The sequence below is a fragment of the Sciurus vulgaris genome, assembly GCF_902686455.1.
Source record: "Sciurus vulgaris genome assembly, chromosome: 6".
In the NCBI taxonomy this organism is placed as follows: domain Eukaryota; kingdom Metazoa; phylum Chordata; class Mammalia; order Rodentia; family Sciuridae; genus Sciurus; species Sciurus vulgaris.
The window spans coordinates 110493467-110781824 of NC_136466.1; the positions used below are offsets into that span (position 1 = coordinate 110493467).

The following is a 288358-nucleotide window of genomic DNA, read 5'->3' on the forward strand; positions in this document are numbered from 1 at the left end:
ATATAGTTTGTCTATATTATTCATATTGAATGTATTAACAGATAATGGTGCAAAAACATTCTTTCCAAGAGAAGAGTGTGTCACGCAGAACTGCAATTTAAATCCTTCCTTGGTAGTACTTCAATATACAACTTTGCTTATCGAATTATTTTTGCAAATACTACAAGGGGGTAAAACTCTTGCTAGTAGGATCGTTATTGAAGTGCAGACATTGGAATCTGTAAGAAAACTCTGGTCTTTGAATAGTTAAGGACCTGGGATAATCTAGAAGAAAAAGCAGATCAATAGTGAGCTGTGTTGCTAACAATATTACCTAGTATTAATACATTGCAATGGCATTGTATATCAACTTAATGCATTTCATACTGTATTAAATATGGCAATGCTTCTAACGCCTCTTTAAAATTATATTTCACATGAAAGTTTCATTTACCAGTACACTTTCCAGGTGACTTGTGACTAATATTTTCAGACTTACATAGATGTTTCCCCCATTGGCAATACATATATGTAGATAACTCCTTATGCCTAATTATTATACATATTTTAAGGTATACATTTAAATTACAGCAACTATGTATTGTGGTTTGTATCCCAGAATGTATTGTGTTTAAATAAAAAGATGCATAACAGCTGAATGTATGCATGGTTTTGAGGGAAGTTAAAATGGTGGATTTTTTTTCACCTCTTTTGTGTTTTAAAACCAAGCCAAATCTATTTGCCAAGCATTGTATCACTAATTAGAAAACCAGTAGTTTTTCTTTTTGTTTTCCATAGAATCCCTTCATGCTGTTGTGGCTTGGTATTATACAGAATTAGCTTTTGCAGGTCTAATTATCTTTCTAAAAGCGTACTATAACATGGTTAGCCTATAAGGCAGTGTTGGTCCCCTTTTAATGTCAGTTTCATAAAGGGGTTCCAAGGTATACTTTTCTCATATTACTTGGTTGTTGTTTTCCTCTGGATATATATAACCAAATTGAACTTGGTTGATTTATGGAAATAATTAGACAATACTGTGTAATTAATTTTACTCAATAGATTATCATCTTGTGAGAAGAGATGTTTAAATGTGGTAAATGATTTCACTTCATACTATAAAACAGTTTTACAATTAATATACATGTTAATATTGGGTGCAATAATTTAGTAGTGTTAGCTTTAGTTAAATAACTGGATCTTTCTGCTGACAACTTAGGTTGTATGAGTTATGCTTAAAAGCTTTAAATCTGATGTTTCCTGTACCTGCCACACTATATGTTAGAATGTGTCCTTCAAACATATCCTCCTGCAACTTCTCAAACTGTACTAAATTGATATTTCTTGAAGTCTAACTCTGTGCTAACAGATCTTCATTTTAAATAGAATACGGTTTTAATTTTTGATAAGCTGCTGAATTTTAAAGAGAGTTTTTTGGGGCCACCAAATATTTTGGATCATGCAGAGAATATATATTGTACTGTAGTAATTTTGTATTTACATTTGTATGATGTGACATAATAGATGTGAATGTTAATCACTGCTTGACTATGTTAATAAAGTTGTTTAACTATAGATGTTGCACTCTTGATTTTTAATGAGAGGAAATGTGATCCCCATCCACCACCCTACCCCCATTTTGGGTCCTGATAGGTCTTGTGGGGGTTTCTTTTTTTGTTAAAGCTTTTTGTTTTCCCTAGTTTACACATTAGCACACTCTTGTTGTCTAACATTTTTTTAACTTAGTATATTGTGTAGCAAGAAGCCTATTTCCCTACATTTGGACTTAACTCCTATTATTGATAAATTTTCTAAACAGTTGATTTCCTGTTTAGAGGGTAGGGGGATTCTCCTCTACAAAAAGGGTATTAAAAGTGAAGTTGTAAACTTAAAACTGATATGATAGATTGCATGAATGTGTATGAATGTATGACCTATTAAAGCTATTATCTTTCAGAATATTAAGGCTTGTAATTTTGGAAATTAATGTTTATAAAACTAGTGATTTCCTCTTCAGATTGTAATATTTTAATATAGTTGCATGTTACTAATTAAAATTAAATGCATTAATACATGTAAGGGAATATGTATACATAACTATATTTGAGATTTGGAACATTTTAGAACAGGAAAGGGGCCTAAAAGGCCAGTCAGTGTAGCCCAAGGACTTTTAAGAGACACATGCAACTTGGGTTTCTTAACCTTTGTTACCTGCAAATAAAAATATTCCATATGCCACAGTTGTGTTGAAAGAAAGCAAATTGTAATCTGTATGTTGTTATAAAGTATCTTTAAGAAAGAATTTAAGATCTCAGAATTCAGAACTTAGGTCATGGGAAAAGTTGTGGGCATAATCAGTTCAAGATTCTAGTTTGCTGCTACACTTTTAAATTGTGCCTTAAGCCAAAAATCTTTCCTTTCATAAATTTTAGCATTTTAGTGAAATTAAAGTATTGTCAGTTTTATGCAAATGATTTTTCTTCTCAGTTAAGTGACTAAACCATATTAATGAGTAAGTAGAGCTGGCTTGTTTTTGACATTTTTGTCTCTCAGTGGGACTTTTGACAGATATTTATGTTTTGTAATGGCTGCATAATCTAACTCCCAACAGTTTGCATTTCATGTGATTTTTATGAATGACTGGGGAAAGTGGCAGTTGGAAATACACAACTCTGAGTTTGGCTTTTCTCTGTACCATGCACTTTTTTTTGTTTTTTAAACTCTGTACTATGGAAATTACTGAAACTTATTGTCATTTTATAGTCTTTAATCTGAGTCTTGTGTTAATTTGATGGAAAAATTTAAGAACCTCCTGAAACATCTCCCAAGTGTTTATTTTGACAGTTTGCAAATTACAGTTTGAAAATTTAACATAATTTCTAATCCACTGACAATAATAAACAGAATACCAAGAACCTTTAGGGTTTTGTGCCCAGTCATTAATGTAACTCATTTCTGTGCTTGTTAAAGCAATCATACTGGGACAATTTATATTGATTTTTCAAAGAACATCATTTAACAAGTATTTAAGAATGACAGGTGAACAATTTTAAATGATTTTAATATTTATCAGTGATGTAATTCACATAAAAATAGTGAATTTATGCATTTTTAGTCAGTGTTGTATTCAAGCATAGCTGAGCAATTAACACAAATATCTTACTATTATTGAGCTTTCAGAAGTTTCTAATTATTCATTCTTTGAATAAAGTTGTGGTGAGTGGGATTATCAGGTCCAAAGGAGTATCATCCACAGCAGCAACTTGAAAGGGTGCTTTTGTGCTGTAAGTTGTGGCTGTTTTTTTTTTTTGTTTGTTTGTTTGTTTGATATCTTGTACCTCGGATTGAACCCAGGAGCACACAACCACTGAACCAATCCCCAGCCTGTTTTGTGTTTTATTTAGAGACAGGGTCCCACTAAGGTGCTTTAGGGCCTCACTAAATTGCTGAGGCTGACTGAACTTAGAATCCTCCCAAGCCACTGGAATTACTGGGGCCACCATGCCTCACTAAGTTGTGACTTAATAACATGGTTTTCTACCTTTAGGAAATTTCATATGAAGTTGATATGTTTTCATATCACGTTTCCCTGGTCATACAGCTTATTTTAGGGAGACAGATGTGATATAAGTTATGATGGTAGTTAATGCTTGGTTAGAGCAGGAGATGGAAGGTGTGAGGGCGACATTTGAGCAAAAACCTGGAGTGAGCCTATCAGTGTCTAGGAGAGTATATTTCAGGTAAAGGGTGCAGACAAACATATTTGATAGGTATTGCAGGTAAGAAGGATATAGCTGGAGTGCCTACAGCAAGGGAGAAGAGTGATAAATTAGATCTAAGAGGTATCTGAAAATCAAATGATAGTGGTCAGCTTTCTGTTTGAAGTAAAGGGCCATGGTAGGGATTTGGGGTAGAAAAGTGATATCACTGATGGAAAATAAACTCTAGCCCAAGGGCAGAAACAGACCACTTAGTGTTGTTACGATAAGCGGAGTTGCTGATAAATTGGGGTAGAAATGAAGAAGGTCAGATACTGGATGATATTTTGAGTAATCAAGATTTGTCAACATAACTAGATAAAGTTGTAGAGCAAGAATCCTGGGTGGTTTCTTGAGACCATTGTCCCGATGAGCAACTACAAGGATGAAATTGCCATTGATTGGGATAGAAAAGATTGTAGCATTTGTTTTGAGACGTGTGAGCTATAGAGTAGGGTAGGCATTGGAGTTCAAGGGAGATAACTTATCTGAAGATGGAAACCTGGAGGGGTGTGTATAAATTTCAAACCACAAATATATCAGGATGGAAGTGGGCAGAGTGAAAAGTGGCAGGGACTAAACCTGAAACATTACAATATATTTAAGTCTAAGAATTGAGTAAGAACAACCAGAGGAGCATGGTATTCTCTGGGCATAAATCAAGTAAGAGGACAATTTACATTTAACAATATGGAGGTCTGTGGGCATATTTTTAACTAACTATAGAAAAATCAGAATAACTTGCCTTCTTCCTCCAAGAGTTTCTATACCTAATCTACAGTTCTTTAAATCGATGGAAAAAAGTGGATTGTTTGACATTTGCAGGGTTTGTGTTAGTATCCTGTGCTGTATACAAGAGTTCTAGATGGCTCAAAGAATCAAGTGTATATTAAACCTTAAGTTTCTTTTAAAAAATATAATCTTAGTGTGGGGTAAACTTTCAGGGTATAACAAAAGTCTTGACAAAATGTTTATTTAAAAATTAGAGTGTCTAAAACTTAGGAGACAACTTGGCAGCCCCTTTCCCAGAAGAGGGTCAGTTGCCTCAAGCTGTAAAGCACCATAAATCAAGACAACCCAATAGAGAAATAAGCAAAGTTCACAGAAGACTGAATTGTAAATTTTGAAGATATTCAATTCTGAGAAGCTGAGGCACAGGGTCTTCAAGGAAACCTTGCAAGACCCTGTCTCAAAATAGAAAATAAAAAGGATTGGGGTTTTAAATAAGTAGTAGAGTGCTTGCCTAGCATGCTTCAGGCTCCTGGGTTCAATCATAGGATCACAGTTTTTTTTCTTTTTAATATTTAATTTTTTAATTTCAGTAAATTGAAATTTGGCTGCAATTAGATCACATAAATATTGACAAAAGGTGAGAAAGTCTGGGTGATATTCTCATCTAGGGACTACAGAAATAGGCATCCATTGCTAGTGGGAGTAAATTATCAAAACTATATACAAACTTGGAATTAGTTTAACAGGGATATGTTCTGGGGAATTCATCTTATAAGCACTAGTATGTTTATACAAACCTATTGTTCCTAGGCTACCAATCTGTACAGTGTGGTACTATACTGAATACTGTAGGCATTTGTAACACAATAGTGTGTATTTAAACAGAAGAAGCATAGTAAAAATAGGCAATACAGACTTAACAACTCCATATCCGTAATGGGATAACAAATCAATATATGGTCCATTATTGACTGAAGTAAAAGTATGCAGCCTTGACTATATCCTTTGACCTATAAGTTATTTCTTAAGTACCTAATCTGCATGATAGCAAATAAATGAAAGGGTACTAGATATCTTCACATTCACTAAGCATAGTGGCACAAGTCTCATAATCCCAATGACTCAGGAGGCCGAGGTGGGATGATCACATATTCAAGGCCAGCCTCAGCAAATCAGTGAGACCCTGTCTCAAAAAATAAAAAGGACTAGGAATATAACTCAGGTAGAATGCCTCTGTGTTCCATTTGCAGTACTGCAAAGGAAAAAAAAAATTTTTTTTTAAATTCAGGTGGCATGATTTGTTAAGAATGATAGAGCAAGAACTTAAAATGCAAATAACAGTAGTACTGCTTTGAAACCAGTTTGCCATTGACAAAGTTGTATATGCCAAGACAGTTATTCTCCCTCTAGGTGTGTATATAGGTACCTTAGAATAATTCCATATGCATGCCAGGAAACAATCTTCATATCAGCATTGAAGCAAAAGAAACTAAATATCCATTAGAATGGATAAATTTCAACAAAAATAGTGCTGAGCAAAAGAAGCCAGTCTGTAGAATACTTGAAGGCATAAAATTCAAAAATGTTGACCAAATTATACTGTTATATTGTGTGCATGTACAAATATCTAAAAATATGTACCAATAAAAGTGGGAAAATATTTAAAAGGAATGCCTACTTCATAAACACATGTATATTTCACACATAACTTTATAGAACCAGAGAAGATATTTGATAACCATGTATTGGCATATTGACCACCACTTTTTTTTTTTTTTTTTTTTGGCAAGTTCATTCTTTGTAATAAAATCTCTCCTGAAAAGAAAGGCCTATTCATAGTAGGACTTATGTGTACAAAGTGTTAAAATCATTCTATCGAGTATACTTGGAAACTAAAGAACCTAAGTGCTTTTATCATTAAACTTGGGTAATATTTCTACAAGGACAAATAACACACTTCTTTCTGTATTCACCTTTTTGGTGTCTTTACTAATAAACTTCCTCAAGAACTTTTACTTTTTCACTTTGAAGGCCCATTTTCTTAAATAGAAAAGTATCTCATTTGCTGTCTTCTGAACACTTCTGTATCACAACTAAAAAAATTAGCACTTAAAGGCCAGCTCTATGTGAAAAAGAAAGAATTGATAGTTACTAATTTAGGCCTTTTCTTCCAGGGATGTTGGAATTGTACAAGAAATTGTTTATACTTTGTCAATTGCAGGCATGCACATTTTAAGGTTCTTAAAATGTTTTTTAATTTTCTTAAGATCTCTTAGGACTCTGTACCCAATAATGTATAAGTCAAAATATTTCCACTAGAGGGGGCCATTTACCTAAATTAAATTAACTCAATATAATATTTTGTAGGAACATAAAATGTATGCATATAATAAGCAAATTTCTACCTCTTCAGCTCATTTACTCAACATGCCTTTTTTTTTTTTGGTACTGGGGATTGAACCCAGGGCACTCAACCACCGAGCCACATCACCAGCTCTTTCTTAGGGCCTCGCTGCTGAGGCTGGATTTGAACTAATGAAACGCCGCCTCAGCCTTCAGAGCTGCTAGGATTATAAGTGTGTGCCACCATGCCGAGCTACAACATGTCGTTTTAAATGAAAATTAAATGACCTTGAAATTTTTTTCTTCAGAGCAGTTTTTGAATTTCAGTGCCTTCCTCCCATTGATATGCAAAAAAATTTCAAGATGTTGCCTTAAGTCCAAGTACAGAATTTATGATCTAAGCAGTACACCTCAAACTTTCTTCTAAGACTTGTGTTAAATGCATATCCTGATGCATTTAAGTCTGGATGAGACCTGAAATCGTGCATTTCTAACAGCCTTCCAGATTTTTGCTTCTTATTTATGAACCTCACTTTGTGTTAGCAAGGACCCAGAGAATTCTTGGGAACTGAAGTTCCCTATGACTATAAACAGTTAACATGTAAACTGCATTTGAGGGCAGAGGCTTTATTCTTTTTCTTTCTCTCTCAAGTATCTGCAGTGTCCTGAATAATTCCTAAAACAATAAATGCTCAGTAAATACTTGTTGGATGAATGAAAGAACAGTGTCAAAGTGCTTTGTATGAGATAATTTAATCTTCCTGACAGTCTCTAAGGTAAGTTCTACTCACTCTGTTTCACAAAAAAGCAAACAACTCACATGTTGCGAAACCAGGATTAGAATCCAAATAGTTTAACTTGTCACTGTGGCTCTAGAACTGGGCTTTACAAAAATACTGTATTGTCACTCAAATAACTTCTCACCCAACAAAGATATCAAGACTCAGACTGATAAAGGCAATTATTGTCCAAAGGTCTTATATTTATGATCTTTTATGCTTGTTAGATTGCTCTGCCACAACAGTGGTTGTCAATGCACACTGTCAGCTTGGAGAGCTCCTCTCCACTGACCACTCACAGACAAGATGGGAGATGTTAAAGCCTACTCTGTTTCTGAAGGAACAAGGTGCCACAGGTCCTTACCCCATTCATTATCATTAAGTCTTGTAGATTCATCAACCAAAGGAATGAATGGTCATGACCCCAAATTAGAGATTGATCAATAAAGACAGGAGCTCCTGGAGTGTTCCTGGGCAAGCAGCCAAAAGGAGACATTTAATTTCAGGTCTGCTGGATCATGTTTCAGTTTTGTGGCTTCCTGCTGGGAATTGCCATCCCAGTTACATTATCCTATTGTTTTTAAAGTTTTGATTTTTTTTTCTTACTTTGTTACTTTTTCTAATCTTCTAAGGTCACTATTTGATCTTATTTGGTAAAATAAGGAGATAACTACTTGAATTTTGTCCACCTACCAGAAATAAATACATAATATAAATATGTATTTAAATGTTTTATTAAAAAAGTTCATTTACTATTTGACTAATCCATTTCCTAGCTACAACAAATTCTATTTATGTGCTTTGTGGTTGAAAGTTGCATTAAGGGCTAGGCTGAATACACTTAGCAGCATGTGGAGGTACCTGGGTTCAAGACACACACACACAAAGGGAAAATTTCCATAGCTTTTGCACTTAACATTGAATTACCTTCAGGTATTATATAGGACTCTAGGCTCAGCTTGTATATCTTCCACCCCAGTCCTAGAATTAGCTCTTTCTCTAAGGAACCCTGTTTCCTTTCATTGAAGAAGGACCTTTAGAATTCAAGATATGAGAATTGTGTCTGTTAACAGCTACTGCCACTGTTCTACATTCTCTCAGTAAATAGGGCAAGAAAATAAATGTATGATTATGTATACTAACCCTTGCATACTCACATACCCATGTTTATTTCTATATTACTATAAAAAATAAGCATATCTCCATGTCGATATCTTAAATTCTAATCCATTCTAATCTCTCCTCCACCACTGTCACCTTGCTTATTTATAACATTTCTCTGGAAGTAATAAAACCCGGTTTCAGTTATCTTCAGTATATGTACTTATTTACTCAACCCCAATAAACATGTAGTTTCAGAATTACTCAAACCACTGTGAGAAACAAATTAGCCAACTAATCCCATAGTTTTTTTTTTTTTTTAATATATCTGGTTTTTAGTTGTCAATGGACTTTTATCTTATTTATTTATATGCAGTGCTGAGAATGGAACCCAGTGCCTCACCTCACACATGCTAGGCAAGTGCTCTGCCACTGAGCTACAACCCAGCCTCTAGATCCATACAGGATTCAGCCACAACACCACTTCCAAAGTCACTCAAGTCAGCTATTTTCATCACTCCCTTCAATGAGGTTATAACAACATGTGCCATATGGTAGATTTGTGGACCCATGGGGTCTACTGAGATGTATATTAAAATCTCTCCCAATGGGGCTGGGTGTGTCACTCAGTTGATAGAGCACTTGTCCAGTATGTGCAAAGCCCTGTACTTCATCCCCAGCACCACAAAAAAGAAACTGAAACTTTCATTATGATTGTGGATTTTCCTATTTCCGTTTGTAATTCTGCCAGTATTTGTATTATATGCTTCAAAGATGTGTTTAGGTATCTATGAATTAGGAATCACAATTTCCCAGGGATTTGAATTTATAATTATAGTAAATTAATAATTTAAAAAACTATAAAAAATTAATAGTGCATGCCTGTAAGCCCAACTACTCGGCTGAAGCAAGAGGATCCTAAGTTTGAGGCTGGCCTGGACAACTTAGTGAGACTCTGTCTCAATAAAAAATAAAAAAGAGGTCGGGTGAAGTGATGCATGCCTATAATCCCAGCTCAGGAGGCTGAAGCAGGAAGATCACGAGTTCAAAGCCAGCCTCAGCAACTTAGACCCTAAGCAACTCATTGAGACCCTGTCTCTAAATAAAATATAAAAAGGCCTGGAAATGTGGCTCAGTGGTTACACGCCCCTGGGTTCAATCCCTGGTACCAAAAATAAAATAAAAAAGGGTTGATAGTGTGGTTTAGTGGTACAGTGTCCCTAAGTTCAATCTCCAGTTCCACAATATATTAATAAATAAATAAATTTATCAGTGTATACTAGTTCATATATATTTATATATATATATACATATATAGATTTTTTTTTTTTTTTGCAGTGCTGTGGTTAGAACCCAGAGTTTCACATATGCTAGGCAAGCACCCTACCACAGAATTATACCCCAGTCCTTTCCATTCTTTTTCTACCTTTCCTTATCTTTTGTCACTTAAAATAGCAATTTAAAAAGTATATATAGATTAACTTTTTAAATTCAGCCTGACAATTTTTTTTCAGTGCTGGGAATTGCATCTAGGACCTTCTTTGCACATACTAGGCAAGCACTCTGCACTACAATAACCTCACACCCTGCCTCCAATTTTTGTTTTTTTGACTAGAAGAGTTCTTAATCCTTCTACACTTATTATAATTACTGTTACATATGAATTTATCTCTGCTTTCTCTCTGTCCCACAGTATTCTTTTTTCTTTTTTTCTTCCTCTTTGATTTTTTTGATTGATTAAACTTTTATCTTCTTTAACCACATTTTTCTATGATTTTGCAAGTTATATATTTATTTATTTTATGTTAACCTCAGCTATTTTATCATGACCTAACCAGTCACTCAGTAATGCCTAAAATTAATATATTTTCCTTTTTTGAAATAATTGAAGGATCTTAGAAAATTCTAACTCTGATCACTGTCTCTACTTATGTGCCATGATTAGGGTTTTGTCTTTTGCTTTTTGTTTTCAGTAATGGGGATCGAACCCAGGGCTTTGCACATGCTAGGCAGGAGCTCTACCACTGAGCTACATTCCTAGCATAGTTTTCTTTTTTAAAATCCATAAATTACGTATTATTTTTATTTTTGTATATTTAACTTTTATATTTATTCATATTTTATCTTTCTACTTTTTCTTATATCTCAAATCATCAGAATCTTCAGAATTTCTTTTAGTAAAAATCTGTAGTAAATTCTGATTTGTTTGAAATTTTTAAAATTTTGCTTTCTTTCTTTAAAGATATTTTCACTGGGTATATAATTATAGGTTGACATTCATTTCCTTATAATATACTGAATATATTATTCCAGTCCCTTTAGCCTTAAATTATTGTTGAAAAGTCAGTCTTTAATTACTTTGGGGACAGGAAGACTACCTGCTTTTATTTTGGTTTTTAAGATCTTTTTGTGTCTTTGATACAGTTTCACCATGCTGGATCTGAATGTGACAATATTTTTAATTTATCCTGGATAGGAGACATTGGACTTGCTAGGTCTTAAGATTAATGTCTATTGATAATTTTTACTTGTTCTCTTTTAAAATGTTGAATCTTCTTTTGTCTCCTCTAGAACACCATTAAATGTTGTTATACTTCACTATCATCTGTCTTTTAATATCTTTTAAATATTTTTTCTTTCTCATTATCTTCAAATATTTGCCTTCCAATTTACTAATTTTTCATACTGCTTAATACTTCGTTTAATTATTGAAATAAAAATTTTAGTTTATGCTTTTTTAAATCTGGTCATTTCATATAGACTCATTCTTTGCCCATTATTTTCAATCTCTTTTTCCAAACATAATCAACATAATTGTTTATAATCTGTCCGATAATTTCAGTGTCTACAGTCTTTATGTCTGATTCTGTTATCTCTTACTTATGGTGCCTGATTTCCTTGTGTCTTTTGAGATTTTTAATTTTGATGATCTCATGTTCCTTGGAGCTTTATTTGTGGAAATTATTGAGGCATGGGTTAAAATTATTGTCATTCAGAGTGAATTTATATACATTTGCCTCTGCTGCTTATTTGGCCTACAAAGTAACTCAGGGCCACTTTGAATATATTCTCTGCCTGAGGTTTGGTAGGTTTTTCATTTGTTGTTGTTTTAGCTTGAATACAGGCTATAAACTCACATAAGTTTTTTTTTTGTTTGTTTGTTTGTTTTTTTGCGGTACTGGGGATCAAACTCAGGGCCTTGGGCTTGCAAGGCAAGCACTCTACCAGCTGAGCTATCTCCCCAGCCCAGTGCTAGTTTATAATTATGCATTTTTAACAGAGATCCCTTCCCCATCCGATGTGAAGGTTAAAATTAGCAAGTTTTCTTGCTGTCCCCTTCTGTGCTGAAGGTTTTTTTCGTGCTTATCCTTACCTTAATAATATTGCCTTTAGAGATCCAACTTATGATAAAGGTAATGTTGCAAAATTTGATAAACCGATGTGTGATAACTCAGAAAAAAATTGTTAGATCCCTATTTTATACCTTAATATAGAATATGTTCCAAATAAAGATTTGAAGGAAAAAAAATGAAATCAGGGAGGATTATAAACATACTCTTTATATTCTTTCCTCTCTCCTGGAGTAACTCAACAATTTGATGAAAGTTGTGATGAAAATTTAATGATTACCAGAGCCCTCAGGAAAAGTCCCACCTATGAGATGAAGTTTTTTTTGTTTTTTTTAATTTTAGAGTGACAAGCAGAGCAGATCATATTCAACAACAATCCTTTATTTTCTTCATAATCTACTATTCAGGCAGAGCTTGAACTACAAGTATATCTCCGTTGAAGTGGCTGGTCTGGGACCTGGAGAATCTACTTTCAAGATGTCTCATTCTTAGGACCAAGAACTTTGGGGTAGCTTTAGGCTGAGAACTCAGCTGGGAAGATGAGCCTTGGACTTCTGTTTCTGTATGTATGGATTTCTTCATGAGCTACAGGTTTCTTCACAGCATGATGGTTGAATTTCAAGATCAAGTGTCCTGAGAACCACATGGAGATTGGGTTGCTTTTTATGACCTCACCTCGAATGCCACCTCGCTTTAATTCCACTGTAAGTCACATTGTTATCCAGCATCAAGGGGAAGAAACATGAATCCCACCTCTGGGAATAGTATCAACCCTGTAAGAAGAGTATGTGGAATGAGAGTGCCTTTGCCATTTAGGGAAAACACATTTCTGTCAAAAGGTAATAAGCTGGCTAAAAATCTGCCTCTTAAAATGTGGCATGGGACAAAGTTTGCTGACTCCACTCATGAGCCTGCAAACCTGGGAAGGACCTAGGGAACTGCAGCTCCCTGGTTGTTTCACAGTGAATTGGAAGCTTTCCATTAGATGGCAAGCCACTGCGTACCCACCCACATGTCTACCTGGAAGTGACCACCATTACTGACTTATTAGAATTATCATAAAACTTCTTGGCTTTCAATCCTGCCTCAACCATTTATTGACTAGAGATCCTTAAATGTCTGTTTCTGTTATCTGTAATTGAGGACGATAATGATCCTAACATTGGAGGATTGTCCCAAATAGTAAATGAGATAACTCATGTAAAAGCATAATATGGTGACTGCCAGAGAGTTAGCTTAAAGGGAATTTACCCCAGGAATAGACACTCTATTCTGTGCCAGGTTTTCAGAGTCAAGTAAAAGTGACGCCTGACCAGAGAAATCCTTTCAAGTGTTGGGGTCCAAGTAGCATCTACTGGAGTTGTGTGGTAGAGAACACCTTCTTAACTACCTTCTTAATGAATCTGGCAAGTCCCCTCATTTGACATGTGAGAAGGGAAAATGCTCACATGGATGGATTCTTTTGCTGCTGACTGCTTAAGGAAGACACCTGCATCCCTGTGTCCCTAGCTGTTCTTCAGCCCAGGCCTGCTCCTCTCTGGCCAGGGTGCATGGCTCCCCTGGAGAGGCAAATGACCTCAATCAGATACTCAGGTTTCCTCAGAAGCACCTCAGCAGTCAGCAGCCCTTATTTAAACCATCATTCAGGATAATGAGCTTACAGGAAAACCACTGGTCATGGGAGGAGAATTGACCTCTGACACATAAGAGGAAGTGACTTTTGATGAAAACAAGTTAAGGCATGAAATAGAAGGACTTCCGCTTTCCCTTCCTACTCCAAATTCCATTGAAATTGCAAAGAAATTTAAAAAAACAAAAAGATTCAATACAGCACAGGAAAAACCCCAAAGGGTACTTTTATCAAAGTAACAATATAATCAAGAATTTTTTTAAAGAACACAAAACATGAGAAACAATTGACAGGACAGTCTTGCAGGGCAGAAACCTAGAACCATTAAAGAGAACAGGACCTCAGTTAACCAAAGAGATAAATAACTCAGTCATTCACTCACTTAAGATGCCACCAGCTCCTGGAATCAGTCCTAGAGAAGTGAGTTTCACTGAGTACAGACAAAATTCCATGGTAGTTTTCTAAAATAGTTATCACAGGAGCTCCTAAATGAGCAGTATGCTGAAAGAAGCCAGGCTTTTAGAAATCTATTGTTCACATCTATTGTTCCCCACACCCACATTCAATGATATTTTGCTAACTCAAAATTGGCTAGGGTAGGAAATTTTTCATGCATAGAAATTTAGAAATGTTGCAAATTAGGACTTGCCCCCTCCATCCCAGAGCTGGTTGTTAAACATTTACCAGCATACCACAGCTCCAGAGTAAGCTAAGGTTAAAGAAAAAGGACAATGCCCTGGAGGGTCAGGGAAACCATGCTAAGAAGGGAAATTACCTACATGGTCTGCCTATTCCTTCCTAACCCCATGAGGCAGAGTCCTGTAATCCAAGCTTGCACTCATGGCCAGATAAACAGTTTCATTCAAAGTGAGGAAATGCACCTACAAATAGGGACAAAAACCCATAACTCAATATTTTGGGGAAACCAGGAGCATGAAATTGAACACCATATCCAATGACTAGAACTAGCCCACTCTAAAACAGCCAATGAAAACAAATAAAAACTTTAAATTAGACATAGTCAATATCCTCAGAGCTACTTGAAAGTATGTCACATCCAAATAAGAGTCAGATACAGATGAAACACAATCAGATTCTATGGACATTTAAAAATATGTTTGCTAAATCCAATAGTAGGGCTGGACATGCAATTAATGAGTTGGAAAACTGAGCTGAGAGAGTCTTCCAAAATGATATTGAGAGAAAGAAGAGAGGGAGAAGAAAATTGTTCTACAGGTATGGAATTCAAAAATAATAAAAAGGAATGAAATTATCAAAGACATAAGAAAAGAGCATTTCCCAGAACAAAAGAAGGACTTAGATTAAAAAGTTATTTTAAATACCCAGCAGAATATCTTCCAAAGGTATTCAGGTAAAAAGTTAGGTCCTTTCTGCCTCTCCTTTAAGAAACTACTCAAAAGTATCAAGAATAATGAAAATCAGTAATGCCAACTCCTCCTCTGGTGAAACTAGAAGACATTGAACCTGAACTAGGCAGAAGGACTGACCAAAGTAGCAAGGGTCACAGATTTAAGGAGGCATAGAGTCCAGGACTGGAGGTGTGAGAAAAAGCCAGCAGAGCCCATGACTCCAAACTAAGATGAAAAATCAAGACTTCCCCGCACCCTTTTTTTTTTTTTTTTTTTTCTTGCAATAATAGTAGTAGGGACTTTTTTGGACAGTGGGTACTGAGAAAAAGCTGAGGAAGTAGATTTGAGCAAGACATATCATACACTATTCATATTTTTTTAGGAAGTAAACTACCATTAAGGAGAGAGAGGAGGAGAAAGACTGTATTTTGATATCCCTTTGGTGCTGGCCTCATGAGGCTGCAGTGATGGAAAAACTAAAACTGATTCATACACATAAAACCCTGTGTTAGGAGAATTTCTGCTGACCATGAATACAATCTTGGACTCTCACATAAAACTCCAGAAAACAGATAAGGATTTGCCTACTTAAGGTTAACTGAAAATAAAACAAAGCAAAGGAACTATAAAAAGAGGAAATACATGGTTGGTTGGGGGCAGGGCAACTCAAACCCTAGCAAAGCAAAAGGCAGATGAAGCAGTCTCACTATGCAGCAGATAAAAATTGAGGACAAATTGTCATGAATTAACTTTTTAAAACTTATCTCTATAAAATCCAACTTCATAAAACAAGAGCATGAAGCATAAATATAAGAGCACAGGGAAAATGAAAGAGGAGACAGCAGGGCTCAGGGAGAAGTGGAAAGAAAATATAAACTTGCAGAGGTGAACATGATGTGGGAAACGGCACAGAGGAAAGTACACATTGCCAAAAACACAGTGAGGTAAAAAAAGAACAGGATTGTAAAATATGAAAACTTTACAAATTACAAAGGATTAAAGAGAAAAATAATTATGAAAGGCAAGGAAAGGAATATGTTTATGTGCATGATTGATGTTTTTCAGCATAAACACTGAGATGTTTATGCTGAACATATGATGTTATGTTTTTCAGCATAAATACTGAGATATTTAAGATAGTCAAGTGACTGTTTAAAAATAAAAGAATATTCCAGAAGTAAAAGACATATCAACTGATTGAAGAGACACAATTTGTCATTAGCAAAATTTCCCTGCCAGAAACCAAAATCTGTTCTCTCCTTCATCTGAAGAGTTGGACAAATGATTAGAGTCCTTGAATCTGTGTGGAGAAGAGTTTTTAGTCTTATATCTAGAATACTTGCTATAGACTGCTACCTTAGGGAGAAATAAACTTTTGATAGTACCATTTCTTTTGGGGGTTCTACATTATAGTTTTGTCTATCCTACATTACACAGGATCACAGAAAAATATGCATGTGGAATAACTATAACAAGATATAAAAAATTTATATATATACACACACACACACAAAGACATATGTAATAAACATAGATTGTATGTATAAATGTTTAGGTACAGTTGTAAAATGTTTACATCCATGTATACATACAAAGATTTCTTTTTTTTTTCTTTCTTTTTTTTTGTACCAGGGATTGAACCCAGGGGAACTTAACCACTGAGCCACATCCCCAGCCCTTTTTTGTATTGTATTTAGAGAGAGGGTCGCACTGAGTTGTTTAGGACCTCGCTAAATTGGGGAGGCTGGATTCAAATTTGCCATCCTACTGTCTCAGCCACCTGATCCACCTGGATTACAGGCATGTGCCACCGTGCCCGGCCAGATTTTTTTTTTTATGCAAATGATAATGTATTATGCATTTTGTTCTACCCCTTGTTTCTACATACGGTATTTATGTATCTTGAATCCAGTGATGCGCTGATAATATTTAACAACCAGCCATCTTGTCTTCCACATAGAAGCTACACTGCTTTGCTAAAAACGCTCTGATAACTTCCCATCACTCTTGGGAGAACGCCTGAACTGTTCTGCAAGGTCCTATGTGATCTGACTCTGACTCTATTCTTTTACCTTATTTTCTACAGCTCTAATAATTCTGCTGAAGTCATAACACCCTCATTGTTTCTCTTTGCATAAACTTTTCCTTTTGCCTGGTAGTTTCTTCTTCCAGACACAAGATCCTCTTTCCTTCACTTAATTCTCCTTCTTAGATATCTAAGTCTACATTGAATATTCTCTCTGAAATAGCACCCCCACACCATTTTCTGTTCTCAATAATATTAATAGTTTATAATTATCGTATTTACTATAAAACAGGCACTGTGCTTAATGCTTTATTTTACTTCATTCAGTCCTTATATCCCTTTGAAGTAGATACTATTATTCTCACTTTATAGAGATATGCAAATTGAATCACACAAGTGGTTAAGTAACTTCCCTAAGGTCACAGAGCTCTTAAGTGACAGAGCCAGAATAAAAATGCAGGCAGTTTATTCCAGAGCCATATTCTTTTTGGTCCCTCATCTGCTATTTAAAAAAGAAAAATTATTTTTCTTATTTCTTATTATCTTGTACTGTTGGAGATTGAACCCAGGGCCTCTTGCATGCTAGGCAAGCAATCTACCACTGAGCTATACCCTCAATCCTAAATTAATTTTTAAATACTTTTATTTATTTTATTTTATTTGTTATGTGGTGCTGAGGATTGAACTCAGTGCCTCACAAGTGGTAGGCAAGCACTCTACCACTGAGCTGTAACCCCAGCCCCTAAATTAATTTTTAATTGACAAAAATGTGTATATTTATTGTGAACAACATGCCAGTTTGAAATGTGTATACATTATGGGATGGCTAAATTGGGCTAATTAACATATGTATTACCTCACATACTTGCATCTTTTTTTGAGGCAGGTACTGGGGATTGAACTCAGGGGCACTCAGCCACTTAGCCATATCCCCAGCCCTACTGTGTATTTTATTTAGAGACAGGGCTCTCTGAGTTGCTTAGTGCCTCACCATTGCTGAGGCTGGCTATGAACTCACAATCCTCCTACCTCAGCCTCCCAAGCGTCTGGGATTACAGGCGTCCCCCACCATGCCTGGCCCTGTATCATTTTTTTAGGTGTGATGAGAGCACTTAAAGTCTACTCTTAGTCATTTTCTTTCTTTCCTTCTTCTTTTGTTGCGTGTCTGTCTCACACTCTTTAGTAGCTGGGATTACAGGTGTGCATCATCTCACCCAGCTCTCTTAGGGATTTTAGAATATGCCATACATTGTTATTGACTGAAGCCCCTGATTGTACAATATATCTCTTATTTTCATAAGCTATTTTCAAACATGATGTTATTCTGCCCTTTACGTTTTAATATAGCATGTATCACACTCCTGTTTCAACTCACTCATTATTCATTATACTATATATCTACTTGTTTATTTTCGCTTATTTCTACTGGCCGTAAGATGTCTGAGAGCAGGATTTGTCTATTATCTTTACTGCTGTATATCACACATCTAAAGCACTGCCGACACACAGTAAGGGCTTAAAGAGTTTGTTGAATGAATGAATGGGCAGCTAGACAAATAGAAGTATAAATATTGCCCCCCCAATATGAAAGTCCATGTATCAGCTGAAAAGTAAGAGATGATGTATTTTTAAGAGTAAAAAAAGAAGAGTAAATGTTCACTCTTCCCCATATACATCCACCAATACAAATACATAAGCCTGCAAGGGAGAAACAAAACAAAACAAAAAAGAAATTACAAAGAACAATATTTTTGCATAAAAACAGGTTTTTTTGTGATAAGATATAAACTACTCAATCTAAAGGATGTATCTATCAGTGAATATGGAGGAGAATAGCAGTATAAGAAAGATTATACAGAGAGCAATGGTTTGGTAACTTTCTTATTTTGGAGAACATAATTTGAAGACAGCTTTGAATAAAGAAGTGATTTTTAGCAGGCATGTGGGAGGTGGGGAAGAAAAAAATAACATACATTTTCTGGACCTCAGTGAGAAAAAAATATAACTAGCTGTTGACAGTTTGTTCTTGAAACACTATAAAGAAAATTAAAGGCAGATGCCTTCCAATGGCATTTTAAGACTAGAAGCAAAAATGTTTTTTCCTTACCTGTTTTTGTATGTGCACAGGTGCTGGAGAATCAAATGCAGGGCCTCCCAGGTGTTGGGCAGGTGCTCTGCCACTGAGTCACACCCCCAGTCCTTATTTCCTTACCTTTGAATCTAACCACATTGACTCAGAGTAATTCTTTCCGCAGATAGTTAATCGGAATTGAGAACTTATTCTTAAGGATTTTGATAGAGGACATTACAGCCTTGTTTACAGGCTGACTTGGTTTTCTGTTTCTTTCAACCAATCAAAAGGGACTGGTTTTTAATACAACGACCAGATGTCCTGTTTAGGGTGGTTCAACTCTAGATTTTTACTCAAATTCGAGTTTTGAAGAATTATATGTATGTTTCAGGTCAGACGGAAAAGAAAAGGCTTTTTAAACAGTAGACTACAAATTAAATTCCTTAAAAATTTTATGGAGTTTTTATTAGCATCCATATCCATGTACAGCACCTGAACTAAGGAGGGTGTCCCAAAGGAAGAGGTCTCAGCTGGGATGAGTGGTGCACACCCCAATTCCAGTGACTCAGGAGAATGAAGGAGGAGGATCCCAAGTTCAAGGTCAGGCTCAGCAAATTGAGACTCTGCCTTAAAAAAGAAAAAAGAATCTCTTCATGAAAAGAATGTGGAAACTGTGGAATAGCAGACCCATCAGTTTAAAACAAAACGACAAAAAAGAACAACCCCATAAATTAAAGGTCTGGTAGATGAGTAAAACTTCCATCCTGGACTCTTTCTCCTCTTATGACCTGTTTTGTTGCTCGAGGCCTTCCTTCTATCACACTTTGCTCATATCTCTCTTGTACTACTGAATCAGCAGCAGTTTCTCACATACTTGTTATATGACCTTGGGCAACTTGTTTAATCTCTTGAAGCATATTTTCTCATCTGGAAAACTGGAACAATAGTAGTGACTCACAGGGTCAATGTGAGGATTTAGTAAGATACTACATGAAGGAGGCTTTTAATATGCAAAACGAAAATGCCACACAGGTAAGATTCTTATTTTTTTCTGACTAATTGATCAAGACCCTATTAGACTTATTACCCACCTAGAAATCTAGAAACACCTTCTTAAGGTTTCACTTTTACTCTGGATTCCCATGTTCTTTCCTTTCCCCAAGAACATTTCTACAATCATCTCCCATCTCTTGGGCTCATCCCCTCTGCCACCCAAGCTTACCTTATTACTGTCCTGTCTTCTTGCTTCTCCTTCTCTTCCTTATTCCCTTCAACCCCTGCCTATTCAGCTCCCTGTCACAGCAGAGCTGCTCTTTTTTAAAATATATTTTTAGTTGTAAGTGGACACAATACCTTTATTTTATTTATTTATTTGTTATGTGGTGCTGAGGATTGAACCCAGTGCCTCACATGTGCTAGCCAAGTGCTCTGCCACTGAGCCAAAACTCCAGTCCCACAGCAGAGCTTCTTGAGGGAGTTGTCTACACTTGCCTGTCTACTTCCTCTTCTTTCTTCAATTCACTTCAATCAGATCTATTCTTCCACCACTTCAAAAAATCAATACCTGCCAGGGCTACCTCTATCTAGCTAAGTCTGATGGTCATTTCTCAATATTTGTCATCTGCTGTCCACTTAAAACGTTCTCTACTCAAGGCTTCCATATTCTTTTCCTTTACATTAATTTCCTTTGCTGACTCATACTTCTGGCCTCTAAATGCAGGGATGCCCCAATTCTTTTCCCTCAGTTCCAGAGCCTCTGTCTTTCTCTTCCTCCTTCCTCGGCTTTATCCTTGTCCCCCTCCCTCACCACCCTTCTTCTTTTCTCTTTGGCACTTGGGGATCTAACCCAGGGCCTTGTGCAAGTTAGGCTCATGGTCTACCACCAAGCTACACTGCAGCCTCCTTTCTTTTTATGTGATTTCATTAAAGTCTTATCTGATATTCGCTGATGGATCTTCAGTTTATGCTTTGAATGCAACCTCTGCCCTGAGCTCCAGAATCATATATTCAATTGCTTATTAGACATTTCCACTTGAATTCCAATAGGCCCTTCAAATGTAATGAGTTTAAAACAGAACGCTGGAGTTTTCTTCTGTTTCTCCAAACCAGCTCCTCTCCATATCCTTTCTATGTATGTGGCACCATTTTACACCTCACTGCTCAGGCACAACTCCTAAAACCATCCCTGATTTCTTTCTCCCCTTCATACCCTGTGTCTGATTGTAATGAGACAAGGAAATAATAGGAATTGTTATAGTTGTGTGTTATGTAGTAATAATAAGCTGTATTTGGTATTTGCCTGGACTTGTAAAACTAAAATGAAGGCGCCTGGTGACAAACTTGCTGTGTGGCAGGATGACACTCCTGAACAATGCCGATATGAACCTTTATCTATGATTTGAGTGGTGGCTCCTAGTATAGTCGTGTTCTGGTCTTTTTCAATGAAGACCAGAGCATGACTGGTCTGAAAATCACTACTTAAACCCCTGGACTTTTGGAGCAAACTGTCAGCAGCACCATGACCAGAGGACCCACATCGCTCTGTCTCTTGACTGCCCTGGCTGCTGTTCACTCCATCTCTGATTGATGATGGACCGTTGTCATCGAGGCCAGACGACTGATCACCTCTCCCGCAGTGATGACTGTCACCCAGCCTCTGGCTTATCAGACACCCAAGGACATCCAAAGACATCCAAGGAGCTGAGAGAGGCTACAGCTGAGAAGAATCCCCTCAGTCTTGCTGACTGACTTCTTGGCTTAGAGACGTTGCATTGAGTAAGTCCATGGGGATTGGACTCTAGGTGAACAAGGGAGTGAATCTTCAATGTATTTGTGACTTGCTATTATTAGGAATGTCAAGTTGAGTGTGCATTGCATGAATAAAATCCACTTATTGGAACCAAAGTTGATTCCTCTCTTACTGCTCGCGACACCGATCCATTAATGAGCTGTTGGATTTAGAATCTAAATAGATCTAGAGCCTAATCACTTTGGTCACTTTCACTGTTGTCACCTAGTCTCTGCCATCATCTTCTCTTGCCAGGAGTATTCAATCCTGCCCCTCCCCTCTCCAGGGAGAGGGTACTCCAGGGCCTCTCACATGCTAACCAAGTGCTCTATAGGCTTTTAGGTGCCCTCCCAATTATTGTCCCACTATAATCACTTTTCACAGAGCAGTCAATGTTGATCTTTTAAAAACCCAAATCAGATGATATCATTCTACTGCTTTAAAATCCTGTATTGGCTTCCTTAACTCTACCTCCCTTTCTGACCTCATCTTAGACCCTTTGTTTGGTCACTGCACTCTAGCTACACTGATCTCCTTTCCAAGTACTTGAGCAAATGAACTTTACTGAGTTTATTGTTGATCTTTACCATGGTCTTCTCTGCAGATCTTTGCATGACTGTTTCCTTTAGCATATCCAGGTCTGTTCAAATGCCACTTACTCAGAGAGGACTTTTTGACCTCTCTAGATGAAGAAGATGCCCCCTCTCCCTACTGCAATCTACCTTAATTATACTTCCTAGCATATATCTCTATCTAAAAAGGTCTTATTTATCTCCTTGTGGTCTATCTTCTCACAATAAGTGCCAGGAGAACAGCAAAATTACTTGCCTTGTTCACCACTGTAACTCCAGTTACAATCTAGAAGAGGGCCTACTTCATAATAGGTGATAATAAATGTTAAATAAATATATACATGAGGCCAGTGGTACATTCTGTTACTGCTGAAATCTGGTGCTACAAAGTGGGCAGAAGGTGCTCATCTACTGAAATCTTGATGTTATCTGTTTTATAACAAAATAAATGAGGCTGAATATTTTATTTATTTATTTATTTATTTATTTATTTATTTATTTATTTTTGCAATATTGGGAATTGAACCTAGGGGCACTCTACCACTGAACTACATCCCAAATCTTTTTATTTTTTATTTTAAGATGGGGTCTTACTAAGTTGCTGAGGCTGTCCTCAAACTTGAGATCAGATCTTTCTGCCTCAGCCTCCCCAGTCACTGGGATTACAGGCGTGTGCCACTATGCCTGGTTTGTCTGGATACTTTATAAAGAAGAAAGGTTTATTTAGCTCATAGCTCTGGAGGTCAAGAGCATGACACAGGCATCTGCTTGGCTCTTTTGAGGGCCTCCTGGTAGATGGCATCACAATGGCAAGTACACATGTGAGAGTGTAAGCAGAGTATGAGGAAGAGGGATTCATGGGAGGTGCCAGACCCCCTTATAACAATCCATTTGTGCAGAAATAATCCGGTTCCATGAGCCCTTCATTATCAATTCCAAGGATGGTGCTCCCACAACCCAATTACTTCCACTAGGCCCCAACTCTTTAAGGTTCCACTACCTGAACACCTTCATGCTGGAAACCAAGTTTCCAGCACATAAACTTCTGGGGGACTAACATAGTAACTGGTGACTCAGATCCCCACCCAGTCCTCATGTATCTTCGAAGATGACCAAGCATACTTCCTCCATTCTTAGCTTAGTGTGCCTCTTGTTTGAGTTTTTATGGTACAATTCCTTCTACTCTGTTCTTCTACTTTATACAAGCAGTCTTCTCCTAGGGAAGCCGCCTGCTTCCAAGAGAACTGTTTCAGAAATTGCTATGGACTCCACTATTCCATGAACGCTCAAATCCCTGTGCTGAAGGAGGACACTCCCAGTGAATCTAGGGCAGTTTTCTTATGAAAGAAAAAAAGAAAAAGAGAGAAAAAAGAAGAAAGGAAGAAAGGAAGGAAGGAAGGAAGAGAGAAGAACAAATCGAATTTCTTTGAGGTTACCCTTCTGGAACAGTGATTCATTAACTTATTCATTTAACTAATGTTCATTCATTGCCAAGTACGTGCCAGGCAATTTTTCATGCACATTATTGTTATAATGGTCATTATTTCCATCATGTGCATCATGAGTCTTTATTAGATTGTGAATTTCTTAAAATTATAAAATCTTTTTATTTTAATAAGTGCTCAATAAATATTTCCGACTAAATATATGAGTTAACAAAAAGATATTAAAGACAATTAGACCCAATTATATATATGTTAAAACAAAAAGAACAAGGATTGCTCTTTAAATTGTACAATGTTGTTATATCAAAATAAATTTTAAATGTTTAATAATTGTTGTAATCTCACCACCTAAACATATACATTTTTTATTTTTTCATATTTCCTTTTTGTCTGTTTACGGGCACATTTTTACATTTTATAATGTTAATGTTTTCCATGTCATTGTCTGCCTTTCCACTTAACATTAATGACAAACATTTATGCTTTTATTACTTTTTGACTCTGTAATTTAGTACATTCTCTTTTCTTGTTTTTGATGCCCCATTGTGTTCCTTGTGGTCACTAGCAGTGTAACACCCTTGAACAACCTGTCAAATGTTTTTGTGCTTCTTCCACAACTGCCAGTTAAGGGAACCCCTGGGAAAGTACAAAACATTCTGGCAGAAGGGATGGTGCCATATCAGGAAGTGGCCTGTCAAGGTCAGATGTACTTAGGAGAGAAGAAAGGTGTGCTGGCCAGCTGCTCTGAACTGAGAAGGTTGTACACAGGGATAGGTTTAGCTCTATTTTGAGTTCAATTAACATGTTTCTTCTACCTCTTGGTCCTCATAGTGGCCTGCCTGGCTACCATCTGCTAGGATTTTGCTTTCAATGTGCTGCTATTGAATGGAGAAACAAGAGAATTCCAAACTTCTGAGATCTACAGCCTTTTAGTGAAGCTCAGCTATTTTGCCACTTGTTACCATCGAGCACAAGATGAGTATAGAGAAGAACTCCTGCACCTGACATAGGATTCTGCCAATAGAAGGAATCAGTAGGAAACAGAGGTTTACAGGAGACCATTTCTGTCACTTTCATTCTGGGGACAAGTAGAAGTACATTTGCAAAATTATTTTGAAAACAAACAGGAAAATGTGTTTTACTTTGTAGTCAACTCTTCTGAAATGGAACTAGTTTTCAATACAGTTTTGAGGAAATGACCCTTGGCACTAAATGTTGATTAATGTGCTTTGAGCTGTGAACCCAGTCTTGGAAAGGGGAGCTCATATTAAGGAGTGGAAAGGTAAAAGTGCTTTGGGTGCCTTGCCTAAGAGATTGAGCCCTTAAATCTTGGAGGCAAGTCATATTTTATAAATCAAAGAATTTAGATTTAGGATATTTTGTGTGAATTTTCCCTCTTCTATGTACTACCATTTATCAGGTTATTATTTTTTAACTTTTTGTATTTTCTTAGTTGTAGATGAACACAATACCTTTATTTTATTTATTTATTTTGTATGGTGCTGAGGATTGAACCCAGTATCTTATGTGTGCCAGGCAAATGCTATACCACTGAGTCACAAATCCAGGCCCCTCAGATTATGTTTTAACAGTGCAAGAATGCTTTGGACTATATGTACATGCTTGGGTCAGAGTTTGAATATTTTAAAATTTTATTTTATTTTCATTATTAAAAACACTCTGTCCTTTAAGAAGCATGCTCAAGTTCAAAATAATTCTTTTGAAAATATTTAAATATTTTGAAAATATTTAAAATAATATGGGAAAATTAAACTAAGTAGGACTTAAATAATGATATTTTCTATAAGCTCTAAGGCCTAGCATGTATTAAAGAGCATGAGTAAAAGAATGGAGTTACTGCATATCCAAGGACTCATCCACCTTGACATTTCTGATAAGCTTAATCACTCATTCATTCACTGAACACTTACTGACTATGAGGTGACAGGTATTACGGGCAGTGAGCTGTACACTGTTGTTATCTATGTCACTTTTTAATAATTTGAAAATGTATTTGGATAAGCAAGAACTAAATGTGTGTGGCACAAACACTTTAAGGCATGTGAGTGTTGCTCTTTCAGAGTCTTATCTATGCTCTGCCAGAGTATCTGTTCATCCCTGGAAACCTCACTTGAGAGGACAGAAGGTGACTGATACCCACATTCTTCCTATACTACATCATCTTATCTGAAACATAGTCACCTTAATCACTGTTTATGAAGTTCCACAACTTAAATATGGCATAATTACAACACATAATGTTTTGGCCCTAAAGGACCTTACGAATACTTGAAATACACAGAATATTTATCTTCTGTAAATGTCAGAGTAAGATGTAAGAGTACAAATAGATCCAGTGTAGCATATACAAATATTGTGAATACTATGCTAGTCAGTGTTTTAATCACAAATTGAAACACCAAGAGAGAGAAAATCCATGCTTGACACTACTGGAAACAGTATTTTGTTATGCAAGAATCTACTGTACTCAAGCTGAGAGGAGAGATTTAACAAGTTAACTTCTCTCTTACCCAAGTACTCCTGCTTAAATTCTGCTTGAAGTTCAAAGCAGTCTATCTCTAATGTGGATAGCCATACTACCCACATATTTTCACTTCATTTGGAGTTCACCTTTTGTTTTGAAAATATATGGCAAGAGATAAAGATCTGAATATTCTTGGTTATGGGAGAAGGAATTTATTGTTATGAGTGAGTGTAAGACATCAGTTCATAAGTGACAGAAGAACCCATGTGATTTTTAGAATAAATTTTGTGTATGTCTCAGAGAGAGAGAGAGAGAGAGAGAGAGAGACACGGCGGGGCCGGGTTGCTTATGAGATCCTTGAAAGCATTGCATTGGGTCCAGGATTGGTTCTTTTTAGTTACACATGACAGTAGAATCCATTTTGACAAAATTATAAAAGCATTGAATGTATCTTGTTTTAATTCAGTTCCCAGTACCTCTCCTTCTTCTTCCCTCCCCCTAGCCTTTCCCTTTATTGATCTCTCTGCCATTGACCCATAATTATATTTTTTAAATTAATTTCTTATGGATGTACAGATGGTGAGATTCACTGTGGTGTATTCATATATGTACATAGGAAAGTTATGTCAGATTCATTTCACTGTCTTTCCTTTTTCTATCCCCCTCCCTTCCCTTATTCCCCTTTGTCTACTACACTGAAGTTCTTTTCTTCTCCTGTTTTAGTGGAGGTTAACTTCCACATATCAGAAAAAACATTCAACTTGTTTTTTTTTTTTTTGGATTGACTTATTTCACTTAGCATAATAGTCTCCAAATCCATCCATTTACTTATAAAGTCAGTCATTTTTCTTTAAAAATTAAAATAATTGTTGATAGATCTTTATTTATTTAAATGTAGTGCTGAGGATTAAACTCAGGGCTACACATATGCTAAGCAAGTTCTCTACCACTGAGCTACAACCCCAACCCCAGAGTCATTTTTCTTTATGGTTGAGTAATATTCCATTATGTGTATATACACCATTTTCTTTATCCACTCATCTGTTGAAGGGCATCTAGGTTGGCTCTATAGCTTAGCTATTGTGAATTGTAATGCTATAAACATTCATGTGGCTGCATCACTGTAGTATGCTGATTTTAAATCCTTTGGATACGTGCCAAGGAGTGGGATAACTGGGTCAAATGGTGGTTCTAATCCTAGATTAAAACACACACACACATTTTGGTTGTAGATGGACACAATTCCTTTATTTATGAAGATGGAACCCAGTGCCCCTCACATGCTTGGCAAGCTCTCTACCACTGAGCCATAGCCCCAACCCCATTCCTAGATTTTTGGGGAATCTCCATACTGTTTTCCTGAGTGGTTGCACCAATTTGCAGTCCCACCAACACTGTATGAGAGTACTTTTTCCCCACACCTCGCCAACATTTATTGTTATTTGTATTCTTGATAGTTGCCATTCTGACTGAGAGATGAAATCTCAGTGTACTTTTAATTTGAATTTCTCTGATTGCTAGAGATGTTGAACCTTTTTTTCATATATATGCTGACCATTTACATTTCCTCTTTTGAGAAGGGTCTGTTCAGTTCCTTTGCCCATTTATTGACTATCTTTTTTGGTGTTAAGTTTCTTGTATAGCTTTTGAGAAATTCCCAGTTATAATTGCATTGGCTGCATAAGTAATTGGGTTTATTTTATTTTTTTTGGTGTTTTTTTTTTTTTTTTTTTTTTTTTTTTTTTTGCATATTCTGGATATTAATGCCCTGAGGAGCAGGTGGCAAAGATTTTCTCCCATTTTGTAGGCTCTCTCTTTATCCTCTTGATTGTTTCCTTTGCTGTGAAGAAGCTTTTGCATATGATGCCATCCGATTTGTCGACTTTGATTTTGTACTTTGGGATTCTTGTTAAGGAAGTTAGTTCCTGAGCTTATATGTTGGAGTGTTGGGTTTCCATTTTCTTCTAGCAGATGCAGGGTTTCTGGTCTTTGATCCTAGGTCTTTGATCCACTTTGAGTTTTGTGCAGGGTTAGAGATAGGGTTAAATTTCATTCTACTACATATGGATTTCCAGTTTTCCCAGCACCATTTGTTAGAGGTTCTCCTCATGTATGTTTTTGGTAACTTTGTCAAGTATGAGATACCGTATTTATGTGAGTCTGTCTGTGTCTTCTATTCCATTAGTTTTCATGCCTGTTTTAGTGCCAAGATCATCCTGTTTTTGTTACTATAGTTATGTATTATAATTTAAGTTCTGGTATTGTGATACCTCCTGCTTCACTTTTCTCAATAAGGACTGCTTTGACTCAAATAGCCAATCTTGTTTCATTTATACTCTTTTTCATTCTCATTCCCATGAATTACTCCTGATTAAATCCTAGATGCCTTATCAGTACATATTTATTTCTAGAAGATATCCTTAAAAAGATATAAACACAGTACCATTATCAAATAAAACAAGTATTTCATTTTCATCCATATGAAAGCATTGCATGGTTTTAACTTTTATTGCATGGATAAAAATAATGTCTCATAAGGAAAGTTACATTGTAATGTCCATTACGTTTGAAACCAAAGATCTGGGAAGGTATGAGGTATATTGTTGTTAAAGCTACACTAAATCTATTTGTGGGGCTTGGCCTCAAGAACTGCACGCAGATTCTGGACCTAGCTAACCTGGTGACAGTGAACTTGAGACTTCCACAAGTTTTTTTTTTTTTGCTTTTTGTTTTTAACTTTGGAAAGAAAGGTGTGGTAAGGGGATTTAGTTCCTGTATTAGGATAAGGCATGTCAGAACTTGTTTCTTTTTCCAAAATGTACAAGTTGCCAAGAGAACCATGGACTTTATGAACACGTTCTAGAAGAGACTTGTTTTTGACCGCCTGGGTTGGGGAAACTCGCTTGTTTCGGTCACGTTCCTACCCTGGGCAGGCGGTTCCGGCTGGCTGGCTCCGGGCGGGCTAGAGGTCAGCGGCTCCGGCCTTGGTGCTGAGTCTCGCGCAGCTCCAAGGCGCTCCGGCGACACTGGGCGTTTCCTCCCTTTCCGGCCTCAAATAGTTTTGTTTTGGTTTTTAGCTCCCTGTCAAGGAAAGGCACCCTGTTGACCAAAGGTTTCCCAGTCTCCTCCGGGTGGCCAGCCGCCAAGTTTCCTCCGTCCCAGCTGGCCCAGACTTTGCTCTGTTCGAGATCCTCGAAGGCCAGGGAAGCGAGCCTGGCGGGGAGGAAGGGGCAGGGTCCTTTTCTTCGCTCCGTCCCCGGACCAGAGCCCATCGCACCGCAAACGGCGCGGGCAGTCTCCGGGTGACTCCTCAAGGACCCGGTTCTTCACCATTCCCAAAGGAATAATCAGTGAACCTGGCCCAGCCGGACGGTGCAGAGGGCGACCCAAACACGGGCACCGTCCGCGGCGCATGCGCCCTCCGAGGCCGAGGCGTCTAAGAGTTCGCCCGCAGCGGCGGCCGCTAGGTGGCGCATGCGCCTTGGAGGGTGCGGGCCGATCTCTGGGAAGAAGGCGGTGGCGGCGGCGAAAGGCGGGGGCGCCGTGGGGGCCGGGTCCGTGTTTACACAGCGGCGGGCGGGTGCGGACGCGGACGCGGAACCCAGCGCGGCGGCGGCACGATGGTCATGGCGCATTTTGTCGAGAATTTTTGGGTAAGCGCGGGATGTTGGAAACAAGTGTGGGTTTCGGAGTCCGAGCTTTCGGCGCCCGACCTCGGCCTGCGTGCGCTTCGGGCGGCGGCGGCGGCGGCGGCGGCGGCTTCTCCGGCAGGGCGAGCGTCCTCGGACCGCAGCCTCTCAGGTCCTGCCTCACTGAGGTCCGGCGGGCGACTGGTCGCCGACCGGTCGGGGTTGCCGGGCTCGCAGCCCTCCTGGGAGCGGGGACTGTCAGCGAGGCCCGAGACCCGCGGCGGGGACACCGAGGGACCGCCCGCCGGCGGGGCCGGGACAAAGCGCCGGATGGGGCGGGAGACGGGAGCCGGCCCCACCGGAGGCTCCGGACGTCGGCGCGCTCTGCTCGGGGCGTGAGCGGCGCTCGGACGCGGAGGACGGGCCCGGCACGGAGCCTGGCGCTGCGAGCCAGGGAGCGCCGGGGCTCGTTGTCTTCCCGCGCCGCAGGCCCGCGTCTTAGCGCGTCAGCCCCCCACCTTCTCCACACGCAAGCCAATGCGGGGCTGGACTGGATCAACACTTCCTCTCGGCCTCGCAGCTCTGCTAGGCTCGTGGGTCTGCGCCCGGGACTTTGCCTCAAGGCCTGCTCACAAAGCGCACGAAAGTTGATTTAATGTAACTGAACTCCCTGGGCTTAAATGCATGGAGATCTCCCTTAGTCCTCTTTCTCCCCTTCCTCATTCTTTCCACGTATCTCAACTTGGTATTAGTTTCTTCTTTGAGAGAATGACTTCTCAATCTCCCCGTGGAGTGTTTTTTTGCATTTATTGTTTATTGTAATGGGAAGAAAGTACACAGTTCAGGCATGTACAGGAACGAAACATGTTTACTCAGGTATTTTGGGTGAATCTCATTTTTATATCCTGACAGTTCCAAGTACTTTAATTCTATTTTGGCTAAGGTAGAAATGTTTGAAGGAGTAATTTCTCAGCTTGTAAGGAGGGTATATTAAATTTTTAATTCTAGGTGTTTCAAGCATAGATATGCTTCGTAATAAAAACAGATAGTTACTTGTCTTGAATGTTCCTTCTTTCCCACAAACTGAATGTATACTAGATATTATTTATTAGATACTACTAGATATTTACTAGATACTATATTTATAATATTTATATATAAATAATGATATATATTTATACTATTTACTAGATATTATTTATTATTATTACTATGTATTTTGATACAATTCACATTCCAAACGGTACACCCACTTAAAGTATACAGTTCAAGTTCAAGGGTTTTTCATATTTTCATAGTGTAATGCAGACCATCACTACAATTAATTTTAGAACAATTTTATCAGAAGCAATCCTTTACCCATTAGCATTCACCTCCCATTTCCCCCATGTCTCTGTTCTAGGCAAATAATCTGCTCTTTGCCTCTCTAGGTTTGTTTGTTCTGCACCTATCATATAAATGGGACCATTGTGACTGGCTTCTTTCATAATGTTTTGAAGGTTCTTCCATAAATAGTGTGTATTAGTGCTTAATTTTTTTATGACCAGATAATATTACATTTCACATTTTACTCATCCACTTATCAGTGATGGACATGTGGTTTGCACTTTGGTTATTATGAATAATGCTATGAACACTGTTGTGCACGTTTTTGTGTGAACATATGTTTTCATTTCTTTTGGGAATGGAATTGCTGGGTCATATGGTAACTCTATATTTAACATTTCAGGGGACTGCCAAACTTTTCCAAACTGGCTGCAGCATGTTACAATCCCACCAGCAATGTCTCAGGATTCCAGTTTTTCACTTTGTCATCCACACTTATTATCTTTTTAATTTTAATGTTATAATGGGGAGATGTGAAATAGCATCTCATTGTGGTTTTGATTTGCATTTTTATATGGCTAATGATGTTAAGCGTATTTTTGTTTGCTTATTTCCATTTTTGTGTTTTCTTTGGAGAATTGTTTAAATCCATTAGCGTTTTAAAATTGTCATTTTATTACTGGGTTGTATGAATTCTTTTTATATTCTGGATACACATTTCCTATTAGATATATGATTTGGAACTATTTTTTTACCATTCTGTGGACTATCTTAATAACAGCCTTTGGAGCACATAGTTTTTAATTTTGATGAAATCTTGGTAAGTTCTGATTTATTTACTTTTCTGTCACCTGTGCTTTGTTGTTGTATCTAAGAAGCCTTTGCCCAACTGAAACTTTACTCCTGGATTTTCTTTGGAAGCATTTTATAGTTTTAGGTCATTTATTTAGGTTTGTGATTCATTGGAGTTAATTTTTGTGTGTGGTGCAAGGGTACAATTTAAGTGTTTGCATTTGTTGAGGTCTTTTTTTTCTATTAAATTGCTATGGCACTCTTATCAAACATCACTTGACTATAGATGTATGGGCTTATTTTCCGATTTTTAATTTTATTACATTTTTTATCCTTATGCCAGCCACTACTATGGTATTTTGATTACTATAGCTTAGTGTAATAAGTTTGGGATCAGGAGTGAGAGTATTCTGGGTTTTTTGTTTTGTTTTGTTTTTTCCTTTTTAAGATTATTTTGTCTATTCTAAGTCCCTTGCATTTCTATATGAATTTTAGGACTAGCCTGTCAATTTTAAACATGTTGTTTTACAGTGACAATTTAGGATTACCATTTTTTTTTTTTTTCCCTATGTGTTTGTTTGTTTTCTAAGTCAAAGTCAAATTCATTACTCAGGATCTTTGGAGGTCCTGATCTTGGAGGTCTGGACATTTTAGGCATGTTTCTAAGAAATATGTGTGGGAGAGAGACATGGAGAGAAAGACAGACAGACATAGACAGCTATCAAGGCTGTTTTTCCTGGCCTTTGTAGGTGAAGCACATAACCTCCTCACTGAAATATTTATGGTTTACTGTGTAGGAAAAGACAGGGCAAATTCCCCCAGCCCACCCCACCTTTTTTTGCAGTGCTGGGGATTAACTAGGACCTCATGCATGCTAAGCAAGCATGCTATCACTGAGCTAAATCCCCAACCTGAGAAATGGGGATTTTTTTTTTTTTTTTTGTATCAGGGATTGAAACCAGGAGCACTTAATCCCTGAGACATATCTCCAGCCCTTTTAATTTTTTTTATTTTGAGACAGGATCTTGCTAAGTTGTTTAGGGCCTTGCTAGTTGCTGAGACTGGCTTTGAACTTGTGATCGTCCTGTCCCAGCCTCCTGAGTTGCTGGATTACAAGTGTGGGCCACTATACCTGGCCTCGAAACACTTTTCTAAATATACAGTTGTTTAAAAATTGATGTTCTTTTGAATGTTTTGCATATTTTTGATGCATTAATGTTTTTTAAGTTTGCTAACATAATTTCAAATCGTGTTTTAGCATTTTAAACACGTTTCCTATTAATTAAGTTTTGTGGCTTGTTTAAAAATATTTTTTCCATGCTGAAAATTGAACCCAGGGCCTCATGCATGCTAGGCAAGCACTCTACCACTCTATACTCCAGCCCAGTTTGTAGCTATTTTCTGAATATTTTTGTAATATTTTTGGTGTTCCCTGTTTGACCCTATTAATAGAGGAATGTGAATATCTGAAATCTAGAGAGAAACCTAAATTTAATTTGTGTTTTAGTCTTTGTCTATGTTTCCACTGTTGAGCACAAATAGTAAAATAGACTGCATTTTATTTTATTTCCCATTGGGGCTGGAAGCTCAAAATTGAAGCATGAAGAGCTCTAGAGGAATCTAAATGAACTAGGAAAGTCTAGGAACTAACTAAATAACCACTTCTGGGAATTTGATAGTTGTCTGTTTAAAACAGCTTAAAAATTTACATAGTTCAGGGTCATTTATGAAATAATTCCTTAAAATTGAGAATTTACTATATTAATTTCACTCCCCCATGTTTAAAGTGACATTAAATTTTTTATCAATTAAAAAAGAATTGTTGATGTGTAGTAAGGGAAACCTTTGAAGTTTTAGGTTTCTAATCAGACAACCTATTAATTGTCTTCCCCCTACATATATAGAGGCAACCTTTTTGTTGTCGAATTCTGTTAGAGGAAATTTTGAATCATTGAAATTAACTTCAAGTTTGTTGGACAGTTGCAGTTTCTTCCTTATTCTTTATATTTTTTTCTGAACTAGAATTGTTGCTAAATTAAAAATTCCTTTACTTAATACCAGACTTTGAAGAAAAAAATGTATTCAAAACTTCCTACTCACCAGGTGTTTTGTTGCTGATAAGTCAGTTGCCACAAAGTTTAGTGCTATTGATAATCAAGCTGAAAATGTTTCTCTTCTATTAAATTGGACAGCAAAAATACTTTTGATACCAGAAATCCACACCATTGCCTTGAATATGTAAAAACAGTTGTTAAGCCTTAAAAGATTATGTGTAAACTTTAAAGGGGTATTAACCAACGTTACAGTTAAGTAACTGTATGCAGTGCCTTTCTCAAAGAATTGAATACTAGTTTACAGTATTCTTGAGATTATATCAGTATTGTACTAGAGTAATTAAAATGACTTAATGCTTTTTATATAAAACTAGATTAGTTCAGTAAAAGCATTAAAGGAATGAATTTCATAGCTAATCATTAAGGGAAAATATAGGCACAATATGCTTGAGTTGAATACTGTATAAGCTTCATTTTACAAAGTAATTTAGTCTATATATGAGGCATTTACACAGATACTAAATATTCTTTAGTAAATGTCATATTGTAGCAAACTGATGGTTTTTTTTTTTTTTTTTTTTTTTCTTTTGCAGTACTGGGGATCGAACTCAGGGCCTTCTGCTTGGGAGGCAAGCACTCTACCAGCTGAGCTATCTCCCCAGCCCAAACTGATGTTTTTAGTTAGGTGACTTTTTCTAGTTAGCAAAAATTAACATTTATCTCAGGTATTTTTATTATGAAATTTTCCTTATTTCCCTTACTGTTTAACCAGTGTAGAAGTCTCATTTCGTTTGTTTCTTACTGCATGGATATTGACTTACATTAAGTTAAATTGGAGTGCTTGGATATAGATATCCAAAATTTATTCTGTCATTAGAAGCTGGGAGGATTAAAATGGTTTTGAAAAATCTGGAATTGCTATTAATAGGACTTTGAAATCCAAAACATATATATTAAAAAAATTTTGTTTTTTTTGTTTTTTTTTGTTTTTGGGTTCTAAGGATTGAACTCAGGGGCACTTAACCACTGAGCCACATCCCCAGCCCTTTATTGTATTTTTTATTTAGAGACAGGGTCTCACTGAGTTGCTCAGGGCCTTGCTAAGTTGCTGAGACTGGCTTTGAACTCAACAGTCCTCCCGCCTCAACCTCCCAAGCCACTGGGATCACCCTGTGCAAAACATTATATTTTTGCTTGATTATCTAGTCTGAATTTAGTATCTTAAATGAGAGATTGACACACATGTTCTTTGGGGTCATTTATGCATATGAAAAATTTAAAATATATATCTTTAGAAAATTAGTAGAGATGATGAGAGGAACCCAGAATATAGATAGTCTATTTTTTTTTTTTTTTATAGATAGTCTTTTTATTATTTAAGATTCCCAAATATTGTAGTTTGGGATATCTGCTTAGGATGCTATCCCATCAGATGATATACTAAAACTAAACACAAATGCACATATGTATATGTATTTACTTTATACAGTTTTACAGATTTGTAAACCATTTTACATGGTTAATTTTCAAAAGGTGTAAAAGGAATTTTATAGTAAAAAATCTCCTACTATCTAGATCTTCCAAAAGGAAGTCACTGTTGCCAAATTTTTAGTAACTTTCCAGAGATAATCAGTGTATATAGAAGCAAATAACATTCACTAAAAAAAATGAAACAAGTATTATTGTATAACTATTAGCTTGTTAGCCAGTCCCAAATAATTTTCACTGCAACACGCTATGAAAATGCAGACCATAGATTCATCTAATTTGGTTCCATTAGACTTGACAAGTAGACATTCTAAAATCACAGAATTTTAGATTGCACTAAATTTTACTGTGAGATCCTTAGGGGAGGTTTGTTTGTTTTGTATTTTTGCCTAAATTTTTGAAGAAATTTAAAGTGAAAAATCAATAGTGGAGTTTGGGTTGTGATTCAGTGGTAGAGTGCTTGCCTAGCATGTGTGAGGTCCTGGGTTCCATCCTCAGCACCACATAAAAATAAAACAAAGGTATTGTGTCCACCTATGACTAAAACAAAATGTTTAAAAAAATCAATAGTGAGTCTGTATAAGTTCAATTCAGAGGAATGGTTTTTGAACATTGATATTGGAAAGGATAAAAATTTGATATTTTTTCTAGCCCTACCCATTAAGTCCTAAATACTCTAACCCTTTCAGAACTACTTAAATTATTTAGGCAAAGGATGGGAAAACAATTATGCTTTGAATTATCCTGCACATTTGATTAATATAAGGTATTTGAAAATAGGGAGATACTCGTGGGAATATCTCTTAAAATTATCCATCCTGATATCATAATTCTAGAACAGTTTACAGAAGCCACCCTTAGAAATCCAAATGGAAATATGGTGCTGTAGGGACTTATAAAGGAAAGAGGATAAGTTTGGCTTTCAGTTTTCTAAGTGAGGAAGAATTAAAGGATATTAGAGTTGGAAGAATTTTAGTATTAGTCTTGTCCACAAAGGTAGCATAAATTGATCAGATGTGGCAGATACAAAAAGACCAGCGTAATAGCTGCTGAGACTTATTGGGAAAGGTGCTAGAGGATGTTGCTAGAATGGCCAGATTAGCAAAAATGGAATTGGGAAGTGATTAGTGAACTGTGTGTTGAAATTGAGAAGATATTTGTGCTTCCTCATGGAATTGAAGGAATAAAAGTATGGAAGCTATGGAAAGAATGTTTGCTTGATTTTAGGGAAAAGAGGGAATGTATAACATAATTAAAGCAAGTTGGTGGTGATGGGTTTTAAAACCAAGGAATGTGAGTTTTTAGTTGGTTGAAACAATATGCTTAAGTACAATTTTCTTTTAATTACAATTGTTGCTATCTGACAGGTAAAACACAGAAGAGTACACAATAAGAATTACCTGTACCTCTCCCTTTAACTTTTAATTATCTTTAGAAATGGAAAAATCAAGATCATTTGTACTATATAATTCTGTATCTTTGTACATCTTTAAGAAAATATTTTTAGATGTAGATGGATGGATATAATATCTGTATTTTTATGTGATGCAGAGAATTGAACCCAGTGTCTCACATGTGCTAGGCAAGCCCTCTACCACCCAGCCACAATCTCAGCCCTGTGTCTTGATACTTTTAAATAATACTACCTTTTTCTCATATGATTAGTTATTGAAAAAATTTTCAGTGATTGTATAGGTTGCCATGAAATGGATAAGCTGTTATATTTTTGATCCCCACTTTGGATACTTAGATTCTGCCCATTTTTTCCCACTCATGAATTATACGGACTAGAGAGTTAAGTACTGTTGTGAACAAGATTCTTGCTTAAGAAAGTACCCTTCTGTTTCCTGGAAGAGTAAAGAGTTGAGAAAGCTGAAATTAAACTTTTTTTTCATTTTGAAAGTAATGATAAGTAGTTTCTAGATTATTACAGAAAATTCAGAATTAAAATTTTAAAAATGATCTCACTACTGCTTGCTTCTGCTGTTTTTACTGAACCCCATATGTATCTACTTAGATAGCTTTAAGGATTTAACTAAATGGAAAGAGATGAGTTATAATTTAAAAAGATTAGGGAGGAGTATCCGAGGGGTGATAAAAACCCCTTTTTAAAATGAAATGTTTTTAAAATGTAATGATTTTTTTCCCTTTGGTCAACCAACAAATGTGAGTCACTTTTGTACCTTCAGCAAATAGTTCTGACTGCTGAAAATTGCTCATTCTACTTATTTTAATTACTATTTTCTGCTTTAGCAATATCTTGCCAGTGACTCTAAAGAATACTTTTAAAGATCCTGACTGAAAATTTCAGTATATAAACAAAATGTTGATTAGAAGGTTATAACTTGTGATGTCCTGTTTACTTACAGAAGAACTGCTTTCATATATTTTAACCTCCTCTTACTAATTTTCAAGGCAAAAATGGCATGGGAGGACTGTCATTGCAGATTTGTTGAATTCCCATCAAAATGATCTTTTTTTTTTTTTTGCGGTACTGGGGATCGAACTCAGGGCCTTGTGCTTGCAAGGCAAGCACTCTACCAGCTGAGCTATCTCCCCAGCCCTCAAAATGACCTTTAAAGGTTCTTCACTAGAAGGGCTAGTCTAAGAAAAAAGAATCTTTAGAAATAGTTAAATGTTACATAATGTTTTCCAGACAACACTGGATAAAGTGACAACATGTATTAGCCCATTAAGTCCCAAGTTTTCATTTCTGTGAATATTCCAACAAAATTGACATAGGTATGTTAAAATAGGTTGGACATCATGATCTGAAGCTCATATGTCCTTTATTATCATTAAAAATTAAAAATGCAGATTGTTCTATAAATAGAACACTAGGACAATTTAGTATATTTTATACATGTAAGCCATCCTATAATTAGGACATTGGGTGAATATGATACCTGAGATGCTGGGACAAAATTGATGTTATATTTTGTAGTGACTTGTTCATAGTTATCTAATAAATAGAGCTAAAGTAACAGGGAAATGTAGACAGGGCAGGAAGTGATGATATTTAGTTATTTATTTTTGAGGTGATTTGGACATAAGGATGGTTTAGGCATGTCATTGATACTTTACAGGAAGCACTTATTAACCCTTCTCTCACCCCTCTTAAAGGTGTGAGAAAAATTTAAAAATTTAAAATGTTTTAAAAATTAAAAAGGATATTCAGTGAAGCCATCATTTGAATTCATTATGCAGTTTCCAATCTATCTTCTGCCTGTTTTCCAATTCTTATTCTCATGAAGAGTGAAGAATATCCAGGTTTTTATTTTTAGTGTTTAACTTATTGTTGCCCTTAAAAAGTTTGTTGAAGAAGTTTCAAAATCATTTTTTTCTTAAAGAATAAGTATGCTAGATTATTATATGTATTTATTTTAAAGTATAAAGTTGTCAAATTAAATAAAAAATACCTTTGGGTTTTAAGAAATAGGCCTAATGACTTATTTAAACGTTTTAAATTAGAAATTTCAAGGTTGCCTTACTTGTGACCTCTGTATTAGACTAGAAAAAACTTAAACATTTTTAATAAATTAACGACTTAAAACTTTTTAAGCAAAATTTTGATTTGATAATTTAAGTGCAAAACAATATGATAACATATATCATTTCATATGAAAAGTAACATCTTGCCTATATGTGTGCAAAAAGGAATCTGGACTGATATACATCAAACTGCTAACTGAAATCATCTTAATTAATTAGAGAAGGAAGAGGAAACAATAGGTACCAAGTAATTTATTCTTTTAAAGGTCTTGCATGATTCTGAACTTATAATCTTCCAAGGATGCGAAAACAACAACTACTACTACTACTATTTTTTTTTTTTCAAGTTAGGAATCATTTACAGAGATTTTTGATTGTTCGGTGCTGGAGATTGTGAACCTAGGACCTTGCACATGTAGGCAAGTTCTGTAGCACTGAGCTTCAGTCCCAGCCTGGTTTGCAAAGATTTTTAATACTCTTTTGGTGGTATTAGAACAAGCTTTGATTTACTTCAAGTCATAGCTAGTGGACATTAAATGAGAGTACTACTTCTGTAAAATGTTTTGAGATAAAAGATCCTAAGTGCAAACCTTCATTGAACCAGCAATGGTATTGATCGTGTTTTTGTCAGTTAATAATAAAATTGCTCTGTAAGAATTTTTTGATTAAGAAGGGTAAGCTGAACTCTTCCAGAGTTTTGTTAGATACTTAACACAGGACCTAGGAAGGGAAATGTATAAAAAGCATTTACTTAACTTCTTAAAAACAATTTTATTGATATATATTTTTATATGCCTTGTAATTCACTCATTGAATGTGTGCAATTCGAACTGGGGGTTGGAGCTCAGTGGTAGAGCATTGCCTAGCATGTGCAAGGTCCTGGGTTTGATCCCCAGCAACATGATATAGAATTCAGTTCATTGTTTTTTGGTAATATTCACTGATATGTGCAACCATCATCAAACACAATTTTAGAACATTTCCATCACTTTAAGGAGAAACCTCTATCTTGCCTCTCATCCCCTACCTTACCTTTCTGCCTTCAAGCAATTCATTCATTTACTTTCTGTTTTTGTAGATTTCCCTATACTGGACTTGAAAATGTAGTAGTATGTGGTTTTTTGAGACCTGTATCTTTCACTTAGCATAATGTTTTCAATGTTCATCAGTGTTGTAGAATGTACCAAAAAAGGGGGAGGCCTCTTTTTTATTTTTTATTTTTTGGTACCAGAGATTGGTACTAGGGGCACTTAACCATTGAGCCACATCCTCAACCCTTTTATCTTTTATTTTTATTTAAAAAATTTTTTTGAGACAGTGTCTTACTAAGTTGCTTAGGGCCTTGCTAATTTGCTGAGGCTGGCCTTGACCTTGTGATCTACATCCTCAGTCTCCTAAATTGCTGGGATTACAGGCATGCACCACCACTCAGCCTACTTTGTTCCTTATTATGACCCAATAAAACTCCATCGTATGGGTATATCACTTTGTTTTTATCTACTCATCAGTTGATGGACATTTGAGTTATTTCCACCTTTTGTCTATTGTGAATAATACTACTGTGAACATTCAGGTGCAGATTTCTTTGTGGACATGTATTTGCTTAATTCACAAGAACTGATCAAATTAATGAATAAGTCAGCTAAAAATAAGCCTGATGAGCACTGATGTACGTACCTACTCTTAAAAATTTAGCCACTTGGGTATGGGTTTCTTTTGGGGGTGGAAAACAAAATGTTATAAAATTAATTGTGAAACTTGTGTATTTAATATGCTGTCATCTTTTTATCTAGGCTTTAAGGTAAGTTTTGACATGGTGACAGTAAAACCTAGGTTTTTTGTCAAACACCTCAACTTTGAAGTGTTTTAATAAAAGGATATATGTATGCAAATATGTTTATCCTATATGGAGATGTGTGTGCGTGTAGCTGTATATGTCTATATAAAATATATTCATTTGAAATATTTAAATTATTAGTGTGTTTCAAAGAAAATGTTCACGATCAATAAATATCTGTGTTAATAAGTTTGTGAAATTGTATTAGAGAAAATGGTGCCTAGCAGTCTCACTGCATTTTTTGACCTTTGTATTAATGAATTTCCAAATAGAAGAAATAACAGATGGATTTATAACTAGGCAAGTTGTTTATGTTTAGTCATTAGTGCCTCTGACGGAGGTTCCTTGTGCATCATGGTATTAGGATGAGTATTCTTTCCAAGTTAAGAATCGAGGGATGGGTTGTGGCTCAGTGGTAGAGTGCTTGGCTAGCATGTGTGAGGCACTGGGTTTGATCCTCAGTACCATGTAAAGATAAATAAATAAAGTTCTAAAAAAATCCCTGGGGGTGTGGGGGAACAACTGAGGAGTAGAGTAGCTAGTACTGTTTCCTAAGGTATATTACTGTTGTTATACTAATTTTACTATGTTGTTTGCTAAATTTACTAGATTTTACTATATTATTTGTATCAAGTAAATGATCCTCATTCCTTCTACTGGGAATTCCTGGGTAATATGCTGTTTGGATATCTGGATTTCCCAAATAAATAACTTACTCCTTCAAGGGCTTCTTAAATCAGAATACAGATTCTGAAGGTAATTTAATCCTTTTGTGTTAGGTTTCTATGGTCCTGAGGATTGATGCCCTGGGCTTTTGAATGCTAGATAGTTGACCTACCACTGAGCTATATAACCTCAGCCCTACATTTTCTTGATTTTTGTATATAGTATTGTGAATGCTCAGTATCTTGTTACCTTGCTAAATAGATGGCCTTTGAGTTCGTCTTTAAAAAAATTTTTTTTTTTTTAGTCTTTCCGCTGTGAGCCTGGTAAATACTTATTTTAATAGTTTGTGTGCTTGTTTGTAATAGCTCTTCACTTCCAATTCTTTTCCAGTTTGCCCTTTAATTTTTCTAATGTGATGCTAGGGATCAAATCTAGGGCCTTCCACATCCTAGACAGGCACTTTAAAAAAAATTTTGTTTTTTAGTTGTCGATGAACCTTTATATTATTTATTTATATGCGGTGCTAAGAATCGAACCCAGTGCCTCACACATGCTAGGCAAGCGCTCTGCCACTACCCCTAGATGGGCACTCTTGTACTGAGCTGTAACTCTTCCCCATACTTTAAATATTTATTATGTACATTAGGAACTCAGGTACCCTAATTTGTTAAAATTATGTGCAAATGAGAGCCTTGGGGCATGAGAGCCTCAGACTTGGGTTTTATATTTTAGTGTTTTTGTCTTTTCAAGGTTCACAGCTCTGTTACAGAAGTCAGTGTAACTACAGATATGTGTAGTTTCTGTGTTATATTCAAGTAATGGAATTTTTTGGAGGATTCAGATCCTTCTTTTTTTTGTCTGTAATTTTATTTATAAATGTGCATGATGATATTTTTGCTAAAAAGCAGTGGTTACCTCTTACCTTTGGCTGGAATAAATTTGCTTGAAAACCCCAGCATAAATAAAAAACTAAAATTAGATAACAAATTTTTTCTTTATATTAAGCATGAAAAGTTGCAGAAACCCGATGGAAATGTTTGGATTCATAAGAGACTATGGTTTCTGTTATAGCTCAGTGCTAAAAGTGCTTGCCTAGCATGTGTGAGGCACTGGGTTTGATCCTCAGTACCACATAAAAATAAATAAAATACAGAAACTGTGTCCATCTACAACTAAAAAAAGGTATCAATGGGCAATATAAATTTAAAAAGACACTATGGTTTTATTTTTGTAATGATAAGTAGATGTGGCTGTTCAAAATGCTAAGGATATTGTTTATATTATCTTATTACAAATGCCACATTTTCATTTTTTGTTGTTGTTATGGCAGTCACTTGTATGCTGACAAGCTGATGGGTTTATTAGATATCACTTCAACATAACTGGAAGTTCCTATGTTTCTTGTTTTGGTGAACTGTTGAAAAATTGTATTCCAGAGTGTTTAACACTTGCTTTATGGTATTGCTTTTATTTCCAACAAATTCACTTCTACATTATTTTCACTCAAGAAAAATAAAACTGCCAATCTGTAAAGAGATTTGTTTAGCTTATAAATGGTCGTTTATTTCACAGATTAAATTGACATTTCTAATGTTTTCTTTGTTGTGATTTACTAATTTAGGATTTATAGGATTAGCAATAAAGATTTTCTAGAATAGTGTAGTGATCTGAACTATTACTCTGATTAGTTGAAGACTAAGCAGATAACCTATTTCTTATCTTTTCTTAAAATTTATTCTTTCCAAGCTCTCTCAAGTTAAGTTTACTAAAGGATTTAGAATAGGAATTATAAAGTGTTTTCTGGTGTCTAATGCTTATTTGATGAATAAATACTATGGCATCTTGACTCAGAGGTCAAGATTTAGTTATTTTAAAGCACAAACTCTGATTTAGAGTTTCTTAGTATGTTTCAAAAGAATCGAAGTGGGATTTCAAGTTTTAAAAAGTCTGCTAATCTTTTCTAAGGCTGCATTAAAATTTCAGACTTACATTCATTAGTTATGCCATTATGGGTGATTATGGGGTATAAGCAGATGTGTGTACATGTGTATATCTGTATATATAATAAATTACATTTATTAAAGCATGTAGAATTGCATTCATAACAGTTTAAAATCATACTGTGAATAATAGTGGTTAGATTAAGGAAAAACAACTTACCAGATCATAAGATTTGTATACTAAGATAAGCATAATATAGGGTCATTGTATTCTCTAGTCATTTTTATTTACCTCTTTCTCTTTTTGTTAAACTAAATATCTAAACTAAATATCAAATATCTTTTGAATTTTAGGGAGAAAAAAATAGTGGCTTTGATGTTCTCTACCATAATATGAAACATGGACAGATATCAACAAAAGAACTAGCAGATTTTGTAAGAGAAAGGTATGTCTTTTTTTTTTTTTTTTTTTTCGGTGCTGGGGATGGAACCCAGGGCCTTGTGCTTGCAAGGCAGGTATGTATTTTTGATAAGTAATTTGTTCAACAATTATCAATTTGAATTTTAGAATATAAGTAATTGAACAAAATTTGGTTGGATTTAGGATAATCAAAGGATACTTTTAAAGTATGTACTGTAACTCTGTGTGTGTGTATTATATTTATTTGTTTCTTGCTGTACAGGGAATTGAACTCAGGCATTTTTCTCCTTAGCTACATCCACCCCTTTGTTTTATTTTATTTTTAACTTTTAGACTGGGTCTTCCTCAGTTGTTGAGGCTGGCCTCAAACTTGTAATCCTCCTGTGTACCTGGGATTATAGGTGTGCACCACCTAGCCCACCTATAATTATATTTTAGAGTAGAGAGAGAGTGTGTGTGTGTGTGTGTGTGTGTGTGTGTGTGTGTGTGTGTGTTTTAATCATCTACATACCTGAGGACTGTATAATAGTTTGGAGTGGCATTGCTAAATACTTGGTTTACAAATTACTGCTTAACAATATTATTACGCATTTTTCATCGGATATGTTAGCAAAAGCGATGCAATAAAAGATCGAGAAACATTTTAGGATAAATTATTGTCATTAAACATGCTAAAATAATTTGAAATACTTAAGTTTTCTGAACTCATAGGTTTTAATTTATTTTTTTGGCAATGAAGATTGAACCTAGGGATGCTTTACCATTGAGCTACATCCCCAGTCCTTTTTATTTTGAGACAGGGTGTCTTAAGTTGCTGAGGGTTTGATAAGTGACTGAGGCTGCCCTTGAACTTTTGATCCTCCTGCCTCATCCTCCTGAAAGTCACTGGAATTACAGGCATGTACCACTGTACCCAGCCCTAGGTTTGTTTTGTACCAGGGTTGAACCTAGGGATGCTTAACCACTAAGCCACGTTCCCAGCCCTTCTTATTTTTCATTTTGAGATAGTGTCTTGCTAAATCGCTTAGGGTCTTACTAAATTGCTGAGGCTGGCTTTGAACTTGATCCTCCTGCCTCAGCCTCCAAGGCCACTGGGATTGCAGGTGTGTGCCACTGCACCTGGCCATAGGTTTTAAATCATGTGTTAATAATAACTTGTATTAAAAAGTTGTAACTATATATATATATATATTTAAATCCTGTAATGTATAAATTGATTGCTTTTAAGAATATATAAATCAATTTAAAAACTATTAAAAGTCAATATAATTTGATTGTTTTAAAATCAAACAGTACCCAAAGCTACTGTATTCCTTTGAACTATTTTGTGGCTAGCCCTGCTTGGTAATACTTTATATGGATATATTTAAAATCTTCCTTGTTAACAGGAATTATTTGCCTTTAAACACAGTGCTCCATTTGTACATTTATTTTTTTCAAAAAAAATTTTTCCAGTGTCTGCTGTGTGTCAGGTACGTTTCTGTATTCTGGGGATATAGTGGTAAAAGATACAGGTTTTGTCCTAATGGAATTTACTGATTTTCAGGAATTAGGAAATGAGAGATTTCACCTGAGACCAAAATTTCTCTTTTTTTCACCTTTCTCCTGGAGTAGAGAGGGAGTCCGAAAGCTTTTAGTACTCTGTATAAAGCTGTCGAGTCCCTGGATTCCACATCATCATTGGCAGGAGTAAAGGAGAGGCCCCAGAACTGTGCATCTCCTAGCCTTCCCTAGTCTTTCTCTTTTCCCTGAACACTCCTCACTGTTATCACTAAATATCTTGAGATCATCAGGACACGTAGCATCCCTTTGAACTCTGTTTATGTCAGTCATAAGATCTCCAGGACTCTTGAGTCATCCTTTTGCCCAGAGTCTGAACCCTTTCTTATTATGTGGACAGTGAGACAACCCCTTCTCTCCCTTCCCTATTTTTTTTTTTTTTTTTCTTCCTGGCATTTATAACTATCTGGCATAAGTAATATTTTACCTGTCTCTCTTTGACTAGAATATAAGCCCCATAATGGTGGGAAGTTTTTGTCTGTTTTCTTTATCTCTAACACTTTATTTTGCAGTACAGATGATTGAACCTGGGGCACTCTGCCACTGAGCTGCATTCCTAACCCTTTTTATTTTTTTTTGTTGTGAGTAGGGTCTCTTTAAGTTGCTCAGGCTGGCCTCAAACTTGTTCTCTTCCTGCATCAGCTTCCCCAGTAGCTGGAATTACAGATGTGTGTCACCACACCTATCTCCTGCACTTTTGATGGTGCTTGGCACTGAATAGCCCCTCAGTAAAAATACTTAGAAGAAATGAATCTGCAACTTCACTTTCTGATCCAAACCATCAATATTTTTGCCTAAATTCTAGCAGAAGCTGCTAACTGGTTTTTCTGTATTCATTCTTGTTCTCCTATAACTTATTCTCTGCACTGTAGTCGTTTTTTGTTTGTTTTACTCCAGATCAGTTTGTTACCTCTCCTGTTTAAACGATTTCAAGGGTTTGTCAAGGTAAGCCTGAATTGACTGACCTCAAACTACCTTTCAAGCCTTGTTCATAAGACTCTTCCTTATTCTTTCCATTCCAGAGATATTGGTCATTTTATTGACAGGCCAGTCCTCTAATCTAGGATTTGTATATGCTTATTCTTCTCTTAGTTAATGCTGTTTGTCCCTTAGAGCTTAGTAATGGTGGTCATTTCTCCAGGGATGCCCTTCCTGATCTCTCTGATGAGGTAAAAAACACTTACTATAATCTCTCTTTATGTCATATGTCTGTAACATTTACACATTTTTATAATTAGTTATTTTGTTTCTGTATTTTCCTTTGAAACAGTATTCTGCTGTGTCCCAGTGCCTAAAAGAGAGCCTATCTTAAATAAATCATATTTTTGGAAGGAGTGAATGGGAAAGAAAGGAAGAAAGGATAAACATATAAACATGTAATATGTTCTCATTTAACTGTGAAAACTCTTAGATCTCATTTTACAGATGAGAAAATTGGGGTCCTGAAAGATTAAATAACTTACTAAGTTAGTCATTCAGATTTTCCTCCCCTTCCTTCCTGTCTTTTCTCTGGTAATTTGAAGTTTTGTTATGATTACTGATTTAGGACTTATAAAATTTAAGAGCAATAAAGACTTCCTAGAATTGTGTAGTGATTTGACTGTTATTCCCACATAGCCTGTTTCATCTCTTTTCCTTAAAATTTTTTCCCTTTTCTATCAAGTTTACTGAAAGAATTATTTTTCTGATAATTTATATACAGATTCTTCTAGATTTTCTTTGTATACAATCATGTGTGAATGAAACTTTATTTCTTCTTTTCCAGTTGTTCCTTTTATTTATTTTTTTATTGCACTGGTTAATAACAGTATATTTCTGATAGAAATGGTCATGTTGAGCTTCCTTGTCTTGTTTCCAGTCTTACATTACACCCTTAAATATGTTCTGTTTATTCTAGTTTTGTCCAACTGTTTTTGGAAATTATGGCATTTATCTTTTATATACTATTTTACAAAGTTTTAAAAAAAATATAAATGGGTTTTTAATTTGACCAAATACTATTCTTGCATGTAGTAAGATGATATGATTTTCCTTTTTCTCCCCATTAACCCTTTCTCCTGTATCCCCCCTACTTCTGAATTACATTGAGTTTGAATATTAAGCCAATTTTCCATTTTGGTTATAAAACCAACCTGGTGGATCCTTTTTATATATATATATATATATATTTTTTTTTTTTTTTTTTTTGGGTGCTGGGGATTGAACCCAGTGCCTTGTGCTTAAAGGCAAGCACTCTACCAACTGAGCTATCTCCCTAGCCTCCCTTTTTATATGTTGATGCATCAGTTTGCTACCATTTTATTGAGAATGTTTGCATTTATGTTTGTGAGATTGACCTGAATATTTCTCTAAATGTTCTTGTTAGGTTTTGGTATAAAGGTTTGGAGAATATACCTTATTTTTGTATTCTCTGAAAAAATTTATGAAAGATATTTTTCCCTTTCTGTTTTCTAGAATTTACTGATAAATGCATCTGGGCTTGAAATTGCCTTTATGGGAAGGTTTAAAATTATATACTCAAATTTCTTTAATAGTCATAGGACTATTCAGATTTTTCAGTTCTGTGGAATGTTTTATTTTTCTACAAGACTTTTCATTTCATCCAAAGTTGCAAGTTTATTGTCAGAATGTTATTCTTAATATCCTTTATGAACTTTCTTAAAGTCCAAGGATTTATACTGATACCCCACTTTACATTCCTGAAATTGGTTATTTCTGATTTCTCTTTTTCATGAACAGTCTAAGTGGCATTTATTGGTTTTAATAGTTTTTACAAAGAACCATCTATTGGTTTTGTTGATCCTCTCTTTTGTGTGTTTTCTGATTCATTAACTTCTGTTCCTTACCTTCTTTGACTGCTTTTCTTTTCAACTTACTGTTTTTCTAACTTTCTGATGTAAATGCTCAACTTAACAATCTTGTTAAGTTCTTGTTTCTTTTTAAAACTTTTTATTAAAAGATTATTTTCGTAGTTGTGTAAGGACAGAATACCTTTATTTTGTTTCTTTTTATGCAGTGCTAAGGATTGAACCCAGTGCTTCACACATGCTAGGCAAGTGTTTCTACCACTGAGTTACAGCCCTAGCCCTCTGGTTTCTTTTAGATATAGTCACTTTCATCTGTATATCTCTCTCAGACATCACTTTGGCTGCATCCTGCCAGTTTTTTTTTTTTTATTTTATTTTTTATTGTAAACAAATGGGATACATGGTATTTCTCTGTTTGTACATGGCGCAAAGGCATACCATTTGTGTAAACATAAATTTACATAGAGTAATGTTGTTTGATTCATTCTGTTATTTTTTCCCTTCGCCCCACCCTTCCACCCCTCTTTACCCTCTATACAGTAGTTCCTTCCTCCATACTTGCCCCCCTCCCTAACCCTAACTCTAACCCTAACACTAACCCTTCCCTTCCCGCCATTATGTGTCATCCTCCACTTATTAGCGATATCATTCGTCCTTTGGCTTTTTGAGATTGGCTTATCTCACTTAGCATGATATTCTCCAATTTCATCCATTTGCCTGCAAATGCCATAATTTTATCATTCTTTATGGCTGAGTAATATTCCATTGTATATATATACCACAGTTTCTTTATCCACTCATCAATTGAAGGGCATCTAGGTTGGTTCCACAGTCTTTCTATTGTGAATTGAGCAGCTATGAACATTGATGTGGCTGTATCTCTGTAGTATGCTGATTTTAAGTCCTTTGGGTATAGGCCAAGGAGTGGGATAGCTGGGTTAAATGGAGGGTCCATTCCGAGTTTTCTAAGGAATCTCCACACTGCTTTCCAGAGTGGCTGCACTAATTTGCAGTCCCACCAGCAATGTATGAGTGTACCTTTCTCCCCACATCCTCGCCAACACCTGTTGTTGCTCGTATTCTTGATAATCGCCATTCTAATTGGGGTGAGATGGAATCTTAGGGTGGTTTTGATTTGCATTTCTCTTATTACTAGAGATGTTGAACATTTTTCCATATGTTTGTTGATTGCCTGTAGATCTTCTTCTGTGAAGTGTCTATTCATTTCCTTAGCCCATTTGTCGACTGGATTATTTGAATTCTTGGAGTAGAGTTTTTTGAGTTCTTTATAGATTCTGGAGATTAGCGCTCTATCTGAAGTATGATTGGCAAAGATATTCTCCCACTCTGTAGGCTCTTTCTTCGCATTGCTGATAGTTTCCTTTGCTGAGAGAAAGCTTTTTAGTTTGAATCTATCCCAGTGGTTGATTCTAGCTTTTATTTCTTGTGCTATGGTAGTCCTGTTAAGGAAGTCTGATCCTAGACCAACCAAGGTGAAGATTTGGACCTACTTTTTCTTCTATAATCTGCAGGGTCTCTGGTCTGATTCCGAGGTCCTTAATCCATTTTGAGTTTAGTTTCGTGCATGGTGAGAGATATGGGTTTAGTTTCATTCTGTTGCATATGGATTTCCAATTCTCCCAGCACCATTTGTTGAAGAGGCTATCTTTTCTCCATTGCATATTTTTGGCACCTTTGTCTAGTATGAGAAAATTGTATTTCTTTGGGTTTGTGTCCGTGTCCTCTATTCTGTACCATTGATCTACCTTTCTATTTTGGTACCAGTACCATGCCGTTTTTGTTACTATTGCTTTGTAGTAGAGTTGAAGATCTGGTATTGCGATGCCCCCTGTTTCACTCTTCCTGCTAAGGATTGCTTTAGCTATTCTGGGTTTCTTATTCTTCCAGATGAATTTTATAATTGATTGCTCTATTTCTGTAAGGTACGTCATTGGGATTTTAATTGGAATTGCATTGAATTTGTATAGCACTTTTGGTAGTATGGCCATTTTGACAATATTAATTCTTCCTATCCAAGAACATGGAAGATCTTTCCATCTTCTAAGGTGTTCTTTAATTTCTTTCTTTAGTGTTGTATAGTTCTCATTGTAGAGGTCTTTCACCTCTTTTGTGAGATTGATTCCCAAGTATTTTATTTTTTTCGAGGCTATTGTGAATGGGGTAGTTTTCCTAATTTCTCTTTCTGAAGACTCATCACTTATGTATAAAAATGCATTGGATTTATGGGCATTGATCTTGTAACCTGCTACTTTACTGAGTTCACTTATGAGTTCTAAGAGTTTTCTGGTGGAATTTCCAGGTTCCTCTAAATATATAATCATGTCATCAGCGAACAGGGATAGTTTGAGTTCTTCTTTTCCAATTCGTATCCCTTTAATTTCTTTGGTTTGTCTAATTGCTCTGGCCAGAGTCTCAAGAACGATGTTGAATAGAAGTGGTGAAAGAGGGCATCCCTGCCTTGTTCCACTTTTTAGGGGGAATGCTTTCAGTTTTTCACCATTTAGAATGATATTAGCCATGGGCTTAGCATAAATGGCCTTTACAATGTTAAGGAATGTTCCCACTACCCCAGTTTTCTCTAGTGTTTTGAGCATGAAGGGGTGCTGTATTTTATCAAATGCTTTTTCTGCATCTATTGAAATAATCATGTGATTCTTGACTTTAAGTCTATTAATATGGTGAATTACGTTTATTGATTTCCTGATGTTGAACCAACCTTGCATCCCTGGGATGAAGCCCACTTGATCATGGTGCACTATCTTTTTAATATGTTTTTGTATGCGATTTGCTAAAATTTTGTTGAGAATTTTTGCATCGATGTTCATTAAGGATATTGGTCTGAAATTTTCTTTCCTTGATGAGTCTCTGTCTGGTTTAGGTATCAGTGTGATATTGGCTTCATAGAATGAGTTTGGGAGGGTTCCCTCCTCTTCTATTTTATGGAATACTTTGAGAAGTATTGGAATGAGCTCTTCTTTAAAGGTTTTGTAGAACTCGGCTGAGAACCCATCTGGTCCCGGACTTTTCTTTGTTGGTAGGCTTTTGATGACTTCTTCTATTTCAGTACTTGAAATTGGTCTATTTAAATTGTTTATGTCCTCCTCGTTCAGTTTAGGCAATTCATATGTCTCTAGAAACCTGTTGATGTCTTCGAAATTTTCTATTTTGTTGGAGTATAGATTTTCAAAATAGTTTCTAATTATGTTTTGTATTTCAATCCTGTCTGTTGTGATATTTCCTTGTTCATTCCGAATTTTAGTGATTTGGGTTTTCTCTCGTCTTCTCTTTGTTAGTGTGGCTAAAGGTTTATCAATTTTGTTTATTTTTTCGAAGAACCAACTATTTATTTTGTCAATTTTTTGTATTGTTTCTTTTGTTTCAATTTCATTGATTTCAGCTCTGAGTTTAACTATTTCCTGTCTTCTACTACTTTTGGTGCTGTTCTGTTCTTCTTTTTCTAGGGCTTTGAGCTGTAGTGTTAGGTTGTTTATTTGTTGAGTTTTACTTCTTTTATTAAATGCGCTCCATGAAATAAATTTCCCTCTAAGTACTGCTTTCATAGTGTCCCAGAGATTTTGATATGATGTTTCTTTGTTCTCATTTACCTCAGAATTTTTTAATTTCCTTCCTAATATCTTCTGTTATCCATTCATCATATAATAGCATATTGTTTAATCTCCAGATGTTGGAATAGTTTCTGTGTTTTACTCTTTCATTTATTTCTAACTTCAATCCATTATGATCTGATAGAATACATGGTAGTGCCTCTATCTTCTTGTATTTGCCAACATTAGCTTTGTGGCATAATATATGGTCTATTTTAGAGAAGGATCCATGTGCTGCTGAGAAGAAAGTGTATTCGCTCTTGGTTGGATGGTATATTCTATAAATGTCCGTTAAGTCTAAATTATTGATTGTGTTATTGAGATCTATGGTTTCTTTGTTCAATTTTTGTCTGGAAGATCTGTCCAGTGGTGAGAGAGGTGTGTTAAAATCACCTAGTATTATTGTGTTATGGTCTATTTGGTTTCTGAAATTGAGAAGGATTTGTTTGACATACATGGATGAGCCACTGTTTGGGGCATAGATGTTTATGATTGTTATATCTTGCTGATTTATGCTTCCCTTAAGCAGTATGAAATGACCTTCTTTATCCCTTCTGACTAACTTTGGCTTGAAGTCCACATTATCGGAAATGAGGATGGATACTCCAGCTTTTTTGCTGAGTCCATGCGCATGGTATGTTTTTCCCCATCCTTCCACCTTTAGTCTATGGGTATCTTTTTCTATGAGGTGAGTCTCTTGCAGGCAACATATTGTTGGATCTTTCTTTTTAATCCAGTCTGCCAGTCTATGTCTTTTGATTGATGAATTCAGGCCATTAACATTCAGGGTTATTATAGAGATATGATTTGGTTTCCCGGTCATTTGGTTCATTTTTTAAATTTTATTTATTTATTTGTTTGACACAACTTGTTTCCTCCTTTATTTGACAATTCCTTTAGGATAATTCCTCCCTTTGCTGATTTGCTTCTTTGTTTTTCATCTCTTCCTCATGGAATATTTTGCTGAGAATGTTCTGTAATGCTGGCTTTCTTTTTGTAAATTCTTTTAGCTTTTGTTTATCATGGAAGGATTTTATTTCATCGTCAAATTTGAAGGTAAGTTTTGCTGGGTATAAGATTCTTGGTTGGCATCCATTTTCTTTCAGGGCTTGAAAAATGTTGTTCCAGGCCCTTCTAGCTTTTAGGGTCTGGATTGAAAAATCTGCTGATATGCGTATTGGTTTCCCCCTGAATGTAATTTGGTTCTTTTCTCTCACAGCCTTTAAAATTCTGTCTTTATTTTGTATGTTCGGTATTTTCATTATAATGTGCCTTGGTGTGAGTCTGTTGTAATTTTGTATATTTGGAGTCCTATAAGCCTCTTATAGGACTTGATTTTCCATTTCATTCTTCAGATTTGGGAAATTTTCTGATATTATTTCATTGAATAGGTTGTTCATTCCTTTGGCTTGTTTCTCTAGGCCTTCCTCAATCCCAATAATTCTTAAATTTGGCCTTTTCATGATATCCCATAGTTCTTGTAGATTCTGTTCATGATTTCTTACCATCTTCTCTGTTTGTTCAACTTTGTTTTCAAGGTTAAATATTTTGTCTTCAATGTCTGAGGTTCTGTCTTCCAGGTGTTCTATCCTATTGGATATGCTTTCTATGGAGTTCTTAATTTGGTTTACTGTTTCCTTCATGTCAAGGATTTCTGTTTGTTTTTTTTTCAATATCTCTAACTCTTTATTGAAATGATCTTTTGCTTCCTGTATTTGCTCTTTTAACTGTCGATTGGTGTGATCATTCAATGCTTGCATTTGCTCTTTCATCGTTTGCTTCTCTTATCTTTTTAATTATGTACATTCTGAACTCCTTTTCTGTCATTTCTTCTGCCATGCTGTCATTGGGTTTTATTGATGTAACATCTAGATTTGTTTGCAGCATTTTCTTCCCTTGTTTTCTCATATTGTTCAGGTATCAGTGGACCGCTGAGATATTGCAGATTTCCTCTATTGACTTACAATGTCCCTGAAGATTTCTATATATATCCCCCCTTGGCCTTCAGTAGGCTGAAGTCTTGGAGGAAGTTGATAATGCGGTGCTCCACAAGGAAGCTGCCTCTCTAGGAGTGGTGGCCTTCAGGTGGGGTATAATCCCTGCTAGTGGGCAGAGGTGCCTCCACTTGTTGACCAATGGTCATCCAAAGGGGACCTAGGCTGCGGGCTGAGGCAAGGCCTGTTTGGGCCTGAGTCTCTAGTTTTACCGTCCTTGTGGGGAAACCTCACCCGGCAGGGAAGACTCACCCGGTGGGGAGGTCTCGCTGGTCCGTACCCTCCTAGAGGTTCCCCTCAATTTACAGCTACCGCCTGGGCTGGGCTGCCTTCCTCTGCAAATTTCCCAGGGGCCCGGCCCTACCTCCTGGGCCTGGGAGCCTCACCCTTCGCAGATGAATCTCCTTAGGCTGCCCCTCCTCAGAGAATCTGCCCGCAGGCCTGGAACCTTCGCTCCGCCCTAAGCCTGTCTCTATGCGGCTCTTCCACCCAGAAGCCTCCTAGATCCTGGGACCCTGCTCTGCACCTAATCGCCTGGCTATGCGGCCCCTCCTCTCAGCAGCCACCTGGGGCCCCGTACATTCGCTCTGAGACCTAGAGACCCGCCACATGCCTCTTCCTCGAGACAGCCGCCCAGTATTCTGGTGTGGTCACTAGGAGTCCAAGAAACTCACTGCGTGCCTCCACCTCCCACCAGCCACCCGTAGCCCTGGGCAATCAATCACTCCGAGTCGAAGACTCCCTCCCCGTTCCTCCTCCTTCTCCCGATAACCCCCCGAGTGTTCAGGAGCGGTCGCTCTGAGTGGCTCTGAATCCACGTGACCCGCAGCACGGGTCCTCTGAGCAACCGCCCGGAGCTCTGGTGCGGCCACTCAAGACGAAGCGTCCCACCACGCTTCTCCTCCAGGCAGCCCCCCTGTGTTGAGGAGCGGTCACTTTAAGTCCAAACAACTCACCACTCGCCTTCTCCTCTGAGCAGCCGCCTGGAGCGCTAATGCAGTCACTGCGATGCCAAACGACCCGCCGCGCTCCTCCTCCTCCTCCTCCTACTCCTCTGGGCAGGCCCCGGGGTTCAGAAGTGGTCTGAGTCCAAACAGCTCGCCACGCAGCCCCTCCTCCCTCCTCTGGCAACCGTCTGTAGCTCTGGTGTAATCACTCTGAATCCAAGCGACTGCGCTCCTCTTCCTCCTCCTCGTCCTCAGGGCCAGCCCCGGTGTTCAGAAGTAGTCGTTCTGAGTCCAAACAGCTCGCCGCGCAGCTTCTCCTCTCCTGCCAGTTTTGAGAAACCAGATTTTGATTATTTAGTTTAATTATGTTTTGAATTTAATGGGTTTTTTTTTTTTTTTTTTTTTTTTTTTTTTTTTTTTTTTTTGCTCCCTCTCGGGTTATTTAGAAGTGTATTTCTTAATTTGCAAATATGTGTTGATTTTTAAAAGTGTATTTTTGTTATTGATTTCAAACTTAATTGTATTGTGGGCAAAAAAAATACTTTTTGTAATTTTATTGTGTTGAAATTCTGTTGATACTTGGTTTATAACCTAGAAGAGAGTCAGTTTTGGTAAATACTCTGGGTGTACCTGAAAAAACAATATTTTTTCATTTGTAAGATACAGGTTTCTATATGTATTAATTAGGACAGGTTTGTTAATTCTCTTTAATATATCCTTATGTTTTTTTTTTTTGTTCTGCTTGCTTTCAATTACTAAGAGTTTTATTGAAAATCTCTCATTTTTATTGTGGTTTTCTTAATATATGTATGTATGTAGTTCTGTTAATTTTTGCCTTATGTATTAGTAGGTGTGTACAAATTTAGAGCTATTATATTTTCCAGGTGAGTTGAACTTTTTGTCATTATGAAGTGGTCCTTTTATAACTTGAACAATTTGTTTTTTGCCTTGAAGTCTACTTTTCATCATACCCGCAGCTCTAACAATAGCATTAGCTATAGTTGTGTCCCTGTGGTTTAGATGTGTTTCTCTTATTTTTAAAGCAATTTTAAAAGTCCATCTTTTAATTTGGAGCATTTAGTTCATTTGTGTGGTGTATAATGCTGATATACTTAGGTTCAAATCTGGTATCTCGGAAGTTTTCAAACTTGTTTTAAAAAGGTTAAATAAATATTTTCAGCGTTATGGTCCATCTGGTCTCTGTGGTACTATTTACCTCTGATGTTTTACACAAAAGCAGCCATAGCTAACAAATAAATGCACGTGGCTATGTTCCAGTCAAACTTTATATACAGAAGCGATGAACTAAATTTAGGCAATCCCTGCATTATTTTAGCATTTATTTTCAATTTGTTTTTCCTGTTTTATATTTTTTCCTTCTTCTTGCCTTCTTTTAACCTATTGAAATTATTTTTTTCCTATTTATTAACATATATCCACTGTAATATTTTCTTAGTGATTATCCTTGATATTATAGCATAACTTCCTTGAACTGTTAATGTCTAGTGACAGTGGCAATTGGTAGTTTTACTATTTTTCTGAAAATGCATACACCTTACAACACTGCCACTTCCTAACTTGTATGCCTTATATAATTTGTGCATTTGTTTAACTTTTTGTGTTGGAAGTAAAAACTTTTCTGTTTTTTCAAAAACTTTTTACTATGGAACTTTTTTTTCTGTACTGGAGATTTACATGCCCTTTTTTAAATTTTTTTTAGAGCTTTATAATTATGCACAGTAGTTGGGTTCATCCTGACAAAATCATATATGCATGGAATTTGATTTCAGTTCATGGAATTTTATTTTAGCTCACTTAGCATTATGTTCTCCATTTCTGTCCATTAACCAACATATGCCATCATTTCATTCTATTTTTTATATGGTTTAGTAGAACTCTATTGTGTATATATACCAAAATTTCTTAATCCATTCATCTATTGATGGACACCAGAGTTAATTCCACAGTTTAGCTGTTGTATATTGTGCTGCTGTAAATATTGATGTGCTATATCACTACAATTTGGATAAAACCAAAAGAAGTAAAATCTTGATGACTGCTGTTCTTAACAGGATTAAGATGGAATCTCAGTGTAGTTTTGATTTGCATTTTCCTGATTGCCTTGGATATTGACCATTTTTTCATATATTTGTTGGTAATTTACATCTCTTCTTCTTTGTTTTTTAGAGCAGGAGATTGAACTCAGAGGAACTTGACTACTAGGCACATCCCCAGCCCTACTTTGTATTTTATTAAGAGGCAGGGTCTCATTGAGTTGCTTGGTGCCTTGCTTTTGCTAAGGCAAGCTTTGAACTTGAGATCCTCTTGCCTCAGCCTCCTAGGCTGCTGAGAATACAGGTGTAGGCCCCTGTGCCTGGCTTATATCTCTTCTTTTGAGAAAAGTCTGTTTGGTTCGTTGGTCCATTTATTAATTAGGTTTTTGTTTTGTTTTGTTTTGCTGTTAATCTTTCTGAGTTGTCTGTGTATTCTGGATATTAATCCCCATCAGAGGAGTAGCTGACAAAGATTTTCCCCCATTCTGTGTGCTCTCTTGTCACACTCATGATTTCCTTTGCTGTGCAGAAGCTTTTTAATTTGAAGGCATCCCACTTACTGATTCTTGGTTTTATTTCTTGAGCTTCAGGGGTCTTGTTAAGGAAGTCGCTGCCTGTGCCAATATGCCGGAGTGTTGATCCTGTTTTCGTCTATCAGTTGCAAAGTTTGTGGTCTAATTCGAAGGTCTTTGATCCGCTTTGATTTGACTTACATGCAGGGTGTTTGGGATCTAGTTCCATTCTACATGTGAATATCCAGTTTTCCCAGTACCATTTGCTGAAACAGACTACCTTTTCTCCAACATAGACTCTTGGCACCTTTGTCAAGTATCAGATGACTGCAACTCTGTGGGTTCCTCTCTGCGTATTCTATTCTTTTTTTTTCTTTTCTGGGTACTGGGGGTTGGACTCAGGGGCAGCCGACAACTGAGCCACATCCTCAGCCCTATTTTGTATTTTATTTAGAGACAGGGTCTCACTGAGTTGCTTAGCACCTCACTTTTGCTGAAGCTGGCTTTGAACTCTAAATCCTCCTGCCTCAGCCTCCCGAGCTGCTCGGATTACAGGTGTGCGTCACCGTGCCCAGCTGTGTATTCTGTTCTATTTCATTGGTCTTCATGCCTTTTTTGGTGCCAATACCATGCTCCTTTTATAATTTGAAACCAGGTGGTGTGAAGACTCCAGCATCGCTGTTCTAGCTCAGGAGTGCTTTGACTTTTCTGGGTCTTTTACTCTTCCAAATCAATGTTTGGACCGTTTTTTCTGGTTCCGTGAGAATGTAATCAGTATTTTGATGGGGATTGCACTGAATCTCCATAACCCTTTTGATAATACGGCCATTTTGACAATATTAATTCTGCCTATCGAAGAACGTGGGAGATCTTTCCATCTTCTAAGGTGTTCTTCAGTTTCTTTCTTCAGTGTTCTCTAGTTTTCATTTTAGAGGTCTTTCGCTTTCTTGGTTAGATTTACTCCCAAGTATTTATTTTGGTAGGGGGAGGGTACTGTGAACAGGATAGTTTTCCTGATGGCCTCCTCAGCAGATTCACTACTGGAGTATAGGAAAGCTTTTGATTTATGAATATTTATTTTTTTATCCTACAACCTTGATGAATTCATCATCTCTAGAAGTATTCTGTGGAGTTTTTTGTCTTCTAGATATAGAATTGTGTCATCGGCAAATAGATTATTTGACGACTTCTTTTCCTGTTTGTATCACTTCAATTTCCTTCTCTTGCCTGACTGCCCTGACTAGAGTTTCTAAAACTATATTGAACAGGAGTGGTGAGAGTGGGCATCCTGGTTTGTTCCTGGTTGTAGAGGAAATGCTTTCAATGTATCTGTGATGTTGGCTTTGGGTTTGTCGTATGTAGCCTTATGATGGTGAGGTAAGTTCTTTCCATCCCTAGCTTTTCCACTGTTTTTTAACATGAATGGGTGCTGGATTTTATCAAAGGTCTTTTCTGACTCTGTTGAGATGACCATGTGATTCTTGGCCTTAATTCTGTTTAAGTGGTGAATTACATTTATTGGTTTGTGTACGTTGAACCAACCTTGCTTCCCTGGAATGAAACCAACTTGATCATGGTATGTCATCTTGATGTGATTTTGAGTGCGGTTTGCTAGTATTTTATTAAGGATTTTCTGCATCAGTGTTCATCAGGAACACTAGTCTGTACTTTCCTTGATGCGTATTTGTGTGGTTTTGGCATGATGGTTATACTGGCTTCATAGAATGTATTTGGAAGCATTCCCTCCCTTTCTGTTTAATGGAATAATTTGAGAAAGAATGGTGTTAGATTTGTAAAGGTCTTACGGAGCTTACTGAGAATCCATCTGGTCCTGGGCTTTTCTTTGTTTTTTGGAAGACTTTGAATTGCTGCTTCAATTTCATTGCTTGGTACTGGTCTGCTTAGGTTTTCTACATCTCCCTGTTCTGTTGGGGTAGGTCTTATGTGTCTAGAAATTTGTCAGTGTCTTCCAGATTTTCCATTTTACTGGAGTGTTAAATTTTCAAAATGGTTTCTAATGATCTCTGGATTTCAGAAGTATCCCTGGTGACATCTCTTTTTCATCTCTAATTTTGCTGATTTTGGTCTTCTCCCTCTTTCTTCTGGCTAAGAGTTTATCAATCTTGCTATCTTTTCAAAGAACCAATTCTGTTGCCCAGATCTTTTGTAATACTTTTTGTTCTCAGTTTCATTCATTTTGGTTTCGATCTTAATTATTTCCTGTCTTCTCATTTTGGATTAGTTTGTTTTGCCTTTTCTAGGACCTTAAGGTATAGTATTAGATTATTTATTTGGGATTTTTGTTTTTTTAAATATAGGCACTTGATGCTATAAACTTTCCTCCTAGAACTGCTTTATACTGTCCTAGAGAACTTTATATGTTGTACCTCTGTTCTCACCTGTTTCTAAGAATTTATTTTTTTCAAGGTACACTCATACATTACCGGTGGGGTTGCCAATTGGTGCGGCCACTCTGGAAAGCAGTGTGGTGATTCCTTAGATAACTTGAAATGGAACCACCATTTGACCCAGCTATCCCACTTCTCAGTTTATACCCAAAGGACCTAAAATCAGCATACTACAGTGACGCAGCCACAGCAGTGTTTATAGCAGCTCAATACACAATAGCTAGATTGTGGAACCAACCTGGAAGCGCCTTCAATAGATGAATGGATAAAGAAACTGTGGCACATATACACAATGGAATATTACTCAGTCATAAAGAAGAATAAAATTATGGCATTTGCAGGTAAATGGATGGAGCTGGAGAATGTCATGCTAAGGGAGATAAGCCAATCCCAAAAAACCAAAGGCCAAATGTTTTCTCTGATAAGTGGATGTTGATACATAACAGGGGAGCGGTGGGTAAGGGAAGAATGGAAATGAAGGGAGGGGAGGGGGCAGGGGGTAGGAAAGATTGTGGAATGAGACAAACATCATTAACCTATGTACGTGTATGATTACACAAATGGTGTGACTCTACATCGGGTACAACCAGAGAAATAAAACACTGAGCTCCATTTGTGTACAATGAATCAAAATGGAGTCTGCTGTCATGTATAACTAAATGCAACAAATAATACAAAAATAAAAATAAAAATAGGAAAGGAAAAAAAAAAGAATTCATTGTTTTCTGCTTTCATTTATGATTCACTCCTCATTTAAAAGAATAATGTTCAATCGCCATGTGTTTATGTGGTGTCTATAATTTTTATTCCTGTTGATTTCTAATTTCATTCTATTATGATCTTATAAGAGGCATAGGATTATACCAGTTTTTTTTCTAGTTGCTAAGACTTATGTTGTGACTTTGTGTATGGTATATTGTGGAAAGGTTCCATGAGCTGCTGAGAAAAAAGTGAATTTGGCTGTTTTGAGGTGATTTAGTAGATGCTTGTTAGGTCCATTTTCTTTGCAGTACTATTTAAATTGGAAATATTTTTATTGATTTTTATGTTGGATGAACTGATGGCAAAAGGGGCCCCTTACCACTGAACTACAATATCCAGCCCTTTTTATTTGTTATTTTGAGACAGAGGCATTTTGCTGAGGCCTCTGTTTTGCTGAGGCTGATCTTGTTTTTGTGATCCTTCTGCTTCAGCCTCCTGAGTCACTGGGATTATTGGTGTGTTCCTTTAGCGCCCAGCATGCCAGTCTTGTTTAAGGTGGTTTCCTGGACTTATTTATCTAACAAAATTAATGATAATTTAAAAAATTTCCAGTGTTTGTTTTAGTTAAATTTTTTAAATCATGTAATTTGTTATTTAGGTTTTATGGTCCATTCACACCCAAAAATGCTATTTTTATTATTCTCATATAGTTATTAGTTAAGTTTGTTAAAATTATTTTTCTCTAAATTGGATAATTTTTCTTTTGTGTTAAAACATTTTTAAAAATATTGTTGATGTGGATTTGCTGATGATTATTCTCATTTTTTGTTAGTGTAATATCTTTAATTTATCATCATTTAAAAATGCTTTTAGCATATACAGAACTTGTACAGAAGTTTTTAATATAAGGAACTTTCATGTAGCATTTACCTAGCTTCAGTATGGCTGATCTTGTTATCAAATCATGGCTATTCTTTTCCATCTGCTCCATATCATTATTACTAAATTTTTACTAATTTTTTAAATTCAATATCAGATTCAGAAATGTAACGTTTCATCCATTTGTATTTCAGGTGTATCTGTAGAAGATAAAGCCTTAAAAAACATAAGTATAAAATGTTATCCTATCTAAAATCTATTAATTCCTTAATATTACTCAATATACAGTGAATGCTCAGTTTTCCTCAGTTGCCGTGAATATACACACATGCTTTTGTACATATACACACACATATGCACATATGTAACTGATTTCTTATAATCAGGATCCTAGCAAGATATCTACATTATGCCTGGTTGTTGTTTTTTTGGTTTGTTTCTTTTTTCTTTTTGAGCCTCTTAATTTCTTTTTGTTGTTGTTGTTAAAGAAATAGTTTGTTCTATCTGTCTAGCATCTCACATCTGGTAATATGCTAATTTGTGTATCCATGGTTTTACTTAACATTTTTCTTTATCTGTATATTTCCTATAAATTATTAATTTATTTTTTGAAGTATTTTTATTTGTTGATGGACACAATGCCTTTATTTTATTCACTCATTTTTATGTGGTGCTGAGGATTGAACCCAGTGCCTCATACATGTTAGGCAAGCACTCTACCACGGAGCTACAACCCCAGCCCCTTCTATAAATTATTTACACCTGTCATCTTGAACAAATTCCACTTAGCATTCTGAGGTGAATACATAATAGGTGGTGTGAATACTCTATCAGAGATACATAATATCCAATTATATCTGTTTTGTGATGTTAATGATTATTGATGATCATCACCTAGATCTGTTATTTCCTTAGGAATTTACGTACATTTATATTTTTGCTGGGTATAAAATTCTAATGGGAAGATTCCTTTTTAAAAAATTCTTTGAAAAGCATTTCATTATGTGCTATGAAATGTTAGCAGTTTAGCTATTGCTCCTTTGAAAGTGACATTTGTTGGTTGATAGCGTTTGACTGATTTTAGGTTTTTTTTTTTAGTCTTTGGTTTTCAGCAGTTTTACTATGATATGACTAAGTGTTGATTTTTTTTTTCCCCCCTCTTCATTCTTTTGTGGTGCAGGGGATTGAACCTAGGACCTTGTGCATGCTCAGTGCTCTCTGCCATTGAGCCATATCTCCAACCCTCTAAATTTGTTTTTATTTATACTTCTAAGGTTTGTTGTGCTCCTTGGATCTGTGGTCTGGTAACTTTTGTCAGTTTTGGAATATTCTCCATCATTATTTCTTCCAATATTTTTTCTGACCTATTTTTTGTCTCTTTATTCATAAGTTAGACTCTCTTGTTTGATTAACATCTCTTTTGCCTCTTCTTTTGTCTTTGAGCTTTAATCTGGGATACATTCTTCTTGTCTTAGTTTAGGTCTTATTACAGTGTATCAAATATGCTATAAAATCCCATCCTTTGAGATATTAATTTTTGTTATTTTGTATTTCAGAATTTCAGTATGAGTTTTTTTTTTCCTAATTTGGCATGCATTCTTCTAGTCCTTTTAAATTATTTTCAGTTTTCTACTGAGATTCCTAATCTATTTTATGTATATTCTTGAATATAATTCATGTACTCAAAGTTTAAACTTCTTTCTTTACATTTGGAGTCCTGCTGATTTGTTTTTGCTGTTTTTTTATTTGTTTGTGTTGTCTTGTTTCCTTATGTGCTTAGTGGTTTTATGAATGTATATATGATGTCTATACAAAATCCAGCCTTGGAGTTTGAAAAGATGGTTTGTGATTCCCATTAGTGCTTGTCTAAACTTCTGATTCATTCTTACTTGAAAAGTATTACATTTTGGAGCTCAACTTTATGAAATGTGATTTCCCATACTTCCTACCATATTCTTTATAGAGTTTGTCTTCCTTGCCCATGAGAGTGTGGAAACTTTTTTTTCCACCTCTTAGCTTTTCAGCTACTTCTTCTAGATGCTCCTAATTATAAAGATGCCCCAGATTCCTGACTCACTTCTTTTCTTTTTTTTTCCTGGTGCTGGGGATGGAACCCAGGGCGCTGTGCTTGCAAGGCAAGCACTTTACCAACTGAGCTATCTCCCCAGCCCTCTGACTCACTTCTTGGGATCTTTTTTTCTTAGATTTTGACCTGCTGATTCATAACTTTAATTGTTTCTCTGTGCTTTTAAATCACCATTCCCCGCTTATATGAATTTGTAATTTGCCTCAGTAGGAAATTTTAGTATCATACTCACATTACTGTTATTTGAAATTTAAATGTTTTTTCTTGCTGTTAAACAACAATTGAGATACTGATATTTCTTTCTGTATGATTTTAGGTTATCAAGGTACTGCTTTTATAATATAGCATTATTTGAACAATACCAAAAAGTTTAAAAGAAAATAAAAAAATCATAATGCTGTTAGAGGCAGTTACTTTTACTATTTCTTTTTTATTTAGCTGTTTTGGGTTGGGGCTGAGTTTGGGAAGAATTTGGAAATGAGCTAAGTTTGAATATTCTGATTTTGTAGTGATTTAGTTATCGAAGTATAACTAGAGTTGGGGCCTTTATATGTTTGGTGCAAGAGCAGTGCAGATCTGGTTCGACAGGGTGGAAAATTGAACCTGTCAAATGAGAAGACAGAATGTTCCACTATTAAGGGTTGCACATGTTGAGAAGTACCAGGGTAATTATGGGAAAGGTAAAACTGTAACATTCATTGATTATTTATCTGTAGGATAATTTGTTTTTTTAACCATATTTAATGGATTTAATTGTTTTTTAAGCCTCAATACTGATGTGCAAAATAATAGTTAAATAAAACACCATTTTCTACTATGAAATACCTATATTTTAGACTTAATCACAAAATAAGTCCCAAAATTCAAGACCTCAGACTTTTGTATTTAGTTTTGTGCAAATGACTGCCATTAGTGTCTTGTTCTGTTAAATATGCATCACAGTTTTGAATAATAACAAAATCAAAATTGTTAAGTACATTGAGGAACTATTAAATACAAATGACTTATCACAGGAATTAGTTTACAGAGAGAGAGAGAATATAAGAAGCAACGCACTTCCTATTCAAATAACGATTGGTACTATGTAAGTTATTTTAGTTCTGTCCCAACCTTTTAAAGTAGATGTGTACAAAAGGCATATAGGCCAGAAATTCAGAATTGCATACTATTAATTTTTTTACATATAATTTGAAGTATCTTTTTGTTTCTGCATTTTTAATTGTATTTCAGTAACTGCTATGTTTTTGGTCACTAAATAAGAGATATTATAATATGGAAATTTGATTCAACAGAGCTACAATAGAAGAGGCATATTCCAGGTCAATGACAAAACTAGCAAAATCTGCAAGCAATTATTCACAACTTGGGTGAGTTAATTTCTTCCTCTTTTTAAGTGTTCACTTAAGCAAAGTTCTTAAGAACATTAAGTTTCTACTGAGGATCTAGTAGTGCAGAAATATAGTGATATATTGTGATATATTGTTATATATCATTTAACAATGGTAATACATTCTGAGAAATGCGTGTTAGGCAATTTTGCGTTGTGCAGACAGCATAGAGTACTTACACAAACTAAAACAGCTACAATATCATGAAGTGATATAAGTGTATGGGATTACTGATGTATATTGGGTATATCACTGAAATGTCAGTATATGTCTATGATTGTATTATGTACTTACTTAAAATGTCTCTTATGAGTATGTTCTTGACTTGCTAGAAAATAAAATAAAGTTGCTGACTCAGTTAACACAAAGACATTTGACACTTTTTTTCCTACGCAGTCATTCGGTAGCATAAGTTTGAGATGATAAATGTTACTACATGTAAAGTATTCTGGTTTTCTATAAGTTAAATTCTGTTGTAATATAACAGTGGTCTTTAAAACTCACTTAACATGAACTATCTTATTAGTAGATTAAAATCCATTAAGATATCTTCTATTATTTTAAATGCCATCATTAAATCTTTCTTTAAAAAAATTGTATTGAAGAAATATATTCCTTGAAATAAAAAATAATAATAATATATTTAAAATGAAAATGTACTCATAGGCATAATCACCTGAATCATAACAGCACAGGAAGGAATGATTAATTTTATATAATTATTTAAAAATTGAGGAAAGGTTGTATTTTAACTAAGATGTTGAAATAGTCTAACAAGATTTTTTCAGTGATTATCAGTAAAAGATTCTTCCATTGCTGCAGTTCTGATAAATCTGCGAATCTCCTAAAATTTCATGCACACTTATGTATAGGTATTATTTTATATTTTCATTTAAGAAGGGTCTATATAAATGATCAGATTCACAAATAATTCTGTGATTAAAAATGATTAAGAATGAGTATTTTATTTAAGTATTCTGGAGTATGGTTGAATGAATTTGAACAAAAGGCTTTCTGCTTTGTGTTTCCGGCAAAGTAGTTTGAATCTCTGTTCACTCTCAGTGTAGTGGCACTGTTCATTTGGTAAGGGGTTACAGTGTACATAGCTAAGATGGACCTCCCGCAGTCCTGTGCAGAGTGGCTGAGAAGTCTGGTAAACTGCAGCCTTTTTCACCTCAAAAAATAGAGACTGGTGGTTGTAACTATTTTTTATTTGATTTTTTTTCTTCCTTTTTGTCCTCATTCTTCCATCCTTCTCCTTCCTTTGCTTTGACTTCTTTCTTCCTTTTTTTCCATTTCTCTTCTCACTTTTTCCTCCCCAGGACTGGGAATTGAACTCAGTGAGTACTGAGCAGATTTCAAGCCCTTTTTATTTATTTTGAGACAATCTCATTATGTTGCCCATCCTGGCTTGAAAACTTGTAATCCTCCTGCCTTTTCTTCCCCAATACTTGGGGCTACGGGCTACACAGGCCTTCTCACTTTTCTGACACTGTGCTATTTGTAGAGGCTGCATGCTGATAAATTTCTCCTAAGACATAATTTTTTCTTTACTAACTACAGTAGAGGGCCAAAAAGAAACTGGAATAACAAAAGATAGCTTTAGCTAGTGGACCTTAGCTTTATAATAGAAAATACCATCCTAGCCCAGAGGCTAGGGCGGCTGAGGCAGGAAGATCATGAGTTCAAAGCCAGCCTCAGCAACTTAGTAAGACCATGAGCAACTTTAGTGATACCCTGTCTCAAAGTAAAAAATAAGGGTTGGGGATGTGACTTAGTGGTTAAGCACCCCTGAAATCCCCAGTAACTGCCCTCCACCAAAAAAGAAAAACTACCCTGTTTTTAGTTTTTAGGTGAGTGGTGGAAGAAACAAGATTGACTTCAGCTGTTAACTGACAAAAAAGTTAGTGACATTTGTCTTTGGAATGTGTGCTTTTCATAAATTATAAGTTAGTTGTTTTCTTGTGTGTGCTAGTGTCATCCCTCAATATCATAAAGATTTAAATATTGATGTTTCTGTTGTTTTTGCCTCTTTGGTAAGAAGTCAAATTTTGTCTCTGTGTTTGGTTGCATTTCAACATTTTGAATTCTAAATTTTATTTGCTAGTGCTTCTTAATGTACAAAGTGGTGTGCATTACTTGACCAGAAAAAAGTTGTGTATATCAAACTTATAACTATTTAATACTGCTTGAAATTCCTTAAAAAACCTGTTTTTCAGGACTCTTATGCTTAATCCCTTTCAGTGTAAAGAATCCTTTGGTAAAATTAAGGGACACTTTGGTTTACTTGCTTTGTGAAACCTAGACTAGTGTGTATCAGGTTTACATAAAGTAAAAGTTCAGGTTTGTGCTTTAGTGAGTAGATACTTTTCAGGTTCCTTTTTCCCTTGAAATTTTCTATCTAACCACTTACCAGAATTAGTGCTGATTAGATTTTAAGGTAAAATGATTTCTAATCTGAACAATTTATTTTAAAGATTTTAATTAACCTCTCCAAACTTCTTAATTATTGTATGCAATGATTGTTGTGAGTTAACTTTTCTGCAAATTACAAAATGTAGTATTTGGCACAGAGTACACATTAGAATAAGAAGTGCATTGTCTGCCTTCTTACTGTGGTGATCATTATTATTTGTTTTTTGTAGAGACTAAAGCAAGTATGTGAGCAAAGCCTAAATTATCTTTAGATCATTCATTCTCCACTGATGAAATTGATTTAAACTAACCATTGACATCTGAAGTACTACCCAAGCTATGACAATGTAGCAGTTTTGGGACATACTTGAGTCTGCTGAATGTTTTAGATCCTTAATATTGGAAAATATGCCTCGAATTCTATACTCTGTAATAGAAAGCAGATTCTATTAATGTATTTTTGAAGTATACAGATAGGTAAAATTATAATGACCAAAGTTTTCAGATAACTGGTCTGAAAAATTCTTATACAAAAAAAAATCCCATATAAAAATTTGACTTTTCTAGGTTTAAACTCAAAGACTATTACTGTATGTTTTAAAATTTTTTTCTGGCTTTGCTGGGAATTGAACCTTGGTCTTCACACATGCTAGCAAATGCTTCACTGCCGAGCTATGTTCCCACACCCAGAGAAACTTTATATTTTGATGAAGCATCTTCAATAGTTTTAGACTGAAGTCTGAGAGTAGAATTGATTTTTTTTTTTTTTTTTTTTTTCCGGTACTGGGGATTGAACTCAGGGCCTTGTGCTTGCGAGGCAAGCACTCTACCAGCTGAGCTATTCCCCCAGCCCTAGAATTGATTTTTAACAACAGTGATTGAAAGACTTCTGGTACAAGTCTAAATAACCAAATCAACTTAGAAAATAATATGAACATAATGAAATAAGGGGGGAATGTAAAGACCCGTGGCCTGAAAATCATCCATTTCTGTTTACCTGTGACCCCAAAATATTTCCAATAATTACCAAGGATTAAAAAATCAAGAACAGTTTGTCAGTCATATCATCGTTATTTATATTATCTTTTTGCCGAATATAGCATTAGTGTTTCCATTGGCTCCATCTTAGAATCTTCGTCCTTTTAGTAAATTATTCCCATGCTTTTCCTTTTCCTTAGAACATTTGCACCAGTGTGGGATGTGTTCAAAACATCTACAGAGAAATTAGCAAATTGTCATTTGGATCTTGTTAGAAAATTACAGGAATTAATAAAAGAAGTTCAGAAGTATGGAGAAGAGCAAGTAAAATCTCATAAGAAGGTATCTTTTTTTCTTATTAAAGGATTGCTTGGTCAGATATTGAATGCTTTATAGCCCAGTCATTTTGATGAATCATTTATACCAAACAGACTAAAGAAGAAGTTGCAGGAACTCTGGAAGCTGTCCAAACCATTCAGAACATAACTCAGGCTCTCCAGAAATCCAAGGAAAATTATAATGCCAAGTGTGTAGAACAGGAGCGTCTGAAAAAGGAAGGAGCTACACAAAGAGAAATAGAAAAGGTAATTACTATAAAGATAATACTTGTATGGTTTCAGAGTACTGTGACATACAAGACTACATCTAATCTTCAGGCATTCAAGAGTGATCTCCTTTTAAAGATAAACACACCACATCTTATAGAGTTTGTAATTTGTAGAAGTAAATTTGTTACATCTGTTGTCTATGATAAATAGATTGACATACAAAAAAGAGAATGATTTTTTTTATTTTGCTGATAAATTTGCAAGGTATTTTTATTTGCTTTTACTCTTTATTTGGATGCTAGGAATTTAAACCCAGGGCCTGGGCTCATGGTAGGCAAGTGGTCTACCACTGAGCTGTGCCCCTAGCCCTTGCAGAAAATTTTTATAGTAAGATAATTGATGAAATATTGCTTGGTATGAAATTTAATAGGTAAAAAAGATTTTTTATATATAATATTTTGGTTTATTTAGAAAAATTTAGATACTTGAGGATTATCTTTAAATATAGGTTATGAGTGATTCATTGTTGATTTTGAGCACATTTATGTACCATTATGATAAAACACAACCCTTTCCCTCATTCATGTTTTTAAAATTTTTTTCTCTTTTTCTTTTTCTTTTCTTTTTTTTTTTTTTTGTGGTGCTAGGGATCAAACCCAGGGTCTTGTGTTTGCAAGGCAAGCACTCTACCAACTGATCTATCTCCCCAGCCCTTCTCTTTTTAAATAGTTTAACCATTCACTTATTTGATGTAGCATATTTCACTTAGTGATAAATCATAGTGAGTGATAATTTTGAAAACTTTGTGAAATATTTGAAATATCCAGTAAAAAAGGAAAACCAAATTATACCTGTAGTACAATTATGACTATAGAAGTGTATATGCATGGACACTAACTGGAAGAAAAAAATCAAAACAGTTGATAGAATTTGGAATAGTATATTTCCTTTAATGTTAGTATAATAAATGAAATTTGGGAGGGGAGAAATAAAGCCACAGTAAGCTAATGATTTGAAAACCCTGTGTTCCAGATACAGTGATTTTGAATAAAATAGAAAAAGAGAAAGCACAATAACAGTGTCTCAGATGAAGAATATTATCTCTGTGGACCAGAAATCCAAAGTGGCGTATAAATATTGATTATGTAAACTTGTTGAATTTGAAGTCCTAAGTTAGGCAGTGAACTATTCCTGTGTGATAAAGGAAACCAAATGTTCCCTTATTGAAATGAGAACTTGGCTTGGGGCTTGAAGCTATAGGTGGGGTGGGGGGGGGAGAAGATTGATTAGGGCTAAAACCTTGTGGGAGGTAGTGGGTAGAGACTTGAGGCATAGACACTAATCCTGATCTGAAATCAAGCCAGTGAACCAATTCATGACTGTTTTGGCCATTATCACCAAAATTCTCATAAAGAAATAATTAAAAACTACCTTTATAAGACTGATACTAATTTGGATCTTTGGAGGATTGGCAGGAGATAACCTAAAAATTTCTAGATGGGGATGGGCGAGTGTAAAGGATAAAGCATAACACAATTCAACATTCTATTCTGTGTAGCTGTTCAACAGTTCTGATGGAGGGCAAGAGAGAGAAGAGCAGAAAACAAAACTTCCCATTTGGAATGAGTGAGCATCAAAATCTAGAGTACATCTAAAAAATTCTCATAGACAACCAGTGAATTTAGTCATTGGAATAAAAAACTCACCACAGGTGAAATTTAAATTTATAAAACATGAGAAAAATGTTTATGTTAAAACAGGTGAAGAAATTTTATGTGTGGCAAAGATTATGCAAAGAAATATAAACATACATTAAAGTAGATTAAGGAATTAAAAGGCATAATGAATCAGTCTAGATAGAAAAAACAGCTAATTAAAAAACTTGGAAATGAAAAATATAGATACTTAAAGTTTTAAAAAGCAAGTTTGGAAGATAGTACAGGTTGAATATCACTTATCTAAAATGTTGGGACTAGAAGTGTTTTGGATTTTTTCAGATTTTGGAACACAGACACACACACACATATATATATATGTATATATATATAAAATGACATTTTATATGATATATCTATACTCAATATATTTTAGGAATAGGACATTAAGTCAAAACATAAAATTAGTTTATTTTATATATAGCTTTATTCATTTAACTGAAGGTAATTACATTATTTTTGAAAATTTTTACATAAAGTCTTGTGTAGAATTTTGCATTTGTGTTATCATTTCATGGCCCCAAAGGTTTGGATTTTGGGGTTAAGGATGACTTTCAACCTGTGCTAAGAGACCTCATCTTGAGTATAGTGCAGCAAAATAAAGTTACCAACTTTCATTTACTATGAATTTCAGAAGGAAAAAAATGGAGGGGAATGGTGGGCAAGTAATATTTTGAGGAATTAATAGCTAAGAATTTTTCAGAAATGAAGAAATTCAAGAATTCTCAAGTTGGAAACATTATTGTAGAAATTAAGTAGGTTAAATAAATTCACCAGAGGAAAAGAGAATATTAAAAATTAGGCATTTTAAAAAACACATCTTAAATCAAAATGCATCTAATTTGATGACTCATATCATATTGGTAGTTGATAATATATGTATAGTTATCATTGATAATGTGGCATTTATGATATAAGTTTCATTGCTTGGGCAAACTTGGTTGCATAATTGTACAGAGTAGCAGTTTGATAGCATATTTAACAGATCATTTAAAGACCATTTAAGGAAGAAATAGTTTTGATGGTAACTTGAAAATCTTTTGTTACCACCAAGTGCTTAGAAGAAAATCTGGATATAATATTGGAGCACTTTAAATAATGGTGTGTCATTAATGCTCTTGATGACATTGAGGATATTATTATGTTTGAAAAAATAGACCTTATTGGTCTCTAAATTAGAAAGTAATTGAAAAGGGTCAGAATCTGAATATGAGTATAATTTAGGAGTACTATCTATTCATTTTGTTTTCCTTTTTTTTTTAATCATTTAAGAGTGGTGTCACTGGTAATTTAAAATAAAAATGATTCACTAAATCTAAAAGAGCTCTTTCAACAAATGCAAAGTAAAAATTCTAAATCATAAGAAAGCACTGTTTCATAGCTTAGTTGACAACATCTTTTTATTTTAGTGCTATGCAAGATAATGGTGTGCCTTACAATTAATTATACCAGATTTAGTAGTAGTCAAGTATGTCGTTAAGTATAACTACTAAAAGAATTACCAGTGTAATTTAAATTTTCTACATCAGCAAAAGAGGAAGGTATTTTAAATTTATATTAATTTAAAAGAAAGCAAGAAATGAGAGAAAAACTGGTAAAACTCAGTAAGTTGAAAAAAAGAAATCCAAACATATCAATAATCACAATATATAAGAATGGATTAGACTTCTCTAATAATAGATTATTAAATTGAAATATTTGGTAATAGAGTGTTTAATATAATGGGACATCACATGGTAGTTCATATAAATGAACTAAATGGGGTAGAATAATAGCTCAGAGATTTAAAATATTATTGCAAAAACAGTTGGAGGAAGAACAACAAATGGAATCTTTATTCTAGGTGATTGGTTCTTGGGGTCTCCTACACTAAAGGAATTAGCTAGAATGACATATATACCTGAATAAATCTAAAAAGCATAATATTGAATAAGAAAAAGTTTCAGCAGAATATATAGAATTTTATGTCTTTTACGTAACCTTTAATTCTCTGAAAAACATACTGTATATCTATATATAAGTAAATACTTATTAGGGACCTTAGGGAAATAGTAAACACTAAGCAAATGATGGAAATTACCATTGAGAAAGGAGGGAGGGAAATGGACCTGTGAAGAAAATGGGACTTTTATTGTCTATATGATATTTAATTAAAAAAAAAAAAAAAGGATAGGAGCAAATATGAGGCAGAGTACAATTCAAAGTAAAATAATTACTTTAAAAATGCAAGCTATAGGAGCAATTTACTTATAGTACATATGTAATTATTGGCATACAATTTACTTATAGTACATATGTAACTATTGGTAACAATTCATTAATGAAGATGTCTGTAGTCTAAATTAGTTGAAATTTTCCAGAGGGCAAAGATGCTGCTGGGTTAAATACTGCCATCTATTCTTTTTTTTGTGAAACTCAGTGGACTTAACATATCACCTACTGTGAAGTGACCATTTGAAAAGTATATGGGGGGGCTGGGGAGATAGCTCAGTCGGTAGAGTGCTTGCCTTGTAAGCACAAAGGCCCTGGGTTTGATCCCCAGCACCCCCCCCCAAAAAAAAAAAAAAAAAAAAGTATATGGTAAAGAAATTATACTTAAGTGATTCTAAGTCTTTTGATACAAAGATGAAAAAGTTTAATATAAGGTGATGACTTAGGTGAAATAAAATAATTTATTTTCTTTCTACATACTGAGCAACACCATAGCATATGGTTGCATCCAAGGGTTATGAGTTGGTGGCTAAAATCTAGCCAGTGCTTCACTTGCTTTTAGTGATGGACAGCTCAGAGGAATGAATGCTTTTTTTGTAATTGGTCTGCTCAGAGGTGGCATCTTTGCTTATAATGCTAGATATATTAGTCATTCTGATTTATTATATGTTCTGATATAGGTGTAAGTAAATATTTTTGGCCTATAGTACACTTTATTAACATGATGTATTTTTAAATACATAGATCTTTGAACTATTTTTTCTTTGCATAAATATTATGGCTGTTACCACATAGTTTGCTTTTATCCTCATTCACACAACCTTATTTTTATAAAAAAACCATTTAGTAGGCATGCATATTTGTGGACTGTGACCAAGAACTTATATGCATATATTTGTTTCACAGAATTTTACTATAAAATTAATAGGCACTTAAACAGAGACATTTTTGATAGTATAGCAGTAAATTTATAATGTTAAGGAAATGAATAAAATGGAGGTTTTATTGCCCATAGATAATTAGAGCAAATCTGTTACTTATGAGAAGAAACATAGCTATTGCTTTTAAGCATGGCTTCCTCATTTAAGAACAGATGTTTCAGGGCTGGGGGGTGTAACTCAGTCATAGAGCACTTGCCTACCATGTATAACATCCTGGGTTCAATCTTTACCAAAAAATAAAACCAAAAAAACCAACTCCCAAAGTCCAACTTCCCTTTTAATAATGACTTTACAAAAGTGGTTATGTTTGTTACTACCAGGGCATGCAGTTTTTGTAGTTCTACTGTAAAAATTTATAGTAGTATTAAGGATATATGCTATTTTAGAAGTTGTTTTGACTTACTCATTCAGTATTATTACTATGTAACTGTTTCCTATGAAAGATGGTTTTTGCTTTCAAAAATATAATAATTACAATTATATTCTAAAATTGCATCTGTATCCTTTTACATGATAGTTTTCTATAAATTTAGTTTTGTCATTCTTAAAACATCTTGGACATCAACAAAGTATTTTGTAAATACTATTCTTTTATCACTAAGTGCCTTTTTTGTTCCAAGATGCTTCTTTAAAGTTCGTATGTAACTTTTAAGATTTTGACATACTGGGCTTACCTTTGAAGAGCTAAATGTAATATAAAAAATGTTAAACCTTAAAAACAGTGACTTCTTTCTTCATGCTTCCAAATAAGAGAAATGAAATTTTAGTTTCCTGATATCAGAGGGTATGTTGAGTTCAAAAGACTTCTCTCTTTACAGTTTTGAGTTAGATTCAGCTCTTAACCTTTGAGATAAAGATGATTATGCTCAGAATTAGCGAATGTTTGTATGCCGAATTGAATGATTAACCAAGATTTGTGATAGAAGGGAATACTGTTGGAGGAAAAAAATGAAAATTTTCTGGTGTAAAAATTTTAAATTAATATTTTTATGCATTTTAACTCAGTATAGACTTGAGTAGCAAACATCTTTAGAATTCTAGATACTTTTTGAGTATAGGAAAGAAAATGATGCTTTGGAGTCTTCCTTTCATGTCTTAAATTCCTATGTAATGTGATAAGTAATATGAAATAATTATTTATATTGTAGAAATGAAGGTCTTCTATAAGGAGTAATATTCCTCCAGGCAGTCATCTTTATTTCTATTAGATTATGCATTCCTGTCTTTGAGAAACCATCATTGTATTGAGTGTTTTAACACAGCAAATATGTTTACGTGGAAATTGATCATTATAGAAAATATAAATTTTTCTGATAATTCATACAATAAAAGTTTATTTTAGCTATAAGTTTAGACTAAATTCTTGCCTTTTAAAATGATTTATTTAGATATTTTCTGGCTTACTATTGAATTATGAGGTGATAATTTGCATTTAATAATAAATAATTGTTTTGGTTCCTAGCCTGTTATCATGCTAGATGCCATGAATATTATTATAGGCTAAATCTCTGTTATCCTTTTCCTGCTTCAAGAAATGTCCTATGTGTTAGAGAGCCAGGATATATTATTAAGTAGTGTAGAATAAGAGGTTAGTGAGGAGACAGTATCTTATTTTGTTTAAAACCCATAAAAAGAAAATCTGTAAAAAGGAAAGATGATAATAAGAAAGATTCCTTGAAATAAGTTACTTTAAAAAGTTTTGACAGGGTCCTTGTTAATTTTTAATATTTTTCATTTTTATGAATTTCCTTTAAATTGCAGATATCTCTAGGAGTGATCACATCTTTATCAAGAGGTGGTAGTTATTAAGCAGTAATTTAATATACAGCAAAAAAAAAATTGGTGTCAGGATGACGAACAAATGTAAAAGGGACTTATCAGTGAGGCTGTATCACTTTTGCTAGGCTGGGTCACTGAAAATCCATTTCATGACTGTGGGTTGTTGATTGCTTATGTACAAACTGAAAATTAGGTAGTTGGAAGAACATATTAAAGTCCATTTGCAAAAGAAGAATTCAAAAGGAGACCTATATAACCATGCCATTAGAATTGTTTCTGAAATAAATTCTAGCAAACACCGTTATCTGGGTTCCCTGGGAGGGTACATAGTAAATTCTAAATAGCCATTTTATCTAACTGTTGTGTTTGAACAGGATCAGGATATTAGAGATAATATAGTAACAGTGGTATAAAATAATGTCAAATGGCCAGACAACGGGAAAATTATATATATATATATTTCTTTATAATATATGTAGAAACAAAGTAGAAAATTGTTACAGGTTTTAGTCACTTTCTCTAGGGACAGACAATGCAGTACAAGTCATATAAATCTTTATATAACAGGAAAACTTAATGTGTATTCTTGATGACATTTTTTGTTAGAAGCCATAAAAATAGAGGAGACCATTTATTTTTATAAATTCGACTCTATGCCAAGCTCTATCATAAGCATTTTATTCACTTACATTTCATCACTACCTTATATTTTAAAAATAGGTGATATTTTTCCTGTTTTAGGAACAAGAAAACTATGTAAAGCTCAAAGACATGATCAAATGGGTAGTTAGTGGTGGAGCCAAAATTCGAATTTAGTTCTTCTGGCTCCGAGAGCAATTTTATTTACACTGCATGGTAAAGTGATATCCTATATTCTTTATGAAGGTAGGAAACCATTTAACATGAATGCTTAATATAATATATAGTAAGACAGTACAAAGTTGCTATTTGAGAGTAGAACCCCATGTATCTGAGTCAAACCTCAGGGTAAACCCCATTTTTTATTTCTAACTCTTGTTCCTAGACTCCTGGTCACAGCTGGGGAAAATTACATTATTGGTTATGCACTGGCTGTACACAGATTTCGTTTCTAGCTTTTCTCTTTACCATTACATTGAATCATCTAGTTGTACTACCTGTTGTGTCCTCTACACCATAGTTTGAAATTTTTTTTTTCATTCTCATTTAGCTCCCAAGCCTTACCCTGCTGTTTCTCACTCATTGCAGATCATCTGTTACCTCATCAAGAAAAGGATGATCTTTGTATCTTGGAATTCTATAACTTGTCTATCTTTGATCTTTTTTTGAACTCTTATTTATTCCAGTCACTCACCCCAATCTTCCTATGTCCAAATTGATCAGTCATTTGAGAATAGTAAAGTTTCTTGATAGCTATGTGTATGCCTCACTCTATAGGATGCCAGAAATTCCCCTGAATGTCTGCTTTCTCAGGATATATCTTGGCTTCTGGGACTTTATTACTCTCTACCAATTTTTAACTGTTTATATGTAGGCTTTCTTTCTTTTATGGAGTACTCGTGAAAAATATATCCTATATAACTTACTGTGGTATTCCTCACTTCCTAATATGTTGCATATTTTTAATTGAATAAATAACTGATAAAACTGTATCTGTAATATTGCAGTAACTTTTTTTTTAAAGATAGAAATCTTGAAAAAATAGGCAAAGATTAAAAACAACTTCATAGATTTGCTGGAGCATAATGAAAACTGAGACACATAAAAAAAAACCCCAGTCTTCTTAGCTTTTGAGCTAGGTTTTATAGACTTTAATCAGACATTAAATGGAATATACGTATGTTGTAGGGGAGAAAGGAAGACTCACTGGTATTGAAAGTAGTGTCAGGCAACATTCTGATGGTATTGTAATGTTTTTGTACATCCTTATAGAAAGTTTCTTTCTTTGACTAGTAACACTCTACCATTATAATATGGGGTTATACGGTCTTATTCTGTTATAAAATGAGAGTATTTTAATTTTTTAAAGTATATTTCATCAGACACATAGGAGAGTGCGTCAGTGTTTAATTCCTGAGTTATTCTATGACCACAACAAAAACAGAATGATTAAGGCAGGCTTGACCACAGGTAGGAAAATTAGCTATTTGTCCTTTGGAACTTTAAAATATATTTTAATTTGTTATTTCAAATTAACATATTAGGAAAGAAAAATGATCAACAATTAAAAATATTTTTGTTTTGTTACAGGCAGCTGTTAAATCTAAGAAAGCTACAGATACTTATAAACTCTATGTGGAAAAATATGCATTAGCAAAAGCTGATTTTGAACAGAAAATGACAGAAACAGCCCAGGTTGGTATTTTTAAGGCTTTAAATTGAAAACAGGATACTTGGTATTTGTGTGTACTAATTAATAGAATTTTTCTGCCATATAATTTCTTAGTACTAGAAATTTTAAAATGTGTAGGGTTCTGATAATAGTATTTTAAAAATTTGCATCATGTTTGGAAAATGAGATGGAGAACCAAGATGTAATACTGATAATGTCATAAAATTATTCAGATAGTTCAGAAGAGGCCGTTTAAAGATAATTGGGAAAAATAAAGGTATTGGTAGATGATGAAGACAATGACTTGTATGTGGATTTTAAGATTTACTTAAGAATAAAACTGGAAAGACTCAGTATTGAGGATATAGCAGGAAGCAAAATATTGAAAAAGTCCTCTTCTATAGAATTTATATTTTAGTGGAGGAAAAAGACAATAAAATGTCTGTCTTCCATAATCTTGAGATAAATCATATTCAGTTTAGTGTTCTTGGAGCCGTAAAGGCCAAGTTTAAGGTGGGTGCCTTTTATGAGTCCTACCTAACATTTCTACTTCCAATCTTGTCTTTTTGTTTTATTTTCTTCATTATTACCTATCACCATCTAAGATACCATGAATTTCACTTCTGTCAGTCAGGTCAGATTAGGTATGCTAAGATGACAGAGAAACCCACAAATCCCAGTAGTTTACAATATCAGGGGTTTATTTCTTTATCATGTAACATGTTCATCATGGTGGATTGTAGCTCTGATACTGAGGCTAGTAGTTAGAACCTCTTTGCAGAATGGTTTAGTCATATCTGAGGACTACAAACAGAGAAGCACACTGGCTTGGTTTTTTTTTCAGCATCATTTGCGACTGAACCCAGCGATGCTCTGCCACTGAGCTATGTCCCAAGCACTTGTTATTTTTATTTTGAAATAGGATCTTAAGTTAATGAGGCTGACCTCAGTCTTGCAGTTCTCCTGCATCAGCCTCCCATGTCTCTGGGATTATAGGCACATACCACCTTGCCTGGCTGTTTTGTATTGTCTGTGCCCCCACTAAAATGTAAGTTTTCTAAGAGCAGGAATTGACTTATTTTTTATATTGTTATATCCTCAATATTTAAAATAGTTCCCAACTCATGGTAGGTATTCATTAAGTATGAAAGGACTTTGTAAATCTGTTATTTTGAACTCTAATTCTTTGTCTTCTAAGTAGAAGTGCATGACTCACATCTCAGAAACCAAAAGACTTGCATGTAGGCATCCCTCTTTACCATTTTGTGGGCACTGTCCTAAATGTTGGATGTATGCACTGTATAAATAACTCTTTGCTTTAGATGAAGTTTCTAGTATACAGGATGGAGGCAAATGTTAAATACGAATTTAAGATGATAAATAATTGTGAATGTTACAAGTGAAAGACTAGGCTTCCATGAGATTGAATAATAGAAATGCCCTAATTTTGGGAGGGGTGGGGGGAAGGGGAAAAAAAAATAACAGAATGAATCAAACAACATTACTGTATGTGGATTTATGATTACACAAATGGTATGCCTTTGCGCCATGTACAAACAGAGAGGCAACATGTATCCCATTTGTTTACAATAAAATAAAAAAAAAAATAAATTAAAAAAAAAAATTCAAAAAAAAAAAAAAAAAAAGAAATGCCCTAATTTGGGTTAGAAAGTCAGGAAAAACCTTTTTGGAGAAGTGACATTTAAAATAGACTTGAGGAAAGAGTAGGAGACTAATATTTCAAGAGTGTTTCAGGCTTTGGGACCATGTATACGAGGGCCCATGGGTAAAGAAATAATGTGTTCTAGAAAGTAAAAAATTCATACTAAATCTGAGGAGATGATGGAGAGAAATGAGGTTGAAGACTGGATTGTAGTTAGGGTTTAAATTTTCTTATAAGAGCCCCTGGAAACCTCCTAAGGGTTTTAGGAGAGAATGTGATATACATGTATGTGTGTATTTTATGGGGAGGTACTGGGGATTGAACTTAAGGGCACTCCATCACTGAGCCACATCCTCAGCCCTGTTTTGTATTTTATTCAGAGACAGTGTCTCACTGAGTTGCTTAGCACCGTGCTGTTGCTGAGACTGGCTTTGAACTCATGAGACTCCTACCTTAGCCACCTGAGCCACTATCTGATCTATATTTTAAAAGATAATTCCGTCAGTTTTGTGAGAATTGTAGTACCACCAAAGGAGAATTAGGAGTCCAGTGCAGAAGGCAGTATATATAATATGTGAGAAGGATGATGATTAGAGTAGTGGTCTTGGAGGAGAAGAGAAGTGAATATCTTGAAAGCGGCAGGGCTGGGGTAAGTAGAGAAATTTAGAGGAAGATAAGATCACTTTCAAATTTTGGCTTGCAAGTCTCTGTGGATAGAGAGGATTAGGAAAGACTATATGAAGTACTGTTAGTTTGATGGTGGAGAGATCAGATGTTTGGTTTGAACAGATGTTAATTTTGAGATGCCTGTGAGATACTGAGCTGGAGACAATAAGGAGACAGTTTTGAAAGGGCAAAATAATCTGAGCTAGATGTACTATCCACAGTCATTTGTCCACAATTCTGAATCCCCAAAGCTCTGAGGAGAAACAGTTTTTTTTTTTTTTTTTTCCTGTAACTTATATGGCGGCAAAGCGTGACCTGAACCAATGTGAAGCTGTTTATAATCTATTTATCTTATCTAGACCAAATATACGTATATTTTCCTTTAGAAATATAAACATGTTTGACAGACAAATGCTACTTGAAATCCCTCCCGATGGTGGTAGTCTAAAATATGAGGTATTTTTAATAATGCATTCATTTTCATTTTTTAAAAATCCAAAATATTAGAATGCTAAACCACATCTGGTGCTGAAGGTTTTGAACAAAGGATTATGAGCCCGTGTAAAGCAGTATTGTCAGTACACAAAGCCATGATTAGTTCAAGAAAGTTCATTTATTTATACTCAACACTTGGCTAGCCTCATTTCCTATTGCTGAATTGCTCTGAGTTTAGTAGTCACTAATTGTAAGAAATTGTGGTAGTTAGCAGTATCTCTTACCTTCCAAATACCAAAATTTTAAAATTGCATTTCAGTTGGGCTTTGAATTCCTATATGGATTCATGCCTCAAAATATTTCTAGGTCTGGGGATATAGCTCAGTTGGTAGAGTGCTTACCTTGCAAGCACAAGGCCCTGGGTTCAATCCCCAGCACCGCAAAAAAAAAAAAAAAAATCTAAATAATTAATTAAGAAACTACATTAGTATAGTGTGATGGTTTAAAAGGGAATGAAGATAAAAGAGGGAGAAGAATCCACCTCAGCAGACATGCAAGTTCAAGACGTCTGAAAACATGAAGAAACAGGCAAACAACAAACAAGTCTTCTGCCAGAATTTATAATCCCCCAACAAAGGAATCCATAAGATATGAAAATGGATGAAATTCTAGAGAGAACTGTAACAAACTGATTATTAAAATGGTCAGTGAGCTAAACGAAGCTCTAAGGAATGAATCAAGAGGGGAAATAACAGAAGGTGAAAGACTATGTTAGTAAGGTAATTGAGTTCATTTCCAGAACTCCTGGAAATGAAAGACATGATAAATCAAATTAAAAGTTATTTTGAACATATCACCAGCTGATTAGATTACATAGAAAATACAACTTCAGACCTTGAAGATAGAACTACTTCTTGAAGACAGACTTTGAAGACAGGGCATGTGAACTTGAATACTCATGCAATTAAAAAAAAAAATGAACCATGATTAGAATATACAAGAATTCTGGGATAACATCAGAAGAGCGAACTTGAGAATCACTGGGATAGAAGAAAATGTAGAGATACAGGCTAAATAATAGCAGAAAGGCAGAGCTACCTGGCGAGACTTCCACACTGGGGAGGTAGGCCCAGAGAGCTGGGTCCAGCGCAGAGCCGCTGGGTGAGACTTCCCTGCCGGGGAGGAAGGACCAGAGAGCCGGGCCCAGTGTAGAGCCAACGGGCGAGACGTCTGAGCTGGGGAGGAAGACCCAGAGACGTAGGCCAAGACCAGCCAGGCCTCAGCCCGTAGTCTAGTGCCCCTGCGGTTGACCATCTGTCAACACATGGAGGTGCCTCTGCCCACTAGCAGGGAATATACCCCACATGGAGGCCACCATCCCAGGAGGGGCAACATCCTTTTTGAGTCACTGCATTATCAAATTCCTCCAAGACTTCAGGCTACTGAAGACTAGGAGGTGAGTTATTGGAAACCTGCAGGGACACTATAAGTCTATAGGGGGGAAACGACAGTACTTCAGATTTGTACTCTAGAGGGGAAGATACCTGAGCAATATGAGAAAACAAGGGAAGAAAGTGTTCAAACAAACCTAGATGTTACATCAACAAAATCCATTGACAGGATGGCAGAAGAAATGTCTGAAAGGGAGTTTAGAATGTATATAATTAAAATGATCAGAGAAGCAAATGATGAGATAAGAGAGCAAATCCAGGCATTGACTGTTGCACCAATCAACAGTTAAAAGAGCAAACGCAGGAAGCAAAGGATCATTTCAATAAAGAGAGAGAGATTCTGAAAACCAAGCAAATTCTTGAAATGAAGAAAACAATAAACCAAATTAAAAACTCCATAGAAAGCATAACCAATATGATAGAACACCTGGAAAACAGAACCTCAGACATTGAAGACAAACTAATCTTGAAAACAAAGTTGACCAAACAGAGAAGGTGGTAAGAAATCATGAACAGAATCTCCAAGCATTATGGGATATCATGAAAAGATCAAATTAAGAATTACTGGGATTGAGGAGGGCACAGAGAAACAAACCAAAGGAATGAACAATCTATTCAATGAAATAATATCAGAAAATCTGAAGACTGAAATGGAAAATCAAATACAAGAGGCTTACAGGACACCAAATGTACAAAATTGCAACAGACCCACACCAAGGCACATTATAATGAAAATACCTAACATACAAAATAAAGATAGAATTTTAAAGGCTATGAGAGAAAAAAATCAGATTATATTCAGGGGGAAATCAATACAGATATCAGCAGATTTCTCAACCCAGACCCTAAAAACTAGAAGGGCCTGGAACAGCATTTTTCAAGCTCTGAAAGAAAATGAATGCCTACCAAGAATCTTATATCAGCAAAACTTACCTTCAGATTTGACGATGAAATAAAATCCTTCCATGATAAACAAAAACTTAAAGAATTTACAAATAGAAAGCCAGCACTACAGAACATTCTCGGCAAAATATTCCATGAGGAAGAAATGAAAATGATGTAAGTCAGCAAAGGGAGGAACTACTCTAAAGGAATAACCAAATAAAGGAGAAACCAAGTCATGTTAAAAATCAAAAATAATCCAAAATGACCGGGAATACAAATAATATCTCAATAATAACCCTGAATGTTAATGGCCTAAACTCAGCAATCAAAAGACACAGACTGGCAGATTAGATTAAAAAGTAAGACCCTATAATATGCTGCCTTCAAGGGACTCATCTCATAGAAAAAATACCCATAGACTAAAGGTGAAAGAATGGGGAAAAACATACCATGCACTTGGACTCAGTAAAAAAGCCGGAGTATCCATCCTCATATCAGATAAAGTGGATTTCAAGCCAAAGATAGTCCGAAGGGATAAAAAGGACATTTCATACTGCTTAAGGGAAGCATAAATCCGCAAGACATAATAATCATAAATATTTATGCCCCTAACAATGACTCATCCGTGTACGTCAAACAAATCGTTCTCAATTCCAGGAACCAGATAGACGACAACACAATAATACTAGGTGACTTTAACTCACTTCTCTTACCACTGGACAGATCTTCCAAACAAAAATTGAACAAAGAAACCATAGATCTCAATAACAAAATTGATAATTTAGACTTAACATATATAGAATATTCCATCCATTAAAGAGCAAGTACACTTTCTTTTCAGCAGCACATGGATCCTTCTCTAAAATAGACCATGTGTTATGCCACAAAGCTACTCTTAGCAAATACAAAAAGATAGAGATACTCCCTTGTATTCTATCAGATCATAATGGAATGAAATTAGAAATCAATGACAGAATAAAAAACTACTCCAACACCTGGAGATTAAATAATACGCTATTGAATGATGCATGGATAACAGAAGTCATCGGGGGGAAATAAAAAAATTCTTAGAGGTAAATGAGAACAAAGATACAAATATCAAAATCTCTGGGACACTATAAAAGCAGTACTAAGAGGAAAGTTCATTTCATGGAGTGTATTCAATAAAAGAAGAAAATTTCAACAAATAAATAACCTGACACTACAGCTCAAAGCCCTAGAAAAAGAAGAACAGATCAATACCAAAAATAGTAGAAGACAGGAAATAGTTAAAATCAGAGCTGAAATCAATGAAATTGAAACAAAAGAAACAATCAAAAAACTTGACAAAATAAAAAGTTGGTTCTTTGAAAAAATAAAATTGATAGTAAACCCTTAGCCACACTAACAAAGAGAAGGAGAGAGAAAACTCAAATTACTAAAATTTGGGATAAAAAAGGAAATATCACAACAGACACAATTGAAATACAAAACATAATTAGAAGCTATTTTGAAAATCTATACTTCAACAAAACAGAAGATCTTGAAGACATCAGCAGGTTTCTAGAGACATGTGATCCACCCAAACTGAATCAGGGGGACATGCACAATTTAAATAGATCAATTTCAAGCAATGAAATAAAAGTCATCATCAAAAGCCTATCAACAAAGAAAAGCCTGGGACCAGATGGATTCTCAGCCGAGTTCTGGAAGACCTTCAAAGAAGAGCTCATTCCAGTACTCCTCAAAGTATTCCATGAAATAGAAGAGGAGGGAATCCTTCCAAACTCATTCTATGAAGCTAATATCACCCTAATATTACCAAAACCAGACAGAGACACATTGAGGAAAGAAAATTTCAGACCAATATCCCTAATGAACATAGATGCAAAAATTCTTAACAAAATTTTAGCAAATCACATACAAAAACATATTGAAAAGATAGTACACCATGAACAAGTGGATTTTATCCCAGGGATGCAAGGTTGGTTCAACATCTGAAAATCAATAAATGTAACTCACCATATCAACAGACTTAAAGTTAAGAATCTCATGATTATTTCAATAGATGCAGAAAAAGCATCTGATAAAATACAGCACCCTGTTGTGCTCAAAACACTAGAAAAAATAGGGATAGTAGGAACATTCATCAACATTGTAAAGACTGTTGATGCTAAGCCCATGGCCAACATCATTTTAAATGGAGAAAAACTGAAAGCATTCCCCCTAAAACTGGAACAAGGCAGGAATGCCCTCTTTCACCACTTCTATTCAACATCATCCTTGAAACTCTAGCCAGAGCAATTGGACAGATCAAAGAAATTAAAGGGATGTGAATACGAAAAGAAGAACTCAAATCATCCCTATTTGCTGAAGACATAATTCTATATTTACAAGAGCCAAAAAATTCCACCAGAAAACTCTAGAACTCATAAATGAATTCAGTGAAGTAGCAGGATATAAAATCAATGCTCATAAATCTAATGTATTTATATTTATAAGTGATGAATACTCTGAAAGAGAATTTAGGAAAACTACCCCATTCACAATAGCCTCAAAAAAAAAAAAAATACTTGGGAATCAATCTAACAAAAGAGGTGAAAGACCTCTACAATGAGAACTACAGAAAACTAAAGAAAGAAACTTAAGAAAACCTTAGAAGATGGAAAGATCTCCTATGTTCTTGGATAGGCAGAATTAATATTGTCAAAATGGCCATACTACCAGAAGTGCTATACAAATTCAGTGCAATTCCAATTAAAATCCCAATGACATTCCTCATAGAAATAGAGCAATCATGAAATTCATTTGGAATAATAAGAGACCCAGAATAGCTAAAGCAATCCTTAGCAGGAAGAGTGAAGTAGGGGGTATAACAATACCAGGACCTCAACTATACTACAGAGCAATAGTAACAAAAACGGCATGGTATTGGCACCAAAATAGACAGGTAGATCAATGGTACAGAATAGAGGACATGGACACAAACCCAAATAAATACAGTTTTCTCATACTAGACAAAGGTACCAAAAACATACAGTGGAGAAAAGAGAGCCTGTTCAACAATTGGTGCTGAGAAAACTGGAAATCCATATGTAGCAGAATGAACCTAAATCCCTATCTCTCACCCTGCACAAAACTCAACTCAAAATGGATCAAGGACCTCAGAATCAGACCAGAGACCTTCCACCTTATAGAAGAAAAAGTAGATCCAAATCTTCATCATGTCAACTTAGGATCAGACTTCCTTACCATGACTCCCAAAGCACAAGAATGCAGGAATCAATAATTGGGATAGTTTCAAACTAAAAAGCTTTTTCTCAGCAAAGGAAACTATCAGCAATATGAAGAGAGAGCTTACAGAGTAGGAGAAAATCTTTGCCACACATACTTCAGATAGAGCATTAATCTCCAAAATTTATAAAGAACTCAAAAAACTTTATACCAAGAATACAAATAACCGAATTAACAAATGGGCTAAGGAAATGAACAGACACTTCAACGAAGAAGATTTACAAGCAATCAACAGATATATGAAAAAATGTTCAACATCTCTAGTAATTAGAGAAATGCAAATCAAAACTACCCTAAGATTTCATCTCACCCCAATTAGAATGGTGATTATCAAGAATACAAGCACCAATAGGTGTGGGCGAGGATGTGGGGAAAAAAGTACACTCATACATTGCTGGTAGGGCTGCAAATTAGTGCAGCCCCTCTGGAAAGCAGTGTGGAGCTTCCTTAGAAAACTTGGAATGGAACCACCATTTGACCCAGCTATCCCACTCCTTGGCCTATACCCAAAGGACTTAAAATCAGCATACTACAGTGATGCAGCCACATCAATGTTCATAGCTGCTCAATTCACAATATCTAGATTGTCGAACCAACCTAGATACCCTTCAATTGATGAATGGATAAAGAAAATGTGATATATATACACAATGGAATACTACTCAGTCATAAAGAAAAAAAATTTATGGCATTTGCATGCAAATGGATGAAGTTGGACAATATCATGCTAAGCGAATAAGCCAATCCCAAAAAACCAAAGGCTGAATGATCTCTCTAATAAGTGGATAATGATACATAATGGGGGCTGGGAGGGAGGCAAGAATGGAGGAAGGATGGATAGTATAGAGGAAAAGAAGGGTGGGAGGGGTGAGGGGAAGGAAAAATAACAGAATGAGACAAATATCATTACCGTATATACATGTATGATTACACAATGGTATGACTCTACTTCATGTACAACCAGAGAAACAAGTTGTACCCCATTTGTTTATAATGAATCAAAATAAATAAATTATTAAAATAAAATAAAATATTTAAAAAAATAGCAGAAAAATATTAATCTTTGAAATGAGGTGGACATCTACATATAGGAGTCATACAGCACCCCAAATAAAGATCAGAAAAATCTTTCTCCCCAAGACACATCATAATCAAAATGCATAATATAGAAAATTAGGAAAGACTGTTAAAAGCTGCAAGAGAAAAATGTCAGGTCACATTTAGAGGTAAATCAATAAAGACTTATTTCTGACTTCTCAGATCAGACTCTAAAATCCAGGAGGGCTTGGAATGAGATGTTCCATGCTCTAAAAGAAAGGAATTGAGAACCAAGAGAGCTATATATAGCAAAGCTGTCTTTTAGAGTCAAAGAAGGAATAAAAACTTACATGATAAGGATAAACTGAAAGAATCCATGAGTACTAAGCTAGAACTACAAATGAATACTTAAAAATATACTACACACAGAACTCAAAAACAAATTCCAAAGCTCACAAATGGATGAAGATATCTAGAACAAGTAACTAAATGGAAATTAAGACCAAATTAGGTAAACAACTATAATGGCAACAAATAAATATCTTCCCATAAAAACACTGAATGTAAGTGATCTCAACCTCCCAAGTAAAAGATGTAATTGGCAGAACGGGTTCAAAACAAGATCCAGCTAGATGTTGTTTGCAAGAGACTCATAGGCAAAGATACCACAGACTGAAAGAAAAAGGACAGAAAAAATATTCCATGTAACTAGAGTACAAAAACAAGCAGGAAACACTATTTTCATACCCAACAAAGCATATTTCAAGCAAAAATTAATTAGAAAACACAAATTCATTACAAACTGGAAAAGGAAACACTCCAACTGAAATATATGGTGACAGTAAATATTTGTGCCCCAAACGACAGAGAATCTAATTACATTAAAAAAAAAAAAAAAAAAAAAAACTTCTTAACATTAAAACCCAGATAGATGACAGTAAAAAAGTATGGGATGATTTCAACATACCCCTTTCACAAACAGGTCATCCTACATAAAAATCAATAAAAATATTTCCAATTTAAATAGTACTGCAAAGAAAATGGACCTAACAAGCATCTACTAAATCACCTCAAAACAGCCAAATTCACTTTTTTCTCAGCAGCTCATGGAACCTTTCCACAATATACCATACACAAAGTCACAACATAAGTCTTAGCAACTAGAAAAAAAACTGGTATAATCCTATGCCTCTTATAAGATCATAATAGAATGAAATTAGAAATCAACAGGAATAAAAATTATAGACACCACATAAACACATGGCGATTGAACATTATTCTTTTAAATGAGGAGTGAATCATAAATGAAAGCAGAAAACAATGAATTCTTTTTTTTTCCTTTCCTATTTTTATTTTTATTTTTGTATTATTTGTTGCATTTAGTTATACATGACAGCAGACTCCATTTTGATTCATTGTACACAAATGGAGCTCAGTGTTTTATTTCTCTGGTTGTACCCGATGTAGAGTCACACCATTTGTATAATCATACACGTACATAGGTTAATGATGTTTGTCTCATTCCACAATCTTTCCTACCCCCTGCCCCCTCCCCTCCCTTCATTTCCATTCTTCCCTTACCCACCGCTCCCCTGTTATGTATCAACATCCACTTATCAGAGAAAACATTTGGCCTTTGGTTTTTTGGGATTGGCTTATCTCCCTTAGCATGACATTCTCCAGCTCCATCCATTTACCTGCAAATGCCATAATTTTATTCTTCTTTATGACTGAGTAATATTCCATTGTGTATATGTGCCACAGTTTCTTTATCCATTCATCTATTGAAGGCGCTTCCAGGTTGGTTCCACAATCTAGCTATTGTGTATTGAGCTGCTATAAACACTGCTGTGGCTGCGTCACTGTAGTATGCTGATTTTAGGTCCTTTGGGTATAAACTGAGAAGTGGGATAGCTGGGTCAAATGGTGGTTCCATTTCAAGTTATCTAAGGAATCACCACACTGCTTTCCAGAGTGGCCGCACCAATTGGCAACCCCACCGGTAATGTATGAGTGTACCTTGAAAAAAATAAATTCTTAGAAACAGGTGAGAACAGAGGTACAACATATAAAGTTCTCTAGGACAGTATAAAGCAGTTCTAGGAGGAAAGTTTATAGCATCAAGTGCCTATATTTAAAAAAACAAAAATCCCAAATAAATAATCTAATACTATACCTTAAGGTCCTAGAAAAGGCAAAACAAACTAATCCAAAATGAGAAGACAGGAAATAATTAAGATCGAAACCAAAATGAATGAAACTGAGAACAAAAAGTATTACAAAAGATCTGGGCAACAGAATTGGTTCTTTGAAAAGATAGCAAGATTGATAAACTCTTAGCCAGAAGAAAGAGGGAGAAGACCAAAATCAGCAAAATTAGAGATGAAAAAGAGATGTCACCAGGGATACTTCTGAAATCCAGAGATCATTAGAAACCATTTTGAAAATTTAACACTCCAGTAAAATGGAAAATCTGGAAGACACTGACAAATTTCTAGACACATAAGACCTACCCCAACAGAACAGGGAGATGTAGAAAACCTAAGCAGACCAGTACCAAGCAATGAAATTGAAGCAGCAATTCAAAGTCTTCCAAAAAACAAAGAAAAGCCCAGGACCAGATGGATTCTCAGTAAGCTCCGTAAGACCTTTACAAATCTAACACCATTCTTTCTCAAATTATTCCATTAAACAGAAAGGGAGGGAATGCTTCCAAATACATTCTATGAAGCCAGTATAACCATCATGCCAAAACCACACAAATACGCATCAAGGAAAGTACAGACTAGTGTTCCTGATGAACACTGATGCAGAAAATCCTTAATAAAATACTAGCAAACCGCACTCAAAATCACATCAAGATGACATACCATGATCAAGTTGGTTTCATTCCAGGGAAGCAAGGTTGGTTCAACGTACACAAACCAATAAATGTAATTCACCACTTAAACAGAATTAAGGCCAAGAATCACATGGTCATCTCAACAGAGTCAGAAAAGACCTTTGATAAAATCCAGCACCCATTCATGTTAAAAAACAGTGGAAAAGCTAGGGATGGAAAGAACTTACCTCACCATCATAAGGCTACATACGACAAACCCAAAGCCAACATCACAGATACATTGAAAGCATTTCCTCTACAACCAGGAACAAACCAGGATGCCCACTCTCACCACTCCCGTTCAATATAGTTTTAGAAACTCTAGTCAGGGCAGTCAGGCAAGAGAAGGAAATTGAAGTGATACAAACAGGAAAAGAAGTCGTCAAATAATCTATTTGCCGATGACACAATTCTATATCTAGAAGACAAAAAACTCCACAGAATACTTCTAGAGATGATGAATTCATCAAGGTTGTAGGATAAAAAAATAAATATTCATAAATCAAAAGCTTTCCTATACTCCAGTAGTGAATCTGCTGAGGAGGCCATCAGGAAAACTATCCTGTTCACAGTACCCTCCCCCCACCAAAATAAATACTTGGGAGTAAATCTAACCAAGAAAGCGAAAGACCTCTAAAATGAAAACTAGAGAACACTGAAGAAAGAAACTGAAGAACACCTTAGAAGATGGAAAGATCTCCCACGTTCTCCGATAGGCAGAATTAATATTGTCAAAATGGCCGTATTATCAAAAGGGTTATGGAGATTCAGTGCAATCCCCATCAAAATACTGATTACATTCTCACGGAACCAGAAAAAACGGTCCAAACATTGATTTGGAAGAGTAAAAGACCCAGAAAAGTCAAAGCACTCCTGAGCTAGAACAGCGATGCTGGAGTCTTCACACCACCTGGTTTCAAATTATAAAAGGAGCATGGTATTGGCACCAAAAAAGGCATGAAGACCAATGAAATAGAACAGAATACACAGCTGGGCACGGTGACGCACACCTGTAATCCGAGCAGCTCGGGAGGCTGAGGCAGGAGGATTTAGAGTTCAAAGCCAGCTTCAGCAAAAGTGAGGTGCTAAGCAACTCAGTGAGACCCTGTCTCTAAATAAAATACAAAATAGGGCTGAGGATGTGGCTCAGTTGTCGGCTGCCCCTGAGTCCAACCCCCAGTACCCAGAAAAGAAAAAAAAAGAATAGAATACGCAGAGAGGAACCCACAGAGTTGCAGTCATCTGATACTTGACAAAGGTGCCAAGAGTCTATGTTGGAGAAAAGGTAGTCTGTTTCAGCAAATGGTACTGGGAAAACTGGATATTCACATGTAGAATGGAACTAGATCCCAAACACCCTGCATGTAAGTCAAATCAAAGCGGATCAAAGACCTTCGAATTAGACCACAAACTTTGCAACTGATAGACGAAAACAGGATCAACACTCCGGCATATTGGCACAGGCAGCGACTTCCTTAACAAGACCCCTGAAGCTCAAGAAATAAAACCAAGAATCAGTAAGTGGGATGCCTTCAAATTAAAAAGCTTCTGCACAGCAAAGGAAATCATGAGTGTGACAAGAGAGCACACAGAATGGGGGAAAATCTTTGTCAGCTACTCCTCTGATGGGGATTAATATCCAGAATACACAGACAACTCAGAAAGGTTAACAGCAAAACAAAACAAAACAAAAACCTAATTAATAAATGGACCAACGAACCAAAGAAATTTTTCTCAAAAGAGATGTAAATGACCAACAAACATGAAAAAAATGTTTAATATCCAGGGCAATCAGGAAAATGCAAATTAAATGTACACTGAGATTCCATCTAAATCCATTTATCATGGCAGTCATGAAGAACACAAATAATAATTTCTGCTTAGAATTTGGGGGGAAAGGGATACTTACACATTGTTGCTGGGACTATAAATTAGTATGACCACTTTTGAAAGTGGTATGAAGATTCTTCAAGAGATTGGGAGTAGAACTGCCATATGACCAGCTATCGCACCGCTTCTTTTATGCTAAAGAAATAAACTAAGCAAACTGTAGTGATACAGGCACATCATCGTTTATGGCAGTGTAATTCCGAATAGTCAAGCTGTAGAACCAGTCCATGTGCCCACCAACAGACAAATGAATTAAGAAAATGTGGTTTATATTCACAACCGAGTTTTACTTGGCCATAAGGAAGAATAAAATTATAGCATTTGTTGATAAATGAAACTAGAGAACATCATGCTAGGTGAAATAAGCCAGACCCAGAAAGTGAAGGATGTAACGTTTTCTTTCATATACAGATGATAGAGCTAAGTAAGGGGGGAAAAGTGGGAGTGGTATTGATCTCCCCAAAACAGAGGGATGATCTGTGGAGTAAAGCAAGTGAACTGAGAGGAAGGGAAGAGAGATGTGAAAAGGGAGGAAATAACCAGTCTATAAGAATATACATTCATTAAAGTTTTAAAATTTAAGCTGAGGATCATTTATTATAATATGAATTTAGGAGAATCGTCTTATTACTGAATATTCTTCTATTCTTGAGAGTAATTCAGGATTTTGAGATGTTCTCTTTGGCTTGGTCAAAATTAATCAATGACAAAGGACTTTATTTTAACTGTACCATTTCTCATTAATAAGATTGACTTACATTTTGGGGGGATTGCTACGTTACTGCTATAAGTGTACTTTTGTCATTATTGATTTCTTTAAAAGTGTGTTCTATCTGTACAAATGTAAATATCATTTGGCTTAGTGTTTTCTGATCCTATAATTTTGTTAGAGAATTTTGGACTTCACTATAAGGTGACAGAATTTAATTTGATAAAACTGTAAGGGAAATATAACAAAGCTATTAGGCCCATTTCTTGCTTTTTTCTGAGTAGTAGAAATGACAATTGTATTTCTTTTTCAAAATGTGTAGTTCAGCATTTCCCAAACCCTGTTTTGAGAAACATTGTTAGTTTGTGAGCTAGTAATGTTTAGGGAATAAGAAAACAAACAAACAAACAAAAACAAGATTGAGAGATCAGAGAAACAAAATGCTGCAAAAGATTTTATAAAATGCTGGATTAAGCAAAGTGAAATGTTTCCTTAGTTGAGTATTTCTGAAGTTTTTTGCTTTTGTGTCTGTGTGTGTGAATGCTTGCATGTGCCTATGTTTGTGGGCTGGAGATCAAACCTAAAGTTTTGAGCATGCTGTACAAGTACCACTGAGCTACAACCCCATCCCCTTTTAGAGTGTTTAATATGATTATTGTGAAGCCAAGGTAGGAGCAGTGTTTTATTTTGTTTTACTTCTTAATCTCAGAGGGAATAAATATCACAATAACTCGGAATTTTTTTCCAAACAATATTCTCACTTGTTTTTATTACCATTCCTCAGATAGTATTGGTGAGTCTTATGTGTTTTGTGGTTTGAAAATGTCCCCTAGGCAATTTGGAGCATCTCTACCTTTGTTTAAGAGAGTTTCTTTCCATTATTTTTAATAATTTCAAGAATTTAGAATGCTATTTTGAGGTCTTTGGACAGCTTTTAGTCTTGAGAAGTAAGCTATGGTTTTTGCTCTATCAGCTCATTGTTCAGTTTTGGAAACTCTTCTTCCTTGGATTTTGTAACATTATTCACTTCTTTATCTCCTAATATTTTTTAAAAAATTATGATTACAGAGTTTAACATGTAGTATCTTTAAACTTTGAAAAACTTCATATTGGCCTAAGAGGTGACATAACAAAAACGTTAACTTTTCTCAATGCTATATGTCAGTAAATCAGTAGGTACACTGAAGAACCATTTGTGTAGTGGTATTGTTAAATGTTATATAATAATAGTAACTTGTTTAATTTGGTTATCTGTAGTGAGATGATTGTAAAATGATGATTTATAAAATCTTTTGATCCAAAATATAATTTTATATATATTTTTTATTTATACATATGCACATATATATAAAACTTTCTGTATTTGCTACTCAGAAATTTCAAGATATTGAAGAAACTCATCTTATTCACATAAAAGAAATAATTGGATCCTTGTCAAATGCTATACAGGAAATTCATTTGCAAATAGGCGAGGTAAGTATTTTTACTTTATGTTGAATCAATTTTTGAATTTTATGTTGATTTATGGCTATTTATGAACCTTTTATCATACTAAAATTCATAAGTATGATACTGAATTATTTCAGGTAGTGAATATGTATTTATGTGCATTTTTTATTGTTTGTTCACTAAGCATTATAATTCAAATTATTTTTTTAAATTAAGTATGCTCCATCTTCTTTACATTAAAATTTTGAGATTGCTGATTCTTGAATATTTCTGTTTTAAACTTTAGTACGTTAGAGAAATTGAACTTAGAAATGTTCTAAAAATATAAAAGAAGTTTAGTGTGAGAATTTGGGGTGCATTGAAATAACAATACAGGAAGATGAAGTCTTTTATTCTTTATTGTTTTCAACCCCAGATTATTTTCATTGTCTTTATAAGTTTTAATTATCGTAGGAATTTTGTCTCTAAAACATTTAAAAGATGGGAACAGGAAACTGCCTTAACTTCTAATGCTGTAAGCCATATCTTAAAGGGGCAGAGGTGAGCAGTTGTTGGTCTTCACTGATATGCTAATACTGTCAGTTAGTTTATAGTATGTTAGGTAAATGAAAGTTCTCAAATGCCCTTGAATCATGACAGTGTTTTTTTTTTTGTTTGTTTGTTTGTTATACTGGGGATTGAATTTGGGAGTATTCCACCACTTAGCTACATCCCAGCCCTAGTTTGTATTTTATTTTGAGACAGGGTCTCTGAGTTGCTCAGAGCCTCTCTTAAGTGGCTGAAGCTGGCTTTGAACTTGCGATCCTCCTGCCTCAGCCTCCTGAGCTGTTGGGATTACAGGCATGGGCCACCGTGCCCAGCAAGAGAATATTTTTTTGTGTAATAAATTTTATTTGCTTTGTAGGAGTTTTGTCTGAAATATAGTAAAATTCTTTATTTTAATAGGTTCATGAAGAATTTATAAATAACATGGCTAATACAACCATTGAAAGTTTAATACAAAAATTTGCTGAGTCAAAAGGCACTGGGAGGGAGAGACCTGGTAAGATGACAAACCACAAATTTCTCATTTAGTAACAAATACTGCCTTTACATTCATACGTGTATGGGGTAATTTTGACTTTTATCACAAATTTAACTAAGTAACATTTTCAAATGGTAAAATGGAGCCAAACCTAAAAATGAGCATACCTGAAAATGTGTAAAGTCTCTGATGTTATTTTCTTTGGGTGTGATATGTTAAATTATAATTTTTATTCACTTTTCACAGTTTATTAATTCAGTATTACTTAAAATCATTATTATAACCTATACTAAATTTACTAAATTTACATTTGTGAAAGGAGAATTAGCTTTATAAGACCATTTTAATAAAAGAAAGATTGGAAGAGAATATTGAAACAAATATAGAACCTTTCTTAAAATTAATTCTTAAAATTAATTCTTATTCACATATTATACTGGACACTATTCTAAGCATTGGAGATATGGGAATCTTGGTTCCTATTTTTGTGAATAAATGATTATAGGAATCCTGAATTCTACCTTTACTAAGCATGTTATAATATATTGAATATAGTTAGTAGATCATTCCCCTCCTTTACTTAGCATACTTACAGTCTTCCAGACTTTTCAAGTCTTTGTGTTAGTTACTATACCATGTTCTTCCAGAGTACTTGTTTCACTCTACAGGTAAAAATAATTCAGTCCAGTTAAAAAGTCAAATATGGGGGCTAAGGCTCGGGCTCTGTGACAGAAAGCTTATCTTGTACATGTGAGGCACTGGGTTCAATCCTCAGCAGCACCACATAAAAATAAATAAATAAAATAAAGTATTAAAAATCACTAATTAAAAAAAGAAAAGTTAAAATAGGATATGGAATTCAGGAAGCAGATAAATGATTCGTGAAGTCTGGGAGCCATGTTTTTTTTTCACTGCAGTTCACAGAACTAAGGCTTGAAAATTGAATTGTTTCTTCCTCCCAAATTTCATTAATTTTCAAATCTTACTGATCCAGTTGTGTTAGTATTTCTCCCTCAGACCTTCTTTCCATTTGTTTTTTCACCTGCCAAATTAATTTGCAGGTTTCTCTTACTGGCACAGTAGACATTCCTTCTCCAGTCTCTTTTATGTGTTATATAATATTCATCTTTAGGGTGTACATTTGTGAACTTATTGCACTACTTATAAATTTTTGAATTTTCCTTATAGACAGAATATAAGTTAGACTCTGACTTGTATTCAAAGCCTTTAAAGGATGGGGACTAATTAATCTCAATACTCTTACTTTCCTTATTTCTATACCAGTACCTGAACTGTTTATTATTTCCTATATATACTTAATTTTTTCTTTTAGTATCTTGGTTATTTTTATGTCTTTACCCTAGAAAATGCTAGATCCCATTTCTTTCCTCTGCCATATTTTCTCATTTATGTGTTAAATGAATGTACTCTTTTTTTTTTTTTTTTTTTTTTTTTTTTTTTTTTTTTTTTTTTTTTTTTTTTTTTTTGCGGTGCTGGGGATTAAACTCAGGGCCTTGTGCTTGTGAGGCAAGCAGTCTACCAACTGAGCTATGTCCCCAGCACATGAATGTACTCTTAAAGTGCCAGGTTATATATTCCATCTTTCATCAAGTTTGAGGAAACTTTATACTTTTTGGTTTTCTTGAGTTTTTGCTGTCTACCTTAGTTTTTAATTATTGTGCACTTGTGAAAAAAGTTATGTATTTTATGCATTTTTTTTCTATTTGTAAATAGTATATTTTTATTGAATGATGAACAAATGGGCATATAATGGTAAGATAAGAGTGTTAAGGAGGTTGGAGTGGATGAATTTGCTGTTAAAAAGTTTTATGTAAGTCCTAAATAATTATGGCTAATGTTTAGTGAACACTTTCTCTGAGCTATATACTGCCAATCATTTGTAGGCACACAGACCTTCAGCAACTTTTTGAAGTAGGTACTATTATTCCAATTTTATTGGAAATAATAAAGAGAAATAATAGAGGGAAACATTGAGAGGTTAAAAGATTTGCCTGTGCTAATGCGTGGCAGAGCTGGTCTTTTTTTTTTTTTTTTTTTTTTTGAGAAAAAGAAAAGAGTTCTGTTGCCTTGCTAGCAAAGGAGAAACACAGAGAACTCCTGTCCCAGAGCCTGTGATTCTACCAATCATGGGGAATGGGGTTTTTAAAGAGGTGTTTCAGAAAAATGAGATTAGGGAGGAGAGATCAGGAAGAAGATCAGGGAGGAGTAGGTTGGGAGGATAAAATCAGGGAAAGGAAGGTTGGGGAAAAAAATATAAGTGACAAGGGATGTAATCAAAGCATCAAGTGAACCCCTGTTACATTTCCCCACTGTCAATTTCTAGCTTCCATTTCTTTGGAAAGTGGGTGATGACATCTTCATGCTACTTCCTGCATAAAAGGGGTCATGAAGGGGGTCTTTAGAATAGAAGCTTTTTACTTGTTGTTGCCATTCTCTCTTTCTGGGTTTTTGTTGCATAGTTGTAGAGGGTGGAACAGCAATAGAGCAGTAATGGAAAGAGACATACACAAGGGCAAAGATGAACAGGGTAGTCAGAATGAGGTGGAGAAGACCTAGCAAAATAGACCTAATATCTTTTAATATCCAGGAGAAGAGCCTAGAGAACCAGTCAGTCAGGCATATCCCCATCCCATCCAAAAGGGATGTGTGGTGGTCAAGGGTCTGTTGTAGTCAGGTTGTTCATTGCCTGATCTTTTCAATACTAGTTTTCACCTGTGAGGAGGTGTTAATATAAATGCAACAATATGTATTAGCTATAGCACAAAGTCCCCCTTGCTTGTCTAACAGATAGTGTAATGCCAGGTGGTTATCTAGAACTACCTTGGTAAAGGAGTCTAGAGAAGTCTGTAAATTTGAGATGGTCAAGGCTGTCTCATTGGCCAAGGTGATCAAAGTTTTTGACAGAATTGGAGGACCCAATGGTGTGCCCCAATTTCCCACCAAGGCATTAAGGTGTAACGGAAAAAGTATTCATCACCATCAGGAATTCCACCAGGGAGGTCCTGGGCCAGTCGAGTTAAAAAGCTTTAGGGAGCTTGCCCAGTAGGCTGATTGCTTTAAGGAATGCATTGAAAACGGTGTCACTAAATCCCCTAGAAAACATTGGGTAGGAGTTGTGAAGTTTCTGAGGCATTTGGTAGCCTAGGATAGTTATTAATTTTACAGACGAACACGTGTACTTCAGGGGCACAGAAAACCATTGTGTTTTTAAAGAAATTCAGTAAGTCTCCATTAGGAAATAATTGCCAACTTTAAATCCTGTGCATTCCATCTAAGAAGGGCCTGGGAAGGAGTAATCAGTTAACTGCTATAATCTCTGGGAAATTGGACAATATTTTGTACACTCAAAGGTCGTTATTCTTGATCTGGAGGAGGTCTCATTTCAAGATATTCTGGAATTTCTATTTCTCTGTGGATCAGAAGTGGTGTTAGATGCAGTAAGAGGAAGGGTGAGACAGGGAACATTGAAAACCATCTCAGCTGGGTAATATATTACTGAAACATGATACCTAATGGTGTGGGCTCTGAGTTCCCATGCTGGCATCCAGCAAAGTTTGTAACTGGATGTACAAAGGGGTCACATGGTCCATAAAAGATCAGGCTCTTGGAAGGCAGATCCAGCAATCAACTGCCAGAGTCGAGGTAGCCAAGGTCTGTGCAATTCTAATCAAACTGTTGTTCTCCCAGCCTAGAGAGGGAATGGAGATAAGCATCAAAGTTAGTAAAAGCATTAAATCTCTCATTAGATCCCCTAACGGTTCTGATGTCCATGGAGGAGACATGACTTCCTGTAAGTCTCTTGGACACTTTTCCACTCTAGTCTGATGAACCCAGGGTTTTATTCCAGCAAGTTTTCAGGGATGTGTGGGTCTTCAGAAGTACCTCATGAGGTCCGGTCCACTCTTCTTCCAGTTCCTATTCTTTCTAAGTCTTAAGTATCACCTAGTCTCCAGACTGGAAGTGATTCCAAACTTGGAGGGGACCTGAAATAAGCATACTCATTCATAGGGGTTAATACTTGACTGATTTGTTCTATATACTGTTTTAGCCTAATTTCTCCTGCTATAGGTATATCTTCCCCTTTCCCCTGGGGTATCAGGAAGGGTCTCCCATACACTATTTCATAGGGGCTCAATTTAAGCCTACTTCCGAGGGCCACCTGTATTCAGAGGAGAGTAACTAGCAACATGTTATCCTACTACAGGTCAGTTTCTTAGCATAATTTAGCTACTGTTTTCTTTAAGATGTTCATTTTTTGTTTTTTCTATAGATTGGGGTCTCCAGGATGCATGTAACTTCCACTGGCTATCCAGTGCTTTGCTTACTTGTTGGGTCACATTAGCAATGAAAGATGGTTCATTGTCACTTTGCATGGAGGGGAGCCCATATCTTGGTATAAACTCCTTTAAGAGAACTCTAGTTATTTCTGAAGCCTTTTCTGTTCTGGTGGGATATGCTTCTACCCAGTCAGAGAAGGTGTTCACCAGTACAAGCAATTATCTGAAGTTTCCTGTGGTACAAAGGCATTTGGGTAGAATCTATTTGGCAGTCATCAAAAGGCTATGTTCCCATGTGTTGTGTTCCTCACAGTAGGCTGCCTTTCAGTCTTGGGATCATTACAGCCACGTAACACAGTTCTGAGTCACCTGCTGAATGATTTTTTGGAGGTGTGATCCCCACAAATGGGGCTTGATAAAATTCACCAAGGCATCCCTCGCATAGTGTATACTCATATAGGTGTTTCACCAAGGGTCAGACCAGTCTTTCAGGCAGGAGGATGAGTCCATGGGAATTTTGTCTCCATCTGGCAGTACTATTCCAGGAATCAAAACCCCATTCTTTCCCATTTTCTATCTTCCTCAGTATAATCAGGCTTGTACTGGTCCAGTTCAAACTGAGGTATCAGAGCCCCAATAAATGATTGACTCTTTGCAGCCCTTTTGGCTGCCCTATTGGCAGCTTGATTTCCCCTGGCTACATGAATGTCTACCTTCTGGTGACCGGGACAGTCACCGGGATGATTGCCACTTGCTTTGGTTCAGTCACTGCCTATATTAATATCAGTATTTCAAGAGCATGTTTAATGTACTTGTTTTCAGCAGTGAGGAGCCCTCTTTCTTTCCAAATAGCCCCCTGTGCATGTACTATCATGAAAGCGTATTTGGAGTTGGTATAAATGTTTACTTTCTTTCTTTTGGACAGCCTGAGAGCTCTTGTCAGAGTGATTAACTCTGCTTTCTGGGCCAATGTTCCTGGCGCTAAAGCCTTAGCTTCCAGTACCTGTTGTTCTGTGACCACAGTGTATCCAGCTACTTGCTGGCCATTGTCCATGAAGCTGCTCCTATCTGTGAAGAGGTCCCAGTCTGGCTCTGTGATAGGCTGATCAGACAGGTCCAATCTGCTAGAGTAGATGGTTTCTAAAATTTCTAGGCAATTATGTTGTATGGTCCCATTATCATTTAATGACAACAGTGTTGCTGGATTTAACATAGACACAACTTTAAGGTTGACATCGGGGTTGTCTAGTAGGACAGCAGTCAGCCAGTAGCCGCCCTTCTGTTCTCGTAGGACCAAGACTTGGTGAGGGGCACATATAGTGATGGGTTGTTCTAGACTGAACTTTTCAGCCTCCTATAGCAAAAAAATAAGCGGCAGCTACTAACTACCCTCAGGCAGGAGGGCCATCCTTTTGCTGTGTGGTCAAGCTGTTTTAATAAATAGGCCACTGGTTGTGTTATATCTCCTAGGGTCTGTAAGGGAACTCCAAGAGTTGTATTTTGTTTCTCATGCACATATAACCTGAATTCTTTTTGTAAATCAGGAAGTCCCAAAGCAGGGGCTGTCATGAGTTTGTTTTAACTTCTCAAAAGCAGCTTGGCATTCTGGGGTTCAAATCAAAGTTCTGATTCTGTTCCTTTTAATGACTCATACAAGGGCTTTACTATTAGTCCAAAGTTAAGGATCTAGATATGGCAGAATCCTGCCATTCCCTGGAACCCATGTAACTGCCTCTGGTTTCTGGGTTTCCTAAGGCTTAAGATTTCCTGCTTTTGATCTGGCATCAGACTTCAGGTTCTATGGCTAATCTGAAATCCCAGGTAATCTTCTTGTTTGCAAATTCGGGCTTTTTTAGTGGACACCTTATATCCACATGAGGCTAAATGGTCTAGAGCAGCAATAGTATTTGAAAGACAGTGTTCATTGTCTGGGCTAGCTATAAGCAGGTCATCTGTGTATTGCAAGAGGATTCCCTGTTCCAGCTGTAGCCTTCATAAGTCTTTTGCCAGGCATTCATTTAACTGAGTAGAAGAGTTTTAAATCCCTGAAGTAGGATAGTCTAGCAATACTAGTTACATTGGTATTTGGGTCTTGCCACTCAAAAACAAATAGTAATTGTGACTTCTTTTCCAGAAGGATACAAAAGAATGCATCCTTTAAATCCAATACTGTGAACCAGCCATAGTGACCTGGCATTGTAGTCAACAAGGTGTATGGATTAGGTGCTATGGGATGAATATCCTGAACAATATTATTTATAGCTCTCAGGTCTTGCACAAATCAGTACTCATTGGTGTGAGGTTTCTTAAAGGGCAGGATAGGTGTTTTGTCGGGGGACTGACAAGGCTGAATCAACTTGTCTCAAAAACTTATCTAGAAGTGGCTGAATTCCTATTAGTGCCTCTTCTGAGGGAGTACTGTTTTTTTTATTTTTTGAGGCAGATTACACACTCCTTAAGCAAGATCTTGATGGGAGTAATAGGAATGGCCCTCTCTGGGGTACCTTTCAGCCCATACAGTTTTACTCACTTTTCCAATGACCTCCAGTGGGAGGTCCAGTACAAACTGAAGTATCAGAGCCCCAATAAATGATTTACTCTTTGCAGCCCTTTTGGCTGCCCTGTTGGCAGCTTGATTTCCCCTGGCTACATGAGTGTCTACCTTCTGGTGACCGGGACAGTCACCGGGATGATTGCCACCTGCTTTGGTTCAGTCACTGCCTGTATTAATGTCAGTATTTCAAGATTAACAAGCAAAAACTGGAGTCAGAGTGCATTTTCAGGAGGTACTTGCAGATGAAGCTATTGCCTTTTGGGTGAGAATGTTATTTGTACATTTAATTTACATAACAAATCTCATCCCAGGAGAGGGTTTGGGCAATCTGGCATATACAAAAAAACTGTTTCTTAATATTTTTCTCCCAGTTTACATTCAAGGCACTGACACAATGGGTGATGCTCAGCGTGACTGACCTCTCCAACTACTGCCAGCATGTTAGTGCTTAAGGAGGTCAGTTTAGAATTTACAACAGAATAACTGGCACCAGTGTCCACTAGAAAGTCAATCATTTGGGGCCTCACTGTCAATTGTACCTGGGGCTCCTCTGGGACTATTGGTATAGAGACCTCCAACAAGGCCTGGAGCCCAGGACCCTCTCACTCATCAACTGAGCCTTGGATTTGGAAAACTATTTCTTTTTCAGGGGAGTGATCTGGTCCTGGGGACTTTGCTTCCTTGGACAGTCCTTTTTCCAATGTTCTTCCTCCTTACAGTAGGCATACTGGTTTTGCTTTAATGGATGGTGCCCATTCCTGTCCCTTCCTTTGGATTTTCTTAAGGCTCCCTTTGTGGGGGTTGTCAGTAAAACGTGCTGATTTTTGTTTTTGTTCCTCTTGGGAATTGTATACCTTAAAGTAAATATCAACCAGTTGAGGGGCTCATACCAATTGCCCCTTCCATGGGATGTCTGGAACACTTTGCCCAATGAAATTCATATTGACCATATAAAGGTTTTTGAGGGTCTTCTGGATTTGTATCTTTGTATTTCCTGTATACCTGATAAACTTGCTTTAAAAATTCTCTTGCCAGGTCCTCATTGATCTTTTGCAGTAATTCCTGAATCTTATTTAAACTTTTTTGCTTGGGGAATCACCTCCTGAGTTCCACCAAAAGACGTTCCAATAATGATTAATCATTGCACTGTCTGCCATAGCATTTGGGTCCCAGTTGGGCTTCCTTATAGGAATAGCTTCTGCTGGTACAGGGGTGTGATTGGGATCCTCATCATGGAGCCCTGAGCTTCTTTCCTTGCCCTGTCTATCACTAGTCAGCGCTTATCAGCGGTGAGTAACATATTAATCAAAGTTTGTATATCTGCTCAGATGGGGCAATGAGTGGCAAATGGTGGTAAATAACTCAGCTATTTTCTGAGTCTTCTCAATAGGATAGATATGAATTTTTCTAGTTCATCAAGGCAGAGGTTGAGAAGAAACTGTTAAGTTCAGTAATACCCCAATGTTGCCCCTGTTTATTTATGCTAGTAGAGTATTGCCTTAGGGGGAATTGATCTGAACCAGCAATGGATGTTCCTGAATCAAAAGGAGTACCCCAGTGAGTTTTAGATGGAGATACCATCCTTATTCTCAGGTGGTAGGCCTGTGATGCCTACAGTAGGAGCCCCTCTTCCTCCGACTTCCCTTCATGTGGATGGCTGTCTATGGGACTAAGAGAGCTAGTGGGAGCCAGAAGTGGTGCCAGAACAGCACCAGGTTAGGATTAGGATTGAAAGCATTTGTTATATTCAAATTTATCAGATCGTCCTCAACTTTCTCTGCAGACTTTGCTGTCCTCACACACTAGAAGCTGTGCCTTTCTCTGCACCGTCTACTTAGTCCTTGGATGTTCAGATCCCTTATTATGTAGCAACATAAAAGCTTGCACATATGGGATTTCTTCCCATTTTCCTGACTTCTGGCGAACAACTCCAGCTGCAAGATTGTATGGTAATTCAGAGTGCCAGACAATGGCCATCTTTCTTCCCTTTCCAGAACATACAATTTTATTCCCCTTTCAGACTTTGTTGCAGTAAAACACCATCTTTTTCTTAGTCAACATGGTCCAGGTCAGCCAGGATTTTTTCCAAGGGATCGTCGGTGGAAAATGATGCAATGTTTCCCATGTCTTAAAGGGACCAGTAATGGGTACAAACAACACAGACGGGGAATTCCCAAACCCAAGACCAACAAACAGATGAAAACCTAGAACTGATCAAAAGGAAGTGAACATCCCTAGGTTCTCAAGTCCCACTTAACCACAACTCCTGCACCACTGGTGCCACAGTTGTTCCCAGAAAGACAGACTAGATGTTCCCACAAAGAGGAACTAAGTGTGTGGAATCAAGGGTCTCAGTGTGCACACTGCAGGACTTAGCAAATGACTAAGGGTGTCATGACTTTCCTGAGTTGTTTCCTATTTCTCAAAGAAGAGCAACTTGTACAGTTCAGGGAGAGAAGGCAGGAGTTCCTTGAAGCAAAAAGAGCTTTGGCAGCTGCTGGGACAGTCTCTGTTTCTCCCTTTACTCACAGGAGCAGTTCCTCTGGTCCTTGTCCTTGATGCCAATCTAATAAGGAAGACAAGGTTTTGATAAAAAAGGAAAGTTTTATTACTTTGCTAGCAAAGGAGAAACACAGGGGACTCCTGTCCCAGAGCCTGTGATTCTTCAATTCCAGGATTTTTGATTCCAAGAATAATTCTTTGGAAAAATTAGAATAGAACTAATTATAGATAAATAGAATGAGGAAAGTGAGATAAATGTAAATATAGACATCATGAAAACCCAAAACTCCTTTTAAAGAGATTAAATTGTAAGTGAAGTCCAGTTAAGAAAAGTTAAAGAAATTGAGGAACAAATAGAATTTTTATAAAGAGTACCTTAGAAGAGTTGATAGAATGAAAGCAAAGATGTATTGGCTAGTTAAAATATGCTATAGATGGAAATAGGGATTAGATTGGCAGATTGTTAGTATTCTGGATGTGACATATTGTAGTTTTGCAGAAATGTTATCATTGGGAAAAACTGGGCAAGGTAGACAAGGGATTGCTCCGTATTGTTTTTTATAAGTGTATTTGAATCCACAATTATCTCAATGAAAATTTCAGTTAGGAAAAATGCCTGAAACCATAGAACTTGAGATGAACTGATAAGCCATATTTTTCCCCTTTGGGTTACAAATGATCCAGAGTGTATTTAAGCAGAAAGAAAAAAAAAAATCCAGAGAATCAGCGTATTTTTCTTAAACTATTAAATGGGAGAATAATTGGGACATTAAAATGTTAAAATGTTAAGCCAGGGGGCTGGGGATATAGCTCAGTTGGTAGAGTGCTTGCCTTGCATGCACAAGGCCCTGGGTTCAATCCCCAGCACCACAAAAAAAAAAAAAAAATGTTAAGCCAGTTTTTTATTTTGTTGGCATTTTTTGGTGGTATTTTATCCCTTCCTCCATATAACTTTTTCCACTCCATTTTGGCTTCTTGGGGGTTCTTTACTTTTTTTTTTTTTTTTTTTTTTTTTTTTTTTTTTTTTTTTTGCTTATATGCCAGTTTTATTTCCTTAGACATTGCTCTTCCAAGGGCTGACTTGTATGTGGTGGTATTTGTACAGCCTTACTTATGGCAGATACCACTACTAGCTCATTGCATTCTTCTTCCAGATAAGACTTCAGAATCCCTCTCATCACAGTGCTGCAGGCAGTCACTGCCAGTATTGAGGGTTGGCACTCATGTTGAAACCTGTCATCTTTGGCTTAGTTCAGTAGAGACTTCTTGCAAATATCAGAAAGCCAGTTTAAATAAGCTTAAGCAAAAATTCCATTCTTTAGCTTTTTTAACTTGGAAGGATAGGAATGAATTCAGAGATCAAATGGATGTCTTCCAGACTTTCTTTTATTCTTTTTTTCTCCTTTCTTCTTGTCTCTGCTTGGCTTCATTTTCTTAAGCTGTTATCATAGATTCTTTTCTCCATTGCTGGGAAGGAAGGCATCAATAGCCTCAAGCCTAAAATTAATTCAGTTGAGACTCCCAAGTAGAGCAAAACCCTTTTTTTCCTAGTGTCACCATTATTTTAGGGATGGTTCTGCTTTTATCATATGTCTGTCTTTGAATTGGTCATTATGTTTAGGATACTGGGATATAACTTGTCAATATAGGCCACATGCCCAGATCATGGTGGAAATGTTTTCTGAATAGACATTAAAAATAACTCTATATAGTACATCATAAAATCAGTGTACAAAATATAAAAGATACCATACCCCCAAAATATAAATTGGGTAGTTTGTATATGTTTTAAGTTGTAGGGCTTAGTCATGTTATTCATTTACATAATCAGAAACATCAGTTTAGGAGGCAGAGATTTATTTTATAATTAAATAAAACTAGAGGGGTGAAGTTATATAATTCAGTTTTCTTGCAGTCATGGAATTTTATTGCTTAATGGGGTATTAAGGATAATTTAGTCCAAAACCATTCTTTTAACATGGAGAAATATATTGGAACTTACCAAAACATGCCACTAATTTCATTTAAGATAGACTAACAGGTGAACTAAAGTTTTGTAAGTTCTGAAGAATTTGACTAACTGAATTTATGGGAATTGTTGAACCCTTCTTCAAAATGCCCTACCTGCCTACCTACTTATACATTCTCTATGAAAGAGTCAACAAATGCACAGTTATCTTATAAATTTCCTTCTCTCGATTGGGTATTTAAAATGATCATATATTAGGAATTGCCTTTCAGCTAACTGCCTGACTCCTTTTAAATTTTGGATGAGTAGATCATATATATTTTTTTGTCTTTGGTGCAGCAGTAGTTTGTGGTCTGCTCTTTACTATCAGTGAGACCTTTAAGTCTCAGTGCCCTCATCTATTAAAGTGGGGATAGATAGTAATTCCTGCCTCATGGAGTTATCATGAAGTTTCATGATATGTTATTAAGTATTCAGTAAATGTCCTTTTCAAAAGCAGATATGTTCTGGATTAATACTTAACTACTGATAGATACTGTTTCATATATTTACTGATCTCAAGATATACCAGACACATAGAAACTACCTCCTATACCTAGTTGGTAGCAGGTAAGAGGGAAGCCAAGAATGGCAATGACATTGATTTTCCTAGAATCCCAAAATCCAGAATTATGTGGTTATTTCAGAATGACTCTTGGCATTATGTTTGTAGGTGACTGACTTTCTAAAAAATAGTCCTTAAACTAACTTTTAATAAAAGACAGTACTGTGGAGTAGAGTGGAAGTAAATATTAATTTCTTGGTTTAAGTTGCTGTGAGTAACTAGTTATAGCTCTTTCATGTGTTTGTCCAGTTTATGGACACCTGAACAAATGAGTCCAGGGACCCATTGCAATGATAGAAATTTGGTGTTTCTTAGAAAAATAGCATTCACAGAATTTTGCATGTGATTGTATAAAATTCATGGACTTTAAGGATTTTGTTATATAAAATGCATTCTAACATTAAGTTGTTTCATACTATCGATTTAACATTTTATTTTTCCTGTTTTTTAAGGGCCCCCTCTTGTGGCAAGTTCCTTCTTAAACTAATTTTAGTTCTGTGTGGCACATATTTACAAGAAAATAAGAGACCCAGATCTTAAAAATTTGTGTACTCATAGTTAACCTACCTTTCTGTGCTGAAGAATCTTTAGTCAGTCATCTGTTGTATGATATAATCTGTCATTATCTTTCCAATTTTATGTAAGTTAAATACTTTGAGAATATTAAAAAAATCCCTTACTTAATGAAGTACTATTATACTACTTATTATATGTAGTGATCTCTTTTATTTATTTTTGTTGTCATTTTTTTAAAGAGTAGTACTGTCTGGTTCCTCTGGAATTTGAGTGAATGCTTTGAATACCAAAGCACCTGCAGTCTGAAAGAGTTATAAGGAAACAGGTGTTTTCTAATTTTAGATATCTTTTTATTTTCTAGTAACCTTATCCTACTAGTCCTAGACATTCTAATGTATTCTGTTTCCTAAGAGATTAAGATCCATATTTTTTAAGTTCTATTTTTTGATGTTTCCTGTTTTATAGTCATTTTGCTAATTTTACAGTATTCTGTTGATACCTGTTTTTATAAAATTCCATAAGTTTCCATTTATAAGAAACAAGAGCATAAGTAACTTAAAGAAAGTAAAAAAATTAGTGGACCAGAATATAATATATTTAAATAAAAGGATTTGTTAAAACCCTTTTCATTACATGACATTATAGGTTTATAGCTTCCATTTTAGTCTTCAAGGAACTTTAAAGATATCAGTCTTTCAAAATAAAGATACAAATAGGAGGACATAAAAAAACAGTTACCAAGAAAAAGGAAGAAATGAGATTCATGTGGTCAGACTAACCTAAGTAAGATAAATGTATTAGTTTAGATATTCAGAATATATTAGCTTCTGTATTAGGTAACTTATTATAAATTATAGCACACAGCAAATGATTTCTTAAATGTATCATGTAGTGATCATCTTTTCAAGCCCATAAAGTCTTGGTATAATGCAAATCTGTAGAACCTCCTACCCCTCTCCCTATCCACATTTAAAAAGATATTTGTTTGAAATGAGAGAAGCAAAAACAAAAACATCAAAGAAAAATCTAAAAATGGCTAAAAACAAAATTTAAAAAAGAAAAATTTAAAAAAAGAAAATTTAAAAATATCTAAGAAGAAGGGCTAGAGGTGTAAATCAGAGGTAGAGCACATGCTTAGCATATGTATAAGGCCCTGAGTTCAATCCCCAGCACTGAAGGAAAAAAAAAGAAAGAAACAGTACACTTACAAGATATGCTATGATTATATTATTTGGTTTTACTATTAGATAGCAAGGGGGAAATGACCAGCAAAAGAGGAAAGATGAAAGAATGATTTTAGGGAAGAAGCTAGATTAATACCAATGGGAGAGTAAAATAGGAGAGCCTACAAAGAAAGGAACATCAAAAAGCTCTACTCTGTGAAGGAGTACGCCTTCATCTGTGTTTCCCATTCCACCTAGGGTAGACATAGAAACTGAATTTAGTTCTGTCTTTTTTCTGTGAGGCTTATGAGCAGAGAATGGGTTTTACATTCCTAAATGATCAAGGGAAAAAAATTGTAAGAGTAGCAATATAACGTGAAATTTAGATTTCAGTGTACATAAATAAAATTTTATTTGAATAGTCATTCTTACTTATTTGTCGGGGTCTTAAGCCCCCTCTTCTCAATCAGCAACAAGGGAAGGGGACACTCCCCAACAAGGTCAGACCGGGTTAGGTAGGGCTGACTGACCGCCTGCTCCCAGCCCTCCGGTGGAAGACTGGAAGACGTGTCAGGGAGACCAGTCACTGCAGGAACTCGTTTATTGAGGAAATCACACAGCTTTTATGTAGGGTGGGGGCTAGGCGGGAACCAGTCAGCTTAAAGGTCAGCAAGGCATGGGAGGTTGACGCAGGTGAGAGTCCCGTAGGACTATATGGCAAGCACGAGGAGATCACGTTCGCGGAACTGTTGTTAACCAATCCCTGAGGTGGTCCAATTCATCATCACCAACCCTTAAAACCGCCTTTGAGGTCCTGATCCTGCCCACCCACCAAGAAGTAAGGAGTCAGCCTGAGTTAGTTAACGTGTCATTAGTCCCAACACTTATTTATGTATAGTCTACTGCTGCTATTGCACTAGGGTAGCAGAGGTGAGTAGTTACGACAGACCTTATGGCCCACAGAGCCTGAACTCCTATATGGCTCATTACATAAAAGAACGTGCTCACCCATGTGTTAGAGAACACATTTCTTGTGTATTATAGTAGTGTATGCTATGTCATAATACGAGTTCCTGACAAAACTTTTGTCATAAAGCTGATTGTATTTTAGAAATCATTTACTCTGATATTCTGTACCAGTAATTGATTCTCACTATAATAATTCTAAATCGTGAAGTAAAGATTCAACTGTATAGAGCAGGCTGTGTTCAAGGAATGCTTACTACATTAATTTGAGGTAGCCATTAAAAATGTTAATAAATGTACAAATATTGTGGCAACAAAATAGAAGTAAAACAATAAAATAGCTAAGCATATAACAATTTTTATGTGCAAATGGTCAGAGGAAAAGTGTATAGCAACAGGGACAGGGTTTTAGTTGTTTTCACAGTATGTTAAAGAAGTTAACTCCAGCCATTTTGCATTTTAAGAAAATTTATTAGAAAAAAAACTGAGGTATCTCAAGGAGCCAAGATGAAGAATATAGACAGGCCTCAGAATGAAACCCAAACTAGTAGTAGGAAAGTAAGGTATCATTTTCTTCTTTTTCTTTCCTGACTTCTGCTTTATTTTCTTTACAAAATGGTATTCTTTTGTTTTTACAGTGGCATTAATACAAACATGACATAGTGTGACTTTCATTAATTTCTACATGTTTTTTGACTTGTTCCTTAGTTGAAGCCAGAGCTCAGAATTAATCCAAATTTTTGGTCCCTTCCCAAATATTTTTGAGAAAGAATATGATTGGTTCAGGTTGGATCAAATCATCATTTTTTAGTCCAGACAGTTCTGGCCAGGACCTACAGTGTGAACATGGCTATACTCCCATCACTTATTGGGGAGGAGACATTTTCTAAGAAAAGAAATTATATTGAGCTCAGCATAACACTCTAAGTATCTCCTGCAGTCATCCCCATCTAAGAGATAAATGAAAATTTCTGGAGGTGGGAATTAGGGCAGAGTAGGATTATGGTTTGAAAGTGCATATGAAGAAGCAGCATAACTGTTTTCTTCAAAAATTTGTTATGAAAACTTTGAAACATACAGATCAGTTGAAAGTGTTTTACAGTGAAGAACCCTATACTCATCACTTAGATTCCATTTTATCATACTTCCTTTATTACATCTATTCACCTATCTCTGTATCTATCCATCAGTCATCCTTTTTAAATACGTTTTAGAGTAAGTTTCTGAAGTCAGTATATATGCCCCAGATACATTGTCCTGCATATTATCCCTCTTTCTCACTTCTTAAAATTTGGTCAAGCGATTGTGAAATTTACCATTTTAGCCATTGTAATGTATATAATTCAATGGCATCTAGCACATTCATAATAACCATGACACTGTCTAGTTCTAAAATATTTAAATCATTCCAGAGAAAGAACATTTGTACCTTTTAAACAGTCAGTCACTCATTTTCCTCAAACCCTGAACCCCTAGAATGGCATTTACAAGTTTTTGTTGGGACATCTGTTTAGTCCTTTTGGCTTATATCTATAAGTGTACTTACTCAAGTGGTAATTCTGCTTGACTTTTTTTTTTTTGGCTTCATATGTGTGATTTTATTTAATTTTTGTAGTAAACCCACAAGATAGTTAATAGTATTGCTATTTTATAGATGAAGAAACTGAGGCTCCAAAGCATTAAGTAATTTGCACAAACACCTCAACGAAGTCTGACTTCTAGCCTGCCTGACTTCAGAAATGGTGCTTATTTTTACTTCCTCTGGCTCAACCTAAGTGTCACTTTTTGGGAAATTCCCAAACTGTTTTCTACAGCTGCTATTCCACTTTACATTCCTACCAACAGTGTTGAGGGCTCCAGTTTCCCCACATCCTTGCCAACATTATTTTCAGTTCGTAACTGTGTTAGTGGGTGTGTAGTAGTATATTATTGAGGTTTTGACTTGCATTTCCCTAATGATGCTAAACATCTTTTTATGTTCTTGTTGGCTATTTGTATATATTCTTTGGTGATATGCTCTTTCAAATCGCTTTGTCCACCTTCTGTTTTTAAACATGCTTTTATTAGTGTGTTGTAGTTATACATAATAGTGGGATCCATTTTAAAGTAATGATACATGCTTGGAATATAAATTGCTCTATTTCAGTCCCTAGTGCTTTTCTTTCCCTCTCTTCCCACTCCCCTTTTCCCCCTTCCTCTGCTCTACTGGTCTTCCTCTTTTATAGATGCACACAAAGGTCAAATTCACTGTATCAAATTAATTCCACATTTCCTCCCTTTTCACATCCCTCCTCCCTTCCTCTCAGTCTCCTTGCTTTACTACACAGATCATCTTTCTGTTTTTGGGAGATCAACACCACTCCCACTTTAGCTCTACCTTCTGCATATGAGAGAAAACATGCCATTCTTGACTTTCTGGGTCTGGCTTATTTCACCTAGCATGATGTTCTCCAATTATCAGCAAATGCCATAATTTCTTTCTTCTTTATGGCCAAGTAAAACTCCATTGTGCATATAAAACACATTTTCTTTTTTTTTTAATTATTTTTTGATTCATTGTATACAAATGGAGTACAACTTTCATTTCTCTGGTTGTACATGAAGTATAGTCACGCCATTTGTGTAATAATACTTGTGCTTAGGGTAATGATGTTTATCTCATTTTGTTATCTTTCCTTCCCCCCTGCCTCTTCCCCACCCCTCACTTCGCTCTGCACAGTTTATTCTTCCTGCATTCTTCCTTTACTCCCCACTCTGTTATGTATCATCATCCACTTATCAGAGAAAACATTTGACCTTTGTAAACCATATTTTCGTAATCCATTTGTCTGCTGATGGGTACCTGGACTGGTTCCACAGCTTAGCCATTGTGAATTACTCTGCCATAAACATTGATGTCCTGTAGCACTACAGTTTGCTGATTTTACTTCTTTTGGATAAATACCGAGCAGTGGGATAGCTGGGTCATTGGTGGTTCTATTCCCAATCTCTTGAAGAATCTCCGTACTGCTTCCTAAAGTGGTCATACTAATTTGTAGTCCCAGCAACAATGTGTGAGTATACCTTCCCCCCACATCCTCACCAACATTTGTTATTATTTGTGTTCTTCATGACTGCCATGCTAACTGGATTGAGATGGAATTTCAGTGTACTTTTGATTTGCATTTTCCTGATTGCCACGGATATTAAACATTTTTTCATATATTTGTTGATCATTAATATTTCTTCTTTTGAGAAAAATCTGTTTGGTTCTTTGGCCCATTTATTAATTGGGTTTTTGTTTTGTTTTGTTTTGTTTTGCTGTTAAGCTTTCTGAGTTGTCTATATATTCTGGATATTAATCTCCCCCATCAGAGGAGTAACTGGCAAAGATTTTCTCCCGTTTTGTAGGCTCTCTTGTCACACTCATAATGATTTCCTTTGCTCTGCAGAAGCTTTTTGATTTGATGGCATCCCACTTACTGATTCTTGGTTTTATTTCTTGAGCTTCAGGGGTCTTGTTAAGGAAGTTGCTGCCTGTACCAATATGCTGGAGTGTAGATCCTGTTTTCGTCTATCAGTTGCAAACTTGGGCCTAATTCCAAGGTCTTTGATCCGCTTTGATTTGACTTACATGTGGGGTGAGAGGAATCTGGTTTCATTCTGCATGTGGATATCCAGTTTTCTCAGCAACATTTGATAAAAGGCTTTTCTCCAACATAGATTTTTGGCACCTTTTTCAAGCAACATAATCTGTAACTATGCCCCACCCACCTCCTTTTGAGGTAGGGTTTCACCATGTTATCCAGACTAGTCTTGAATTCCTGGGTTCATGTGATCCTACTCAAACTATGAGTAGCAGAGACTGTAGGTGCACACCACTGTAACCAGCTTGCCCATTTTAAAATTAGAGTGTCTTTTTTGCTGTTGAGTTCAAAGAGTTTATTCTGGACACTAGATCCATATATATATATATATATATATATATATATATATATATATATATATATATATATATATATATATATATATATATATAGTTTGCAAATATTTTCTACCATTGTATGCATTATCTTCATAAAAAACATGATGCACAAATGTTTTTTACTTGATGAAGTTCAATTTATTATTTTTTAGGTTGTACTTTTACTGCCATATCAAAGAAACCATTACCAAATTGAAGGTTATAAAGGTTTATCCATAATCTTTCCTTTAAGACCTTTTTTCATTTAGGTCTGATCACTGTGGGTGTTCATTTTTATATATATTATGAGGTTAAGAATCTAACTTCATTATTTTGTATATTAATATCCAGTTTTCCCAGCACCATTTGTTCTTTTTCAATTGGATTGGATTGTTGTAGCACCTTGTTGAAAATCAGTTAGTTACTGGTGTATGGACTTGTTTCTGGAATCTCAGTTTCATCCTTATGCTAGTATCACACTAGTTTGATGACTGAACCTTTTAGTAAGTTTTGAAATGAGGTAATGTGAAACCTCTAACTTTTCCCCTCTTGGGTCTCATTTTTTAACAACTTTTACTGAACATTTTTGTCACCTTGTGATTTTGTAGATCAAAAGTTTGACATAAAATCTCACTTGTTACAATCAAGGTGTCAGCTGGACTAAATAATGGAGACTCTAGAGGAGAATTTCACCTTTTTCAGCTTTTAGATACTGTGCTGTGCATATTCTTTGAGTTGTGGCCCCCTTTAATTTTGCAGGTAGCAAAGGCTAGACAAGTTCTTCTCACATTGCATCATTTAACCTCCTCCTCCCCCCTCCATTTTCTACTTTTGAATACCTTGTGGTTACATTGGGACTACTCTGATAACTCAGGGTGACTGCCTTGCTTTAAGATCATGTGATTAGTAATGTTAATTTCATCTTCAGCCTAAATTTCCCTTTGCCTTGTAATCTAATGTAACATATTCAAAGGTTTTGGGAGTAAGGAAGTGAACCTCTTTGGGGGAAAGGAGACATCATTCTGCTTGCCACATTGAGGTGTTCTTTGTAGTATATGAAATATACCTGTTGAAAGTATATATGATGGGTTTTAGAAATTTTATACAGTTTTAAAGCATTATCCATCATCCTAAAAAATATTCCTTGTGCCTCTTGGATCGTTTCATTCCCAACATGCAACCACTGTCTGTTTTTGATTTTTCTAGAAATTTATGTAAATGAAATCATAAAATGTGTACTTTTATATCTGGCTTCTTTCACTTAGCTGATGTTTTGAGGTTTGGCCTCACTATTTCATGTATCAGTAGTTCACTACTTTTTGCTGATGAGCAGTATAGAATAACCAGTTTGTTTAGTGTTACGATTTGGATATAAGATGTTCTGTGGGGCTGGGGATAGAGCTCATTTGGTAGAGTGCTTGCCTCACAAGCACAAGTCCCTGGGTTCAATCCCCAGCACTGGGGAAAAAAAAAAATGTTCCTGTAAAGGTTTGTGTATTGGAAATGATGTTCAATATAGCAATATTTAGAGGCAAAATTGTTGAATAAGAGGTAGAAACCTAATTGATAGGTTAATCCATGTGATGGATTTATGATTTGAATGGATGACTGGGTGATAACTGTAGGCAGGTGGAGCATAGCTGGAGGAAGTAGTTTACTGGGTTTATGCCCTTGAGGATTATCTTTTGTCCCTGAATCCTTAAGCTGTCTCTTTCCTCTTCCTGGCTGCCATGAGTTGAGCAGCTTTGTTCCACCATGCTCTTCTGCCACAGTAGTTTGCCTTACCCCAGGCCAAGAGTAATGGAGTTGACCAACCATGGACTGAGACTTCTGAAACTATGAACCAAAATACTTTTCCTCCTCTAACTTGTTCTTGTCAGATGTTTTGGTTACTGTGAGAAAATGCTGACTAACACATTTAGTCATTTGCCTGTTGATAAACATTTACATTGTTTCTAGTTTTGAGCTATTATGAATAATACTTCTATAAACTTTAACCTATAAATCTTTTAACAATCACATAAGAAAGCATTTATTTGAGGTTTAACATTAAATCATACAAATAAAATTTTATAAACACTGATTCACATTGAGTCAAAACACCTATAGCAAAGGACAAAGTAAAAACAAAGAAAACGAATTAGCAGCTATTTACAGTTGGACATGGTTGTGTCTTGTACACTAGAAGTCCTTTACAAAATAATCATCTTAGAGCAACAAAAGACCAGCCTTCAGTGTCGTCCCGCAATATAGGTTTCTTTAGCATCTCCTGTTTTCTCCAGTGTCCTCCTTTAGTATAGCTGGTAATTATTTTGGTGATTGCCACCCCCTTGAGATGCCTTGCCATAAGTGCTCTGTTGAGCTCGACCATGACCGCTAGTATCACCTCCTTCGCTAGCTGCAGCACTTCTTCCTCCTTTTTGTTGTTGCTTTTGCTGCCTGTATGCCTCTTTGGGCTATGCAACTTTGATTTCACACTTCCCAGAACCAGTATGATGATATCTGCTTTCTAGCAATTTATTTATGGGCTCTTCTTCTGTATATGTGGTAAAACAAAATTCTCTTCTTTCATTTGTTTTTGTATCCATGAGAAATTCAATATTTTCAATCTCTTCAGGCTCCAAAATATTCTTCAATTTGTTCTTCATAAGTACTGGGCTCAACCCACCCATAAAAACCTTTTTAGGGGATTCTTTCCTTTTTAGAGCTTTGTGATCTATCAGTTTGCCATTCAGTTTGTGTTCTTTCAGTTCCAAAACCTTACCAACACTAGCAGTATCTTTGTATGAACACAAATCACATTGGGTCTTAACAGATAGCAAAGGACAAAATCCAAATCCTCTTGATCTTTCAGTGACTGGATCTGTTTTACTCAGTCTACAATGTCCCCAAATAGAGGCAAATATTCAGTCAAATCTTTCTTACTTGTATCACAACTCAAGCCTCCAGTAAACATTTTACTGTCATCCTGCTGATTCTTGCTTGAGTTGATCTTGGATCCCTCTGCAAATTCCTCTATGTTGTACTCTGTGTTGTTTTATGTACAATGTTGTACTCCATGTACTATGTTGTACATGTACTATGTACTTTGTTGCTCCATGGTGGCAGAGCTATCAGCAGGGGAGTGTTGGTGTATAGTCCTGGTTGTGGTGGTGGTGGCGGCAGAGCATTTTATTAACCTATAAATCTTTATGGGACATACATTTTCATGTTTCGTGGATAGATAAATTCCTAGGAGTGGAAAGGCTAGTTCTTGTGATAGCTATATACTTTTAATATACTGCTGAACTGTTTTCCAACGTGAATGTAACATTTTACAGGTCTCACCAGCAATGCATGAAGGTTCTACTATCTTTGCCTGTGTGTAGGATTGTGTGTTTTAGATTATAGGCATTCTAGTGGGATAATAAGTTCCTCATTGATTTTTTAAAATCTGCGTTTACCTAATGACTAATAATGTTGAGCATCTTTTCATGTACTTATTTATCATTGAAGGTTTTTTTTTTTTTTAATTTTAATTTTTTGTGATATTGGGGTTTGAATTCAGGGGCATTTGACTACTGAGCCAGATCCCCAGTCCTGTTTTGTATTTTATTTAGAGACAGGGTCTCACTGAGTTGCTTAGTGCCTCACTGTTGCTGGCTTTGAACTTGCAATCCTCCTGCCTGAGCCTCCTGAAGCGCTGGGATTACAGGTGTGCACCGCTGTGCCCAGCCTTAATAGTAATTTTTTTGAAGAACAAAAGTTAAATTTTTATGAAATTCAGTTTACCCAACTTTAATTCTGTATGTATTATGCTTTTGGTGTCATATCTAAGAAATTGCCTAACTCAAGGTCAGAAAGGATTTTTCTTAATATTCTAGATTTTGGCGAGAAATTATATAGTTTTAGAAGGTCATAGGTTACAGCCTAAAAAGAGCTCCCTTTGGCCAAAGTTGGAATGACTTGAATAAGTCATAAGTAATGAATAATTGAATTATAACCCAAAGAATAAAATAAATATCCATGAGTCTGTACAATATTATAGGTAATATTATAAAGCATTTTAAATTTATTTCAAAATAATAAGTAAATTTCAATGCAAAAAAGTGGCCAAAAATTTGGACATTTCACCAAAGAAAATATATGAATAACTAATAAGCAAATAAAAAGATTCTGAACTTATTTATTAGAGCTGTGCAGATTAAAATCATATTAACATATCACTACATACTTAAGAGGATGATTAAAATAAAAAACACTGACCAACCATACCAAATGCTGATAAAGATGTGGAAGAACTAGAACTCATTTACACTGATAGAAATATAAAATGGTATACCACCATTCTGGAAAACAGCCCAGCATTTTCTTAGCAATCTTAACATACACCTACCATGTGATCCAGTCATTCTATTCCTAGGTATTTACCTAGGAGAGAGGAAATACATATCTGTGCAAAAACGTATATGAATGTTTTGTTTGTAATTGCCCAAATAGGAGATGAGGTCTGAATGTCCTTTAACAGAATGGATAAGCAAATAATGGTATGAGGAACTACTCAACAATAAAAATTAATGGATTATTGATACATGGAAGAACATGAATGAATAACTATGCAAATCAGTGGTTGCCTTGGGATGAATAGGATGGGCTACAAAGAAGCATGAAGTGGTAGTTATTACGTTATTTGTGGCAGTAGACTCACAAATGTGACACATCAAAATTTACCACATTTTATAATTTGAATACATTTATAGTTTATTGTGTGTTAATTACACCTCAGCAAAGCTGTTTAAAAAGAGAGTGGAGGAATCACTTTAAAAGTTACAAAAAGGATGGAATTGCCATTAACTGAGATGGGCAGGACTTACTGATGTTAAGTGCTGTAATTAAAAGTAGAAACAAGGTTCTTATGAAGATCACAGGGGATGTAAAAATAGGACTCCATCTAGGGTTGTGGGCACAGTGTCAGAATTTGGATGTACTTGAAGGAGGTCATATTTCAGTGCTAAGATTCTGTGTTTGAAGAACTACATGAAAATTTGGAAGATTTCACAATAATTGAAATTCATTTGATTTAAGACTGGTTTCTAAATTTGCTAGTTTTCCAACTTTGGGTATCTATGAGAATCATTAGTGGGAATTACTTTTTTCCTTTCCTTTTCATTTTCTTAGCTTTTGAAAAATGTATAAGCTGGATTACCACAGAATTTCTGATTTTATTGATGTAGGGTGGGAACCACTATATTTTAAAACTCCTCAGCTGATTTAATGCATAGCTGTTGAGAACCTGTAGCATTAAGTCTCCTGGATGCTTGATATAAATGTAGAATCTCAAACCTTATTCAGACTTACTGAATCACAATATGTTTTTTAATAATATCTCCAGGTGATTTCTATGTACAGTATAATTGAAAGAGCACTGTCTAGGTTTATTGAATGTTTAGCAATGGCTCCGGGGTCCTCTTAAACCATAGTTCTCCAAGTGTGATTCCAGGACCATCAAAATTTGAATTCCCAAGCCAAACTCCAGACTTTCCAAATAGGATACTACCTGTGGGGCTCAAGATTTTGTGGTTTTACAAGTCCTCTATGAGATTCGTACATGAAAGAGCTGAGGAGTGTTGCACTAGAAGTTTCTGATTATCAGTTGGGATTTGGAACCACTGAATTGAGGGAATCATTTTTACAAGTCTTTATGAATTCTCAACATAACTCTCTGGTAGGGAATGTAGCTCAGTGGTAAAGTTTGTGCTTAGCATGCATAGGACCCTGGAGAGAAGATACTCCTTGAAGGAAATGTCATTAATGTCTGCACCTTGCTTTGAAACAGTTTAGCAAAAGGAAAAAGAAAAAAAAAAAAAAAAACAAAAACAAAAACAAAAAAAAACTTGTGTGTATGGATCCACTTAAAGAAAGCACGTATGACAAAAGGTATTATTGTTGCTGCCTTTTACAAATGTAGAACCTGGGTTCAAAGAGAGTAACTAATATAAGACAGACAGTTGGCTAACAAGTGGTAGAACTAGAACTTGAATCTCTGTGACCTTTATATGTCACCACAAGCTGGAGTTTGATGCTGTTTTATGTGTTAGCTTGCCTGGTTCATCTTCTCAGGTATCTGGGTGTGACTTTGTTGCATTCCACAGGCACAGGAGCAAGCTTGAAAATGTAACCCTTGACTTCCATTGTTATTAGTCAGCCCTTCACCATACACAGGCACATCTCTTCATTAGATTTTGAGTGTATGTCTGAATGTGTGTGTGTGTATGTGTGTATGTTTCTTATTTTATTTTACTTGTTTGTTTTGCAGTACTAGGAATTGAACCCATGACCTCATGTGAGGCAAGACCTCTACCGCTGAGCTATGTCTTAAGCCTTTTTTAAAAATTTGTAGACAGGGTCTTGGTCATTTGTCCAGGCTGGAACTTCTGGTCATCCTGCCTCAGCCCCCTGAATAGTTGGATTTATGGATGTACACTACCACACCCAGTTGTCTAAGCATGTTTGTATGTTTTAACTTGGTTCTAATTAGAATCAGGTGTTCTTGGGTTTTATTTGGAATATGCAGAATTATGCTTGATTGAGTAGTTCAGGTACTCAAGTCAAGTTTTGAGGCCAGTTTTTAATTTGACAAAGTTGTATATATGCCCTGTTGGTGGCTTTGAGATTTAGGATTGATTCCAAAGCAGTGGGGACTGTTAATTCAGTATTTCACATATTTTATACTCTGTCTCATTCCATAGAGCTTTTATGGTGATTAAACATTAATGTTAAGTAAGTTGCTTTTCCTCTTGTAACATTTCTTAAAAGTTTTGATTCAAATTAGGCTTGGATGAATTCATTAGGTTGATGACTTTTTTTGTAGCAATAATTTATTCTTACCAGCTGATTAAAGCATCATATTTAAGAGTTGTTTTGCTTTAAATTGATGACCTTTTGGAGTTCTTTTCTTTGAGTTTAATTGAACTCATAGTGGCATTTTTAGAAAATGTGTGATAAGAGCATCAAAAGACAGAACCAAAATGGTTTTATTTACTTTTATATAAACTAAATTGCCCTTGTGACCCAGCGTAAAATCTAAGTGCTGAGAGCAGTTATTAATATTGACAACAGAATTAATTGAGTCTAAAACAGTCAAAATTCCAGTTGTGGCAAACTATTCATTAAGACTCTTACTCTAGCTTTAGTACTGTCAAAAAAATAACTAGTCTTATGATTAAATAGCAGAATGATGGGCAGTAGACTGCATTTGAGGGAGATGCTGAATAAACTTTCCACTTGTGAAATAGTTCAGAAGTGACATGCTTCAAGGGGGGTCAGTCTGTGCATTGATATCCAGCTGAGCTGTCAACTGGCACTGAGCCAGGCACGCAAAGCCTTGCCATGTGAAGGAACATGTGGAGCATATGCCATTTGTAAAAGAAAATCTTTCTGTGCATGATTTAATGTTTTTTGAAGATTGTATTTAGTTTTATTATACTAGAAACTCAGTATTTCTGTCTTTAATAGAAAAGTTTATGTGGATGGTACTTAAAATTTTATAATTTGAAAGGATTTGACATTTTATATTTCAAAAATATTTGTTTTGAATATTTTAATTGGATATTTTAATTATTTTGAATAGATTTTAGAGGCTTTTTAGAAACAAGGGGAAATTAATCAAAATGTGTCTACATAGGAAAAGGGTTTTGTGAGGAAGGAATGTAGACTTTTGTTTGAAGGGATTAATTTTATAGTTAAATAATACCTTTTTTTTTTTAACCTATACGAATTCACCCAGAGATCGTAAAAGATGTTTTTATACCATATTTACTGAGATGATGTTGTAAAAGTCTTTTTAGATACATTTTTTTTTATTATTTGTAAATAATGCATATTGTTTGGCATTGGTGCTTTGTTTTTTATTTTTATCTATCCCCCTTGCTAAAATAAGCCCGTAGCCTATTGGCTAAATATTTTTAGTTTCTCCTAGTTGTAGAGAAATATTTCTTTCTTTTGTAATAGAATGATCAGTAAGACCTCTGATCATGGATTCTCACAGATGTGGTCAGGCTTAACATTTTAGAAGAACCAGTAAAGAGATTCTCTATCATTTTCTCTTTACTTCAAATTCTGTCATTCTCTTTTTAGTCTCTAATTTCTTGGTAACACAGGTATACCAGTTACCATTAGCAAGTTAAAAATTATTTCACAAAAATTCTGGGCTCTCATAAATTTATTTAGTATAACAGACTTACAAATGTCAGCTTAGTAAAATAATTTTTTAGTCTGATGTTTATTTAGCTTTTAGGATATTGCAATGGGCAAATTCATGCTTTTGCTGCTTTCCTATTTAAATAGTATACTATTTCCCGTATATGAAGTGTAGCTTATTTTATGACATTTAAGTCTAGTCTCGGCAGTTCTCTCATTTCATGGTTATTTTACCATCTACTTCCTTTCTACAGCCTATCCCTCATACTAGCATTAAATTAATTTTCGTGTAAGACCACTTTGCAGGTATGTGTGTGTGTATATATGTGTATGACCTTTTCACATTAAAGCTCTTCCCATTGCCTGCAAACTACCGTTCAAATTTCTTTACCTTCTATACAGTTAGAGAGATCTGGGTTATAATACCACAGCCACCACTTAACTAGCATGTGATTAATTAATGAATTTATTTAACAAATATTTACTGAAGTTTTCATATTTTCTAAGCATTATTCTAGGAAATGAGGATTTAGTGGCGATCAGGACAGATGAGGTCCCAAGCTTACATTCTCGTAGTGTTTACCTTCTTGGTACCCCTGTTTTTCTCATGAGCATAGCCAAGGATTTATCAGCTGCCTCTTACCATTTTTATTTTCTCTTACGAACTGTGCTAAAGCTCCTTGAAAGCAAAAGTATATGTGTCTCCAGTTCTATGGTATCCAGTAAATTATTGTAAGCATAATAGTCTAGTCTCAAGTTGTTTCACTGTTAGGATTATTTGATTTTTAAAAGCTAATTTCTGATATTTAAATTAGTATTAATTAATATTTTAATAACACTGGAACACATTACAGAACAATTATTGTTAATTAAGTTAAAATGTAAAAAGACAAAGATATATTGTAATAGAATTTATCTAATAATTGTTTTCTACTATTCTCTTTTTTTTATTCCCCAGGCCTCATTGAATTTGAAGAATGTGACCCTGCTAGTGCAGTTGAAGGTAAGTTGGTATCTTGTAATGTGCTAACTCACATGGCAACTAGCTAGTGTCCTGTTTAGTGAACAAATAAAGAGGGACCTATCTATAGGTGTCATCATGCCTGTGGAATGATAGAAAAATCTGAATGTAGTATGAAGACCTGCAGGTACTGTTACTTAATAAACAAACAGCAAATGTATTTTATTGTGCTGGGGATCAAATCCAGGGCCTTGAACATTCTGGCCATGTGTTCTACCACTGAGCCACACCCTTAGCCCAAAATACATATTTTAAAAGATTATAGCATATATTTGTTTTCACATACTCATCGAGATTGTTTTATCCATTGGTATCCATCTTTAAACTTGCTAATGTCATGAGTATGAAACTCATCACTACTCATTGGTGTACAGTGCATAATATTTCACTTACTAATTAGATTATATTTTAATGTTAATATTACCATCATTCAAAATGGACAGTGAGTAGGCTTGGAGGAGGGATACACAACCAGCCTGACTCTTATTTAAGTAGGTGTTTTTCATAGAATGAAGTCCAGGAAGTGTCTACTGTTTTTATTTGTACATTATACATCTTACTCTGTGAGCTACTAGAAATAATTTGAAAGTAATATTCTGTTTTTTCCAGTCCTTACCTAAGAGTTTAAAAAGTGATTTGTTATTATCTAAGTTTATTATTGGGGTTCTCAATAGTCTTGGGACCTAGCCTCTTAATACTCACTAGCTACTGGAAAACAGTAATTATTTAAATTCTCTGAACTTTAACTTTTTATTGCAAAGTGAAAATAATAAAATAAAATACCTACACTATAACAATAAAAGTTTGTTGATTTAGCATATCATTGTATATTGTACAAATGTGTGGTTTAGTGTATTTGCTTTGCATGATAGCAAGATCCTTATGATATCTGTATTCTTATTCTGACTGAGTTAAAAAACAAAAACAACTCTTGAATTTCTTGATCTATAAAAGGAGGGATTGGTTTAGGTTACTGAAGGTTTGTTATTGCTCACTTCTCAAAAATGTAAGCAGCTCGTATAATTTAAGTGCTGAATTGCATCAATAATTAATTTTTCATATAAAAAGATGTTGAAGAATTGATGTAGAAAGAACAAAGATGATTTTTTTTCTCTTTGGTTCTGGTAGAATTCATTTATAAAATTAGTGATATTCCTTTATAGTATTAGTGATAACGTATGAACACAAGAATGCCTTATCACCAGCTTTTTGTATCTATTCTCTGATGTATTGGCTGGCATTTTTTTTTTTTTTTTTTTTAATTTTCATGGTGTCAGAGATGGAACCCAGTGTCTTGCACATGCTAGGCAAGCACTCATTGCCAGCCACATTCTCAGCTCTGTCATCTTTTTATTTAAAACAACACATTTATGTTTTGTGACCCTCTGGTCAAGGATCATGATCTGACCTACGTTTATATCAAAATCTAATATAATGTACTTTTTAAAATTTTTAAGGTATCTCCATGTGCTCCTTTTGCTTGAGGTAACTTAAGAGAGAATTAGGAGAAGAGAGAGAATTTCATTGATTAAGTGAATGTTCTATAATTTTTGGTAAATAGTAGACTAATAATAGATGAAGAAAAGTCTAAACAAACTATGATTGTGTGTAAATAGTAAAATTTGTTTATTTAATTTTTGGTTACTGGGATTGAATCACCAGGGGCACTTGATCACTGAGCCACATTCCAGCCCTTTTTATATTTAGAGACAGGGTCTTGCCAAGTTTTTAAGACCATGCTACATTGCTAAGGCTGGCTTTCAACTCATGATCCTCTTTCCCTCAGACTCCCGAGTTGCTGGGATAAATACTAGAATTTAAAAGTTAATACTTTTATTTCTTTCATCCATTTAGCATTAACAATTATGAACAAATCATGTCTAACACATAAAATATTTCATAAGTTTAATATATTTATTAGGACCAGTTATGTTTCTATAACAATATACATTTATCTTAAAGGCATAAAACCAAGAAAAAGAAAAACTTTCGCTTTGCCAGGAATAATCAAAAAGGAAAAGGATGCAGAATCTGTGTAAGTATTTTAAATATTGTGAAAATCCTTTCCATTGTTGGAAGTAAGACTGTTGTTTTGAATTTGGAAAGAAAAGAGTCATTTGGAAATCATTCAGAATATATGTCTAAAGTATGAAAAAGCAAACCTAGTTTATAAACACATTTGTCAGTTTCTCTGGTTTTTGTTTAGAATATTAGTTTTTTTAATTCTTTCTACTTAAAAATTTTAAGACATAGATGAAATCTTCAGTGTCTTGAAATTGATAATTTTAAAATATCCTTATTTTTATAAAATGATGCATGCATATTTCTAAAAGTTAAAAGTACAGAGAAACCTAAAAATCCATCAGTCTTATTATCTGAGAGAAAATCTCTGGTCAACTTCCTGGACAATTCTAAGGAATTGTGAGCACATAGGGATATATGTATATATCAATGGGAAATGTTGAATGGTAGGAAAGGAAAGCCTTAACATGTTTTACCATTTATAGAAAGTTCCCATTTTTAGATGGAGTATTTAGTCCACTTATACATCTGATTTTCTTCTTTTAAAAATAAGAAATTAGTATACAAATATATAATTAGCATATAATAAATTGAGTTAATATTATTAACTAGACAAAATTTTGTACCTTGGCTATACTTAAAAGTCCCTAGGATATTAAAATAAACATACTTATGCTGGCCACTCAGACCAGTTAAATCTGGTTCTCTGTGCATGAGACTTCAGTATAGTTTTTGTTCTGTTTCATTTTCAGCAGCCTGTATCATTCCTAATATAAGCCTGGGCTTAAAAAACTTTGAGCTGTGATTAATCAGAGACAAACTTGAAGTAAAGGAATCTTCTTTCCATAATTATTCAGTTTGTTTAAACTGAAGAGACACTGATCAGAAGGCATGAGCGATTTGTTGACCCACAAACATTGTCTGAATATTAGTTTAAAATTACTATTTCTTTATCATAATCAGTGGAACTCTTATGATGTTTTGATTGGTGCTCATATTTTCAACGTTAGAGAATAATTCTTGCTTCCTACCTTAGTTATCTGAGTTTCTCCTCTTCTAATTGTCTGTCTCTTCACCCTTAATTTGGTTAAAAAATTAAGAGCAATTGCAAAGTGATTTATGTGTTTGTGGATAGCGTCTTTTCTGCTAATGTCTTTCTTGAGCATTTATGAAGTGATTTTTTTTTTTTTGCGGTGCTGGGGATTTGAACCCAGTGCCTTGTGCTTGTGAAGCAAGCACTCTACCAATTGAGCCATATCCCCAGCCCATGAAGTGATATTTTGCTAAGAGGATGGAACCTAATTTCTTTTTGCAATATTGAAAATACATATTGAAGTTTAAACAGTTTACTTATTAAGTAAATTTTTAAAATATAGTCAGTTTATGTGCTAGTGACTATACTGTAAAGAATGATAGTGATAAATTAAAACATTTTTATCATGTCTGACTTTCACTACTGTTCATTCAGTGAACTTAATAATATTTTTAAGGTGCTATGCTTTGGAAATAATTTTCATGACTCCAGTAACTTCCCAGTAGGATTATTAAGCCACTTGGATATTACAATATATACACACATATGTGTGTGTGTATTATTATTAATTGTTTTTTACAAAAGAGAATATAAGAACAAAAAGCCAGTGCTTAAACCACTGCACCATCATCACCTTCTTTCAAACTTCTTGGCAGGAAAAATGTGAGAATTTACTTTGCTTGAAATGCCAGAGGCTGTTGGCATGCCTTTTCTTTATAGCCTGAGGCTTTTAAGTTGTCAGTAATTATGGAAGATGGGTCCTGCTCAGACCTTACTCTTCCTAGAGCTTTATCTGCCGGTCTCATACAGCCCACTATCAAGGCAAACAGATAAAATGAGTGCTTTACCACACAGACTGGAGAGTTCTGGCTCAAAGCCAGAGAATAAACTATTTGGAACATTAACACCTTATGTTTAAACTGTATCTTTAAAAAAGGAAAAAATGGAAATGTTCTAATATCTTGATTGATTTAATTCTCTAGAAGAATTAAATATGTTATTATTGTGATTTTCTGGAGCATTTCCTCAAAGCATGCATTTTTTTCCCCATATACTATTCCTTATGTATGAGTAAGGAAACTATTTTAAACTGCAATTTTAAGTGACTCCCTGCCCCGCCTTTGAGATGGGGTCTTGGTATTGTGCTTTGTGGCCCAGACTAGTTTTGAACTCCTGTACTCAAGCAGTCCTCCCACGTCAGCCTCCTTCGTAGCTAGGATTACCGGCGTGTGCCACTGTGCCTGACTTTTGTTAAGTGGCTTTTAAGTGAATGTAAAAACACATGGGGTTTGCATTTACCCTGTTTATTTGGTGCTTCCATTTAGTTTAAGAGCACTGTAGTGATTTATGCTTTTTCATTTTTAAATGTATTTTATCCTGTCTTTCTTTAACATAACTCTTAAATTCACAGATTTTTCTGGTCTGTGCTTAGTCTTTCTGTAGATAGAGACTACCTGTTTCTATAAGATTCTTATATTGTATGCATTAATTATTTCATGTCAAAGATCTAAATGCCTTTTAAATCTGCATTCTAAATTCTTATGCATTTGTTTTAGATTATATACAAAGAAATTCTTCTAACCTTATTCCTCATGTTCTCAGTGGCCTTAATTTCATGTATTCTGATTTTATGTTTTAGTTCAACATTTAAAATAATAGCTTTCACTAGCTTATATGAAAATTCAGTATTTGTTCATTGATTATGTGATAGAATATTAGTTCTCAGCTACATACTATATTAGATTTCAAAATTACTCCAACTGGAAGTTTTCTTGTTTAGCATGTTTGGAGAAAACCAGTTATGACTTCCCTGTATACTGAGTTATAAAAAATACTTAAAATAAAACTGAAGTGTTTAAAATTATTTTAAAATTTTATTTACCAATAAATATAAATTATCCACTGGTTTTAAGGTAGAATACTTGCTGCTTTAAATGTAGACCTTACTTTTTAAAGCCAAGTTTTCTTCAGCAAGGGATTTAAAACAGACAAAAAAATTTCCTCTACTGAGAGAATGAAAAGCCATTAGAAAGCTTTATAGAACTGCCAACTTTCTTGATACTATGTATGAGTATCCATGGGAAAAAATGCTTTTGAAAGTAATTTTTAGTGTATTTGAAAGCTGTTTTTGTTTTTGTCAGGTGTTATGGGTAAAGAAATTTCTTTTTTTGAATTTTAAAATAATTTGGTATGATTTAATCTTCATAATTTGATTTCTCTAAATATTTTTGTAGAATTTAAGTAAAAGTTATGTTTATATACCAAATAAATACTTTAAATATGGCATAATTAGTGACAATTCTAATAGTTGAATGTTTCTTTTACTTTGTTTTAATAGGGAATGCCCTGATGCAGATTCACTTGTAAGTAGATTTACCTTTGATACAATTCATATTAGTTCTTTTCATCAGAAAAAAGCTAGCATGTTTGAATTAACAAATCTTTAAAAGAAAAATATTAACCATGTTAGTATAAATTCACTATGAAACTTATTTTAAAAATGTCTCTGCCAGATTGCTTTCCTATGAAATAGAAAGTATTTTTCAACTACCTATGAAAAGTGGACATTTTACTTTTAAAATTGGAGTGGTGCCATATCATTATGCTTTTTCTTGGGAAACATGCCAGATAGAATATCTGTATCCTTTGTTTTATAAATTACAGTGGTGCTTTTACTAATTTAGTCTTAGCTCTATTAAAATACTACTGCCTTATTTGTTCATGCATTTGAGTGTCATTTAAGAGATTGTCATTTTAGAAACAACAAACATGGTTAGTATTTTTCTGTTCATTTATTTAGTTTTAAAGGAGGTTTATTTATATTTCTTGGTTAAATGTATTTTTTATATATATATATATATATAATTAAGGAAGATATTAAATGGAGCTCCCAGTGGGTTCAGTAAAAGAGTAAATACCAAATAATGTGCAGACAGATTATTTTTCAAATTGTTCCTTAAATACTGATTGTATTGATAAGTACAGAAGTTTTAAATATTCTCTTTCTTTAGATTATTTTCTTGTTTGCATAACTCTTGTTTCCTTTGGCCCCAAAACTTTTTGATCTTTTACAGTATAATGATCTTCTAAAATAAAAAATTAAAAATATTTTGTAAAACATCGTTTTCTGTAACTTATGTAAAACTTTCATATTTCATATTTCTTCTAAACAAGAAGATTAAGATTTGTTAATAAATTATATGAAAACTAAGAAGTAGACTTCCAATGAGTTAAAAATCATCAGTATTTCTGAAGTTACAATGTTTACTTAGTACTTGCCTGTTCGATGCCCTTGGTTAACTAATTAATGAAAAAGCAGATGCATTTCACATTTAGTACAGTTCTCATCATGCATATTGTATCTCAGTTATTTATTTGATGATTGAAACATTGAATAAAATCCTTTAATGTTTTATGTTTTACTTTACATACACTCTCTTAAATTAGACATAATTTTCTCAGCTTATTGATACTATTCCATAATGATCAGTTATTATACAATTTTGAAGTTTAGCCAGTACTTTTCTGGGTAGAGAAAGGCTAAAGAGAATACAAAATTCTAATGCTATGTAAGAAATGACTGATAAATTTGACTACGTAGAAATGAAAAACATAAAATTAAAAAATACGTATCTTAAGATAATTTGAATCACTGAAGCAGACTAGGAGACTGTATTTGCAAGACATGTGACAGGAGACTAGTTAACTTTCATTTATAAAAATCTTTGTCCAGATTAGTATGAAAGTCAAGAAAATGCCTAGTAGGAAAAGGATGTAGGATGAAAACAGGTAGTTTTCATAAAAATAAAAATGCTGAACAACCATGAAAAATGTTACTCAAACTAAAGCAAATTAAAATGAAAATATTATCATCTCTAATCACATGTGGTAAAAATGTAAATCTATAACCTGTTTTGTAGATAACTTGACAATATTACTCCAAATAAGAAATGTACATTCTTTTTGACTTTGTAGTTCCCTGCTAGGAATTTACTGTTAATGGCTGTATTCACAAAACATCATATCTTTACAGTATACACACGTAGTAACACACTCTTAATCAAGGCATATGCATTTATAGAAGGTGGGGGAGGTGGGAGGAATCGATATTAATTTCAACATTATATTACACTTAGCAACAAACTGGAACATCAAAACATCCTTCAAAATGAGAAGTGGTTAAATGAATTATTAAACATTCCTTTGACAGGGTAGTAGTCAGATGTTATAAAGAATTAGGTTGATTTGTGTCTGCTGATATGGAAAGAACTTACTAATTAAAATAAAGTATAGTCTTTGAAGCAGTTGCTGTTTTAAAAGTAATATAAATATGTAGATTTATTGTTTAACTTTTTTTTTTAAATAAGTTACAAGACACTTACTTAATTGTGGTTACCTTTGAGCAGAGGGATTACAGTGTTGGTCAGCATGGAAAGAAGATTTTCTTTTTTTTCTTTTTATTTATGGCTAATTTTTTTTTATTTGTAACCTGTCCATGGCCATGTCTTACTAATTATTTTTAAAAGCATCATTAGGCTGTCTTGGTAGAAAAATTATTTTTCATTTCCTGTTCTTTTTTAAAAAGGTATATGTAATTTCAAAAAATTAAATTGGGAGATTCCATCTTTTGAGAGTTGATTCCATCTTTTGAGAGTATAGATTGCTCATTTTTTGTTTTGTTTTGTTTTGTTTTTTTGGCCAATAAACCTAGTGCCAGAGAAAAAATTCAAAATATTCCATTGACTGTTAAGCTCCCTTGTAGTATATTTTTAAAAAATTCACTACTACTACCACAATACTTGCCTTTAAAATTGATGAGTCAAGTTTCCTGTTCTTCATACTGCTTTCCATGTAATGCTTTACCCCAACAATGTGAGCCCTAATGTAGAAATTGTGGATTGAATGAATAATGATATGCACTAGGCAGTGTGTGGGTTTTAATTTAATTTATTTATGTTAGTAATTTGCAGTACTGAGTATTGAACCCAGAGCTAGTGCATACTATATACAAGCACTCTATGACTGAGCTACATCCCAACCCCCTTTTATTTCTCATTTTGAGCCAGGGTCTGTTTCCTAGGCTGGCCTTGAACTTGTGATCCTCCTGCATCACCCTCCCTAGTAGCTGTATAGGTGTACACCACCATGCCAGGCTAACATTTTATTAATATCAGATTTCTGTGAATAGTGTTAGCATTGAAAAGCTAGTACTTTTAGAATTACTGCTTCAAACAAAATCAAAACCCTTTTTATTTTGAAATAATTGTAGCTTTTCAGAAGGTTGCAAAGGTAATATAGAACAATATTGTGTACCTGACATTCCTTTTTTCTTGATTCCTTTTTTCTATAGTAGAATATGTAACTAGAATATTGAAACAAATTGAATCAAAACAACATTCACATTACCTCAAAGATCCCTCATGTTGGTTGCCTCTGTACCAGGCACTTTTCCTCTATCCCCACATGCTCCTTAACCTTGGTATCCACTAATCTCTTCTCCATGTGTATAATTTTGTCAGTCCAGGAACATTTATAAAGGTAATCACATAGTACCTTTTTGGGATTGGTTTTTTCACCTTCCCTGAGCACAAGTCTCTGGAGATTTATCCAGGTTGTTGTGTATATTGAGTTAATTCTTTTCTGTTGCTGAGTAGTATTCCTTGAAATGCATGTACCAAAGTTTAACTGTTGATCTGTTGTAGAACATTTCAGTTGCTTTCAGTTTTTGATTGTTAGAAATAAAGTCTCTGTGAACATTGTATATAGTTTTTTGTGTGGACATTATGTTCCTTTCTGCCCTGGTAATTTTCTTTCTGAAATTTATGTTATCTAATATGAAAACAGCCACTTTTCCCTTTTTTATTATTATTAATGTTTGCATGATATATTTTTCCAGCCTTTTTCTTTCAACCTATGTATATCATTATAAATTTGAAGTGAGTTTCTTATATAGTTGGAACATGACTTTTTGAATCTGTTCTGCTGATCTCATTTTAAACATTTTATTATACTTATTTTAGCAATTGATAATTATTTTTCATAACTATATACATTAAAAATATAATTAAAAAATTTTTTAATACCGGGGATTAGTCCCTGGGGGCAGTTAACCACTGAGCCACATCCCCAACCCTTTTTTCATTTTTTAAAAAAATTTTGAGTCAGGGTCTCACTAAGTTGCTTAGGGCCTCGAGAAATTGCTAAAACTGGCTTTGAATTTGCTATCTTTTCTGTCTTAGCCTCCTGAGTTGCTGGAATTACAGGTGCGTGCCACCATGCCCAGCTAATTTAAAAATTTGAATCAACATAATCATACAATTTTATGGGTTATAGTTCAACACATGCATGTAATAATAAATGATCAGATTAGAGTAACTGACATGTTCATCACCTCAGACATTTTTCATTTCTTTAGATTATACGTATAAGTAAGATCAGTGGTATCAGTCTTTCTGTGCTTGACTTATTTCATTTAACGTAATGTCCTTTGGGCTAATTCATATTGCTGCAAATGACAATTTCATTCTTTTTGTGTCTGAATAATAGTTTTGTGTGTGTGTTTCACATTTTCTTTATCCATTCATCTGTGGATGAACACCTAGACTGATTCCATGTGTTGGCTATTATAAATAGTGCTGCAGTAAACATGGGCATGCCAAGTGTCTCCTTGATATACTGATTCCTTTACTTTGGGTATTTATGTAGTCTGATAGAACTTCCAGGAGACTAAATACCTTAGTCCACCTTTATCCAAGAGGGGTAGCTGTATTCCAAGATCTCTAGTGGATGCCTGAAACAAACTGTTTTTTTCTATATATGTAACTATATGTAGGATAAAGTTTAATAAAGTAAGCACAGTAAGATTAGCAACAATAATAAAATAGAATAGCTGTTATAGAAATGTACTATAAAGTTACTTAAAATTTGTGAATTTTTGATTTGGGGGGGGGTTTCAGTGTAATATTTTCAGACCATAATTGGCCACAAGTGACTGAAATTTTATGAAATGAAACCATGGGTAAGTGGGGGGACTCCTGTACCTGATAGGTTTCTAGTGTACTTGTAACAGTGATGATTTGAAAAACAACAACAACAACACTTTTCATTGACTTCTCATGAATTCACGCTTGACAAAGTTTCTTTACTTTTAAAGTATTCTAAAGTAATATTTGCATATCAGCAGGCACTATGTAGAGCTCAAAACAGTGCTGTACTTCTAGTGCCACACTAATGGCATTTGTCATCTTTTCATTCGTGAAATCTTTTTGCTCCCCATTTGTTTTTCCGTATCCAGTCTTGATTTTTAATTGTTAACTCACTAGTGACTACAGTTGACTGTTTATTTGGACTGGAAGTTCTTGCCATGGCAGTGCTATGCTCACTTCTCCTTGATCTTGTACTTTGCCTGACTTCGCAATCCTTCATACCTCTCTTGCTGAACTTTACAAAGTGATTAGAGAAAGACTAGCAGACCTCATCATCAGTAAGAGGATTTTTGCTGCAGTACTTGGCATTTTGAGGCAGTATTCTTTCGTTCTCTTTTTCTTTTTGACTTTATTTAGAAATAATTTCTAACTGATAAAAATGCAAGAATAAAATAATACAGTTCACATTTATATCTATTTTTACTACATTTGCTTTAATACTTTTAAACAGCTGTTAAAGAGATGAATGAGCCCATTGATGATACTGTATTTCATGTAGTATATGCATCTCTCCGTGTGTATGTTGTTTGATTTATAGTACTGGAAGTTGATCCCAGGGGCCCTCTACCACTGAGCTACATAGCCAGCCCTTTTATTTATTATTTTTTTTTATTTTGAGACTGGGTCTTTCTTGCTAAATTGGTGAGGCTGGTCTCCAATTTGTAATCCTTCTGCCTCAGCCCCCAGAGTAACTGGGATTACAGGTGTACACCACCTTGCCAGCCTTTGAACTTCCTTGTTTTGTCTTGGTTTCTTCTTCTTCCTCCTCCTCCTCTACTCCTCCTCCTCCTTCTCTTGTTCTTCTTCCTCCTCCTCCCCCCACCTCTTTCCTTTCTCCTCCTCCTTTTTCCTCTTCCTCTTCCTCCTCCTCCTTTCTCTTTTGTGCGCCCCTCCCTCCCTCCCTTCCTTCCCTTCTTCCTCTCCCTCCTTTCCCTCCTCCCCCTCCTCTCTTTCTTCTTCCTCCTTTTCTTCACTCTTTGTAGACCTTGTTCCCATTTTATATCCTCTTTTTTTTTTTTTTTTTGCGGTGCTGGGGATTGAACCCAGGGCCTTGTGCTTGTGGGGCAGGCACTCTACCAACTGAGCTATATCCCCAGCCCATTATCCTCTTATTTTTGCAACAGCTATATTTATTGGCTCCTCTTCTGCTTTCAGGTATGTCCAGTTGCCTTTAACTTAAAAAAAAGTTTCCCTGAACACCTGATTTATTTGTTCCTCTTTCCTATCTTTGCTTATATTAGGTCTCCTCATTTACCATCCTCTTTTCTTCTTCTTTCCTCTTAATTAATTTTATGGTGTCAAAAGAAGACTCCTCTTGAAGCCTTTAAAATGCTTTGAAACTAATTTCCATCTAATTTTAATATTAGCAACTTGTGAATTCTTAATAACTGCCAGTTAGACTATTTTTAACTTTTTATAAGAAGAATTTTAAAGAAATACAAAATACATATAATGGTATATGGCCTCTCATATACTCAACAACTTTCCACAGCCAATCCTGCCCATTTATTTCCATGTCCAAATTTCAGACACTATAATTTCATCAGAACCTCTTTCATGTTTATATCTAAGATGAAATCACAGTGTGATCACACTTAAAAATAATTTATGATAACAGTATTTTCAGGTAACATTTCATTGTTTATTTATCATTGGTGTCAGTTTTATTACCCTTTGTTTGAATTTGTTCACATGTCTAAGTCCTGCTGTATAGATTCCTCTTCCATCCCTCTTTATTTGTTGAAGAGACTGGATAGTTTTGATGATTGTGTTCCCATAGTGTATTATGTTTTCCTCCTCTGTTATGTAAATTGATATTTGGATCTAAGTGTTTAATCAGATTTATGTTCAAGTTTTTTTTTTCATTTGTTTCATTTTATCAAGGCCACTCCTCTCTCAGGAGGCATGTGACACCTCTTCATGAGATGTTGGCAGATACTGATGCACTGTACTAGATAAATTGATTAGTTCTTCCAGGTTTTAAGCTAATTAAAGTGACACTATGTTTTATATTTCATACAACTTCTTATAGCATTGAGAATATTCAGCTTCATCGTGCTTTTTAAAAATTCACTTACTCTTCCTGATTCAGAAAAGAAACGAGATGTAGAGCACTCTGAATTGGTCTTCATCTTGGTAGTTTCTTGCCCTGAAATTGAGTTGTTTTTCCTGTTCATTTTGCAGATCTTTCTTTAGACATCTGAAGCATAGAGTATCATTTGAAGCTAATTAAAAAGATTTAATATTCCCACAGTGTTAAAAACTTTATTCACCTATTGATAGTTGATAAATAATTTAGTTCCTCACTAATAGTTGAGGATGTTTTGCTGATCTTTAATATTTTTGTAAATTGGAATTGTTTTTACAATATTTTTTTCCTTCCATAGAACATTCCTGATGTAGATGAAGAAGGTTATAGTATTAAACCAGAAGGAAATCAGAATGATATCCTTTCATTATTTGGGTATTCTTAGGGATCATGTTGGCATTTAAGTAGGTGGTTACAGCAAAAAAATGTGTTAATTAAAGCCTCTTAAAATTTTTAATTATAGCAAAATCTGACTGTATTCTTTGACATGTTTTCATTAACAGGTTAATCATTTTATGTGTTACTTTTACCCTTTAGTTTTGTTCCTTTTAATAAATGTGTAGAAAACTGGTTATGCAATAGGATAAATTAAAAACTAAATTCTTTAACTGATATTCACATACCAAAGAGAACCATTTCTACTCATCTAGTGATTCTGACTCTGAAGATGAAGAACCAAAGAAATACCGTATAGAAATCAAGCCTATGCATCCAAATAATTCACATCACACAATGGCTTCTTTGGATGAATTAAAAGTTTCTATAGGGAATATTACACTCTCACCAGCAATATCTGTAAGTAAGAACATGAATAAATTTGTACTCTTCACAGAGACATCTTTATTTTTAATTTTTTTTAATCTCATCTACCTGGAACTGGTTGATTTTAAGCATTATAAAAAGTTAACACATCAATTTAGCAGTGAACATGTTAGATAAGAAAATATTTAGTTTATAATTTTTATAGAAGAAAATAAACTTTTGACATTGGCCTAGATTTGCTTGCTTTGAAAGTATTTTACAAGAAAGTGAAAATGTAGAGAATTCACTGTCATTTTTGTATTTTATAAACAATGGTATATGTCTCGGAATTTTGTGAACTGGCAGTGTTAATATTTTTCTTACCTAATTTAAAAGTTTTTATTCCATATTTTGTGAACCTTACATAAAAGTAAATTCTGTGAATTTCAAAATTAAATTATATCCTTTATAGGGGTTTTAAACCTAGGGCCTTGAACATGGTAGGCACATACTCTACCCAGCCCCTCTTTACTTTTCCTTTCTTTTTTTTTTTTTTTTTTGTCACTGTAACACTGACTTTTAAGGGGGGAAAAAAAACCATTAAAAACATTACTAAAATAAATCTTTTCATTAATAATGTCATATTCCAAATTCAGAAATATTACACTGTGGGGGAAAAATATGTCTCAGATTAAATAACAAATTATGTCTATGCATTATCCTAATTAGTATTAAATCTATTTTTCTTAATAATGAAAAATAAAAGTCCTTCCATTTTATATTATCTAATTATACAATTGTATAATTATATTATACATTTTAGGTAGTGTACACACACACAAGTATATTATATATTTGGTAGTATATATATATTTGTTTGGGAAAAGTGCTTTTCTCCCAGACATGTACTTTGGAATTTAATTGTAGAAAACTCTCTCTCACAAGGTGCTGGGGATCAAATCAGGGTCTTGTGCTTTTCCTAGGCAGGCACTCTACCAGTGGGCTATATCCCCAACCCAAAAAGGATTTCTAAAGTGATGTTTTATTATATCATTACTATTTAACATCAAGAGTGGTATATAGAGAGAATTGTGAACTATTAAAAAATTTTATTAGTAAAAGCATAACTAATTTAAAACACTCGTATAAATAAGTAAAAGCCTAGATGATTGCTTGTATATATCAAAATGTTAAGCATTTCTCTTTGAGTAGTGAGGTGGAGGGTGGTTTTGAATTTTATCTTTTGTGCTCTTTATTTTCTGTTTGTTTTAAGATGAACATAAATGAATTTAAAAATTTTCATAGTTAACATGGATTTGAAAAAAATGGTATTTTTGAGTATATTTTGTTGCTCATTTTGCTTATATAAGCAATCTTTTTTCCCCCCTCTCTAACAATGTATGTGTTTTAAGGTACACATATTTTAGGTGTGATTCAGAAGGGAATAGAAAATTTATTAGAGCAGGAAAATAGGGTAACTTAAATTCTGTACTGACACTATGTCTTTCTTTTTCTTTCCATGTACTACTAGAGACACAGTCCAGTAAGTGCAATATTTTACATTTTTGCTCATTGACTTTTTAAAAAAACATTGTACTGTTTAAATCTTAATTTTTAAAATATTTGTGTTAAATTATTTATATCAGTAGCTTATAGTATCTTGCTGCAGATATTGTTTTCTAAGAACATTTTCTTGCAGTTTAAAGTTACATGTATTCTTTTTTATTATAAAACAACTGCAGAGTTTTCTCTATATATTTTATGTAAATACAGTTTACAGTTGAGCAAATATACTAAAAACAGCTTAAAACTAGATTCCCAGTATTAACATTCTACCAGCTATTTCATTACAGGATTAAATTATTTGTTTAGTAGTACTTAGTTTTTGCATTTCTGTTTTAGGTACAGATGAATCGGAATTCGTCTAGTAAGTTTGATATCTGAATTGGTTATTTTATGTATCGATTATTTTAGTTTATTGGGCAATTTGATAGTCTTGTAACCTTATAGTTGTAGAAATAAATAGTCTTTTTATCATTACCAATCTTTAATGATGGACTAGAAGCACACTTATTTTAAACATATAACAAATTACCTATATTATTTCGTGGAGCACTAAGAGACACCTTAAACTTTTACATGTGACTACAGAATTTTTCTGAAATCAAGAAAACCAAAGAGTACTGATGAAAGATGTTAAAATGTTTCATTTGCATACTCTGCAGTAGCCAAAAGTCATTTATAAAATCAGTAATCTTTAATGTTACCTATTTTTAAATCATATCATAATTGCAATTTCTGTTATATGGTTTTGCAAATAGGAAATTAGTAATATCAAAACCATTAGGGTGTTGGCACCTTTTGCAGAATCACGCATTAAAAATAATAAGGGTTATGGGAAAAAAAAGAGTTCAGGCAGCAAACTTGAAAGCTGTGTAATTTTGTAAACAGAATGACTAACAAAAACCAAAACATCAATCCTAATTAAACTTCTAGCACTACAAAGACCTGTTAAATTTATAGTACATATCAAAATAAATTTAAGGTTTTCCATTGAAAAAGATACATTGATGAGCTTAATGATGGAGGTTGTGGGGAAAATGAAGATAAATGAAGAAGAGTACAACAAGTACTTTGAGGCAGAACAAAGAGCCCAACTGAACCAAAAGGAAGAATGTGGTGTGATTGGGTGTTGTGTACGGAGTAGTACACCTCTGAAGTTTGCTGCTGCTACCCATATTGATTTACTTTGCATTCATCAACTAGTACTTGGTGATGCAGACTGTTAAGGTGCAGGGAAAGTTGCTTATGCATCCAGCATGACGTTTGCAGTACTAATGTGATTCTCCTGTTTGTTACTTGCTTATGAAATGATACACATAACAAGTGCAAAAGGTGACAGCAGACTATTGCTCCAGATTGCTATAAAAACTTTTAAATTTTTGAAATAGGATTTTCTTTAAGAGGTAATCACTTTTAGTCAGTATAATAATTAGAACCTGAAAACTGTTTTATGATTAATCAATTAGCATTCTTTAGTAAAATATATATGTTTTTAAACATTTCTTATAATTTTTATACTTACAGACCATATTTTATCTTCTGTAAAAAGTAATTTTAGAGCTGGGGATATAGCTCAGTTGGTAGAGTGCTTGCCTCACAAGCACAAGGCCCTGGGTTCAATCCCCAGCACCACCACCAGAAAAAAAAAAAAAAAAGTAATTTTATTTTAATGAATGTTGTAGTTGACTTAAGTAATTCCTTACTGAAGCTGTTGGAAGAAATCAAGATTCAGCAGATATTCAACTTAACTTATTTTTTCTTCATAATTGTCTGTCTTACCAGTTCCAAAATTTAACTTGTTCATAGCACTGGAATATGTGAAGTTTTTTGTTTCATTAAAATGTTTTATTTCTCAGATTCTGAATTTTTCTCATAACATTTTATTTTTTTAATTAGATGAGGAGTTAACAAAATCAAAGCCATCTGTTGCACCCAATGAGTAAGTTCTGTATTTTTTAAGTACACTTCATTGTTTAAAAAAGGTTTTCAGTTCAGAGCAATATTGAACAGAAGGTATAGAGGTTTCTCATATACATATCCTTAGCTTCCCTATCAGAATCCCTCACTAGAGTGGTATATTTGTTACAGTTATAACCTAAATTTTTGATACATCATAATCACTCCAAGTCCATAGTTAACATTGGAGTTTACTGTTGGTGGTGTACATTCTATGGGTTTTAAAAATACAGTGGCAGGCTGGGATTGTAACTCATTGGTAGAGCACTTGCCTAGCATGTATGAGGCACTGGGTTCGATTTTCAGCAGTGCATATAAATAAATGAAAAATGAAGGTCCATCAACAACTAAAGAAATAAAAAAAAATACATAGTGGCATTTATCCCCCATTATGAGTATTTTTACTGCCCTCAAAATCCTCTGTGCTCTGCTTCTTATTCCCTTCCTTTTCATCACATTTAAATTTTTAGTATCATCCTTTCGTCCTTTTTTCTAGAGAATTTTCTGTAGAGTTAGTTACCTCTAGAATTTTAATTATAGTAAAGTGTTCTTTAGCATTCTCTTTTCTAAATTGTAAAATACCATATTGGAGTTTTGGGATGATTTTTCTTTAAATGTGTTCAACTGCAGTTGGTCTTGGTGGCCTCACTACTTCTAAATAAATGGTGACATTCTAGTTTATACATATCTGTATTTCAACTAGTTGTTCTCATGAAAATGTTTTTGTTTTTGTTTGATACTGGGGATTGAACCCAGGGGCACTTACCACTAGTCATTTCCCCCGACACTTTTTATTTTTTTATTTTATTTATTTTTTTTGCGGTGCGAGGGTGTTTTTTTGTTTTTGTTTTTTTTTTAATACAGAGTCACACTAAGTGCTTAGAGCTTCACTAAGTTGCTGAGGCTGGCCTTGAAATTGTGATTCTCCCTCCTGCCTCAGCCTCCTGAGTTGCTGGGATTACAAGTGTGCACCACCACACACCCTGCTCTTCCTTCAGTTTTGACCATGACTTTATAGACTGTATTTTGTGAACTTCAAAATGGGGAAGTGTCTCAATTAAGATGGTACATGTGTTAATCACTTAAATTTTCTGTTCAAGACTGGGTGTTAGGTGCGACTTTTAGAATCAAGTAGCTCTGTGTGTTTGAATAGCTCATTTAGACTTTTTATGCTGCTTTTCTCCATTTGCAAAACTAAAATCATTATTCCCATTCCCAAGGTTAAGGGAGTCTAATAAAGTATGATTGAGGGAGATTAATCTTCCCTACTGGTTATCATTGGCAAAGTACCCAACTTTTTAATCATTTTGATTATGCTATTAGAATTCTGCGAAACAAGCCAGGGACAGTGGTGGATGCCTGTAATCCCAGTGGTTGGGGAGGCTGTCAGGAGGATTGCAAGTTCAAAGCCAGCCTCAGCAAAATGGCAAGGCACTAAGCAACTCAGTGAGATTCTGTTTCTAAATAAAATACAAAATAGGGCTGGGGATGTGGCTGAGTGGTTGAGTGCCCCTGAGCTCAGTCCCTGGTACTGCCCACCCCCACCAAAAAAAAAAAAGAATTCTATGAAACAAATAATGTGACTAGTTTTTATACTAATAAGATATTATTTTGTTAAAACCCTTATTTTTTAAAATGGTGTGGTAGAAAAGGAACCAGTGATTTACTCGCTTGGGACCCCCTATTTGGACCATCTCTTGATTCATCATCTTCAGCTTCACTAACTTCATCATCATCAGGTAAATATATATGCTCTTTCTTTTCCTTTCTTTCCTCCCTCCCTCCCTCCCTCCTCCCCCTCCTCCTCATCTTCCTCCTCCTCCTCCTCCTTCTTCTTCTCCTCTCTCTCTCTCTCTCTCTCTCTCACACACACACACACACACCAGAGGAACACAGTAGTCACTTTTTTTCTAATTGATGTATTTACCACTCGTGTCTTGTATTTAATGATCTAAAACTTATATAGATTTTTCCTCTGATCATATTGGCAGATAGATGTAATTTCATACTGTTTTGGTTAACTTAGTGTAAAGTTCCTAAGGCTTAAAGAATAAAAATTTATCAAATGCCAATTGTGTTGAAAATTGGTACCATTTATTTCTAGCTATCATTCCATATAATTGCCCAAATAATAATTCTTATTGTTTCTAGATAATTCACATACATAGATATGCATTAATATAAAGTCTTTTCTTTCGCTGGATAGTAGGTAGGGACAGTGGGAATCTCGTTCATCCATTCATGTGCGTCACTAATTAGTTGACGAGGCATTTGGCTACCTTAAGAGAGTCATAGTTACTCCCGCTGTTTACCCGCGCTTCATTGAATTTCTTCACTTTGACATTAGTGGGTGAACAATCCAATGCTTGGTGAATTCTGCTTCACAATGATAGGAAGAGATAAAGTCTTTTCTTGATGGACATTCAAGTTGCATCTAATTTTATAGTATTATGTGCATCAGTGGAAATAACAAATTTTGTGTACATTTCATAATATCCTTGTGATAATCTGTCTATAAAATACATGGGTCACAAGATAATCTTATTGATATTTATTGCCAAACTGCTTTCCAGAAAGGCTTTAACACTACCCAAGTAATATATGAAAAAATATAAATGCTTTTTAGTTGTTGTTTTGGCAAGAATATGTTGTTTTTCTTTTCCTCAAAACACCTAAGTTTCCATTAGCCCAAAATCAAGCCAGGTATCAAAAATGCCTGCTTTTGAAACCACTACTTATTCAAAATGAGAAAATAAAATCACTTTAAGTTGACCTTCTACCCTCATTTCTGGGATTTTGAATTGCCATACAGTAAGAACTTGAAGTTAAAGGAGTGCAGGAATCAGAGAGAAAACTTAAATCTGCTGCATTCTTACTGTGTCACTCTGGTAGGAGGTACTCATTCTATTTAATTTCCTCACATTAACATTTGCATGAAGTTCTTTTTATTGTCCCTTTTTATAGATTTAGATAAATAAAGCTTAGCCTGGCACAGTGGAAAACACCTGTAATCCCAGCAACTTGAGGGACTGAAGCAGGAGGATTGCAAGTTCAAGACCAGCCTTAGCTACTTAGTGACACCCTGTTTCAAAGTAAAAATTTAGAAAGGGCTGGGGGTATAACTCAGTGGTAGAGTGCCCCTGGGTTCAATTCCCCAATACCACCAGAAAAGGTAAAACTTAATTAGTAGGTTCTTCAAGATCATATAGGCAGGAAATGATAAAAGACAGAATTCAGCCTGGATTTTACTAATTCTAAAATCATTGTTTTATCTTTCACACTCTGTCAGATTAACAAAAGAAAAACTATGTTGAAATATTTTACAATTGATAAATATTAGTATTTAAAATTAAACTATTTAAAGAGCAAATATTTTTAAAATAAACTATAAATAGATCATAGAAAACCTTAAAGTTAAACACTGTTTAGAATTTTGAAGGGAGGGTAATCTGTACCTAATGCTTATAAAACAGAAAAAAAATCAATTGATAGTTGAATATGCTTGGAAGTGACCTCATAGTCTTTCTCAATGGATGTGTGTTATTGTTTAGTATTATAAAATGAACCTTACAAATACATTGTTTGAGGAAAGTAATTTACAGAAAAACTGAAGTTGTCTTTTGTGTTTGGTACAAATGTCAGAGTGATGTTTTGTATTTAGAATGAGTTCTAAGAAGTATTTTTAAATTTTCTTAATATCCTTTAAATAAATGATTTATTAAAATATGTAATAAAAATTTTCAAATGAGTATCAGAGGCTTTAGTTATAAATGTCTTTGTAATTCTGCCCATTGTTTCTTGTTGTTTTCTTTACTGGATACAGTCTTCCTTTTCAAAAAAATTGTCCCTCTTTTTACCTGTCTGAAGAATGTTTTACCTATACCACCTTCATTTATATAGAAAAAAAAATCATTTTCATCTGATATTTGGAAAATGTTAGAACATTAACCTTTTGCTGATTTTTCAACTCATTTCAGTATGTTTTTATTCCTTCCTATGTAATATGAAAAATAATGTCATAACTTATATTGTCCCTCAAAAGATGTTCCTGATGCTCAAAAGAGATAATTATCCTGTTATATAGAAATTGTTATTAAGCCTTCACTTGAACAGGATTAATTTTGGGGTAAGCTGATCAATACATTAATGTGATTCTCTGTTTTAAAAACTTGCCCTAAGTAAAATTAAGAAATAGTATGTCTTAAATTTTATTCCAGCATTTTTTGTAATGCACTTCTACCCCAACCTTAACATCATCTATTCAGGTACCTATTTTCACGTTTTAGCAAGGTCCATGTTGTGAAATTATTCCTTACTGTCCTTTGTCTCTTTCAGAATCTTAATTTTTAGTTAATAACTGATAGGTTTTGAAAAGATGCTTAGAGCTTGGTCATAAAGTAGTTTGTGTTGCATCTTGTGCCATGTAAACTATAAGTAAGCATACAAGTTTATTTCAAACATGAGCATATAACATCATTCATGTATGTATTTTTAAAATTTAACATAAATGTCTCCTACCTTCCCTTTGGTAAGTACTCTGTCAACTATTTTCTTCTTTGCCCATGGATTAGTGGAGCTCTTGTATTCTGCAAAAAAAACCTTAAAATGATATTTTGAAAAATATTAAACTGGTCTTTAATATGAACTCCAGTGCTCATTTAGTTCAGTGTACTTCCTAAGACCATTTTATCACTGGTAAATCAGGAACTTTGTTGAGTACCACACGTACACAGCACTGTCACTTTGCCACCTTGTCAAATCTTTTTAGACCTTATACTGACTGTTACAGTTATCTTTGCTTCTCTGGAAAAACAAATAGTTCTTAATGTAGTTTTGGACCTTTAATTTTATATAATTTTTCATATGCATGAGGTTTCTTATGCTCATACTTGTTTCCTTAGTTAGTATAAAGTTTGAGAACTGGTGATACAGCTCAGTGGTAGAGTGCTTGCCTAGCATGCCCTGAATTCAATCCCTAGCAGCACCATACACAAAAAAAGTTTGAGCTCATGCTCTTGTTCTATGTATTTATTAATTTTCTTCCTAGTTCCAAGAAATTAAAGTAACAGAACTGAAAAACAGAACTGTTTGGCTTTATAGATATATATTTTAGTTCTAAAATTTTCTGTGGCTTCTGGTTTTTAGTTGTTTTATTTAGCTTACTATAAAGAGAAGAATAGGAACATCACTTCCTTTTCCACTGATATACCTAGGTATGTGATAATTGAAAATTTACTTGAAACCAGGTCAGACTCTGGGTGTAGAGAAATCCATCACCAGACTTTTCCCCTAATTCTCTGTTTTATCCTGAAGTAACAGCACCTCTAGAGAGCTCAGATAAGTTTGCTTTGTTCCATGGTCACAAAATTGGTGGACTTCCTTTTTGATGAACATGTTGCAGTTAATAACTAAGTGCCTGAGAGTGCATTGTTAAAATGAAAATACTTTCAAATTCCCCAGTTCTTTGGATGGCATGTCTTATATCAGCAGCATCTCTGAAATCAGAGTGACCTCTGCCATAATGCTATGTGTCCTGAAAAATTACTGGCTATACACTAACAATGCTGTCATTTTCTTCTACATCATTAACATTGCTACTAGACTCTAAATTAGTTTCTGCTTTGTTCAGATAAAAGAATGATCTGACAAATGTGTTGTCTATTCCCTAATGTGAGGACCGATATAGCTTAGCTCTTACTGCCATTGTTTTTATGCTTTATAGTGACTTCCTGTTTCTCGAAATACTACATCAGATAGATATTTATAGCAATGAGCTCCACCAGTAAAAAACAAAGTACAATTAGAATACCTGAAAATGTAAACAATTGTATTAATCTTCTTCTGAGGCTACCTAATTGTTAGCTTTCCTCAAAAAGCCAATTTGGCTGGGCACAGTAATCCCAGCAGATCGGAAAGCTGAGGCAGGAGGATGACAAGTTCAAAGCCAGCCTCAGTAACTTAGTGAGGTCCTAAGCAACTCAGTCAGACCCTTTCTCTAAATAAAATATAAAAAAGGGCTGGGGATGTGGCTCAGTGGTTAAGCGCCCCTCAGTTTAATCTCTGGTACTGAAAGAAAAAATTTTAATTGTTTGAAGGAGCTGAACTTCATACTTTTACCAGACTTGGTTTAAATCTTTGGACAGGCCTCCTGATCACTAGTGAAGCTCCATATATAAATGCCTCTATTGTGTTAAAACTGTCTCACAAGCTTGAAATAAGCTAGGCATATGGTATATGGGTGAGTGCTGGTTTCATTGATAATGAGCGTATCTTTGAAGGACATAATGTCATAGCATAGTGAAGTGCTTGGTCCTCAGGTTGTTGCACATTTCTTCCAGTGTACAGCTTACAGTATGAGTATAGCATGCAAGGACTGTTGCTAACTGGAAGAAGGCAGCACCTCAGAATCTAGGCTTGATTCCTTCCTTCCTTTCCCCTTCCCCTTTCTTTCCTCTTTTTTTTTTTTTTTAAACTTAACCACTGAGCCACATCCCCAGCCCTATTTTGTACTTTATTTAGAGACAGGGTTTCACTGAGTTACTTAGCACCTCGCCATTGCTGAGGCTGACTTTGAACTTGAGATCCTCCTGCCTCAGCCTCTTGAGCTGCTGGGATTACAGGCATGTGCCACCACACTGGGCTGATTTCTTTTTAACTTTGTTTTCCTCAAGTGACCCGAACATTTATCTTTTTGTCCCCTTATGTGATATACTTTCTAAATGATTCCCTACTTCCATGCATTTACTTTCAGGCTTGTGATTTAATCTTTTTCCTTTATATCTTTTCTTACAACCTGTATGCCCTTCCCTTTCGTTCCTCCATTCCTCTAATGATAACCAAGGACCTTCATCTTTACTCTTTTTTTCCCCATATATGCATTTAGATATATAATTTTAATTTCGTATATTTGTAAATTTGTAGAACTTGATGAATATATTTCTTTCTACCCTTTGTATCTATCTATCTCTGAATTATAATCCATATTTTAGATAGAATCAAGAAATTTTAAAAGTTAATTTATTTAAAGATAATTTAAGCATATTTGTCTCCATTCTTCATTTCTGCTTTGATTACACTAATTCATTGTGACTTGGTGATGTACACTTTTTAATTTCATTCGGTAATTTCTGCTATAATAAGAGTTTTCAAAACCAGGGGTACAGATTTTTAAACATTGTAAAATTTGCAAATGGTGTTGAAAAACTGAACATTAAATTTGTGTAAAATTTAAGAAAAGATAATATAAACTTCAAAATTAACTGGAGTGATTTGGGCAAATAATTTTAGCAAGTTAATAGAATATTTTTAATGTTTTTAATTCTTAAAAATGTTACAGTGTGATTCCACTTAAAGGTCAAATTAATAAGTTTATTTAAGGTAAGTGTTTTATTTGGAGTTCTGAAGCAAAGATGCAAAGGCTTGGTTTTGACTTACTGTCTATAAAGCAGATATATTGGTAATAATGACATTTGGCTTTAAGTTGGTTTATTTTCACCAATTAATTTATCAGATTTATATATAAATAAATAATTTATATATAAATAATATTTATAATTTATATATAAATACATAGTTGAAATAGGAGTGAAATTTACATGCATGTCAGTTTTGTCGAAAGGTTAATGATTGTTTTTTCAGAAGTATTATTGGTAGCTTTAAAAAAAGTGTATTTGATACATTCCCAGTGTTTGAACAAAACCTATACTTATATTTTGAAAAATCCTAGTAAATGAGTTTTGAATCCTAACAGTTCCTTTTATAATAGAATGTTTTTATATAAGGATTGCTATATACTAATGATCTTCAAATTCTCTTTTTCCCCCCTCACCAGCCAGGCCCACAACTCCTCTTTCTGTAGGCACCATTGTCCCACCTCCAAGGCCTGCTTCCAGACCAAAGCTTACTTCAGGCAAACTCAGTGGGATTAATGAAATAGTATGTACTCAGGTGTTTCTTTTTAAAATTATATAATTGTTTTGATTTAAGGTGCAAATGATATTTTTCTGTGTGCCCCTGTACAGTGAAATGCTTGAAGTTTTCTACTCAGCTTTTCTCAAGTATAGAAAAATTTCCACAACCAATACTTCCTTCACTCTCCCTTACAATCTCAATAGTCATATCTGTGAAGCATTATGATTATCTGAGAAAATTGGCACATTATGAAAACACATTCAGTACCCATTGTCTCACAATAAAGAAGTTTTCACGTAGTTCTGTTTAAAGTCAAATATTAAGGAAGTAATGGTGGTGTGTTCTTAAGGCCTAGAAATACTTCCACGGTCCTAGACGGCATCTAGTTAACCTTCTTTATTTTATATGTAGGGAACTGATGTCTATATCAATTAATTGACTTTAAAGTGCATAGTGGGAATATGGTCTTGAAAAGTCAACTGATAATGGGAAAAAATTTGTGGGCTATGTTCATAGTGAGGGTTTCCCAAACCAGTCTTCTTGCCTCCAATCTGTTCTGCTTCACTTCTACACTAATTGCCAGAATTAAATTTCTAAAAGCCAAACTTTATTTTTTTCCCTTGGTATTCATCTCCATTGGTACCTCCTAGTACTCATGGTTGGATGTTTTGGCTGAATGTTCAAGACTCTTCATAAAGTTGGGTTAGTAGCCTGCATCACCACACTAACTGTCCAACTTTCTCCTCTTATTCTAGCCTAGGTTCCAACCACATGAAACTTTCCAGTGTTCTCCAAACACATCACTTTTTTTAAAATTTGTGCTGGGGATTGAATCCAGGGTTCCACTCTACCACTAAGCTACATCCTGTGCTTCTATACATCCATGTTTTCTTATTGTGCTTCTTCAATTTAAGCACTTCTCAGTTTTCTTAATAGTAAGTTAGCTTCTCTCTTTAAGACTCAGCTAAATATCACCACCTAGTTTTTGATCATTCCATCCTATCCCATTAGATTTAATCATTCTGTTGCTTATATACTTTGCTTATGTTTCTATTAATGCACATCGCACGTTATGTAGACTTTGTGAGTGTTCCCTTAGCCAATTTCATGTCCTTGATGTTTTGCATAATACCCATCTCCTGGTACATAGTTAGGAAATATTTGGTGAATAAATGAAAGGCTTGAACACCTTGTGTTGAAATGATGACATTTTTCTTTTACTTCCTGTCCCAGTGAAATGATTTACAAGCTACCAAGGAGAGATGGCTATTATTTAAGTAATGTGAAAATTATTACACCTTAAGAACTTTATTTTTTTCCTGGTTACAGAAGCAATGCATGATCATGTGAAATTTGAAAAATACAGAAAACCCAAAAATAAAATTCAAAATTTCCTCTATAGTTTACCACTCAAAGATAAACCTCTGTTAACATTTTCATATATGCTCTTTCATTATTTTCTTAATGCCTGCGTATTTGTCCAGAGGTGGTAAAATATAGTGGTAATAACTACAAACTTATTATCTATACATTAGCTGAATAATGTTAGGCAAATTATTTATTCAGAGTTCTAGTTTATTCATAGGTAAAATGGGCATAATGATGCTGATTGTTGTGAGACTTAGTAACTATAAGTAACACTTAAAGATTTTGTCTAGAGTGAGTAATTGCTCAAAATATTATTATGTGTAGTGTTAAGTAAAAATTCATTTTATATAGTTCTGATTAATTTTTTACTTGAAAATATGTTGGGAATGTGTTTTTATATCTAGAATTACTCTTATTCTGTAGTTTTCAAGCCTCTTTGAAATAGAATCCTTTGTCAAATAATTCTAAGTTACAAGTATATTAAAATAAATAAAATAAAACTCTTATAATTAAATCCATTACATCACCCCCCAATACACACACACCATTGAGATACTTCTGAAATCCACCCTGAGAGCTTTAAGTATCACTATTTGAAGTGGATGCAATATAAAAGTGCTCTCTTCCACATTGTTGTTAGAATTAAATTTCTAAAAGCTTTTAGAAGTTTATTTGGTATTTAGTTTATTTACAATTTTTCCTTACAACAGTGTCTTAATATCTTTATGTTTGCTTCTTTGCAGTCATTATCTATTTCCTTAGTAAACAAATTTTTAAAATGAAGTTCATGAATTAAATGGTATGCATATTTTTAAGACTCTTGATATTTATTGCTGAATTGTTCAGATAGCACCAGCCAACTCAAAGTGGGGTCCCAGACTAGTGGCATAGCCACACCTGGGAGCTTAGTAGAAATAGTATCTCTGAGAGGGGCACAGCAATTAAAAAGGCCTCCAGGTGATTCTGATGCACACTAATGTTTGAGAACTGTTGTTTTAAAGTAATTGAAATTTTCTAGTAGCTATATTAAAAAAGAACAGTGATGTTCATTTTGATGTTTTATTTTATTCAGTATATCATTACATTTTAATATGTATTCAGAATCAAAAATAATCAAGATTTTACATTCTTTTTATGTGCACGTTAAATGTTCAAAATATGTACTCTGTATTTTATACTTATATCACATCTCAGTTTGGACTAGACACATTTCAAGTGCTATTGACTTCTGTATCAGATAGCACAATTCTAAAAATAAGAGAAAACCACTTGAGAAAAGATCTGTTTTTGCCTTTTCCTCAAGAATTGTAAAATGCACTGTAAAAATGCAGCCACACACTGGGTGCTGTGGCGCATGCCTGTAATCCCAGCAGCTCTAGAGGCTGAGGCAGGAGGATCATGGGTTGAAAACCAGCCTCAGTAAAAGTGAGGTGCTAAGCAATACAGTGAGACCCTGTCTCTAAATAAAATACTAAATAGGGCTGGGGATGTGGCTCAGGGGTCAAGTGCCCCTGAGTTTGATCCTTGGTACCTACCCCCGCAAAAAAATGCAGCCACATCATTCATTGACCATGAAGCCATGTTGCCATAAAACTATTCTCCATAGTATTGATCTGAAGTCTTTCCCCAAGGTTTCAGTTTCAGACCAGCTGTTGAATTCAGTATCTGTTCAGCCCCAAGTTCTGTACCATCTTTATCCGTATAAAGATACAGCTACATATTTATCCCCTTGCTGTATTCTTTTCAATGTATTGTTCATAATGAGGAGTCATCAGAAAGCTGTTCTCTAGGAAAAAATAATTTAAAAATAGTAAATGGGTGGGAGAGGATTATAAATTATAAACTTTTGTATAGTAAAATCTAATTTTTATAAAAGTTTATAGTATATTGATACATTTTTATTAATATAATGAAGAGTTGACTGATTTAGTGTATTAACATTTATAGGGCTCTATTTTTGCCTTTTGTTTTTTATGTCCCTGACATAAGTGAGGAAAGTATCTTTCTTGTTTACAGCTTTGTATCTGGTACTTAATCAGGACCTGCCATGTAGGAGGCACTAAATAAATATCTGTTGCCTTATAAGCAAGAAAAAGTGTTTTTTAAAAACCTATTTTTTTCTTTCTACATTATTTATTGGTGCATTATAGTTGTACATAATGATTTGTTGTTATATATTCATTCATGCACAAAATATAACCATATTATTTGGCCAGTATCACTCCCCAGCACTTCCCCCTTCCCTCTACTCCTCCTACTCCCTTTTCCCCTTCTTCTACTGATTGCCCTTTGATTCATTATTTTTAATTAAGCTGAATATATCTTATTTTTTTGTAAAAGGGAAAACACCTTAGGAAATGTTGCTAATGTGTTATTGGAGCAATTAGGAATTTGGAAAGAAAAAGCCCATTTACCCATGTTAAACATAATTGAATTGGACATATATTTTTCCTGTTTGTTTTTATGTTTAAATAGTAGAATTAAGGTTTTCTTAAACCTCTTATTGGATAAACTTTCTTAATGAGGAAGCATTACAAGGAATTACAAAGAAAAATGTGGACAAATTTGTAAACATCAAAAGTAAAGGGCAAGCAATGTTAATGGAGGGAAATATTCGTAACAAGTAAGGCAAAAGGTTAGTGAAAGTTTAGGTAATGCTAAGACAAGATTTCCCCAAACCACGTCAGATTATTCTTAAATGTGAAAATTCATATTCTGTTTTTACCTATCAAATTAATTAGAAAGCCAAGCAAGATGGTGTATACCTGTAATCCCAGCAACTCGAGAAACCTGAGGCAGGAGGATCACAAGTTCAAGATCAGCTAGGAAAATTTAGTGAGACCCTCTCAAAAAAACAAACAATAAAAATTAACTAAAAAATTATTTTAATTATTATTTTTCCTTCTTCTTTGACTCATCCATTCATTACAGCAAGGTACAGGAGAAATAATCTGACATATATTTAGACAGTAGGGTAAAGTGAATAACCCTTTTGGGAAGCACTTTGGTAGTATATATGAAGCGCCTTCATACTGTTTAAACTACTAATTCAGACTTGTGAGAATATTAAGTACAGTTTTTGAAATGCAGAATATTTTATGCATAAAGATGCTTTTTCATTATTTTAATAACAGCCTTTTCAGCTTTCAATATATTCTTGAAAATGATTTGACATATGACATCTCTGATTTTGAATTACAGGAAACTCATAATAAATTTGGCTTGGTATATTAAACTTGTCTGATACTTAAAAATCTTCTGTGACAAGGAAGGAATTATTTTAGCATTTCGATAAGTAACTGTTTTGTTTTTAAGCCCAGGCCATTCAGCCCACCTGTAACTTCCAACACCAGCCCACCTCCTGCTGCTCCTTTAGCCCGGGCAGAAAGTTCTTCCTCTATTTCATCATCTGCCTCATTAAGTGCTGCCAATACTCCAACAGTAGGTAAGTGATCATTGTTGATTATGAAATTTAGCATATGAAAGATGAACAGGATTTTATATATACATGTATTATATATATTTATTATATATATGTATTTTAATGGGCTACTGAAGATTTTAATATTAGAAATATTTTTTAGGAAACACACCTAACATTGTCAAACTGTCCACGTTTCCTTTTCTGTTTCATTCTTTATTATACCGATAGGAGAATTTTAACGATGGCTAGCACTATTAAGGATGAGTCAAGCTGAGTGCCTGTAATCCCAACTACTCCAGAGGTTGAGGCAGCAGAAGGGCAAGTTCAAGACCAGCTTCAGCAATTCAGCAAGTCCCTATCTCAAAATAAAAATAAAAAGGGCTAGATATGTAACTTGGCATAGCCCGAAGACTTTTTTTTTTTTTTAAGCCACCACGTTGTTTTCTGAGGTGTTGGGGATTCGAACTAGGTCCATGCACACGAAAGGCAAGCGCTCTGCAAGCTGAGCTATTTGCCCACTCCCTAGGTATGTAACTTAGTGGCAGAGTACTCCTGGATTTAATTCCAGTACCATTAATAAAAAATCAGATGTATAAACTACTGATCAATATAAATAGTTGAAGGCAAAATATAATGCTAGGCCTTCTACCATGAACTAATAGTTGCATTCCTTTCTTTTGTTTCTTGTTTTGGTACTGGGGATTGAACCCAGGAGCACTTACTGGTAAGCTACATCCATAGACCTTTTTATTTATTGTTTTGAGGCAGGGTCTTATTAAGTTACTAAAGCTGACCTGAAACTTGTGATCCTTCTGCCTCAACCTCCCAATTAGCTGGTGTGCACCACTGTGCCCCAGGTAGATAGCTACATTCTTAAGTTTGTGTTTTAAAAACAATTGTATTCTGCTAGCCATGGTGGCACATGCTTGTAAATCCCAGCAGCTCAAGTGGCTGAGGCAGGAGGATTGCAAGATCAAAACCAACCTCAACAACTTAGTGAGGCCCTAAACAATTTAGTAAGACTCTGCCTCAGAATGAAAAGATAAAAAGGGCCACGGTTGTAACTCAGTGGTTAAGTACCCTTGGGTTCAATCCCCAGTACACCCCCACCCCCACTGTCAAAAATATAATTATGTTCTGAAAACAATTGATTCAGTGAAAGAAAAGGGTTTTGTGCTTTCAATGAATTATATTTTTCTGAATGAATTTAAATCATAAAGATTTTAAAATAACTATTATATGATTTAGCCTAAACCTTGTTGAACAAATTCAGTTTTAGTACCTCTAGAATATTTTGCTCAAGAATTTTTTCTGTCATCACCTTTACTCAGTTCTTCCTACAAATTCTTATTTCTTTTCTCACTCAGTGTAATAAAGCACAAAGCTGCTTAAATGCAGCAGTTGTGTTTCAAGAGCAACAACTTCTCTTGGACACCAAATGAGCACTAATTTAACAGTGCTCAAAGTATGATCTTTTTTTTTTTTTTTTTTTTTTTTTTTGCGGTGCTAGGGATTGAACCCCAGGGACTTGGGCTTGCAAGGCAAGCACTCTACCAACTGAGCTATGTCCCTAGCCCTCAAAGTATGATCCTTGAACCTGCAGTATCTGCACCTGGGTACTTATTAGAAATGCAGAATTTTAAAATCAGACACTCCAGAAATGGATCTTCCAGATGATTTTTATGAATGCTAAAGTTTGAGAATCACAGTTCTAATTAAGCTGATTTGATTATATCTACTATAATATGTCAAACTTTACATAAGAGGAATGCATCTCTGTGTGACCATTGTAAATATAGCATAAGTAATATAGGCTGGAAGGAAATACGAATGTTTTGATTTCTAAATATCTAAACCTGTGACCATCTTATATACCATTAGTATTTTCCCATTTCTGTAAACTGAATATGTCTAATAAGCTTTCTTTTTATTTGGTTTAATGAACATTTTTATTTTTGTTTGTATATGTGGTTTTGTTAATTTTGATTACCACAGATTCTGTTAAAAACAATATATGTATATGTGTGTGTGTGTATATGTGTGTGTGTGTGCGCAGCCTACTAGAAATCAGGCAGATAAAAACCTAAAAATAAAATCACCATATGACCCAGCTATATCAATCCAAAGTATATATCCTAAGGAATCAAAATTAACTATAGACATGCCTGCATACCTATATTTTTCACAGCACAATTCACAATAACCAACTTAAGGAATCAGCCTAGGTGCCCATCAACGAATGAATAAAGAAAACATGAGGTATATACACAAAGGAGTATTACTCAGCCATAAAGAAGCATGAAATCGCTGGGCATGGTGGCACATGCTTGTAATCCTAGCGGCAGGAGTCTAAGGCAGGAGGATCTCCAGTTTAAAGCCAGCCTCAGCAAAAGTGAGGTGCTAAGCAACCCAGCGAGACCCTATCTCTAAATAAAATACAAAATAGGGCTGGGGATGTGACTCAGTGATCGAGTGCCCCTGAGTTCAATCCCTAGTACCCCACACACACACAAAAAAAGTGAAATCATGTCATTTGCAGGAAAATGGATTGAACTGGAGAGCAACATGTTATGTGAAATAAACTAGACTCTGAAAGACAAGTATTACCTGTTTTCCCTCATGTAGAATCGAGTGGAGGAGAAAGACAACATCAACGTAACAGGAAAACTACTAGAGAAAAGAAAGGGGATGAAAGAGAGCAGGGTAATTAGTGGGGTAGAAATGACAAATATAAGCATGTTTGAATATACCACAATTAAATCCACTATTTTTTATAGTTAAAATGCAAAAATAAAATTTTAGTTCAAACAAAAAAAATCTATGTATACAAAATGTGAATGGGCAAAAAAAGAAAGAAAGAAATCAGGCAGTTAGTCTAGGTAGCCAAAATAAGCTTTAGTTCTTTTACATTATCTAGATTATTCAGAAGATTTTCTCTTTCTGATGGAGATTTTAGATTAATTTTTATTGAGTTAGCCATATTTATGGTTTCAGCTAGTGTTGGCAATAGGAGAACCCAAAGTAGGCAACAGTAATGATTCAGGCAAGGCAGGTGGATGTGCCACCTTTGTACAACAGAGGGTCCTTAAATCTAGATCTAGATTTTCTTCTTTGTCATGATGCTTTTTCAGCTCTCTGTTTAGATTTTAAGTTTTGATTCTTCTTTTTTCTTGAAAATGTTTTCCTGCAATATTTTGTTTTATTTAAATATGATAGAAGATGATAATTTGATTGGGACACTCTCTGAAATTGAAAAGCACTGTGAGACATCACCAGGTATTGTATCAGAAGCAAATATATGTTGACTAATGATTCTAAAGTGTATCTAAAATACTTTGTTACATAGTTGTTCCTTTTCCAGTGATGTATGGTATCTCAGAAATTGAGAATAATACTAAGATTAACTATCTCAAATTTGTGCTAATTGTGTCTAGTTGCTGTACATGAGCCATTGACATCAAATCTGTAGTTATCAAAAATACTATTTTTGCATTTTCTTTCATTTCTCTCCTTGCCCACATTAAGAAGTATTAAAAAAGAAGTATCATTAAATCTGAACTCTATAGCTATCAGAATTAGAGAAAAAAGCAATTAGAAAAGAGGCAGAAAGAATGTATCAGCTTAAAAAATTATAATACCTTAATTACTAGAGCAAAGGCAGTCACATGAAGAACACATGGATAGTTGAAGTTGGGGAAGCATAAGTAGGAGATATTTGGGAGTGAGCCTTTGGTTTTTACTCCTGAGCTAAAAGGAATTCCATGTAAGCACCCATTGGTTCAGGAAGGTTCCATGTATCCTTTATCTCAAATTTATAAACTCTCTGCATTTTCAAAGCATGCAGTTGTATTAATATGCAAAACTAAGCCAGAATTGGAAATAAAAATGCTCTTATTAAGGATACAAAGAATTTTTCATTTCTAAAAAATTATTTAGAATAAGATAAATTTAAAGATTTTTTTAAGGACTTTAGTAAATATTTCCTATGTAAATTTATTATTTTTTTGGAAGTATGCTTGTGCAGTATATATTTGAAAGGACAACAAAATTAGAAGATACAAGAGTGGACATGCCAAATGTTACGTAGATTTTTGAGTGTTTTCCCTGCTTTCAATAACAAGAGTGATAGTTTACCGGAAAACCATTTCAAGAATTTTTATGTTATTTGTCCAGATTGGAAGATTGAAATAACAACTTTGTAGATTTCTTTTTCCCTCCCTCCCTCTTCTTTGTCTCTGTCCTTCTTTCTCCTTTTTTTCTTTCCCTCTTTCTTTCCCCCAAGTACTAGGCATTGAACCTAGGTCTTCTTGCATGGCTAGACTGCATTCTACCACTAAGTTATATCTCCAGCCCTTGTAGGTTTCTTTAGATTTTCATATTCAAAATAGTAGCAGACATTAGTGTTACCCTTGACTATGTGTAAATATTCATTTGTGTGAATTACTGACAGGGAAATATTAATTATGTATTTAATACAGGAAGCTCTTGGTTTCCACAGGGAATTGGTTTTTAGGACTTCCTAAGATAGCAAAATCCATGGATGTTCAAGCCCCTTGTATAAAATGCTAGTGTTTGCATATACACTCCTGTATACTTTAAATCATGTTTAGATTACCTACACTTTGTAATACAGTGTAAATCCTCTGTAAATAGTTGTTATACTGTATTGTTTAGAGAATAATAAGGAAAAAAGTACGTGTTCATTAAACAGTTTTTTTTTTCCTAAATATTTTCGACCTGTGGTTGGATCTGCAAATGTGGAATCTGCATATGGAGGGCCAACTGTGTAATTTTCCTTAATTAAAAAAAATAGTTATGGGACTGGAGGTATAGCTCAATGGTAGAGAGCTTGACATAAAGTGGTACAGCTGCTATGGAAACAGTATGGCTATTCCTCAAAAAATTAAAAATAGAATTACCTTGATACAACAAGTCTACTTCTGAATAAAGTATTAAAAGCAGAATCCTAAAGAGAGAGTTTTATTCTCATGTTCATAGCAGCACTCGTCATAGTGGCCTAAAGATGGAAGCAATCCAGCGTCCACTGACAGATGAATAGGTAGCAAAATGTGATATATACATACAGTGGAACTTTATTTCCTTCCTTCCTTTCTTTTCTTTGTATTACATTACAGTTTGTTTATGCTATATTTCGTAACCTCTAAGTTTTTCCTTGGCATCATTGAAACCAGTATTAGGGTTACTTGTGACAACCTAACATTGTGAATCTGACTTTCTTGGTTTTTAATATGTCTTTGATTTAGCAAATGATTTGTATGTATTTTAGGTGTGTCACGGGGTCCCAGCCCTGTCAGCCTTGGAAATCAGGACACCTTACCTGTGGCAATTGCCCTTTCAGAGTCTGTTAATGCCTACTTTAAAGGAGCAGATCCCACCAGGTTAATTTTTTATAATACTCGTGTGTGTGTGTGTGTGTGTGTGTGTGTGTGTGTGTGTGTGTGTGTGTGTGTGTGTGTGTGTTTGATGTCAGGGTGGGGTTTATGCTAAATTTTAAGTGTTCTTCTTGAATTCTTTGTAGATTAGGGTCTTTTGTTGATTTATTTACGTTTCACTTTCTAATTCAGTCATTCGAGCATTGTCTTTAAAATTTAAAAATCACTATAATCAGTAAAATATGATGGCTTCACCCTATTTATTTATTGATTGACTGGTATGGCTGATGGTGTATCTTTGGTGAAAGTATGACATTTCCTAGAGAGACCTAGAATGCATGTTTCATATGAGACTTACAGAATTGGTTTATCATCTTGCTTTTAAAGAAGTCATATTTGGGTAAATGAACATTCCTGGTTTTCCTGAATAATATTCATTCAACATTCATGAAATATTTGTGCATTTGTGAATGATTGTGATAAGTGCTAAGGATACTTCAGTAAACAAAACAAAGTTCTCTGCTGAGCTAATCAGCAGTTAACTGTATATTTGGGTATTGATATGTACTATGAAGAAAAATAAACCTGGGTAAGAACGTGGAGAATAGCAGTGAAGGAGTACGATTTTAGATCATTGACCAGGGAAAACCTTTCTGAGGTTAATTTAAGCCGGTATTTGAAATGTATGGAGGAGTAAGCCATGCAGGTATCTGGAGGAATAATATTCTAGGACAAGGGAACCATCAACTGGAAGGTTCTAAGTAAAAGCATGCTTGTTATATTCAGGAAACAGCAAGGAGAATCATGTCACTAAGTAGAAGTAAACAAGGGGGAGAGTAGTTCAAGATGCAACCAGAGAAGTACCAGATCAGATTGGGCCTTGTAGGGCATTATAAAGAGTTTGGAATTTATTTGAGTGAAGTGGGAAGCCAAGAAGGTTTTAAATGGAGGAAAGATTAAATTATTAATGTTTTTAAGGAGTATTCTAACTACTCTGTCGAGAATAAACTGGAGGGACCAGAGTAGATTTAGGGAGTTAAGAAGTTAACTACAGAGGTCCAGGTAAGAAATGATGATGGCTTGAGCAAGGACATTAGCAGACAAGGTAGTGAGTACTAATGAGATTCTGAATATATTTGAAAATAGTTGTCAAGATTTGCTGAGGGAGTAGAATGCTGAATTTGAAATACTTGTTATGATACTTAAAGTTAGGGACCTTAAGGAGTGGATAGAAAAGAGATTGGATAACTGAGTCCTAATCTCCTTCAGGGTTGAAAACAGGAAGGCAAGAATGATACAGCAAAGGAATTTAGATGGCAATCAGCAAGAGAGGAGGAAAGAACCATTAGAGCAGTGTCCAGAAACTCAATAAATGAATAAACATTTCTTGAAGAAGGTGTGAAGCTGTATGATGCTGTCAACAGGTCAAGAAAATTGGCTATTGGCAATGTAAAGGTCATTGGTGGCCTTTGCAGGAGCAGTTTTAGTGGTGCAGTAGAGTTAAGCCTGTTTGCAGGGGAGTGTAGGAGCAGAAGATGAGGCAGATTTGGAAAGAAAAATATATTTGGAAAGAACAAATATAGATAATTATGTGGATGTTTTGCTCTAAGGAGAAGCAGAGAAGTGAAATGGTAGCAGGAACAAAATAGCTGAATCAGAAGAGGGTTTTACTTATTTTAGTTCTTGAGAGTTTACTTAAAGCTTGTATATATGTGTATGTTTGTGTGTGTGTGTGTGTGTACACACACCAGCACGGTGATGATGATGAAAAAAAAAACAGTATTTGTGGAGAAAAAAGAACAGACAATGCATGAGTGAGATCCTTTGGTATGTATGTGGTGAGCTCCAGAACAGTCAGTGCAATTGACCTTAGGTGCAGAAATCTGTTGAAAAAGGAGGGAAGGCATACAATACAGATAGATTAGGAGTTTAGTAGTGAAAGTATGAGGAAGTTCTTTTCTAATTTTATTTCCTCAGTAAAATTAAAGCAAAAATCATCAGCTGAGAGTAGGGGGAAGGGAATATTGCAGTTTAGAGGAGAAAAAGAAAGCATGAAAAGAGCCAAAAAGTGACTGGATAAGGGCATGTTGTAGAATTATCAGGTCACACCCAGGGGTACCAGTTCAGAATTTTGCTAGGTAGTAATGTGTTTTTCTGTTGTCACATTCAGGTGTACAGGTGTGGATAAGGAGCTGGATTTAGCTGAAATCTTGCTTGACCAAGCAGTCACAGTGAAAGAATAAGGGAGGGTTTATGCAAAGAAGAGTATCTTATGATGGACCTAGAAATCTAAAGATAGGAGAAAATGAAGATATGAAGGGTGGGTGAAGATTAGTGAAAAGTGTGATGGGAATAGTGGGTTATGGAAGTTTGAATGAGGTTGGAGAATTTTTGAAGATGTAGTGCTAGTTAGAATGAGTTAGAAAAATAGTAAGTAGCAAGTAGGTAGTGGGGAGTGTGAATTTGAGATTTTGGAGGGGCTGTGGCATGGTTGAGGTAGGCTAAAAGGATCATTGGAAGTAAAGGACTGAAGAATTAGGTGACCAAATTATTGAAAGAACCATCTAGGTGGATACTGAAACCTTTAAAATTATGATGAGAGTAGTGATACAGAGACAAAACTGACAGTGAGGCAGGAGCTCAGATTTTCAGGGCATGAAAGGGAGTGTTGAAGATGACTTAAAGAGATGAGGTAGTGAGTACTATAATCTGATGCACAGGTTTCAAAGGAAGAAGAAATAGAGGGCTGGAAGAGACAATGAGGAATAAGAGGGACATGCACCAGCATCATAATCAGGTCCAGAGTTTTGTAGGTCTGAGAGAGGAAAATAGCTACAACTAGGGGTAGTATTCTCAGGGAAGCAATGTCCTTAAGGTAGTTCTGGGGATGATAAAGAAATATTAGTGTGCTTACATGTGTGTTTGGAGTTTAATTCTAGGAAAAGATGATGCTAGATGAGATGCTGTTTTCCCTAGAATAATTTTTATAATTGAATTGAAGAACTAATTCATAATTATGTAAATGGAGATATATATGTGTATATATATGTACAATTGGGCACATATGTATATCACATACACACATGCATGTTTATTTAAACTAAACATGCTTTAATTAGGAATTAAAGCATCTTATTTTAGCACTTACCAACATTTCCAATTTTCAGATGTATTGTGAAGATCACTGGTGACGTGACTATATCATTTCCAAGTGGAATTATTAAAGTCTTCACTAGCAATCCCTCTCCAGCTGTGCTGTGCTTCAGGGTGAAAAATATCAGCAGACTTGAGCAAATTCTTCCAAATGCACAACTTGTGTTCAGGTTTGTGTATGTTTGATTTTTAAGGTTGAAGTTTCTTTGAAAGAAATGTTTATAAGAAACTAATGTTTAATTTGAAGACAATACCAAAATTATTTATTATTAAAGTCTTTTTATTTTGTTTTTAATATTAATGAGTTATTTTTAAAAACTTTTGTTTCACTCCATCTTATTTTTCAGGCAAGCTTATGCTGTGTTCCATTCTTCATCCTCTAATCTTAGTTTTCTCTCATCCCACCTTTGAGTTCATTTCTACTAGTCTTAGAGAATTCGTCACCAAATTACTACATAGAGGCAAAGGAAAAAGATGTCAAACAAAATAACAAAAATGTTTCTTATACATATAGTGATCCATCACAGTGTGATTCCAACACAAAAGATTTTTGGATGAACATGCAAGCTGTTACCATCTACCTCAAGAAGCTATCAGAGCAAAATCCAGCTGCTTCTTATTATAATGTGGATGTATTAAAGTATCAGGTGAGTGTCATGTCATTGCAAAAACCCTAAATTAAAACATTAACAAATGGAATTTAGCATGTCACTAAATGAATAAATATATCTTAGCCAAATAGTGCAAGGATGTTTCAAAACTATAAAACCTATTAATAAATGAGTGGATATTACAATCAATTTGATAGAATTTGTTTAAAATACTTAGTAAGGGGCTGGGGTGATAGCTCAGTTGGTAGAGTGCTTGCCTTGTAAGCACAAGGCCCTGGGTTCGATCCCCAGCACCGCCCCCCAAAAAAATAAATAAAATAAAATACTTAGTAAATAAAAATACATGAATTTATATTTAAAGGCAGATATGGCAAAGATACTCATTATTCCTGTTAATACTAACAAAATTGCTATTGAAGATTTTTCTAGATGTGTTAACTAGTACAGTTGGATAAGAGGATAAAATAAGCAGTAATAAATATTGGAAAAGAGGAATCAAATTAGTATGCTCACGTGATACATTCCTGGAAAATTCAGGAGAAGCAATTAGGAAATTATTGTGATCTAAGGAAATTTAATAAAGTGGCCAGTTTAAAAATTAATATCAAAATTAATAATTTTGAAAACAATCAAAAACTAATAGAGAAAAACAAAAACAGGGAGAAACATAAGTCTGTTGACTTGCATATATTTAGAAAGGTATTTATTCATTTAAAAGAAGAATTATGTTGTAAAACGTTTAGTTATTTCTAAATTAAATTTAAATTTAATGTGACCCTGGATCAGAAACTTATAGAGATTATGTCTTCATTTGTGTTTGGAGACTTGATAATTATTTTCAAATTCTCTGGAAGACTAAGTCAAGAAATGTTTAAAACACTAAAGTGGAGTAATATTTCAGCTTTAATGCTGGTGTGGATGTGGGGGTGTAGTACAGGAAGGAGCCCTTACACAGTGTTAGTAGGGATGCAAATTAATACAGCCACAATGGGAAGAAAGCTAAAAATAGATCTACCATATGATCCAGCTATACCACTCGGTGTTTATCCTAAAGAATTAAGTCACCATATTTTAAAGGTACGAGATACTTACATTTCACAAAGATACATATACCTACGTTTATTGCAGTACGTTTCACAATAGCCAAGTTATAGAATCAGTCTAGATGTCCATCAACAGATGAATGGTTAAAGATTGCTCTACCCAGTATGGAGGGGTGTGGCCACCAGTTATTAGGAACACAAATTAATAGAACCTCTGAGAAGGCAATTGTATTAGATTGTTGAATAGATGCAACCTTTAATTCAACAGTTATACTTCCAGAAATTTGTTCTCAGAAATCACATTAAGTGGACAAAGATAATATATAAAGAATATTCACTGCAGCATTGTTTGGAAACCTTCTAAGTATAGAGAGCAGCAGAGGAAGAGATTGATTAAATGAGTTCTTACAGCCATTAAAAAGAAAGAGTTAGCCAGGTGTGGTAGCATGCTGCTATAATCCCAGCACCTTGGGAGGTTGAGGCCAGAGGATTGCAAGTTTGAGGCCAGCCTCAGTAATTTAGTGAGGCTGTAAGCAACTTAGTGAGAGCCGGTCTCAAAAATAAAAAGGGCTGGGCTTGTAGCTCACTGAGAGAGAGAGAGAGAGAGAGAGAGAGAGAGAGAGAGACTCGAAGGAGATGTACCAAGGATTTTAACAGTAGGAAGTAAGAATGCCAAAGGATGGAGTATAGCTCATTGGTACAGCACTTGCCCAGCACATACACGGTCCTGGATTTAATCCCCAGCAAAGAAAAAAGAAAAAGGAAAAAAAAGGAAGGTCAAGGGATAGTATAACCTATTTGATATATTTCTGTTTAGTTTGAATTTTTAATAGGGCAATTGTATTAAAATGACTTGTTTCTAGAAAATTAATTGTTAAAGAGTTAAAAATTGCTACCACTTAAGTTCACTTGAAGTTTATTACAGGTATCTATTTTTCCTTCATTGAGCAGACATTTATTATTCAGTTCTTGCTAATTGCTGGGAGTAAGACAGGAAGACAGTACATATATTAAGTAAATAATATTGTTGGTCAGTGTAGCTTTTCTGTGTGTGTGTGTGTGTGTGTGTGTGTGTGTGTGTGTGTGTGTGTGTTACTGGGTATTGAACCCGGGGCCTTGCACATGTTAGACAAACATTCTGACTCTGAGTTTTATCTAAGGTAGCCCTCCCCTCCACTTTTTCTTGATCTTGGATACCCAGGATGGAGCTCAGGAACCCTTGGCCACTGAGCCACATCCCCAGCCCTATTTTATATTTTATTTAGAGACATGGTCTTATTGAGTTGCTTAGCACCTTGCTTTGGCTGAGGCTGCCTTTGAACTTTCGAGCCTCCTGCATCAGCCTCCCAAGCTACTGGGAGTACAGGCGTGTGCCACCATACCTAGCCAGGATAGCCTTTTAAATGACCTCAAAAGGAGCCATTTGAGCAAGGATTTGAAAATTGGAAGGAATTGTATCATTTATTATGGGTCATATGATTAAAGTCAACCATTGTAAGTTGGAAATATAAATTCCAGATTTGTGGAACTGTTTGGTGGAACTTCCCTTTTCCCACTGTTTTAAATTCTCATAATTCATAAATAATTCTGTGTTGAATGTTGAGAAGTTCTCAAACTTTACACTAATACGCAAGAATTGCCTGCCAACATGCTGATTTATGGGCATTGTCTCCAAGCTATCGAATCAGATTTTCAACAGTTACAATTTTCAATTGTAAACAAACACTGCAGATGTTTTAATATTGGTCATCCCAGGTGTATGTACTAAGAGTGACCCTTACTCCTTTACTGTTAGTAGCATCAGTACTCTTCCTAGATCATTTTGATTATGTGAATTCTTATATTCAAGTATCTGTGTAATGAACATGACTTAATTACTTTTCAGGGCCAAAGACAGTTTTTGTTTCTCTCTTTAAAGGTATCATCAAATGGCATTCAGTCCACTCCTTTGAATCTTGCAACATATTGGAAATGTAGTGCTAGTACCACAGATCTTAGAGTGGATTATAAGTACAATCCAGAAGCTATGGTGGCACCTAGTGTGCTTTCTAACATACAAGTGGTGGTACCGGTGGATGGAGGAGTCACAAACATGCAGTCACTTCCCCCTGCAATGTGGTAATTGAAATATATTTCTGAATTCCTGCTACATTTGAAGCCCCCAAATTTTAGAACCCAAGTTCTGAAAATCATCTTACAGGTTTTAAAAGATTTAGTGCATTTTTCCCATAGAAATCATGCTATAAAAGATGCTTTTAATTTTATCAATTATGACACAGTAGCTTCAATCCAAAATAAACTAATTTTTCTGTAACACCAGACTGCATGATTACCTTTAATTGCTAAACTTCTTTTAAAAGGTGATAATTATTCTACAGGATTAAAAATAGCATTTGATATACCTATAGGAACACCTATTTGCTTAGTGTTCAATAGTATTAGTTACTGTCATCTCTTAACTACCTGTCTCTTCTCCTCTATTAATATTAGTATAGATTCTAACAATTCTTTGTTTCATCATTTAATAACAGTGTTTTCCTTAGTACCTAATTCATGTACTAAACCTCTTGTACATGTTCAGTTTTCTTTTCTGTGACCAGTAGAAATGAGAGAACTTCTATAATTTGGTAAATTTCCATTAATTGAGAAAGAGCATTTATTTATGTTATATCATAAACACATTTCTTAGCACTGTAGTTGTTGTAGTGAAATGCTTTTATTAAGTGCCCATCCATGTGTAAGTTAATGTATTAGACACTTAATCTGAAGATATTTATTCATATTACAGGAATGCAGAACAAATGAAAGCCTTTTGGAAATTGTCTGGTATTTCAGAAAAATCAGAAAATGGAGGTAAGTGTATGCATACTTTTTTGTGATGTCACTGAAAATGAATTTAGTTGTTCTTGTTTTCTTTTTGTGTGTGTTTGGTGCTGGAGATCAAACCAGGACCTTAAACATACTAGGCAAGTGCTCTACCAGTGAGCTATATCCCCCACCTGGATTGGGGTTTTTAGGCATGTTTATGGAAAGTTTCCTCCTGGAATTGCATGCCTTCAGTTCTAGAACTGGCCGCTAGGTGGAAGTTAACACCTTAAATATAATGAACCAGCTGTAATTCAGATTTTCCTTTCAAGGTTAAATGAACTCTCTGCAAGAAAATGAACTTGTTTTGTTACAGCTTCATTGGTATTATGTAAATGCTTCTCATATTTACATACTAACCTATATTAAGAAAAAAACACTTAATTAAATGAATTTAAAAAATAGAACTGTCTTATCCCAGGTAAGTAACTTGATAACTAATTGAAACTGATTGAACACATTATTAGGTTCATTGTGGCCCCTTAGAAATCATATAGCATCTTCTAGGCTTTAAAAAACCTCTTGCCTACTCCAACTTACTAAGAAAATCTTCCCTGGTTGTTTTTCCTTATTAAGACTAACCATCAGCAGCCTTCAATTCTGCAATGATTATGTTAAGAAGTTGTTAATTGCCTCCTCCGAGTCTGTACCTGTGTTCCCAGGAGGAAGGAAAAGTCTCTTCTTGCTGATGACTCTTAGTATCTCCCCTAACCCAAATTAAAATTAACATATGATTCCCAGGACAGTCTGGTCTTTAATATTAGATAGTTTCATTTTTTCTTAATTAAAAGAGAAATCTCTTTCTATTTTTTGGAATGCCTAATTAGCCTCCAATAAATTTTTCTATTGAATAAGGTATTTTTCTCCCCCACCCTCTTGGTTTTTCACATTTTGTTCAACTTTTTCTTTTTGAACATTTTGAGCATAATGTCAGTAATTTTTCTTCTACATGTTTCTATGTAAAGTACCATGAGCATGTCTTTATTATCTGTTCCTTTGTTAGGCAGAATCAGACTTTTACTAAAGAGCCACATTTTGAGTGAAATATCAAGCTACTCTGCAGTTCCTTTCTGCTATTTGGTACTTTAAAAGTTGCTATTTTCAGGTGTCCAGATATCTTGACTTTTACCCTAGCTATATGACTTTTGGGGATCCACACTGAAATTCTTAGTTTAAACTGGGAGTAAGTCAGACATCCTACCTGCATTGAGGACTTGCAATCAGCTAGCAAAAAGGGAGGATGCTTTTTCCCCATATTTAATGAAACTGTGCAATAACTGTAAATACTTACCAAGAAAGGAATTTGTTCTCAAAAATAAACATTTTTAACCATGTATTTTAATAGTTCCCCTTTGTTATTTAGGTATAAAAGAGTGTGTGAGGAAATGGAAAAATTTTGTAAATGTGGATATACTGAAAAATAGAAAATTCTTTTATTTTTATTTAATTAGTTATACATGACAGTAGAATGCATTTTGATGCATCATATATAATGGAGTATAATTTCTCATTTTTCTGGTTATACACGATGTAGAATCTCACCAGTTGTATAGTTATATATATACACAGTGTAATAATGCCTGATTCATTCCACTATTTCTTCTATCCCCATACCCACTTCCCTCCTTTCAATCCCCTCTACCTAATCTAAAGTAACTCTGTTCTTCCCTAGCCTACCTCCTTTGTAAATAAGCATCTGCATATCAGAGAAAACATTCAGCCTTTGGTTTGGGAGGATTGACTTATTTCACTTAGCATGATATTCTCCAGCTCCATCCATTTACTGGCCATAATTTCATTTTTCTTTAAGGCTGAGTTATATTCCATTGTGTGTGTGGAATATTATATCACATATATATATCATCACATATATATATATCTCACATTTTTTTTATCCATCTGTTGAAGGGCATCTAGGTTGGTTCCATAGTTTAGCTATTGTGAATTGAGCAGCTATAAACATTGATGTGACTATATACTGTAATAGACTGTAATAGTCTATTATACTGTAATAGTCCTTTGAGTGTAAACCGAGAAGTGGAATAGCTGGGTCAAATGGTGGTTCCATTCCAAGTTTTCTAAAGAATCTACATACTGCTTTCCAGAGTGGTTGCACCAGTATGCACTCCCACCAACAATGAATGAATGTACCTCCCTACATCCTCGCCAACATTTATTGTTTGTATTCTTAATAATTGCCATTCTGACTGTGGTGAGATGAAATTTTAGAGTAGTTTTGAGTTCCGTTTCTCTAATTGCTAAAGATGCTGAACATTTTTTCTTGTATTTGTTGATTGATTGTATTTCTTCTTCTGTGAAGTATCTGTTCAGTTCCTTAGAGCCTACAGAATGGGAGAAAATCCTTACCACATATACCTTGGATACAGTATTAATCTTCAGGATATATAAAGAACTCAAAAAAATTTAACACCAAAAAACCAAATCACCCAATCAATAAATGGGCTTAGAAGTATTTTCTCTTCTGGCTCTAAACCCAGAAAAGGGACAGGAAATAATTCTAAAGTTTAAGAAGTGCCATAGTGACTGCTCTTTACTCCTAGTGGAACTTTGAAAAGTTATAAAAGTTTGACTGTCTCCACCTCTGCAGATAGCCTGCATTCTCCTTTGAATGCATACTTCTTTGCTTTACCACAAAGGCCTCTCTCTCTTGATACCACCCCCATTCTCCCTTGAATATGTATCTATTCTCATAAATAAACCTCTAATATTAAAAAAAAGTTGTAAAAGTTTAAGGAAGACTTGGACAAGACTTTACCAATAGTTAAAGAGCTCTGCAACACTTCATCTCCACTTTAATCTGTGCAACCAGGTACATCTTGTTCCACATTTCTTTCTACTGTTAAACTTCTGTACAGGGGATCACAAGATCCTCCTCCTGTTACCTGAACAGAAACATGAGAACCCTTCTGGATTCCTACTCTTTTCTCACCTCTTGATTCTAACTCCTAATTATCCTTCAGATGCATTGTTCTTTCCTTTCCCTTGGCCCTACTTCAGATCCCTGTTTCTTGACATCTATTGTCCTAAACTATTTTCTCGACTTGCGGTTCGTCTTCTTTTGTTACTTGCTTTTCCCTTCCCTTCTAGGACATTAATTAGAGATATTCTTGTCTTACTTATCTTGGGTGGTTCCCCATAGTCCTCACCACTAGTCTCATCTGCTGCTCTACACTTGTATCATGTTCTGCTATTCTAGTATAGATGCAGTACTTTTTATACTTTTTAGATGCAGTTCTCCTAAATGCATTGTTCTCTCTGGTCTCCTGTCCCTGTACCTGTAGTAACCATCACCACTTATCACTAGTTAATAGCTTCCTGTAGAGCTATGTGTTTTTGTGCCTGTAGATTCTGAAAGCGCCTTTACAGCATTTATCACATATATTATAATTATAATTATTGGTTTAGTGTTGTCATGCAATTAGAGAGTATATTGAATAAATTGTTATGTCAAAAGGAATTTCTGAAATATCTAAGGCATGATGTTAGACAAGTAAAAATTTTTAAAGGAAAGTGAATAGAAAACAGTAATATTGATAACAGCTCTTTCCAACAGTAGCTGCCTTTCCTTTTTTAACCTCTCTAGTCCCCATGATCTGGTACTCAACAGTCATTTGTTCTTTATTTTATCCTACATGTATCCCTACTAGGGTTTCCCTTTTTGCTGCCCTTGATTGCTTATTTCTTTCCTTTTGTCTTACTTCAGTGTGCTGCATCTAGCATAGGAATCTAAATAACACTATCTCTGAAGATTACTATTGGGTGTGGGGAAGGAATGATAGTAGAGTGAAACAGACTTCATTACCTCATGTACATGTATGACTGCATGACCAATGTGATCCTGCAATATGTATAATCAGAAAAATGAGAGAGTATACTCTATATATGATCTACCAAAATGTATAAATGCATTCTACTGTCATGTACAACTAATTAGAACAAATAAAACAATTAAAAATAAAAAATGAAAGATTACTATTAAGAGGATGGATTGATTATAGAAATTCAGATTCACTGAATAAAATCTAATTTGGAGACAAGATAATGGTTTGTTTGTTTTTCTTATACACATCTCATGAATTTAGAGTGAGACTGATATAGTTTAGTTTATGTGCTAATTTAATTTGTTGTGCAATGTATTTTACCCCATTTAAGTTCTTTCTCTTTTTTGTAGGTTCTGGGTCCCTCAGAGCAAAATTTGATCTTTCAGAAGGACCCAGTAAACCCACAACACTTGCAGTGCAATTCCTCAGTGAGGGAAGTACCCTCTCAGGAGTAGATATTGAACTTGTTGGCACTGGCTATAGGCTTTCCTTAGTGAAGAAGCGGTTTACCACTGGTAAGTTGGGAAGTTCTGAACTTTTTTAATGTACATGGGAAATATTTGTATTCTACCAGCTACTAAATAACTGCCAAGTAGTTGATAATCTAAAGGCATGGAAATTTTTTCCTTGACCCTTTGTACATGGAGTCATGTAGAGACATACCTGGTAGGGAGAGTGCCGATGATCAGTATAGCTGAACACCTGTGATGTGATTCTAACGTATTGTAAACAGCACATGGAAAATAGGGTTCTATGTCTGTGACCACAGTGAGAAAATGTCCTTCCTTGAGTCCTTGAGTATATGTAAAACTGTAATTGTTTGGTGTTTTTCAGGACGTTACCTGGCAGATTGTTGATGGACCTGAGAAAGTGGTTGGCTCAAGAGAGTAGTACAGACCTGCCATTCTGCATTATACCTGTTCTTACCAAACACTATCATAACTTATATGATGTCTTTCAAACTTGACATACTTGAGAGCTAACTACAAACATTAAATCGCACTTTCAGAGTGAGTCATTCAAAGAAATAGCACTGAAATGATTTTCTATGCTGAATGATCATATGCAATATTCAGGAAACACATTTATTCAGATTCTCAGTAAAAATGAAGTTTTCATAGGCTAAAATTTTAAATTATCTTCAGTGTCTATGTTTAAAAGGGGGGGTTATAGTGTAATATCAGGCTTAAAATTTCAGGAGAGCAAGCACAAAATAATTTAGCTTTCCATTACTTTTTAGTCCAAGATATCTTTGAAATTTTATAAGTTCGATATTGAATGAATATGAGCAGAACATGAATTCTAAGTTTTATATAATGTTAACTCAGAACACTCAATCAAATTGAGTTATGTGCCATAAGGTTATCAGACCAGAGTTTGAGTTGTATGCAAAAAATCTATAATTTGATTCTCATAAACATATTAATAAGGTGTAAATGGTGTTTTATATGATTTTTAAAATTTCTCAAGTGCAATGTGTTTTAAAAATAAGCTTGCAAAAGACAGCAGAGAAATTTACTTCTGCAATTAACTTTATAGAACTTGTGATTGTTTTGATAAATTAATGGTGTAGATTTAATTTATTTTTATATGGATTGCATAATGTGTGCCTTTTAAAACAATAACAAAAACCAGAAATGTGCCTAAGTTTGTGTTCATTAATGTGCCTCACGTTTTTCCCTTATATCTTCTACTCAGAATCTTAACAGTGGTTATGAATTTTTATAGGATATTTGCAATTTTTAATACCTTGGCCTTCAATTGGGAAGAGAATTCAGAACAACTAAAAGATAATTTATACATCAGAACCCTGGCTCACCTTAGTGTCACACTGTAGCCACTAGACAGAGAAATAAGCATAAGAGAGTATGTTTACAGGAGGAAAAAATTACCTTCGATATTTGACATTAACCTCATCAAAAGTATATGAAACAGATAAATTCTGAAAAACTATGATGGTAAATTGGGAACTGGTATTTTAACTCTCAATTAAACATTTCCCTCCCTGTTTATCATTGAAAATTTATGCATTTTTTAACTGATTATATTGTGAACATGAGTTTTATAGTATAGTATGAGGAATACATTTTTTAAAAGATTAGTTTTGGCAGGAGAGGGAGAAGTACTGTCACTTGTTTTCATTTCAACAATTAGAAAAATTATAATTTGTATGTTTTATTATTTAATTCCCACATGGTAAAAATAGGTAAATTATTTGAAGTGATGGATTAGATTAAGCTCTTAAAATGAACTACTCATACTAAATAGTAAAAAGCCTAACAATGAACTATTTTAAACAAAGTTTCATAATAGATGGGAATTTATTTATAGTGACAAAAAAACCAGTGTCCTTCCTTTTGCATAGAAGTGATAACTTGTGTTATATATGATAATTTATATAAAACCACTAATTGTTATATTAAGCTTTACAAAAAATAAAACCCCTATTACTAGACATTTATGTAACATCTTGCTATGTTCTGAATATGTAGAAACTCTACTTCTTAGCAATACGTAACACAGAATGTGCATTTTTGTATATCCAGTGTTAGCCCAATTCTAAATTTAGATTTGACTAAAACAACACCTAAGACAATTTGCTTAAATTTTAGTCTTTACTAAATAGCAAAATTAGGATTTCTAACTCTTACATTGTGCTCTTTAAAATGCCAATTACAGTCCCTTACTAGAATTTTAACTGTAAATTTGCTTTGCAATCAAACTACTTTTATTAGGCAGTTGATATTTTGTTATTGGAATTCAGATACTGTTATACTCACCATGTTTGTTTTTAATCAAGTATTACCTTTAAAATGTACAATTAGTGAAATGGTTAATCTGCACTTTCTTAATTACCACAGTTTTCATACCAAGTGTTGATACATAAATTTGTATCGGGTACAGGTTACAATTTTGAAGCCATATGAGTTTATACTAATTTTTTTCATTTAAAAATTCACTAATAGTGTAAAAAATGTAGATTTTCAGTGGGAAATTGAACTAGCAAGCTGGTTCTTGCTTATGTATAGTGATAAACTTTGTAGCTGCCTCTTTAACCAAGATTTTGTAAACACAGAATGCTAACAAATGTGAGTTTTTAAAGATTGTTATTTACTACTTTGGGTTGTAATTAGAACAATGCACATTTATCTTCCAAAATTTTGTAAATATTTTTGATTTTTTTCATAAAATGTAAATTTTACATAAAAGTTGTACCCTTAATAAACATGTAATATATAATTTATCAATCAGTTTATGTGTTTTTGTACTTCTGTTGGTAGTAATAGCTTTGTCATAGATGTTAGGACAATTCAAGCCAAGCAAGAAATGACTGCCTTTTTTGAACTTCATACAGGTTGAACTGTTACTTAATTTTCATTGGTCACATAGAAAACTACAGTTGGAGTATATCTCCAAAATGTCGAAATTTTGTCTACAAGGAACTGTTATTGTTTGGTTTGTTTATTTTGTTTGTTTTCGTACTAGGGAATGAATCCAGGGGCACTTAACCACTGAGCCACATCCCCAGCCCTTTTTTGTATTTTATTAGAGACAGGGTCTCACTGAGTTACTTAGGGCCTCCACTAAGTTGCTGAGTCTGACTTTGAACTCACAATCCTCCTGCCTTAGCTTCCCAAACCCCTGGGGTTACAGGTGTGCATCATGCCTGGCAAGGGACTGTTTTTAATATGTTCTAAATATGTTTAAATTGTTGTTAAATTTTAGCAGTGACCTTCCTCCTAACTAGTAGTTGCTCAGGAACACAGTCTACACGATTTAAAAATCATGATGTTCTAAAGAGGTAGTCAAGAACAGGAGACCGTAAAAAAAATGGATTTAGGGAAAAAAAGAAGAAAATGAGAAAAAAGAATTAATCCTAAATATTGAAAATTTTGTCAAATCTCTTCCATCAAACAGGAACACTTTTTAGTTATTTAGGTCAAAGTGGGAAACCTATGAAAAGACCAAGTAGTGCTCTCAACATTCATACCATGAATCTGTTGTGTCAGTTAGCTTTCTATCGCTGAGACAGAATACCTAAGAAAAACAAAGTAAAGATTTATTTTGATTCACAGTTTCAGTTCATGATCATCTGGCTCCATTGGTTTGGGCCTGCAGTGAAACAGAAAATCATGCTGGAAGCATGTGGTAAAGGAAAGCTGCTCACTTTGTGACAGCCAAGAAGAAGAGAGAACAGTGGTGGGAAGGATATAACCCTTCCAGGGCTCTCTTCCAGTGGCCTACTTCCTCACCTAGTCCCCACCTTCTCAAAGTTTCCACAACCCCCCAATAGCATCAGTTGTGAACCCATTAATATATTGGTGATGTCAGAGCCCTCATGATGCAATCACTTTCAAGAGACTCACCTCTGAACAGTACTGCATTGGGCACCAACCCTTCAAGGACTTTGGGGGGTGTTGCAGGTCCAAACCAAAACATCCATCATAGTTTTCTTCATTATTCTTTCTTTTCTCCTTATCCCCACTCCCATGTCTATGAGATGACAGGATTCTAACTGCTATAAAACAGTCTAAAGGGCTGAACATACTACTATATTGCTAACATCACAGTCCTTAGTAGGTTCAAGGAAGAGCTCAGCTCCATACAGTAATGTGGGAATCCAGGCGCCTTCCATTTTGTGATTCTGCTCAAAATGTCCATTTGGCCAGAGAAGGAAAGAGCAAAGAGTACATGGAAGTTTTTTTTATGGGCCAGACCTAGGTTTGGAATCACCACTTCTGCCCATAGTGCATGAACCAGGACTCTGTCTTGGGGTTCCAGCCAACTGCAGGGAAAGATGGGAAATGCAATTTGGCTGTGTACCCAAGAGGAAAAGAAAATAGAGTTTTGATAAATAAAGTATTTCTCTGCCACACTCCCTGCCCCTTCTCTATTGTGTTCCTTTCCCTATTCCTTGCTCAAATGTGCATTTAATGGCATCTTTGGCTTTTTGTACCTAAGTTTTCTTCCATGATTTCTTGCCTATCTATTTCTTTGCCTATTTTTAAATACATGATTTCTAAATACATGATTTTTAAATACATGATTTCTTTGCCTATTTTTAAATACATATGCATATTTTCTGTATTTCCTCTCTGATTATTTCTGAGTGATCATTTTTGATAACTTGGAAACTATTGTTAATCTTTGGCATGCAGAGTTTTCTGTCAAAATATTGTTAACTTCAAATAACAAAAGACAAAACTAAGAATGATTTAAACAGAAACAAATGTTTTTCCTATCACAAAGTCTGCAAGTATTCTGTTGCTGTCATTGGTCAGCACAGATTATTCTTGTGACCTTTTCCTCATAGTTGCATGGCAGCCACAGCTCCAGACAAAACCACAGCTATGAAAAGGGGCAGTTCCAGTATGTCTGTCCTTTCATCAGGAGAGCAAATGCTTTTTCTCAAGTTCCAGACTCACTCTGCTTACATCTTATTGACCAGACTGATCTAAGAGACAGAGAAAAGTAGCCTTTATGGTGAAGGTGAGTAAGAGAGAAGGGACTAGAAACAGCTGAAGGGGAGCTGGCCCACAGTGAGACAGTATTCCTGGCATGTTGCAGTCTGGTCTTTGCACCCTTCCCAATCTTTTCATCTTTTCTAACAATGTGAACTCAGCAGTGAGTGGAATGAACTTGAAAATAGATGTTCTACTTTTTTATTCTAGGATAGTAAATTGGCATAGTGTAGCTACTTAGCTCTTTGAATCCAAAGCCTCTTGTATTCCTTTTTTTTTAAATCTAAGTATCATTTAAAATAGCAGTCACTTTGAGAATTTATCCTAAGAAAATAATGTGACAAGTAAATACATGTATACAAAAGATGTTTATTACAACATTGTTTGTAGTGTGACAAAATTGGGAGAGTTGGCTAAGTAAATTGAAAATTTCTATAGAGTGAAACACTGTGTAGCTATTAAAAATAATCACAAAGGTCCACAATCACTGACATTGAAATGCTTCCATAGTATTGTTAAATGGTAAAAGGTAATATGCCATTTTTATTTTTAAGTGTATACATTGAGAGCAAAAATCTGTGGGTGATAGGATTTTTATTTTTTACAAATGTTTGATGTTACCTAAATTTCATTTTGTTTTTCATAACAATTATGTATTTCATTTTTAATAACTTTCTATTTTTAAAAATAGTTTTAGAGTACATGTTGTACACAGTGGCCTTCTTTATTTATGATCATTGTCTTAACTTCCACTTGGTTCTGCCAGTATAGCTTATTAAGGTATGGAAGTTTTCCTGCTCGATTTTCAAAGTTTATTTTTCTTCTTTTTATGTCAAAACTATAAGCATGATTTATTTTGCCTAAGTGAATGCAGGATCAATTGTTTTATTGTTTATTCTGGGAATATAATTTGCCCAAATTACTTTTCTAAACATATGATGCAAAGAAGGGACAGAAGGTAACTTTCAAAAAAAATTACTTTAAAAAAAGTTCAGAACCTTAGTGTCTTCAACTCATTGAACAATGACTGATTTGCACCTTTGACATTTCCAAAAGAATGACCTGAAGAGTGATGAACCTACAACCAAGGTTGGGTTGTTTGATTTTCCACTTTCTGTTTGTGAAATATTTCCAATAGTTAGAAAACTTGAACATGTTTTGAATTTTTTTTTAAGATTCTATGTGAGAAGCCAAATCATTCTCTTTTAAAAAAATATTTATTTCTTTGGTTGTTAATGGACCTTTTTTAATCTATTTCTATGCAGTGCTGAGGATCAAACCCAGTGCCTCACACGTGCTAGGCAAGTGCTCTACCACTGAGCCACAACCCTAACCCTGCAAGTTTCAGATTTTTCAAAAAGTATGAAAGACATACTTTGAGCCATCTCCATGCCAGTTTTCATGGCTCACTTAAGCATATTTGTTATCAAGGGTACCCAAACTGCAACTGCTGCTTGAGGCAAGGTGGCCCTTAAACTGACTGATTGATCAGAATCCTGTCTGCCCACAGTTGGAATTGCTGGCTTTACTTCCTTACGATCTCAACTGATGGCAACCACAGTATTCAGTCAAAGACCCCAGGGCCACTAAAGACGCCAGCCAGTTCTCTAGTTGGAGATTAAGAGCAGCCCCTCAAGGTACCATTGGTATGGAAGTCAGTAAGCAATACAAAATTTATACACTTCACAAATCTGCTAAGTAACCATCCTCAGGGATGACCTCTTTCCAGTCCAGTTTTTCAGAGATTAGGGTGCTTCAAAGTCAAACATGGAAGCCCAGCTTCTTCAACAAGGCATATGAGCTTCTTGAAGTGATTCATATGTATGAGCAGATTTTTATGTCCCCTAAAAGAAAAGCCACTGTAAAAAATATGTGAAACAGAAGATTGCTAATGAATACAGGAAAATAGGAGTTTGATTTGTAGGCAAACTATGAGAAAGGGAGATAAGACATCCCTATGTACTTCCTAAAATCTTTGGGAAATAAATGTTGTATGGGAATTTTTATATATAAATGTTCTCCAACTCAGACGACTGAGGCAGGAGGAACACAAGTTTGAGGCCAGCCTCAGCAACTTAGGCCATAAGCAACTTGGTGAGACCCTGTCTCAAAATTAAAAGGGCTAGGGATGTGGTTTAGTGGTAAAGCACTCCTGGGTTCAATGCCTAGAACATCAATCCCCAGCACCGCAAAAAAAAAAAAAAAAAAAAAAAAAAAAAATGCCTAGAACAGCAACAACAACAAAAAAGTTCAGTAATTAAGCAGTACCATATTCCAAGGATATTCCAAGGCATGCATATTTTACATGGCTTCAGTAAATTTTCCAGATACTGTGCTTTGCTATAAAGTCTAGAAATGTCTACTTCTGTTTTTTTTTTTTTTTTTTCATGTGAATATCTGCAAAACCTGCATATCACCTAGAATTGGTTAGAGCAGTAAGGGAAAAAATACCTAGGTATCATCAATGTCTCTGAAGTCAGCCTCCCAAAAGAAATCCTGGAGAATATTTGTTTTCCCTAACGAGGCATGAAAGTGCCCCTCAGCCAGTGGGACTGACTCCCACAGTTAACCTGCCTAGTGAGCACTGAGGAGTTGTAGTGATAAGTACCAACCAGTGCCCCAGAGAAGTTCCCCAACCTCCCAGTGTACTGGGGATAGAACCAAGAGAACTTGCCACATACTAGGCAAGTACTCTATCACTGAGCTACACCCCTGCCCTCTTTGGGATTCTTAACTGAAAATACTTCTGTAAGTATGTGCTGCTTCACAGTTAGATAGGCTCTTTATAATCCTTCGTTAATTTGCAACTTAAAACCCTTCACTCATTATTATTCCTCTAAATTATAAGAAATACTACTTCCTTGTCCAAGAGCTAAGGTGACTCGAACAGTCTTTAATGTTTGGCAGTACCATTGTGGTTCTACCATGATCTTGTGAAGAGTCGACAGAAAGCACAAGTCAGTCTCTTTAAGTCACCACGTTTAGGCCCATAGCCCACTGTTACTGGGTATGGTTGAAGGCATCTTTTAAATGTGAGATGACTGCTTACCAAAGTGGCCATTTGATGAAGAAACATGGCAGCTCTCACCTAGTCATCCTAGTGATGGTTGATAGAGTTAGAGCATGATCACCTCCGAGGGGCCCAGCCTGCCTGTTGTTTCATCATTCACACTTGGGATATGAAAACACCCTAGCTTGCCTTCTGATCAGTGGTGAATGTAAATTTGGTGTTAAAATGCTAAATTGTACAAACTTGTGAATCTCTATCCTAGGGAACTATTTCTAGAGGCAACATCAGGAAGAAGGCTTGCATCATGTTATCTGGAGATGACCTAATATTCAGTTTTTATGTCTCTAAAAACTTACCTGATGATGAACCCACTTTCTTTTTCAGTGGCTATAGATTGCATTCATTTATGGTTTGTGTTTTACATGGATTTATATTGTATCTTTTGATTCTAGAGAGAAATGAGTCTGATAAAAGTATGGGAATTGGGGATAAATTTTTCTTTTAAATGATAGTAAAAGATGGATGAAAATAAAACTCACATTACAATTCCAGAGTTTGTAATGGGAAGTCAAGTTTGCTAATGATCTGTGAAGTTGTACAATTATTTCCAAGATGCTTTTTTCTGTTTTTCATTCCTTGTAGTTGGCATCATAAACTGCACAGTTGGCTAGGCAGGAATATTAGAAATATGAACTGATTTTATTTTTCTGTCTCCAGACCAGTGAGAATGCAGCATATGATAGACACATACTCAACCTATCAGCAGAATATGTTCTTAGCTGAAGTCATTATATTTTCTACCTGGTCAAGTCTCCCAGCTGAGTCATGAGAAGCTGATCAGGAGCACTAGGTCCCCAAAGATACTGGGGAGCTTATGGACAAAAACCACCAGCATCCAGAGACCCTGTGTGCACAGATAATGGAGATGGCTACCCAGGGGACTGCAGGATCTAGGGATGGTAGTTCCTTGAATTTTTCTGAGTTGCAGAAACATTCCAACTTCCAGACAGCTCTTCCCCACCAATCTCTTAGCTCTTGTGGCAACTGACAACCATTGGTTCAATGGCTGGTAGCAAGGCACACCTTATCTTGTAGGATTGTGCTGGATAGAAATCGTATGTTGCTTCCTGTTACTTGTTGTCTTTTTCCTCCATTCATTCTTAGGCCTCCTTTAATAAGAGAGGACAAAGGCTTACAGAACACATTAGCCTTCAAAGAATTCAGGATCAAGGAGGAGAGATACACAAGATAGTATGTGATAGTTCGTTTTATACAATTGACATGTTTCGTGTTTTGTGGTGCTAGGAATCAAACCTAGTGTTCTACCACTGAACTACATTTCCAGCTGTAAGTATTTATATTTTGTAAACCAGTTTAATTTCTTTTAGATTTATACAGCTGTGTTATCTTTTCATTGCTGTGATCAAAATACCTGATAAAAACAAGTTAAAGGAGGAAAATTTTAATTTGGGTTCATGGTTTCATAGGTCTCAGTCCATGATCAGACAACTCCATCACTCTGGGCCTGAGGTGAGGCAGGTCATCATGGCAGAAGGACATGGCAGAGGAAAGTTGCTCAGCTTATGGTAGCCAGAAATCAGAGAGAGAGAGAGAGAGAGAGAGGAACCAGGAACAAAATATAATCTCCAAGGGCACACCAACAGTGACCTACTTTCTCTAGACATGTTCCACCTGCCTACAGTTAACCATCCAGTTAACCATTTGAATGGATCAATCCACTGATTAGGTTACAGTTCTCATAATCTGATCATTTTACCTCTGAACATTCCTGCATTATCTAGCATGAGCTTTTGGAGGAATAGCTTATATCCAAATCATACCAATAATGTATACATAAATCAACTGAACTACAAGAGTAGTTATGTGTGTTGGAGGGGTACTAGTGTTGTTAGGGCTGATCCTTCAGCACTCCTTTTCTGAATGTCAGTAATAACCTCCTCACAGCTCTCTTTGCTGACAAATGCCTCTCCACCTTCAATCTATCCTAGAAGCTATGGCCTTGATAGTTTCCTGCACAAAAAAAACTTCCAAAAACCCTCCACTGCCTGCAGAATTACCCCCCAAGAATCCCATATATGGCATTGAAGGATTTACAAACTCTCATTCTTCTGACTTTTCCAAGTAAATTTCTCACATTTTCTCTCATTTGATAATTTGACCCAAACCCAAATTGGTCAAATTAAAGCAATCTTCAAAGATCTGATTTTTGCCTATCATAATTTTTCTCTCTACTTTGAATGTTTGCCTTTCTCTTTCTCCATCACTGACATTCAAAATCCTACCCAAGGAGTTTCCAATTTAAAAATAAAGTAAAAACAATGCCCTCTTCTCTTCAACATTTTTCCCAGTGAAAATGATGAGATGCAAAAATGCAAATTTTCCCTTGAGAAAGCTAGAAGACATTTGTAACTTAAAATAACAAAACAATGAAGCGCTGTTAGTCCAATGCTAGTCGAACAGCATAGAATATTCAGGAGGATTCTGTAGGCTGAAGTGAGTGAAGGTTAATTATTCCCCCTGCCTAACATGTGAAAGCAACACATCTCAAATGGAAAGAATACCTTTGATGTAGGTGTAAGTTCCAAAGAAAGCTGATAGTACATGGTTCTCCAAAACTAGGTGACCATTCTGAGGGGAAAAACTAAAAACCTGTTTAGCACAGAAGTTTCTCTGGACCTGATTTGTCTCCAAGATAATGCGAGAAAAGAAGGATCCAATGTGGAATCACATATACTAACCGTATTTGTAGGGAAGGGTTCACCTGAGGAACTGCAGTTTTGCAATCTTGGTTTGGGAGAAGGAAAGTCTAAAAGAAGTAACTCACACACTTCACCTAGTGTCATAGGAGAATCTCTGCATGTCCTGGAATATAGGCCTGTCCTTTTCCCACACGTGACTCTAAAAATACCTTGCCCATGAAGTAAATTATCCAAAGAACATAATGATTTAAATCATACAGGGATCGGGGATGTAGAGAGCTTGTGTGAGTTCCTGGGTTTGATCCTTAGCACTGAAAAAAAAGGCGGGGGGAAGGGAAGGAGGAGAAGAGAAAGGAAGGAAGAGAAACAAATCAATCAATCATCAAGGAGACTGAGGCAGAAGGATAACTTGAACCCAGGATGTTGAGACCAACCTGGGAAACAGCAAGATCTTGTCTCAAAAAAATATATGGAAAGGAACCATGCACATGGTGCACACAATTTGGGAGGCAGAGCCAAGAGGATTGCAAGTTCAAGACCAGGCTCAGCAATGTAGCAAGACCCTGTCTCAAAATAAAAAAGACTGGGGCTGTAGCTCAGTGGTAAAGTGACCCTGGGTTCAATTCCCATCACCAAAGAAACAGATGTATGAGGACCTATACCCAGGGAATGCAAGAAGACTGACCCTAGGATGTCTGCTTCAGTCAAGTTAATGTCAGCAAGTTCTTGGGACAGGGCTGTTAGAGACACTGCTTTGGTTTTTGTTTTGTTTTGTTTTGTTTTTTAACATTTGGGGGGATTGGTTTTTATTGTTATTGTTGTCTATTCCATATTTTTAACTTGTGCATTATAGTTGTACATAATGGTGGGATTTGTTGTTACATATTCATACATGCACATAACAATATAATTTGACCATTATCATTTCCTAGTATTTCCTCTTCTCCCTTCCCCTAGTACCTCCAGTAGTCTACAGATCTCCCTTTGATTTTGCATAAAACACACTACCACCACCTTTCTTTTCCTTTTTCCTCTCTAGCTTCCACATATGAGAGGAAGTGTTCAACCCTTTGATCTCTTGAGTTTGGCTTATTTCACTTAACAGAATGTTCTCAAGTTCCATCCATTTTCCTGCAAATGTCATAATTTTATTCTTCTTTACAAATAATAAAGAATAAAGAATGAATAATGAATAAAACTCCATTGTGTGTATATGCAACATTTTCTTCACCAATTCATTCATTGGTGGACACCTAGGCTGGTTTCATAGTTTGACTATTTTGAATTGTGCTGCTGTGAACATGGCCAGCAAAGATTTTGTCCCATTCTGTAGGTTCTCTTTTCACATTCTTAATTGTTTCCTTTGCTGTGCAAAAGCTTTTTAATTTGATGCCATCCATTTATTAACTCTTGGCATAGTTTTCTCAGCTTTAGGGGTCCTATTAAGAAAGTCATTGCCTGTGCCTATATGTAGTAGGTTGACCCTACATTTTCTTCTAGGAGTTGCATAGTTTCTGGTCTAATTCCTAGGTCTTTGATTCATTTTGAGTGGACTTTTTTGCAGGATGAGAGATAAGAATTCTAGTTTCCTTCTTCACATATCGATAGCTAGTTTTCCTAGCACCATTGGTTTAAAAGGCTCTCTTTTCTCGAGTCTATGGTTTTGACATCTTTTTCAAGGACTGTGTCTGTGTGTGTTCATCTCTGTCTTCTATTCTGTACCTATGTGTTTTTCTGCCAGTATCATGGCATTGCTTATAATTCATTTGGCTATTCTGGGTCTTTTATTCTTCCATAGAATTTTAGAACTTTTTAAAAAATTCTGTCATTGATATTTTGATGGGGATTGCATTGAATCTGTGTATTGCTTTTGGTAGTACAGCCATTTTAACAGTATTGATATTGCTTATTCATGAACATGAGAGGCCTTTCCATCTTCTAAGATCTTTAATGTCTTTCTTTAATGTTCTACAGTTTTCATTGTAGAGGTCTTTCACTGCTTTGGTTAGATTTTATTCCTAGTTTTTTTTTTTTTCAGCTATGTAAATGGATTATTTTCCTAATTTATTTCTCAAAAGATTCATTATTGGTGTTTAGAAAAGCTATCAATTTTTTAATGTTGATTTTTTAACTGCTACTTTGTTGAATTTATTAGTTCTAATAGGCTTCTGGTGGAACTCTTTTCATCTCCTAAGTATATGATCATATCATCTACAAACTGTGATACTTTGGTTTCTTCCTTTCCTATTTTTATCCCATTTATTTCCTTATCTTGCCCAATTGCTCTAGCTAGAATTTTTAGTACTATGCTGAACAGGAATGGTGAGAGTAGACATCTTTGTCTTGTCCCAGATTTTTAAAAATATTTTTTTAGATGTTGATAGACCTTTATTTTGTTAATTTTTTTTTTAATGTGGTGCTGAGAATCAAACCCAGTGCCTCACACATGCTAGGTAAGCACTTACCACTGAACCAAAACCCCAGTTCCTTGTTCCAGATTTTAAAGAAAATGTTTTCAGTTTTTTCCCATACACTATGATTTTGGCATTGTGTTTGACCTATATAATAGTCTTTATCATGTTAAGGTAGGTTTCTTCTATCATAGTTTCTACTATATTTTTATCATGAATGGATGTTGAATTTTGTCAAAGAATTTCTCTGCATCTATTGAGATAACTGTGATTTTTGTCATTAGTTCTATTTATGTGGTGAGTTACATTTATTGGTTTATGTATGTTAAACCATCCTTGCATCCCTGGAATAAAACCAACTTGGCCATGATGTACAATCTTCTTAATATGTTGTTGAGTATGATTTTGCTAATATTTTATTAAGGATTTTGCTAGGTCTAAGTGCATCAGGGATTTTGATCTGCAGTTTTCACTCGTAGCTATAAACTTTCCTCTTAGAACTGCCTTCATAGTGTCCCAGAGGTTCTAGTATGTTGTATCGCTATTCTCATTTGATTCCAAGAATTTTAAAATTTCTCTTCTGATTTTTCTATCATCCATTCATCATTACAAATCTCCTTATGTTTATATAGCTTCTGTAGGGTGTGTGTGTGTGTGTGTGTGTGTGTGTGTGTGTGTTTCTGATGAAATCAAACTAATATAATGCAAGAAATTATATCAATTTTTTAAAATTTACTGAGAGTGAATTTGTGGCCTAAAATATAGTCTATTTTGAAGAAGGTTCTATGATCAGCTGAGAAGAAAGTGTATTTGGCTGTTGTTGGATGAAATATTCTATAGATCTCATTAAGTTCATTTGACTTCTATTTTTTAAGTCCAAAGAGTCTTCACTGAGTTTATGTGTGAATGACTTACCTATTGGTGAGAGAGGTGTGTCAAAATCACCCAGTACTATTGTAATAAGGTCTATGAGCCTTGAATTTGAGTAGTGTCTGTTTTATGCAATTAGGTGCATCAATGTTTGGTGCATAACTACATACTACTATCATTATATCTTCTTGTTGGATTGTTCCCTTTACCCATATGAAGTGACCTCCTTTGTTTCTTCTGATTAATTTTTGCTTAAAGTCTGCCCTTTTTTGGATATGATAGTAGCCACTCCTGCTTGTTTTCAGGATCCATTCACATGGTATATTAATTTCCATCCTATCACTTTCAGCCTCTGGTTGTCTTTGCCTATAAGGTGAGTCTCTTACATATATATATGTACATTTATATACATATAATATATGTATATTATATGATAAATATATACATATATATATGTATATATTTGGGTTGTATTTTTTAAATCTATTTTGCTAGCCTATGTCTTTTAATTGGAGAGTCGAGACCACTTACATTCAGTATTATTACAGAGAGATGCTTATTCATCCCCGTTATTTTGATTAACTTCTAAAGTTTAATTTGTTCCTGTTTCTCATCTGCTTGGCTACTCTTCAAACAAATTGTGTCCATTTGTGAGCTCTGGGATTTGTTTTTTATTTCTTATGTTTGAAGGATTTAAGTATTTTCTGTAGTGCCAGCTTAGGAGTTATGAGTTCTTCTTAGTTTCTGCTCATCTTGAAAGGTATTTATTTCTTTTTCAATTCTGAAGAATAGTTTTGCTGGATATAGCAATCTTGTTTGACAGTTATTTTCTTTCAGGGCTTGAAACAAATCATTCTAAACCCTCTTAGAGTTTAGACTTTGTGTTGAGAAATTCTGATTGGCTTGCCTTTGAATGTGACCTGAAATTTTTCTCTTGAAGCTTTTAAATTCCATCCTTGTTCTGTATGTCAAGCATTTTAATTATAATGTGTCATCAAGAGGTTTTTTTTTTATCTTATTTCTTTGGGACTTCTGAGTGCATCCTGTATCTGGTCCATCTCATTCTCAAGGATTGGAAGTTTTTCTGTTATTCACAGGGAAGATTATCCATGCCATTAGCCTGTATCTCATAACTCTCTTCAATTCCAATGATTCTTAAATCTGGTGTCTTAATGGTGTCCCAGAATTCTAGTCATGGTAGTTTCTTTTCTTTTCTTTACTATGGTCTCAATGTTTAAGGTCAGCCACTTTGTCTTCTAGCTCTGAGATTCTGTCTTCAGCATGGTGTACTTTTTTAGACTTTCAACTAAACATTTTATTTGATTTATTGTATCTTTAATTTCCAAGATTTCTGCTTGGTTCTTTTAAAATATTCTTATCTTCTTATTGAATTTCTCATTCATATCCTGTACAGACTTCCTTAACTCATTCATTGTTTTTCTCTGTTCTCTTGGAATTCATTGATCATTTTTATAAATATTGTTTTGAATTCTTTATCTGCTATCTCATTCACTTCAGTATCTTTGAAGTCAGTTGCTGGTGAATTGTTAGCTTCAGAAGGTGTCTTGTAACCTTGTTTCTTATATTCCCCTGTTGGGTTTTACATATCTGTTGGAATGGATTTCTCTTCTCTTACTAAAGTGTCTGAGAATGATCCAGATTGGGACTCCTCATAGGTGTGGTATCTATAGGCTCTTTGTTAATTCTGTGTGTTTTTTCTGTACAAGTAGATGTTCATGCATTGACTGAGGGACCACCTAGCCATTCCTACTTGGGGCCTGGTCATTAGCTTGGGATTTTTTTCTGTCCTACTCTTTGTATTAAAGTATCTCTGAAGTTTGAGCGTGGCTAATTTGTGTGTAGAGCAACATGTGTTGTCTCTTGCCTGGGTTTTGTTCAGCAGCAGAGTCACCCTGAAAACTTGTAATGTCCTTGTAGATTCTTAGTACTTCAGACAAGGGAGAAACAAACAATAGCAACAATTGAAGCAAACGATATACATCATTAAAATAAATATCCAGTGCCTACTATGACATCTATAACACTAATTACCACAAAACTAGGAATGTGAGGGTTAATGATTGCCAAAGCAAAAACAAGAAGTAGCTGTGAACTAGATCTGGCAGTAAATGGCAGGTGTCAGCTATGCCATTTACAATACCAAAAACTGCAACAATATGAATGGTGGGGGGCAGGGGTTATAGAAACCAAATAGTTCTAAAAGATGGTAAAAATATAGTTCATTAGGAGAAAAGAAAGTGTGATAGTAAGTCAAAGAAAATTCAGAATGTTCAAAATGTGAACAGAGAGAATGCAGAAAAGATATAGCAAGTGATGGCTAAGGAAGGACATGAAAATAGAAAAAACAAAGTAAGGGAGAAAGAGAAACAAGAAGATTTGGCTGTTAGTGGGAGAAGAAAGGAGAGAAAGAGAAACAAACAAAACCAAAATACAAATTTAAATCAAAAAACCCTTAAGCCTCAAAAGAGAAGGAAAAATAACTTTTGTTAAAAAATGGTAAAAATGAGAAAATTAAAAAGATACGATTATATATATGTACATATCTAGACACATAAAATCATGTAAATATACATATATATGTGTGTGTGTGTTTGTGTATATACATATATATGTGTGTGTGTGTATATATACATGTATATATATAGCCCCACAAATTAACACTGTAAGAACACACACACACACACACACACACACACACACACACAAAGATTCTTAATGAAAAATGAAAGAACTGTCAGAACTGTCTCCACTAAGGTGGTCAACTGTCAACCAGGATCTTTCTGTTTCTTCTTGGGCCACATATTCAGAGAGAGAGCAAGGGCAGGGGGCTGTTAACCCCTGCCTCTTTTTGTGTTGCTCACTGAGCTCCCAGCTGGAGTGTACTAAAATTGAAGCTGGTTGAAATAGCTCTCAGTTTCTTTTCTCACCAGTATAAAATAGGATGGAATGGGAAGTAATGTTGATTAGAGTTTCAAGTTTTTTTCTGAATAGACCAGATGGATGCAGTCCCAGGGTGGAGCTGTTGCAAAGTTCTAAGAGAGGATTTCCTGTGATTGGAGTTTATATCTAATCAGGTCTCAGGCACTTTGTTGGGTATCATCTGCTCTGGAGAGATTAGATCAACACACCTGTAAGGCTAGGCAGATACCTATCTCTGCTGGGAGTCAGGATCTCAGGAGCTTCCCAAGAATTCTACTTAGGGAGCAGGGGAGTCAACCCTCCACAAGTCTCATTATACTCTGCTGCCCAGTAATATGGGCTTCCTAGGCTTATTCCCTGAGTATATTCATACCCACCTGTTCAATTTCTCAATACACTTTGGCTCGTCACGTGAGGAAAAAGGGAAAAGGGAAAGGGAAAGAGAGTTGCAATCCCCTCCATATTTCTGAATTAAACCCCTCCTAAGTTCAATCTTATCTGTGCCTATTTCACTTACGTTTCTGCTAGATCACCCTTGTCCACACATAGGTGCTTGCTAGGATAGAATGGAAATGTTTGCTACAATATCCCAGGCTCTTGCCAGCTGCACTGTTACCTCCTCAAGATAAGAAGGCTCCTGCCTCAGCTCTCTGCTTTCCAGTTGAGAATCAGACAATTTTCAAACACCAGTTCACTGTACAGTTTCTGGATCACCTAAGTTTAGGCACTTTTCTGATCTACAGATTTTTCTATACCAAGTTTGTCTGCCAAGTTTCTCTCTCTGTAGTATTCCTCTCCTCTGCTGCTGCCACAACTGGCTTGGTCCAATATACTCTTGTTTTTGTTCAATGTACCTGAATTTCTGCGTCTCTAAGAGACTCTGACTGTCCATTATTGAATTTCAGTGAATTCCCTCTTCTCTGAGAAGCAGTACTACCACTTCTTGAACCCTGAGCCATGGACCAACTTCCTCTAAACTGCCATCTTAAATGTCTCTCTACCTGTTTCTTAAAATATGTTTAATAAAGGTCTTTATATTAATGGGATTTGATCTGAGATGTTCACTTGCACATGTCAGTTACATTACAGTGGAGTAGTGAAGTTTTGGTTTCTTTAGGACATCTTTCAGTCAGGCATGGTGTCACAAGCCTGTGATCCCAGTGGCTTGGGAGGCTGAGGCAGAGGATCACAAATTTAAGATCGGCCCTCAACAACTTAGCAAGATCCTCCACAACTCAGTGAGACCCTGTTTCAAAAACAAAAAATAAAAAGGACTGAGAATGTAGTTCAGAGGTAAAGCACCCTTGGATTCAATCCCCTGTTACCCCTCCCAACACACACACACACACACACACACACCACACACACACACACACACACACAGACATCTTTGGTAGTTACTGAAAATCACTTGCAAGGTATATCTAGTTAAGGTGGTTTAACTTAGTTCATGATTTTTTTAAAACATTTTTTTCTTTTGCTTATTTATTCAAAGGTACCTACATAATGCAGCGAAGCACTATTTTTATATCTTTATTTCTTTATTTATGGTGACAGAAATTGAATCCAGGGCTTCATGCATGCCAGGCAGACCTACCACTGAGCACGAGATAGCCCTTAACTTAGTTCTGAGATTAATAATAATCCTTTTTTAAAAAAAACTTTTTTTAAAATAATATATTTTACACATTTGTGTTAATGTGAATTTTTATTTCCATATACTTCCTATAGAATTTTATCCTATGTGTTTGTCAATAGAAAATAACTTTGCTTTTGAGGAAATAAGAAGATGGTTTATTCTTAGCCAAATATGAGTGACCTTTGAAACTACCTATGCCTGCTGCTCTTTGGAAGTCCCTAGTCCCACTGGGATCCCTCTACCCCAGTTTAAAGACTGGTGGTTTATTTAGCTCCACTTTGAATCTAGCAAATAAAGACAGGGTGTGATGAGGACCAGAGGAGGTGGGGAAAGTTGGATCAGACAGAAGGAATTGGAACTATATATAAAAAGGTCCCATTGTGACCCCAGAGAGATCATGGATGGGGGAAGGTGGTAACTCCATCTGTAGGTGCTTAGAATAAGGTGGTCTAAGACTAGAGGTACCCAGGGAGTCTCCTGCTTAGATGCTTCTGCATTCTTCTCATCCAGAATAATTAGGCCCAGGAGGAGAAGGTGAGGCAGAATCAAGATTCTCATTCCTTTTCCCTTAAAAAAATATTTTGGAGTATGACACAATACATGGACACAAGAGTTACTATCTTAACTACTTTTAAGCATACAGTTCAGTGGTATGAAATACATTCATCATGTTGTACAATTCTCATCTCTATAACTTTTTTCTTCTTGAAGGGATGAAAACTGAAACTATACCCACTAAACAATTATCTCCTATCCCCTCTACCTTGCCTTTAACAAACACCATTCTACATTCCATCTCCATGAATTTGACTAGGCTTAGTACCTTAGATAAATGGAATCACACATTTGTCTTTTAATGAGTGGTTTATTTTACTTAGCATAATGTCTTCAAGGTTCATCCACATTGTAGCATGTATCAGAATTTCTTTCCTTTTTAAGACTGAATAATACTCAGTTGTATATATGAAAGTTGTCCATCAAAATGGAAGCAATTATGTCAAACCCTAATATAATGAAGCTGGAGTCTATGAAGGAGGACCCTAATGACTATGTGCCTATAGAAAAAGCTGCCATAAGGAATTTCCCAACTGGAACTTTCCATTTAAGACACTTCTATGAAGATCCTCTCCTAGCAACGGTGAACAAATGCCACCACCTGTAACATGATCTGCCATAGTGCATGTATCCCAGATTGCAACCCCTTGTTATTCCCAAATAAACTCTGTTTTGAAGAGTCAGTTTCTCGGTCACTCGCTTAGGTTGACATATATACCACATTTTTCTTATCCTTCCATTCATCTGTGCCACTTTGGGTTGCATCTACATTTTAGCTACTCTGAATAATGCTGCCATGAACATGGATGCACAAATACATCTCTGAGATCCTGTGTTCAATTTCTGGGGGGTGTATACCTAAAAGCAGAACTGCTGGAATCAATGGTAATTCTACTTTTACTTCTTCGTGAGTGGCCATACTGTTTTCCACAGCAGCTCTACCATTCTACGTTTACAGCAACAGTCATAAGGGTTCCACTTTCCTCACGTCCTTGTGGACACTTGTTTTTCTGATTTTGATAGTGCCCATCCTAATGGGTGTGAAGTAGCATATAATTGTAGTTTTTGATTTGCATTTTTCTGAAAATTAGTGGTGCTGAATATCTTTTCCCATGCCTACTGGCCACTTGTATATCCTCTGGATAAATGGCTATCCAAATCCTTTGCCCATTTAAAAATAGGGTTGATTTTTGTTGTTGTTGCATTTTAGGAGGTCTGTACATATTCTGGATATTAGGCCCTTAACAGATATATATTTGCCAATATTTTTTACATTCTGTGGGCTACCTTTTTACTCTGTTGACAGGGTCTTTTGACATGTAATTTTAAAACTTTTCATGAAGTCCACTTTTTCCATCTTCATTTCGTTGCTTATGCGTTTGGTGTCGTATTCAGGGTATCATTGCCAAATCCCACATCATGAAGATTTAGGTTTGTTTTCTTCTAAAAGTTGTATATATTTTAGATCTTTGATCCATTTTGAGTTAATTTTTATTTATTGTGCTAGGTAAGATCCAAATATATTCTTTTGCATGCAGATATCCAGTTATCCACTGTTGAAAAGACCCTTTCCCATCAGATCCTGGCACTTTTGTCAATAATCATTTAACCACATATGTGAGGGTTTATTTCTAGTCTCTCTATTCTATTCCGTTGATATATACATCTGTCTTTATGCCAGGACCACAATTGTTTGATTACTATAGCTTTGTAGTTAAGTTCTAAAATCAGGAAGTGTGAGTTCCTCAACAGTGGTCTTCTTTTTCAAACTTATTTTTGGCTCTTTGGAATTCCTTTAGATACCATGTAAATTTTAGGATGGATTTTTCTTTCTTTCTCTGCAAAAAATACTTTTGGGATTTTGGGAGAAATTGCTTTGAATTTTTAGATCACTTTAGGTAGTATTGTCATCTTAGCAATATTGTCTTCCAACCCAGGAACACAGAGTTGCTAAGTCTGACCTTGAATTTTTGATCCTCCTGCTTTAACCTCCAGAGTAGCTGAGATTACAGGCATGTGCCACCACATCCAGCTGATATCTTTAAGCTTTTTACACATAAGATCACATCATCATGGACAGAGTGGACTTGTACTTTTTCCTTCCCAATATGGATGTCTTTTATTTCCTTTCTTTTTCTTTTTTCTTTTCTTCCTTGCATAATTACTGACTAGAACTTCAAGTGCTGGGTTGAATAGAAATGGAAAAATCAGACATTTCTTGCCTGTTTCTGATCTTAGAGGAAAGCTTTTAGTTTTTCACCATTGAGTATGGTGTCTGCAGTGGGCTCTTTTGCTGTTGAGATTAAATCCTTCTACCCCTAGTCTGTTGAATGTTTTTAACATGAAAGGGTGCTGAATTTTGTCCAATTCTTTTTTGCATCAGTTGAGATGATCATGTGGTTTTATCCCTGATTCAATTAATGTGGTGCATTGCAGTGTATTGAATTTCAAAGTTCAACCATTCTTGCATTCCAAAAATAAATCTCATTTGGTCATGGTTATAATCCGTTTAATATGCTGATGAATTTGGTTGGCTAGTATTTTGTTGACAATTTTTGCACGGATGTTCATAAGGTGTATTGGTCTGTAGTTTCTTGTAGCATCTGTGGCTTTGATATCAGGTTATGTTGGCCTCACAGAATGAATTAAGAAGGGTTCCCCTTCTCTTTAATTCTTGGAAATATTTGAGAAAAATTGGTATTACTTTCCTTTAAATGTTTGATATAATTCACCAGTGAAGCCAAAAGATTTAGGGCTTTTCTCTTTCAGGAGACTTCTATTAATGACTCAATTTCCTTACTAGTTTTAGGTCTATTCAGATTTTCTATTTCTTTGTAATTTAGTCTTGGTAAGTTTTATAGGAACTTCTTGGTAGGTTTCCAGAAACTTGTCCATTTGGGGAGATGTGGTTGTTCAAAATACTTTTCTATAATCCTATTTTATTACTGTAGAATCACTTTCTTTGCTGATTTTAGTAATTTCAGTCTTCTGTTTTTCTTCTTCTAGCTGAAGCTTTGTTAATTTTACTGACCTTTTCAAATAGCCAACTTAAGTTTTCATTAATTTCCTCTATTTTTTAAATTATCTATTTTGTCTTTCTCTGCTTTCATCTTTGTTATTTCCTTCCATCTCTTAGGTTTAATCTACCTTGTTCTTCCTTTTCTAATTCCTTAACTTGTAAATTTAGGTTTGACTTGAAATCTTTCATGTTTCAAAATGTGAATGTTTATAACTATAAATTTCCCTCTGAGCACTGCTTTTGTTACAGCAGTTTTGGTAGGCTGACTTTAGTTTTCATTCATCTCTAAGTATTTTCCAGTTTCCTTTTTAATATCTTCTTCAGTCCATTGATTGGTCAAGAGTGTGTGGTTTAATTTTTATAATTTTTTTGTGTTTTCCAGTTTTACTTCTGTTTCTGATTTCTAACTTCATCCCACAGTGGTTGGAGAAGATACTTTGATGTCTATCTTTTTAAATCTGTGTGGGCTAACACATGTTCTGTCTTGGGACATGTCTCGTTGGTCTTGAGAAGGCATGTGCTGCTGTCACCTGGAGGGTTCTGTGCATGACTGTGAGATCTAGTTGGTTTGTTATATTGTCTAAGTGCTGTGTTTCCTCCAATTTTACCTTACATGTGTGGTTGTTCTAGCCATTACTGAGAATGAGGTATTGAAGTTTCGAGTTTCTGCTATAGAATTATTTCTCCCCTCAATTCTGTCAATTTTTGCTGCATATATTTTGATTGTCTGTAATTAGGTAGAAAAATATTTGTAATTGTTTTATCTTCTTTCTGCACTGAATTTTTACAAAATATCTTCCTTCGTCTCATAAATTTTTATGATTTAAAGTACATTTAATCTAATATTCTGCTGTTTTGGTTACATTTTCATGGAATATCTTTTCTCCAGCTTTTCACTTTCAATCTAGTTGTGTCTTTGGATCTAAAAGGAGTCTCTTGAAGAATGTAATTGGATCATGGTTTTTGTTTGTTTTTAATCTATTTTGCTAACCTCTGTCCTCTGAGGAACTTAGTCTATTTATATTAAAGTAACTACTGATAAGAAGGGACTTACTTCTGTCATTTTGATATTTGCTTCCTATGTTCCTATATACCTCATAGCATTTTGGAGGCGGGGGGCACGGGGGAGTCCTTGTTTCCTTGTTTTGTGTTTAGTTGAATTTTTTTGGTAGCAAATGTTTACATTTAAATCTCATTTCCTTTAGTGTATATTCTATAGCTACATTCTTTGTGGTTACCTTGGGGGTTACATTTAATTCTTAATTTGAACTCATACAAGTTTAATATCAATAAAGTACAAGAACTTTGCTCCTTTACAACTCATCTTTTTTTTTTTAGTACTTGGAGTGGAACCCAGGGACACTTAACCACTGAGTCACATCCCTAGCCCTTTATATTTTAATTTTGTGACAGAGTCTCACTAACTTGCTTAGGATCTCACTAAGTTGCTCAAGCTGTTTTGAACTCGGTTCCCCCTGCCTCAGCCTCCTGGGCTACCTGTACTCCCAGGTATCTCTCGCTGTGTCACAAATTTGGCACACATCTTTGTGCATTGTGTGCCAAACCCATGAGCTATGAATTATTTTAAACGTGTGTATCTCTTAAATTGAATAGAAACCAAAATGTGGGTTTACAAACCAAAGTTACAATACTAGATTTTACATTACTAGTTGTTTTTTAAAAATGTATTGGTCTCTCAATGCAGAGTACAAAAAGTAAAAGTACAAATCGTTATCACAACAGTAACAACACTACTAGCTTTTACAATTGCCCATGCTTTGCCTTTATTCTGGTCTCTGTTTCTTCACCCCACTTTGGGTTACTGTCCCTCATCCTCTTACTTTACTTTGCAGAGCTCCTTCAAGCATTTCCTGAGGAGCAAGTCAAGAGGTAGTAAACTCCTTCAACTGGAAATGTCTTAATTCATCCTTCACTCTGAAGGATAGTTTTGCTGGATATAGGATTCTTGATTGATGATGTAGTTGTTGTTGTTTAAGTTCTAACACTTTGGATATATTGCCTTCTGCCTTCCAGTTTCTGATGAGAAATTCACTGATGATCTTCCTATGGATCTCTATACGTGACAAGCCACATCTCTTGCTGCTCTCAAGATTGTCTTCTAAAACTTTGATTATAGTATGCCTCCGTGTAGATCTCTTTGAATTCTTCTGACTTGGGGTTCGCCAAACTTCTAGGGTGTTTTGCTTTATTTGCATCTTTCATCATTATTTCCTGCTCCTTTCTTTTCCTCTTTCTCCCATGATATGAATGTTGGTCCGCTTGATGGTGTCCCACAGTTCCCTTAGGCTGCATTATTTTTCCTCAGTCTTTTTTCTTTTCGTTACTCGGGGTAACGACCATCGACCTAAGAAGTTCACTCATTCTTTCTTTTGCCTGCTCAAATCTGGCTTTGAATCCCTCCAGTGAATTTTTCATTTCAGTTATTCTGAATTTCGGTTTTGGAATTTGTTTCTTTTCAGGCTTTCTGTTTCTTTGTAGATATTTCCCTGTTGTTCATGCATTGTTTTCTTGACTTTCTCCAAACCTTCCTTCGATCCTCTGAGCATCTTTGTCTAGTACATCTGCCATCGTGTCTTTTTTCAGGGACAGTTTCTGCTGATTTGCTTTTTCCCTTTGAATGAACCGTACTTTCCTGTTTCTTTGTATGCCTTGTGATTTTGTGGAAGAGTGGACATTTGAATTGAATAACTTGGTAACTCTGAAAAGCAGGTTCTCCTTTTCCCCCAGGATTTTCTGTTGCTGCTGTTTTTCTTTGCAATCATTTTTGATTATTGTAGGCTGTTCCTTTGCCAACAATTATATTGAGGTGCTGACTTATGGACTTCTCAGGTCTTTCCTGATCCTTTCCCTGGACATGTATAATCACTTTCTAATTTTCTCTTTATGTGCAACATTATTTTATTTTGTTTATTTTGTTACTGAAGATTGAACCTAGGGGTGCTTTACCATTAAACTACATTCCCAGTCCTTCTTATTTTTATTTTGAGACTGGGTCTGGGTCTTGCTAAGTTGCCCAGGCTGTCCTCAAATTTGCGATACTTCTGCCTCAGTCTTCCAAGCCACTGGGATTACAAACATGTGCCACATGCCTGGCTATATATGCAATTATTTTTGAATGCTCCAGTCTTTAATGTATAGCTCCCGAATGAAGAAAAATGGAGCAGGTGGGGAGCACCAGCCCTTTCAAATATGGAGGTGAAACAATCATGGCCACTTTGTGATTTAAAACAGCACTCAGCAATCAGGGCACAGATCCTCAATATTTGGAGGACAGGGCCTTTTTGCCCACTCTGGCTCCCTGAAGCTGTTTGCAGACTGCTAAAGGAATACTGCATAGCTTTCTGCCTTGTGACTGAGGGGTGAGGGGTCAGTAGCCGCTACTGTGCTAAGAACTAAAATTAACCAGAAGTAACTACAACTTACTGTCCAACCAATCCTGGCAGGAAGTTGTAAACCTTCACTGGACTCCAGAGTTCCAAATAGTTACCTGGGATAGATTCTTCCAGTGCAACTGCTGTCCAGGTGGGAGACAGAGTCCTGGTCTTTCTAACTCTGCCATCTTCCCAGACCCACCCCTTTCCCTTTCAAAGTTCAACAAATTAGTGCAGAAGTGAGAAGTAAACTACAGACCAAGGGCCAAATCTGGCTGCCTCCTGTTTTTCGTTAGGCTGGTGAACACAGAAAATCTTTTCACTGTAAGTGGTTGAGAAAAAATAAAGGAAGAATATTCTGTGATCTGAAAATTCTATTCAAATTTCAGTGCTTATAAGTAAAGTTCTATGAACCTATAACCACACTTACTTGTTGATATATTGTTTGGCAGCAGAGCTGAATAGTTGTTAGAAACCAAATGGCCCAAATAATCTACAGAACCTAAAATATTTGCTATCAGCCTACTACAGAACAAGTTCAACAACCTGCTAAGTCTTGCTAATGGACAGAGGTGGTTCTGACTTAGGTTAGCAAGAAATATCTAGGCCCTCAAAGAAGAACCTGTCACAGGACAGGAAGTCTAGAATGTTGACCTGGATCCAAGGTCAGAGAGAAGTCACCACAAAAGGGAAACCAGTGTTGGCACAGCAGGAGGCTAAGATCTGAAGTCCCTGACCTGGGCCAGAAGCCATTAGGATTCAAGCATGTGAGAGCAACTCAAGAGCAACCTGGGGCCCTAATCCAGGGGCATCACAGGTAAAGCTTGCTTGGCCAAGGGTCTTCCCTTCAGAGTGATGCCACCCAGGAAAGAGTCTGAACCATTGGGCCTATCACCTGAGCCAGGGAGGGGCTTAGTGGACTCTGTGACCACCTACTGAAGTAGTGGTGTGGGGAAAGCGGGTACAGGTGTAAGATGGGATGATGTAGCCAGGGCTCCCTTCAGCTTAGCAATGCCAACTTACAACAGATAGCAGCTGATCCTCAAGTGGGGTCTTTGCCCAGCAACACTCAGCTACTGAATACAGGCTCAGGAAAGTGGTTGGTATGGTTTGAATCTTAAATGCCCCCCAAAGACCATGTGTTGAAGGCTTGGTTGGCAGCCTGTGGTACAACTGGGAGGTGCTGCGACCTTTAGGAGGTGAGGCCTAGTGGAATGAAGTGAGGTCACAGGGATGTGCCCTTAAAGGGAATATTGGACCTCAACCCATCCTCCTCTCTCTCTCTCTGTCACTTCCTAACTGCCATGGGGTGAGCAGCTTTGCTTCACCAAGTGCTCCCCGCCATGATGTTAAGACTTGCCACAGACCCAAAGTGATGGGGCCAAGAAACCATGGATTGAAACCTCTGAAACTATGAGCCAGAATCAATCTCTCCTTTCAAGTTGTTTATCTCAGGTGTCTCGTGCCAGCAGTGGAAAGGTGACCAAGAGTGGGTGATGGTGGTATTGACAGGTAGGTTTGAGAAGACACAGGCCCATAGTCTGGGGTATGGGGAAGAGTTACTAACTGATAGGCCATAGAACCCAAAGAACACACAGAAGAAGTGAAGGAAAGAAAAGACAGCCAATCTGAACAAGCGAAGGCCTGGTTGTGAGTAGAAATGGTTTTATAAACAAGATGGAAAGAGATGCTTGAGTTTGTGTTTTTACAGGAGGAAATGTTTTAGACGTCACGGTTCCAGGCTGAACTGACAGGTAGATGGGAGAGGAAGGACTTGGAGGTGAGATGGCTTGGAGCCAGATGGGCCATCCATGTGCAGGTTGAAAGCATGCAGGATTAAGGTAGGACCTGAAGAGACCAGGTGCCAAACCTGAGCTGAATGGTAGGTGCTGTGGAATGCCAATGATGACAGTGACAGGAAGGGCAGGGGACATGCACATGGTTTAAACAGCAAAGGGTGAGAGAGGAGTGATGTGGGAGGAATGACCAATAACCAAGGTTGTGATAAGTACCCTGGTAGGTAGAGCAGTTGTTCCTAAAATACCAAGGGGCCCTGGGGTGCTGGGGCTCCTTAGAGCAGGAGGTCCAGGGAGGCTTGCTGGGGAAATGGCATTTAACTGAAGTGAAAAGAATGAGTGGAGGTTAGTTTGCCTTTGACTGACTCAAAACTGACACTGAGTAACCGTCACAGCTGCCCCTGAGGTGGGACAAGAGGGTGCTGCAGAGCGCCCAGGCCCACTTCCGGGAGCAGCACAGCCACCACTCGCCAGCAAAGTGAGGAGGAGGCGCCCACCGCGGAACTCTGGTGCCAGGGGACTGCAGCAAGACGCGCTCCCGGGTGCTCGGGGACGCAGGGCTCCAACTTCATAAACACTGCACAGGCACAGCTGCTGCGTGGAGAGTCAGCTCCATTATGTAGGTGGACATATTTCTCCTGGAATGACACCCTCGCACCCAGGACGGCAGGTTTCTCTCTTCCTCTCGACTCTCAACAACCTTTGAGGTAGGTTTAAAAAAAAAATCTCTAAAGAACAGTTTTCTTTCTTCTTCTTTCTGAATCAACACAGCCCGAAGCCCTGGCCCTCCCTGCACTCCATGGCTTCCACAAAGAGCCTTTTGTTAAACCGTGGAGCTGGCTTCTTTTCAAACTGCCTTTTAATTTCTCAAAGCCTCTCTGCTCTCAGGTGCTCAGATTCTTATTGCTTAAGTTTTTAGGTCAGAAGTTGCTATGGGAGAAGTCAAGGGTGCAAGTGTTTGAGGAGATGACCAGCCATTCTTGGGGACACACCAGGGCCAGTGGACCCCCAGCCGGATGTCATGTTCCCTTGCATAGAGCAACCCAGGACAGTCAGATGGCCCTCCCAGTTCTCTGGGTCAGATCCATATCTCAGACAGGTTTCCACATGTGATCCTACAATAGGTAAGTTCCCTATGTGGATAACACCAGAAGGATTCCACCCTGCCCAGCATGTTACCAAACAGCTGTCTGAAGGAGGCAGGAAGTACAATAAAACTATGTTATCATTTATTTTCATATTTACTTCACCATGCTCTATTCTTGGAGCACAGTAAGCTGGCTGGAGTCCACCTTGGACTCATCAGTGGCAATCAGGAAGTGGAGGGGCCAGAGCGAAGGGCATAGCGATGGGGCTGAGAAGCTGCAGATGGATCCGGGAGATGGGAGGCAGGTAGAACCCTGAGTCCATTGGCAGGAAGGTCACCCTTGGCAGGCCCCTACACAACGCTTCAGGGACACCAGCAGCAGCAAGGCATGCTCCAGAAGGTTTGGGGGCTGCAGGTATTGGTGGAATGAAGGTAGAACAACAGGATGGATGACCCAGGGTGACTATGTGGAAGGGCTGGTTTTGAGATAGCGTGGGACTCACCTGGACTCCTAGAAGTAACTGGGAGGGGACCAGAAGGATAGAGCACAGCCTAACTCGCATTAGCAATCCAGCCATTGCAAACTGGGCATTAGGAGTCAACACAACCTCATGTTGCTGTCATGAAGCATCCTGATCTCCCTCTGCTATGATTTCATGGATTTGTCAGCTCAGCCTTCCAGAAGGTCACAGGGGAGAAGCCATAAGTGGAACACGAAGTGATGAGTCAGAGAGGTTAAAGAGCAATACAATACATTTATTGATGAACCTTCATTGTCACATCTTTTTTCTTCAAGGAAGACATCCTTTGAGATAGATCTGTTTGTTCCCATTTTACAGATGAGAACCCTGAAGCACAGAGAAGTTGTTGACTTGCCAAGGTAACACTGCTAGTAAGCATCAAAGCCAAGATCTAAACTCAGTTTGACTCAACCCCTTTTTGCAGGCTGGGGAAAACAATCTAGTCTTTGGGATCCAGTAGGCGATGGATATTTGATGGAGCAACATGAAATGTCAGAAGGCCGCCACTTTTTCTTAAAACTCTTACTATATCACACTGCTCTCCAACCTGCTGACCAGATACTGTGGCCACTGTAGAAGGGGTTCCTCTCTGTCAGGTGTGCAGAAGCTTCCCCCATGAGGTTGTGGGTGCTCCAGGCAAATTCTGCTTGCATTCCACACTCCTGGCTCAGGTTAGAGGTACTCAGGCTGAGCTGTTATCAACCATGCAAAATCAATAACACCATCCCAGGCCAAAAAATGACTCTGCAAAGATTAGTCTTTGCACTGGGGATCAGTTAAGGGGTTCAGTCTTCAACTCTAGCTCGCCATGCCAGTCAGCTTCCACCCCTATTCAGACAAGTTTCTCAGGCCCCTGGGTTTAGGTCCAATATAGGGAGTCAGGAGGAAGAGAACTGTCCCAGGGACTCTGGTAGCACCTTTCACAGACTTATGCAGCTGACTGGGACCCAGGTGGGATCAGAGGAGTTGCAGGGGTTCCTGGGAATATCTGTTGAAATATAGACTCAAATCTGAGCCCTGGAGAGAAAATTCCTATAAACCAGACCCAGCAGGACCTCAGGGGACATCAGGAGTTGAAAAGAGAAAATGCCTACTTCCTGGTGCTAAGGTGAATTGGGGCAGAGACCAAAGAGAAAAGAGAACTAGAGCATGGTGGGGCTTGCTTTCTTCTTCGATCGTCTTTCTGCAGTCTTGTGAACTCTGAAACAGGGTGACCTTGAACTCTGCAAACCAATCCACGCCACTTGCCCTGAGTGTCTTCCCAGGTTTGGCAAAGCCTTGAGGAGAGACATGTGGGCTGTCCTGGTCTGAAGGACACACTTTCCTTGGTGTTCCTGAGGACCACTCTGATGACAGAGTGGCAGAAGCCCTTTCCAGTACAAACTCAGCATTGGCTGCCATCTGTCCCAAGAGACACACAGCATCCACACACTGGTGGGCACCAGTCTGTCCTTGCTCTCTGTTTGCAGGACTGACTGTTAGGCCACATATCCACCAGGAAACTGTGCCAGAGAAGGGGCCGCCTTCCTGATTGACAGAATGCAGGAACCCTTCCAGAATTCCTGCACTCTGTGCTTATATATTCCATTGCCTGCTCTCTTCTCCACTCCGTGTCTGGGGGACCAATTTAGTGTTCTCCAGCAAAACCCTGCAGCTTCCCTTCTGCCTTCTTCTCCCCGAGCCATGCCCATCTTGCTTAATGCCAGAACCATCTTTCTGCTTGCTCAGGCCCCAAACCTTGGAATCAAAACCACATCTGGTCCATGGACAATCCTACTGACTCCATCTTCAAGATATATCCACAGTCTATTCACTTCAATCATCTTCAAACACAAGTGAGAAGTGGCTGTCTCCTGGGGCATTAGGAAGCCACCAAGCCAGGCTCCTGGTAGCTTTCCTCCTCCTTGGGCTGCTCTCACCAGGCCAGCCATCAATTTCTTTTAAAAACAATAAATTGGTAGTCCCAGCTACTGGGGAGACTGAGGCAGGAGAATCACTTCAGCCCATGAGTTTGAGACCAGCTGAGCAGCACAGCAAGATGCTAGCTTCAAAGTCCTCACTGTCATCTTCATCGTCGTCGTCATATTAGACCAACCCCCCAGGCCCTGCATAGCCTGGTGCACTTGGCACCACACATACCTCTCCTCTCCTACTTCTAACCCATTCGCAAACCTATTCCAACCACCCTGGCCTCTTGTTTTTTCTCCTCCCCCTCCTCCTCCTCCTTTTTGGTACCAGGGATTGAACTCAGAGGTACTGAGCCACATCCCCAGCCCCTGTTAATTTTTGTTTTGAGACAGGGTCTCACTAAGTAGCTGAGGGCCTCACTAAGTTGTTGAGGCTGGCTTTGAACTTGCAGTCCTCCTGCTTCAGCCTCAAGAGTCACTGAGATTATAGGTATGCACCACCATGCCAGGCTGGCCTCTTGTTCTTCTGTGTGCTTGTTACTGGAGATTGAACCCAGCAGCATTCTAGCTGAGCTACCTCTCCATCCCTTTTTATTTTGAGACGGTTTTGCTAAGCAGCCAAGTCTGGTCTTGAACTTGTGATCCTCCTACCTCAACCTTCCAAGTCACTGAAACTATACAAGTGTGCATCGCTATGCCTGACCCTCTTGTTCTTCTTTGAATATATGAATATGCATGCTCCTATCTCAGGGCCTTTGCACTTGCTGTTACCTCTGCCTCAAGTACTCTTTCCTTCCCTCAAATATCACAAAACATATTCACAAATTTTTGATACTCTTCGCTCTAAGAGTGGAGCCTAATACTTCTCCCCCTGACTTAATGGCTTAGTCCTAAGGGCTAGAATAAAGCAGATAAGATGGTGTGGGATTTCAGAGGCCATATCATAAAAGGTGAAGGAGACTTGATGGCTCACTCTTGAGAAAGCCAGCTACCACCTTTAGGAGGAACCTTCAGGCAACTCTGTGGAGAGGTGTCTGGTGAGAAAATGAGGCCTCCCGCCAACAGCTCTAGGAAGGAGCCACCTGGAAGCAGATCTTCCAGCCCCAGTCACACCTGCACTCACCTGTGGCCCTTAGCTGCTTGACTGCAGTCTCCTGATAAGCCACTCCCACATTCCTGACAGTCAGAAACTGTGAGATAATAGTCTTTGTTGTTCTAAGCCTCTCAGTTTTGGGCTAATTTGTTATGCAGTAATAGATAATGCCTTGCTTCCTCATTCCCTTCAAGCTCTTGCAGAGTGTCACCTCTGCAGAGAGGCCTTCCTTACCTACTCTATTTAAATTGGAATCCTGCAGCACTCGCCAGCCCTCTTCTATGATTTAGTGCTTCCTAAGGCCTTCGAACACTCTGTACCGTTTACATATCTTACTGTTTTTTCCTCATTGAAATACTGTAAGTTCCTAAGGGCAAAGGGTTTTGTCTGTCTTCCTTATTGGTACATGATAAGCATTCAATAAATATTTGCTGAATGAATAAATGAATGCAGCTCTTCACTTCATCACCCTGTTTTCACTGATGGAATCTGAAGCTCATCCAATTTTTAAATCTTGTCCTGATGCCATTTTTTGAAAGATTGTCTGGGCTTATCTTTTCTCACTGCCACACAGGCTAGGGAAGACCACCTGTTTTGGGGGAGTGACAAGGTCACCCAGACTCTTTCCTAAGACCAGGTCTGCTATGAAGATAGGCACCTTGAAGCCTGGTGGGTGTGTCTTTCATTCCTGACTGATGATCAATTTCCAAGGAGTTTAATTTAGCCAAAATGGGCTCCAAAGCACACAAATAGTCTAAGCTGCAGATATCCCAACAGGAGGCTAATCTGATTGTCCTTGGTGCCAGGACGCTGAAGTTTGTCATGGGTGGTGAGCCCGCAGTCATGTGGCACCAGAGGGGCAGCTGTATCAACAGGCTTCTTGCAGGTCTGCACGGGGCTTAACCACAGATTGACTTTCAAATAAGGGAGAAGGGAAGAATGAGTAGGGAAAGGGAATGGAAACCCCTTGCGTGAGGAAGAGTTGTGAGCCAGCCTGGGACAAATCTTATAATGCAGGCCTGAGTTCTTAGAAAGCCCAGCACCTGCTGATATTGTGCAATTGCCACCGGGGCTATCTGCTCATTAGCTGGGTAGATCTTGGTGATCTTCCAGAAGGTGGTGTATCTTGACACTTTGACCGGAATATCTCTACCCCAGATATGGATGACTGCAATGTCCTTGGGATACAGTGCCTGTATTGTTATAATGATCCATATAGATCCCCCACCTGGCATCACAAAACAATGTAATAAAAAAATATTTTCCGAGTTCACAACATTGTTTGTTCTCTGGACACCAGGTAACCCAGGGAGGAACACTGGAGTCAGTGCCTCTGGCTCAGGTCCTTGCTCCACATCAACCAGCGGTGCAGGGGCACTTTTCTGCAACTGAAAAATGACTGGTTTTCTAGGTTCCCATGTCCCTTTCTGACTCCAACCTTCTCTGAGTTACTGGAGACATAGTAAAGAGCCCTGGGCTGCAAAGTGCAGAATTTGCTCAGAGTCAGGGGTGTTGAATGTCAGTATTATTCATTGTAGTAATAATCAGCAGTTATTTAGTTGTGGTAGGGATTCATAGTGGCCAGGGTTCCCTGGCTGAGACAAAGTCCAAATTTGTCCCTCTAGGCAAGTGTCCCATCACTTCTGTTGGCTGGAACTTGTCCAGTAATGCTTCCCTAGTGAGCCCCCATCTCACCCATCCGACCCCTCCAGCCCCAGAGGTAATCACCCTACCCTCTCTGCCCACCTCTGGCCCATTCTTTGCAAGTCTCTCCTTATGTCTAGTAATTAGCAAAGTCTAATTCACACTTTACCCTCAGTAAAAAGGTCCGGGAATAACTTGTTATCAGGTAGGCAATAAAAATGTTAATCCAATGGAGTTTAACACTGAATGGGATCTCAAAAAGTGGACAGGAAGCTAGCGAGAAAATGTATGGTGGGGAAGTCCCTGGGGCTCAGGCGCCTCCGTGTTTGGGCTGAGAGCATTTGACTCACCTTTCACAGCTCTTTGACCTCTGGTGTGGAAAGGGGCACAGTTGGATTGTGTCACGTGTCACAGGGCAGGTTACAAATAGCACAGGGATTAGCAAACTCATCCAGAAACTCCAGGTTCAAGGGCAGGGAAAGTTACCAGTTTAATTCCGGCAGCTCATTAGCGGCAGAGGACCAGGAAGGGGGCTCTATGGCAAAGAAGGGCTGTGTGAATACATGTGAGTGCGCAAGGGACAGAGGTGACCCGGCACAGGGCTTGCCGAGACTCTCAGAAACAGGACTGCTGGCCTGAATGGCTAGGGAACACAGGACCCCGTCTCATTCTATTGGGGCTCTAGTGTCTCCATGTCCTATTCTTAGGAAGCTCGAAGCTAGTTCTTGCTTCGGTTACCCAGTCAAGGTCTCGGGAGCAGCAGGAAGTCCACACGGCTGCTGGGTGTAATCGCCCTGGACCGTGCAGTGGCCTCGGCTGTGGCGGCGGGAACGCGGGGAACCTATTGTGCCAGGGCCGCCACCACGCCCGAGACGGGCTGCGGCTTTCTCTTTCGCTCTCGAATCCGCCGCGCTCAGCCCTCTCCGGGATTCAGCGCCCAAGGGCTTGAAAAGGACCGGCTCCCCTCCCAGTAGCCCGGTTCTCGGCCGACGAAGCGCGAGATCGGGCAGCCCGGGGAGATCAGCCTGCGGGCGCTGCAGCCTGGCGTGCGGGCCACGGGTCGTGAGCGTTCCCATTTGCCCCGGACTCCTCGCGTACACTGACGGGCGCGAAAGCGGCCAAGTCTGCCAGCCCAAGCGGCCCCCTGGCTCTCCGCTTCTGCGTGAGGCGAGCCTTAGGTCCCCGAAGGGCAGCACCCGGTGGCGGCCAGCTCCTGCTGGCCTGTCTTGTCCTGCCTCGGCCGCTGCGGCCGCCCGGCACCGCCTCCTTCCCTCCAAACGGTGGCGGCCCGCCCTCGGCACCTGGACGCGCAAACCCGGTGTGCGGGCGGCCGGCGCCGCGGAGACCGCGTGGGGAGGCGGACGCCGCGCCCAGCCTGGTGCCCACAGCAGCGCGGCGGGCCGAGCGCAGCAGCACACAGCCTCAGGTAAGCTGCCCGCGGCGCAGGCGCCTAGAAGGCGGCGGGATGGGCGCCTGGAGGGCCGCCGCGCTGATAAGCGCAGGACGGCGCTAAACCTGCGCACCTGGGTGCCGCGCGCTCAGCCACTCCAGTTGTGGATTGCGCTCCAGGCTCCGCTAAAACCCACAGAAGTGTTTCCCACAAGAGACATTTGCTTCTCTTTAGCTCTCCTTACGCACCAGAACTTTGGACGTGGAGAGATGCTGTTGGTTTGGAAATGTCTTTTGGAAAAACCTATAGGAGTGTTGGGGAGGTGAATTTGGTTTGTGGGAGGGGAATTTGAAATTAGGTTGGTATTTGGAAAAGGTTTAATTTTTTATTAGTATGGATGCCCCCTGTGTGCCCCTTTGATCTGTAGGGGAAGTGTAGGCACTGAGACTACCCACACACTTTTGGATCAGGGATTAACACATATGCCAGGTGTTTATTCTACTAGTCCGGAGTGGGAGGAAAAGAAGCTATAAATCCAGTTTGGGGTTTCTTCTGTTTGTTTTGTTGGTGTTCGGGAATTTGCCTTATGATAGTTGAAACCTTATGACTCACTGCAAAACTGAAGATACCAAGAAGACAAGGAGTTCCTGATAGGACTTTGTAACTGAGAATCACCCTTACCTCTGAAACCAGCAAGAGATTGTTTTTAAATTAGTGCAATGCTTTCTTTAGATCTTTCTTTCAGCTTGGCAGCAACTTCATAAAATACAGTTTTTCCAGGTTTGAGGTGAAAGCTTATTTCTCTCCTGTATTTCCTCTTTTCTCCAACTTCCTTCTGATTCTATCGCAAGTTTTCCTGGAAAAGTACTTCCTGATATGTGATCAACTGCTAGCTTTCCTCACCTAAACTGACCTTCCTTTGACATGATTTTGGTTTGTCAAGATGGTCTTGGGCTTAGAGCCTCAGTCTTGACCATGAATATGAGTTACACAAATAATTTTGCAGGTTTTCTTCTTTTGGGCAAGTGACTCCATGACTTTGTATTATTTTTGCCAGGTTCCCACATAATGCCCTTACTCCAGTTCATTGGAGCAAGACAAGATTACTGGATGATAGAGTCAGTTCTGCATAAACTCAACAACTCTTGAACAACTACTTGGTGAAGTGAATGCAGGACTTGGGTGATTCTGTGGAAGGTGCTTCCCACTTGGTTCCAAAATATTCTTTTAAAGTCAAGTTCTGTTGGACGTTAGTGCTTTGTGATGTGATTTTTATGAGTCACTTAGTTTTCAGAGTCTAAACCTCTGTGGAAGTGGGTGGCCCTGGGGACAGGGGTGAGAGCACCTGCCTCAGGTTACCTTGGAGATGGGGCTCCACTTGAACTGCTATGCCAGACTCTCTGGGCTCATCCCAGGCCCCCTGCAACTGGGCTACCTGTGTGTGCATGTGTGCGTGCATGTGTGTATGTGCGCAGCCCTAGTAGGTGTCTCTTGAGAATCCAAGAACCGCATTTGATCAGAATTAACTTAAAAGTTCTCAACCCCAGTGTGTTCCTGAACTGCCTTTCCATTCTCTTGAAACTGCTGGACTTGGGTCTTCTGTAGGTCCAGTCTTAGAATAAAGCATGAAATGGAAAGCTGCCCAAGCCCCAAACAGGAAATGGAAAGTTAGTTACCAAACAAAAACTTACTGACTTGGAAATGCACAGGGCAGTTGTGATGAAATGCAGGGTATCTGTAAATCAGAAATAATCCCAGCAGTTCTTCCCTCACTCCCCATTGTTTTTTGCTTTGGGGGAAGTGAATTTGTCAGACTCAGAACAGGAAAGGCCACACCCAATTATTTTATTTTTTTAAAAAGATACTCTTATCTCAGATGCATGTTAATTGAATTTCCTCTTTTTCGAATATCTTCGTAAAATTGCACATTCATGAGTTTCTGAATGCCAGTTCTGACTCATCAGCCAACTTGATGTGGCATAGTGTGTCAACTGTACGCAGTTCTACCTCTGGTGATTTCTCCCTGTTGTGATTTCTGAAATGGCCAGCAAAGAACAGAGTCAGTTAGTAACACCTGTACCCACTTTAATTAGGCGTTTTTTAATGTTTGCAGAGCTCTGAAATCACCGAAGGGAAGGAAGCACATCCCACTTCACTTCAGGGAAGAGGCCTTTCCTGGCCATGTCTTCAACGGCAACTGCTGAGCCAGAAGGGGACCAGCAGGACAGGCATGTCAGCAAGCTCATTTTCTTCCTCTTTGTCTTGGGTGCCGTGCTGCTGTGTGTGGGAGTCTTGCTTTCCATCTTTGGGTACCAGGCCTGCGAAAATGAATCCCTCCCATACTGCAGCATGGTACTGAAGGTCGCAGGGCCTTCATGTGCTGTGATTGGGCTTGGGGCCGTAATCCTGGCCCGCTCCCGGGCACGACTTCAGTTCCTGGAGGGGCGGAGGCGAGGAGACCAGGCAGACACCAACCAAGCCTTCCTCTGTGGAGAGAGCCGCCAGTTTGCCCAGTGCCTTATCTTTGGGTTTCTGTTCTTGACAAGTGGCATGCTCATCAGCATACTGGGCATTTGGGTCCCTGGATGTGGCTCAGACTGGCTGCCGGAACCACTGAACGAGACGGAAACTGCCAGCATGGAGCCCCCCATCTGTGGGTTCCTTTCTCTGCAGATCATGGGACCTTTGATAGTGCTTGTGGGATTGTGTTTCTTTGTGGTTGCCCACATCAAGAAGAGAAACAACTTGAGTGTGAGCCAGGATGCCTCTGAAAGTGAAGAGGGACACTCCCACAGTATGGAGCCTGTCCAGGTCACCGTAGGTGAGTGGCTGTCATTCAGGCACTTGCTCATGTTAGAGTGGCTGCTGATTTAAGGCTTCACTAGGCTACCCTCAGGTCTGCTCTACATACTTTCTTACTTCCTGTCTCTCACACATTGTGCGTTCACACACACACACACAACCCCCATGCAAACATACACAATGTCACTGCTGTGGTGAACCCTGTAGGAATCCTTGTACACATGATTTCTCTCCAGTGACTGTTATTTAGCAAAAGTATTGATCTTGATTCAAGTAATGATCTTGACTGAGGACACAGTGCAGTTAAGAGGAAAGTGAGAAGAACCTTCTGTTCAACTTAGGAACCCACCAAGTTACCCCCATTTCCCCTGTTTCTCTCCTGCTGAAACCATATAGATCTACCGGTTGTGGGATGATGCTTGGGTTCCCCTCTCTGGCTGTGGCTGGCTGACTGTCCTTGAGAGGTCCTGTAACCTCTCCTGCCTTAGTTTTTTTTATATCTATAAAATAAGCATCACACTTCTAAATCTCTTCCAGCACTACCATTCTAGGAGTCCAGCTCTGTCCCAAGTCACTGGGATTCAGATGATTTAAGGGGGCCCTCTGTACTGGTTTTTGTCTCATTCTTGATCTTTACTTTCTGTAACTTTATCCTTGACTGTGGGCTTGGGTCAAGGTTTGCTCATATCAGAGTGGCTGTTGATTCAAGGCTGCCAATGACAGCCTGAGATGAAATGTGACAGATGAAATGTTTCTCCCCCAGAATGCCTAAAAGTTCCTTTTGGGTCTCCTGGGTTTTGAGGAAGAGGTGGATTACCATTTCAGCACCCGCCACAGAGCAATATCAGCAGTTTCGACCTCAGTTTTATAAAACTGAGGAAAACCACATGACTGCTCATTTGCAAATTTTTATTATTATTTTTGGTAATCTGCTTTTGAAAGGCTAAAACTCTGAAGCTGTAGCTTTGGCCCTAAAGTTATTACATGAGAAAAGGGTTCCCCTAGTGTTAGAGGTGTCCTCAGCCTTTTTGAGAACCCTGGGGTCCAAGTAAATGCATTCACTGGATGCTGAATTCCCCGACTTGGGTGGGAGATTTTGAGGGGTGATCTTTGGGTTTCCTAGACCGGGAGATTCTGGGCCCAGGCTCCCACCTGGAGGCTGGAATTGGGTGCAGGCAAGGAGCAGAGCTGGAGGTGCTGCTCTTGGGTATATGTCCTTGTCCTGATGTGGACACCGCATAGTTCAAGATCTTCTCCACTTAGCTCTGTGTGCCCCATCAAGCCTGTGAAACTGGCATCTTCGCTCTTGTGTTTCTCCTTGGAGGTTGTGGGAGAGAGCTTATATTTTAGAAGCTCTGTCTCCCACGGACACTCTCAGTGCTAGATCCTAAACTCTCAGGTTATGAAACAGCCCTGCTTCCCTCCAGAGGTGTTAGCTGTGACCTCACAGAGGAAGGACATCAAGTTCTGAAAGCCTGGAGGAAGGCGAATCCCGAGGGCAAGGCCTCTTTCCAGGGAGTGCAGGTTGCAAGGTGTGGGTGGCAGAGCTGAGGGACACAGGGGTGAATGTCCTTGGAGATAATAGTCTACTCTGAGCACTTCCTTGTTGGTTTTTGACAGGTGATGGCCTGCCCTGAGGCTTGCTTCACAGGTCTTTTGTTCTGCAATGTGTGGTTAAAGTGAGCACTAAACCCCAATCCCAGTGACCCATCCAGACCTTCTAAAAAATTAAATGAGAATCCCAAGAGAGCCCTGACACGCTTTATCAAGTTGAGATTAGCAGTATATATTTAAATCTCCAATTACCATCTCCTTGCAGAAATAGAGATCGAGTTAATGCATTTTTGAAAGGGTAAATCACCTCTAGGGAAGTGATCTAGGCATCAGGGTACAGCTTGCTAGTTGGGTATATTACTTCATCAGGCAAGTAAGTGCCCTTGACCTTCGAGAGGGACTGAAGCACATTGCTGGGTGTTGGACCTGAGTTTGCTCTCTGCTTGGCCCTCCTGTAACCACTGGACACACATGGTCTCTTCCAGTCCTTCTGCCTGTTTTCTGAGCAGGAGGAGATCTTGTTTAGCGCCATGTTGGGTTGGTCATTCTGTATCAACATCAGCACACACTGGTTTGCTGCCAGTGCAAACCAGTCTCCTCCCTACAAGGAAACAAAGTTCTCTCTTCTCTTTCATTTTGTTTTAACTGTCATTTGGTGTTGCCAACTGACTGGAGGCCTTTCTCTGACCTCCGATGGTGGCACTGCCACACATCTAGAATGTTCTGGGTAATTCCTGTGGTGCACTGCCTTGAAATTTGAAAGTATTGGAATTCAAATTCAAATTAGAGTTTAAGTGGTCCCTAGTTTCTTTTTCTCAAAACATGGGGGTGTAGGTATTCTAGAGTGAACAGTAGCAAGAGAAATACAAAAACTAAACTTTTTTTTGAGTCTGACCTTCATCTGTACTGCTTAGGTGAAATTTTGGTTGTTTCAATAATGGGCCAGAAAATGGCCCACTGTCATTTGTTCAAAGGCTGAAGCTATGTTTGATTTGAGGAACTTGGCACTTTATCCAACAGCTGACTTTTGATGAACTAAAACTATACATTGAAAGTGAGAAAAGGTTTATCAGCAGAAGACACCCTCAGCAAGGGGAGGGAGCTTTTTAGCAAATTCTTAACACAAATCTTTTAGCTCAGACTTGCTGTGAAACAGAAACTACACTCATACTGCCATGGCGAGCACTCTGGGCTCTGAAATACCCACTTTGAAAACAAAAACAAACAAACAAAAAAGCTGAGGTAAAATTTGTAACGAAATTTACTATTTTAACAATTTTTAATATACAATTCAGTGATGTTAAGTACATTCACAGTATTGTCCAACCATCATTGCCTTCAATTTCCAGAACTCTGAACTTTGCCATTATTTCAAACAGAAACTCTGTACTCATTAAACAGTAACTCCAATCCCTTTCCCTACCCAGCCCCACCCTGGCCCTGCTAACCCATTCCACTTTATATATGGATTCCACAGGCCTACATTTTAATTCTGGAGTGAACAGCAGGTATTTTGATCTTTTGCTGTATATAAATGGACCAAGTATAGAATTAATTGATTTTACTCTTGTTAATTTGCTTCCATGTATTACCCCTCTGTCTTCAACCAAATATTGTGTTTCCCCAGGTGACTCTGTGATAATATTCCCACCCCCTCCACCACCTTACTTTCCTGAGTCTTCAACTTCTGCAGGAACTCGAAGTCCTGGGGCCAACAGCTTGCTTCCAGCTGAAAGCCCGCCTTCCTATTACAGCCTTTTTAACGACGGGTAAGACTTGTCATTTGATCATGGCGTGTAACCTTGCAGGCAGAGACCTGAATTTGGGCCAGTCTAGCTTTGAGTCTTTGGCATGAGAGTGAACAGTGTGTTGGGTATCTGTTTGCTGATGTCATGTCAGTATTGTTGCCTTGACACGAATACGACCTTTCAGGAAATTTGGGGCAGCACCTAAGTTAAATATGTTAAAAGGGTCAACATGACACCACCTCAGGGCATCTTCCCGTGCTCCCATCAGGGGCTGTCCTCAAGATGTCTGATACCCACCTATCCTGGGGGGTGATGAATACAGGAGCTGGGAGGGCCCTGCCTTCTTCGTCTCCACAGCTTTAGATTATGGGGAGGCTCAGGGGCCCCAGGGATCCCCAGTGGGTACAGAAGGGTTTCAGTATTCTAATGGAGTGCTTGGGTGAATGGCTAAAGCAGCCCACAGGCTGACCTGACCAAGCTGGGCCGCCCCCTCCAGGTAGAGTCCTTCCCTGAACCTCAGAGCCTGCTGACTGGCTGAGGGAAATGTCAGCTCCACAGCCCACCTCCACACCCAGGAGGCAGGGAGTCCCACTCAAATGGGATGGACCTGAGGCAGCAGGAGTCTGCCTCAGTGTGAGAGGGGTGGAACGGAGGCTGACACTGAGGAGGAGCAGGAGATAATGATCTCCAGAGTGAGTAACAGGGACAGTGGAGAGATCTCCAAGGGTGGAGGATGTGGGGACAGGCTTCTGGTAAACCAGAGGTGTGGCGCTGACTGATGGTGGAGGGACAGTGAGTGTGAACCTTTGAGGAAGAGTGGACAGGGCCAGGTCCCTGGAGAGAGAGGAGGTGCTAGAGATGGAACTGCAGAGAGGTTGCTGAAACCAGGAGGGCAAAGAGCCAAAGACCAGCGGACACTGGGTGGGAGGGAAAAGTGTGCCAGGAAGGGGTTCTGGCAAGTGCCAGGCCGAGGAGGGCTTGTGCAGACCCCAGAAGAGCAGCACTTGGGGATCAGGGCTAGAGAAGGCACTCGCGCTGCTGTCCAAAGGAGAAGTCAGGGACCAGGAAAGGAGGAAGGTTTGCTGGAAGTGTCCGAGGCCAAGTGGAAGGCTGGGGTGGGACTCAGGGAGATCTGCCTCCAGACAGTGAGATGAGGTGGATTTTTGAGGGGGTAGGGGAGCAAGATTCAAGGGACCTGGTGACCACTGCTGGGGACAGGTGCTACCTTGCCTTGTCATTACCTTAGGAAGCGAGCAGCTCCCCGACCCCACCATCCAGATAGAGCAGGCCCAGGTGTGTGGCCCTGGAGAAGGGAGCTGGTGGACACTACCTTTCCTCCAGGTCCTGGAAGGAATGAAGCTGTGTGGAGCTCCTTCCACAAAAGAAGCAGGCAGGTTATCTGATGTGAAAGGGAAAGAGGTGACTGGCAAGGATGGGGGAGGAGGCCTGTGAGCTCACAGGTGGTGAGCTGGGACGGGGGAAGTGGAGGCAGGATCACCCTGCGTGGAGAAAGGCAGGTTAGGGCTGACCATTTGGATAGCACTAATAATGAAATCTGCATTTTTTTTTCCTTCAGTGATAAACTTCCCCAAGCCATAAAATCAGTATTTAGTGACTTAAAGGAAACCACAACTGGGCTGGGGATGTGGCTCGGTGGTAGAGTGCTTGCCTAACATGCCCTAGGCCATCCTGGGCTCCATCCCCAGCACTGGCAAAAAAATTAAAAAAAAAAAAAAAAAAAAAAAAAAAAAAAAAGAAGAAGAAGAAGAAAAGAAATAAAATACTAAGCACTGCTGCTGTCACAATATCTTGAGTCCCAGGATCTGGATTTTCTTGCATTACTTAATGTGATTCTCACAACCACTCTGGAAAGAGGGCACTGATAGCGCCCACAATTCACAGATAGGGTCAAATAACTGGAAAGCAGGGAGTGGGATTCCAGTGCAGGTCCATTAGCCAGTGTGCCTCTGTCTCCCTTCAAGTCTGTGGCTTCATTTTTAATTTTCTATGTTGATAAGTTTGTCTACCTTATGTTAGCTGACTCAGAAGACAAAATAGCAAAGGACAGTAACTCAGAGTGGGGAGGAGAGAGAGAGAGAGAGAAGGATCTCTGCCTTCCTCCTCAGCACCTCTTCAGTGTCTTCAGTGACAAGAAGGGTGGCAAGGGGAGGGAGGCTGTCTGAATGTTACAGTCAACTGGAGGAAAAGTGAGAGGTGAGGAAGCAAAACAGATCTATAAAAGTCGAGTGTGGGAGAAATGACCCCTCAGCCGCTTGCAGTGGCTGCTGCTGCCTGGATGCATGCCGTCGAACCTTCCTTGGACACGAGTCTGGTACTGAGAAAGGGTGCTGCTGTTTCTGTCCTCTCCCTCTCACCGCCTGTCTTTCCTCTTAGCAGGACCCCAGCTCCGGAGAGCCAGGGCCCAGCCTCTGAGAGAGCGCGGGAGTTCGTATACACCATCTCTGGGACGCCTTCCCGCTCCGGGGTCTCGCCTCCTCTGTCACCCGAGCCACCCCCTAGATATGAAGAGAAAGAGCACGCCCCAGCCACATGCTCCTCTCCGTCTTCTGAGTCTTCCCCACCCTGAACCATGGACTCCAGTGCTGTTTTATATATAATGGATCACTATTTTATTTAATTTTTTTTTTAATAAAAAAAATATACAGCAGCGTTGACTGTGGCCTCATTTTCCTGATAATGAGGATTATCAAGCACATTGATACTCTGGAGTCTCCACACAGTGAAACTTTTTGACAAGAAATTTCTTGGTGCAGTTTGGCAACCAGGTTCCCTGAGAGTTCCAAGAAGGGTTTGCCTTTCTGCATTGTGATATCCTGGTACAAAATGGTCTGAACCCTAGGCTTTTTATAGGGGTATGCTAAACAAAACTTTTTTTTTAATAGCAATGGATATGGTGATATATATTTATTTAATTCTAGATATAGACAGTAAGAGTTAACAACAATATTCCTACCTGGGAGAAACTGATTTGTATATTAAGAAATCTGTAATAATCTAACATTTTTCTTTGGTAATAAAGTTGGATGTAGCAAAAATATCAACTTTTCAGGCCTTTGCCACAAGCCATAATCCCAAGTCAGCCTTATCCAGCGTCTAAATGCCTGAGAACAGAGCTAAAGGGCATTGGAGCTGCCCCTTTAACTGAAGTAATGACTAGTTTCATGTAAATTGCCACCGCAATAAATCAGGATGGCCAGGATGGCCGCCTGTACTAACAGTCCTAATCTATTTTTAAAGTGGATATTTTGATTGAACTGCTCTTAAAATTCTGCTTTTTTTTTTTTTTTTTTTTGCAGTTGGAAGGTTAATTATTCACATTTTAAAATTAGAACACAGGGTAGATTAAAGTCCCTTCCTTCTGCTGTTGTTTGTTTAAAAGGACCAAGCTGAGACTTGTAGGTAGAATTACTTTTATACATTTATGAGTTTTCTTATATAATCAAGGGTCTTTATAATGGCTCAAAATTAAGGGCATTTTACCTGCCAATAAACTCAAGCAGTTAGAAATGCCTAGGAATGAGTTTGACCTTCTGGTTAGAGAGTCTCTTCTGCCTCCGTTAGCAGATTGTGCAAAGCAGGGCCTGAAGCCAGAGTCTGTGAGCCTCCCAGCAGTGAAAGGGGCCTGTGTGTGCAGGTGTTTAATGAGGTACTGAAATGTCACACGGCAGAGCAGGGTGAATCCTGCAGTCCCAGGAGGCCGCAGGTTCTGGCAGAGGGTGACAGCTTCTGAGAACCCACTCGGCAGATGTGTTAACTTTCCTTTCTATATGGAGATGAAATTTGCATAACAAAATTAACCATTTTATCCTTACTCCGTGTTCGCGCCCACTCGCACAGCTCTGGACCCAGGATCTTATGTGTGCTAGGTAAGTGCTCTACCACCGAGCTACATCTCTAGCCCCAAACTCATCACCTTAGAGTGGACAATTCAGTGGCATTTAGTATACTCATGATGTTGTGTGAACCACCACCTCCTCTAATTCCAAAACATTTTCATCCACCCTAAAATAAAGCTCCATGCTGGTCAGTCAGTCCCTGTTCTCCCCTTTCACACCCTACCTCCAGCTTCTGGATATTTCACATCAGTGGGATCATATGATACGTGACATTTTATGTCTGCTTTCTTGTAGCATGTTTTCAAGGTTGTTCCACGTTGCAGCATACATCAGTACTCTGTTCTTTTCCATGGCCAAGTGGTATTCCATGGTATGTATATACCACAGTTCGTTTACCCCTTCATCCATTGATGGACATCCGGGTTGTGTCTACATTTTGACCATTGTGAATAGTGCAGCTATGAGCATTTGTGTGCAAGTGTTTGTTGAAGTGCCTAATTCCAATTCTTTGGGGGTATGTATTTAGCAATGGAATTGCTGGGTGATATGCCAACTTTATATTGTAGTTTTTGAGGAACCCCTAAAGGGTTTCCCACAGTTTTCCTTTTACCTTCCTACCACCAATGTGTGAGAGTTCCAGTTTTTGTACATTCTTTACCAACACATGTTTTTCTTAAAAAAAAAAAAAAAAAATTATAGCTATCCTCATTGATTCGAGGTAGTATTTCATTGAGGTTTTAATTTGCATTTTCTTAGTGACTAATGACAAGTATCTTTTCATGTGAGATGCTTTTTACGAACACCAAACATTATCACTGGCACAGAAAATCTTACAGATTGTTATGGTTTGTCTTTCTAAACTCACCCAGGAGTTTAATCCCCAAAGTCATATGTTAATGATATTAAGAGACTAGAAACTAATCCGACTATAACGGTTAGAGATGGGCCTTTGGGAAGGATTAGGTTTAATAAGGCCAGTAGGGTAGAGCCCCATGATAGAATCCCAGTGGCTTTATAAGAAGAGGGACAGAGGTCAGACACATAGACATACAGAGAGATACACACACACTCCTGCCATGATGTGATCCAGAGGTGGGGAGGGGAAACTTGCCAGAGCCTACGCCATGCTGGCTGGACTTCCAGCCTCCAAAACTATAAGCAAAATAAACCTCTTTTCCTTATAAGTCAGCCTGCCTCAGGTATTTCATTATAGTAATGAAAAGCTGACTAATATACAGATCTTAGTCCAGATTTTCTTCTTATGGTGTTGGGAGGTCTGATGTCCCCACCTTACATAAAATAGTAATGTGACCTGCAAATTCAGGTGGGATGACCTACCTATGGTGGGGAAGTGCCATCATGCTACCTCTGGACACTGTAGAAACCCCTTCATGTAAATTTTTGTCCTCCCCTGAGATCAATTAAGTGGACTAACCTGACCAGATAACTCTACTGAAGCAAGTTTTCCCTAGTAAGTTCCCTTTGGTATTTCTTCATCACCACAAAAGTGAAGGAGGAATAGAGCAGATCAAGGCAAGCAGGTGTTCAGAGGATGAGAGCCCAGAGGGAAGGAAGGCATATATTCATCCAATTTCTACCTGAGAGCTTCGCAGGAAGGTGGTGGGTGGGGGCAGGAAGACATGGTAGCTCCCTGAATCCTCACATGGGTATGACTGTTGGCCCTCTGCTGTGGGTGTTGTGCTGAGGATTGAGGCAATGTGTCTTCTCATCTGAAGGGTGTTATCATCCCAGGGTGGGTCTCAGGAAAGGAGTGGAACAGGAGACAGGAACTAGACCTCAGAATGCAGCCTCAGAATGCCACGAGAGAGAATGAGTAATTCCCTGAATCTGCAAGGAGCTACCCTTGGGGCACACTTAGCTCTCAGGTGGGGCCTCTGCAGGTGGGTGCAGGCCCTGCAGCGTTTCCCAAACTTCCCTAAGGTAAGAACTACCTAGGATGCTTGCTGAGAATGTTAAATTCCCCAGTCCAGTGAGTCCAGGTCTATATTTACCATCCAGGAATCTGGGCACAGCACAAACTGCAGAGGCAACACCTTGTGGGCTGGGAAATCTGATTAACTGCCATGCCTCTAGGCCTTCTGGAGAGTCCTGTCTACAGCCCAGCCAGGGTGAAGTGACCTTGAGGGAGGGGTGTGAGTGACAGGTGGTCCCGCTGCTGATAGGGGGCTTCCCACAGGTTCCTCTCCCCAGTCTTCAGGCAGCGCTGCTGCTGATGAGCAAGAGTTCCAAGGGAGTAGGAAACAAAGCCAGCGTCCTGCCACTCCTTTCCCACGTGGGTGGTCCCCCTCTGTTTCCAGCCAGGGAGCGCATGGGGAAAGTGTAGTTTTATCTTTGTTTCTCTGTCTTGGAAGAGGCCAAGGCTGTGTGCCATGGGAGCATCCATGGTGCTTGTCAAGACAGACAGAGATGGAGGGAAAGGTCTGCTGGGTTGGAATGGACGTTGCTTGAGACTGCGCAAATGGGAAGTAGCGTGGAAACAGCAGCGTCCATGTCTCCTCCTCCCCACGCCTCCCGGGCCCTGTTGAACTAGGGTGGATGAGTTTTCCTGGTCAGTGTGCTGGGCTGTGTTCTGGGACTGTGCCCTGGAACAGTCAGCCCTGATCCTTGGGCCTCAGGTGGAGTGCCTCCAGAGGAGGGCGACGTCAGGAAGCACACTGCGGGGCAGTGGGCCTGCGGGCAGAAACCCGCTGACTGTTGAAGGGGAACCATGCACGACCTGCCAGCCTGATCCACAAGCCTCCCGGGGTCCTGCATGCCTGGGATTCCTACCAGTCCAAGGACCCCAAGAGGAACAAAGTGGAAGACCGGGGGGGGGGGGGGGGGGGGGGGGGGTGGGGGGGGGGTGGGGGGGGTGGGGGGGGGGGGGGGGGGTGGGGGGGGGTGCAGCTTTCCTAATAAGGGTTGCTTTGTGGGGGAGAGCCTGGCTGGAGAACCATGTGACTGCTTGAAAATGCTTTCTGCCACTGTGCAGTGACCTCAGCCACGGCTGAGGCAGGGCCAGTGCAGGAGTGTGTGTGACCTCATCCCTGAGGAGGCAGATGGCAGGGAGCAAGCAGACTGGGAGGGAACAGTGGGTGGACGGTTAGGTAACTACTGGGAGTTCTCGTGGTTGCTCAGAAGCAGGCAGACTGGGAGTGGGGGTGAGCCACCACTGCTGTCCTGTGCCAAACCTTAAGGCTTCTGAACTAGTGAGTGACTCTTACCTAATGGCACTAACTGGGCCAAACGGCTCTCAGGGGATTTCACAGAGAAGGAAGACTGTCTCCTTTGTCCAGGACCCAGAATGGCAGCGAGGCCTGGGAGACCTTGGACCAGCCTCAAGAGGGTCTTCCTGCACCCTCGGCCCCGCCCAGGGAGAAGCCTTTTTCCTGGCTGCCTAGTCTGCCTAGTTCCCCGTGTACAGATGGTGGTGCATTGTTAGACTTCCCTCGCCCTTAGGTGCTAAGTTGCCTCCAAGATTCCCCTCCTAGGTTCTGGAGCTCTGTTCCTCCCTTGGGGTACTCAGGGCAGTGGACTTGCTGGGGTCCACTTTGCTGCTGTCAGCCTTTTCTGTGGAGCAGGAGGATACCCTAGCAGCCGTGTAGTGGGGCCAGGGTTCAGCTGTTACAGGTGCAGGCTCAGTATTTCCCTGCCGGGTCTCAGGCACTCCTTCCTGCCATTCTGGAAAGGTGACAAGTCATGACAACTCCAGCACATGGATTCACAGGCCTGCCTAACTCCGAGTCTGTGTCCTCCCTGAATGAACACAGAAAAGGGACGTCAGCATCATCGTGTGGGGTGGCCAGGCAACTGCTCCTTTCCCATTTTGACCCATTCCTGGGGTGCAGTTTGGAACTGCAGACCAGCTTCTGTAAGGTCTCCCCACCTCTCTCCACAGCAGCCTGCTGGCTTTGGAAACTTCTGTCTCTGGAATCCTTCCAGGTTAAAGGGGAGCTAGAATAGTGAGTTGCAACATGTTTATCAAAATATCAAAGGAACACTTCAAGCTCAGTATCAGATCATGAGATACCAGAAGCAGTGTGTCCTTTGCTATTGGGGAGGCAATTTTGGGTCCCCTACCTGAAGGAGAATTTATTTCAATACTTCATGCTCCTGTATGAACACCTTCAGCAGCAGGCACTGGTAAAAGTGATAAGGAAAGGTCATGGTGGATGGTGGCCACCGGATGTGGCTCCTTCTGCAGGAGAGGTAGGATGGGTAAATGACCTGTGACTGTAGGATCCTGTGTGAGAAAGAACCTGCTGGAAAACTCCTGGAGTTACCTGGGAAATCTGTAGCAACAACTCCCCCAGGGTACAGGTTGTGTAAGGAGTCTAGACAGGGCTGGAGCTGGACATGGAGCCTGCCCAGCCTGGCTGGCGGTAGAGATCTAGCCAGAATCCCCCTCTCCTGTCAAGTCAACCTGGACATGGTGGGGCCTGGCTGGCTGCCAGCATCAGGAAAGAGTAATGTTTATTTAAATGGCATTCAATTAAAAAGATTTTTTTCAAAATAATGTTGAATTTTAAAAAGACTACACATATGAATATTTGTGGTATTCTATATTATAGTAACTAATAATTTACTTAACCACTCACCAGTTTATGAACATTTAGATTGTTCCCCATAAATAAACAAGGGGGAGGGAGAAGCTGTGTGTTGCCACTGCTGCCTGGATTCTGATGGGTTCTTCACATATGGGCAGTCAAACCGCCTGCCCTTCCAGCCTGTTCTGCTGGTAACTGTTCTTTTTGTAGCAAATCAGAAAATACATAAGCATGAAGAACAAGTGATCAGCAAAGTTCACTTAGTCACTGGATTTCTCCTGCCAAACCTAATGACTCAAGAATCTATCACAAGGACTTTATTAAGTGATGTAGGGGTGGGATGTCTTCAGGGGATTCTGCCCAGAAATAAGCCACGTTCTTGCCCCAAGAAGATTCTTGACAAGTGGGTGTGTTTACTTTTCCCCCCACAGTTCCTTATCTGTTAGATATTTATATTAGTTCTTACTTTTTGCTGTGAGGAAAAATGCTAAAATTAATGTCTTTATTTTTGTCTGGAAGCTTTTGCTTTTTCAATTGTGTTTATTTTGAAGGTCTATAATATATGACATGTCTAGTTGCATTTGTGGTGGTTAATTTTAATGCCAAGTTTACCATGGCATGGGAGGCACAGATGGTAAAACACAATTTCCGGCTGTGTCTGTGAGGATGTTTCTGGCAGAGATTGGCATTTGAATCAGTAGACTTGGTAAAATGCCCTTGCCAGTACAGATGGCATCATCCAATATGTGTTGAGGGCCTGGATGGGACAAAAAGGCAGTGAAAGGGGGACTTCACACTCTTTTGAGATGGGCCGTTCGTCTTCTGCTCTCATTCAGCAGAGCTCCCTGTTCTTGGGTCTTCGGTCTGGGAGGTCTCCCTCACCCCGCTGTTTCTCAGGTTTTCTGACTCAGACTGAATTACACCACCAGCCTTTCTCCTTCCCCAGTTTTCAGATTGCAGGTTGTGGGACTTTTTGCCTCCATAATTGTGTGAGCTGATTCCTATAATAAAGGAATGTAGTTTGGATCCTCAATGTCCCCTGAAGGCCCATGCATTGGAGGCTTGGACCCCAGACTGTAGCACTATTGGGAGGTGGTGGCATATTTGGAAGGTGGGCCTAAGGGTTTAGATCATTGGGGGGAAAATGGATATGGAACCCTGGCTACCCCCTCTTTCTCTCTCTGCTTCCCAGCAGCCATGAGGTAAACAGGCCCACAAGTGCCCTTCATGGTGTACTATGCTAACAACAGGGCCAAGCAACCATTGGCTGAAACTGGGACCCAAAATAAACATTTTCCTTTTTTGAGTTGATTTTCTCCAGTATTTTGTGACAGTAACACAAGACTAACCCCTTCTCTCTTTCCCTGCACACTTGCGCATGCACGCACACACACACACACACACGCAACCACACACATCTCCTATTGGTTTTGTTTTTTGGGAGAACCCTGACAAATATAATATTATTGTCTTAATATTGAACCATTTGAAAGTAAACTATTGATGTAATTCTTTATTCCCAAATACTTCAGCATTTAAAAATTTTTTTATTTGTTCTAATTAGTTATACATGACAGTAGAATGCATTTTGACACATCATACATATACTTCAGCATTTCACTCCTAAAAATAAGAACATTATCTTAAAAGGCTGATAATACAAGAGTACAACTATCAAATTCAGGAAATTTAATATTGAAACAATATTATCACCTAATGTGGAGGTCATATTGAAATCATTCTTGTTTTAAGTTTCTTTCTTTTTTTAAAAAAATTATTACAGAGTACTACTTTAGTCAGTTTTCCTTTTCATTTCACTACTGGCCAGAGGTGTGATGTCTTGCATTCCATCTGTTCACAGTGTTGGGTAACATGGTTCACTGTTGCCTGTGTTCCTGGAAACTAGAAGTTAGACCCCACAGCTTGACCAGATTATTGTTAAACAGTTACAGTTCATCACATCCCAAGGCACCTACTGGGAGGATGCTCCATATTTAAGGATGCTATGTTTGAACTCTAATGTGGCACAGCTTGGGGTGATATTTTGGGACAGTGTACATTCCTGTTTGTACATTCCCCAGCAAAGCTTTTCCTAATGGCTCCCTGGGTAAACCTGTCTGCCTGGTTCAGTGATTTCATGGCATCCTTCCGTAAGAAGAACGAGGGTTCATTCGTGGACCAGGAACAAGTTACAGTTGCTCCTAAGAGAGGCAAGATAAGGGACTACTTTCTTACCTTTAATCACCCATTTTCAGAGTGTATTGGTCTGCCAGGGATGCCATAACAAAATACCACAGATGGGGAAGTTTAAACAACAGAAATTCATTTTCTCACAGTTCTGGAGGCTAGAAGTTTAAAATCAAAGTGCTAGTCCAAAGGAAAAATACCAGGGAATGATATTGACCCAACTATATTGTTAGATTGTGTGCATGTACAAATATGTAACAAGTTGCACCATTATGCATAATTATAATGCATCAATTTAAAAAAAGAGAGAAAAAAAAAAGATCCTGGCAGGACTGGTGTCTAGTGACGCCTCTGTGGCTTCAGATGCCACTTCTCTCCATGTCATCACATGGCCTTTGCTTCCTGCAAAATCTCCTGGTGTATCTTCCTGTTCATGTACGGGCACGGGTCCTATTGCATTAGGGCCACAACCTTAGGACCTCATCTGAGCTTCACTGCCTCCTTAAAGACCCTGTCTCCGAATACAGTCACATTGAGGGTTGGGGCCTCAGCCGATGGATTTGGGGATAGGGGGACACAATTGAGTTCATAGCATAAATGAAGGAGCTGGTGTGTAAATTTCTTCAGTAAGGGCAAATGAGACTCTGACCCTTCTCTCTGTCCTTTTGTCATGGCCCCAAGAGTCTTTGAGAACTATCTTGCTTCCTGGCACAAACTACCCCAGGCTTACTCTGTGCTCTGCTGCCCCAGACTAGAAGAAGCCATTTCTCTAGAACTAGATCCTTTGAAAAATAGATTTAGAAAAAAAAAAAAAATGGATTTAGACATCAAGATCTGGAGACTCCCATAAAATAGAAGAGGAGGGAACCCTCCCAAACTCATTCTATGAAGCCAATATCACCCTGATACCTAAACCAGACAGAGACACATCAAGGAAAGAAAATTTCAGACCAATAATGAACATTGATGCAAAAATTCTCAACAAAATTTTAGCAAATCGCATACAAAAATATATTAAAAAGATATTGCACCACGATCAAGTGGGTTTTATCCCAGGGATGCAAGGTTGGTTCAACATCCAGAAATCAATAAATGTCATTCACCATATCAACAGAATAAAAAGAATCACATGATTATTTCAATAGATGCAGAAAAAGCATTTGATAAAATACAGCACCCCTTCATGCTCAAAACACTAGAGAAAATTGGGGTAGTGGGAACATTCCTTAACATTGTAAAGGCCATCTACGCTAAGCCCATGGCCAATATCATTCTAAATGGTGAAAAACTGAAAGCATTCCCCCTAAAAACTGGAACAAGGCAGGGATGCCCTCTTTCGCCACTTCTATTCAATATCGTTCTTGAGACTCTAGCCAGAGCAATTAGACAAACCAAAGAAATTAAAGGGATACAAATTGGAAAAGAGGATCTCAAACTATCCCTGTTCGCTGATGACATGATTATATATTTAGAGGAACCTGGTAATTCCACCAGAAAACTCTTAGAACTCATAAGTGAATTCAGTAAAGTAGCAGGTTACAAGATCAATGCTCATAAATCCAATGCATTTTTATACATAAGTGATGAATCTTCAGAAAGAGAAATTAGGAAAACTACCCCATTCACAATAGCATCGAAAAAAATAAAATACTTGGGAATCAGTCTCACTAAAGAGGTCAAAGACCTTTACAATGAGAACTACAGAACACTAAAGAAAGAAATTAAAGAACACCTTAGAAGATGGAAAGATCTCCCATGTTCTTGGATAGGCAGAATTAATATTGTCAAAATAGCCATACTACCAAAAATGCTATACAGATTCAATGCAATTCCAATTAAAACCCCAATGATATACCTTGCAGAAATAGAGCAAGCAATGATGAAATTCATCTGGAAGAATAAGAAACCCAGAATAGCTAAAGCAATCCTCAGTAGAAAGAGCGAAGCAGGGGGTATCGCAATACCAGATCTTCAACTCTATTACAAAGCAATAGTAACAAAAACGGCATGATATTGGTACCAAAATAGACAGGTAGATCAATGGTACGGAATAGAGGACATGGACACAAACCCAAATAAATACAATTTTCTCATACTAGACAAAGGTGCCAAAGATATGCAATGGAGAAAAGATAGCCTCTTCAACAAATGGTGCTGGGAAAACTGGAAATCCATATGCAACAGAATGAAACTAAATCCCTATCTCTCACCCTACACAAAACTCAACTCAAAATGGATCAAGGACCTCTGAATCAGACCAGAGACCCTGCATCTTATAGAAGAAAAAGTAGGTGCAAACCTTCAACTTGTTGGCTTAGGATCAGACTTCCTTAACAGGACTCCCATAGCACAAGAAATAAAAGCAAGAATCAACCACTGGGATAGATTCAAACTAAAAAGCTTTCTCTCAGCAAAGGAAACTATCAGTAATGTGAAGAGAGAGCCTACAGAGTGGGAGAATATCTTTGCCACTCATACTTCAGATAGAGCACTAATTTCCAGAATCTATAAAGAACTCAAAAAACTCTACACCAAGAATACAAATAATCCAATCAACAAATGGGCTAAGGAAATGAACAGACACTTCACAGAAGAAGATGTACAAGCAATCAACAGATACATGAAAAAAATGTTCAACATCTCTAGTAATAAGAGAAATGCAAATCAAAACTACCCTAAGATTTCATCTCACCCCAATTAGAATGGTGATTATCAAGAACACAAGCAACAACAGGTGTTGGTGAGGATGTGGGGGAAAAGGTACACTCATACATTGCTGGTGGGGTTGCAAATTAGTGCAGCCACTTTGGAAAGCAGTATGGAGATTCCTCAGAAAGCTTGGAATGGAACCACCATTTGACCCAGCTATCCCACTCCTTGGCCTATACCCAAAGGACTTAAAATCAGCATACTACAGAGATACAGCCACATCAATGTTCATAGCTGCTCAATTCACTATAGCCAGATTGTGGAACCAACCTCGATGCCCTTCAATTGATGAATGGATAAAGAAACTGTGGCATATATATACAATGGAATATTACTCCACCATGAAGAATGATAAAATTATGGCATTTGCAGGCAAATGGATGAAATTGGAGTATATCATGCTAAGTGAGATAAGCCAATCTCAAAAAACTAAAGGACGAATGATCTCACTGATAAGCGGATGAGGACATATAAGGGGGGGTAGGAGGGGTTAGCATTAGGGTTAGGGTTAGGTGTAGGGTTAGGGATAAGGAGGGTGCTAAGAATGGAGGAAGGAAGGACTGTATAGAGGGAAAAGAGGAGTGGGAGGGGTGGGGGGAAGGGAAAAAATAACAGAATGAATCAAACAAGATTGCCCTATGTAAATTTATGATTTTTAATTAAAATAAATAAATTTAAAATAAAAGATCTGGAGACTCAAAGTTTTTTCATTGCTGTCAGAGTGACATTGTTTCTAGCATTTGCAGTAGTACTAAGGGATTTTTTTAAGATCGTAAATTAATGCTAACATTTATTCCCAGTTATATTCAATATTAAGGTTAATTTTGGGTTTTGATTTAATTTTATTTTGAACATACAAAACACAGAGAAGTCTTGGTTCCATTCCTTTCTCATCCTCTCTCTTCCACATGCCCCCAGCAGGCCATCATTATTTTTATTAGTTCTAGGTCTTTCTTTCCAGTGTTTCTTTCGGCAATATACACATGCACACAGGCACACACACACACACACACACGTACGCACACACACATGCACACAAGCACACACACAATTAAGCTACTCTGCACTTTTAAAAATCTCATAATATCTCCTGGCAATCATTCCATATGCAGAGATCTTTCTCATTCCCTTATATACCTGTGTTATAGTACCACAATGTGTGAATGCCCTGTTGTTTATTCAACCAGTCTTTTTATAAAAAGTTTTTTAGATGTTGATGGACCTTTATTTTATTCATTTATTTATATGTGGTGCTGAGAATCGAACCCAGTGCCTCACACGAGCTAGGCAAGTGCTCCACCCCTGAGCCACAAACCCAGCCCTTAACCAGTCTTTTAAAGATGGGTATTGAGGTAGTTTCTAATCTTCTAATATTACAAATAATGTCAGAATGAATAACATCATGCTTATGTTGTTTTTATTTTGTGAAGGTATATCTTCAGTGCAAATTCCTAGAAGTATCACTGTTACTTTAAAATGTAAATGCACATATAATTTTCTTGGATATTGTTACATTCTCCTTTGTAAGTGTCATTTTGCACTCTCACTAGTGAATACAAAAGTGCCCATTTCCTTGAAGTTTCATCAACACTGTGTGTCATCTAGATCTGGCTTTTGAATTTTTGCCAATGTTTTAAGCAGATCATAATTCGGGACAGTTTTAATGTACATTTTTCTAAGTATGTGTGAGGTAGAGCATCATTTTATATGTTAAAAGCCTTTTGAATCTTTTTTTTCCCTGTGAACTATTTACCCATGAATTTATTAGATTTAGTCTATTGTTTAAAAGAATTTAACACAAATCTTCCCTGATGTAAGCACCACCACTTTAAGCATATCTACTAGAGAGAAACATAAAATATAAAATCAAACCACCAAGGAAATAGCACAGTACTGTACTTGGATCCTTCACCCCTAAATTTACTCTTATCAAAAAGTAGGGATCCCTTAAATTAAAAAAAAAAAAAAAAAAAAAAAACAACTTTTAGTTCTTGATGGGGCTTATTTTATTTATTTTTAATGTGGTACTAAGGATCGAACCCAGTGCCTCACACAAGCTAGGCAAGTGCTCTATCACTCAGCCACAATTCCTTAAATTTTAATTTTACTCCATAGTCTCTGTTGAGTCAACTGGAATATTCTGGCACCAAACCATCATTTTCTTATTTTTCAAAATCTTGGCTAGTTGACTGGTTTTGTTAGAACATGGTGTTAATGAAAGAAAGATTGCAGCTTCTATACCCAGATGTGCTCTCCAATGGGAAAAGCTGTTCCCCAGCCAGAAGTGGGGCTGCCCAGCTGTCTCACACTCAGACAGTAGTCTCAAAAGAACACCCTGTGGGAAGGAGGGGCAATGGCGTCATCTCCAAACATAGTTCACACAGGGGGCGGATGCCACAACTCTTGATTCTTTGGAGGCCTGGTGTATTTCTGCCTGGGAATTTCACTGTGAGGTAGGCAGCCCATGGAGAAGACACATATGTCAAACAGAGAAACAGGCAGAGCCCTGCCCCACGATGCTCTACAGCTGGCTGTCCCAGGTGGAAGGGGAGATGGAGCTCACTCACGTGAGCCCAGCAGTAGCCCAGGTGCTATGTGCAAAGCCCCTGTGCTCATTATCTATTATTGCATTAAAAACTACCCACAATGAAGGGCTTGGAGGAACCACAGATATATGTTATCACTTTTCAGGAACTCAGGAGCAGTTCAGCTGAGTGGTTCTCTCATGAGGTTGTGGTCAAGATGTCAGCCAAGGCCGTGACCCTCTGAAGAGGTGACTGGGTCCACAGAGCTCAATTCTAAGATAATCACTGCTATGCACGGAAAACCTGTGTGCTCCCTAAATTCACACCTTGAATTCTAATCCACAGCGTGATGATTTGGAGGTAGGAACATAGGGAAGTGATCAGGTCGTGAAGGTGGAGCCTTCAGGGGTGGGATAGGTGCCCTTCTAGCAGAAACCCTGGGGAGCTCCCTCCCATCTTCAACCATGTGAGGACACAGAAGGAAGCCAGCCACCAAGTGAGGACCAGGAAGCAAGCTCTGAGCAGATACCAAATCTGTCAGTACCTTGATCATGGACTTCCCAGACTCCAAATCTGGGGAGAAATAAATTTCTGCTATTTATAAGCCAATCAGTCTATGGTGTTTTGTTATAGCAACCTGAATAGACTAACCCAAGCATTCACATGACTGGCAAATTCATGCTGGCTGTTGGCAGGGGGTCTCAGTTCCTTTCCACGTAGACTCCCATGGGGCTGCTGGAGTGGCTTCATGATCATCTGAATCTGGTTTCCTGAAGAGCAAGAAATTTGAGAGCAAGAGGGTGCTACATTGCTAAGGGTCTGTGCTTGAAGTCATGTACCATCACTCTGCTATATTCTGTTTGTTAGAAGGGAGACTCTAAATCTAGTTCACAATGAAGGGAAGAGGAATTCGCTGTCACCTTTTGAAGGGAGGTGTCACAAAGAATTTATAGGCATACTTTTTCTTTTCTTTCTTTCTCTGTCTTTCTCTCTCTCTCTCTCTTTTTTTTTTTTTTTTTTGTTGTTGTTGTTGTTGTTCTAGTAATGGAACCCAGAGGCTCTTTACCACCAAGTTATATTCACGGTCCTTCCGAATTTTTTATTTTGAGTCAGGGTCTTGCTAAGTCCCTGAGGCTGGCCTTGGACTTGTGATCCTCCTACCTCAGCTTCCTGAGTTGCTGGAATTACAGGCAGGCCACTATGCCTAGCTGTGGACAAACTTTAAAATCACTCTAGGCCAGAAATCTTTTTCTCTTGTAAGGGAAGTGTTGCCTGGTAAAACCCTCTCTGGTAGACCTCATGAAGGATGCAGACTCTTCTGTTTTCTTTCTAATAAAATGACTTTCATTACACCTGCTTTCAGTGTTCTTTGACCTATTGTAACAATGAAACCAATTAAAATGCAGTTTTTAGACCTCATCAAGACTCACATTTCAGTGGGCCAAGGGGCTAGTGAATCTGCATTTTTACAAGTATTCCTGATATAGTGAATGTTTTGTTCTGGCCCAGAAAGATCGTTACTGAGTTTTTTAGCACTGTGCTTCTATGTCACCATCAATCCCCCGCCATCCCACTAAAAGCAAGGTTGGAGCACATCACTGTACCCCTTTAGAGTACTCAGCACCACACCTGGTAGAGATAAGTGCATTACAAATCCTCAATAGATGGATGATGGACAGGTGAATGAATGAGTCATGATCAAAGCTCGGAGGCATTGACTTTGATGATGCTTTTCCAAAAGTTAAAATTCCCAACATCACCTAAGTAACCTGCTTCTCATGAAGATGCTTGACCAAGTTCACAGTTTATAGAAAATTTAGGTGATAAAGGAATGTGTTATGTGTTATATCTTGAGAAGATAATTAGATGAACACAGGATTTGGGGCATTTCATTAGATAGCTGGCCTGGAGTTCTAACAAAGTCAATGGCCTAGGGGAGAAAAGGAGAAGGACTAGAACAAGGACCGATGAACTATGGCTAAAGGTCAGTTGCCAGTTATTGTAAATAAAGTTTTATTTGAACATAATCATATTCACTAGCTACTGCCACCTCTGGCAGCAGTTGTGCTACAATGACACAATTGAGATCCTGCAACAGGACAGAATTGGCAGCAAACCTAAAATATTTATTACCTGGCTGTTTAAGAAAAAGTTTGCTGACCCCCTTTCTAGATTAAAGATGCCTGACAACTCTTCTGCTTCTATCAGTGACAGAGTAGCCATCCTGCCCCACACAACTAGAAAACTAAGTAAAATAAATTAAATTGCTGTTTTTAGACACAAGATATTTGGCAGCACAGGGCTGTACTCTAAGAGGTAAAGAAAACAAACAAGAGTAGTCTTACAATTACCCAGACTTTCTGCCAGAGCCATGTGCTCATCCTAACACAGGGACAGGGTCCCAAACTAAATGCGGAGGTCTCACTGAGCTGAAGTCACAGATGTTGGCACCTGGGGAGGCTAAGGCAGAGCATGGCAGAGAAACTACACAGAGAGTGTCAGGCCACGGGGTTCCCCTGGCTACGTACAAGCCGTCCAAGTGTAGGGCGAGACACCACGAGGTCGGTCAAAGCACAGCCTCCAGGGGAAGAAAGGCTGCGGCACCCAGAAGCAAAACAACCATCACTGCCCACCGAGGTGGGAGATGCCTGGATTTTGACCCTCAGAGTGGGAAGACCTCACTGCACGCCCAGGGCACTGAGTGACAGCCAGGAGGGCCGCGTCTCCTAATCAGGACTAAACTAGCCTTCAGTAAAGGCAACTCTAGATCTGCCTTAACAAAGAGCAATCCGTGAATAAGTTAACCGCCTTCCAAAGCAAAACTCAACAGTCCTTAAAGGAAGACAGTATAAACGCCCTCAAGGTTGGATTCCAAATGCATTTTGGATCTTGTTAATTTTTTTTTTTTTTACTAACCTTTAACTAGCATCCTACATGAAAGATTGAATGTTTCTAGCTAAGATCAAGGACAGAATATAAAGTCAATATATAAAACACAATGTGTCTCTGTATTAATACAAACAATTGGAAAATAAAGTCAATAAGAATACTATTTGAGGTTTGAAGTCAGTATGGGAAAGTTGGTGGAACCCTGTCTTAAAGCATAAAAGGAAGGGACTGGCAATATAGCTCAGTGATAAAGCTCTCCTGAGTTCAATACCAAGTACCCCCCCAAAAAAAAAATAGTAATCTGAAAAAAAAAATACTATTTATAGTATCAAAGATAAGTTTTAGGATAAGTTATATAGGTATATATATACATATACACATATGTACACACACACACACACACGTGTGTATACAAAGTTTAAACATTTCTCAACCCATATAGTGGTTCGTGCCTGTAACTCAGCTGTTTGGGAGCCCGAAGCAGGAGGATCACAAGTTTGAGGTCACCCTGGGCAATTTAATTTTTTAAAAAAATCAAAAAGGGCTGGGAACGTAGCTCAGTGGTAGATCACTTGCCTAGTGTGTATGAGACCCTGAGTTCAATCCCCAGCACACCAGATGTGTAATACCCACATCACACCACCTGTTGCCTTTTTTTTTTTTTAACAAAGCTGCCAAGGTAGGTCATTTGTTAATTTTTTAAATGTTTTTTACAAAGTTTCCAAGGTAAGTTGTTTTTTAATTTTTAAATATTTTCAATAAATGGTGTTGGAACAACTGGGTGTGTTTGAAATAAAACAAAGCAAACCTGAGCTTCTGTCTCCATGTACAAAAATTACCTCTAAATGGTTTATATACACAAATGCAAAAGTTCAAACTGCAAAACTTCTAGAATAAAACACAGAAGAAAATCTTTGTAATCTTCAGGGAGGTGAAGATTACTTAGGCAGTCTATAGAAAATACCAAACGTAAGTGAAAATATTGATAAATTTGACTTCATTGAAATAAAACCCATCTGCTCTTCAAAAGATAATATTAAGAAAATGAGAAATCAAGTCACTGCCTGGAAGAAATGATTTGTAATGCATAAACCGGGCAAAGGACTCATGAAAATCTCAATAATAAAAAGACAACCTGCTGGGTTTTTTTTTTTTGTTTGTTTGTTTGTTTGTTTTGTTTTGTTTTGTTTTGGTACCAGGGATTAAACCCAGAGTCATATCCTCAATTCCCCCTCACCCCCACCCCTCTTTTTTTTGACAACTTATCTTGCCTCGATAAGTTGCTGAGGCTGGGTTTCAATGTGCACTTCTCCTGAGCAGTTGGGATAACTGGTGTGCACCAGCATGACTGGTAACAACCTGCTTTTTAAAAAGGCAAAATATTTGAAGAGACACCACAAAAATAATATATATCTCCAAATGGCCAGTAAGCACATGAAAAGATGTATAACATCTCTAGTTATCAGGGACATGCAAATTGGAACCACACAGAGATGCTACTTCCAACTCACCAAAATGGCAAAATGTAAAGGACTGATCATAGGAAGCATGGGTAAGGAGGATGTGTAGAAACTACAACTTCATATATTGCTGGGGGCATATAGAATGTTATAACACTTTGGAAACAGTTTGGCCATTTCTTATAAGGTTAAATATATACTTCTATGATCCAGAAATCCTACTTTCAGATTTTTACCCATGAGAAATGAAAACATATGTCTACAGAAAGAGTTGTACAAGAATTTTCATAGCAACTTTGATCATAAGAGCCTAAAACTGAAAATAATCCAAATATCTGTCATGGGTGATGGATAAGCAAATTATAATATATTCATACAATGGCAGATTGCTGAACAACACAAAGAACAGCTATTCACATTTGCAACAACGTGGGTGAATCCCAAAAGTAGGCTGAGTGAAAGAAGCAAGGCAAAAGGACAAAAGCTGTATCCTTGCATTTGTGAAGCTTCTGAGTGGCGAAGCTATTTACAGAGGTAAAACTCAGATCAGTGATTGGCCAGGTGTGGAACGGGGGAGGGTTGGTGATAGGTGTTTTTTTTTTTTTTTAATATAAATTTTCTTTTTTTAAAATTTATTTATTTTTGGTGATAGGTTTTGAAGAGAAAATGACTGAATTGTCTGTATTTTGATTAAGGAGTAAACGTAAGACTAGATACATTTTTTTTAAAGCACACTGAACTGTACAGTTAAAATGAATGCATTGTACTGAATGTTAGCTTTACTTAATTTAAAAAGTTTAAAATAGACTACAGAAAAATAATAACAAAACTCAATGTGTGATCCTTGATTAGAAGCTGACTTGGAGAAAACAAAGCTATTAAAGATATTTTTAGGATGATGGGGCAATTTTAATTATGGCTTGGTTATTAAATAATATAGAATGTTAATCTTAGGTATGATAATGATATTAAGACTAAATAGAAGCATCAAATTTCTTATTAGACCTATGCTAGAATAAAATCTCAAGTTATCTACAACTTACTTTTCAATGGTTTAATAACAACAAAAATGATATAATACCAATAAGAACACATATAAGACTCTGAGAAGAAGTAAATCTGGCAAATATTACAATAGTTTAAGAAGGTAGTATGTAGATTTTCATTGTACTTTCAAGTTTTCTGATTTTTAATATTTTCCCACAACTTTCTATAATAATTATGAAAATTGGAGGAGAAATCATTGAGGCATTCCAGCTAACCCTGAAGTCCACAGTCTTCCTTAGAAGATGGTGTTTATGAAAACATGGCTAGAGTCAGAGTCTCCCCCAAATTCTTCTAGGTATGGTTTTGAACAGAACTCCAGGGACAAACAGCATTAGCAATGTTAGCAGTTGAGTTAGCTGCCATGGACCCTCTGGGTGAGCTGATTGGCATTCTGGCTTTCTTGACTGGGGTAGGGAACATTTCTGTGTTGGGTCAGGAACATCAGGGCTATGGGCAGGAGTGGACAGTGGCTAGGGTCACCTCTGTGCTGTCCTTTAGTCACCCAGCCCTGGCTTTCTTCAACCCTTCTCTGCACCTGCCTAGGGCTCTCCCTGGATGAATTATTCCAGACAAGCTAAAAGTCTCATGCAATGACACAGGAAAAATTAGGCCCCTGTGACTCTGTTTGCTAAAGAGTGAAAACCAGGTTTGCACAGACACTTCACAAAAGGCTACACGCACATACGTTTGCCTGCAGATCTCAGGCTCACTGCTAGAGATGCTGCCTGGACCTGTGGTCAACTGGGGCCTTGGAGCTGAGGAGGGAAGAGTAAGAAGTGGGCAAGTGCTTCCTTGGGCTCTGTACCTTCAGCAGGTGGAAGAGGAGGGAGATGAGTGTGCTGGGGTGAGAAGAAAGCAAGGTTGAAGTCGCACCTGCTGGTGACGGAGCTGAGTTCAAGAAGAATGTGTGGCAGCAGATGTGAGGTGCTACAGAAACGCCCTGAGGTTAAGAGTTGGAAAAAGTTCACAGGATCTGGCTACTTGGTGGGTCTTGGGGATCAGGGTCAGAGTAATTCTCAGGGCTGGGAAGATGAGGAGGAGGGGACTTAGGGATCACCCTAGAAGGGAGACAATGGAGGCACAGGTGCAAACAGTTTTGCCAGGAAGTATGGCCCAATGTTGAGATGGTTGAGGAAGAGGGTGTCCAGGTAGGGGAGCTGAGGAGAGGGGTTTGCTTGTCTGGAGACCTGAGTATACCTGGACCTGAGAGGAGAGGAAGGGAAGGCGGTGACTGGATCATTAAGAGATCAAGGAAGGAGAGGCCCTGTATTAAGGGTGGCTCAGCACAGAGACTCAGATGCCCGGGAAGGAGAGAGGAGATACAAAGGTGTAGAGATGTTCTGAGGTCCCCAGAGGGACTCCAATGCCACACGTTCTCCTTATCTGTCTTTAAAAATGAGAACAGAAATCATAAACCTCTTTTTATGTGTGTAAATCCAGATTGACTTCTAGTTATATTTAATTCAGGGAGAAAGTCAGAGGGAGGGAAATGAAGAAATGGACATTGAAAACTCAGATGATAAGGAAAGTGAGGCCATGGAGTGATGGAAAGACCTGGAAGAAGTAGCACAGCAGAGAAAGGCACACAGAAGAAAGTACAGAACACACCAAGAGATGGGCAGTTAAGTTCGAAGACCTCGCTGTGCAAAATAGACAGCAGCCCTCTGGGGCAATCACTGACTTTCTTTGGTCACCAGCCTCATTGCATAGGGAAGGGAAAGAATATGGCCTTCTGAGAGCTAATCCTGAAAAAGATGAACACAGAATAGGTGGAACAGAGATAAGCCAGCTGACTGTGAGGAGCAAGATGGTTCTTGGGTACGCCAGGAACTCGCATGCCCCTTGGTGTGCTTTCTCCATGTTGGGCAGCTGGGTCTCTGGTACAACATGGCCACCCAGGGTCAGTCAGACAGCTCACATGATGGCCAGAGTCTTCCATGGCGAATGTTCCAGTGCACAGAGTGGAAACTGTGGTTTAAAACTGAGCCTTGGCGGTTGCCATGCTCTGAGATAGTCCCCCAGTTTCAAGAGCAGGGGACAAACACCCCTGCCTCTAATGAGAGCAGTATCAAAGTCACAAGGAAAGAGGAGAAAGTGAAGTGGCACACGACATCTTTGGAAAAAACAATCTGCTACACCAGCTTTGGCCAACTGAGAGCCTCAAGAGTTCCAGAACACGTGAAGTGGGAATCAGTAAGGGTGACTCTTGGATTTCCCAATTTACATTACTGCATGTGCTGGATTTTGCTTGCTTCTTTTTAATTTAGAAAATAAGATGCATTGGTCTGGTGAGCACCAGCTTTATTCCAGAGAAGAGTCTTCTGCTCTGACTCTCTCCTTGGCAATGTTCTGTGGCACTGTCCCCACTGTTTTTCTGTTCCTTGTGCCCAGATGAGGCTGACCAGCATGACTATATTTTAGGAAAACTGGCTTTCAGTAGCTTCTTTCTTAAAACCACCACGGCCAATTTCAGATCCTTGCAGACAGTCTTTCCAGATGCTTCTGTCTGCTTTCGCTGTTGCTTCTACTCTCATTGCCAAGGAGAAGGTCACAGCAGAAGGCGTCTCTCTCTGGAATAAAGCTGGTGCTCTTCCAGACCAAGGCATCTTATTTTCCACAAAAAGAAACAATCAAAATCCAGCACACTTAGGAACTTTAAGTTGGGAAACCCAGGAGTTACCCATATATTCCCACGTCACATTTTCTGGAGCCCATGAGACTCGAGTGATGTGATGTTCTGACCACAGAAGAATCTGAGGCCATTCGAAAATGGACATGAGAGTTTTATCTTATCAATTGCATGGTCAGTCTCTTGGGGGTGGGGCTCTCCTGTTCTCTGCACCCTCGTGTCTTCTCTTGGTCACCAGTGTGCACTAGTTACTCAAGGTATCTTCTCTTAAAGTGTGTCTAGACAGGACCAGCGTAGCAGTTCCCAACAATCCTCGCTTTCTTTTCACACCATGGCATGTTTATTTCAGCCAAAAGCTTCCATCCACAGGTTTCCCTGTTCCTAAATGAGAATCTGATTGTTCATGCTTTATTTCTGAACCCAACAACATAGGCTATAGGTTGTTTCCTCCTAGGGTGACCAACTTGCCCCAGCTGATTCAGGACTTTTCTGGTTTTCAGCTGAAAGTCTTGCATCCTGGAAACCACCTCATTCCCAGGCACACTCTGTGTAAGAAAAGGGCTGCCCTTGTATCAAATGGTGTCTCCAGCCTACCACTCAAGAAGAAGCAAGCCAGGTTACGTGGCATCCAGCAAGACCACTGTCCTTAAGCAGAGATGGGAAACTCCCCTGAAGCAAGGGTATGAGTTGGGCCAGCAATGACCAATCTCTTTAGTTAAAAGTGTACGCAGACAAATTACCCATCAGGGAGGAAGAAAGGTGGTATGGTGAGAACATGCACAGCAATTAGATTTAGTAGAAAGAGCAGTGAACTCAGAGTCAAAATGCCATGGAGCAGCAATAAAACCCCAGAGCCAAACGACTCAGCTTTCTGAGCCTCTGTGTGTCCATCTGTAAAATGAAAAGGTTAGACTGGGACTTGCTTCCTTTTATTTTACTTTTTTTCTAGAACTTGGGGTCCAGAGGGCAGAGTCGCTCACACTCCTCATGACATGGTCTTGCTATCATCATTACTAAATCCTTCCCTCTTGTCCTCTTCCTTCCCCTTCTTCCTTCTCTTCTTTCTCTTTCCCTTTCTTCTTCCTTGTCTATTCCCAGCAAGAATCCCTTTCTCCCTCATAGGTGATCACATCAATATGAAAGGAACTTATCCTAGAATAGGAATGTAGCTTTATAAGGGAGGAGTATTATTTTATGTATACATTCTTAGTTTATATATATATCATATTAGACTCTATCCCTCATTTGGTTCCTAACAGTTTTTACTCAGCACCATTTTAAAAATGTGTTTGTGGGGAAAAAAAAGTCTCTGTGGTGTTGGCTGTTGATTTTTTTTTTTTTTTTTTTTTTTCAGGTTGGGAATTGAACCCAGGGTCTTGCACATACTAGGCCAGTGCTCTACCACTGAGCTACACTCTCAGGCCTTTCTATTTATTTGGTTATTTTTTTGAGATAGGGCCTCATTAAGTTGCCCAGGCTGACCCCAAACTTGCAATCCTCCTGCCTCAGTCCCCCAAGATGCTGGATTACAGGCTATCCAATACTGGCCCATGTGGCAGGCTCTTGGTTTTTAAGGCTCCTTCCGCAGTGGCATTTTATGAGCATTGTGTAGTATTGCAATGTGCCCTATTATCCAGAGTTCTTGTTAATTTGAGTCAAATTATTGGTGGGCTTTCTGGAGTTACCAAGCGGACAAGAAACTATTGCTCCAAAGTTGTCACTTGAGTCTACATGAAGGGAACCAAATAGATTCATAGGTTGAGGATATCAAAGGTTAATGAGTATAATATTGGCTGGCAAAAGCATTTGTGAATGCATCTCTGGCCTCTGACTCTGAACTAGGAAGCTTTCCAAAGCCTACCAGTTCGGCAGTCTTACGCGCTCTGCTCCTCTGGGGGGAACTACCCTCTGTGAAGCTGGTAGACATTCTCCAAGGGAAGGCAGAAGAAGAGTTCCTGGCTCTCACTCATATTTCATCAAGCACAGATTTGTCTGGCAGCTGCTTAAGACCTCAGTCAGAGACCGACCTCAAATTGTGCATATGTCTGCAAGGCCTTGCTCCTCTCCCCTGGGCCACCAGGATATGTGGCTAAAAGCAAGGGAAGACCCGCCAGATTCCGCCCAGAGAGTTCCTGTGGTTGTTAGCTGAGCAGGTCTAGCAAGGCTGAGCAGCTCTCTTGGTGGCATTGGAGCTTAAGGAGCCATGTGGAGCCTGGGAACAGGGCTGCGGGAGGGGAACAGCTGTGGGGATCAGCCCCTCTGTCACTGCCTGCCAGTGGCTGGGAGCGTGAATTCCATTTCAGGCAGCAGTGATTCACGCTGGGTGGCCTCTGCCGTGCCTCCCACGTCAGTACCACAGACGCAGAAGGCTGAGGAGAGCTGAGCTGTCCTTGGAAGAATAGGCCCTGCCTTTCTCCTCCCATGTTTCTGGCTCAACAGCATCTTCATCTCCATTTAGGCCTCTCAACAAGCTCTGGAAAGATCTCTTGCAGCTTGAGGGGTGAGGCCTGCAAAGTCAGGGCAATAGGTAGAGATGCTGATGTCCCTCAAGTGACGTCTTCCTCACCTAAACTTACAGAAGCACATCTTTTGACTGTACTGTAGACCAAACTAGTTCTGTTCCTTTGAAAATGCAAAACAAATAAAAGCAACAATAATATATATAAAACCCCTAAATAACAAACAAATAAAAACACATAGCAATGGCCCCCAGGTGTTTTCAGCCCCACTCTCCACGTCCTGGTGAACTAGCCTTCAGATAGGATGGTTCTACCTTGTGTTCTATGAACTTCCCAGAGGAGGAGATGAATGCAGCTCTGGGGTCATGCACACACTTCAATCAGGAATGCCTTTCTCTGTGGTGACAGGACTTCAGCTGCACTAAGAATAGAGAAGGTTCACCTTTGCTTTCAGACCCAGGAGCAGCTAATCTTCAGTACCCAGGTAGTGCTTCATTGGACAGCCTTCAGGGCCTCCTGACCAGGACCCAGGTGCTCCAGCTCACCATGTACCTGTATCCCCTGGAGAAAGATTTTAAAAACTTAGCAAGATAAAATAATTACAACCGATAGTCACTGATGCTAAATGTTCTGTCATCTCACACAGTCCTTATAACCTTATGAAGTAAATGCTATTATTCATAAATGGGGAATCTGAGATTCAGAGAGCAGTTGGCCCACTTCCACTGCTCATAGGTGCTGAAATCAGGATTTAATTTCAGAAAAGACTCTAGAACGTGAGTCTGTGTGCTTAACCCCTACATGTGTATAAGGTCGGGCACACACATACACATGCAATGATGTACACATGCATCTTTTGGTTTATACAGTGTAATCACTTTTTATAATATTCACAGAATCATAAGTTATTAGAAATGAGTCATTTTCAAGATAATCTGACATTTCCCCTTTCTTTCAATTTCTACAAAAAAGTATACTGTGACTTACCTTAGTTATCAAATTTGAGCAAGCATCAGTCATTTGAGAGCTGGCCAAAACACAGATATCTGGGCCCTGCTAGTAGAACTTTTAATTCAGTACATCTGGGTGGGGTCTGACATGTGTCTTTCTATCAATTTCCCAGAGGGTGTTCATGTTGCTGGTTCTGGGACTCTACTTGAAGACACAATCTGTTTTCCATTACTATAATAAAATACTTGAGTCAAGGTACTTGAATAAAGAAAAGAAGTTTATTTAGCTCACATTTTTGGAGGCTGATATTCCAAGATCAGGCAGCACTATCTGTTTGGTCTCTGGTAAAGGCCTCAAGATGCCTGGCGCCACAGTGATGAGAGCATGTACTGAAGAGACCACATAATGAGACAGGAAACTAGACAGCTTCAGGGGCCAGATTTGCTTGTTTTATGCTAATCTGCTTTTGTAGGACTAACATACGCCTGGAGACCAATGTTAACCCTTTTTGAGGGACATCCCCAATGACTTACCCACCTCCCATTAGGCCCCACCTCTTAAAGGTTCCACCACCCCCTGACATCATCACATTGGGCCTGGGGTTGTAGCTCAGTGGTAGAGTGCTCGCCTAGCACATGTGAGGCACGAGGTTCAATTCTCAGCACCACATATACATAAATAAATAAAATAAAGGTCCATCAACAATTAGAAGAAAATATTAAAAACAAACAAACAAAAAAACCACATTATCATATTGGGGACAGGCTTCCAGAACATGAACTTTTGGGAGACAAACCAAAACTGCAGCCAAATCATAGCAGGGACCTGCTGTCTGCTTCATTAGAGTACACTGGACATGGTAATGCCCACAAGATACACTGCAGTTGTTACTTCAACTTTCTAAACAATGTTGATGAAACCTGGGCAAACATGCCCAGAGGGTCACTCTTAACAGTCACTTATTCTTTAATAGCTCCTTTTTGATTCCCAGCAACAGAGCTAGAATGGGGTAGGCAGATTTCTAAAACTGCCCTCCTCCATGAAAAGATTCCACACCCCTTATTCCTTGGAACCTGAGAATGCGTGTGACATCGTCCCCAAGATTGTGCTGTTATACAGCACAGTTGACCTAAAAAGGGATACAAGAAGGAATTGTGGTGTCATATAATCACATAGGTCCTTAAAACCAGAGAACTTTCTATGGCTGTTGAGGCAGAGAAGAAGGCAGAAAGGGGAAAGTCTGAGAGATTTGAAGCTCAAGAGCTGGGGACAGTGTGGAAGAGCTACTGTTGGTCAGAGAAGGAATGTGGGTGGATTCTAGGAGGAGAAAGTGATCTTGGGAAGGAATCAGGACCTCAGCCCAATATTTGCACAAGACCAAATCCTGCCAACAGCCTGAAAGAGGTCAGAAACAGATTCTTCCCTGAGCTTCCAGAAAATAGAGCCAGGTCTGACCTACCAAACTATGAGCTAATAAATGAATGTAGTTTTAAGCCTCTATGTTTGTGACTGTACCGCAGTAGAAAACTGATATGCAAGTTCATGAAGTCCCCAGTTCAGAAGTAAGCTACTGCCCAAGGCAGACCTGCCCCCTCTGGAAGACCTAAGACCAAGAGCTGGGCCCCTGGGAGGCTCACCTTATTATTTCCTGGAAATGGAGTGGCTCTGACTTGAATTCCAGTCCCATCAAGGTGATGTTCAGTTCAGTAGGGAGAAAAAATACTAAAGATTGTCATGTACTCTGAGAACTGCCTGCCAGGCCAATCCTCACCAGCCTAGCTCATGAACAGTGGTAGATCTCTTGTCAATAGCACATGCCCTTCATGGACGAGCAGTTTAAAAACAGGTTAGGAAAACAGATTGTCCTCCTGCACTGCTACTAAGTTAAATACCCCACTTCCCTGTTTTTGAGATTAATCATCTATAGCACAGAGGCCCTGCCCCCTCACCAGGATGTTGAGAAACTGAAGTCAGAGGAAGGTATAAATGCACAGAGTTCATCCAGCAATGATTCCCACCCCAAATGTTTGTGTTGTCCTTGAAACAAGGTGAAATCTAAAATTTGAAGGAGCTTGATTTTCAGCATGATGGTAGTATAACTACAATAATATAACCATGATTCAACCACCCTACCTTTTTATTGTAGAAAGTGTAAATAACCATCTATTGCCACTGTCAGACACAGTTCAAGTAAATAAAACAGGTTAGTACATAACACCTACTATTGAGGTTTTCCCCCAAACGTTCTCTTCCAAATGAGTTGTAGACACCTGATGTTCGTGTGGGTGCTCAGTTATGAAGGTTGAGGTTCCACGTCTCTTTCATCCTGAGACCTTAACCATGCATCGATCCTCTTGCTGAAAGCCCTTGAGGGGTGAAGCCCAGTAGCCAGTCATGCTCCCTGTAGGTCTTCATCCTTGGCCCTCTGGAGGCACAGAATAGCTCAGGGCATGGTTTTCCATGACATCTGCCTATTCCTCTGCTTTAACCCTAGTGACCAGGAATGCCATGGAGGAAGTGCCTGCCTTGTGCAGGACACCAGCACAGGTTTAGCTCCTGGGTTTCTGAACAGGCTCATGAACCATGTATTCCAGTCCTTTGTGCCTCTCACAACAACTTGGAGGCAGAGCTGAGTCCAGAGGCTGGTGTCCTCCAGACCCTGATTGTGCCGTCCAGACCTTTTCTGATTTTGTCTCCCAACTGCAGGGTATTGGTGGCCACAGGCAGGGTTCTACGGTGCAAAACGGAGTCTCTGGTTCTTGCTGCTGTTTCTCTCCCTGACCCCCTTCCACAAACCTCCCACCTCCCACCCTGTGCTGTGGGTAGCAGAAGCCACTCAGTGACATATTTGCAAAATATTTCGGAAGACATTCTTTTTGAATATTGGATATCTTGAAGGGCATTAAGACATTTGCATGCAAAATGAGCAGATTCCTGTTTTTCCATGTTATACAAGCTCAGGGGTTTGTTTTATTTTATGTTTTATGTGCTACAAGTGGTTGAAATATTTGGTGTTTTTTTATTATCAAAGAACCTTGTGGTGGTATTACATCTGTAGTCAGATCAAAGTGAGTGTGGTCCCCATGGCTGCAAAACAGATGGCACTTCAGGGCCGTGGCTGGAACAGCTAGATTTTTGAATCATAAATTTGCCACTTTACAAAACTTTTTAAAAAGGCATTCACACACACACACACACACACACACACACAAATACCTTCCAGAAAAACAATTTACTTCCTCCCACAAAACGTCCCAATCAAATGTTGTTTGTTTGGAAATATGTGACCGTGTTAGGTTTCCTTCCCACCACCATTCTCTGATAACCTCTGAAAATTCTCTTTTTGTGGTTTCACTGCTATTTTTGTTCACTTCTTTGAACTATCATCATGTCAACATTATAATTTTTAACTGGGAATGTGGATAGGTGGTTAAAAACAGGAAGCCTGAAGTGTAAGTCCGAAAAGCAGTGAAAACACACACACACAAACACACAAACACACACACACACACACACACACACACACACACACACACACAGACATACAATTAAAAAAAAAACCTTAAGAAAGTTCAGAGCCTGACATCATTAATGATTGTGACAGTGTCACCCACTGGAGATCTATCAAGAAATTGTCAGTGAAGATAGACGAGGTCACTAACCAAACTCAAGTGAGTTTGTATATATAAATAAGTTTGATTTGAATTCTTGGGATGCCCTGGGATGTCCACATGGACCAAAAAAGAAAAAGAAAAAGAAAAAAAATCCAAGCAATATAACAGACTAAATAGTGAAAAGTAATTATCTATTGAAAATTATATTTTGCAAGGAGACAGGCAGTAATATCTCCTGTCGCACATGTTTGTCTGCAGTATGATCTCTACATTCCTGCCACAGAGAGGAAGACTCTAATTCCCTTCCTTTTCTGTCTGAGTTGGTTAAGTCATTTGCTTGAGCAATAGAAGAAATGAAAGTGATTTTCCTGGAACTTCCAAAGCTAGACATCTTGCACTTGCCACATGGGATTTCGGGAACACTTCCTCTCCAGACATTCCTCTTGAAACCCAGTTTCCATGTTGGGAGAAACCACAAGGAAAGGTGCAGGTGGGGAATCTATTTGATAACCTTGGCTGAGCTGCCAGCATGCACTATCTGTCAAATGAGTGAACCATCTTGGACTTTTGGCTCTGTGGAGCTGGCAGATGACTGCAGCCCTAGCTGATGGCTGGGAAATGCAGCCCGCCATGGAACTCTGGTTTAAGATCCAAAATTTTGGATGGCTTGTTATATGGTAATAGATACCTGGAACACCCGCCCAGTTCTAGTTCCCAATTTATTGTGCATCCTTTCGATCATATTTTGTGCAAATGCATTCAGGGAGAGTAAGCCTCTTTCCCTGCGCAAGTGGCAACATAGTAACTACTACTGACTTTGCTTTCTTTTCTTTTTTTTTTTTTTTTTTTTTTCAGTCAATAACATATCTTAAGAGATCATTCCACACCTGTTCATGTACACCTGAATTGCTCTGAAATAGTAGCAGAGAACCTGTGATGGTTAATTCTGGTTGTCAACTCGACTGGATTGAGGGAGGCCTAGAAAATTGGTAAAGCCTACTTCTAGGTGTCTTTGAGGGTATTTCTAGAGAAGATCGGCATGTGGGTCAGCAAACTGAGGTGGGAAGACCTGCCTTGAATGTGGACAGTATTGTTCAGTAGGTTGGGGGCCCAGATGGAATAAAAGAGCAGAAGAAGAAGCTCCTGTGGGCCCACTCTGGACCCTCCTTGAGTGGCTGCCATATGTGGACAGCAGACTCTGGATTCTTCAGCCTTTGAATATGATCTTGCATCAGTGACTCTTCAGGAAGCCTCTAAGCCTCCAGTTTTAGACTGAGTCTGCATCATTGGCCCCTCTTGTTCTGAGGTGTCCAACATCTAAAACTGAGCAGCTACTGCTTTCCCTGAATCTCTAGCCTACAGATGACCATTGTAGGCTACCCAGAATCTGAACATGTAAGCCAGTGTAAGTCCACTCTTACAATTATAATTATATGTATATTCTATTTGTTCTGTTCCTCTGGAGAACCCTGACTAATACAGAACTGCATTACTTATCACTATAATATATTTAACCAGTTCACTATTGATGAACATTTAGGGTTCCCTCTGGTCATCCTGTATTTTGTTACCACAGTGATTCCTTGTCTATTCAGCTAGAATATTCTGGTGAAAGTGTCTGTAGTATGTATGTATGTATATATGTCTCTATCTCTCTGTCTATTAGTTACTTTCCCAGAAGAAAATATTTGTATCTTTAATACAATTCTATGTGTATTTTAAATTGTAGAAGAAATTGCCAAATTGCCCCTCCCTCCCCAAAGACATTGTACCAAGTTATATTCTCTTTAACCAGATTTAGGGGCATACTTGCCAAAACAGCATGTTACCAAATTTTAAGAAATTGTTTATGCTGAATTCTTATTCAAATTTTGTTTTTATTGTTGTGGAAAAGCAAATAAGCTACATTCTTGATACTAGTTAATATTTTGATGGATTTTGAGAAATTTCCAGCTATAATTGCATTAATTGCTTTAACGGTTCTTGTCAAATTATTAAAAATTAAACTATATTTGGGAAGCATGATGTGAGGTTAAAAAAAAGAGTTGAAGAATAACAAAGCTTAATATAATTCAATTTTTATGATATACATAAGCTAAAGCCTGAAAGTAGATATCTGAAGTATTAATTAAAAAACTAGGTTCATCCTACTGATAAATCTGTCAATTCAGAAAATAAAACACTGTCTATACTGGGCATGGTGGTGCACACCTGTAACTATAGTTACTCAGGAGACTGAAGCAGAAGGATTGCAAGTTCAAGGTCAGCCTTGGCAAATTAGCAAGACACTGTCTCAAAATTAAAGATTTGAAAAAGGGCTGGAGATGTAGCTCAGTGGTAGAGCATTCCTGGGTTCAATCCCTAGTATCCTTCCCACCAAAAAAGAGGCAGCCAAACCCCAAAAGATATTCTTATCAAAAGGTACATTTTAATGTGCTAAAAAGCCAAATTGAACAATTAACAAGAGACTGAGATTAATTTTTAACATTTTGCTAAAAGTACAGACTGAAAAATCAAAAGCCAAGTGAATAGTGTTTATACAGACATCAACGATGTAGCCACTTTATGGGTTTTTGATTTATTTATGTAAAATGGATCTAAGTCGACTTGCAGAATGACAAATTTGCTCAGTGGCCATCAACCTTAGTTGTTTCTTATGAGTATTTATTTTTAGCTGACTAGTTTTCATTTTTCATCAAAACTGCATCTTAAGGAATGTTACTTTGTCTCTAATCCACTTGGTTCCACATCTGCTGCACCTGGAGACCAAGAGGAGCCCATCTACAATGGGACAGCTTTCTTGGACCACGTTTTCTGTGAAGTAGGCCCAATACTTGATCAGATAATAATGAATGCAGATATTTTCAATAATGTGAGGTCCTGAGCATAGCTTTTTAAATAAACATCAAGGACATTTATAATTATAAATTATATATATATCAAATTCTATGTATATAATTAAATCATATATATATTTAACTTGGGGGGCAGGTAAAAGCCTGGAAAGAATGCCAGGCAGCTGACCAGAATCTTTTTGAATAAGAAGAGAAGTTGGCTTGCCTGGTTCTCCTATGCAGCTGGGGTTAAGGGGCCGCCCATCCCCATGGCAAGGCTGCTCAAGCCTTGCTGCTTGAGGGCACATCTGGGAGACAGATGAGGGGACACCTGCTTGCTTTTCCATACGTTTGGCAGTGAAACTTAAGATGACAAACCTTGTCCCATAGCAAGGAGAGGCATTATGGTGGTGAAAATAGTCCCTGGTCACCTAGCAGTATTGGGGATTAACATGGGATAGGGTTTCCCAAGATTCCCTGATGATAACAGTCACGTGGGGCACTTACTGACCTTCTTCCTTGAATATTGTGGTTCTGTTGGATATTTTGGTTTTGTCAGGAGTTCAGACTTTGCCTTTTAAAAAAGTGACCCAAAGGTGGGTGCTGTGGTACATGCATGTAATCTCAGCTACTCAGGAGGCAAAGGCAGGAGGATTGCAAATTTGAGGCCATCCTGGGCGATTTAGCAAGTCCCTGTCTTAAAATTTAAAAATAAAAATAAAAAAGCGCTGCGAAGCTCAGATGTAGAATGCTCCCCACCCCAAAAAGATGATTTTTGTCATCAAAGGAAGTTCAGGAAGCCCTGCCTTGGGCAAGGTCCCAGCTCTCTCATTCTGTGAGAGGAAGCCAATGTAATACTTAACCACCAAAGAGAAACATCTGCTTGGACAAAATCAGTCCAGGAAAGGAAGAAGGCCACAGTTACAATTCTATGGAGGACGAAGTTCATGGTCTGTTGGGAAGTTCTGTAGTCATGAATGACAGGTAATGCCATTGAAGAGTAAGCTGCCTTCTCTAAGTCAGCTTGGGTTTGGGTGCAGAACAGAGCAGGCTCAAAACGGCAGCTGTTTGTCTCATCTTGGAGACCAGAAACTGGGTAGCCATCTGGAGGGAGGGCCCGACATGTGTTCCCACTAAGCCATGTCACCTCTGATGTTCATGCAGCCTCTAACAATGGTGTGGCACATAGAAGGCTTTTCTGTGGTGTCTCGCCTCTCCCTCAACTAGAGTTACTCCCCAAACATGCAATGCAAAAGGGACACGGGCCCAGCCAGGAAAGGACAGGATCTCAGAGCTTTGTAGCTCTGTTAGTAAAGTTTAAGTATTGCTGTGATTTGAAAGAGGCCCCTCCCACCCAGATCATTGTTAGAAACTTAATCCCCAAATTCCTATGTTGATGGCATTTAAAGGTGGAGCCTTTAGGAAGTAATTGGGGATAGATGAGATCATCAGGGTGGAGTTCCCATAATGGGACTAGTGGCTTTATCAGAAGAGAAAGAGAGAGGACTGGTGATATAGCTCAGGGCTAAGGTGCCTGCCTACCAGGCACCAGGCCCTGGGTCCATCCCCAACGTGGCAAAGAAATCAAAATAAAATAAGAGGAAGAGAGACCTGAGCTGAGGCACTCTTGAGTTCTCACCATTTGATGCCTTCTGCCATGTTATGCAGTAAGAAGACTCTCATCAGATACAGGCACCTTGATATTGGACTTGCCAGCTTTTGAAACTGTGAGAAATAACCTCCTATTCTGTGTTCTATTATAACAACAGAAAATGAACTAGGACAAATATATTATAACTAGAGATTTCTGAAGTGGCTTGGAATACACAAGAGATCGTGTCCACCTATTTGGAATGAGCTGATCCAGTAGCAAAGTTAGGTTAGGCTAACTTAGCAGGGCACTCGTGTGAGCATGTGGTAGATACATCAAGGGTTCCCTGGAGGCAGCGTTGCCATTTCTACAAACCTGGTTTGGGGAAGACAAAAACAGGGCTCAGAGCAATGCCTCCTCATATGGTTATAAAAAGCACCTCAGGGCCTAAGAACAGCGTGAGAAATGTTTTTTGATTAAGTGAATGAATGAATATGAATTAGAGAGAGTTCATCATTGGCTTGCAAAACAGAGACCTCCACTTGCTGGCAGTTTATGACAAAACTTCAGGCTTCATTTCTCAGACCTTTATTCTTCTAAACAAAGTTCAGCCCTCCGTGTGTTATACTCTGTTAACCACAGAAGCCCAAAGTTCTTCTATAACTAATCTGAACCTGTGAGTCCCCGCCTTTCACGTCCCTTTCCCCTCTGAGAAGCGGGGCACTCCGGTGAGGAACCATGGAGCACAGCAGCAGCCGCTTGGAGGACTTCCCTCTCAATGTGTTTTCCGTCACTCCTTACACACCCAGTACTGCTGACATCCAAGTGTCCGACGACGACAAGGCAGGGGCCACCTTGCTCTTCTCAGGCATCTTTCTGGGACTAGTGGGGATCACGTTCACCGTCATGGGCTGGATCAAATACCAAGGCGTCTCCCATTTTGAATGGACCCAGCTCCTTGGGCCCATCCTGCTGTCAGTTGGGGTGACGTTCATCCTTATTGCTGTGTGCAAGTTCAAAATGCTGTCTTGCCAGTTGTGCAAAGAAAGTGAGGAAAGGGTCCTGGACTCGGAGCAGACATCAGGAGGACAATCCTTTGTTTTCACGGGCATCAACCAGCCCATCACCTTCCATGGGGCCACTGTGGTGCAGTATATCCCTCCTCCTTACGGTTCTCAGGAGCCGATGGGGATGAACACCTCCTACCTGCAGCCTGTGGTGAACCCCTGTGGTCTCATACCCTCTGGAGTCCCAGCAGCCACCATGCCGAGTCCCCCTCAGTACTACACCATCTACCCTCAAGACAACGCTGCGTTCGTGCAGGGTGAGGACTCTCCTTTCATGGATGGTGGAAATGACAGGTATGGTGTGTGTACTGAGCATGGTCCTTTCCCACCTGTCACCATCATGATCTACAGCTGTGTTTGGTCTGTGAGGCAGTGGTGGGGACTATGAATCTGTGTAGTCTGCTGCTCAGGGTGGAACACTAGCTCTGTGAGTGGGGTCCTGGGAGGTAATGCATCTGTGTTTTCTGCTCACATTTCAGACGCAGCCTTGATGCTGACCAGCTAGAAGAGACACAGCTGGAAGAAGGGGACTGTGCCTGCTTCTCACCTCCACCCTATGAGGAAATATACACCCTCCCCCGCTAGAGACTCTTATGCTAAGGGAATGAATATTCGAATTATTGTGACCTGACAACTGGAGTGTTCTCTACTGTGACCTTCAGAAATTAGGCAGTAGAGCAGCCCAGGCAGCCTGACAGATACCATTCAAGGTGGGAAAGAAAAAGGAAGTGGGATGTTAAATGTTTCAGACCAGTAAAAATTATAACGGCCTGGGAAAGTTCCCCTTTAGTACAGTTTCAAATTCTCTCAGGTAAGAAACCCTCTGAAAAAGATTCTTGGGAGCAGGAATTTCACCTGCTCCCTCCCCATTTCCCTATGCATTGGTGTCTCAGTTTTAACTCCAGCAGCCAAGGGGAAAATCACTGCTTCCAGTGTGGTGAGAGTGGGGCCAGAGGGGAGCAGGGGAGAGAAAAGAGGTTCAACTAAAGATTTCCCAGGGCTTGTCCTGGGCCCCAAAGTGGACTTGCATGTCCCAGTCAACCAGTTTGCCTTCTGGTCTCTCTCAAGGACTCTTAAAGGCTGCAAAATAGATGCATAAATATAGTAGAATAAGATAAAAAATAAAACAAAACAAAACAAAACAAAAAAACCTCCTGTTAGAATAGCATTGAAGAGCTGACCAAACCATACAGATGAAATGATAACATTATGATGTAAATAAATCTGTAGGTTGTCACTGAGTCACAGTGACCCTGGGCTGCTGCTGTTCTCTTCTGCAATGCTGAAGGTTGATGTGTGATGCACATGAGTGGCTCTTGGTCCACCCCAGAGTGGGGTCATCCTGAGCATGAATGAATCCTGCCAAGTGACCAATAGACCACAAGCACTTCCCCAAGCCCTCGGGATCTGTTAAGTTAGAGCAGAACTAGCATGTTGATACCTGGCAAGTCACGGGATGTGGAAAGAATCTTTTGGCTAAGATGAGCTCACCTTCTTTGTAAAAAAAACTGATACCCTTCATTTCCTGAATCTGAACTGTGTAATAAACAAGCAAACTTTAGAAGAGGTAGTTTAAAACCATCAGGTGTCAGAAGAAGATATTTTCCAGGCTACAAAGGTAAAGCCATTCAAGGTAAGAGAACACCCCAAAGAAAGACCCAGGATTTAGCAATGCTTTAAAGTTTTGATACCATGACTGTGTGTGGAATGATTTTTACTTTCTATTAGAAGCACCTAGTTTTTCAAGAATAGGAGTAATATAAGCCTGGCATATTATGGTAGTGATTTATAATATGTCCCAAGGATTACCTTTATATTCATTTTCACTTTGGGGAATAGAAGGTGGAGAAATGTGATTCTGTTTATAGATTGAGTTTACTAGTTTCACACTCAATATATTCATGGGAGACTGGAGTCCTTGCTGGGGGTTATCAATTTTAGGGAGGAAGTTAGATGACAAGGACATCATGGAGCATCACTAGTGACATGCTGACTGCCAGATGATAAAATGGGTTGCAATGAACATCAAAGGAAGCTCAGTATAGGAAAAGATGTTAGGGAAGGGCAGCCTGTGTGGAGCCAGGTTGGGCAAGATGGCCAACTAGTCTTGGTGATGTCAGGAGAGGGTCAACCATGCAGGGAAGTGGCCTCAGGGAGATGTCAGCTCCAGGCATCAGTCATTCAGCACCACTCTTCCCATGTCAGTGCCACCATAGTCATTTATGGTCCTGAAGTCAGGCTTCAGGGCTGATGGCTTCAGGAACCCATGGTGCAAGTGGAAACTGCAACCACCAGGGCATCAGAAAATGGAAAATTGTTATTCCACATTCATTTATTGAGCATCTACTCTGTGTCAGGACCAGGGCCATCAAGTGGGAAGACAACTGTGAAAAGTGAAAAAAAAAAAAAAAAAAGTAGACAAGGCTCGGTACTCATAGAACTTCTGGCATAGTGGAGAAACAAACACTGATCATCTATATTATCTATTAATTATTCTCTGATACTTATGAGGGGTCCTGGAGCTCTAGGAGGGGTTTGTACTCACTGAGGAGTCTCAAATTGCCTGGGAAAGTGAGGTTGGAGTCATTGCCTAGTATAACCCCAGGAGTGCTGTTCACAGGGACAGCCACCTGTGGAGACCCTGTAGGGACTCAAAGGGACAGTAGCATCCACCAAAGAAGAGAGGGCAGTGCTCATGGGAGAAGCCTGGTGAAGTGCCTCGGGGAAGGGGGCAGTGGGAGGCATCTTCAGGGCTGTGGAAGCCTCTCATTTCCTTGCTGCCCTTAGTACCCAAGACATTACGCCCATCACCTTTCTGGCTGTGAGACAACCTCGCCATACTCTATTTCTTGACTGGGAAGTCAGAGGGGCCAATCTGATGGAAAACTCTTTGGGGGACTCCTGACATACAACCCCCAGATCCTCGCTTGGTCTCCTGACCAGTAGGAACACGCTGCCTACAGTTTCTGGTTTGTCATCCAGATAGTTCCCTATCAGCATTCTCTCAGCATCTTATCAGGGCAAAGAATGTGAAACCGAGATCTGGAGTTAGTCTCCTGGTCTGCTGTCCACCCGTAGATGGTGTGCAGGGGAAGCAGCCCTGACTCTGGGCAGGTGCCTGAAGGGATTTGGTGGCTGGGCCAGAATCCAAGGGACCCCATCAGCCTTGCTGGTCTGTCAGACATTTTGGGTTTGTCTGAGGAGAAGTTGGGAAGCCATGGGAGTGTTTTAATGGAGTTGGAGCTGCAGGCCATGGCAGAACCAACTTCCCCTTCTTCTCCTCCATCCTTGGCCTCCGGTGGAGCCATATGTAATTGGGCCATCCACATAGAGTTCAGAATAGTGCTAAAAGTCGTTGTTAATAAACACACAAAAACAGGAACCAAAATAATAGGTTTCTTAAGAATTTAACATTAATCTAGACTGGGATTATCCACAATTGAGAAATGAAGCCCAAATACCAATGGGAAGATGCTTCTACAAAGCTCTGGGGCCATCTTCTTTGGTCCCTGTCAGCCCTTGCAGGGTCCTGCTCTTTTGCAGCATGGGCCTGTTCTTCACAAGTGGAAACTCCCCAGAGGTTTTAGTCACTTTCCCTTCTTCTCCATGGAGCTCAGTCTGTGTCTGTTTCAAGTTCACCACGTGGCTCTCTGCTACAAATCCAGCCCTTTCAACACTCTCCTCTCTTCTTCTCTTGGTACAGTGTGAAAATAAAGGCCCTTGTTTGCGAAGAGCTGACCTGGGTGTCTGTTTTCAGGTTCAGACCTCTGGGGCTCCTCCTGGCCTTGTTTACTGTTTGATCAGTGGAGTAAGATTTTCCCGAAGCTGACTACGTACAGGGTGGCAGCACCCCAAACAGAAGCCCCTCACAGTGACCACAGGCAGATGCCTTCCTACCAACCAAGTGGAGAAAGGTTCTGACACATATCACAGAGGTGTGTCCAGATCTTAGTTGTGGCCCATCTCACAGAGTCTGGCCTTCCCCAGAGTGCCTCGTTCAGAGTCCTGCACACAACCACTTCTCAGCCCCTGTTGGGAAATGAAGACATGAAGAACTTTCCAAATGGATAATCAATGACCGTTCTAGCTTATTAGCTGTTTTGTTGTTTTTTTACATGATGAAAAATTTCTAACAGATTCAAGGGTAGAAGGAACAATATATGTAGCCCTCATTCATTTCCACTGTCAATGCAGAGCCCACCCGCACTCAACTGGATTTTTAAAAAACAAGTTCAAGTGTCATCAGATTATTTCCTCATCAAACATTTCACTGTGTACCTTGGAAAGATGAAGACTCAAAAACAATTACAGTGCCATTATTACACTAAAAGTTTTACAATGATTCCTTAATGTCATCGGATATCCAGTCAGTATTCAATTTCTCCCATCCCTCCCCCACACTGCACACACGCTTTTTTCCCTCTTTGTTTGACTGGGATCAGGACCCAAACAAAATTAGCTTTGTGCTAAATGTATCATCAATTTCCACCTGTTTTATAAGTGCATTTGGAAGGCAGACAGTTGGTAAACTATTCATAGCAGCAGACTGATACCTGATAAAGTTTACTTTGCAAACAAAAAATGTTTTCAAGATCTTTTTCCCTTTGTATCTTCATTTCTTTCAGCCCCTAAAGTGCTCAGACTCCTCTGGAATTAGTAGATTTTTTTCTTACTTTTAGAATATTATTAGAGATTTTTCCAAACACAGGCCCGGAAAAAAAAAAAAAAAAAAAAAAAAAAATAACACATGAAAAGAGAACGAGACCTTTGACTGGCTGAGAATTATCTGTCACAGAATAGCTGTAAGAGTATCAGAAAGCCCAGAAAACCTTCAACTTTTTTGGCCAAAGTATTGAAAAAATTTTTCTTTTTCTGTTAGGGCCATAAAAACTCCTTTAAACATCTCAAAAGTAGGAACTACAGTTTTTTATTATTATTTTTCTTTCAGATTCTCCTCTTTAAGACATAAAGAATCAAAGCCTTTTGCTTGCCCTACATTAAAATATTATCTGTACAATTTAACTCTCAGAGGTTATTGACTGGGTCTTTTACCTATGAGTTTTCAATGCTCCTTGAACTAAAAATGAATATATTTTCTGTATATGCCTATGACTCTTCTTTTGAAGGTGGAAACATCCAAATGTTCCACCTTCCAACATCCAAATGTATTCACCTACACTCTCTTATTACAGAATATGATTTATGGATTTCTTCCCCACGTACTACTCATAAATCATCAGGATTTTTATGTCCTGAGCAGTCAGCAGTCGGTTATAAAATCAACAGAGAGCTGTACTAAATAAACCTTTGCCGGACAGCTCTGAAAGCATTGATGACAAATCAGAAAGTGAAGACAACACCATGGGAATGATTCTCACCTACCTCTGGGAAGCCACAAGGTCTCAGATAGGGCATTTTATTTGCCTTGAGATTTTAAGATGAATTACTAGAAGAACTAGCAAGGAAATCTGTTTCTAGGTTCTGGAAGTTTTCTTATAACAAAGAATTTTGCCCTGTGTTGCAAAACCAATGCACACACGTAAATCATAGAGCCAAACAAATACGTTTTGGAGTCTGTGCTTATACACAGGTATTAGAAGATAGATATTTTCTGTTCCAACCTTCTCATTTGCTATTTTTAAAGGTGGACGTACATATTTGAGTGTGTATGTACTCAGTGTTTTTTCTTTTGAAGGTGTTGGGAATCAATCCCGAGGCCTCACACAGACTAGGCAAGCACTCTAACACTGAGCTATGTCCCAGCTCATCTTTTTGTACATAGAAAATCTCTTGAAGAACACAGAAGAATTGGTCATAATTATTTCTGGGGTGGAGGATGGTAGATTCATTTTCATTTTATTTCATGATAATGAAAGAACTTTTTTACCACAATTATATATTACCTGTTTATAAAATTATTTTTAGAATAGTGGGGAAAGAGAAGGCACTGATCTCTCTCCATGCCTTCTATTATATTCTTGAGTTCTAGAATAATTTCTATTGCCACTGCTATTATATATGTAGTACATAAACACACAAGTCATAGGCACAAATGTGATGTGAGTACATTCATCAATGTGGACACACACTGCACATTGTACTGTGATGAACTCTTGCACATGGACACATACCAATGAAGTCCCTGGAGCAGGGACAGGGCTTTCACTGTATGAAAGATTTTTTCACACACATCTTGTTGCTAAAGTTCCTGCTGGCAGTGCCTGGGGTAACAGGAGCACCCTCTCAGAAAGTCCCCGATCAGATTACCACAGGTTCTTTCTTTGATTGTTTCCCCAACCCAGCCCCCACTGCCACACTTTGGAAAACTGTTCAGAGCGAACAGAAATTCACTTGCACATGAGCTGCCACCTTTGCACCTTGACAGGAGAAACTGGGAGGAACCTAAGTAACGTATTCCTCAGCAGGAGGAGGAGCTGCAGGGATTAACTGCAGCACCCAGAGGGGAGAGCCTGTACGGGGTCAGTGCCCGAAGCCCTGGCCCAATTTACCTCCTGGTTTCTCCTGCTTGTTTGGCTTGGACTCCTCTGGGGTCTCGAGCTGGTTTGATCCTGTCTTGTCCACGAGTGACAGCTGATCCCTCAACAACCTGAACAGAACTCACTGGAACTTTCTGGCCTATTGACCGTCCTGACCTTGGTGATGATTCTTCCCTGGATTCATTCTCACACTCCTCGCTGACTTCTGGTTCCCAGCTCTGGTTCTATGGGCCCAGGCTCTTCCTCTCTACATGCAGGGCTCTTTCTTATTATAGGCATCAGAGCACTTAAAGAATCTGATTCCTCTCCAGGACTGTGGATCTCAGGCACACCAATCTTAAGAAAACCTCTCCTCCAAAGAATGATGCAGTCTATGGAATCATATATCTCCTCGACCACCAAATGAACTCATTTTCTGGGCATAACAGACTACCTTTCCTTCCTAGCTATTGTGGCAGAGAGTTCTATTTGTATAGCCCACATTTGTTCTCCTGTATCAGCAGTTATCAAAGTACACTTCCTAGGTCCTGGGGACTCCCTGAGACTTTTTTGCATTTTGAGGAGATGGGGTGGGGAAGGGAGAACTGCAAGGTGAAAATTAATGAAAAAATTATTCTAAAACCTGTACCTTAAAATTGTGTGGACATTTGCATGGATGTTGCAAAAACAGTAGTGAGTCAAACTGCTGGGAGCTTAGAACCAAGCAAAGCCATGGCACTGTGCTAGACTGAAGAATGACTCCCCCTAAAAGACAGCAGGTCCTAACCTTGGATCCCATCAATATTGCCTTGTTTGGAAAAAGGGTCTTTACAGATGTGATTAAGGATCTTGAGATGGGGGAGATTATCCTGGGTCATCTGGGTGGGCCCTAGATGCATCCACACGTATCCATGTAAGAAAGAGAGAGAGGGAGATTCTGCACATGGAAGAGAAGGCCATGTGAAGACAGAGACAGAGATTGGAGTGGTGGCTGCCACTAGCCAAGGAATGACAGCAACCACCAGGAGCTGAAAGAGGTGGGAAGCAGATCCCTCCCCAGAGGCTCCAGAGGAAGTATGGCCCTGCTACCATCTTGAATTCAGGCTTGTGACCTCCAAAACTGTCAGAGAATAAACTTCTGTTCTTGTAAGTGGCCCAGTTTGTGGTCATTCACTACAGTAACCACAGAAAACTAATATGAGCACTGAGCTTCTAGTAATAATTCTATTCCTTGCCATCACTCACTCACAGTAAAATAACTAAATAAATAATTGTCAAATGCCAGTTTCACTTTAAAATGCTCTCTTGAAGCAGTAAAAAAATAATTTTTACTACATCTCAACCCTTGAGTGCATATCTTTTAAATAGTCTGTGAAGTGAGAAGTACACAGAATATACTTCTGCTGATGCATGACTGTGACAGTTGCTTGGCGGGAATGCCCTTCTGCAATTGAGTCGCCAGCCAAACTAATTGCACTATTTCATGAACACCATTTTTTCTTAAAAGTATGACTGACAGATGTGTCAGAGTCATTCAAACTTGTACATTAGGCAGACATGTTCTCAAAACCAAACAAATAGATCTCACACTTCACATGAAATAACTGACAGTACTAGTTGCCAATGATAGCAGTTAGTCTCTGAAGTGAACATAAAAACGTTTGAAAATGTGTATCTGTCACTGTGAGCCTGACAGCTTTCCCAAAGCTGACTTTTCTTTTAAGATGAGTAGTGATATTTAAGATGTGGGATTTTTAAAATATTATACAATGTAATGTGTCAACATTTGAAAGATCTGCATAACTTAAGGTACAAATATTTTCTATGTGACTATTACATGATATTACAATAACATATATAGGTAAAAATTCATAATCTGCAAGATAGACCAGTGGATTTTAATGTAACAGAGTACAAAATATTCACTAATGTGGTTTCCAAGTCCACATTGCAACTAATCTTTAAATAGCTACCACATGAATTTTGATGTCAAATCAAAGAAAAATATACATAATTATCTGGAAAAGCTTTTAAAACATTTCTATATTTTCCAACTCTCTATCTATATGAGGTCAGATCTTGTTCATATAACTCAACCAAAATAACATATCACAGAAGAATGCAGAAGAAGATGTATGAATCAGGTCATCTTCTGAGCCAAATGTTAAAGAAGTTTGAAAAAATATAAAACAAAATCACATTTAGTTTTGCTTTTGAAAGCATATGTTATTTAACATGTTAAGGGTTTATAACTAATTTTTAATATTTTTTAATTTGTCCTAATTAGTTATACATGACAGAAGAATGCATTTTGAAACATCATACATAAATGGAGAATAACTTGTCTGGTTGTGCATGATGTAAAGTTATACAGGTCATGTAATCTCACATGCACATAGGGAATAATGTCCAATCTATTCTACTATCATTCCTACCCCCATGCCCACCTTGCTCCCTTTGCTCCTCTCTGTCTAGTCCAAAATACCTCTATTTCTCCTCTCCCTCTTATTGCGATTTAGCTTCCACATATCAGAGAAAATATTCAGCCTTTGGTTTTTTGGAACTGGCTTATTTCACTTAGCCTAACATTCTCCAGTTCCATCCATTTACTGGCAAATGTCATAATTTCATTCGTCTTTAAGGCTGAGTAATATTCATATATATATATATCACATTTTCTTTATCCATTAATCTATTGAAGGAAATCTAGGTTGGTTCCATAGTTTAGCTATTGTAAATTGAGCTGCTATAAACACCGATGTGGCTGCATCACTGTAATATGGTGATTTTAAGTTCTTTGAGCACAAATCTAGGAGTGGAATGACTGGGTCAAATGGTGGTTTCATCCCAAGTTTTCTGAGGAATCTCCATACTGCTTTCCAGAGTGGTTGCACCAATTCGCAGTTCCACCAGCAATGTATGAGTGTGCCTTTTCCCCCACATTCTCACCAACATTTACTGTTGTTTTCTTTTTAAAAATTTTTTTATTTGTTCTAATTTGTTGTACATGACATTAGAATGCATTTATATATTTTGCTAGATCAATAAGTGGAGTGTAAGCTCCCATTCTCTGTATTCTTGATAATTGCCATTCTGACTGTACTGAGATGAAATCTTAGAATAGTTTTGATTTGCATTTCTCTAATTGCTAGAAATGTTGAATATTTTTTCATAACTTTGTTGGCCATTTGTATTTTCTTTTCTGTGAAGTGTCTGTTCAGTTCCTTTGTCCATTTATTGGCTTGGTGTTAAGTTTTTTGAGTTCTTCATATATCCAGGAGATTAATACTGTATCTGAGGTGCATGTGGTAAAGATTTTTTCCCATTCTGTAGGCTTTCTCTTCACATTGTTGATTGTTTTCTTTGCTGAGAAGAAACTTTTTAGTTTTATTCCATCCTATTTATTGATTCTTGATTTTACTTCCTGCATTTTAGGGGTCTTGTTAAGGAAGTCAGTTCCTAAGTTGACATGGTGAAGATTTGGGCCTACTTTTTCTTCTATTAGGTGCAGGGTCTCTGTTCTAGTGCCTGAGTCTTTGATCAATTTTGAGTTGAGTTTTGTGCAGGGTGAGAGAGAGGGGTTGTGGCAGGCATAACCTGGTGCATCTAAAGATGGTGACTGGCAGAGAGCAAAGGGGGTCCTGATTATGCTTGGAGAACGGCACAACGCGTTTACAATTGGCTGTATGATAATCAGTTCAGCTGCCTAGTGCGTGGACAGATATACTTTACATGTATGCTTGAGCGAGTGATCGCTTGACCTTTAACAGGATTGGATGGACATATCTGGTTACAATTGCTTATGCATGAGACTGCCTTTATATTGAGAGTGTTATCTGAATAAACGGAAAGCTGCTTCATGAACCTCTGAAGTGTACGTGTCTTCTGTCCCGCTGGTTGGGCGGTAAGCGCGAGAAGCGGCGCAGAGCCGCTTGGAGCAAGCCAGGCAAAGAAGCCGGGGTTTTCCCTAAGCAGCACGAGCTGCTTGAAGCAGCCCCGGCGGGAAGTGCGGTTTTCAGTAGGGGTTTAATTTCATTTTGCTACATATGGATTTCCAATTTTCTCAGCACCATTTGTTGGAGAGGCTATCTTTTCTCCAATGTATGTTTTTGGCACATTTGTCTAACATGAGATAACTGTACTTATACAGGTTTGTCTCTGTGTCTTCTATTCTGTACCATTGGTCTTTGTGTCTGTTTTGGTGCCGATATCATGCTGGTTTTTTTTTTTTTTTTTTTTTTTACTATGGCTCTGCAGCATAAGGTCTGGTATTGTGATGCCTCCTACTTCACTTTTCTTGCTAAGGATTGCTTTGACTATTCTGGGTCTCCTATTTTTCAAAATGAATTTCATGATTGCTTTTTCTGGTCATTGGGATTTTAATAGGAATTGTATTAAATCTGTACAGCGCTTTTGGTAGTATGGCAATTTTAACAATGTTAATTCTGCCTATCCAAGAGTATGGGAGATCTTTCCATATTCTAACATTTTCTTCAATTTCATTCTTTAGTGTTCTGTAGTTTTCATTGTAGAGGTATTTCATTTTTGTTAGATTGATTCCCCCCCAAAATTTTTGAGGCTATTATGAGTGGGGTCATTTTCCTAATTTCTCTTTCAGCAATGTATATGAATGCATTTCATTTATGGGTGTTAATTTTATATCCTCTAATTTGCTGAGTTCATTTATCAGTTCTAAAATGTTTCCGGTGGCATTTTTTGGATCATCTAAGTATAGAATCATGTCATTGGCAAATAGTGATAGTTGTATCCCTTTAATATCTTTCTTCTTATTGCTCTGGCTAGTTTCAAGAATGATGTTGAATAGAAGTGGTGAAAGAGGGCATCCTTGTCTTGTTCTAGTTCTTAGAGGGAATGCTTTCAATTTTTCTCCGTTTAGAATGATGTTGGCCTTGGGCTTAGCATATATAGCTTTTACAATGTTGAGACATGTTCCTACTATCTCTATTCTAGTGTTTTGAACATAAAGGGTGCTGTATTTTGTCAAATGCTTTCTCTGCATCTTTTGAGATGATCATATGATTCTTGTCTTTAGTCTATTGATGTGATTAATTATGTTTATTGATTTCCATATGTTGAACCCACCTTGCTTACCTGGGATGAATCCCACTTGATCATGGTGCACCATCTTTTAAATATGTTTTTGTATGTGTTTTTGCCAGAATTTTATTGAGAATTTTTGCATCTATGTTCATCAGGGATATTGATCTGAAGTTTTCTTTCCTGAATGTCTTTGTTTGGTTTTGATATCAGAATGATACTAGCTTCATAAAATGAGTTTGGAAGGATTCCCTCCTTTTCTATCTCATGGTATAATTTGAGAAGTATTGATGTGAATTCTTCTATGAAGGTCTTGTAGAACTCAGCTGAGAATCCATCTGGTTGTGGGCTTTTCTTCCTTGGTAGGCTTTTGATCGTGTCTTCTATTCCATTGCTTGAGACTGATCTGTTCAAATTGTGTATGTCCTACTGGTTCAGTTTGGGTAGATCACATGTCTTTAGAAATTTGTCAATGTTTTTGAGACTTTGTATTATTGGAGTATAGATTTTCAAAATAGTTTCTAATTATCTTCTGTATTTCAGTAGTGTCCATCTTGATATTTCCTTTTTCATCATGAATTTTAGTAATTTGAGTTTTCTCTCTCTTTTTGTTAGCATAGCTAAGGGTTTATCAATTTTATTTATTTTTTCAAAGAACCAACTTTTTGTTTTTGTCATTTTTTGAATTGTTTCTTTTGTTTCAATTTCATTGATTTTAGCTCTGATTTTAATTATTTCCTGTCTTCTACTGCTTTTGGTATTGACTTGTTCTTCCTTTTCTAGGGCTTTGAGATGTAAGGTTAGGCCTTTTATTTGTTGACTTTCTATTCTTTTAATGAATGAGCTCAATGCAATGAACTTTCCTCTTAGCACTGCCTTCATGGTGTTCCAGAGATTGCGATATGCTGTATCACTATTCTCATTTATTTCTAGGTATTTTTTAACTTCATTCCCGATTTCTTCTGTTATCCATCATTATTCAATAGCATATTATTTAGTCACCAGGTGTTAGAGTAGCTTCTTTTCTTTATTATTTCTAATTTCATTCCAGTATGATCTGATAAGACGCAGGGTATTATCTCTATTTTTGTATATTTGCTAAGAGTTGCTTTATGGCATTAGATATGGTCTATTTTAGAGAAGGATCTATGTGCTGCTAAGAATGAAGTATACTCACTCATTGATGGATAAAATATTCTATATATGTCTGTTAAGTCTAAATTATTGATTGTATTATTTAGTTCTATAGTTTTTGTTTAGTTTTTGTCTGGAAGATCTATCCAGTAGTGAGAGAGGTGTGTTAAAGTCAGCCAGTATTATTGTGTTGTGGTCTATTTGATTCTTGAAGTTGAGAAGGGTTTGTTTGATGTATGTAGATGCTCCATTGTTTGGGACATAAATATTTATGATTGCTATATCTTGTTGATGTATAATTCCCTTAAGCAGTATGAAATGTCCTTCTTTGTTCCTTATGATTAACTTTGGCTTAAAGTTCACTTTATCTGATATGAGGATAGAAACCCCTGCTTACTTATGTGATCCATGTGAGTGATATACTTTTTTCCCATCCTTTCACCTTCAGTCTATGGATGTCTTTGCCTATGAGGTGAGTTTCTTGGAGACAGCATATTGTTGGGTCTTTTTTTTTTTTTAAATCCAATCTGCCAATCTATGTCTTTTGGTTTATGAGTTTGGGCCATTAATGTTCAAGTTTATTATTGAGAAATAATTTGTGTTCCTGGTCATTTTGGTTTCTTTCTAGTTTTTAATTAGAATTAATTTCTCCTTTGATTGACTAGTCCTTTATTTTTTGTAGTTCCTCCTTTCACTGGTTTTCATTTTTTAAAAAAAAATTCATCTTCATGGAATATTTTGTTGAGAATATTCTTAAGTGCAGGGTTTTAATTTTTGTTTATCATGGAAGATTTTTATTTCATTTTTAAATCTGAAGCTTAATTTTGCTGGATATAGAATCCTTGGTTGGCATTCATTTTATCTTAGGGCTTGTTTTATGTTATTCCAGGACCTCTTCACTTTGACAGCGTGGGTTGAGAAATCAGCTGAGATCCATATTCATTTCCTCCTATATGTAATCTGATATTTTTGTCTCATAACCTTTAAAATTCTGTCCTGGGCTGGGGTTTTAACTCAGTGGTAGAGCACCTGCCTAGCACATGTGAGGCACTGGGTTCAATCCTCAGCACCACATAAAGATAAATAAATAAAATAAAGATATTGTGTCTATCTACAACTAAAAATATATTTAATATAATAAAACAAAATTCTATCCTTATTTTGCATGATAGGCATCTTCATTTTAAAGTGCCTTGATGTGGATCTGTTGTAATTTTGCATATTTGGAGTCCTGTAAATCTCTTGTATTTGATTTTCCATTTCATTCTTTAGTTATGAGAAACTTTCTGATATTATTTCATTGAAAAGATTGTGCATTCCTTTGATTTGTATCTCCACATCTTCATCCATCCCAATAAATCTTAAATTTGGTCTTTTCATGTTATCCCATAATTCTTGGAATTTCTGTTCATGTTTTCTTAACATCTTTGTACAGTCAACTCTAAATTCAAGATTATATATTTTACCTTCATTGACTGAACTTCTGTCTTCCAAGTGGTCTAGTCCCTTGGTGATGCTTTCTCTTGAATTTTTAATTTCGTTTATTGTTTCCTTCATTTCAAGAATTTTTTGTTTGTTTGTTTTTGTTTTAGAAGTCTATCTCTTTATTGAAGTGATCTTTTGCTACCTGTATTTGCTCTCTTACATCATCCTTTACTTTTCAGATCAGTTTACCTGTGTACATTTCTAAACTCCTTCTCTGACATTTCTTCTGCTGTGGTGTTGATGGATTCTGTTATTGGAGTATCTTGGTTTGCTTGGGGTGATTTGTTCCCTTGCTTTTTCATGTTTGTGTGTCTACCCATCTAACAGTATGGATCTGAGGCAGTAGAGTTTCTACCCTGTGGACTTACAGTGTCCCTGAAGGTATCTAGTACCTCACTGTTTAGAGGGAGACAAATAATAACAACAACCAATACAAACAATTTACACCATTAACCAAATAGTTCCTACTATGACATCTATAATGCTAATCATCACAATAAACAGAAATGATATGATCACTTATTGCTTAAAATAAAAACAGAAAGTTTGCAAAAGGATTTACATTTTGTGTAAAAAAAAAGTGATATAGAAGGTGATGATTATGAGGGAGAAAGAAGACAGAAGCAAGAGATTAAAGTAAGAGTGAAAGAAAGAACAATAGAGATTGGTTGTTAGCAGAAGAAAAGAGAATCAAGGGAAACTGGACAAAAATATGTAAAGCAAGAATTTTTAAAAATTAAAAATAAAAGAATGCAAAACAAAACCAAAATATATGAATCAAACATCTTAGTTCACAAAAAACTAAGCCATGGAAAATAGCTGGCTTCAAAAACTGTCATGTATAACTAATTAGAACAAATTTTTAAAAATGTTATAGATAAGAAGAAAAAAAAAAAAAAAGGAAACTGTATTAATGTCCATGTGCCATTAAGGTCAGAATTAAACTGTGAAAAGAATTAAAAAAAAAAAAAAAAAAAAGAGAGAGAAAGAAAAAACTCGTGATAAAAAGTTAAAGAATTCTTTCCATTCAAAATATCCTCAGCTTCTCGTCTCAGTAGTTTTAGGGGGGTCTTTTGGAGTGTGGTGCTCCGTTTTCTGGATGACTGGCGTGAGAGAGGTAATCCCACAGCGGAGGTCCTGGAGGCAGAGTTTAGGCCTAGGCAGGCTCCAGGCTCTTTGCTGAATGCTAAGTGGTCTGAAGACTGTAAATCAGCCCCCCTCCAGTACCTGCTGGTCCACACTGGAAGACTACCTTAGGGATCTCTGGGTTCCCCTGTTGTAAGGAAGCCAATTCTTAGTCCCCTACATCACCTCCAGACCCTATGTTACCTGGTCTCCAGTTTAGTCTCCAAACAATTTCTCCCCCTGCCTCAGCCCCCACCTTCTGAGTTCCAGTCAGATGCATCTCTCCCGTCTGGTCCTGTAAGCAGGGGAAGGGCTGGAGGGGGAGGGGGAGGGCCGGGTGGGTTTCCACAGCCACTTGTCCTCTGCATAAACTTCTCTCCACATTTGATTTTCTTCTGGTCACTTAAGCACACCCTATGTTGTGCAGTGTGTGTTTACTGGGCCTGTATTTCAGGCCAAACTTGGGTTTGCCAGGAATAGGTTCCCTTCGTTGCTGACCCCCTGCACCACAGATGCAAAACCGTTCCTTTGTCCTCCGCGCACCACCTGGAGAGATAGTGGCTTCTTTCCCCACACACAGATATCATGCAGCACGTCCTTCAGGTGTGTTGGGCAATGTGTTTGTTCTCTGAATGCTCAGTACCCAGACACGCCTCGGGCCTCCCCAAAATGCGGGTTCCTTTAATTCCCTTATCCCTCCACTATGCTCTCTGGCTGGAGCTTCTGGCCTGGCTGTGGCAGCGGCTGTGCCACTGGGCATTTTTTTCCCTTATTTTATTATATCCAACCTTCTGAGTCCCTGGTCTGCTTTGAATGTACAGTTTTAAGTTCCAGTAAAGTTCACCCCCCTTTTTTTGTTCACCCACCTTGTGAAGAAGCTGCCTGCCTGTCTGCTTTCTTGGTTTCACACCATGGAGCAGCCAGGAACTTGACCTCCTCTATTCTGCCATCTAACTGAAATTTTTAAATGAATTAAAAAAAAAAAAAAGATATTTCCTAATTTTGGGGTTTAATTTCTAATATGGTAAATGCTAAAAGGTAGTACTCAAATAAGAGTTATTTGGAGTCCCCAATACTTTTCAAAGTTATAGACTATCCAAGATCAAATGGTTGAAAACTGCAGGCCTATATAATTGGGTGGAAGGGGATGGGCAATGTATCAGTTAAAAGACTACATTTCCCAGCTGCCTTTGCAGATAAGTTTGGTCATGTGATGAGTTCTACCTGATCTGAAGTATACAGAAGCTTTTGGAAAGGGCTTCCTAAATTCCTACCTGGAAGGCAGGTAGCTGGAGAAATCCTTTTCTTGACTTCCTGCTCTTGCTTATCCTTGAAAAGTATGTGATCACAGAAGCTCCAGTAACCACCTTGAACCATGAGGTTACCTTGAGAATAGAGGTGACTTGTTACCAAGATGGAGCAAAAGGATTTTTTTTTTTTTTAAAGAGAGAGGAGAAAAAGAAGAAGAAGAAGAAGAAGAGGAGGAGGAGGAGGAAAGAAAAAAAGCTGGATAACTGTGGTGATGTCTGATGATCTACTCCATGCTTCTTTTAAATGAGAGAAAAATAAACTTTGAAATCTTGTTTAAGTCACTATTATTTTGCTTTTTATGTTACACATAGCAGAACCTAATTGTACTGTTTTCCTTAAATGTGACAGTGTAGTAAGACCGACCACAAAGGACCTAACTTTGTGTGGATTATGTAATTATTTCTTATGTATTTTTTTTAGGATTGGGGTTTATTCCTATGCCAACCTTTGTCTTAACGTGTGAAATTGAAACTGAAATTCTTCAGTGTTAGCATTAGAGGCACTCAGATTTGTTCCACTGTTTAGGCAACAAGCGTTTAGGGAGTCCAGACAGACCATCAGCAGACAGCAGGCATCCTTGCCTTCAGAGCTCTGTGATGATGGAGGGACCTCCCGCCTTCCATGGCCCAAACTTCCTCACAGTTTTGCCGAGGCCCCTCTCCAGGATGGCAGACTATTTTCAGTGTGGAGAGAGAGAGAAAGAGAGAGAGAGAGAGAGAGAGAGAGAGAGAGAGAGAGAGAGAGAAATGGTTTTGTCACTTAACTGGTGTTTCCAGGGCAGGACTTAAATTCTCTGGAGCTGGGGGTGTAGCTCAGTGGTGAAGCATATGTTTAGCATGCACAAGGCCATGGGTTCAATCCGCAGAAACTCTTGCCCGATTCTTTTGAGTAAATTTTATCATCACCCACATGCTGAACCAGAGTGACCCAAATAAACAAAGCGGTGTTACTCCTTCATTTGATGGGTTGACCCGGATGATTTCTCTGCTTAGCCATGTCAGTTGTCAAGTGCTCTCTCTTGTCTGCCATGCCACCATTATCAATATGATAAAGGGCTGAATTTGAAAATACGTTTGCAGGAAGTCAGCTCACCTTATTCTGGGAATCTCTCTGTAACTAAGTCCTTTAAGCAAAGTAGGATTTTGTGGAACATAAGGAAGTCTCTTCCCTCCTGTTACACAGAAACTATTATTGCTTCTGGAGGAGGGGTAGATGAAGGAAAGATATCCAAAAGGCTTACTCACAAAGGCCTGGCAGATTCTATAAGGGTCAACATCTTTGGAGTAAGTAAATGTCTCCCAGAAGACTTGGATTTAGGATAGATTCAAGCCAGACCTGACCATTTCACAGCCTCCTGAGGACTAAACATAATATGTGTTGGTCAAAAATTGCAAACTCTGCAGAGGGAATAAATGTCAGCTGAAGTTATAATTCATGCTCTCTTGACAGAGGATAGAAGATTTGAGGAAAAGTATATGATGAATTAGGATATTAGCTCTGCCACTTATTAACCGGGTGACTATAGGCAAATTGCTTAACCTTGCTAAGTGTGAGAAATAATCATGTACACCTTTTCAAATTATGCAAATTGTTCTCAAAGAACATGGACAAATTCATGCTAACAGTTTGAGAAATAACTTTTTAAAACCAAAGTAACTCTAACATAATTTACCAATTAGTATTGGATTTGTTTTCATACAACTACAAACCTCAAATAACTTTAACAGGATAAGTTTATTTTCTGTCACATATAAGAAGCCCAGAGGTAGGCGTTTTAGGGAAGATCCCACTGTCATCAGCGGCCCAGGCTTCTGTCTCTCTGTTCACCATCTTCATTCAGTACATGACATTTTTTTTATGCCGTTATTTTACTTATGTGGTACTAAAGATGGAACCCAGTGCCTCACACATGCTAGGTGAGTGCTCTACCACTGAGCCCCAGCCCCAGCCCATGGCTTTCCTCTTTAAAGTACCCTCATGGTTTAAAATGGCTATGGAAAGCTCCAGCATTATGTCTGCATCCTAAGTTGAAGGACAGGAAAACAGGTAAGAAAAAATGGGAACGTTTCACACCTGATTCAACTCTCTAAAAGAAAATCTTCCTGACGTTACACATTGTAGACTTGGTCCTATGAATCCATGGATTTCACATCTTTGAATTCAACTAACCAAGTATCAAAAATGTTTGGGAAAAATTTGAGTCTGTGGTGAACATAGGCACTTTTATGTTCTTGTCATTATTCCCTAAACAATGCAGTATTACAAGTACTTACATAGCATCTATATTGTGTTAAGTATTATAAAAATCTAGAAGTGATTTAAAATATATGGTTGGCTACTTCTTTTCTGTCCTTTTCTGGCGTTCAAGATGTCGAAGCGAGGACGTGGTGGATCCTCCGGTGCAAAATTCCGGATTTCCCAGGGTCTTCCGGTAGGAGCAGTGATCAATTGTGCTGACAACACAGGAGCCAAAAATCTGTATATCATCTCTGTGAAGGAGATCAAGGGACAGCTGAACAGACTTCCTGCTGCTGGTGTGGGTGACATGGTGATGGCCACAGTCAAGAAGGGCAAACCAGAGCTCAGAAAGAAGGTACATCCAGCAGTGGTAATTTGACAACGAAAGTCATACAGGAGAAAAGACAGTGTTTTTCTTTATTTTGAAGATAATGCAGGGGTCATAGTAAACAATAAGGGTGAGATGAAAGGATCTGCCATCACAGGACCAGTTGCAAAGGAGTGTGCAGACTTGTGGCCCAGGATTGCTTCCAATGCGGACAGCATTGCATGATTCTCCAGCGTGTTTGTAAAAATAATGTCCATTAAGAAGTGTTTTCTCTGGGGCTGGGGAGATAGCTCAGTCAGTAGAGTGCTTGCCTTGTAAGTTCGATCCCCAGAACCCCCCAAAAAAAAAAAAAAAAAAAAAAAAAAGAAGTGTTTTCTCCCGCTGCTTGTCTGTTTATTTCTTTGCTTTTTCTTGACACCTCTTAATTTTACAGTTTGCTTTGTGAGAAGAAACTTAAATACAAACTGGGCATGTGTGAAAAAAATACATATATATGGTTGGGTGAGCCTAGGTTTTATGCAAATACTATGCCATTTTGTAAAAGGGGCTTGAGCATTCTTGGATTTTGATTACTTGGGAGTCCTGGCACCAGTCCTGGATGGATATTAAGGAACAATTGTACTTCGGCCTGACTGAACAGATTGTGGTAACATGACCACATCAAGCTGCAAACAAAGTCTATAAAATGTAGTTCTTGTTGCTGTTCTGTTACAAAGGGCAAATGGTAGAATCTCTACTGAGTAGGCAACTAACAGACCCTTCCATTCTGGTTCATATGGTTTTTTTTTCTATCTCTCTTCCTCTCTCTAACTTCAGTCTGGATTCAAATATCTGCTGAAGAATTTGGAACTTGAAAAAAAATGTTTGTTTTGAATCCTTCTGCTGAACCAAAAATATTAGCTTTGAAATGCCAAGTATAAGGACACATGCCAGACACAAGGTTTTGGCCAGAGAAGTTTGACTTGCTCTTTTAGAATGACGGATGCACTTATCAGCAGGAGAGCGTGAAGAAGTCACAGAGCATCGAAGCTGTAAAATAGGCAAGCTTCGGACTAAACCACAGCACCAAGGATTCGTTTATGTCACATATTTGTCTTGTTTCGTTGGATTTTTGTGGGATTTTTGGTCTTTCCCATCTTCTCATTTGAAGGTCATTAGTTGTTACGGGAATGGTGACATTGAATTCGTATGTCAGGATTTGATGGTATTGACATATGCAAAATAAAGTCAGTTCATTCCAGGGACTGTGATTTAATCAGCTTCAATTTTCCAGAGTTGAAGTTATTCCCTGGGCTTGGGAGGGTGGAAAGGAGAGGAAGAGCAGGGAAGCCAGACACCTTGGGGAACTGCCATAACTTCTTTGGGGCATTAGAGCTATATTTGGAGCAATTAAGTTGCTAATTCAGTAAAAACTGCACAGTTCCCTTGTGGCCTGAAAGAGAAAAATGCAGCTGCTAAAGGTGGCTGATTTATAATCGGAGAATGACCTGGGCACCAGGAGAAACGAGCCAGGTTCTTCTGAGAGCCTAAATCACTCTCTTAGCCAGACGATCAAAACAGCATGCTCACCCCAGGCAAGCACCAAAGTTGGGCAGACTCCAAGACCGAGCTTGAAAAGATTCCCAATTTTCAACAGGATTAGACTCTGGCCTCTCCCTCATTCCTTGGGAGGAAGCAGGAAGTTTAAGAGATCCTTCAAAGGAACAGAGTTTGGTCCCTAGCCCTTCCTCAACCCCTGTCCCAACCAAGGGGAAAATGGGACATAAAAGGCAGGGCAGTCTGTGTTTAGTCTGTGACCTTTCCGATCATATGTTCAGGTGATCAATTTGTAGGGCTACTCAGGTTATATGCCACAGGGCCCAGTGGATGCTAGTTACAGTATGGTCTGACTCAGTGGTTCTCACATGGCTCATATTAGAATTTTCCGGCCAGATTTTAAAAAAATCCCAAACCAACCTTTAATTCACACCAATTACACCAGACTCTCGGGAGGAGGGACCCAATAAAGTGTCTGCAACATGCAGCTCAGTTTAAGAACTGATGGTTTGATTTACGAGGACTTTGATGTGAATGGTGCCCCCTTTAGTTGTGCAGGGTACAAGATACACATGCATGCAGCCCTGAGTAGTGGTGGAGAAGCCAAGAGTTTGCAGAAGACAGTAGGAGATAGAGATTCCTTCTAGAAAGAAAATAAGTCTAAAAGAAAGCTAGCATGCTGACGATATAGCCCATCCCGTAGGGCTCTGGCTTTGAAAGTGGAAAGGCAGGGGTTCAAATCCCTAGCACCAAGGGAGTGGAAGAAATTAAGAAAAGAAAGCTAGCAATTGGGTCTCAAGCCAGCATCCTGTGACTAGGGTGACTCAGGACTGGCCAAAACGTTAAGGTATTGTATGATTTGGGGCTCTGAATGGTTTCTATTTCTCCCTTCCCAAACTGCTCCAGTTTCTGAGTTCACCTCTTGGATATTTTCTAAGATGTAATTTATGTAATTGAAATAGCAACCAACACTCAAGCACCACTGCAGAATTTGCAAAGCACTTTTACTTTGTGGATCTAGGTGCCATTAGAACTAGGAGACCAGTTTTCCATGAGCTTCTACATAGAGGTTTCCTGTTTATGTTGTCTGTATGAACTTTTTTTCTTCTTTGAATTTTTTATTTCTAGGGGATGACTTGGTGGATACGTGTAAGAATGACATCAGTATTTGGGATGTGGCTTCATGCTTGCCAAACTTCACTCTCGGGGGGTCTCCAGTTCAGGTGGCCCTGCTCATCAAAGCCCTGAGTTCAGCACAACGGAAACATTCAGCAATAACTTGTGGGACAAATACAGAGGTGACTAATATGCTGGCAAATCACACCGGGAAGCCACTAATTAGAAGGAAGATTCTGGGTGCCAGGAGAGAGACTATGGCCATGAAGAATGGAGCATGCTGTGTTTATATAGTTTTAAATTTGGCCGAGGGTTCTTCTGGCCTCAGCCTGTCTTGGCCGCGTCAAAGGTAATAGCCAAAGGGTTTCCCACTGTGCCACTGAGGCTGGTTCTCCGTGGCCTCAAACTCTCTTATAGTTGCTAGGTCTTGGCCCATGTACAGTGGAGCAGAGCAGATAAGACCAGACCTTGTAGCCAAAGGACTCAACTCCTAGCTGGGTGACTTGAAGCAAGTGCCTGGAAGTTGTCACATCTCGTGTCTTGATCTGCAAGTGGGATCAATAGTTTCCACTGCTTTGAGGCTCAGTGTGGTGCCTCGCACAGGTCTGGACTCCTGGCAGGAGTTTCCTGTTGGTGACCATGGTATCACCACCAGGCTATGGTCTCTGATTTTACTGCCATCACCAGTGAAAACCAGCAGAGGGAGCCTGGTCATTCTTCTGTTCCCTGGAACCCTGATTTGATGTGTCCTATATCATTGGGCCATGATGTACGTAGGTTTCATGGATCTAGTGACAAACTCTTTCAGTCCAATAGATTCAAACTGCAAGGTCCCAGGTCAATATTTTTCTTGAGGTCAATATTTCTTAAAGTGGTTAAAAATAAAGTAGGTTTTGGAATAAAAATAAGTTCAAGTTCTTATCTACCACCTTGTTATGATCTTGAGCAAGTTCTTCCAATCCTAAAGTCTTCTTCCACCTCTGTGAGATGGAGTTAACACTCACTCATGGCATCCATTTGTTGGGAAAATCAAAGCATAGAATGTCTGGAACAGAGTTTGTGTCTGATAATAAAAATAGCTGATATCATTGTGCAGTCCTGTTTGTATCTCCCCTCCCCATGAACCAAAACTAATGACTCTCTTAGTTTCATGGCTTACCATGGCTACCAGCTTCAGTTCCATTCAACTCCAAGGACTCCCAGAAAGCCTCATTTCCAGGGAGTTTCCTTTCCAAAGTATTGCACTTGACATATATTTCTTACCTCCAAAAAGCTCCTGCTTCCTAGAGCTATAGCTATTCATGCAATCATTCTAACGTTTGGTTACTTATCTTAGTGTTCTACTCTAGATTACCTCTCTTGTCTGTTCCCATTGTTCCTTCAGGCAGACCACCTCCTATTTTGTCAGGAGGAATGTTCCTATTCCAGGACACTCCTGCTATTTGAAACACTTTCTTCCAAGTGTGCCACTCCACAGCCTGCCAGACTTCTCTATCCAAAACACAGGGCTTGGGAGGGGTAACCCACACAGCTGGCCACTCCTAAGTCTAATAATAACTTGCACCCTGTGGGATGAACTATTTTGTGTTTATTCATGGCCCTGAGCCCCACCCACATCAATTTGACATCACTGTTCCCATAGCAACTAATAATCTTCTAATGGAATAAAGCAGGAGCTGAAAGTCCCACAAAATGTAGCCAAATGAGATAAACATGTTCCTTAAACAAAGAATACTATGCTGTGGTGCAGCCACCGGCCTATGTATTTATGTTCCAGATGACTTCTGCATCTCAGTCCATGGCTCCTCGGCTAGTGAGGAATATGTAAAACTTGGGATCATGAACACTTTTGATGATACACCACACTATCTCCTATGCTGTGGGAGTATGTATTTATATAGAGAGACATGACTCTCATGTTAAAATTTAAGACTAATGAATGCAGTCTTGCATCTGGAGCATACGTTCATTCTCAAAATTTCAAATGAAATATTTGGACTTCAGTTCTCTACAGAAGTTAAAATAGACCCTGGAGTCTTACTTTCATTTGTTGTCTACAGCCCTCACTTAGCATCCGGGATAGACTTTAGGCAGCCGCCTATATTTGTATACGAACATGAAAAATATAAGCTCCCCAAGAGTAGGGGTCCTGTATTATGTCGAATGCCTTGATTTCCCAGAAGCAGTAGAGGGTCTGATGTGTGGAAGCAGGTGATGTTTTGTGATGAACAGGATGGCATAATACTATCTAAGAGAGAAGGGTATCCCAGGAGAGATGACATCTGAACATCTTTAAGGGCATTTTTTGACTGAAAATCCAAAAAGGATATGAACTTACTCTTGCCCTTATGTTTCAAAGTGTGATCCCCTGACCAACAGCAGGACATTGCCAGGAAATTTAGAAATTCAGTATCTTGGCCTCCACTCTAGACTTTTCTGAGTTAGAGTCTGCATTTTGACAAAATCTTCAGATCATCTGTGTGCCTATTAAAGTCTGAGAAGCTGGCGAGTCTGCAACACTATCATAGAGAGAAGCAGAGGGGAAGAGGGAGAGGAAGGGAGAAGCCCACGATCATGACTAACACTTAGTGCGTGGTCAGTCCCGGCAGGTGCTTCCCGTGGGCTCTCATTGAAAGCGCCTACAAGGTAGGTACTGTCTTGATTCCATTTTACTAGCTAACAAGTTGTGGAGATAGAATCAAACCTACAAAGTTCAAGCTCATTATGCGGAGTAGGAGTTACGGAAATCTAGTGGACACTGATATTTCTTCAATACCTTGAAGGAATTCTAACTTACAGTCAAGTATAGCTTTGTACATGGAGCATCTTACACATAAGTAGGACTTGGGGCTTTATTCCTTCTCTTTTAAAAAGTGTTAGAGAAGTAATGCACACTTTCTGTGGAACAATTAGAAAGCACACAGAAAGCACTTGGTGAAACCTGGCTGCTTGTCGCTGCCCGCGGCAACAGTCACGGGGATATTGTTACCTGTTACCACCTGCAGCAACAATTGCGCGGGTATTTATCAGAGGTGGACTGGAAATGAACTACTTCTACTATCTTTCTCTTTAGTGCGCTGCTTTCTTGCTTGTTTGCTTGTTCCCTAGCTTATGGAGGAAGAGAGGCTTTGAGAGGAGAGAGAGAGAAAGGCTTTGCATAAGAGAGAAAGAGTCTTTGCTTAAGAGAGAATCTTTGCTTATTGGAGAGCCTACACTTTCAGAGATGCTACTTCTTAAAGTTCTGCTGCTTCTTCTTAAAGGTGCATCCTACATCCTGTGTCCTAAAGGCGTGTCTATGGTGCATCCCGCATACTGCGATCTGTGCCTTCTGCGATCTATCAGAGGTGCTGCTTATATGAGGTGCTTTCCATAGGTGCGTGTCTTATATACCGAAGGCAGCCAATCAGCTTAGGATTAGCACAATTGAAGCACACCCCTCAGTACCAATCAAGAAAGAACGAGGAATGTCTGTTGACCACTAGCGCAGAGGAGACATTAACTAATCAGGCAAAAGTAGATCACGTCGTGTTAACACTAACTATGCACCACCTCTTGGCTCAACGCCAGCCACCATCTTAGGGTTACCCAAACATGTCTTCTGCAGCTGCTGGTAACTGTTGCTGCAGTAAGCTCCCTCAAGGCAGCAAGGACTGCTTGCTTTCCTCTGTGCAGTGTCCCAACACGAACTCACTTGGTAAGTGATGAAGAGTTCCTGTGTTAATTACAGAGAAAGAAGGCTGCAGGTGTGTGTGTGGGGGGGTGATTGTCTGGGGCTACAGGGGACACGGTGTCAGAAGAGGATGTGCCTCTGTGTCCTGGTCCCTGGTCTCACCTGTATCCTCTAACCTCCTTAGCCCTGGATGTATGCCCAATGGGCAGGCATGCACACCTGGGCACCTGCACAAGTTTCTGGAAGCCTCATGCTGCAGCAGTGGTCATTTCAAAACCTTGGGAAAAAATGTCCTTACTCTATAAAGGAGTCTTTCAAAGCCTCAAGAACCTGGGCATAAGCTTCAGACATCATAAACATCAGAATTTGACAACTTCGAAAGAATATTCAATTTCAAATATGCTCCAAAGCTCCAGATTATTTATGGCTTCTAAAGTTCTCTCCAAATGAAAGGCCAAGGTTCAAGAGGGGTGTGACTGGAGGCGAAATGCCCCATGCCCTTGGTGCTGGATAGGACTCGTCACAGGGAGGAGGCTGGGGAGCTGTGACACACACTTTACTCTCTCAGGGCTCCCTGACACTTTTTGAGCCCTCTTTGTTGACATCCACCCAAAAGTGGCCCCACGAGCAGCTCTGTTTTCATCTCAGTTACCCTTTCTATGTGCCACCATAATTTTCATATTTAGTTTCATAATAGTACACATTAAGTTTACATTGACTGTATTTTCATGAAAAAGATGTTACAATCCACTTGGTGAATGACCTTTATACAATATCATTGGTGGTCATGGTGCATGTGGCAGTGTAGTGGGCTTGGCTTGTGATCAGTGTTCTCATTAACTGCTCAAGCTCTCTTGGGGATTTTCCCCAAAGACATAAAACTTAAGACTTCTCCACATGGGGAAGCAGGAGACATTCATTTTAGCAGGACTGGCTACATAATTTGCATATAGGTGCAAAATGAAAATGTGGGGCTCCTGTTTAGACATTATGAAGAGTTTCAAGATGGCGACTACAGATCATCAAACCAAGTGTAGCTCTTCTAAGATCAGAGTGCTGTGTGATGGCATAGGTCTCGTGACCACGCTCAGCCTGCATTTTAAGCCACAACATCAAATTCAAGAAATGTGACATTCCCTTATCTCTCCAAAACAAAATTTAGCCTCCAAAAGTTAGGGTGTTCCCTTCCCCAATCCTGGAAACCTCTAAGGATCCTGGCCCTATGTGGCGCTAGACAATCACAGGGGTGAAGAGAGGCCACATTATTTGCCTGGTGACCGTCCTCACTGGTTTGAATGCAATGTGTTCCCCAAAGTTTTACGTGCTGGAGGCTTGGTGCCTAATGTGGTGCTATTAAGAGTTGACAGAAGCTTTAAGAGGTGGCACCCAGTGGTAGGTCATTAGGTCAATGGGGGCACAACTTCATAAGGGATTAATGCTTGTGGGTCTTGAGGAGTGAGTTCTCATGAGTTGTTTAAAAAAAGAACAAGCCTGGCCGCTGAATTTCTCTGATTTCCTGTCTTGCCATGTGATCTCTTTGACATATGCTTCTGCCATCTTGATGCTATCCACCAAGAGGTCCTCACTAGAGGCTTAATCATGGAGGTGCCTGATCTTGGAATTTAAGCTTCCAAAACTGTGAGCTAAATAAACTACTTCTATTTATACAAGTCCCTGGTCTCAGATATTTTGTTATAGCAACAGAATATGGATTGTTATATGCTCTTGAAAATGGAATGATGCATGTTTTTTGGCTAAATGAAGCAGTGGGTAACCCTGGCCGGCAATGTCTGTTTTATAGGCAGTCTTAGGGGGCTCAGAGAGGCCCTCACACCTTCCTTCCCTTACTGAGTGAGGCTTGACATACACTTGATATCACACCTCTGTCTCCCTAAGTTTCCTGATCCTTCTTCCCTTTGCCCCAGGTCTGAGAGAGTTCAGAACCAAACCATAGGATCTGGCATATCTCTTCATTCTCCCCTCCATGTCTATCTATGATACCCCACCTCAGAGGTCCTTCAGGAAGACACCACTGCCTTTTTCCCTAAGGGGCAAGGTGGAAAACAGATGCCTACATCTACAGAGCAGATAGTTTTTTTATTCCTGTCCCTGTTGAATTCTCCAAGGTTGTGGTGAGACCAGGGCTTCATGTCTCCTACAATATCAAATCCTCTTCACTCTTTCTATCCCACAGTGAATGGGGGGCAGCCCAGTGGAAGATGGTAGGAATGTAACTGATGCAAAGTAAGACAGAGAGAGACCTTACCCTATTCTGACTTGATGGCCCTCTGTGCTATGCCTTAGTGTGCAATGGGCACCAACACTTGCCTCCTGTGTTAGTCAGCTTTTTGTGTTGGTTGCTATGACCAAATACCTGAGAAAATTGACTCAAAGGAAGAAAAATGTATTTGGTTCATGGTATCAGAGGTTTTAGTCCAGGGTCACTTGGTTCCATCATTTCTGAACCAGTGGTGAGGCAGACATCATGGATGGGAGACTATGGAAGAGCAAAACTGCTTACCCATGGCAGGCAGCCAGGAAGCAGAAAGAGAGAGGGGAAGGTGTTGGGGGCAAAATGCACCTTTCAAATTTGTACCCAAAATGATCTACTTCTAAATAGGGTCCACCTCCTAAAGTTTATTTAGTTTCTTCTAAGAAACTTTACGAGAACTTCCCAATGTCCATTAGGTTATGAATCCGTAAGTTGGTAAATCTATTCATAAATTCAGAGCCCTCATGATCCAGGGGCCTCACAAAGGCCCTACTTCTGAACACTGCTACTGCCACATCGGGAACCAAGCCTTCAAAACATGAGCTTCTGGGGGACATTTAAGATCCAAACCATTGCACCTCCCAGCATAGTGAGAATGAGGAAATCAGACAGAGTGTATACCAAACCCTTCTGTTAATCCTCCCTCCTCCCTTCCCTTCCTCTCAACTTTTAACCTTAAAGCAACACCAAGCCAAAGGAAACCAGCAGGGGTTTGTGGTTTTGGAAAGGAGTCCCAAGGTGTTCATAACATGTACTGCTGTGTAAATGGCAGGCAGTAGTAGACTAGCGAAGCCAGAGCCCATGTATGTGACACTGCACACAAGGCCATTTCCATCAAACACTTGGGAGGGTATTTATCAAAATGCTAATTTTCCTGGATGGTAGAATTTCAGGTGGTCTATTTCCTCGTTCTTTGTGCCTTCACGAATTGCTTTAATTTTTCACAATGAATATGTCCTTTTTAAACAAAAACTTTAAGCTTAAGAGTGTTGTGAAACACAACCACCCAGGATACGACTGGTTAGCTGGGAAGATTTGCTAAAGATGCCATATGTAACTTTGTATTGGGCCACAGGGCAAGGATGTGACTGAAACACAAGCCCTCAGCGCATGCTGGTCCCCCTCTTTAAGAGCAATTGGCAAAGTCAAGCAAGAATGAAAACCCATATTCTTTATGCTCCAGTAGTTGTATTTCTTGTTATGTTCCCTAGAGAAGCTCTCATGTATGTTTTAGTCAGCTTTTTCATCATTATGACCAAAAGACTCGACAAAAACAAGCTAAAGGAGGAAAAGTTTGTTGGGGGCTCACAGTTTCAGAGATCTCAGTCCATAGACTGCTGGCTCCATGGCTCTGGGCCTGAGGTGAGTCAGGACATCATGGCAGAATGGTGTGGTAGAGGAAAGCAGCTCAGGACACAACAAACAGGCAGCAGAGAGAAAGGGAGAGAGATAGAGGCAGAGAGAGTTCTCCTCATCAGAGACAAAATATATACTTCAAAGGCATGTCTCCAGTGACCCATCTTTAGTTAAACCCTATCTGCCTACAGTTACCACATAATTAACCTATATCAGTGGGTTAATCCACTGATTAGGTTATATGTCTTGTAATCTAATAATTTTATCTCTGAAAATTCTTGCATTGTCTCATTCATGAACTTTTGGGGGTCACCTCATATCTAAATCACAACAATTGGGTATGTGAAAGGATGTCAACTACAGCAATGAACATAACCATAAGAACTGGAAACAGTCTCAACATTAAGCAAAATGGATAAAATATGATATATTCATATTATTCATATGATGGACCACTAAAAGTGAAATCAATACACACATACACATACATACACCTCACTGTGGCAAATCTCAACATTAAATTTTCAGTCAACTAGTTCAGAAATTCTTCATGTATATTAAAAATATCACACCAAAAATACAAAGAACTCAAATGGGCCAAGGAACTGGACATACACTTTACAGAAGAAAATACACAGGCGATTAATAAATATATGAAAAAGTATTCAACATCTCTAGTAGTAATTAGATAAATGCAAATTAAAACAACTCTAAGATTTCATCTTACTCCAATTAGAATGACTATTATCCAGGACACAAACAATAATAGATGTTGTCGTGGATGGGGGAAAAAGGTACACTTTTACATTGCTGGTGGAGTTGAAAATTGGTGCAGCCACTCTGGAAAGCAGTATGGAGAGTCCTCAGAAAACTTGTAATGGACTCCCCTTTTGATCCAGTTATCCCACTCCTTGGTTTATACCCAAAGAACTTAAAATTAGCATATTACAGTAACACAGTCACATCAATGTTTATAACAGCTCAATTCACAATAGTAAGATTGTGTTCAACCTAGATGCCCTTCAACAGACGAATGGATAAAGAAACTGTGGTATATATACACAATGTAATATTATTCAGCCATAAAGAAGAATAATATTATGGCATTTGTAGATAAATGGATGGAATTGGAGAATGTCATGCTAAGTCAAACAAGTCAATCCCAAAAAACCAAAGGCTGAATGTTTTCCCTGATAAATGAATGATGATATATAATGGGGGTCAGGGGTGAAAGAAGAATGTAGGAACTTCAGATTACATAGAGGGAAATGAGAGGGAGGAGGGAGTGGAGGTATGAAAAAATGGTGGAAGGAGACAGACATCATAACCCTATGTACATGTATGATTACATGAATGGTATGAATCTACATTGTGCACAACCTTAGAAATGAAAAGTTGTACCCCATTTATGTACAATGAATCAAAATGCAGTCTGTAAAAAATAAAAAAAGAAAAAATATATCAAGCATGGGGTGGGTGGGTTTGTGTGTGTGTGTGTGTGTGTAAAAACACAAAAGGAACTCAATGGGAACATCCTATATTCCTATCTCAGTCACCCAGGGCATGAGGACATAGGCTTATGTATTGTATACAGAACTGAATAGGTGTTGGGAGCTGGGTAATCCTTTTAATTTTAAATTAAAAAGAGGCTCTGAAGCAAGGGTGACAAAGTTTTAACAATTATGAATCCTTGGTGGTGGGAACTGGGGTATTTATTTTTTTGGGGGGTCCTGCTTTGTAGTTCTTAAAGAGGAGGAAGAGGGAAGAGCAGACTAGTTCTGGCAAATACATACACACATATCTATATGCAATCATATATCCACATACCTCATGGCTCCAGAATAAAATTCATGACGGCAGTGTGGGGAAAGTAATTTATAAAACCATTTGAAAATGTAGAGGATTGGTAAATTGCCTGTACAAGAAAAGGAAATCTAGGAGACTTGAAAAAGTTGGTATATTACTCAGGATATGTTAGGTTTTGCTGTAATAATAAACAACCACTCAATCTCAGTCTCCTAACACAGCAAAGTATTTGTTTTTTTCATTCATGCGAAGTTCTCTGAATATCCTGGTGACTCTGGCATCTCTCTTGCACATGGTGACTCAGATCATGTTTATCCTATGACTCCACCATGCCAACCCAAGGTCCCCAAGTAAGCTGCAGCAGGAAAAGAGATCATCCCAGGAGTAAGGCATGACATTTCCACCCATATTCTATATACCTGTTCATATGCCTGTGCCCAACTGCCATGGATCTGAGAAGTAGAAGCTATTGTACACCCAGGAAGGACAAGAGATGAGGATTTTGTTAAGAACTGGTCCTGCTTCCTGCAGGAAGCAATTAAAGGCCACCTAACAAATAAATTGCTCTTATTAGCCAAGGCCCCAGGCCTTAACAGGTTCTTGTTATTTTCAACTCTGAGAAGCTCCATTTTGACTTTCTCCCACCCAGCTGTCTATTTTTGCTCTTTGGATGAGCAACTATTCCCGATTTGACAGAGTACAATGTGTAAGGAAATTTAATGAAAAAAATATCAGCTGACTCCTTTCTGGGAAACACAATTAAGACACACCAGAGAAATTACACGTGCCTTGATGTGATTGTTGCTTGCATACCAGGTGATGGCTTTATTTCCTTCAAAGCTCCCACAAACCAGAAAGGAAGTCTGTTGACATTTGGGCCTATGCTGAGATTTAATAAGCTATAATTCTCGTTTAACTCAGAGCCCTGTGCTCTACAAAGCAAAGAACATGTCTTGGATTCTGGATTGATAGACACAATTTTGAAGTGCTTAATGTTGCTATTATGACTATAGCAAGCTTCAACATACATCTCATGTCTGAGCAAAAATTACAACAGAAGAGAACTGAAGAAGGCCATGTCATTTTTTGAGTTGGTCTGAAGGAAACAGGATGGAGAATGCTTCTTTTCACCAGTGTGCATGAATGAAAGAAAAAAATATCACCAGAGTGCTTAAGAATGTGGGCTTGGGAACTAGAGTGTCTGGGCCCCAATTTTGGTTCTGCCATTTACTGTCTCAGTGACTTTAAGTACTATAGTCTTGCTTCAGTTTCCTCATGTACAAGTACATGAGGATTGAACTAGTTACATACAGTCATGTCCATATAACAATGCTTTGGTCAACAGCAGACTACATATACTATGGTGGTCCTTAAAATTATAATGAATTACAATGGAGCTAAAAACTTCCTATCACCTGGTGACATCATACCCATCATAATGTGTTTGTGGTAATGCTTCTGTGCTGCTAGTTGTATGAGTATAGCACATAAATTATGTACTGTACATAATACTTGATAATGATAATAAATAGCTATGTTACTGGTTTATGTATTTACTATATACTACACTATACATTTTATTGCTATTTTAGAATGTCCTCCTACTTAAAACAACGCAAAAAAGAAAGTGCACCATAAAACAGTCTGCTCTGTCATGCTGGCAGCAGCCTCATAAATCTTGTGTTTTCCGTGTCTCTTGATTGCATCAAGAGGCCACATCCCGAGACTGACCCTTACCATCTAGGTTGTACAAGTGCTCTATGGTGTTTGCATGATAATGAAATCGCTTAATGGCCATCCCCTCAGGACCCTCCCTGTTGTTAAGTGTCCTGTGACTGTATATAGTTCAGGATGTGCCACCGCATGCAGCAGTGCAGAGTGTCATTACTACAATGATTACAGCACACTACATGCATCTCTCATTTCTGAGCAGAGCTTACAATGAAGAGAATAGAAGATGACCGCATCTTTTTTCTTCTTTTTTTTTTTAATTTAGGGGAAATAAGATGGAGTTTGACTCTTTTCACCAGTGAACACAAAAGCATATAATTAAAACATCATCCTTCTGGCGATTAAGGAACTTCCATGCAAAACAGAGAATGAAATCCAGTAATGAAGTTTCATTAATTAAAATGACAGAATAGAGTTAAATGTATGTTCATGTTGCTATTGTTCCTTAAAAGTGGTTGTATGTAGTTTTGTCTAAGCATGGAAGATCAGATTTGCAGCATGTTTTCAATTGTCTTAAAAATGGGTTATAGGGTCTTGTTAATAATTTCTGGGTCTGCTTAGTAAATTCATTGTTATGCAAAGAAATTAAATTCAGAAATAGGAAACTACTTTATTTGCCTGAAAACATTTCTCTCTCCCAGACAGTGGCAATATGCTTTTCTGAAACTCATACCCAACTCGACTACTATGGAAATAGGTTTCAGATTCCTCACTTCCTCTTCTTCCACACAAGCTTCTTTCTATGTTAATTCCTGCTATTCCCAAAACTAAAGGTCCATTCCAGCTAGCACTTTCCCCTCTTTTTGTCCCCCACCTAAAATTACAGAGGGACTCTTGGCTCTATTTTTTAGTATTAATTTTCACATGTTTTAGGTGTTATTAAAACATTCTACATATATCTGCAAGGCACCTTGCCCTTGAGTTGCCAAAATTCCTGGTCTATTAGAACCCAAGTTTACATGACAATGTCATGTCCTTGGCAGAACAAAAGGAGGAACCTCCCTAACTGGAAAAAGCAGGGATTCCTCAGACTCTAAACACCCCCTCAAGGAATAATACAGTGCCAGCTGCACAGTGGCTCAGCCTACAATGTCCGACTTTTATTGAGGGAGTCCCCAGGAGACTTTCAGTATGGCAAGCACAGTGGCGATGTCCTAAGTGGTGAGTCTCCCTGCCTTGTCATTCACCCATGAGACCCTGTAAATTCTTTGGGTTCTGCTGATAGAGCCACCATGGCCCAGTCACCTTCCAGCAAAACCAGGGTTCCTCCCTGCCTGGTCTCTCTCTTCCAAGCCTCTAGGGCAGGATCACCTCCTTCATTGAGATCTGCTCTCCCCTGGCCCTTGTCCAGACCCTCCTTGCTTCTGGCCTTTTGCAATCCTTTCCTGGCCATTTTCCCAGCCTCCAGTTTTTCTCACACCTAGGAGCCTCTGCCCTCTGCCCTGCCGGTCCTCAAGGACTTTCCCTAAACTGCCGCAGCTCCCCCTACAGGAGAGAGGAGGAAACCCTCAGCAGGGCCCTGAGCCCTCTCCTACCTGACTCCGCCCTCCACACCCCTGCACAGACCTCCAGATACACTAGGCAGGTGGGTCTATCACAGGGTGGAGGGACAAAGGGTGGCCACAGTGCTATTTGCCTCAAACCCCACTTTTACATAGAGCTTTGAGTTTGGGCTTCCATTGTAATCTGCAAATGAGCCCATGCTACAGTCCCAGAGTTAAACTGAAAGGTGTTCCCATGCAACTTGTATAATTTTTGTAAATAGTACAATTACATAGCATTATGTTTTGTGTTAAAATAACTATTCAATGTAAATATACTATACCCTTTTTGAGCATGTTGTTTTTATTTTTCTTATCTTTCTTCCTTTTTTCCCATTTCTTTAATAATTTATTTATTTTTTTGCAGTGAGCTATATCCCCAGACCTCCCATTTCTTAGTATAAAAAAATTCTTTAAGAGCTGGGCATGATGGGACACAGTGGCACACGGCTTGGGAGACTGAGGCAGGAGGATCTTGAGTTCAAAGCTAAACTCAGCAACTTAACAAGGTCCTAGGCAACTCAGTGAGACTCTGTCTCTAAATAAAATATAAAAAGGACTGGGGATGTGGCTCAGTGGTTAAGTGCCCCTGGGTTCAATCCCTGGTACCAAAAACCAAAACCAAAAACAACAAAAATCCTTTAAGAACAAAATAACCAAGATTTCTTCCTTGTCTCTGTCTTGAGTGTGGCATCCTCCTCTCTCTCAAAAAGCATCACTTCCTATGAAATGCTGTTTACTAAGCTCTCCTGCTCAGAATTCTCTCCTTCCCACTGGGCCAGGCCTGGGTTCCTCAAAGCTGGGCCCTCTGCTCCCAACCTTTCAGCCCTCCTACCAACGCCACATTCCAGGACACCTTGCGCACTAAGTACATATTGTCAATCTTGGCATAAACTACCTTAAACTTATCTTATCTTTCTGTTTAGCCATGTTTTTCCAGTTCATCTCATCTCATTCAAAACATCTCTCGATGTACTCTGCACACAGTAAGTGCTCAATAAGCCTCACTCAGGCTGCTGAGGATCCAGCTCACTGTGCTCCTTTGTGGACTCCCAGAGAGCGTGTCTTCCAGAATGGCAATTCTTAATCAGAGGTCCTTGGGTGGGATTCAGGAGGTTCAATGAACCCTCTGAAATGATGAAAATTCTTCTGTACACGTGTGGTTTGGTGATGAGAGAGTTTAGAGCTTTTGTTAGAATCTCAAAAAGGCCCGTGTCCTCAAAAACATGACAAACTCTTGTTCTAAGGTGCTCCCATATGTAGTAGAAAAATCGGTGAAGGAGCTCAGCTGCTTCATCTGTAAAGTGGGAAAAATGACAGGAAGCTGCATAAGAGGAGTGCTCAGCCAGTGGCAATTAATACACTGATGTCCCTGACCTAGTCCCAGAAATGCCTGCAGGAGGAGCTGCTCCCCCACACCCCCAAACCACAGGTCACAACTTTAATACTCTTTAGAAGGACCTGGATAGCTTTGTAAAGTGCAGATTCCTGGGTTCCATTCCAAGTGCAAGAGTGACAATCGCTAGGAGAGGGCCTGGCACTCTGCATCCTTATCAAGCCTCCTCTTCCATGTCGGTGGTTCTGATGATATGCAAGGTCTGGGGGTTGCCCCAGTCTCACCCCTGCCTCTACTCATTCTGGGAGAGACACATTCTGGGAGTTTAAGCAAACTGCCCAAGCCTTTGAGGGAGCCGTGGGCTGCGAAATCCTTCAGAACAAAGAATTAAGTATCTTTATAATTATATCCAGGCCTAGATTTAGGCCATGGCTCATATGGCCTCTTGAACTTCAAATAAATACCTATTCTGTTCCTTGTTTAAACAGGTGTAACAGTATCAGTGGAGACGAGATTTATCCAGCAGGAAGGCAGCTCCCACAGCTGGCAGAGCACACCGCCCTTTCATTTCTCACAAGAGGGGAAGCTAATTATACTGTCATAGAGCAAAATAAATTTACAATTTCTACCCCTGAGCTCAATGAACCAGCAGGGTGAACTTTCCTCTGGGCTGCTCTGTGGCAGGACTCTGGGCCAGCCTGTGTGGCATGTGCCACAGGCACTTAGAGGTCACTGTAGTGTAGTGTGATTCTGGGCTGGCAGGGCCTACTGTCCCCAGAATGCCTGCATTCTCACACAAACACAAAGATTCACTCACTCACACAGATTCACACACTTACCCATTCATCCGCCACTGTCATACATGTGCACACACACTCTCACACTCTCACACTCAAATACCCAATTCTGATATATTCATTCAACATTCACACACACTCATAAATACTGTCACACATTTGTGCAACTTGCACTTACCTGTGCACACTCTCAGTCATGCGCTCACCAATATTCTCTCACATCTCTCACACACATTTGTGCAACTGACACGTACACATGCACACTCATACACCTTGATACTCTTGCACATACAACCTCTCCTCTGGCGCCAGGGTGCTACCATCCAACAATGAGAGCTTATTCTTGTGGACTTCAGACTTGTAGTTCTCTATAAAAATGTCTGGGACTTCCCCGATTTAGTACTTCAAAGCCTCACATCCTGGGGATCCTCCCTGTCAAAGTCCTGGGCAAACTGGGATACTGGTCACCTTCAAATCCACCCATCTAGGGACAGGCCCAATGTGTTTACCAGCTATGCACCCAGGCCAGCCACAGGGCCCCATCATTACTGGGTCTGCCTCAGAGGCACCTGCAGACTCATCCTGGAGAAGGTGCCTGCCTCCTAAGGGAGAATGAGCAGGGTTTACTGTCCAGACCCCACCCTCATACTGGGTGGTTTAATCAGCTAGGGGTAGGAGGTGGCCCTTGACAAGTGTCTGAGCTTCTGAGATGAATAGAATATAAGGCCAGGGCTGAGAATCATTAAATCCAGGCAAAGGGTGCATCAGCTTGATCCTTTGGGCTTCAGGGCTTATGTGGAACTGGCACAGGGCAAAGGTCCCGCCAGGTCAGAGGAATACTGAATCTTCCCCCTCCTGGAATTTGAAAAGGACATTTTATCCTACAAGATCTGTAGGAAAAGGAAATAAAACTTAATTCAGTCTGCAAATAAAGACTATCTGGTTATGCCACCCACCCATCTAGGAACTTTCAACACAAACTTTATCTGCAACCAACAGGACCTTTTCAAGCTGCAGTTTTGATTAAGTGGGCCACTGACTGTGAAGGAATCCCCATGAGAAGACTGGCTGTGGGTCGAGCGTTCCCCTGGGTGGATCTGGACAATCTGCTCTGGACAAGGGGCACAGAGGTAGGTTGGAGCAACGAGCAGGGGCTTCGGAATTCTTTCTCTGTACCTATCAGCTATGAATGTGTGGCTTTGGGGAAGTTACTTAACAATTCTAAGCCTGTTTCCTCCTCCATAAAAAGTCCATAACAATACCTCCCTTCAAAGATTCTTGCCAGGATATCAGTGATATCAGGTCCTGGTTTAGTGAGGATGGTGAGTAAATGACAAATGACAGCTCTTGAAAAAAAAAATCAGTGGGATACCATTTTATTCTTCATGTTGCATCAAAGAGCTCCCATCAAATTCAAAGATGGTATTCTTTTCTGAAACATAAAAATTAAGTTTCTGGATAGTGTTGATTGCCTATTGTTATAATTAATTACTACAAATACAGTGATTTAAAATAATGCAAATTTATTATCTCCAGCAGTGCTGGAGGTCAGCAGGCTGAAAGGGGTCTCAATGGATTACAATCAAGATGTTGGCAAGGTTGTTCTCCTGCTGCAGACTCTAGGGGAGAATCCATTCTCTTGATTTTTCCATCTTCTGGAGGCTGCCTACATTCCTTGGCCCAGGATCCCTCCCTTCATCTTCAAAGTCAGCAATTTGGCATCTTTAAACCTTTCCGTGTTTTTAGCTCTCCTGCCTCCCTCCTTCACTGGTAAAGACCCTTGTGATTACACTGGGTCCATCCACATAATCCAAGCTAATCTCCCCATTTCAAAATCCTTAACTCAATCACATCTGCAAAGGCCTTCCTGCCACTTAAGGTAACATATGCACTGGTTCCTGGGATTAGGAAGTAGACATTTTGGGGGAGGTCATTACCCTGTGCACTACATCGAGCTTAGTGGGTTTTAAATTTTTAATCTTCCAACCTTTGACACCTATTCCCACTTGCCTAGTAGCAAATGCTGGCAGAAGGCTAAAAAAAAATTTAAAAAAAATTTAATAAATTAGTAGTGTTTTAGTTAGTTTCTCATCACTGTCACCAAAATACCCAACAAAAATGACTTGAAGGAGGAAAAGTTTGTTTGAGGTTCACAGTTTCAGAGATCTCACTCAGTTCAGAGATGGCTGATTCCATTGCTCTGGGTTCAGACTGAGGCAGCGCATCATGGAGGAGGGGCCCAGTGGAGGAAAGCTGCTCAGCTTATGGAGGTCAGAAAACAGAGAGAAGGTGGGGGACAAGGGGCTGCAAGGAAGATGTACCCTTGCAGGACACAGTGACCCACCTCCTCCAGCCATGGCTCACTTGCCTACAGTTACCACCCACTTACACTAGAATGGACTGATTAAGTCACAGCTCTCATAATCTAATCATTTTACCTCTTAATATTCCTGCATTAACAGGAGCTTTTGTGGGACACCTCATATAAAAATCAGAACAATTAGCATCACCAGAGCCTTCAGAAACTGCCAATCAAGGAATCTGGTAGTTTCCTGCATGCATGTATGGATGTGTGAACCTGTTTACTTGTGATTGTGATTTTATAGTTCATGACATAATAGGGTCATAGTTTTTGCTTATATAATTGTTTCTAGCACATTTGAGGGAAGCAATGGTTTATGTATTGCCCTGCAGAGATGATGGTGGCTTTCCAGGTACTCTGATCTCTGAGGAGACTGAGGGCCATCCCTCTGGTGGCTGTCACGCTTAGAACCTTACAAGGTCATTCCTTCCTAAGAGAGGGACCATGGGCAACCTAGGCAGGGAAGAAAAGACTGGAACATGCAAGCAAGTTCAGGGAATGAGATTTTTAAAATACTCTTCAAATGAGTCAAGAACTCAAATCTGGAGTTTGGACAGAAACTGGAACTCAGTGGGAGGTCTGTGAGGGTGGAGGATGGGGGTGCTTCCAGGCTTTTCAAAACACAAAACAGGTGGTTTTCTGTGGTGCTGGTTAGTGGGGGAGGGAGATGAGAAGGGGAGGGCTAAGTACAGAGTAGGCAGGCTTCTGGGAGGATGGGGCCCAGTGTCCGCTGCCTGAGCTGGCTTCCTGAGAGTAGAGAGTGACAGGTGAGCCTTTCTGCATGCTGCTGGGGGAGAGCCTGGGACTACCAAGAGGCCCAGAGAGGAACTTGGAGACTCCACTGGGAAATGTTTTTCTTCCCTAGAGGACTGCTGCTCAGATCAGAGGCCATGGGGTAGGGAATACACAATAGTGGGAGTCCAGCCAAGCCGGAAGCCCCCTAAAAAAGAAGACCAGGGGAAAGAGTGGTGGGACCTCCTTCCTGCGATGAGGCAGCAGTGATGAGGTGACCAGGAACCTGAAGCCATGGGCCAGCCAGAGGCAGGAGCAGCTAAGCCTGTGACAGGCTTTAATTACTTTAGGGTAAGAAATCTGTGCTTTGTAAACATGCCAGATGTCTATGCTTTTGAATGTTTTAATTTCTTGTTTGTTTTACTTTTTGTTGTTGTGGATGGTGCTGTTTTAGTAAGACTGTAAATAAGAAAAGGGTAATGGGGTCCTTGTCCTTGCCTAGGAAGGCCCAGCTGGAATCCTTGCACAGTTCAGGTTCCTGATGAGCTTAATCATGGACATGTGATAAATCACGACCCCAGAAGTGGCTGCTCTGGAGTCCTCTGAGGATTCTTTAATGACCTCTTCAACACAGTGCATGGACCAGGGATTTTAGTGGCATTTTAGGCATTGGGGACAGCAAGGGAAGCATCCCCCTGTTCAGTATCACAATGAACAACTTAATCCTGCCCCATCCTGCTCACACAGAAGGTTGAACAACAATGCTGTGCATGGAGCTTGGCGGGTCATGCAAAATGCCTGTTGGCTCAACAAAGGGTCTTAGCTGCCCGTTTTCCTTTTACACCCACTAACCCTTATACAAAGAATGAAATAAATAGAAGTCTACAGTATTTGACACAGACCTGCCTGAAATCAATTACCACAAACCTCTAGCAAGTGGAAATCCTTTAAAAAAAAAAAAAAGTTCCAAGATGTTTTCAGCATGAGAATTTTAATGTGTTCTCTAAATGAGTATTCTAAAGACCATTCTCCTGACAAAGCAACCAGACACAAGTTAGTAAATGGTGACACTAGTTAAGTGATCCTATGAACAAGAAATAAATCTGTGACCAGACTAAGTCTTAAAGGCCCCAATTTCCTGCTTATTCCATAGAGATTTGAAATCTCTCAGTTAACTGAGCAGCAAATGGGTGTCACTGACGGGCCATTGGCTGATAAGTCCCAGAACTCTCATTTCAAGATATTGTCCAAAAAACATCTCCACTGTTCACACTTTTGAGGGCGACAGGAGGAGTGGCAGCAGAGAATGGGCGGGTAATTTATTCAGGAGCTGGAAGCTGAGAAACAGATTTGGAAAGCAAATACTTCAAAGCCCACTGGAGAACTCTCATAAAACATGGATCCTCTGCAGAGACCAGGGAGTGATTTAAATCCAGCTGGAATTTCTAGGGAGAAAGAGTAAAAGTTATCAGCTCTGCTCAGAGTCTCATGAATAATTTTTCAGTTGACACAGGACCTGAACCAGCAGAAATCTGGGAAAGCCAAAGGAAAATAGGTTTCTAAATAATCTTTGCTCCTCGAAGCTTTATTCCTAAGTGAGGAGCCAGGCTGGGAGAAGGGGGCCGAGACAGGAAGCTCATCATTTTTAGACACATTATTTTTTGTCCTTGTGTGAGAAATGTTGGATAGGAAACACATTTTCTGGCGACTGAAACTTGGCCGACTGGGTTGGCTAAAGGAAAGGCCACGCACCCACAACGACAGGAATGTGGAAGTCATTTGTAACTCCC

At 37.8% G+C, this 288358-nt stretch overlaps 3 protein-coding genes, 1 long non-coding RNA gene and 2 pseudogenes across 9 annotated transcripts; 4 read left to right on the top strand and 2 right to left on the bottom strand.

The window, feature by feature from the left end:
• Window positions 1-29923: 29923 nt before the first annotated feature.
• Window positions 29924-172483, top strand: FCHO2 (FCH and mu domain containing endocytic adaptor 2). Its single transcript, XM_079146111.1, has 26 exons — window positions 29924-30082; window positions 44008-44099; window positions 64942-65016; window positions 68631-68772; window positions 68862-69014; window positions 77854-77958; window positions 94201-94299; window positions 95221-95317; window positions 122951-122995; window positions 124976-125048; window positions 128407-128431; window positions 135661-135718; window positions 135982-136157; window positions 137635-137646; window positions 138006-138030; window positions 139563-139605; window positions 141270-141361; window positions 147454-147557; window positions 152217-152346; window positions 157613-157724; window positions 160886-161041; window positions 161386-161518; window positions 164444-164643; window positions 165314-165378; window positions 169583-169747; window positions 170067-172483. The coding sequence occupies exons 1-26, from the start codon at window positions 30050-30052 to the stop codon at window positions 170087-170089; spliced, it is 2433 nt and encodes an 810-aa protein (XP_079002237.1). The 5' UTR covers window positions 29924-30049; the 3' UTR covers window positions 170090-172483.
• Window positions 113884-122297, bottom strand: LOC306664946 (heterogeneous nuclear ribonucleoprotein D-like; annotated as a pseudogene). The gene is made up of 2 exons (XR_013766688.1): window positions 116860-122297; window positions 113884-116827 (listed from the first exon to the last, which is right to left on the bottom strand). The product of XR_013766688.1 is annotated as a heterogeneous nuclear ribonucleoprotein D-like (transcript).
• Window positions 172484-203739: 31256 nt separating the features above from the next.
• TMEM171 (transmembrane protein 171) lies at window positions 203740-213460 on the top strand. 3 transcript variants are annotated; one of them, XM_079143475.1, is made up of 4 exons: window positions 203740-203863; window positions 206802-207509; window positions 210672-210813; window positions 213187-213460. In XM_079143475.1, exons 2-4 carry the CDS (start codon window positions 206870-206872, stop codon window positions 213377-213379), a joined length of 975 nt encoding a protein of 324 aa, XP_078999601.1. In that variant the 5' UTR covers window positions 203740-203863; window positions 206802-206869; the 3' UTR covers window positions 213380-213460. The 3 variants fall into 3 exon arrangements, with proteins under 3 accessions (XP_078999601.1, XP_078999600.1, XP_078999602.1); XM_079143474.1 differs by lacking the exon at window positions 203740-203863 and adding an exon at window positions 204585-204724; XM_079143476.1 differs by lacking the exon at window positions 203740-203863 and adding an exon at window positions 204585-204724 and having other exon boundaries at window positions 213190-213460.
• An 18181-nt stretch (window positions 213461-231641) lies between these two features.
• Window positions 231642-239892, bottom strand: LOC306664598. Of its 2 annotated transcripts, none has more exons than XR_013764751.1 (3): window positions 239690-239892; window positions 237416-237662; window positions 231642-237149 (listed from the first exon to the last, which is right to left on the bottom strand). It is a non-coding gene; the product is annotated as an uncharacterized lncRNA (long non-coding RNA). The 2 variants fall into 2 exon arrangements; XR_013764752.1 differs by having other exon boundaries at window positions 231642-237264.
• Window positions 239893-246769: 6877 nt separating this feature from the next.
• On the top strand, window positions 246770-248308 carry TMEM174 (transmembrane protein 174). Its single transcript, XM_079145719.1, has 2 exons — window positions 246770-247452; window positions 247638-248308. Exons 1-2 carry the CDS (start codon window positions 246830-246832, stop codon window positions 247741-247743), a joined length of 729 nt encoding a protein of 242 aa, XP_079001845.1. The 5' UTR covers window positions 246770-246829; the 3' UTR covers window positions 247744-248308.
• Window positions 248309-266088: 17780 nt separating this feature from the next.
• LOC306664759 (large ribosomal subunit protein uL14-like) lies at window positions 266089-266586 on the top strand (annotated as a pseudogene). The gene has a single exon. The product of its transcript is annotated as a large ribosomal subunit protein uL14-like (transcript).
• The last annotated feature ends 21772 nt before the right edge of the window (window positions 266587-288358 follow it).

Excerpts from the sequence above, each read along its gene's own strand:
- FCHO2 (XM_079146111.1), top strand. The coding sequence starts at position 30,050 with ATGGTCATGGCGCATTTTGTCGAGAATTTTTGG. Across the intron at positions 125,049-128,406 it reads GAAAAGGATGCAGAATCTGT|GGAATGCCCTGATGCAGATT; the intron begins GTAAGTATTTTA and ends TTGTTTTAATAG. Across the intron at positions 135,719-135,981 it reads ACCAGAAGGAAATCAGAATG|ATACCAAAGAGAACCATTTC; the intron begins ATATCCTTTCAT and ends ACTGATATTCAC.
- TMEM171 (XM_079143475.1), top strand. The coding sequence starts at position 206,870 with ATGTCTTCAACGGCAACTGCTGAGCCAGAAGGGGACCAGCAGGACAGG. Across the intron at positions 207,510-210,671 it reads GCCTGTCCAGGTCACCGTAG|GTGACTCTGTGATAATATTC; the intron begins GTGAGTGGCTGT and ends GTGTTTCCCCAG. Across the intron at positions 210,814-213,186 it reads TACAGCCTTTTTAACGACGG|CAGGACCCCAGCTCCGGAGA; the intron begins GTAAGACTTGTC and ends CTTTCCTCTTAG.
- TMEM174 (XM_079145719.1), top strand. The coding sequence starts at position 246,830 with ATGGAGCACAGCAGCAGCCGCTTGGAGGACTTCCCTCTCAATGTGTTT. Across the intron at positions 247,453-247,637 it reads ATGGATGGTGGAAATGACAG|ACGCAGCCTTGATGCTGACC; the intron begins GTATGGTGTGTG and ends CTCACATTTCAG.